At 40.9% G+C, this 288,358-nt stretch overlaps 5 protein-coding genes across 13 annotated transcripts in view; 2 read left to right on the top strand and 3 right to left on the bottom strand.

Annotated features, from left to right (window-relative positions):
• The first annotated feature begins 43,166 nt into the window (after window positions 1–43,166).
• GUCA2B (guanylate cyclase activator 2B) lies at window positions 43,167–46,516 on the top strand. The gene is made up of 3 exons (XM_033854229.2): window positions 43,167–43,259; window positions 44,401–44,587; window positions 46,288–46,516. The coding sequence occupies exons 1-3, from the start codon at window positions 43,167–43,169 to the stop codon at window positions 46,347–46,349; spliced, it is 342 nt and encodes a 113-aa protein (XP_033710120.1). The 3' UTR covers window positions 46,350–46,516.
• Window positions 46,517–48,784: 2,268 nt separating this feature from the next.
• On the bottom strand, window positions 48,785–54,637 carry GUCA2A (guanylate cyclase activator 2A). The gene is made up of 4 exons (XM_033837098.2): window positions 54,513–54,637; window positions 50,640–50,748; window positions 49,387–49,576; window positions 48,785–49,030 (listed from the first exon to the last, which is right to left on the bottom strand). Exons 1-4 carry the CDS (start codon window positions 54,635–54,637, stop codon window positions 48,966–48,968), a joined length of 489 nt encoding a protein of 162 aa, XP_033692989.1. The 3' UTR covers window positions 48,785–48,965.
• Window positions 54,638–61,155: 6,518 nt separating this feature from the next.
• FOXJ3 (forkhead box J3) lies at window positions 61,156–191,994 on the bottom strand. Of its 9 annotated transcripts, XM_073791251.1 has the most exons (14): window positions 191,855–191,967; window positions 185,851–185,934; window positions 169,622–169,682; window positions 152,419–152,743; window positions 142,923–142,997; window positions 117,052–117,135; window positions 96,408–96,509; window positions 88,141–88,269; window positions 85,732–85,906; window positions 82,099–82,515; window positions 80,749–80,850; window positions 80,170–80,361; window positions 64,442–64,549; window positions 61,156–64,138 (listed from the first exon to the last, which is right to left on the bottom strand). In XM_073791251.1, exons 3-14 carry the CDS (start codon window positions 169,663–169,665, stop codon window positions 64,023–64,025), a joined length of 1,869 nt encoding a protein of 622 aa, XP_073647352.1. In that variant the 5' UTR covers window positions 169,666–169,682; window positions 185,851–185,934; window positions 191,855–191,967; the 3' UTR covers window positions 61,156–64,022. The 9 variants fall into 9 exon arrangements, with proteins under 9 accessions (XP_073647352.1, XP_019793563.1, XP_019793565.1 ...); XM_019938004.3 differs by lacking the exon at window positions 185,851–185,934 and having other exon boundaries at window positions 191,855–191,994; XM_019938006.3 differs by lacking the exon at window positions 185,851–185,934 and having other exon boundaries at window positions 152,419–152,855; window positions 191,855–191,935.
• Window positions 191,995–239,718: 47,724 nt separating this feature from the next.
• On the top strand, window positions 239,719–268,231 carry RIMKLA (ribosomal modification protein rimK like family member A). The gene is made up of 5 exons (XM_019938003.3): window positions 239,719–240,009; window positions 255,478–255,708; window positions 259,076–259,162; window positions 264,487–264,690; window positions 267,659–268,231. Exons 1-5 carry the CDS (start codon window positions 239,847–239,849, stop codon window positions 268,147–268,149), a joined length of 1,176 nt encoding a protein of 391 aa, XP_019793562.1. The 5' UTR covers window positions 239,719–239,846; the 3' UTR covers window positions 268,150–268,231.
• Window positions 268,232–283,462: 15,231 nt separating this feature from the next.
• Window positions 283,463–288,358, bottom strand: part of ZMYND12 (zinc finger MYND-type containing 12) — a 34,343-nt gene continuing 29,447 nt past the window's right edge. The window contains exon 8 of the mRNA XM_019938001.3: window positions 283,463–283,816. Within this exon, the coding sequence (XP_019793560.1) occupies window positions 283,692–283,816 (125 nt within the window). The 3' untranslated portion in view covers window positions 283,463–283,691. The remainder of the gene's footprint in view (window positions 283,817–288,358) is intronic.

Raw genomic sequence — 288,358 nt, 5'->3', positions numbered from 1 at the left:
TGAAGAAATTGACAATACCAAGTGTTGGCAAAGACACGGAGCAAGTGGAACTCTCATACATGGCTGGTGGGACTGAAAAATGATACAACTGCTTTGGAAAACAGTCTGTTACTTTACTATAAAATTAGATAATATACTTACCTTACAAACCAGTTATTCTACTCATTGTTTACCCTAGATAAATGTAAATATATAACATATGTAACCAAATATTGTAGCAGCTTTATTCATAACAGCCGGAAACTAGAAACCCAACTCAAATGTCCATCATTTGGAGAATGTATAAACAGCTGAGGCATATCCATACAACATAACACTACCCAGGAATAAAAGGTAATGAGCTACTGATACAGGCAACAACATGAGTGAATCTCAAAATCATTGTACTGAGTAAAAGAATCCAAGCACAAGAGTATATGCTGCATTATTCCATTTCTAAGAAATTCCAAAAGGCAAAATTAACCTATAGGAATGAAAAGCAGGTTAGTTACTGCCTGAGGCCAGGTTTGACTGCAAAGGACATGAGGAATATTTGTGGATGGTGAAAATGTTCTTCATTCTAATTGTGGTGGTAGTCACACATTTTTTAAAACTCATCAAATGGTACAATTAAAATGGATGCATTTCACTCTATTTATATTTCACTAAAATAAAGTTCTTTGAAAAAGAAAAAAGATAACACAATAGCATCCAAAAAATCTGATTAATAGAAATAAATCCAACAAACAGATGCAAGACCTCTATACTGAAAACTATAAATGAGAAAACTTAAAGACTTAAATACAAGAATGAATTGGGATAGTAAATACTCCACAAATTCTTTACAGCTCTTTCCATTAAGAGGTAGACTCTATTTTTCCCACTCTTTGAATTTGAGTGGCCCTGTGACTTTCTTTGCCCCACAGAATGTAATGGAAATGATATTGTGAGAGTTTCAGAGTGTAGGCCTCTTGGAGCACCATCCTGAGGCTGCCATGTTAAAAAAAAAAAAAAAAAAAACTGCTGGCATACTAGAGGGTAAGAGGCCCGTGGGGGAGAACCAAGGCACCCCAACTGACGCCTGCACCAACTGTCAGATGCATGAGTGAGGCCGTCCTGGACCTCCCAGCCCAGCCAACCCACAGAATCAGGAACAATAATAAATTATTACTATTTTAAGCCACTAAGTTTTAGGGTGGTTTGTTATAGAGAAATAGATAATTAATGGAAGTGACATACTATGGGCATGGATTGAAGACTAGATACTTTAAAGACATCAATTATCACTACACTGATCTTTAGATTCAATACAATTCCAATAAAAATACCTGTGGGTTAGTTTTGTGGCAAGTTAATTCTAAAAATCATTTGGAAATGTCAGGAGCCAAAAGTATCTATGTCACTTGTAAAGAAGAACAAGGTGTGAAAATTTATTCCATGAGATTTCAGGGTTTATTATGACCCTCTAGTAACGAAGAGAGTGTGGTATTAGTACAGGATTAGATAAACCAATGGAAAAGATGAGAGAGCCCAGAAATACACACGCACACAAAAATGCACATACACACAAGTGACTGATGACAATTACAGAGAAAATGATACGGAAGAGAATTGGAGAAAGAATAAGTTTTTTAAAATAAATGGTACTCAGTTAACTGGATATTCATATAAAAAAAGGTCATACTTGATCCCTACCTCATATTGTATACACAGCATGAATTACAAGTGGATTATGGATCTAAATGCAAAAGACAACAGTAGCACTTTTAAAAGATAATACAGGAGGTCTTCACAATATCAGGGTGGAGAAAAGCTTAAGAAATAGGACATAAAAAGGACAAACTATAAAGAAAAGATTTATAATTTGACTACATTTATTTAAGAGCACCTCTTCCTTGTTGGAGAGGAAGAAATTTTCCTCTACCTTTCTAGGTTCTTCTGCTTGATCTAAGTAGTAAATTGACAAGAGACAGATCAACAGGAGAAAATCAAACAAAAGTTTAGTAACATGTATACATGGGAGAGAGCCAGAAAAGCTGAGTAACTTGCCAAAATGACCAAGGCCCTCACCTTAAATGCCATCTTCAGCTAAAGACAAAAGAGGATGTTGGAGGTAGTGGTTTAGGACGTCAAAAGGGAGGAAAGCAATTCACAGGAAGATGGAAAAGTAAATGTTTGATAAATAAATGTTTGCTGGGCCATGCAGAGACAATGGGACACAGAGTGGACTCTGATCTCTAAAAATTTCCCCCACCACCCCTAGCCCATATTCCTTGCAGATATCTCTGGGGATAACTCTATTCCAGGGACAGGCCCACTACCTAAATTCTTCTAGGCAGTTGGGGGAAGGTCCAAGTTTCTTCCCGAGTCTTTTGGGTCTTGATTGTTTTTAGCTCAAAATAATCTGCATGCCAAAGAGACATTTTGGGGTAGCAAGTTTTGCTCCCCTACATCCTTATAAGACACCGTTAAGAAAGTGAAAAATTCAAACCATAAGAAGGAAGAGATTATTTGCAACAATATAGGTGACAAAATGGCTTGCATCCAGAACATCTACAAATTAATAAGAAAAAACTAGAATTGAAAAATGGGCCCTGGGACTTCCCTGGTGGCGCAGTGGTTAAGAATCTGCCTGCCAAGGCAGGGGACATGTGTTCAAGCCCTGATCTGGGAAGATCTCACATGCTGCGAAGCAACTAAGCCCACGAGCCACAACTACTGAGCCCGTGCCCTCCAGAGCCCGCGTGCAACAACTGCTGAAGCCTGCGTGCCTAGAGTCCATGCTCTGCAACAAGAGAAGCCACCACAATGAGAAGCCCGCACACTGCAACGAAGAGTAGCCCCCGCTCGCCGCAACTAGAGAAAGCCTGCATGCAGCAATGAAGACCCCACGCAGCCAAAAATAAAATAAATAAATAAATTTATTAAAAAAAAGAAAGACGGGCCCCCCAAAATTGAACAGGTACATCACAAAAGGGGAAAAAATGAGCAATAACTGGTGAAACAGTGTTGAACATCATTGATAATTAGGAAAATGCAAATTAAAATTACAATGAGACTACATGCCCTATGACCCAATAATTTTACTCTGCCTAGATATACCCAACAGAAAAGATGTACGGGTGCACCAGTGTTTTTGGCTGCTTTACCTGTAATGACCCCAAACTGGAAACTACCTAAATGTCCACCAAAAATAGAATGGATAAATGCATTTGTTGTATATTCAAACAATGCAGTATTACACAGTATTGAAAAATGAAAAAATTACAGCTACATACACGATAATCACACGAACATAATGTCAAGTGAAAGAAACTATGGCTCAAAGAACACATTCTTTTCTTTCATACATTTAAGTTTTCAAATTAGGCAAAACTAAACTACAGGATTTAGGGATACGAGTTTAAGTGGTAAAGTTATAAAGAAAAACAAAGACATAGTTACCATAAAAGTCAGGATAATTGTTATCTTTGGGGGAAGGGAAGGAATAGTAACTGGCAAGGGGGTTGGCGGGGGTGGCCAGTGGCTGGGGATACTAGAGATGTTTTATTTTCTTGACAAAGCCAGTAGTTACACAAGTGTTTGATTTGTGATAAATCACTGAGTTCTGTATTTTTCTGTACTTTTTTTGCATGTGCATTATATTCTATAATAAAGAATGTTGAGTAAAATAAAAAGAGTAGCATTAAACTTTCTACCAGGGTAGAAGGGGTTTGTCACTACCGGAAAATCTGGATGGTAGAATATAACAGAGCAATGCCTTCAAAATTCTAAGAGATAATTATTTTCAATGTAGATTATTCATTATTATAATCAGACAAGTTATTTATCAAATATATGGGTATTATAAAAATATTTTCACACATATATGAATGAAAATAAATTTACCTTCTGCACCCGTTTCCAAGGAAGTTTCTTGAAGATATGCTTCGGCAAGATAGGAGTAAAACAAGAAGAAATATTTGTTTCTAGAAATAGCAATGTAACCCATGAATACAGTGAAGAGAAATTCCACAATAATATCAGAACAACCACTCTAGATTGGAGTAGGGGGACTGAGGTCCCAGAAGGGAATTCTCCTGGGAAACATTCTCCTCAGTAGTATGTCTGATAATTACTAATAGTTTCAAAAGATAAAATAACAGGGGAAAAAAGCAATTTTTAAAATTTAAATTCAAGTGAGAAAATTAAAATCATAATACATCACTTGGTTTTGCAGGGAATGAGGTCTTTGTCATAATAATATAAAGTCTTGATATGTAAAGAATTTGTTGATCTTTAGCTTCTAGAATCAACCTAGAGCTAAAGCGTGAATATTATAATTATAGAACTTACCATAAACATCAGTGATTTTGGCAATATAAACATGAAAGTATATAAATGACAGAACTTGGGGTACAGAATAAGGAAAGGAGGTGAAGAGAAGAGTACAGACACTGACAAAGAGGGGAATCAAAAGGTACTGCCTCTATTTGATAGAACAAGAAATAAAGACATGTACCTCCATGATCTAGTCCCTGTCTACTTCCTTAATCTAGTCTTACACCCTTTTGCATTGCCTCCTGATTTCCTTCATCACCTCAGGTGTCTTCACTGTCTCTGCTCAAGTGTGAGTCATGGACAACTGGCACTATGTCTTCCTCTTTGCTCACTTAACAATCTTCACCCTCCAGATCTCACTTCAAGCATCACTTTCTTAGGGAAGCCTTCCTATATTCTCCAGATTAGATCAGATTCTCCTATTAAATACTCATCTAGTTCACTGCACCTTCAAAAGATGCAAAAATGTTCAAAAGGAGGTGAAAAATAATGGCTCTGATCATAGTTATTCATATGTGTATCAGTCACCCTTGCCACAATAATGCTGCATAACAACCATCACTAAATGTAAGTGGTACACCACAATAAATGTTTTTTCTCTGGGGCAGTTCAACTAATGTGTGGTGGGACTCACTTATGTTGTCAGCTGCAGGTCAGGTAGGCAGGTTTGCTGATCTTGGCTGGACTCTCTCAAGTCTGGAGCCTTGGCTGGGACAGCCTTTCTCCAAAAGGATAGCCAAAATTATTCTTAGTGTCAGCATTCCAAGAGAATGAGCAGATAGGCACAGGGCCTCTGGAGATCTGGGCTCAGGACTGGCACACCATCACTTTTGTCTCAGTCTATTGGCTGAAGCAAATGCAAGGCTAACTAAGATTTGAGAAGTGAGAAATAGACTTCGTCAGTTGTTGGAATGGCTGCAAAGTCACATTACAAAGGGTTGGATACAGAGAAGTGTGGAAACTGAGCCCTGTTTTTTAATTTTTTTAGTTTTGATAAAATGCCCATAACATAAAAATTACCGTTTAACCATTTTTAAATATATAGTTCAGTGGTTTTAAATAGTCATATTATTGTGTAGCCACCACCAAAATCCATCCCCCATGGATCCTTTCATCTCATAAAACTAAAACTCAATGCCTATTAAACAATTGCTTCCCCTTCTCCCCTCCCCCCAGCCCCTGGCAATTACCATTATATGTTCTCTCTTTAAGATTTTGACTAAATATCTCATATAAGTGGAATCATACAGTGGTTTGTGTGTGTGTATGACTGGCTTGTTTTATTTAGCCTAATGTCCTCAAGATTCATCCATGTTGTGCCATATTGCAGAACTTCCTTCATTTTTAAGGCTGGAAAATATTCCTTTATATGTATATAGCATATTTTGCTTATCTATTCATCTGTCAGTGGACACTTGGGTAGCTATTGTGAATAATGCTGCTATGAACAAGAGTGTACAAATATCTCTTTGAGACCCTGCTTTCAGTTTTTTTGACCATACACCCAGAAGTGGAATTGCTGGGTCATGTGGTATTTCTACTGTGAATTTTTTTAGGAAGCTCCATACTGTTTTCCACAACAACTGTACCATTTCACATTTGGAACTGGGCTCATTTTTGCAATCAATCTACCACAGGGTGATTTATTTGATTAATGTCTGTCTCCCTCACGAAATTATAAAGGCAGGAATTATGTTTTGTTTGTTCACTATTTTATCCTCAATGCCAAGTACAAGTGCCTGACATGTTAATAGTTACTCAATAACTATGTTAAATCTGCGTCTGATAATTTTACTATCTGAGCTTCTGTGTTTTTATTTTCTGTTCTTTTTTTTTCTAATGAATGTCAGTCATATTATCAAGTTCACTCTGATGCCTGGTTTACTTTGATGTCTAATGTTGCATTAGAAAAATTGTTTATAGGCATAATGCAAGGTCTCAGATGGCAATAACTTCCACTAAGAAGATTTATGTTTGCTTTCACCAGGTGCAAGGGGAAAAGGATGAAGTGCACCAGGAATCCAGGACCATCTTAACCCAGTTGCAGGAACTGAGATTTTCAGGGCCTTGGAGATGGGCTGCTGAGCCTGGGCAAGAGCAGGTTTAGACATTCACAGAAAGATAGACAAAATGAAAAGGAAGAGAGCTATGTACCAGATGAAGGAAAAAGATAAAACCACAGAAAAACAACTAAATGAAGTGGAGATAGGAAAACTTGCAGAAAAAAAATTCAGAATAATGATAGTGAAGATGATCCAGGACCTTGGAAAAAGAATGGAAGCAAAGATTGAGAAGATGCAAGAAATGTTTAACAAAGACTAGAAGAATTAAAGAACAAACACCTAGAAGAATTAAAGAACAAACAAACAGAGATGAACAATACAATAAATGAAATGAAAAATACACTAGAAGGAATCAATAGCAGAATAACTGAGGCAGAAGAACGGATAAGTGACCTGGAAGACAGAATGGTGGAATTCACTGCCGCGGAACAGAATAAAGAAAAAAGAATGAAAAGATATGAAGACAGCCTAAGAGACCTCTGGGACAACACTAAACACACCAACAGTCATATTATAGGGGTCCCAGAAGGAGAAGAGAGAGAGAAAAGACCCAAGAAAATATTTGAAGAGATTATAGTCGAAAACTTCCCTAACATGGGAAAGGAAATAGCCACCCAACTCCTGGAAGCGCAGTGAGTCCCACACAGGATAAACCCAAGGAGAAACATGCTGAGACACATAGTAATCAAACTGAAAAAAATTAAAGGCAAAAAAAAATTATTTAAAGCAACAAGGAAAATATGACAAATAACATACAAGGGAACTCCCATAAAGTTAACAGCTGATTTCTCAGCAGAAACTCTACAAGTCAAAAGGGAGTGGCATGATATACTTAAAGTGATGAAAGGGAAGAACCTACAACCAAGATTACTCTACCCGGCAAGGATCTCATTCAGATTCGAGGGAAAAATCAAAAGCTTTACAGACAAGCAAAAGCTGAGAGAATTCAGCAGCACCAAACAAGCTCTACAACAAATGCTAAAGGAACTTCTCTAAGTGGGAAACACAAGAGAAGAAAAGGACCTACAAAAACAAACCCAAAACAATTAAGAAAATTGTAATAGGAACATACATATCAATAATTACCTTAAATGTGAATGGCTTAAATGCTCCAACCAAAAGACACAGGCTTGCTGAATAGATACAAGAATAAGACCCATATATATGCTGTCTACAAGAGACCCACTTCAGACCTAGGGACACGTACAGACTGAGAGTGAGGGGATGGAAAAAGATTTTCCATGCAAATGGAAATCAAAAGAAAGCTGGAGTAGCAATACTCATATCAGATAAAATAGACTTTAAAATAAAGAATGTTGCAAGAGACAAGGAAGGACACTACATAATGATCAAGGGATCAATCCAAGAAGAAGACATAACAATTGTAAACATTTATGCACCCAACATAGGAGCTCCTGCTAACAGCTATAAAAGAGGAAATTGACAGTAACACAATAATAGTGGGGAACTTTAACACCTCACTTACACCAATGGACAGGTCATCCAGACAGAAAATTATAAGGAAAAACAAGCTTTAAATGACACAATAGACCACATAGATTTAACTGATATTTATAGGACATTCCATCTGAAAACAGCAGATTACACTTTCTTCTCAAGTGCAAACGAACATTCTCTAGGATAGATCACCTCTTGGGTCACAAATCAAGGTGCAGTAAATTTAAGAAAATTGAAATCATATCAAGCATCTTTTCTGACCACAATGCTATGAGATTAGAAATCGATTACAGGGAAAAAAATGTAAAAAACACAAACACATGGAGGCTAAAAATACATTACTACATAACAAGAGGTCACTGAAGAAATCAAAGAGGAAATCAAAAAACACCTAGAGACAAATGGCAATGAAAGCATGGCAATCCAAAACCTATGGGATGCAGCAAAAGCAGTTCTAAGAGGGAAGTTTATAGCAATACAATCCTACCTCAAGAAACAAGAAAAATCTCAAATAAACAATCTAACCTTACACTTAAACCTAAAGGAACTAGACAAAGAAGAACAAAGAAAACCCAAAGTTAGTAGAAGGAAAGAAATCATAAATATCAGAGCAGAAATGAATGAAATAGAAACAAAGAAAACAAGAGCAAAGACCAATAAAACTAAAAGCTGGTTCTTTGAGAAGATAAACAAACTTAATAAACTTTTAGCCAGACTCATCAAGAAAAAGAGGGAGAGGACTCAAATCAATAAAATTAAAAATGAAAAAGGAGAAGTAACAACGGACACCGCAGAAACACAAAGCATACCAAGAGAATACTACAAGCAACTCTATGTCACTAAAATGGACAACCTGGAAGAAATGGACAACTTCTTAGAAAGGTACAACCTTCCAAGACTGAACCAGGAAGAAATAGAAAATATGAATAGACCAATCACAAGTGATGAAATTGAAACTGTGATTAAAAATCTTCTGACAAACAAAAGTCCAGGACCAGATGGCTTCACAGGTGAATTCTAACAAACATTTAAGAAGAGCTAACACCCATCCTTCTCAAACTCTTCCAAAAAACTGCAGAGGAAGGAACACCCCCAAACTCATTCTATGAGGCCACCATCACCCTGATACCAAAACCAGACAAAGATACTACAAAAAAAGAAAATTACAGACCAATATCACTGATGGATATAGATGCAAAAATCCTCAGCAAGATACTAGCAAACAGAATCCAACAACACATTAAAAGGATCATACACCATGATCAAGTGAGATTTATCCCAGTGATGCAAGGATTCTTCAATATACGCAAATCAATCAATGTGATACACCATATTAACCAATTGAAGAATAAAAACCATTTGATCATCTCATAGACACAGGAAAAGCTTTTGACAAAATTCAGCAGTCATTTATGATAAAAAAACTCTCTAGAAAGTGGGCATAGAAGGAACCTACCTCAACATAATAATGGCCATATACAACAAACCCACAGCTAACATCATTCTCAATGGTGAAAAACTGAAAGCATTTCCTCTAAGATCAGGAACAAGACAAGGATGTCCACTCTTGCCACTATTATTCAACACAGTTTTGGAAGTCCTAGCTATGGCAATCAGAGAAGAAAAAGAAATAAAAGGAATCCAAATTAGGAAAGAAGTAAAACTGTCACTGTTTGCAGATGACATGATACTACACGTAGATAATCCTAAAGATGCCACCAGAAAACTACTAGAGCTAATCAATGAATTTGGTAAAGTTGCAGGATACAAAATTAATGCATGGAAATCTCTTGCATTCCTATACACTAACAACAAAAGATCAGAAAGAGAAATTAAGGAAATAATTCCATTCACCATTGCAACAAAAAGAATAAAATACGTAGGAATAAACCTACCTAAGGAGGTTGAAGACCTGTACTCAGAAAACTATAAGACACTGATGAAAGAAATCAAAGATGACACAAAGAGATGGTGAGATACACCGTGTTCTCGGATGGAAGAAAAATATTGTGGAAATGACTATACTACCCAAAGCTATCTACAGATTCAGTGCAATTCCTATCAAATTACCAATGGCATTTTTTACAGAACTAGAACAAAAAGTCTTAAAATTTGTATGGAGACACAAAAGACCCCTAATAGCCAAAGCAATCTTGAGGGGGAAAAAAATATGGAGCTGTAGGAATCGGACTCTCTGACTTCAGACTATACTACAAAGCTACAGTAATCTAGACGATATTGTAACAGCACAATACCAGAAATACAGATCAATGGATCAGGATAGAAAGCCCAGAGATAAACCCACACACCTATGGTCAACTAACCTATGACAAAGGAGGCAAGGATATACACTGGAGAAAAGACAGTCTCTTCAATAAGTGGTGCTTGGAAAACTGGACAGCTACATGTAAAAGAATGAAATTAGAACACTCTCTAACACCATACACAAAAATAAACTCAAAATGGATTAAAGACCTAAATGTAAGACCGGACATTATAAAACTCTTAGAGGAAAACACAGGAAGAACACTCTTTGACATAAATCACAGCAAGATGTGTTTTGATCCACCTCCTAGAGAAATGGAAATAAAAATAAACAAGTGGGACCTAATGAAACTTCAAAGCTTTTGCACAGCAAAGGAAACCATAAACAAGATGAAAAGACAGCCCTCAGAATGGGAGAGAACATTTGCAAACGAATCAATGGACAAAGGATTGATCTCCAAAATATATAAACAGCTCATGCAGCTCAATATTAAAAAAACAAACAACCCAATCAAAAAATGGGCAGAAGACCTAAATAGACATCTCTCCAGAGAAGACATACAGATGGCCAAGAAGCACATGAAAAGCTGCTCAACATCACTAGTTATTAGAGAAATGCAAATCAAAACTACAGTGAGGTATCACTTCACACTGGTTAGAATGGGCATCATTAGAAAATCCACAAACAACAAATGCTGGAGAGGGGGTAGAGAAAAGAGAACCCTCTTGCACTGTTGGTGGGAATGTAAATTGATACAACCACTATGGAGAACAGTATGGAGGGTCCTTAAAAAACTAAAAATGGAATTATCATATGACCCAGCAAACCCCACTACTGGGCATATACCCAGGGAAAACCATAATTCAAAAAGACACATGTACCCCAATGTTCATTGCAGCACTATTTACAATAGCCAGGACATGGAAGTAACCTAAATGCCCATCGAGAGACGAATGGATAAAGAAGATGTGGTACGTATATACAATGGAATATTACTGAGCCATAAAAAGGAACGAAATTTGGTCATTTGTAGAGATGTGGATGGATCTAGAGACTGTCATACAGAGTGAAGTCAGAAAGAGAAAAACAAATATCGTATATTAACACATATATGTGGAACCTAGAAAACGGTACAGATGAACCAGTTTGCAAGGCAGAAATAGAGACACAGATGTAGAGACCAAACATATGGACACCACCGGGGGAAAGGCGGTGGGCGGGGTTGGTGGTGGGATGAATTTGGAGATTGGGATTGACATATATACACTGATACATACAAAATAGATAACTGATAATAACCTGCTGTACAAAAATAAATAAATTAATTAAAATTTTAAAAAAAGAGCTGGTTTAGCACTCAGATACCACAGACTAATTTTAATATGTCCAGCTTTTCTCTCTGTCTTTAGCAAGGGAATTGACCTTCTATTACCAAAGGGGGACACTCTCCCTCAATAAATATTTGTTCAATGAGACGCTGGATAAATTTTATGGTCTTCATTCTTGGCCTTTTTGCAATATTTAAATATTACGGGAGGAATGAAAACGCTGCAATTTTCAGAGGTGCTGCAGCTGTTTCTGCATTCTAGTGGTGGCAGCAAAATTCGTCTTTGGGAGAGACTGTTCTTTTGTTTGGGAAAATGCTTTAATGAGCCTCTTGAGGTTGCAAAGGTGAGGCCCAGAAATTAGCCTGGAAGGAGAGGTTAAGACACTGAAGAGATAACTGCACTGCCAGCAAACATAAAATATTCCTGGGGTGCAGAATTTACAATGAGGCAAACTAAATGTTTCCTTTCTTGGGTGGGAATAAACAGGAATCTGGGGCCCCAAAACTTGGAGGAGGAGGATTCTGGGTTTAGCAGACTCTGATAGGAAGAGCTTTAGACCCCCTATGCGAGGGCACGGCCAGTCCTGTGCTGTAATTCCTCTGTGCTACATTCACATCTCCGCTTCTTTGTTATTTCTGCAGCCTGGTGTCTGCGGCACTGAAGGGAACTGACTGGTCCACAACTGGAACAGACTGGGGTGTAGCAGCATCTCAATGGAGGAACATACCTCCATATTCCACAAACCCAGAGCAGCAATTCAGAGCTGGCAGTTGCAAATGGTGCCCAAGTTACGAGCCTCAGTCATTGACAACTCCTGTCACCACCACGCCCTATGCAATTGCTCTTCTAATCCTGTTCATTTTACTCCTTAAGTAGCTCTTAAATCTCACCCCTCCTTTCCAGCCCATGGCTCCTGCCCTTAAGGCCTTACCCATCTGACCTGGGCAATTGCAGTAGCCTTAAGCCAACCTCCAGGTCTTTCCGCCCTAGTTCATCATCACAGCTGCTAAGGTGATTTTTTCCAAAGTACAGGTCCGGTTGCAAACTCTCCTATGCAGAATCCTCTGGTAAGGTCTCAGCTCCGGCATTGGGCAGACAAAGCTCTCCACCATCCAGCCCCAACATATGTGCCAATCTCGTCTACATGGCTTCCCTCCACCTCTGTGTCATGTGCTCAGGCTACATGGTGACACAGTGTGGTGGCGAAGAGTACAAACTCACAGCCAGCCTGCCAGGGTTTGAATCCCAGCTCTGCCACTAACAAACACTGATCATGGCTAAGTGACCCAATCTCATCTGTACCTAAGATTGTTGTGGGGATTAAGTGAGCCAGTAAACCTAAAATCTAAGAACAGTCTGAGGATGTGGCTACATAAGTGTTTGCTAGTGTTATCATTGTTACTATTATCCCCAAACTCTCCTGCTCTATGCTGTCCCAGCTACCTGACCCCAATGTCCTTCCCATCTCATGTGTCTGACAAATTCCTATTTATTTTCAGGGCTTCTGTCACCTCCTCCATGAGGCTATTTCTAATCCTTCCTGCCCCTGGCATTCACTTCTCATTTGAGATCACAATTCTCTGTTCACGTGTCTGTCTTCCCATCAAGTTATGGGCTACAAGTGAATAGGCCCCTCCCCCATCTTATTGTCTCTATTTCCATAATGCCTGGCACATAGTAGATGTGCGATAAATATTTCTCAAGTTAATGTCCATCTCCCGTCCGAAACTAGGATGCTCAACATGGGACCATGTTTCAGTCATCTTTATATTCCTCAGTTCTTAACCCAGCACATTGGATTTTATCTTCCATAACTACCAACACTCTTCAGCCAACTCTGTGAGATCCCCAGATCTCCAGCCAGTCTCTGAATAATTCTGATCTTAAACACTGGTTCTTGCCTGGTGAATGCCAGAATAGGTCACCGTTTGACCTGTCATCCACTCTTGCTACGGGCCAACGCTATGCTCCTTTGCCAGTAGCTTGCAGCCATAGGCAGAGAATTCAGAGAGTGTTTCGAGGATTGACACAAGAAGAAAATGGACAGCTTTTGTTGTGACCCCAGTTCCCATAGAATGCCAATATACATATATTTATTCACATTGGGTCTGAGTTAGCAAGAGTCTAGAGAATTCAATAGGGGCATGGAAACAGAGCCAAATACTCACTGGCCACAGAACACTTCATTGCAAAGGAAAACATCCACTTAAGTAAAAGATAAAACGAAGCAGCATGCCAACTTTATGACCTTGAATATTTATTTCATTATACTCTGGAGTTAAAACACTGAGCTTAATCTCAAAAGGATGGTCAAGGATATCCATTTCCGACACATATTCTTGGTCTTATTGGAACAGAAGAAAGAGATAAGTTCAGCAGACACTGAAAATAATAATTGCTTTGTCCTGCCAAATGGCCTGACGGTAACGTAAATCACCCCCCATCAGTGAGTTTGTGGAATGCACACAAACCCACTCAGTCCTAAAAGATGGCTTATTGCTGGTGAGTAGAATCCATCTGTATTTTCTATCACATAAGATTCAGAGGACTGATTACCCTGGCTTTTTTTTCCCTTTTTCCAGTTTTTACTTTATTTTTTTTAATTGAGGTAACATTGGTTTATAACATTACATAAATTTCATGTGTACAACATTATATTTCTATTTCTATGTACCCCACAGTGTGCTCACCACCAAAAATTTAGTTTCCATCCATCACCATACAGTCAATCCCCTTTACCCATTTTACCGTCCCCCTGCCACTTCCCCCTCTGCTAACCACTACTCTGTTCTCTGTATTTACCTGAGTGGGGGTTTTTTGGGGTTTGTTCATTTATTTTGTTTGTTTTTTATATTCCACATATGAGTGAAATCATATAGTATTTGTCTGACTTATTTCACTTAGCATAATATCCTCAAGGTCCATCCATGTTGTCACAAATGACAAGATTTCACCTCTTTTATGGCTGAGTAGTATTCCATTGTATGTATATGCCACATCTTCTTTATTCATTCATTTCTTGATGGGCACTTAGGTTGCTTCCATATCTTGGCTGTTGTAAACAATGCCTCAGTGAACCTAGGGGTACGTGTATCTTTTCAAATCAGTGTTTTCATAGTCTGGATAAATTCCCAGAAGCAGAATAGCTGGATTGTATAGTAGCTCTATTCTTAATTTTTTAAGGAATTTCCATACTGCCCTCCACAGTGGCAGCACCAATTTACATTCCCACCAACAGTGCATGAGACTTCCCTTTTCTCCACATCCTCTCCAACACTTGTTATTTCTTGCCTTTTTATAATAGCCATTCTAACAGGCTTGAGGTGATCTCTCATTGTGATTTTGATTTACATTTCCCTAATAATTAGTGATGTTGAACATCTTTGCATGTACCTGTTGGCCATCTGTACGTCTTCTTTGGAAAAATGTTTATTCAGCTCCTCTGCCCAATTTTTAATCAGGTTGTTCTTTGTTGTTGTCATTGAGTTGTATGAGTTCTTTATATATTTTGGATATTAGCCTCTTATTGGATGTATCATTTACAAATACCTTCTCCAATTTAGTAAGTTGTCTTTTTGTCTTGTTGGTGGTTTCCTTTGCTGTGCAGAAGCTTTTTAGTTTGATATAGTCCCGTTTGTTTATTTTTACTTTTGTTTCCATTACCTGAGGAGTCATATCTAGAAAGATATTGCTGTGATTTATGTCAAAGAGTGTTCTTCCTGTGTTTTCCTCTAAGAGTTTTATAATGTCCGGTCTTACATTTAGGTCTTTAATCCATTTTGAGTTTATTTTTGTGTATGGTGTTAAGGAGTGTTCTAATTTCATTCTTTTACATGTAGCTGTCCAGTTTTCCAAGCACCACTTATTGAAGAGACTGTCTTTTCTCCAGTGTATATCCTTGCCTCCTTTGTCATAGGTTAGTTGACCATAGGTGTGTGGGTTTATCTCTGGGCTTTCTATCCTGATCCATTGATCTGTATTTCTGGTATTGTGCTGTTACAATATCGTCTAGATTACTGTAGCTTTGTAGTATAGTCTGAAGTCAGAGAGTCCGATTCCTACAGCTCCATATTTTTTTCCCCCTCAAGATTGCTTTGGCTATTAGGGGTCTTTTGTGTCTCCATACAAATTTTAAGACTTTTTGTTCTAGTTCTGTAAAAAATGCCATTGGTAATTTGATAGGAATTGCACTGAATCTGTAGATAGCTTTGGGTAGTATAGTCATTTCCACAATATTTTTCTTCCATCCGAGAACACGGTGTATCTCACCATCTCTTTGTGTCATCTTTGATTTCTTTCATCAGTGTCTTATAGTTTTCTGAGTACAGGTCTTCAACCTCCTTAGGTAGGTTTATTCCTACATATTTTATTCTTTTTGTTGCAATGGTGAATGGAATTATTTCCTTAATTTCTCTTTCTGATAGCTCACTGTTAGCCTATAGAAACATAACAGATTTTTATATGTTAATTTTGTACTTTGCAACTTTACTATTTCATTTATTATTTCTAATAGTTTTTTGGTGGAGTCTTTAGAGTTTTCTATATATAAAATCATGCCATCCACAAAGAGTGACCATTTTACTTCTTCCTTTCCAATCTGGATGCCTTTTATTTCTTTTTGTTGCCTAATGACTCTGGCCAGGACTACCCTGGCTTTTCTTAAAACCAATAGCTCAATATTTCAGATGTCTCTTACCTGAATAAAAACTGGATAACAGAGAACTCCAGTGTTTTAAAAAGTCATTTGTTGAAGAGAAATAAGCACTGAGAGAGGAGAACTGGCTGCTCACAGGAGCTTAGAGGACACAGTGGTTTAGAGTGGTCACTCCATTCCTCGGTCTTCTCCCCCTTTGAGGACACTCTTGCCTGAGCACCAGCTCCAAGGTGGACACTCAGTAAACCAAATCACAAGAACCCAGAATGTGGCCCAGAACACCAATCTATTTGTTTCCTGAGAGTTAGGGTGTGGGTTATAAATGGCACCTATTGTCGAAAAATATCTTGGGGTAAGTAATCAAAAAAGACTTGAAAGCAAGGCAGTCATTGGCCTGGCTTCCTAGAGGTTCTGGAATGCAGGCTTCATGGAAAGAAGGTGGCTCATGGAAAGGTGGTTCTGTCCAAACTGGGGAAATATTTAAGGATCACCGCACACCCTAGCAGCACATTTGCAGGAGCCTCAGGGTAAGTCCCTCCATATTTCTTTATCTATTAAGCATGGCCACCCCGTGATATCTGCACTCCCTTTGTCTTGGAATCTTCTCCACTGCACACATGAAAAATAAGGAACTCCAAGAAGGAAAATTGGGGAACAGGGTGGGAGGGGCACCTTTGTATTGTAAGCCTTTTTTTAATGACTTGAACTTTGTGCCATGTGAATATATAGCATATTCAAAGAGAAAAAATACGATTATAAAAAGAATACCCACACCCTTGGCCTTGGGATCATTTCTGGGAAAGGCACATGCCCCAAACTGAGCACTGTCCCAATGTTTCCTGGAGCCCAGGAGAGAGGCATGCCAACCCTCTCAGGATGGCCAGTCACAAGGGCCATCCCTGCAAGCATGTGCTGCTATGCAGAGTCCTGCCAGAGAAAGAAGCTGACGCTGGGGGTGTCTTCAAGACAACGCTGGAGCACCTCAGTCCATCCTCTCTTGCACTTTTCAGTACACGAACATTTTATGCTTTAAAAATAAATCAATAAAAAGAATGTGTCTGTCTTACAAAGTACTGAAGAACTCCTGAGCTGGTGTAGAGCACTGTCTGCCCAACCTTTTGGGGGGAATCAACATGAAGAAAATGCATGGCCGAGTGGTTAGGAGTTTGGGGGTCAGAGATAGCTATAACTGAATCTTGGCCCGATCGATTCCTAGATACAGGATTTGGGCAAATTACTGGACTTCCCAAAACCTCAGCTTTTAAAACTACAAGTTGGAGCTAATAGTGATCTATATCCACTGGAATGTAAGCCCTGTGAGGGCAGGGACCCATCTTTCTTGTTATTGCTGTATCTCAGGGCCTGGGCAATGCCTGGCACAAGGAGGTGCCCAGCACATAGTTTTGCAATGAACGAAGAATGACGAATACCTCCTAGGGTTGTTGTCAGGATTAAACAGGAAAAAGCATGTCAAGTGCTTAGCAAAGCATCTGGCCCTTGTTGAACACAAAGCAAATGTTGCCTTTTATTATTATTAATTTGGGAAGCAAATTGTCAAAACTATTTTCTTTTCCTTTTTTTCATTTTTTTACTTGTTATCAAAACCTAACATATATACATAAAAGCACAACAGTATTTGAATTATTTGGCCGCCTCCCCACCCCACTTCTCTTTGGCTAAAGACACTTCTGCCACATGATCCACCCTGCAACATACTGTTTCTGAACATCTGTGCAGTGGTTACACCTTAAACTAATTGGTTCAGTTAAACGGTGGCCAGCTGGTTTCACTTCTCCAGCCTAGAAACTGAAGTAGAAAAATCTTTGTTCCCTGCAGGTACCTGCAACAGCCTGTTGGAGCATCCAGGAATGGGTATATGCCAGTGTAGACACTTCAATGTCAAGAGCGCACCTTAGCTCTGAGGTCTTCTGTGGTTTCTGAGCGCTACATGCAGGTGCAGCCACGAAGTTAATGGTTTTCTCATCTCCTCTCTTAAATGGAGATCCTGCCTTTCTCAATGATGGTGCCAAAAGCAGCTAGACAGGAAAACACCAAGGAGACAGGGATAAGCTAGGGAGTGGTCTTTAGAGTTACTTGCTCATTCATTCATTCATTCATTGCTCACCACTTCACTCAGTGTTATCATTGAGTTACATGATGACGATAAAACCATCCATAGTTACGGTCCCTTCCTTGTAGAATTAATGGTCAGGTCAGCTAAGTAGATACTGGATGAATAATTACAGATATAATGAATGTTCTGAAAAGGGGAAGTCTGGAGTTCTTTGTAAGTATATAAAGCGGGGAGCTAACTTCATGCAATCGGGCAAGGCCTTCCTGAAATGTCATAGTTGTCCGAGCAGAGACTAGAGTTTGTGGGAGACCAGGTGAGGCACCTGGTCTCAGGCACCTTTCTAAGGGGTCCTTCAGCCACCTTGACTTGCTGTCACTGAACCACATTGGAGCCGCATCATGAAAATACAAGGCTTTTCTGGATGCCTTGGAGTTCCCCAAGCTCTGCCCTTGGGCAGTTGGAAGTTCTGACCTTAAAGGGAAGCCAGGACAGTCACATCTAAAGCCCATCCTGCCTTGCCTGCCTCAGCATGAGAGGGACGTGCCCTAGTCCTGTGTGGCCAACACTTCCCTCATGATAGACCCTTGTCCTTCCTACTTGGCGGTAAGTTTCCAGGCTTTGGATCTTGAGATGAAAAATTCAGCTTCAGAAGTTCCAAGAAAATGCCTCCTCTCTCCAAAGTCTGCCTTTCTAGACTAGGGTTGAGAAACTTTTTTCTATAAAGGACCAGATGGTAAATATTTCAGACTTCACAGGCCATATAGTTCTGATCACAACTACTCAGCTCTGCTGCTGTAGCGCCAATGCAGCCGTAGACAATTTGTACACAAACGAGCGTGGCTGTGCTCCAGTAAAGCTTCACCGAGACAGCCACCAGATTTGGTCCAAACGCCGTAGTCTGCTGACTCCTATCCTAGACTATTGTCTGTCTGTGGATTTAGAAAGTCTAGTTTGAAATTTACGGCTGGCGATGATTTCTTTGTTCTAGGTAGTATCCTCCCTCCTCTCTCCTGGGGCAATGAGCTTGGTCTCCTGGCCCAGCTTTAAGGACAGCAAGGGAGCAAAAAGTAAATGACTAAGAAGGGAAAATATGTCAAGAGGTTCTTCAAAGCATTTTCCTGCAACATATGAAGGCAAAAAAAAAAGTCTTTATAGCAAATAGAATGAAATCCTATCTGACTTTATTCATGTTATACAAGCTTGGACAGCTTGGAACTAATCTCCTCCCTTCTATTCTTGCCTCCTTTCAACCTATTCTCTACTGTCCTGCCAGAGTGTCTTTTAAAAACAAAAATCTGATCATGTCGCCCCCTTACTTCAAGCCCTACAATGGCTCCCCATTGCTCTTATGATAAAGGCTCTGCAGGACAACAGAGTTCCTACCCAGCAGCGGCCCACTTCTTCCTTGACACCAAGCCCAGTGTGCCTGGCCCCAGGGCGTGAATCATGGCTGGTCAAAACCGATCACGGCAACCCTACACCATGACTGGTCTGGGGGTGGACTCATGACACAGTTCTGGCCAACAAGACACAAGAAGATGTGTGCTGGGGACTCTGGGGAAAGTTCTTCTGTGATGAGAGAGCATGTAAAAGAAAACTATGTTTTCTTCTGCTCTCAGAACACTTCTGATACCAAATGTGTGGAATTTTCCACACCAAGCAATTCTCCAGTTCTCATTGGGCACTGACTGGGTGCCCTGCAACTGAACTTGACTCTGACCCTAAATGCCAGGGGTTAGTACAGACCCCAAGGTTAAGGGCTCAATCCCACAAGACAGCCCCCCACTTCTGACTCTGTTTCAAATTCCAGGTGGTCCCCTGTACTTCTGAACCACCAGCTATAAATGGGGAGTTCCCACCACCCCCTCCTTCAGGGTCAATAATTCGCTAGAACATCTCACAGAACTTAGAGAAACATTGACTTACGTTTACTGTTTATTATAAAGGATATTGCAGAGGATGTATTGTCCTATGGACGTCTTCATCTGAACAGCCAGATGAAGACGTCCATAGGACAATACATGGGGAAGGGAAGTAGAACTCCCATGACATCTCTGGGCACAGTACCATCCCAGCACCTCCATGTGTTCACCAACCCGGAAGCTCTCCAAACTCCATAGTTTAGGGATGTTTATGGGAGCTTCATCATGTAGGCATAATCAATGACTAGCTCAACCTCCAGTCCCCCACCCTCCTCAGAGGTTGGGAGGTGGGGCCGAAAGTCCCAAGTTTCTCATCATGGCTTGGTCTTTCTGGTGACTTCTGAAGCTATCTAGGGGCCCTCAGTCACAAGTCATCACCTTAGCCTTCAAAAAGACATTCATCACTCTGGAGATTCCAAGGGTCTTATGTCAAGAACCAGGGTCAAAGATCAAATATTAGAATAAAAGACGTTCCTAACCTCCCATCACTCAGGAAATTACCAGGGTGTTAAGGAGCTCTATACCAGGAACCAGAGACAAACACAAATATATCTCTTACTACACCACAGCAAGCAAGGAGAAGGTTTGTCCATAGCCCCTTCCTTTCTGCTTGGGAAACTGTCATATGGGGATGTGATGCCTGGAGCTGCAGGAACATACTAGATCATACCACTCCCAGGTTCTACCTTAGAGAGAATGAAGTCGATCCAGAATCCCGTGAGAGCCCTGAAGCATCAAGTGCCCGAGCTTTAACCCAGGGTGAGCTAAGTTTCTAAGAAAGCTGGACTAAATTCAGCTCTTGACTGTGTAGGGAACAGGAAGATGGATGGACGGGTCCCAGTCTCCCTGGTTGTGGCTGACAGGAGCCTCTCTTCCCTTCCTCAGTGTGCACATCAAGCACGCTCTCCTCCCAGGGGACAAACTCAATGGATAGCCACCAAAGCTGTCCACTGATGGCAGGTCAGGCCCATGGCCGAGCACTGTTAAGAAACTTCAGGTTGAATTAACTTGCAGAGCTGCAGAAGCACTTGGTTTTATTTACCCAGCTCAGTACCCAGATGGATTTTCAAGACTTTGAGCTCTTCTGTATACATGTCATGCCGCCAAAGTTGCTATAAACCCTTGGGCAATTTGCAACATACCCTAGACCAGTCTTGGCTCCCGGGGGTCACCCTCCGAGGAGGCGCTGCTGGGTTCTTGGAATGTGGTCAAAGACCTCAACAATCAAGGACTTTTCCAAATATGTGCATAAAGTTGTGAAAGCTGTACCTTCTCCCCGCCTTGGCCCAGCAGCTGGGGCTCTCCAACAGTCAGGAGCCAAGGGAAGCTCATTTTTCTTTTCCTTGCTGCTGGGATAGCACCTTTTTTTCAGACTGACTTTAAAAGGAAGCAACAGTGGGAGAAACTGTAAGGGATCCTGCTGTTGGAGAAAAGTTGAAATCACGGCCCTGAGTGGCGTTCCCTTCCTGTGTTCCTCGACTGCCTCTCAACTCCTTCCTTTGTGGTCTCTGGGCCTCCATGTGTCAGAAACCAGGAACGGAAGGCAAAAATTCTAACTGAGCTGGGATTTCCTCCTAGGAGAGGAAAAAGGCTCAAGGGAAAGAGAAACATAAAAATACAAGGCATATTTGTACATGCACCCAGAATGAGGAAAGCCAAGATTTCTAAGATGGAGTCTTCCCTGCTCAGGAAGTTAATATTGAAAAACACTGAGTGGTACTATATGTCCAGCCCTGTTCTACCACAGTCTTCACGTGATAACTTATTTAATCATCACAACAACCCTATAAAGTTAATGCTATTATTATCATCATCCCATGATAACTTATTTAATCATCACAACAACCCTATAAAGTAAATGCTATTATTATCATCAACCCATGTCCCGGATGTGGAAACTGAGGCCCTGAGAGTTTGAGTTCCTTGCCAACGTCTACTGAGTTAGTGAGTGACACAGCTCTGATCTGGACCCAGCAGTCCCATTCCAGAGCCCTCTGTGACTTCTTAGGGATGGAGATAAAACATCAAAGACAGAGTGAGCTCTTTAAAAAACAAATCAGATGGCATGACCCCACTGCTTAAAATCCCTTCCGTGGCTTCCCACTGCCTTTAGGATGGAGACCAGCTCCTCACCCAGCCCACAGAGCCCTGTGTGGTCCAGCCCTGCACTCCTCCATGCTGGCTGCTAGCTGTGTCTCGGGCACAGGGCTCACTCCCCCTACAGTGTCTTGGCACTAGCTGATTCCTCTGCATGGATTACTTTTCCTCCTCCCCTTCCCCCTCCTCCTCTTCCCGCAGATCTTCTCTCTATCATCACTGCCTTAGGGGAGCCCTCCCTGACCCCTGAGCATCCCCCAGTCCATGCCTTCACCTGCTACATCACTTCCCTCATGAGTGTACCCTCTCACCAACTGAGTGATTCTTTGATTAATGTTTGTCCCTTCTCTACACCAACACCATCTAATAGAAGTGGTGGAGGCACATGGGTCATTTCCGAGTTTCTCATAGCCACATTTTAAAAAGTAAAAAGGAACCAGTGAAATTAATTTTAATAATATATTTTATTTAGCCCGCTGCGCCCAAAATATTATCATTTGAATATGTAAGCAACATGAAAATTATTAGTGAGATATGTTACCTCATTTTTATCCTACTAAGTCTTCAAAATCCAGCCTGTATTTCACACGCACAGCACATCTCAATTCAGACTAGCCACGTTGCAAGTGTTCAGGCCACATGGGACTCGTGGCCCCTGCATTGGACAGTGCAAGTCTAGTCCAGTCTCCTCCCCTCCAGGAGGTCAAGTATGACCATTTCACAGGTAATACAACTGAGATCCAAAGTGGCTAGTCCCGTGGCTCTTGGCCAGAGGTGATTTCTCCCCCGGGGAACAGCTGGGGGCAGTTTTGACTGTCATGACTTTCCTGGGGTGGGAGGTTAGGGTGGAGGCCAAGGGTGCTGCCAAAGATCCTACAAGGCACAGGAAAGCCCTTCACAATAAAGAAGGTGTCAGTAGTGCCCAAGGCTAGGTGTGTGTTCTAGGACGTGTGCATGCGTTCACTGGTCGTCCCCTCTTTTCCCTCCCGCTTTCGGAACCTGTTCCTTCTGTTGTCTGCACTGGCAACTGTGCCTCTTTTTTTTTTTTTTTTTTGTGGTACGCGGGCCTCTTACTGTTGTGGCCTGTCCCGTTGTAGAGCACAGGCTCCGGACGTGCAGGCTCAGTGGCCATGGCTTACGGGTCCAGCCGCTCCGTGGCATGTGGGATCTTCCCGGACCGGGGCACGAACCCGTGTCCCCTGCATCGGCAGGCGGACTCTCAACAACTGCGCCACAAGGGAAGCCCAACCGTGCCTCTTTGAAACTCAGCCTCAACTCCTGCTGAGCCAGCCTTTATCCATCAGTCCAGCAGGTCCTTCCCAACAGACTGCCAAGCCAGTTGCCTTGGGTTTGTATCCTACACACACACACACACACACACACACACACACCCCAAGACTCTGGGGATGGGATCCAGGGGTGATTTCCATTGCAAACCATTTCTGAGCATCCTTTAAAATCTTCACTTGAGTTTGTGAAAGGAGGGCGAGAGCACCAGACCATGAACAGAAGCACTGTCTCTGACTTTCCTGGTCCGCCAGCCTCCTCAGGAGAGGAGCGGGGAATATGCATGAGACAACCCTACAGCCCCAGGGGAGCTTGAAAAGGATGAGCATGCAGCCTGGGGCAGAGAAAACACCCAGGGCCCTGCCCTCCTCCAACACTCCACTTCCCTGGCTTATCTCTGAGCCAGGAAGCTGATGCTGCCAACTGAGGGCATCGCAGAAGCACACTGATCCTTCAGCCCCCAGCCCCACCCCCATCGTTTTAGAAGGAAGTTTAAGGAACACAGCTCTGAGACTGGCTGACACCTGGGATCTGGGACTCTTTGCTGCAGTGCTTGAACCTGGACAAACGTCACCTTGAGCAACAAAATACAAAGAAACTACAAGGGACTAAAAATAACCATGTGCATTCACAGCTGGGGCAAATTATGGACAATAAGATACAAAAAGACCAAACCCAACGCCCACTTCAGAAGAGCCAGGAGCAAAACAGGGTGATGCGCATGCCCCCTGCACTCAGCACCACCAGGGGCTGGGCAAAACACCTAAGCCATCCCTCCAGCCCAGCCCCTGGGCCCGCCCCTACCCTCACCCCATCTAAAGAACCAGCTCAGGGGCTTCCCTGGTGGCGCGGTGGTTAAGAATCTGCCTGCCAATGCAGGGGACACGGGTTCGAGCCCTGGTCCGGGAAGATCCCACATGCCGCGGAGCAGCTAAGCCCATGCACCACAACTACTGAGCCTGCGCTCTAGAGCCTGCGAGCCACAACTACTGAGCCCACGTGCCACAACTACTGAAGCTCGCACACCTAGAGCCCGTGCTCCACAACAAGAGAAGCCACTGCAGTGAGAAGCCCATCCACTGCAACAAAGAGTAGTCCCACTCACCGCAACAAGAGGAAGTCTGCGTGCAGCAACGAAGACCCAACGCAGCCAGAAATTTAAAAAAAAAAAAAACAACAAAAAAACCAACCAGCTCGCCCTGCCTTGGGGAGCAAGCGAGGGCACGTGTTGTTTTCGCTCCCCCTGCTGCAGCAAGGGCTCTCAAAGCCTTGCATGAATTTCCTGTCTGGCCTCTTACTCATTTCTATTGATTAAGGAAGGCCAAGAACCCTGACTGGTAACGGCTCCACAGAACTCGCTTCCTAAAAGGGCCAAGATGACACATTTGGAAAGCAGAAAACTGGACTGAGCTGTGAAGGGATTTCCCCAAGCTCTCCCCGAGCACCCTCTGAGCAGTCACCCCACCCCGTGCCCTTTACGGGGCACACCTGCTTGCACAGGCTCTACCCAGGTCCTGCGAGAACAAAGGGAAAGTGCCCGGTACAGGGCCTGCCCTTTAATGGAGACTTAATTTTAAAAAATAATTTTCTAAAAGGCAGCAACCTAGAGGGAGCCTGAGTTGAATCGCTCAGGGCCTCCAATAACTCCCCAACCTCTCCCTCGTCACACCTGAATTTCACTTTCAACAGCTTTACTGAGGTATAATTGATATTAAAAAAAATAACCTGAAGATATCTAAAGCTTACAATTGGGTAAGTTTTGACAAAGGTATACACCTGTGAAACCACCACCAGACTCAAGATGGCAAATATGTCCATCTCTCCTAAAGTGTCCTCAGGCCCCTCTGGAATCCACCCCCCCACCCCCCCACCCCCTTCTCCCCTTACTCCCAGGCAACCACTCATCTCCTTGCCATCATTATGGACTCATTTGCATTTCCTAGAATTGTATATAAATGGGATCATAGAGGTCTACTTGTATCTTTACCGGGCTTTTTCACTCAGCCCATTTTGAGATTCATCCACGTTGAATAGCATTTGCTGAACAGTATTGCATTGTAGACATGTACCAAAGTCATTTATCCATCACTTGATGAGCTATTACAACTAAAGCTGCTGTGAGCATTTCAGGTACAAGTCTTCCCGTGGACTTGTCCTTCCAATTCTCTTGGATAAATACCTAGGAGTAGTTACCTAGCAATGGCTGGGATCATAAGGTAGGTGTGAATTTAACTTTTTGAGAAATTGCCAGACTGTTTTCCAAAGTGGTTGTATCATTTTACATTCCCACCAGCAGTATTTGAGAGTTCCACAACCTTGCCAACACTTAGTGTTGTCAATCTGAGTGAAGTCAGTCTTTTTAAATTTTAGCTATTCTAGGGGGTGTAAAGTAATAGCTTAATGCGGTTCTAATTTGCACTAAAGCCATGACAACAAATGTTAAACATTTTTTTTCATGTGCTTACTTTCCATTCATTTATCTTCTTTGTTGAAGTATCTGTTCATATCTTTTGCTCATTGTAAAAAATTGAGCTGTTTTCTTATTATGGCTTTTTCAGAATTGTTTATATAATCTGATTCAAATATTTTAACATATATAGGATTTACAAATATTTTCTCCCAGTCTGTTGCTTGTCTTTTCATTCTCTTAACAGAGTCTTTCGAAGGACAAGAGCTCTTAATTTTTAACTTAAAAAAAGACTCACGGGCTTCCCTGGTGACGCAGTGGTTGAGAGTCCGCCTGCCGATGCAGGGGACAAGGGTTCGTGCCCCGGTCCGGGAGGATCCCACATGCCGCGGAGCGACTGGGCCCGTGAGCCATGGCCGCTGAGCCTGCGCGTCCGGAGCCTGTGCTCCACAACGGGAGAGGCCACAGCAGCAGTGAGAGGCCCACGTACGGCAAAAAAAAAAAAAAAAAAACTCACTTTACTGTGAGGTGGTCTCACAGATGTCGGGGGTATCATTAAGACTGCTCTGCTAGATGTTAAGAATAGGTTTTCTCATCTCATACCAAACCACCCTCTTGTTGAGCAGCCTACAGCCATATGGAACCTCCCAAGAGATTTCCAGGACAGACCTCTCTGTGCCTCGGTTTCCTTCTCTGTGAAATGAAGATAATAATAATACCCACTTCATAAGGCTGACAGAGGAATTAAATTAGTTAACACACCTAAAACTCTTACCACTGTCTGGCATTTAGTATGTGCTACATAAATGTTATCTAGTATTATTACTTTGCACTAAGGATTTCCAAGCAGGCCGAATACACCACCTTGGGACAAAATACCTGGACAGTTCCGGTTGCTTTGGTAAACATTCATCTCTGTTCCAGTCTTGGGCTAAATGCATTACTCATTTACCCATCATAGCAAAGCAAAGAAGAAAGTACAATAGTCATCCCCATTTTACACACAAGGAAACTAAGACCAAGCCCGGTGTGGGAGTAGCTGAGCTAAAATTCAAGCTTAGGTCTGTTGGGCCCCAAACCCATGCTATTAACTGAAGGATTCCTTACCTATGAGTAGAGTGGGCCTAAAGTCACATGGGTTTTCTGCTGCTGGCCTTGCTGGCAGGACAGTGGACCAGCTCCAGGACCATTTCATGTTGGGGAGCCTGCCCTTACGGATGCCCCTTCTAGATGTGGCTCCTTTCTAGAGCAGAAACGGTACCACTTCAAGGGCCACTTGGATACAAGTCAGACACAGGCCCATAGGCTCAAGAATGGAAGGAACTCTTGGGGTCACCAGGTCAGCCTTTTGCTGACACAAACTCCCCACGAGCACCTTTGGCCCTGCTCAGATGAGAGGAAGCTCCCTGCCTCCCAGGAGGCCTTTCCCTTCTCCAGCTCCAACTGTTAGACACCCTTCCTGCTCCCCTGCATCCTCCTCACGCAGCAAAGACACTCACCCAATGTTTTTGAAATAATGGGCTGTCACGGAGTAGGATTTCTAGGGCAGCATTTGCCAAGCCTTTCAATACTACACCTGTGGTCCACAGGAGAGACCATGCCTGCCCCACACCATGCTCTGGAGTTGGATCCTAGCTGTACCAGTTCCTCCTGGGCCACCTTGGCACCTGACTTTATCTCCCAGAGCCTCAGTTTCTCCATCTCTAAAGTGGGGGTGCCTCCCTCACAGAGGTGTTGAGAGGATTAAAGGACTGACAACTGCCTGCACAAAGTAAGTAGCCAGTCGCTGCTGACAGATGATGTGATGGCAACGATTGCCAGAAAGGTCCCAACATCCAGCTTTGCTGCCAAGTCTTCTTCCAAATAACGGTGAAAGAGGAACTGGGACAATTTGGGGATGTATGTTTCAGTAACACAGTGCATGTTTTTTAACGTTTTTATTGGAGTATAATTGCTTTACAATGGTGTGTTAGTTTCTGCTTTATAACAAAGTGAATCAGTTATATATATATCCCCATATCTCTTCCCTCTTGCGTCTCCCTCCCTCTCACCCTCCCTATCCCACCCTTCTAGCTGGTCATAAAGCACAGAGCTGATCTCCCTGTGCTATGCGATTGCTTCCCACTAGCTATCTATTTTACATTTGGTAGTGTATATATGTCCATATATACACTACAACTCTTTCACTTTGTCCCAGCTTACCCTTCCCTCTCCCCATGTCCTCAAGTCCATCCTCTAGTAAGTCTCTGTCTTTACTCCCGTCTTGCCCCTAGGTTCTTCATGACCATTTTCTTTTAGATTCCATATATATGTGTTAGCATAAGGTATTTGTTTTTCTCTTTCTTACTTACTTCACTCTGTATGACAGACTCTACGTCCATCCACCTCACTACAAATAATCAATTTCATTTCTTTTTATGGCTGAGCAATATTCCATTGTATATATGTGCCACATCTTCTTTATCCATTCATCCGATGATGAACACTTAGGTTGCTTCCATGTCCTGACTATGGTAAATAGAGCTGCAATGAACATTGTGGTACATGACTCTTTTTGAATTATGGTTTTCTCAGGGTATATGCCCAGTAGTGGGATTGCTGGGTCGTATGGTGGTTCTATTTTTACTTTTTTAAGGAACCTCCATACTGTTCTCCATAGTGGCTGTATCGATTTACATTCCTACCAAGAGTGTATGAGAGTTCCCTTTTCTCCACACCCTCTCCAGCATTTACTGTTTGTAGATTTTTTGATGATGGCCATTCTGACCAGTGTGAGATGATATCGCATTGTAGTTTTGATTTTCATTTCTCTAATGATTAATGATGTTGAGCATTCTTTCATGTGTTTGTTGGCAGTCTGTATATCTTCTTTGGAGAAATGTCTATTTAGGTTTTCTGCCCATTTTTGGATTGGGTTGTTTGTTTTTTTGATATTGAGCTGCATGGGCTGCTTATAAATTTTGGAGATTAATCCTTTGCCAGTTGCTTCATTTGCAAATATTTTCTCCCATTCTGAGGCTTGTCTTTTCGTCCTGTTTATGGTTTCCTTTGCTGTACAAGAGCTTTTAAGTTATATTAGGTCCCACTTGTTTATTTTTGTTTTTATTTCCATCTCTCTAGGAGGTGGGTCAAAAAGGATCTCGCTGTGATTTATGTCATAGAGTTGTCTGCCTATGTTTTCCTCTAAGAGTTTGATAGTGTCTGGCCTTCCATTTAGGTCTTTAGTCCATTTTGAGGTTTTTGTGTGTATGGTGTTAGGGAGTGTTCTAATTTCATTCTTTTACATGTAGCTGTCCAGTTTTCCCAGCACCACTTATTGTAGAGGCTGTCTTTTCTCCATTGTATATTCTTGCCTCCTTTATCAAAGATAAGATGACCATATGTGTGTGGGTTTATCTCTGGGCTTTCTATCCTGTTCCATTGATCTATCTTTCTGTTTTTGTGCAAGTACCATACTGTCTTGATTACTGTAGCTTTATAGTATAGTCTGAAGTCAGGGAGCCTGATTCCTCCAGCTCTGTTTTTCTTTCTCAAGATTGCTTTGGCTATTCAGGGTCTTTTTTGTTTCCATACAAAGTGTGGAAGTTTTTTTCTAGTTCTGTGAAAAATGCCAATGGTAGTTTGATAAGGATTGCATTGAATCTGTAGATTGCTTTGGGTAGTAGAGTCATTTTCACAATGTTGGTTCTTCTAATCCAAGAATATGGTATATCTCTCCATCTATTTTTATCATCTTTAATTTCTTTCATCATTGTCTTATAATTTTCTGCATACAGGTCTTTTGTCTACTTAGGTAAGTTTATTCCTAGGTATTTTATTCTTTTTGTTGCAATAGTAAATGGGAGTGTTTTCTTAATGTCACTTTCAGATTTTTCATCATTAGTGTATAGGAATGCAAGAGATTTCTGTGCATGAATTTTGTATCCTGCTACTTTACCAAATTCATTGATTAGCTCTAGTAGTTTTCTGGTAGCATCTTTAGGATTCTCTATGTATAGTATGATGTCATCTGCAAACAGTGACAGCTTTACTTCTTCTTTTCTGATTTGGATTCCTTCTATTTCCTTTTCTTCTCTGATTGCTGTGGCTAAAACTTCCAAAACTATGCTGAATAATAGTGGTTAGAGTGGGCAACCTTGTCTTGTTCCTGATCTTAGTGGAAATGGTTTCAGCTTTTCACTATTGAGGATGATGTTGGCTGTGGGTTTGTCATATATGGCCTTTATTATGTTGAGGTAAGTTCCCTCTACGCCTACTTTCAACACAGTGAATTTTTAAATAAACAGGTCAAAACACGTATCGATGAACTCTGCCCCATCAAGTGTATCACCTCAGACTAGTCAATGATGCTTGAAAATTTTCAGCATCGCTGCCATTCCTGGGCCACTTCTTCAGGATCCCAGGAGTGGCAAGTCTTCAAGGGAAGCAAGGCAGGGACCAAGCTGGGGTGCCATTGGGGTACAAATAAGATGTAGTAAAACACCACGAGAATAGTCTTCCCTGATTGCTGATTTGAGCCATATGTGAACTAGGAGCCGACTTGACTTGAACAGCTATTTCTTTTTTTTTAATTTACTTTATTGAAGTCTAGTTGATTTATAGTGTTGTGTTAATTTCTGCTGTCAGCAAAGTCATTCAGTTATACATATATATATTCATTTTCAGATTCTTTTCCATTATGGTTTATCACAAGATATTGAATTAATTCCCTGTGCTATATAGTAGGACCTTGTTGAACAGGCATATCAGCTTATACGTTTTGATCTTTTTTCCCCAATACTATTTCTGAGGCTTTTTTTGATTCATTCATTCGAAAAGCGTTTATGGCCTTTCAGCCGGAACCACCATCTTCCAGTAATTTCACCAAAATGACTAACACAAAGAGAAAGAGGAGAAGCACCCACTGTATGCTCTCCCGGCCTCTTAGAAAACAGGAAGTTGTTCCTTTGGCCACCTACACGTGAACCTACAAGGAAGGCGATATCGACATCTAGGGACTAGCACTGTTCCAAAGGGAACAGCATGAATGTCACCACGGCAAAACTGAAGGAGTCTATGAAGTGGCCCTGTGTGCTGCTGGCATGATTGTAAACCAACAGGTGAAGGGCAAGATTCTTGCCAAGAGAAGGAGCATATGTGTTGAGTGTATTAAGTGCTCTAAGAGCTGGGATAGGAGGGAGCCAAGGAGAAAAGTGCCCAGATTCAAGGGAAGCACCGGCCCACTCCCCCCAGAGAGGCAGGCTTTGTGAGACCGATGGAGAGGAGCCTGAGATGCTGGGACCCATCCCCTATGAACTCATGACATGATGAGGTGAAAAAAGCAAAACAAAATAATCACAGTGAAGATGCTCTGTGTGGTATCATCATGATGGGTGGATGTCATTATACCTTTGTCCAGACCCACAAATACACAACACCAAGAGTGAACCCTAAGGTAAACAATAGACTTTGGGTGATCATAATGTGTCACTGTAGGTTCATTCTTGGTTTTAAAAAAAAAAAAGGTAACATTCTGGTGAGTGTTGTTGATGATGGGGGAGGCCATGCATGTGTGGGGCCAGGGGTGTATTGGAAATATCTGTGCCTTCCTCTTAATTTCATGGTCAACCTCCTCTAGAAAAATAATGAGGGAATTCCCTGGTGTTCCAGTGGTTAGGACTCTTCGCTTTCACTGCTGGAACCCCAGGTTCAATCCCTGGTCAGGGAACTAAGATTCCTCAAGCCTCTCGGCACGGCCTAAAAAAAAAGTGATAATAATAATGATAATAATAATGAAGGTATTTTTTTAAACCCTCTGGAATTTTTTTTCTTTAAAGGCACTTATTGAGCACATTATTTTTGCCAGCATAGATTTAAGCACTTGGGAGATACAAAAATGAGTAAAATATAGTCCCTGACCTTGAATAATTATAGCTTATGCTCTTATAACCTTGACCATATGTGAGGCTCTGTGAATATGCTTTACACATATGAATTCATTTATTCCTCAGAGCAACCTTATGAGATGGGTACTCTCATAAACCCCATTTTATAGATGAGGAAACCGAGGCAGGGAGACATTAAGAAACCTGTCAGAGAGATCACATTCGGTAAGGAGCAGAGCCAGAATTTGGGCCCAGGCAGACTAACTACAGAGCCCACCACCTCACTGGTTGGCCACTTAAGAGCCTGAGCTGGGAAGGAAGGTTAAGAGAAAAATGAACATACAACTAGACAGCACCTGTGAAGGAGAGGCAGTTCCCTCATATGTCCTCACAAGCTCAAAGGTGTTCTGTTGAAAAGCCTTGGTAACCCTAGTCCAGAAAATGTTACCTACACCAGCCCATTTATTCCAAAACTACTCATGGAGCCTGTACAGTGTGCCAGGTGTGTGCCCGATGGGAGGGACCCACCATGAGCACACCAGATGGGGTCCTGCCTCATGATGGAGAAGATGTACCTGGGCTGGGAGTCTCAAAGGCACCAAAGACGTGCACAGGGATTTGAGACCACCTTAACAGGGGAGTAACCTCCTCTGAGAATTAGAGTAAACTTGCTGGCTGGGGAGGGGAGTGGGGAAGTGGGGAATTTTAGCTGAGAGTTAGTTAGCTATGCTATGTGGCAAGGAGTGGGGTTCTAAGCAGAGGGAAATGCATAATATAAGGTCATGATATTGGAAGTTGCCTGGGGCCCTCAAGGACTTGAGGGAAATCCAGCACAACTGGTGTGCAGAAAGAGGAAAAGATATGCTGGATGGACCTGGAGAGATTTTTCCGGATCCTTCATCATGAAGTGATGGGCAAGCCATGCAAGTAGTGGGTTGTTTTAATTAGGGTAAGTTAAACTGCTATTAAAAATCAACTCCAAAACGTACAACCTTCCATCACAATAGAAGTTTCTCTCTTACTCACAGCAGAGTCCAAGAAATAGATGCATTCCTGGTTGGTAGACTGCTGTATCAGTTATCTAGTGTCCTGATGCTACGTAACAAACACCACAAAACTTCAGTGGCACACAGCAGTAAGTGCTTACCGCACAGGCATCTGGAAGCAGATGGGGCTTGACGAGATGGCACTGCTGATCTTGCTGGGCTCATTCACCAGCTCGTTCAACCAGCTCATGGGTTGCTGGTTGAAGGCTGGTCTAGGCTGGCCTTGGCTACACCGCTGGGGTGTCTTGGCTCACTCCATGTGTCTCTTCTCCAGCAGACCAGTCAGAAATGTTCATATGGAGATGGCAAAGGTGCAAACAAATAGACAGAAACATGCAGGATTTCTTAAGACTTGGGCTTGGAACTGGCACACCATCACTTCTACTCCATTTTATTGGCCAAAGCAATGGGAGATATATATATATATATATATATATATATATATATATATATATATATATATATATATATATATTCCATTGATTTAACCAACGTACTCCACCTTTACAGGAGGTACTCCAAGTTCACATGACAATAGCTACAGGGAAGGATGAACCATTAAATTCACTCTCTTTACATGGCCCCTATCCTGAACGTGTTGATTCAGGGACCCCGGCTCTTTCCTTCTTGTGACTCTGCCATCCTGTAGAACCTTGTCACCATCTGAAACCAATCAGTAAAAGGGGGAATCAGGATGGGGAAGGTGCGCTGCCTCTTAAGAGCCTTGAACTGTAAGTAGCCTTCATTGTTTCTTCTCACATTTCAGTGATGAAAGCCAGTTATGTGACCAAGCCTAGCTGCACATCGCTGGCCAGGTAGCTGCTTTCCATCCAGGACTGTGTAGTATGAGAGAGGAGAGGAAATTTTGATGGCCAGCCAGCCATCTCTGCCACAGGGAATGACTCACCACCGTGCTACCCTCAATTCCTAAAGGAAGCAAGAGGAGAGTAAACACCTCCTGCGTCATAGTGCTGCCCCAGGTCGAAGTGATGGCAAACCCTCTATTATAACCCAACTCACCCAGCCAGATGTTTCCAAGGGGCACCAGAGAACAGCATATGTACTTGGACATCAGCCGACAGGGTGGCAGCCGAGGTGCTAACCTTTGCAGGTCCCAAGGCAACAGATTAAGGAGTAGAGACCAGACACATTCCTTTGTCCCTGGGCTCCGTGACCCTCCTGAAGCCACACCCGGGCTTCCAGTGGAGCTTATGTGGGTGCGTCCCCCTCCTTCGATGCTGACCGCCCTCTCCCACAAAGAGGCTGCCACACAGGCCCTCGGGACACCCAGCCAACATCGAGCTCAACCGACTCAGCCAGGGGGGCAGGAGGACTCCCAGCACCCCCTGCCCGCTCCCTGTCGAGTGGTACCCCAGGGGCACGTGCCTCCAGAAAGCAGCGTGTTGGCTCGTCAAGCCTCCCTCCGGAAAGCCGAGACACGAAGCGAATGCCAATGATCCGCCACACCCGTGAGGAGGACACAATTAGAGCAAATTCTGCTTACGGTTCAGATTCAATATTTGGAAGGGATAATCCTGAAATAAGAGATTGCCTGATTTCTCTCCCCAGCCTGTGAATGGTTCATTAGCTCCTATTTGACATTTGATGGCGGAGTCTGATTGGCCTTATTGTGGGAGTTGGACTTTAAGAAGTCCCCAAGACAGAGCAATCAAGTTTCACAATGATCCCCAACTGCAGATTTCAAAGCATACATGGCAGCTGCGCCTTGGACATCAATCCCATGAATGCTGTGGGGAATTCGTATTTCATCCCCACTTAATGAAACTCAATCCTGCTTGGCAAAGCGGGGGTCCCTGACTCAGCAGTTAGGATTTCCTTAGCAGCTCAGCCCATGGGCTGCAAACAAAGAACCCCCAACTGGAGCATCGGTAAAGATGGTGTGTCCTGGGCTTGTGTGGGACCACCTGGGTGCTGGGATCTCTCAGGAATGTGAGATGGAGGCTGTGTCCTGGAGGGGATGCAGCCTAACTGTGGAGAGGGGTCCCTTGCGCCCAAACCAGAAACAATTAAGGTAGCAGGGGCTGGGTTCCATGGAGGGTGCATAAGGGCTGCGGAAGTTCCCAAGAAGAGGAAGGACTGTGGTCTGGGCTGACTTCCTGGAAGAAGCGGGCTGGGGCAGGACATGGGAGAGGGCTTCAGGAGCATCCCGGGCATGAGACGTAAGCAAACGGCTGTAAGGGCCCCCCGCTTCCGCCCCGGAGGCAGGTGGGGCCTCTTCGGGGTTCCTGGCACCTCCTGAGCTTCCCCACGCCCCGTGTCTGTCACACAGCATTGACCTCACCTGTCCTCGTGGACCATGAGCCCTTTGAGGGCAGGGACTGTCTTATCCGTTTCTGAGCCCTGGTGCCCAGCAAAGAACTGAAGTTCAGTAAACGTTGGCCGAATGAAGGACTGCAGCTAACCATCATGTATATGCATCTATAGCAGTATGTTGCTGTTGCTGTCACATTGCCAGTGTGGGGATACGTGAACCAACATCCAGGTCATTTCTTTGGCAAATTCCAGGACTCCCAGAACTTCTGAGAGGTTGCATTCACGGGGGATGTGAAGAGGACTCACCCTCTCCCTCAACTGTTGCCTTTAACTCCTAGGAGGGACAGAGGGTAGAGGGGACGAGGGGGCAGCTATTGAGGGTCTACAAAGTGCCCAGCACGGCGAGGGCTGCCTTATATCCACTTACGGCTCAGACAGGCCAGGTGTATGGTGCTATGACACCAGCTCGGGAGCTCTGCCACTTACAAGCTGTGTGTCCTCAGGAGAGTTAGAAAACCTCCCTTGCCCCGGTGTTCTCTGGAAAAGGAACGCTTTCTACCACCGAGGGGGATGTGAGGAAGCCATGTGCTTGCGCTTGTAAAGCCCTTAGATCAGGGCCGGCTCATCGTCAGTCCCCAGTGAACACTCGCTGGCATTGCTGTGCCCCCGTCACCCCATTTCCGCCACCACAGTGTGCTGTTTCCATGTCACCATCGAGAGAACTGACACAGTGAAGGGAATGATTTGCTCGAGAGCCCACAGCAGTGTGACCTCTGCTCTGCCTGACTCCAAAACCACAGCATCCGGGCGGCTGCTGGAGGGTGCTGGGGGAGTTGAAGAAGCGAGAACATCTGGATCCGGCTGCCCTGGGCTGGACGCCTTCCCGGGTCCTCCGTTAATCCCCCAACTTCCAGGCAGCTGCGCGAAGGCTGCTCCCCCAGGCCCGGCCTCCACCCTCCCAGTCCTGAGCCCCCGCGCCCAGGCCCAGTCCTGCTTCAGAGGGACCCCGGCGGCCACCTGGCCCCTGTCCACAGCCAGGAGACAGAGGCCTCCCTTCCAGCACCCGGCACACACTCGCACTCCCCCGCTTACACACTCATGCAGACATAAACACGCACATGCCACACGCACATGCCTACACACGCTTACACATAGCTATCCACACACCACCCACTCACACGTGCAGAGGCCCACACAGACGCAGACAGCCTACCCGTGTTCACATGCTCTCACACACGCATGCACATGTACACACACGCACTCACCTACCACACGTGCACACACACACTCACCTATAGACACAAAGTGCACACATATATACACGTACTCACAGCAGGCAGGCATGCACACACGTGCTCACACACCTTTGACCACAGGGGGAGGAAGGCAGAAACACATCAACAAAAACCAAGGTCAGAGGCACGCCATCTCCTCCCAAGAGAGCAGCGCAGCTCAGGCAACACCAGACCCTGGAGGCCCAAGTGTCCCACCCTCGCTGTGGTTCCCCGTTGCCCCGGGCTGCCCCTTAGCCGCTCCCAAGCCCCAGTTTCAGTGCCATGTCCCACCTGTGGCCTGCACTTTCTCCTCCCTCCCCTCGCCACTGCAGTCTTCTCGTTTACCTCAGCATTCACTATCTGGAGACCACAGGACTCAGACACCAGCCAGCAAGCTGGGGCTTTTCCCTAACGGCCTCATGCGCTTCCCCTTATGGAGACTGTCACACTCACATTGGCAGGACCCTCCACCCCTGGGAGGAGACGTGGGGACAGAGGCTTTCCACTGCCCCTCAAATCAGAGAGTATGTGCCTCCTCATCCATTAACTCTCAAGGGGTGGCTCAGAGAAGGATGCCTTACGGACAAGGGCAGCTCGGATCTCTCTGCATGCAGTGCTCCCTGCCTGACACCAGGGGGCAGCCCTGATCCACTTATTTGTGTTTAAACACTGTTCCCAAACCCCAGTCCATAAAGACAATGGCAGCTGGGGAGAACACAAACAAACCTGAAAGGGCTGTGTGTGTGTGTGTGTGTGTGTGCGTCAAGATCAGTACAATATGGGTAGACTGGGGAAATGAGTCAAAAGGGAAGTCATAGGTTGAATGAGATTCAGTGTAGTTACTTATATTGGGGTACAAATTTGGTTCTGAGTCTCCCATTGGCCATAGCAAAAATAGAGCCATTCACTAGGTCACCCACTTCTTCAGGAAATGGCCAAAATTTCATTAGGGAAGCTGCTGGAAAACCACTACGCTTTGGTTTATACAACTCCCCATACAGGGTCTTCTAGATCAACTCTGCTTAGGTGTTCAACCCAATACACCGATTTTTCTTTAAATTTGTCATCTCTCCATTTTACCCTTTAATTCAAAGTGAAAGTTAAGCTCTCTAGCTCTAGAGCCAGACCTCCATTCTCACTGTGTCTGTTCCTGTCCTCCTCTTCTCTCTCTTTTTTTTTTTTTTTTTTTGCGGTACGCGGGCCTCTCACTGTTGCGGCCTCTCCCGTTGCGGAGCACAGGCTTCGGACGCGCAGGCTCAGCGGCCATGGCTCACGGGCCCAGCCGCTCCGCTGCATGTGGGATCCTCCCGGACCAGGGCATGAACCCGCGTCCCCTGCATCAGCAGGCGGACTCTCAACCACTGTGCCACCAGGGAAGCCCTCCTCTTCTCTCTTGATCCCACTCCAATCAGGTTTACATCCACTATTTTCCTGAAATTGATCCTCTCAGGGTCACCAGCCCCTTCCACGTAGCTAAATCCAGGGGCAGTTTCTGTCTTCACTTTACCAGAGCTAACCCAGCGTTTGACCCCAGGGAGCATGCTGTTGTTCCTGAAACACTTTTTTCGTTTGGCTTTGAAGACACAACCCTCTTCTGGGGCCCCATCTCCTGCTCCTTCTCCATCGGCTTCGCTGGTTCCTCCTGCTCTCCTTTACCTCCAAATACTGCAGGGCCCTGTTACAGCTTGGCCCTGGGACTGGCCTCTTCTCCAACCAGTCACTCTCTCAATCCAGTTTCAAGACTCTAAGTATCAGATCCTCCTTGATGACCACACATGTATATCTGTGGCCCATACCATATCTCTACTCAGAGGTCAAGTAGGCATCTCAAACTCAACATGACCACACTGAACTCTCCAGACCCTCACCTAACTTGCTCATCCCTGCTTCCCATCTCAGTAAGTGGCAGCCCCATCTGACGTGGAACAACGTCGAGTTGTCCTTGACTCCTCCCCATTTACCCTCCACATCCAAGGGAACAGAGGATCCTGTGGGTTCTGACTTCAACGAATGTCTAGAACCCAACTTCTTCTCAACATCCCTATTCTGACACCCCCACCCACCCACCATTTCCAAACAACCAGCACTGCTCTGTGGGCAGTGGCTTTGTCTGTCTTGTTGGTTGCTGTATCCCTTGTGCCTAGAATGGTGCTTGGAACAAAATAGGCCATCAATAAATATGTGTGAATTAAATTATTATATACCCTAGAGTTTGCTATGCACATACGACACAAAAAGGATTTTGTTTCTTGATAAACAAGTGATTTCACAACTAGGAACACTAGTTCACAAATGTCTTCACATTTTTTGAACAGTCACCAGGTCCCTTACATATGGCAGGAAGATGCTAAACAAGATGAATAAGGCTCAGAGAAGTAGGACATTTTCCAAGACCAAACATCTAGTGGTTGGTGGAGTTAACATTTGACTCATATTCATTTATCGAACTCATCGGGTATTTATTAAGCACCAATCCTGTGCCACATGTTGTTTGGGAAGAACCAAATAGACCAATTCCTTGCATTCTAGTAGTGAGAGAAACGCAAGAAGTGAAATGTGTGTCTATGACAGGTGCTACAAGAAACCAGGTTAAGGGAACCAGGAGTGATGGGGAAGCTTTCTGAGGTAGGATGGTCGGGAAAGATCTCTTTGGGGAAGTGGCATTTGAGCAGAGACCTGGAAGAAGTGACGGGGTGAGTTACATAAGTGCGTGAGTAAAGAGCAGAATCCCGAGGTAAGCGACTTTTGGCAAGTTTGGGTGACAGCAAGGAAGTTGGTGTAGCTGGAACCCAGAGGGTGAAGGGCAGAATTTTTAGAGATGAGCTCAGAGATGTGGAGGGGAGCCAGAGGGACCTGGAAGGCCAGTGCAAGCCTTTGAATTTTACCCTGAGTAAAGCGGGAAGCTGTTAGTGGGTTTGAGCAGAGGAGAGACACAGTCTGACTTAAATTTTAACAGGCTCACTCTGGCTGCCTCCTGGAGGCCTGAAGACAGGCAAGAGTGGATACAGAGAGATCTGTCTGGAGACCTCTCTTGGCCAGGCTGTGGTGCTCAGTTGTTTGGTCAACCAGCAGTCTAGATGTTGTTGTGAAGATATTTTTTCCGATGTGATTAATGTTTACAATCAGTAGAGTTTAAGTGAATAATGTATGTGGGCTTCATTCAATCAGCTGAAGGCCTTAGAAAGACTGAGGTTTCCCGAAGAAGGAATTTTGCCTCAAGGTTGCAACATGGAAACCCTGCCTGAGTTTCCCACCTGCTGGCTTGTCCTGCAAAATTCAGACTCAAGACTGCATCTGAATTTCCAGCCTGCCAACCTGCCTTACAGATTTCAAACTTGCCAGCTCCAAAAATTGAATGAGCCAATCTTTTAAAATAAATCTAGACAACTTATCTACAAAACAGAAATAGAGTCACAGATGTAGAAAACAAACTTATGGTTAACCAGGAGTGTAAGGGGGCGGGAGGGATAAATTGAGAGATTGGAATTAACATATACACACTACTGTATATAAAATAGATAACTAATAAGGACCTACTGTATAGCACAGGGAACTCCTCTCAATACTCTGTGGTGACCTATACGGGAAAAGAATCTAAAAAAGAGTGGATATAGGTATATGTATAAGTGATTCACTTCGTTGTACAACTGAAACTAACACAGAATTGTAAATCAACTCTACTCCAATAAAAATTTTTTAAAGAATTAATTAATTAAATTTAATAAAATAATAAATCTAGATAGAAGATAGATAGACAGATAGAATACATATGAATATATAACAGGATTGGTTCTGTTTCTCTGGAGAATCCTGACTAATACCAGGCTGTTGCAAGAATCCACGACACCAGTGATGCATGGTGATAGCTTGGACCTTGGCAGTGGCAATGGAGATGATGAGACATAGTTGGAGTCTAGAAATATTTTGAAGGTAGAGCCAACTGGATTTGCTAATGAATGGAATTTGGCAATCAAAACAAAGGGAGGCATCAAGGATGACCCCCCAGATTTTTGGCCTGAGCAACTGAGTGAATGGTAGTACCCTCACCTGTTCTGCGAGATGCTGAGGAGGTAGATAAATGAGTCTGGAGCTGAGGGGAGAGATCAGGCTAGGGAGTGAACAGGGTACCGATGGCACTAAAGTCCTTGAGCCTGGATAAGATCTCCAAGGGGGTGACTATAGACAGAGGAAAGTGGTCCAAGGACTGAACTCTGGAGCCCCTGGGGCATTCTAAGCTCTAGAGGTCAAGAAGAGAAGAAAAAAACAACAAAGGAAACTGAGAAGATGGGCCAATGAAATTGGCAGAAAATCTGAAGAGCGTGTGTCCCAGAAGCCAAGTGGAGAAGGTGTTTTATTCCAAGAAAGATGGAGTGGTCAGGTGTGACAAATGCTGCTGGGAAATGGTCAGTTTGGGGGCAGGGAGGTACCGTGGCGGTGGGCACTGGGCAGCGAGTCCAGTGCGGAGAGAGGAGCGGCCCAAATACACACAGAGGCTAACTGCCACCCACTCTTCTCCGTGTTCAAGGTTTCCACACAGAGACCAGAGTCGAAGCTGGCATGACAGTCACTTCCCATGTCCCTCAAGAAGCCAGCACCCTGAGAAACGTCAACACACACTGTCTGAACGGGGGCAGTGGCGAGGGTTTGTGTCTGTGCCTCTGTGGCGTGATGGATGGTGGGTCATTGGTGAAGAGATTAGAAAAAGCAGCATTGAGATATGAATCTGAGTCAGATTAGGCAGACAGGGAAGTCACACCTTGTTCCCAGGAAAAGAGTGACACATGATGGGCCTTGGCTGGCAGAGCTGAAAGACAGAGAAGGGAAGACCATGGCTACCGGGGCCTCCAAACCTACGGGCTTGTTCCTTGCCTCTTGGTGTCTGGCCAGTGGGGCTGAGCTTGCTTGGTGGAGAGAGCAAGGACTGGGGATTCGAAGATCAGAAGTGTCCCAGCTGCAGGTTCAGAGATGGGGCCTGTCAGGGAGGGCTGCATGGGGAAGGAGAGGCAGGGAAACCACCACTCACGACGTGGCCCCCACAGACCAGGCACGTGCTGGGGAAAGGAAGCGTCACAGGCTCCTTTGGGACGGGACTGTCCAGTTCTTCCTCACAATAGCCACTGTGAGGTTGTCCATTATTTCCTCCACTTACTGATGAAGAAATGGAGGCTTGGAGAAGCCACGCAAGGTCACACAGGTGAGAAGTGCTGGAGTCTGGGTTTGAACCCAGATCTCTTACATCCAAGGCCTGTGTTCCTTCTACCATAAGCTGAGCAGAGGCAAGAATTCCAGAGAGAAAACCTGCTGCTCACACAGTGCCTGAACTTGTTGGGCCTGTAAAATGAAGATAATTATTACACTGTCCCATCAGATTGGATGAGATTAGGCCCATAGAACAGCATGGCACCTGTACATTAGAGAAAAGAGAGTTATTGCTACTGACAGTTATTTCAGTTTACAGATATGAAGTCATGGAAGAAAGTCTATTAAATTCTTCATACTCATAAGAGTAAAGGTCAAAGTCCGTATTCAAAGCAAGACAAAGGAAATACCAAAGTTCACTCAAGCTGTTTTCATTTCACCCCCAAGAAAAGAAAGAAGGAGGTGAGCATTTCAGGCAGGTGGAAAGCAGCAGCAGAATCACGAGATGGGATTAGGCTTGTGCAAGGAGGATCAGCCTTAGGGAATACAGTGACATCAGATTTTAGCCACAGGCTGGAGAGTGGTCCTGAAATAGACAGATGGGCTATCTGGGCTTCAATTCAATGTTACGCACGGGGCACCTACCGCACACCAGGCCTGGCAGAGCAGAGCCCTGGGACGGATGCTGTGGACAGCTGCCTTGGCTGGCAGTGGTGATGACGCCCTTGCAGACTTTGCCCACTTCTCCCTGACCCAGCCTTCAATCACGGAGGTCGTAGGTCATGCACTGCCCCGCATAGCAACTGTGAAATGAAGGGACCTGTGACAGCACGAGTTACCCCCAGATGAGAACGAGCTCAGGCGGGCCCAGCCCCATCAACTCTCACAGCGACCTCTTGTGGTGGATTCTATCATTATGCCCATTTGATGGAAGAGAAAACTAAGGCTCAGTCAGAGTCGATGTGACTTGCCAAGGTCACGCGGCTGCGGCAGGATCAGGATTCGAACCCAGGTCAATCTGTCTCCAAGGCAGGTGCTCTTTCCTCCATACTGGGGTAGGCTATTGGCTTCTGAAAGGCACCGACAGGTGAGATGGACAATACCTGGCCTGAGTGTACCCATCACCATGGGAAATGGCAGGCAGAGGCAGGTTGAGGGCCTGGGCAGGGACCGATCGGGATGGTCCTTAACTAGAACTGGGGAGAGGGGAGTGGGAGAGACATGGGTCTGAGGGCATGGAGAACTCTGAGGTCAGCCTTGTATCTGCCCACCTTGCCCTGGACCAACCTGTCTGTCTGCACCTTTTGACCTGAGAAAGAACCCTAGGCTGAGCTGGGTCAGATGCCTGAGGACCTGCCCTGCTATCGACTAGCTCTGTCACCTGGGACAAGACACTTTACCTCTGGAGCCTCACTTTCCCTTTCTGTGAAATGGCCTCCCTCTCACCCCACTCGCTCGCTGTCTTGTGCACAAGGCAGGCGCTTAACACTGCATCATGCTCGGGTGTGCTCTGGGCCTCCTTACCCCTATCATTCCCAACCCCTTTCCCGGGAATGGGCTCTGGGCTTGTCAGGATGCCAGCCAGCTGTTCAGCCCCACCCTGGCTGGCCAGTTAATGAGTGACCAGGGAGCTGGAACCCGGCCTATAAAGAGCTGTCAGCTGGGGAAGCAGGTGGGAGCCTGGTGGACGGTGGCGAGACACAGAGGGAACGAGATGGCTCACAGGGCACTGTCAGGGCTGCTGCTGTGTGGCGTTGCTGCGGTCTTCCTGGTACTGCTGCAGGGCGCACAGTCAGTCTACATCCAGGTTTGTCCTGAAGGTCCCCATGGTGAGAGGCTGGGATGGAGAGGGAATGCTGGGCAATTCACTGAGGAGAGCTGAGGACCCAGGGCTCAGCCCAACACCCAATCACAGCCCAGGGACACAGCTGGTTGGGGGGAGCAGCTGGGATGTCAATGGGGGCTATGATGGTGATGATAATAACAATAAATTATGGTCGTTCAGCATCGCTCTCCTCAAATGCCCCTCTCGGTCAGAGTTCAGATGTGGAACAAGACGTGATCCCTGCCCTTGAAGAGCCCAGAGGGGAAGGGAGACTTCTTTGATGCTCCCACAACTCTCTGTATTCACCCATGTATGGGGAGGAGGGCGGAGGGTCACCAGAAAAAGTTGCCCTGGCTGGTAACTCGAGCTGACATTGCAGCATGAGCAGGAGGTAGCCCGGCGCAGAGGTCACCGACAGCTCCAGACAGAGGGCACAGCATATGCAAAGGCCCAGAGAGAAGACAGCAGGGAATCTGGGTCTCCTTCCAGGGCAGCTGTGAGACTAGGAGTCTTCTGGAAACAGGGTCTGCCTGTGGGTGTGGCAGGTTGCCCGCTGGGCTCCTGGGTGGCACATTCCTGACTCTGGGCGGGGCCTCCTTGGGAAGGAATAAGGGAATCCTGGGGAAGCGGTGTCAGCTTCCCCCTGCAGCCTTGGCTTTGGAGCCCAGCTGGCTAGACTAGGCATTGCCATCATTTTACCATGTCAGTTCAAGGGCAATCAGGCAGTTATCGAGGGTGCCCTGGGTACCAGGCACCAGAGAGCAGTGGAGTTTGATTATCTCCATTTGTCAGATGAGGCTCAGAGTGGGGAAGAGATGGTCAGCCAGTCGGGAAGAGCTGGGATTTGAACCGAAGTCCCCTGGCCTTCAAAGCCCACGCCTTGAACCAACGTGCTCCACGGCCCTGCTCGACCTCATCTCCCAGTTAGCCTGTGACACAGGGGTGTGAAGTACCAGGCCCCACCTTCCACGCAGGCGGTCTTCCGAGTGTGACCTTGACGTTCCCACTCCGTGAGAACACGGAAGATCTGCGGGGCCCGGGAAACCCTGGTCTCCCGGCAGTGCCCCACCCCCTTCCTGCTCAGGTTTTGATACCCTCCCGTCTCCTCTCTCTCTTCCTCCAGTACCAAGGCTTCCAGGTCCAGCTGGAATCGGTGAAGAAGCTGAATGACCTGGAGGGGCAATGGGTGCCCAGCCCTGACCTGAAAACCCAGAGATCCCAGTCCTCCATGTGCCACTACCCGTCCCTGCCACTGGACCTCCAGCCCATCTGTGCCTCTGGGGAAGCAGACAGCATTTTCCAGGACTTGAGTGAGTCCCCCCACCCCTGGCAAGACTCCTGCCCCTCATTCTCTCTCCTCCCCACACCCTAGCTCCTCTACCTCGTGTGGTTTCTGTTAAACACCCAGTGGCTGAGAACAGGGAGATTCAAGAAACTCAAGCCCCTGGCCTCCCCGGTTGGGGCACTGAAATCAGGCATGCCAGGAACCCCTTCAGTCCCTGGCAGCCTGGACGGGGTGATCAGCCTACTTCCAAGACTACACAGATTGGGGGGAAAGGGACACAGGAAACGGACCCATAAAAACGATTGCAATGCAGTGGGATGATGGAGGAGGCACAGCGGGGACACGGGAGACAGATGGCTCACGTCCACAGTGGCATAAGTGTTACTGAGTCCAACTGCACGACAGGCCAATAAATCAGAGACGAGGTGTTGAGGCATGGAATACAACTTTATTTGGAAAGCCAGCAGACCGAGATGATGGCAGACTAAGGTCTCCAGAAAACCATCTTATCGGGGTTTGGATGCCAGTTTCTTTTATAGAACAGAGACGGGGAGGAGATGAGGAAATAAAGTAAAAAGGCCATAAGTTTTGCAAATGTCCCTTGGAATGGCCAGCCTCTGGGAGGGGATGTGTTAATTTCTTCTTTCTTGCAGCCATCCACAGGGTGGACAGGGTCAGGATGCTTCCCTGAACAATAGCACTTTGGTTTAACATTCAGGCAAAGGGGCAGGGTTCCCCAAGGCAGGCCATTATGTGTAGACAGTATCCTTTTAGTGAACAAAAGCAGCGGAAAGAAAAGGATAAAGTAAAAGAAACAACAGATCCAACATGTAGTCAGATTTGACTCTTCCCTGTTACATAACGGGATCTGAAATGTTTCCAAGACGGGGTGACATCTAAGCTGAAATGTGAGGGATGAAACAGCTGGCCAGGAGAACGCGGCAACTGGCTAGTATTTTTTCTTTTTTTCTTTTGATTTTATTGGAGTATCATTGATTTACAATATTGTGTTAGTTTCAGGTGTACAGCCAAGTGATTCAGTTATACATACACATCTATTCATTCTTTTTTAGATTCTTTTCTCATATAGGTTATCACAGAATATTGAGTAGAGCTCCCTGTGCTATACAGTAGGTCCTTGTTGGTTATCTATCTTATATATAGTAGTGTGTGTATGTTCATCCCAAGCTCCTGATTTATCCCCCCCCCCACTCTTCCCATTTGGTAACCACAAGTTTGTTTTCGACATCTGTTAAGTCTGTTTCTGTTTGTGAATAAGCTTATTTGTAACTTTTTAAATTAGATTCCACATGAGTGATAGCATAGGATATTTGTCTTTCTCTGACTTACTTCACTTAGTATGATAATCTCTAGTAGCTAGTATTTATTGAGCACCTACTAAGTGCCAGGCCCCGGGTCAATCTCTTTGCCTGCAAGCTCTCCTCACAACCCCTCTGTCAGGCTGACACAGTCGAGCAGGCAGGAAAACTCAGGCACAGAGTTTAAGTGACTTGCCCAGGCACTGCTAAGAGGACAGAACCTGGGACTTGAGCCCAAGCTGCTCACACTTCTAAACTTTCTTGCTCTTAATCTATGAGAAGGATGCCAGGCCCCTGCCTCCAACCCTCTCAGAAGCAGGCCTTCTCTGGCTGCCTGGTCAGTGGCTCCTTGGACCACAGATGTTTCAGGTTCAGGTTCAGCTGACCAGTTTTCTCCTCTGCCCAGGGACCATCGCTGCTGATGACTGCGAGCTGTGCGTGAATGTTGCCTGTACTGGCTGCAGCTAAGATGGCCTGGGTGCCCTGAGCCCACCCTGGACACCGTGCCCCACCCCCGCCCACTGCCTTCACAGCACCCACCCCCATCCAGGCTCTGGGGGTCCCCGCCACCACGGTCATCCCTGCCCCCCACCCCGCCCTGCAGGGCCCGAGCAGCTGGATCTGACACAAAGCAGTTGGACCCACGGTTGGAGGAGAGTGTGGCCCCTGAGGCAGCCCTGCTGCTGAATAAAGATTCCCCACCTACACGCAGAGTCAGGCGTCCATTTGTTCACCCCCAGGAGCCACAGGCAGAGCTGCCTGGGAAGCTGGGGGGGTTGGGCTCCTGTGTCAGGCGTTTTCATGGCTTCCTCGCCTGAGGAGTTGCTCTGTTTCATATCGAAGGAGTGAGGCTCTGGGTGGAAAGGAGTCGCCCATGATCAGCGGGCTGGGGAGCTACAGAGCACCCAGATCCATCTGACCTCCCAAGCTGAGCTCAAGTCCTGGCCCAGCTGCAGAGCCAGAGCTTCTGTGCTCCTGGTGGGGCTGGGGAAGGGACGGGGGGCTCCCTCCCGTAGGTGGGACTGCAGTGGAGGGGGTAGAGGGAGGAACCACGTGGTGCCCCTTCGGGGCTGATTCTGCCCCGGGCCTGCCTGAGTTCACCTTTACCCTCCTTCTGGGGCTCCCCGGGACTGCCTGGCCAGCTCCATATGGAAGGCCTTCCTTCCCTCGCTCCATCCTGGTGGCCCTAAGGAATATTAATAGTACCAGCATCTTCTGAGCATTTGCTATACCCGAGGTACTGTTTTAAACGCTTTGTAGGTATTAACTCACCGAGTCCTCACAACAGTTCAGTGAAGCAGGTAATATTCGCATTACCTTTACGAATGAGGAGACCCAGGTACAGAGAGAACTAATTAGTCCAGGGTCACAGGTTCAGCAAAGTGGCAAAGCAGGCTTCTTCCCAGGAAGTCTGGGCCAGAGTCTATACTTTGAACCATCATGTTACCGCCTCCCTGTGACTCCAGGCCCCAGCTGCAGCTAATGACACTCAAGGGAGGATGTCCTGCAGCCACTGCATTCCCCCAGGGGCCTTCAGTGCTCTACTAAAGGCCAAGAGACAAGACTGGGAATTCCTGGGAGAAGGGCTTTCCACAGGGTGGCTTCCTCCCCGGCCTCTGTCCCGGGCAGCCAGAGAGGAGAAAAGCCAGGTACAAAGGGGCCATGCCCTCTGAACTCAGCTCCCAGGGCCAAGCCCATGGTGGATTCCCCCAGACCAGCTGCTCCTCCTGTCTGCCCAGTTGTGCTCCATCGTCCTGTAACCTCCCAGCCTCCCAGGCCACACCCCTCGGAGCTCTGGCTCCTTCCGGTCCTCCCCCCACAGCAAGTCTGGCTAGGGGCCTTTGCAATGCCTCCTGCGTCTCTCTGGGCCCCTCCCATCCCTCTATCATCACTGCCTCCCTCCCTGTCCCATCCTCTCTCCCCCGCGAGGCCAGAGCTTCCTCCCTGCCCTACATCCTGCAGGCTCTCTATGCCCACCAAGCCAGAGGAACACTGCAGTGCTGCTCCAGCAGTGCCCCTTACCCTTCTGTGCCTCCCCAGTACCAACCCGCAAGTCTAAACTGAGCCCACTCACCATCTGGCCTCGTCTCCCACCTGCCTGGGAAGGAGGCAATAATGGGAACTGCCACTGAGGGAGCACCTGCTATGTGCCAGGCACAAGGCAGAGCCATCTAGACAGAAATAATAATAATAATAATAGCATCAGCACAGTGCTCGCTCACACTGGGCCCGGTGGAGCTCTAAGAGTTTTCCCTGTGTTACCTCATTTAATCTTCACTCACCCCTGTGAAGTAGGGGAGAGAACAGGCTAAGTAACCTGCCCAAAGTCACACAGCTGGTAACAAGCAGTGCCTGGACTGACACCCAGAGAGTTTGGCTCCAGAGTAGGAGCATTAAATAATTCTACCCCACCACCCATCTCATCAGGCACCCCTGCAACCTTGGGAGGAGGGATCTCCCAAGAGATCAGGGGTGAGCAGAGGTGAGGGGAGCAGAGGACATAGTGAGAACTATGGCTTGGGGTGTGGGCCCTGGGGGGAGGGCAGGAGGCATTGCTGAAGTGGTCAGGACGGGGCCAGATTCTGAGGCCCCCTGAACACTCTCCGGCCAGGGGCTGATCTCATAGCCCCTCAGTGCTTGTGTCGGTCATCCAAACCAGCACAGGAGCTCACATGTGGCTTACGGATCATGAAAGAAAAGCAGAAGTTCCACCTCCTCCATTGGTGGTCGTTGGATTCAAGTCTCCTCGGCGTCTGTGAGTGGGGGGCAGTACCGATACTGGCTTAGCAGGAAGAGCAGGGTTCTTGCACTTAGCACACTAAACCCTGAGCTGGCGAGGGCAGGGTAGGCATTCATAAAGTGGGATGAAAGAAGGAATGAAAGCAACACCAGGAGGACTCTGGAATCTGGTTTATTATCCGCCGGTGGGGGTGGATCTTGGAAAGTACCGGCAGCTCGGATGCGGGCAGGGGCTGGGCCTCCCCAGGCTGCCCTCTCGTCACTCCTCCATTCTGGGTAGGTGGAGCTGCGAGGAGGGGGAGCGGCCTGCGGGGGAGGGACAGAAGGTAGCGAGCACCCGCCGTCCTAGCATCCAGCACAGGCAGCGTAGGCACAGATCTCACACGTGCTCGGATCCTCGGCGATGGCCTCTGGACAGGAGAAACGGGGCCCCGTGAGAGCAGCTTCCTCTGCCCAAAGCTCCCGCCGTCCCTTGAGCCAGAGTTTGAACATCCGCTACCCAGGAGAAACCCAGGCCTGTCCTCTCTGACCAGCGGCACTTCCCACCCCAAACCAGGACACAAGTACGGCAAGCCGGCCAATCAGGGCGGAGAGCCTACCCAGAAAGGCGTTACAGCCGAGACCAGACAAACCAGGACACACAGCAGAGGGCTTAATCAGAGCAGAGCTCATCCTCGGAATCCCACCAATCAGAACACACCTCTCCTTCAAGTGCCACCAATCAGGGAATTCCTGGGCCCCGCCCTTCAGAGAGGGGGTTACTCACCGAGCCTCTCCAGGATCTCCTGGGCATTGGGCTCCTTGCAGAGAGGCTTGAGTTCTTCGGGAAACCTCAGGGAGCTACAGAGGATGGGAACGAGGGATCCACCAGTATTTCTAGACCTCCTAGGCTCCTGGAGCTGCTGGAGGTCCTTGAGCTTCTTCACTGACTCCAGAGAAAAGGAGAACTCTCCATCCTGAGAGAGACATGTCCAGGGTGTGAGGCCAGGCTACATACAGCCTGCTCCCTGGCCGCTTCCCCGAGGACCGCCCCCTCTCCAGCCCCGGTGCTCACACTCAAACAGTGTTTGCGGCACACGGGAGCCAGGTGCTCCACTGCGGGGCAATATAAGGTGGTCAGAGCTCAGAGCCAGACACTGGGCTTGAATCCTGGTTTTGCTCTGCGACCATGGACGGGTCATTACACTCTGGGATCCTAGGGTCTGCCTGTTATATGAGGAATGGAGAAGACAGATGCGAAGCGGCAGGGACACAATAGGTGCCTATTAGTGGGAGCCACTGTGCTGATTTGTAGGGAGAGGCACAGAGCTGGGACCAAGGCTCAGGCATCCTGAATCCACGTGGCTGTGTCCCAGTTGTCTTCACCCCTGCCTGAGAGCAGTGTGGGCTGATCCCCTGGCTCCCGGCTCCAGCCTGCTGCCTGGCTGATGTTTGAGAAGCAGTAAAAGGCCTCCCGGGGCCTGGCTGTGATAGAATGGGGCCCCCGATGAGTACCAGGCTGGCCTACGGCCGGCATCCACACCAATGGGCACACCCTTCCGTCAGGACCTCCAGGCTGTCCAGGTGATTCCTGAGACCCAGGCCAGGGCTGTGGCTGAGGAGGAAGGTCTGGAACTGAATCAAGCTCCTTCCCTTCCCAACCATGTGCCCACGCCCAGTTACAGAATCTCTCTGAGGCTCTATTTGACGCCTCTGAAAACTGAGACTAATACTCCCTCTTGCCACGGTGATCCTGGCGTCACGGTGACATACTGGAGGAACCTGGTCATGGCAGGCACTCTGTAAATTGGCTAATCACCTGCCTTTCCCAAACTGTTTCTCTTTTCTCTACCTGATGTTCTTTCTCCAAGTTTGAAGAGGAAGGCGTAAGAGGCAGGACTGAGAAGGGGGTCCCTGGGGAAGAGTCAAGCCTTAGACATACTCCCCACTCCGTCCCCAGAGGGGTGCTCTATCAGGGGACAGGCCCTGGGCCCTGGACATAGAGAGCCAGCTGGGCCACAGTAGGGACGGAGAATTTACCTTCACGGTGACTCCCCCTGCTTGGGCGGCCCAGGCCCCCAGGAGGCACAGTGCAGAGAGCAGGAAGGTGTTCGTGGCAGCAGCGCCCAAGAGAGAAGAGGGCTTGGTTCTGCATGCAAGGGGAGAACAGTGGGACTTTTAAAGAGAGCAGGGTTACTGAGTAACCCAGGAGTCTTTGCCAGTGTCTCATCTGCTTGCTTGTCAACTTAACCCTAATCAGATAAGGCCCAAGACAGCCCTGGCCGGTAAGAAATCAGTCGGGGGAGGCCGTCAGAGCCCCAGCCCCTTCCTGGACTCCCACTTTAACCCATGGCTGGGCTGGGTCCTGCATTCAGGACCAACCACTCACACTCACTGATGACTGTGGGCCACGCCATGCGCCAGGGTGGGGCTGCAGACCCAGCCCAGCCCTTAAAGAGGGAGGACCAGTGGCGATGCAGGGTGATTAGGGGAGTGGGTGGGCATGAGGAATGGAGGGGCCATTCGACCAGCCAAGGGGCGGGGCAGTTCAAGAAGCTTTCCCAAAGGAGGTTTAGAGAATGGGTGGAGATTTTCTTGGAGAAGGGGCTGAGGGTAGAAGGCCGTTTCTTGCAGAGGATACTACACGTGAGACAGCAGGGAGGTGAAATAGGCCTGGAATAATCGAGGAAATGTGAGTAATTCAGCCTGCGGGGGAGGAGGAGGTTGCCAGGGGGCTTCAAGTGTTAAGAAATGAGATTACCAAGGCAGGCGTTAGGTTTGGCCACTGTGACTTTGAGGAAGGACTCAGCTCTGCCATCCACAGGCCTGGTTCGAGTCCCATCTACTGCCCCATTCCTATGTGTGTGAATCTGGACAAATTGTTTCCCTCTCTGAACATCAGGACCCCTTGTATCCTCTCTGGGGACCAATATAATAATACGTACCTCGTGGGGTTATTTTGAGAATTAAATGAGGTTATAAAAATGCTTACCTCAATGCCTGGCATACAGAAAGCACTCAGTAAAAGATCCTTCAGTTATCATTACTTTGTTCAATAGCCACAACAGCTTCTGGTCCCCGTTGGCCCCTCTGGAGACCACCTGCCGATCTGAGCCACAGCCTGTTCTCATCTGGTGCTGGGCCTGCTGTCCTGCCTGTCCTGCAGCCTCAGATCATCCTTGGATGTGCTCTCCCCACTCCCTCCTGATTCCCTTGCCCCCTGCCCCTCTAACCATCCCCCCCACCCCCTGCCCACACCGTGTCCCTCCTCTTTTTGCTCTGCTTCCCCCAACTAACTCAGCCTAATCTCCCCCACCCTGGCCTTTCCTGCCAGGCTCAACTCTCCCAGCATCCCTGCCTTTGAATATGCTACTCCATCTGCCTGGAAGGTTTTTCCTTCCTTGTCACTAGGTGAACTCCTACTTAAACTTTAAGGCCCAGATCAAATAACCCCCACTGCATCCTCAGCTAAATAACCTCTCTTTGTTCTCACAGAACCAGATACATTCCCCTACTGGGGATCTTGTTGAGTTGGATTACTTGGGTGTGTGTCTCTGCCCCTCTAGACTCTGACCCTCATGAGGACTGTACCCCGGCATAGTGTGTGTTCATTGTATTCTTTTGTGAGCAGAGCCTCCAGGACACGGAGGAAGGGGAGTCCTGGGAGCTGCTTTGTTCTAATCTACAAACCAATCTGGCTGCAAGCCAGGATGGCTCCAAAGAAAGGAGTGGGGGTGGGAATCCCTGGGTGGGAAAAGTCAACACTGCAGGGGAAATTGGAGGGTACTTCAAAGGGGTTCAGCCCAAGGGAGGGGCAGGAAACACTTGGCCAACCTGCCCTCTCAGGCTAGTCCTCAGAACCAGACTAAGATTCCCTCCCTTTTCTAGTGTGTGTGTGTACACTGAGGAGTGTGTGTAAGTTGAAGTGTGTTAGTATATGCAAGGTGTGTGTGTGTGTACGCTGAAGTCTACATGTCCAGTCCAGCCACATGGTGGCCGCTGCTAGCTGAGAGCTGGGTGGGAATGAGCCCCAGCAGAGGGTTAGGGATGGGATAGGGTACCTTAGGGTTACGGATGGAGTTTGGGTTGAAGGTGAGGCTAGAGATACACATAAGGGTAGAATGTATTGTGATTGGGATGGTGGTGAGCACAGGTAGAGATCAGGAGTGCAGCTGAGGCTGGCGCTGGGGTTGGAATTGGGGTTGGGTGGACTTGAGCTGGGTTAGGGTGAAAGCTGGGTTAAGATCAGTCTTAGGTTACCAACTGGGACTGGAGTTACATTAGGGCAAGATGAAGTAGCAGATAGTGATAGGAGTTCAAGTTAGGACTCAGATTGGGGTTTGAGTCAGGGTCAGGATGGAGCTGAGCTTGGGTGTGGGGTGAGGGTCAGGGTTAGGTTTGGAATCAGGGGTGTAGCTAGGATTGGGTCGATGTGGGGATTGTAGCTGACATGGAGGTTGGTTTGGGGTTAGCTTAGGGTTCTGTGGTAGGGTTAAGGCGGGAGCTGAGTCTGCAGTTTAAGTTGGAGGTGTGGGTGGGGTTTATGACTGGGGCTGGGTCTGGGGTTAAGCGCGGGGCTCAGGCTGGACTGGGGTTTGGTTTAGCATGAAGGATGGGGTTCGGTGTGGCCGCTGTGGGCTGCAGGAGCCCTGTTTCTGGCTCCCTTTGGCTTTTCAGTCTTTCCCCTCCTAGGTTACAGTGGGATTGGGGGTAAAGGGAGGGGCCTCTGGTTCCTGAAGCCTCTTTCTCCCATAACCCCTTAGCCGGGGCTTACCTGCTGCAAGGCTGGGGTGGAGCGGGTGTGTGGGAGTGATGTAAGCTCCACACTGTGAGAAAGAGGAAACGGCTCACAGGCCTCAGCACTTCGGGCCCTGACCTACCCAACCCTACCTCTGACATCTCCCCTGGGAAATGTGAACTAACGCCCCTCCCACCCCTGCCAATTCCCTGGCCCAGCCTGGGCCTAGGTGTGAGTTCAGACCCCCTCCCTCCTCTCCTGCATCGAAGCTGCTGGATCTTGGGGTCCTCTTGGAAGCCTGGGGTTCTGGATCACCCCAGGCCCCCACCTGAGTCCTGTGGCCTCGGTTCCCCAGCACACCAACACCCCTCATCATTTCTTAAGGGGGGTGAGTGGGTCTGGGTTGTTTGGGCACCTCACATCCAAAGGCCACCCCTTCTGGCAAACTCTCACACCTCCATAGCCTCCCAGGCCATGCCACCTCTACCTGCCTCCCCACATGAAAACCCATCAATGGCTGCCCCAAACCTTCAGAAGGAAGCCCAGACTCCCTGGCCTGGCATTCAAGGCCCATCATGGTCAGGCCCCTGCTCACCCTTCACCCAGGATCCCGAAAGACTCCCTAGGAGTGGGCCAGGAAGAAGGGGCCCATACCTGGGGTGCTGTAGGTGAAAAAGCTCCAGCTTTGGAGCCAGGCAGCCCTGGGGTAGAGTCCTAGCTCCATCAGTGAACAGCTGTGTGCCCTTTCTGAACCTCAGTTTTTGCGTCAGAAAAATGGAGACAATAACAACTACACTGAATTTTGGGTTGCCGAGAAAACTGTCCTGACTTCCAGCCCCAGCAGGCCTGTGTTAAGACCATCCCCACCACCTCTGGGCTCCACCAGCCTCCTATACTCTCCCCTTATAAAACCTACCAAACTATCTGTCCTGCCCACTTTCCTACGAGCTTCTGAGAGCAGAGCCTGTGTCTTGCTCCATCGTGGCCCCAGTACCCATACAAGGCCTGGCACTTAGTGGGTAGCCCCGATCTCTCAGGAGACCAGGAAGGCCGTGGTATTAGTAATAATCATAACATTAAGAATAGCAGCGAATGTTGATCAAACACTCACTCTAGGCTACGTGCTTTACAGGTGTGAAAACCAGACCCAGCCCTGCAGCCCAGCCACCCCTCACCCACTGCTGGCAGCTGCGTGGGTTTCCCCTGCTGTTGGGCCGCCCTCTGGTCTCTGTGAGGATGCTGATGCCATTCCTTTTGGCCTAGAGATTGTTGAACTCTTGTGTTTGGGTGACCTCGTCATGGTTCCAGGGTGCCTGTTAAAGTTGGGTCCACTGAGGCCCAGCCCTCCCAGGCCTGGCTCTGCTTCCCTGCAGGCTGGAGGCCTCAGCTGACCCTAGGGAGAAAGGCCTGGAACAGAGCCCGGGTGGGAGTCTGAAGACTCCCATGCTGATCTGTGTGACCATGAAGAGGCTGTGGCCCACACTTTACAGCCTCCGCATCCTGCTTGCATACATGTCCTGGAGGTTCTTCTGAGAGCCCAGAACTGCATGAGGAAGGCATCACGATGTATGTGAACCTCCCAATAGCTTTGGGAATACATAAGAAATCACTATAGAACCCCATTTTATAGGTGGGCACACTGAAGCTCAGAGGCCCAGAGAGGGTAAGAAAGCATGACTTTCCTGAAGGTGCGGACAGAAGCTCCGGGAGCAGTTTCACTGGTGGCTCTCTGCACGAGGGCACCCAGCCAACAGCGAGGGAAGCACAGACACAGGTGTGTGGCTAGCTCAGCCTAGAGGAAGGCACAACTTTTCAGACTCATTGCCAGGTGGACTTGGCACCAGCTGCAGTCACAAAGCTGTAAATTCCAGAACAGAGGCCAGTTCTCACAAGTGCCAAAGAAAAGCTAAACTTCTATTCGGTTCATACCTCCTGTCCTGTCTTCCTAGCCCCAGACCCCCATCTTTGGGGAAGGAGAAGAAGAAAGGCCCAACCACTGAGTCAGACCCTGTTTTACAGGGCAGCGATACCCGTTGTACAGAGGAGGAAACCAGGCTCCTGGGAGAGTGCCCAGGGCCACAGAGAAAGTGGATGGCTGAGTGGGAATTTGAAGCCTGTTGGCCTGAGCCCAAGTCCAGGCAGGGGTGGCGGGCTCCCTCCCCTCCCCCAGGCGCTGGGGTGGGCAGGATCTTTCCCGTGATGCTCTGCGGGGGCAGCTGGGGAGTAGACAGAGGGTGTGTCTGGTTGTTTGCTCGGCAGTGTCATCTCACATCCCCATGGTCTGGCCGGGACAAGGCACTGGGGGAGCTCCATTCACCATCTGCTCCCCACACAGCAGGGCTTCCTTTTGCCACACCCTGGCCTGCTCTGGGCGTTGGCCATGGAAACAACCCATCACACCCGAAGGCTGTCAGGGAAGGAGGGAGACCCACCTGCAGCTCCTGCCATGTGCCTCAGAGCCCACAGGCTAGAGGGAGGATAGGACACGGGCACAAACTCCCTGGGGCTCCGCAGGGAGAAAAGGTCCCCCCGTGGCCGGGTCTGGGGATGCTTGCCAGACCAGGTGGCATTTGAACTGGGAGGATTTGATCAATGGGAGGATTTGGACCCACAGAGAAGGGGGCTATATGGCAAAGGCCTGGCAACAGGAAGCACACAGGGGAAGGGAGGGAGGATGGGCTGAAGCAGAGAGTGTCTCAAGAGGGGCTGTGGGTGGGCAGCCAGAGGAGGCTTTAAACACCAGGCTAAGGCATTTTGCCCTTCACCCGGTGACAGTGGGAAGCTAGGGGAAGACCATGAGAAGAGCTGTGATTTAGAAAGACCATCATGGCCCTTGGTGTTGGGAGCGGACTGTCTAGGTATGGCTGCTGCACTGGTCCAGGAGGGAAGGGGTGTGTTCCACCCCCAGCAGTACCCTGGGAGGGCCAGGGGTGATTGGAAGGATGGTGTGCTGGGGTATCCATGGGTCTTGGCGTGTGCAAGAGAAGCAAGGGAGGAGGGCAGACAGGGAAGGCAGATGGGTCCTTGGGACCAACAGCGTGCCAGGGCCCGTGCTGGCTGCTTCCATCTGACTTCTCATGGATGAGCCCATCAACACTTTAATCCCATTATACAGATGAGGAGGCTGAGGCTCAGAGAGAGCAACGTCTTGCCCAGATGGAACTTTAGGTTCTTTTGACTCCAGAGTTCGTGTTCTTTCCATTGCCTCATGTATTTTTCTGGGCTTTGACGCCTGCAGAAAACACGATCAGCCACAGGCCAGCAACTCACAATGGACCAGCTTCTGGTCTGGCCAGGAAGCTTTGCGGGGTGCAAGGAGGAGGGTAGGAGCTGCCTGGGGGCAGGAGCAGGTATAGATAGATCTGGGATCCAGTCCAAAGGGCCACAGTGGGGAGAAGCAGTGACAGCGGCCAGGCCAAGGATGTGATGAGAAAAGGGGAAGAATTCATCTGTATTGGATTTGCAGGGCCTAACCCTGAGTGTGCCTGGGAACCCGGCTCTATCCCAGGCAAATGTCTCTGGGGACGTGGGCTGCTGGGGAAGACTCGAGTGGCTAACAAGGTTAGGAAGGGAGGAGGAAGCCAGAACCTGCGTGGGGAGCCATCCCGCCCTCCCTGCCCTGGGCAGAATGCTTTGTCTCCTGTCTGCGGCTTACGATCACACACAGACACACTGAGGCACACAGACGCAATCATGCAGGCGACACAATCACATATCCAGGCACAGACACATGAGCACACCATCACAAGACACACAAGCACCAACATACAAGGTCTGGCTCACACACACGGAGGGCCTCGTGAGCACAATCGGAGTCACACAAGCACTCGCAGTTACCCTGACTTATAGGACCTACACCGCACCCCCCCACACCCAGTCAGAGTTCATGCACTCACACGTTCTCACATGGAACCAGAGGACCGTTCCCAGGAAGGCCTCTGCCTGTGGACGTCACTCAGGCATGGGAAGGGTGGGAAGTGCGCTCGGACGTCTTTATTGCCATTGTCTGGGACAGGAAGTTGCCTCTCTGACGTTCTGGGGGCTGCATCATGAGAGGGGTGGCCTTCACCCAGTGACATCAGCTCAGGCCCCATGCTAGGGTAGGGTGGGTTGGGATGGGTGTGGTGAATGGCCCTGAGGGAGATCAAGGGCAACTGGGGAGTGCTGTGGAAGAGGCCAAGGCCCTCAGTGGGAAGAGCAGACCGCAATAAGGCAGCTCTGGGTTCCCGTCCCCTTGCCAACCTCTCACTGATGGTGACCTGGGGCAAATGACTTCACCTCTCTGAGTGGCAATGTCCAGCAGTAAAAGGAGGATAATGACACCAACCTCCAAGGTAACTGGGAGTGCTAACTCAGATAATTGCTGTCAAGTACTGGGCACAGGGCCTGGCAAATAGTGGCAATAATCATCATGTTTGTGACGGCCCCGGGACTCGCTGTGTGAGCGTGTGTGGGCTCAGAGGCAGGGCTGGGAGGACAAGGGTAGATGCCCCGTGGCAAGGTGTGTGGCAGGCCCGGCCACTTGCCTAAACAAGACGTCAACTGGTCCCAGGAATGCAGAGCCTCAGGAAACTCAGATCTGGGGTTGATGGTGGGGTGACCTTCCCCACCCTAACCTCAGAGTAGGTGACAGTGGGCATCAGGAGGGCTGGGCCCAGGCAGCAGACTCAGAGGCCACTCTGCAGTGGGCCCCCCCCAGTATGTTTATCGCCGAGGACTAGAGGGCTCCTCGGCTCCCTCCAGCAAGCTCTGATGCGGGAGCAGAGTCTGAGGGCTGGCCACTGGGGTCCCTACCTGTCTGTAGGAGCTCCCAGCTCTGGGGGCTGCAGAGGAAGAGAACACAGCCCCTGTGGTAAAGGAAACCTTCCAAACAAGGAAAGGCACACAGCTGGCAGCCCTGCGCCCTCTGGCGGCCTCCGGTGCTCACTGCGGCCTCATGGCTTTGTTCTAAGGCTCCCCGTTCTTTGCCCTGTAAGGACTGACAGCACAGCGCACTGCAGTGTAGACACTGGGGCTGGATGTCCTGGGTTTGAAATCCTGGCTCTCCTGCTCCAGCTATTGTTACCTCTACCACTTACGAGCGGATGACCCTGGGCAGGTGACTTAATCTCTTTGTGGCTCAGATTTTTCCTTTGCAATAGGTTGATAACAATAGTATCCACCACACAGTTGTTTTGAAGGCGAAATCTGATAACCCACAAGTACTTAGAATAAGTAACGTGAAGTAACAAGGAATACATGGTGGCCGTCCTACTCTGGACTTCCAGGGTCAGCGTTGCTGAAGGCACAGCTTCAGGGCTGGGTCGAAGCAGCCTTGACCTGGGGTTAGACTCCGGCTCTGGTGCACTTACCAAATGTGTGCTTTGCACATGTTGACTAGTTGCTTATCATGTGAGGGAGACACACAGGGAGGTAAGTCCAAAATCCTCTGGAAAACCCTTTAGGAAGGCACCACACTGGGGAAAAACACACCATCTCAATAAGCCCAACATGGTCATTTTTCCTAATTCTTGGTTACAGTCTGTCTTTGAAGTAGCTGGCTTGCATCCAAGTGCAATGTTGTACAGAATGTGTATCTTTACCCACTGGAACGACACTCAGTGGTGAGACGCTCAGGCAGAGAGGCACCTGGAAGCAGACATCAGTTATGGTCTCAGGTTTGAATCTTCCAACTTGCACTCACTGAGGGGCACACGTTCATCACAGGTAGGTACTCTCACATTAAGATTTCCCTTCTTTCTCTTTTTGGCCAAGTGTGTCTAATTAAATTCCCATGCTTTGATTGAATGCATTCAGGATGCTGCTGCCTTGCGCCTTACCTCTCTAAAGCAGTTTGCTTTTCTGTAAGGCGGAGCAATAACTACAGTAACTATACTACAGCATCACCTTCTTGTGTAGATCAAGACAATGTGTGAGGAATTTTAAATTCCTGCCGGGAAGATGACTTTCTCCACTCCTCCCCTTCCCCCAAATTTCCCCTAACTAATGTATGACTTCGAGCAAGTCACTTTCCCCTCTGGGTCTCAATGTTCTCAACTGCAAAATGTGGGTGTTTTATAATATTAGATGATTTCAAAGGCCCCTCCCAGCTTGAAGCTTTCAAGATAGTTCTGTGATCCTAGGGCCTTTTGATGCGGTCAACCCTTCTATGAATGCTAACTGATGCTTACGTGGTTCTTCCAGGACTGCTCTGTCTGACTGGTAAGGGCACATCTATAAACAGCAGCCCTTAACACACTGCAACATGGTAAAGCCACAAGAATGAAACATGCATCTTTATGATCTTTTTCTCATTTGATCAGCACAAAGGTGCACTTTAGCTGTGCCTGAATCAGCACAAAGTGACCAGATCTAACCGTGCCCCCTACTACAGTCTTTCAGAGGCACTGATGGAAAAGCAGAGCTCCTCCAAGTCACACACACACACACACAGGATGGGTAGGCACTATCCCTGGGTGGAGCAAAAGGAAATGGGCTTTGGAGTCAGGCCCAGACTGAATGATCCCAGATCCTCCACTACCTATGAGAACTTAATTAAGGCAAGTTAATCTTTCTGAGCCTCAGTTTCCCATCGGTAAAATGGTTAAAAATAGGTTTTCCTGACAGTGTTGTATGGGTTAAGTTAGAAGTAGTGAGGGGTCCTGAGCAGGATTATGGGATTGGTGGGAATCTCTCCCCTTCCTGAGTGAGACAGACCGCAGCTTCAAGTCCACTTCCACCAGTGTCGTTGGTCTGCCCATTGGTAGCCTCTCTGAGCCTGTTTCCACAATCAGGTCGGGACACCAGCACTCATCCCAACTCCAGGGATTGCTGGTGCTTGGCTCTTAACTAGCAAACCGTCACTTCTTTGGCTTCAACCTCACCCTGCGCCCATGCTAATCTAGCTTCCATGCCTGGCTCAGAGCAGTGGTATAAATGGAAACACCTTCTCCCGTTGAGTCCTTTGAAAACTCAACTTAAAAAGCCCATGCCCACCCCAAGGCTTTCCTAAGCCAATGCCCTAGCCTCAGCATGACCTAACTGCTCACCAACAGAATCTTGCCTTGCCAGGGGGCATCTTCAGAGTAGCTTCCCTGGGCAAGTTCCCTGGGCTGGCATTTGCTCCCTGTCCTGGGTAAGTCTGTACCCCCTACAGCCAGGAACCGTGGCTTTTTCATCTCTAAATTTCTCATGGGAAGGGCTGACACAGTGTGGGCTCAGCAAATGTTAAGAAGCTCCACTTTCACCTTTTGGAAAGAGCACTCTGGGAAGGCAGTGCTGGGGGCAAGACTAGGGTCCAGGGTAGGGGTAGAGGGACCGGGGTGTTCCACTGGAAGTAACAGAGGATGGTGTAAAAAACATGACGTTGGAGTCAAATGCTCTGGATTCAAACCTTTGCTCTACCACTTACCAACAAAGGATGTGGGGAAGCCATTATACCTCTACTTGAGTTGTTCCCACATGTAAGCTGAGGATAACAATATCTACTTAGCACAGCATGTGGCACATACTGAGTACTTTTCATGTTCCAGATGCTGTTCTAAATGCCTTAATTAATTTAATCCCTCTACAACTCTAGGAGGTAGGTATTATTCTCATTTTATAGGCACTGTAAATGAGGAAAATGAAAGCTCAGACAAATGAAATAACTTCCTCAAGTTCACAGAGCAAGTGAGATGTTCAATAAACAGCAGCAATGACTGTTCTCAGGCAGCAGTACATGGGACACAACCTCTGAGACCCCAAGGAATGACTAACTCCAGGCTTTCTGCTTCTGGACTAGCTCCAATCTTGTTCCCTCAACTGCAGCAAATGACACAGACCAATTGGTGTTGTAAATAGAGTTAACATAATATATTTATTTTAAGTGCCATTCATGCATATCACTTCTGGCAGCAACAATCCTAATGACACTTGGGATATTTCTTTACAGCACTAAACAGTTACAAAGAATGGGTGCCGTTCATCATAGAGGCAAAATATGAAATCGTGCAATAGCAAAACTGTAGAAACATTAAAACACTGACTGTCCAACAGCAGTACAGAGAGCAGATTGTGTCTGCACAAAAAGCCAATGCATTTTCATCACATATATACAATATAGATATGTACACATCACCCTCTGAATGAACAATATCAAAATACTCTATTCCATTTGAAATAATCCCCAGATTGATTCCCTCCCACTTCAAAGGACATCTGAGAGACATGTATTTACAAGAACATACATGAATACATTTACATTTCAAACACTGCCACAAATGCCAGTCGGATTATTCTCCTGGACAGAGTACCCCCATTTGATTACATGCATTTAGGATTCGTTTCCCCAAAAGTCTTCAGTCAATTTAAGTCCAAGACAGAACTGCTCTGCATTTACAACTACCAACTGAGATGGCCACTAGAGGGATGCTCTGCACCTCACTAGGGAGCCTTGTCTGGCTGGAGCCCGTGAGAAAGCCTGTCCCGGGCTCCCTGGCCACATGAATCACTAGTGTGGGATGGGTCTGGATGGAGGCTCTGCCTCCAGGGCCATTCATGGTAAGTTTAAATTCTCACAAAAATATTGATCACTGCAAATCAGTAAATGATTACCAAATGGGAAATTAGCTTCACACAATTTGTAACATCTTCATCAGCGGTTTCTACTTGAATAACTCAGTATAAGCTACTGCATTCTAACACCCAAATTGTTTAAAGTGCACACTGCTACCCATACAATTTATAGTTTCAAAACAGCTATTTTGGTATCTAGAGAACTGTGACTTGAGCAGACTACTGAGAATCACCCCCTTTTTTCCAAGCTTTTACTCTGCAGGCTGCTATCTCATCTTGATTGGCTGCCTTTCCAGAATCCTCTGATTTTTACTGATCCAAGGGGCTGGAACTGAGTTTCCTTTTTCATGCCAAGCAGGATCCAAACAACAGGAATATAAAGCCCTTCCCTCCTCCCCAACCTCACCAGCCTTTACCATGGCTGGCTTCCCAGTGATTCATTCAAGGCAACACTCCACTAAAAAAAATACCCAAAGACGTTCGCAAACACTCTCACATACACACACAGAGAAACAAAGGTGTTTGTTTAGTTCAAGTAGAGATTACTCAACCACAGAATCAGTAAGGGTAATTAAAGTGACTTAATAAGCATGGCTGATAGAGACTAGAGATGCTAAAAGGCAACCAGTGAGCAGTTAGTACTCCTTGATTTGATGGAACATCGTTTCCCCATTAGAACTGAAAAATTCTGCTTTTTTTTTCTGGTCTAAAGAACCAATTCAAAATCTATTCATTAAAAAAAGAAATCTCATTTCTCTTAGTTTCATTACAAAACTAAGACAATCAATCCATGCAAAGTAACTGTGAAATAAAACAAAACAAAAAACAAACAACTAATAAAAACCCCTAAGAGGCAGGCTGCATTTCAAAGAAAGGAACCAAACGTCATGCATACACAGACACACAGGACAACAGAAACAGCAGGCCACTCGACAGTAACTGCACTGAAGACGGAGGCAAATAAAATCCATGTGTGGCTCTACCCTCCTTTCAGTGCTTCCTAAATGGAAAGAGAATGAGGGGGAAACTTGCTATACAAACACTGCCCTGCTGTCCCGTTGCCCAAATGAACTCTGATTCAAATTCCAGAAAATCCTACTTAGCAAATAAGTCTCAATTAGCAGGAATGCAAAGATAGAGAATATACTCACATGGCAGGAGTAATGATAAAGAGAATGACACAATCTCTCTCTGATTGTCTTGTCTGTAAACTCTTATCAAGAAAAATAATTCTGTGCTTTCAGACACTGCATTTCTCCTTAATGAACCCAAGAGGAGCTGAGCATTCACAGAAGATAGCAATAAATATTAAAATAACACTTTTGAATAATAAATACATAAGTGAATGTGGAGACATTGATTTGTTTCAAAAGCCAAGCAGTGCCCAGCTTCTAATCAAACACATTGAATACTGGCATACAATGCAGACTTAGAAAACCAGATGCTGACACGGTGCAACATGAACTCTAGAATCCCCCAGGCATCAAAAAAACATTGGTCAGTCCTTCATGCTGCTCAGGAACAACATGCCCCTTTGGACTGTTTGGAGAGTATCAAATTCTGGGTTCTCTGGCTTACTGAGTAGAACTCAATACTCACATTTCCGAAAAAGATTAAATAAGGGGAACTGGGCTTTGAAAAAATCTATTTCCTTTCAGTTGCCTACATCAGTTAAAAGCATCCTGCCGAAAATAGCCTAACAAGGAATAAAAACTCACAGTAACTTTTCTTTTCAAGACATAATAATCCAATTAGAAAAAATTGAAGCCTTTCAATAATTTTTGTACATGTATTTACATATATGCATCTATAAACTGCTTGCAGCAAAATAGGCTCTGTCTGAAAAATCAGTCTGGCACTTGTGGTCAACATCAAACTGACACAAATATGCAAAAGCCGTTCAAATCACACAACAATTAGGAGCTACATAGGGCAGCTGGCAGGGAGACAAACATGTAGTACTTGTCTGGGTCAGATAAAAGCAGTAAGTTATCCAGCTAAAATCTTTTTGATTGTCTTCAAAAAAAATTTCAATAACATTGGTAAAATGATTAGAAACTTTATTTTCTCAACTGGATTCTCTCAAACCTTTCCCTTCACTGCACAGAAAGGTAACGCTTGGGTCTGTCTGGTGCCTTAAGAAACAAGCTCTACACAATCGAATCCCAATCAAAGTCATCCTGGATGTCATCTGGAGGCAGAGAGCGCCGCATCTGGAAGGCTTGGGAAGGCATCATGTGCTGCTGGTTCATGGCTCCGTGATGGCCTGGAAGGAAGGAGGCAATGTCAGCAGTGACTTGGGAGAGGACAAAGGAAGAAAGAAACACACACCTATTGAACACTTCCTATGTGTGCCAGGAACTCAGCGCATATGCTCTCACTTACCCACCCAGAAGCCTCTACAAGGTGGCTCTTCTGATCCTCATCTTACAGGTATTCTGCACCCCACCCCTCTGAAACAGGGAGTTCACCCGCTCCTGAGGCAGCCTCCTTCCCTGTCGGGGCAGCTAAAGCCTTTTTCAATATTAAACTCCAAGTACCAACCCCAACACACCACACCCCAAATCACCTGCAATTGTTGTTCCTGGAGTGCTGAGTGCCTGCGGGATGTGAGGATAACCAGGGGGAGGCATCACTGAAGGAGCGAGATTTTGCCTGGAGTCTATGTACAAATTTCCTGATCAGATTGTGAAGAAGACAGAAGGAAAACATAGTACCGTTAAGTAAAGCAAATCAAACATAAAAATCTTAATAGAACTGTTACCTAAAACTAAATTAAGCTGGTAAAGTGAGGAAGGAAAGGGAAGGAAAGATCACTCCTTTTAGATGCTACAACTCTGCCAAAGGTGGTGCTGGATTTTCAAACATGGTGCCAGGCTGGGTGTGAGTACACTGGTACTAATTCTGGCACTGCCTCTAACTCTCTGGAAGCTCGTAGGTAAGTTATGTCTGTTGTTGTTACATACCTCATTATAGTTCAAAAGCATTTTCATATCCCATTACTTCATCTGAGTCTCCCCCTAGACCCACAGTGAAGGCAAGACAGGGATTACCCCCATTTTATGGATGAGGCAACAGAGGCTCAGAAGGCTGAGGAGATTTGCCCAAAGACACATCAGTTTGACAGGGCCTAGGGCTAGAATTCAGTTCTCCTAACTCATGGGCTCTTTCCAGTAATGGTTGTCTCTATTGCCCTGATTTTCGCATCCTTAAAGCAGACCTAAGTGTGCCCTAGCTGATTAACAAAGTGACTGGAGGCACAAAGTGACAGGAAAGATTTGCATAAAGTAAAAGAGCTATATCAAAGGTGATTAAAAACATATTATTTAGAAGATGTGTAGATGGGAAACACAGATCTCATTCAAATAGCATTTCAGAAGGTTCTTAAGTTAATATGCTTTCACTGACAGCAGCCATCAAGTATAATAGCTCCAGAATGTCAATTATATTGCATCCTAATGCAAAATAGAAAGGGAGGGGAGGAAACATCATGCAACCTCCCACAATAACTCCTGGGGAAGAACCACCGTAACACTGGTTTATATTATATGAAACATCCAGAATTCTGGAAAGGCTATTTCCCTAAGGTATTCTAGTGTTTCACACAAACTATACTTGCATTCCAGGAATGCTGTAATCAAACTAGAAAACAGCAATCATTTTCCCAGAGGAAACTAGAAAGGGAAGAAAAATCTCCGTTTTATATTCATGGTAGGGCACACTATATTTGGCTGCTCACAAGTTTCCACCTGCCACTGGAAAGTCAGACTGTCCAAGTGTGAGACAGCCTCAGAGATAATCTAATCCAGCCCTACTTCTGTTCATGTAGGTGAGGAAATGAGACGAGAGAAAATGAGAAAGAACCAGGAACAGAACCCAAGAGTTCTGACTTCCAGCCACTGCCTCCCAAGATAACATGTCTTTTTAGAGTAAAGTTTAAAGTCAGAACTGATCTCTCTGACCAATTTACCACACTGAAGATTTAGGAAGAAAAGAAGAGAAAAGTTATACTAATAAAAGTTATACTAAGTTACAGCTCTAGTATATTTGTGCAGGAGAAAAAATGTGATCGGCCTTCACGTTCGTGGCTGATGTACCTTTTAAAGGTTGCATCCGGCTAGAGGGGCTGCCCTCCTCTGAGTAATATGGTCATTCACTTACGAACAACATCCCAGCCTCCATCCTGCAAAATCTTAGCTCTCTTTCTACTTATCCTTAACAACTCAAGTCATAAGACAAAACCTAATTTTTATTGGAGATTAAATTAATCTGTTTTTATATATTTTTTTTTCATTTCTCTTTTTTTTGGCTTAGTAATTCTTACCTTAAAGGAGGAGACAGGTGAGAATTAGAGAATTATGGAAATAAACAAGATTAAGGGAATAAACAGACACCCACATTAAACAAATGGCCTTAACTTTTTGAAACTTGTCACATTCATAAGATTTTATTTTCATATAGAGATTCTCATTACTCCTCATTTTTTCCCCATGTTCTCATTACAGATTGAACAATGAGAGTCTACTTGGACTTTTTAAGCAAGAAATTAACTTATAATGCAGTTTCAAAGATGTCTGAGATCCTATAACATTTAGAATGTAGTTATGAGAATTTATAAATCTATACTGTGCTGTACACCTAAAACTAATATAATATTGCAAATCAACTATACTTCAATAAAAATCTAATCACACAACATATTTCTTGAAAGTAGACTGTTGTTGAATGACCATTCATTCATTCAAGAAGTATTTGTGCTAGGCACAGCTCTATGCACTAGAAATACATAAATAAAGAAACAAACTCCCTGTCTTTTTGGAGCTGGTTCTCAGGGGATTGGGAGGGGTGAAGACGGGAGGGAGGAAAATAAAGTAAATTATATAGTATGTTATACACGCTACAGAGAAAAATAAAGCAGGGAGAGGGGAAAAGGAGAGCTGAGTAGGTGCCATTTAAGTAGGATGGTCAGGGAAGGTATCACTGTAGTAGGTGCTTTTTTACGGAAAAACTTGAGTCATGTGTCTATCTGGGGAAGCTCACTCAAGATAGAGGAAAGAGCAAGTACAAAGGCCCTGAGGTAGGGGGAGGGGAGGGGAAGGGAAAAAGAGACAAGGTCAGAGAGTAATGGGGGACCAGACTCTGTAGGGCCATATAGGCCACAGTAAGGTCTTTGGTTTTTACTGAGAAAAACGGACACTAATAAAGGGTTTTGAGCAGAGAAATGATCAGACTTCTCTGTCATATAGAATCCCACTTATCCTGCAAAGTCCAGCTGAAATGTGTCATCTTGTATGAAGCTTTTCTTTCTCCCTAGGACAAGTAAGCCCCTTTCTCTTATTCCCATTGCCCTGTGGTAGAAATGTAGTCCTCATAATACTGTATTTGATAGACTTGTCTCACCTATCAGGCTGTGAGCTTCTTGAAATTAGGGATTATTCTAGAGTCACCTCATTATTCCTAGTCCCCACTATGTAGTCAGGCACAGGAAAGGTGTAAATAAATGTTTGCTGAATTAATGCACTTCTACTTGTATTTAATGACCTTTAAGCAGAGCATCAAATTAAGAACAGCACAACTAGAGGACTTAAACATTACTGGAGGATTTAAACATTTTGGGCAAGACAAATTGTAAATACAGGTAAAATGATTTAGGAAGAAGAGGGAATACACTGTGTACTACAACATCTTTTTCTCCTTCCCCCTTCCACACTAACACATTACAACACTAGTTTCTGGCATCTCTAAGGAGGCCAAAGAGGTATTTACCAAAAGGGGAGTCTTGAAGACAGACGGGACAGGGAAAGTTTGAAGGATATGGAAAGGCTGTATTCTGGGAGTCAAGACCTATATCTAAATGAACTTTGTAATTTCAGGCAAGTCACTTTCTCTCTTTGGATCAGTTTCCTTACCTGTTAAATAAAAGGATAACAGCTTTAACAGCTCTCTGAAGTCCCCTCTTACACTACATTTCTAAGAAAATGTGGTAAAGAATTATTGGGTGGTAGAGATAAGAGAAATGAGATATCTGAATAAATGTGAAACACAGGGATGCAAGAAGGAGAATAAAAGAATGACAGAAAGTGGCTAGGACTTAAAACAAATGGAAGCAGGCTGGCATGTAAAAAACCTGAACATGGGACTTCCCTGGTGGCGCAGTGATTAAGAATCTGCTTGCCAATGCAGGGGACATGGGTTCAAGCCCTGGTCTGGGAAGATCCCACATGCAGAGAAGTAACCAAGCCTGTGTGCCACAACTACTGAGCCTGCGCTCTACAGCCCGTGAGCCACAACTACTGAGCCCACGTGCCAAAACTACTGAAGCCCACGTGCCCAGAGCCTGTGCTCTGCAACAAGAGAAGCCACCGCAATGAGAAGCCCAAGCACTGCAACAAAGAGTAGCCCCCGCTCACTGCAACTAGAAAAAGCCAGTGTGCAGCAACAAAGATCCAATGCAGCCAAAAATTTTTTAAAAAATTTTAGTTAAAAACAAACAAACAAATAAAACCCCTGAATGTTTGTGAAAAGACATCAGCAGGCATGAGGTGATAGATACTTAACACCAGAGCTGATCACACAAAGTGTTGACAAAGGTCAACATGGCTTGGCAGGCCAGGGCTCGCTAAAGTTCTTTTGACTCAGAAGGGAAAGACTAAAGGGGAAGGAAATTGGGAGACAAATAAACACTGAGGGAAAACTACAGGTCTTCTGCATCTAATAGGCTATGAATGGAGTAGCACTGAGAATCAAGGAGGAGCTGGGGGGACCCTAGAGGGAAAGGAAGTGCTGGCAACAAAAGGGAAAGATGGCAGAAAAAATTAAGAGAATCATAAAAACCAGAACCAAATAATCAAGGTCAAGGATCAAGCAGAGATGACCACAGAGGTCTACTAACAAAGGGCTTTAGGGGAATAACCCAGGATCTCAGTCTAGAGAGAATCTAGAAGAGATGCCTGGCCACTCTGACAGAGGACAGCAGCAGATGGAAAGTGCTTTTTCCATGACCAAGAGTACCCAGTTCCAAAATCAAAAGGTACTTTTGGACCTTTCTTAGAGATTTAGGCCACAAACTTGAAGAAAGTCTTGTTTCATCCTACAGCTTTGAAATTGCAGAAAGGGGAGCTACTGGCAAGCATGTACAATGGCCTTCTGAAATGGCCTTAAGACTGACCCACATCTTCTACCTGTCTTTCCTAGAATTCCCTGATCTGAAGGCAACGATCTGAGCAACACAGGGGCTCACCCCCAAACACACATGCATACTGATGTACATATAAACTACTCAAATTCACTTAGTACTTTTAAGGTTGACTGAAATGGTTTAAGGTGATTTGGAAAAGAGAATGTGGCAGCACTTAGAAGGGACAATTTTTGTTGAACAGGGAAAGAAAGGAAGAGAGGAGAACGAAGAAACAATGGACAAAGTATGGTACACCTGGTCTAGGACTTCAAGCAAGCTAGAAAAGTAAGTGATGTATCCTGAAAGGGACAAGTTATAGGCTTAGAACCTATCAGAGGACCAAAGATAAGCTGTCCACATAGAAGAATAGATTAAAAAGATGGAATGGAAGAAGACAAATAAGTAAAAATACATGCCAACATCAACAGTCAAAAACAACCAAAAACAGTAACAAAATCCTGCAAACCCTTGGGAAGAGGAAGAATCTGATTTCCACAGGTATCACATTAATAGATTCAAGTGTATAGTTTTCAACAACAACAAAAAAAATCACAAGGCATAAAAATAAACAGGAAAGTATGACCCATTCAAAGCAAAAACAAATCCACAGAAACCGTCCTTGAAAAAAAATCCTAATGGCAGATCTACTATACAAAGATTTTAAAACAACTTTACAGATGTTCAAAGACTAAAGGAAGAGGTGGAGAAAATTAAGAAAGCAATGCATAAACACAATGAAATATCAACTAAGAGACAGAAAACATAAAAAGAAACCAAAAAGAAATTCTGGAACTGAAAAGTACAATAACTGAAATTAAAAATTCACCTAAGGGACTCAAAGAAGAGAAGGCAGAAGAAAGAATCAGCAAATGTGAAGATAGGATAGGACAATGGAAATTATCAAGGCTGATTAACAGAAAGAAAAAAGACTGAAGAAAAGCAAACAGAGCCAAAGGGACCTATGAGACACTATCAAGCAGACCAATTATGCATTGTGGGAGTCCTAGAAGAGAGAGAAGAGGGGCCCGAAAGAATATCTGAACAAATAAGAGCTGAAAACTTCCCAAATTTGATGAAACACAGGAATATAAACATCCAAGAAACTCAGCGAACTCCAGGTAAGATGAAGTCAAAGGGACCCACACCAAGACAGATTATCATCACATTTTCAAAAGCCAAAGATATAGAGAGAATCCTGAAAGCAGCAAGAGAGAAGTGACTTGTCACATATAAGGGATCCTCAATAAGACTATAAGCAGATTTCTCATCAGAAATTTTACAGGCCAGAGGTAGTGGGCCAATCTATCCAAAGTGCTAAAAGAAAAGTGTCAACAAAGAATCCTATACCTGGTAAAAGTGTCCTTTCAAGAGTGAGAGAGAAATTAAGACATTCCCAGATAAATAAAAGCTAATAGAGTTTGTTACTGTTAGACCTGCCCCGGAAGATAATGCTCAAGAGAGTCCTGCAGGAAGAAATGAAAGGACACTACACAGTAACACAAAGCCGTATGAAAAAAGTAAAGATCTCAATGAAGGTAAATACGTGGGCAATTATAGAGACAGCATTAGCATAACAATGATTTTTAACTCCACTTTTTGTTCTATACATGATTTAAGAGGCTAAAATGTTTTCTAAAAACTATTAGTATAAAAGCTCATATTATTGTAACTTTGGCTTGTAACTTCACATATTGTTGTCTACATGATTTAAGAGATTTAATGCATTTGAAATAATTATTAGTATATGTTTTGGGCCACACAATGTAGAAAAATGTAATTTTGAGACATCAACAACCAAAAGAGGTGGAGGTGGAGCCGAAAAGGAGCAGAGTTTTTGCATGTTATAGAAGTTACATTGGTATAAATTCAAATTAGAGTGTAGTAAGTTTAGGATGTTAAATGCAATCCCCAAGGTAACCACAAAGAGCTACAGAACATACACAAGAAGAAATGAGAAAGGAATTTCAACATTTCACTACAAAAAATCAACTAAACACAAACGAAGACAGTAATGCAGGAAATAAGGGACAAAAAAGCTACAAGCCACAGCAAAAAAATAGCAAAACACAGAATTCACTCCTTACCAGTAATTCTTTTAAATATAAATGGATTAAACCCTCCAATCAAAAGACAGAATTGGCAGAACTGGATAAGAACACATGATCCAACCATATGCTGACTATAGAAGACTCACTTTCTGATCCAAAGACACAAACAGATTGAAAGTGAAAGGATGAAAAAAGATACTCCATGCAAATAGTAACCAAAGGAGAACAGGGATTGTCGTACTAATATCAGACAAAATAGACTTTAAATCAAAAAATGTTACAAGAGATGTCTTGTGAAGTCCTACTTCTTGTAAAGAAGGACATTATATATCAACAAAAGGTGCAATACAGCAAGAAGACAGAACAATTACAAACATTTATGCACCTAATAACATACTGCAAAACATATGAAGCAAAAACTGACAGAACTGAAAGGAGAAATAAACAGCTCTACCATTACTGTTGCAGACTTAAATACCCACTATCTCAATAATGGATAGAGTAACCAGACAGAAGATAAGCAAATAGAGGATTTAACACAATAAATCAACCCGATCTAACAGGCATATATAGAACATTCTACCCAACAACAACAGCATACACATTCTTCTCAAGTGCACATGGGACATTTTCCAGAACAGACCATATGTTAGGCTACAAATCAAGTCTCAATAGATTTTAAGTGATAGGTACCATATAAAGTATCTTCTCTGACCACAGCAGGATGAAGTTAGAAATCAAAAACAGAAGTAAAAATGGAAAATTATCAGATTTGTGGAAATTAAACAACACACACTTAACCAATGGATTAAAGAAGAAATTACAAGGGGAATTAAAACATACTTAGAGATGAAGGAAAACAAAAATACAACATACCAAAGCTTACAGGAAACAGCAAAAGCAGTGTTAAGGGGGAAATTTATAGCTATAAAGACTTACATTAAAAAACAGACCTAAAAAAGAAGAAGAAACCAAACCCAAAGCTAACAGAAAGGAAGAAATAATAAAGATTAGAGCAGACATAAATGAAACAGAGAACATAAAAACATTAGAGAAAAATCTTTAACACCAAAAGTTGTTCTTTGAAAAAAAAACAACAAAGTTGACAAACCTTTAACTAAATGGACTAAGAAAAAAAGGACTCAAATTACTAAAATGAGAATTTAAAGTGGTGACATTACTATTGATTCTACAGAAATAAAAAGGATAAGAGAGTTCTTTGAACAACTGTATACCAACAAACTGGACAACTCAGATGAAACAGACAAATTCCTAGAAACACAAAATCAACACAGACTGAATCATGAAGAAAGACAAAAATCTGAATAGACCTATAACGAGTAAGAAGATTGAATACTTAATCAAAAGTTTCCTGTGCAAAGAAAATCCCTGGATCTGATGGCTTCATGGGTGAATTCTACCAAACATTTAAAGAAGAACTAAAACTACAGACCAATATCCCTTATGAACCTTGATGCAAAAATTCTCAAGACAATAGCAAAATGAATTCAATAACATGACAGAAGGATTATGCACACCATGCATGACCAAGTGAGATTTATTCCTGGAATACAAGAACAGTTCAACATATGAAAACTGACCAGTGCAATATACCACATTAACATAATGAAGGGGATAAAAACCCACATGATCATCTCAACCGACACAGAAAAAGTATTTGACAAAAGTCAACACATTTCATGATAAAAACACTCAACAAATTAGGAATAGAAGGAAACTACTTCAACATAACAAAAGCCATGTATGAAAATCCCATAGTGAACATCATATTCAGTGGTGAAAGACTGAAAGCTTTTCCTCTAAGATCAGGAACAAAGCAAAGATGTCCACTTTCACCACTTCTATTCAACACAGTACTGGAAGTCCTAGCCAGAGCAATCAGGCAAGAAAGAGAAACAAAAGGCATCCAAACTAAAAATGGAGAAGTAAATTTATCTCTGTTCACAGATATAATCTCATACATAAAAATCCCTAAAGATTACACACAGAAAAACTGTTAGAATAAATGAATTCAGCAAAGTAGTAGGATACAAAGTCAACATGCAAAATTCAGTCACATTTCTATATACAAACAATGAACAATCTGAAAAGGAAATTACAAAACCAATTCCATTTTTCACTGAGATCAAAAAGAATAAACTACTTAGGAATAAATTAATTACAGATGAAAAACTTGTACAATGAAAACTAAAAAACATTGCTGAAGAGATTAAAGAAGACATAAATAAATAGAAATGCATCTCATGTTCATGGACTGCAAGAAAATATTGTTAAGATGTCAAAGCAATCTACAGATTCAATGTAATCCATATAAAAAATCTCAATGACAGAGAAGGAAAAGACCTATAATAACGAACCCAAAACAATTTAGAAAATGGGAATAGGAACATACATATCGATAATTACCTTAAATGTAAATGGACTAAATGCTCCCACCAAAAGACACAGATTAGCTGAATGGATACAAAAACAAGACCCTTATATATGCTGTCTACAAGAGACCCACTTCAGACCTAGAGACACATACAGACTGAAAGTAAGGGGATGGAAAAAGATATTCCATGCAAATGGAAACCAAAAGAAAGCTGGAGTAGCAATTCTCATATCAGACAAAATAGACTTTAAAATAAGGACTATTAAAAGAGACAAAGAAGGACACTACATAATGATCAAGGGATCGATCCAAGAAGAAGATATAACAATTGTAAATATTTATGCACCCAACATAGGAGCACCTCAATACATAAGGCAAATACTAACAGCCATAAAAGGGGAAATCGACAGTAACACATTCATAGTAGGGGACTTAAACACCCCACTTTCACCCATGAACAGATCATCCAAAATAAAAATAAATAAGGAAACACAAGCTTTAAATGATACATTAAACAAGATGGACTTAATTGATATTTCTAGGACACTCCATCCAAAAACAACAGAATACACATTTTTCTCAAGTGCTCATGGAACATTCTCCAGGATAGATCATATCTTGGGTCACAAATCAAGCCTTGGTAAATTTAAGAAAATTGAAATTGTATCAAGTATCTTTTCTGACCACAATGCCATGAGACTAGATATCAATTACAGGAAAAGATCTGTAAAAAATACAAACACATGGAGGCTAAACAATACACTACTTAATAATGAAGTGATCACTGAAGAAATCAAAGAGGAAATCAAAAAATACCTAGAAACAAATGACAATGGAGACACAACGACCCAAAACCTATGGGATGCAGCAAAAGCAGTTCTAAGGGGGAAGTTTATAGCAATACAAGCCCACCTTAAGAAGCAGGAAACATCTCGAATAAACAACCTAACCTTGCACCTCAAGCAATTAGAGAAAGAAGAACAAAAAAACCCCAAAGCTAGCAGAAGGAAAGAAATCATAAAAATCAGATCAGAAATAAATGAAAAAGAAATGAAGGAAACAGTAGCAAAGGTCAATAAAACTAAAAGCTGGTTCTTTGAGAAGATAAACAAAATAGAAAAACCACTAGCCAGACTCATCAAGAATAAAAGGGAGAAGACTCAAATCAATAGAATTAGAAATGAAAAAGGAGAGGTAACAACTGACACTGCAGAAATAAGAAAGATCATGAGAGACTACTACAAGCAACTCTATGCCAATAAAATGGACAATCTGGAAGAAATGGACAAATTCTTAGAAATGCACAACCTGCCAAGACTGAATCAGGAAGAAATAGAAAATATGAACAGACCAATCACAAGCACTGAAATTGAACCTGTGATTAAAAATCTTCCAACAAACAAAAGCCCAGGACCAGATGGCTTCACAGGCGAATTCTATCAAACATTTAGAGAAGAGCTAACACGTATCCTTCTCAAACTCTTCCAAAATATAGCAGAGGGAGGAACACTCCCAAATCCCTTCTACAAGGCCACCATCACCTTGATACCAAAATCAGACAAGGATGTCACAAAGAAAGAAAACTACAGGCCAATATCACTGATGAACATAGATGCAAAAATCCTCAACAAAATACTAGCAAACAGAATCCAACAGCACATTAAAAGGATCATACACCATGACCAAGTGGGGTTTATTCCAGGAATGCAAGGATTCTTCAGTATACGCAAATCATCTCAATAGATGCAGAGAAAGCTTTTGACAAAATTCAACACCCATTTATGATAAAAACCCTGCAGAAAGTAGGCATAGAGGGAACTTTCCTCAACATAATAAAGGCCATATATGACAAGCCCACAGCAAACATCATCCTCAATGGTGAAAAACTGAAAGCATTTCCACTAAGATCAGGAACAAGACAAGGTTGCCCACTCTCACCACTCTTATTCAACATAGTTTTGGAAGTTTTAGCCACAGCAATCAGAGAAGAAAAGGAAATAAAAGGAATCCAAATCGGAAAAGAAGAAGTAAAGCTGTCACTGTTTGCAGATGACGTGATCCTATACATAGAGAATCCTAAAGATGCTACCAGAAAACTACTAGAGCTAATCAATGAATTTGGTAAAGTGGCAGGATACAAAATTAATGCACAGAAATCTCTGGCATCCCTATATACTAATGATGAAAAATCTGAAAGTGAAATCAAGAAAACACTCCCATTTACCACTGCAACAAAAAGAATAAAATATCTAGGAATAAACCTACCTAAGGAGACAAAAGACCTGTATGCAGAAAATTATAAGACACTCATGAAAGAAATTAAAGATGATACAAATAGATGGAGAGATATACCATGTTTTTGGATTGGAAGAATCAACATTGTGAAAATGACTCTACTACCCAAAGCAATCTACAGATTCAATGCAATCCCTATCAAACTACCACTGGCATTTTTCACAGAACTAGAACAAAAAATTTTGCAATTTGTATGGAAACACAAAAGACCCCGAATAGCCAAAGCAATCTTGAGAACGAAAAAAGGAACTGGAGGAATTAGGCTCCCTGACTTCAGACTATACTACAAAGCTACAGTTATCAAGACGGTATGGTACTGGCACAAAAACAGAAAGATAGATCAATGGAACAGGATAGAAAGCCCAGAGATAAACCCATGCACATATGGACACCTTATCTTTGATAAAGGTGGCAGGAATGTACAGTGGTGAAAGGACAGCCTCTTCAATAAGTGGTGCTGGGAAAACTGGACAGGTACATGTAAAAGTATGAGATTAGATCACTCCCTAACACCATACACAAAAATAAGCTCAAAATGGATTAAAGACCTAAATGTAAGGCCAGAGACTATCAAACTCTTAGAGGAAAACATAGGCAGACCACTCTATGACATAAGTCACAGCAAGATCCTTTCTGACCCACCTCCTAGAGTAATGGAAATAAAAACAAAAATAAACAACTGGGACCTAATGAAACTTCAACGCTTTTGCACAGCAAAGGAAACCATAAACAAGACCAAAAGACAACCCTCAGAATGGGAGGAAATATTTGCAAATGAAGCAACTGACAAAGGATCAATCTCCAAAATTTACAAGCAGCTCATGCAGCTTAATAACAAAAAAACAAACAACCCAATCCAAAAATGGGCAGAAGACCTAAACAGACATTTCTCCAAAGAAGATATACAGACTGCCAACAAACACATGAAAGAATGCTCAACATCATTAATCATTAGAGAAATGCAAATCCAAACTAGAATGAGATATCATCTCACACCAGTCAGAATGGCCATCATCAAAAAATCTACAAACAATAAATGCTGGAGAGGGTGTGGAGAAAAGGGAACACTCTTGCACTGCTGGTGGGAATGTGAATTGGTTCAGCCACTATGGAGAACAGTATGGAGGTTCCTTAAAAAACTACAAATAGAACTACCATATGACCCAGCAATCCCACTACTGGGTATATACCCTGAGAAAACCGAAATTCAAAAAGAGTCATGTACCAAAATGTTCATTGCAGATCTATTTACAATAGCCCAGAGATGGAAACAACCTAAGTGCCCATCATCGGATGAATGGATAAAGAAGATGTGGCACATATATACAATGGAATATTACTCAGCCATAAAAAGAAACGAAATTGAGCTATTTGTAATGAGGTGGATAGACCTAGAGTCTGTCATACAGAGTGAAGTAAGTCAGAAAGAAAAAGACAAATACCGTATGCTAACACATATATATGGAATTTAAGAAAAAAAAATGTCATGAAGAACCTAGGGGTAAGGCAGGAATAAAGACGCAGACCTCCTAGAGAACGGACTTGAGGTTATGGGGAGGGGGAAGGGTGAGCTGTGACAGGGCGAGAGAGAGTCGTGGACATATACACACTAACAAACGTAGTAAGGTAGATAGCTAGTGGGAAGCAGCCGCATGGCACAGGGATATTGGCTCGGTGCTTTGTGACAGCCTGGAGGGGTGAGATAGGGAGGGTGGGAGGGAGGGAGACGCAAGAGGGAAGACATATGGGAACATATGTTTATGTATGACTGATTCACTTTGTTGTAAAGCAGAAACTAACACACCATTGTAAAGCAATTATACCCCAATAAAGATGTTAAAAAAAAAAATCTCAATGACATTTTTTGCAAAAATAGAAAATCCCATCCTAAAATTCATATGGAAGCTCATGGGACTGTGAATAGCCAAAACTATCCTGAAAAAGAACAGCAAAGCTGGAAGACTCACACTTCCTGATTTCAAAACTTACTACAGAGCTAACTACAGTCAGACAGTGTACTGGCATAAAGACCAATGGAACAGAATAGAGAACCCAGCAATACATACATAGATAGTCAAAATGATTTTTAACAAGGTGTCAACACCATTCAATGGGGAAAAGACAGTCTTTCAAGAAATGGTAATAGGAAAATTGGATATCCACACACAAAAGAAACTGGACCCTTATATAACACCATATACAAAAATTCACTCAAAATGGGTCAGACTTACATGTAAGACCTAAAACTTTAAAACTCTTAGAAGAAAACAGAGGGCAAGAGCTTCATGACATTGAATTCCATAATGATTTCTTGGATACTATACCAAAGGCATACACAACAAAAGAAAAAAAAAAAAAAGACACTAACAACACAGTAAAAAAGAAAACAAAAGAATAGGAGAAAATATTTGCAAATCATATATCTGGTAAGGAGTTAATACCCAGAAATACAGAGAATTCCTAAAACTCAGCAGCAACAAAAACCCAATCAAGAAATGGGCAAAGCTATTAAAAAAAAAGAAAATAACAAATGTTGGTGAGGATAGAGAAAATGGAACCCTTATGACTGTTAGTGGAAATGTAAAATGGTACAGCTGCTGCGAAAAAGAGTATGATGGTTCCTCAAAAAATGAAACATAGAATTACCATAGGATCTAGCAATTCCACTTGAGTATATACCAAAATAATTGAAAGCAGGGTCTTGAAAATATCTGTACACTCATGCTCACAGCAACATTATTCACAATAGCTAAAACATGGCAGCAACCCAAGTGTTCATTAACAGATGAATGGATAAGCAAAATGTGGTATGTATTATATATACAATAGCCTTAAAAATAGCCTTATACATACATTCAGCCTTAAAAATGAAGAAAATTCTAACATATGCTACAATATGGATGAACCCTGAAGACATTATGCTAAGTGACAGCCACAAAAAGACAAACATTGTATGATTCCACTTATACGAGGTACTTAGAATAGTTAAAACTCAAGACACAAGAGGTAGAATGTTGGTTGCCACGGGCTGGTGAAGGGTTGAAATGGGTGGAGAGGTCTTGTTGAATAAGTATAGAGTATCTGCTTTACAAAAATGAAAAGAGTTACGGAGATGGATGGTGTTGATAATTGCACAACATTATGAATGTATTTAAATACCACTGAACTGCACACTTAAGGATGATTGGGACAGTGAATTTTATGTGTATTTTACCACAATAAAAATAAAGTTTTTGAAATTTATTTTAACAGGAACCAAAAAAGAAGTGACAAAAAGAGAGAGAGAGAGAGAGAGAGAGAGAGAGAGAGAGAGAGAGAGAGAACCTAAAGAGTTATTAAAAAAAAAAGTTTACTGGCTTAGTATCTGGCACATAGAGGGCATTCAATAAATTCAGTTAATACTAAGTACCTCCTATATATGCCAGGCATTGAATGAGGCTCTTCTATGAATATGATTTATGAAATGAATAAGTCACCAAAATCACACAACCACTGAGATTTTCAAGTTAGGTAAGCTATTCAAGTGGAAGAAGCAAAGATGGAAGGTTTCTTTTGTATCAAAAGACACAAATGAAGATTTCACAAAAAGGACTAGGGATCTTGAGAACTTAGAAAAACCAAGTATGTGAAATAATTTAGGATAATGACTGAAGGAAGCCACTCAGGATAGAAAAGAGAGCTTTTTAGCATCAACTCTAAAAACTAGACAATGTACAGAAAAGAAGTCAACTTGGAGATAAAGGCATCAAGAAATTAAAATGAAGAGAGAAAGAACTTGGATATTAAACACAGAATGTAAACTTGAGAAAACTGTAGGCTCTGCAATCAGAGTAAACGAGATGGCTACAAGGGTAAAAAGTAAAGGAAGAAAGTAAGATGAAAAAATACAAAGCACAAATTTTGAGTTCAGAGTAAAACATAAATGAGACTACCGTTACGTATACTCTTCATATACACTCTGAACTTTAATTTTTTTTAACATTCTTAGAAGATATATAAAGATATGTTGATTTTCATTGCAAGTCTATACAAATTTAAATTGGTAACACCTCATAACTATGTTCTTCTTAAAATTAAAATGTACATATCTTTAAGACATTTAATTCTTGTTTGGTAACTTGAAAGGTTAAAGTTCACAAAGGAAAGTCAATTATAAACAATAAAATAATCATGTAAATGAGAGAAAAACATACAGTCTCTTTTATCTCAATTTTTCTAAGATATATCTTAAATAAATTACTTGATTTCATTCATTTCTTAGAAATAAAAAGATATAAATGGATCACTACTATCATTAACAACGTATCAAGCAGCCCCAGACAGTTACTGAATTTCATATGAATGAGAAAAAGAGAAAATCAGGAAGATAATTAAATCCATACCTGTTCCAATGTGTTGGGAAGGTTTTGTTGGATGCATGGCACCATGACAGACATTCTGCTGAACATTACTCTGTGAGTGGATAAGGCCAGTTTGTGTAAAGAACTGATTAAGAGAAGAACAGAGATCAGCAAATTGAACCTGATCTAAAGACCAGTTCTTGAGATCTGCCTGTCTCATACTCTCCATCAAACCTATGAGGAAAGCATTAGAAATACAGTTAGCATGGTTCTGCAAACACTGCAAAGAAAACAGCACTTCTTTTTTCCAGCCCTCAAAATTTCCACCGGTAATCTTCTGCCCATGCAATGAAGAATGACATTTTAAAAATTATTCAAAATCTGATTCTTTTAAATGTGGCCAAATTTCCTTCAGAACTCTTGTCTGTGAACCTCCACTACATCACCTGGCTGAAAGGCTTCATTACGAATTTTGCAAAGTGTTGTTTTTAAGCATACTACCAACTGCAAAAGAAACACTATATAAGGAGATACTTATTTCCACTAAAAAGAGACTTAAAATCTATTCAAAAACACATGATATGTGTATTTGGTTATAAGTCAGAAGGAACCAATACTCACCTTGGAACTGTGAAAGGTCTACATCTGACCAATTAACACTGCTGGCGATTCGACAGCTTTCTTTTAGCATATCAAGTGTTGCATACCAATCATTTGAAACACCTATAAAAATAATATTGGCAATCTTATAAATCTTGGATAGCAAAAGTTTGAGCTGGCCTTACTCCTGATATTGGCCGATCCCAATTCAGTTTTACAAATGGATTCAAAGCCAATATATCATGCATTGGGGCAATCTGCTCTGTGAGACAGGCAGGAAAGGTATTATTTCCCTGCATTTTACAAACAAAAGAAATTGAACCTAGAGAGGAGGCATGACTTAGCAAGGCCACTATGATGAATCCAAGACTTGAAGCCAGCTGTACTCTGCACCATTCCAAGAGGCCCCATTCAACTTGTAGTCTATGTCTGTGGTACCCTCTGGAGTTCTGCAGTGCAGAGACTGCCTGGTCTGTGAGCAATGTCAGTTAAGCATCTCACCAGAAACCATCAAGACCTATCTTAAGAGAAACAGACATTTTTTTTTCTTTTAAAATCAGGGTATGAATCTATCATTCTAAACGAAATACTTGGCAGGAATATGCAAAGAAAGAAAAAGTGGGAACATTCACTGAATACGTAAATGCAAGGTACTAGACTGGGCATTTCATATTTTGTATCCTCAATATGATCCGCATAACAACACTGTATACCCGTGTTGTTCTACAGCTAACAAAATAATAAGACCAGAAGAGTTAATGCACCAAAGGTCATAAAAAGCCATAATGAGGATTCGAATACAGGTCTTTCAGACATAAATCTATACTCTTTCTTCTATATCACACTAAATCACAATAGATTGCAGACAGACTCTGCATTCCACTCTTCTTTCAAACGCTCACAAAAACATTTGTTTTCCAGAAGGACAAAAGAGTTAAAACCAAAACCTGCAGGGGTTGCTGAGTTTGCCTATGTTACCACATAAATTGTAATCAAGACAATATCCAGGGGCTTCCCTGGTGGCACAGTGGTTGAGAGTCCGCCTGCCGATGCAGGGGACGCGGGTTCATGCCCCAGTCCGGGAGGATCCCACATGCCGCGGAGTGGCTGGGCCTGTGAGCCATGGCCGCTGAGCCTGCGCGTCCGGAGCCTGTGCTCCGCAATGGGAGAGGCCACAACAGTGAGAGGCACGCGTACAGAAAAAAAAAAAGGTGAATCTATAGACTGAAGGACTTAACAACTCTAGGACTATGGCAAGGAAACACAAAAGAAGATGGATAAGAAAAGTACTGGTAGAAAATATATATAAGCCCCAGATAACAGATCCAAATTCACAGTTAGCCAAACACACGTCAGAAGACAAAAACTTACCAGAATTACAGGACACCTGTTGTGGGGGAGGGGGTGCCTGATGTGTTAACGTCTGGTGCTGATGGTTCGGATGGTGCTGTACGTGCTGGTGTGGAGAGGGATGCTGGGGGTGAGGGGACTGGAGCTGGCTGTGTTGCTGCGGGTGTGGTGCTGGGTGCTGGGGACGCTGTGGATGCTGTGGTAAACCATGCGGTCGATGGGACGGATGTGGAGACGGCTGTGTGTGCATCTGGGGGTGGGACAGTGAGACCTGTGCAACCGAATTACTGCCTGTGGTGTTGAGGCCACTGCCATGATTGTTGGTCAGGCTGCTTTGGTTGCTGTGTGGGTGAGAGCTCACTGTACTGCCGGGAGAGTGCTGATAGGAACAAGAAGTGTGGGACTGCTGGGAAGATTCAGAAGGGATGTTCATCAAACCTGAAAAGAGACAAAGCAAGATCACTGATGGTCAGATTTCAGTTATACCTTATGACAAACATTTGCAAAATTATTTACAGAGCAAAGGTATATGCTGTCAGGAAGCGATTTTGGTTCAGTTTAACAAGTACTGATAGAGTATCCATCATACCCTGGGGCTCTGGGGCTACCAAGAAAAAACATCATTCTCTGCCCTCAAGTAGCTCGTGGTCCAGTGGAAGAGACAGACACTTGAGGAGATTACGTCCAACACTGTAAATACTAAGGCAAAAGTATACAGAGGGTATACAGGAACTCTGCTTCTTCCCCGTTTTACCTAGGAAGGGGCTCTGAATACAGAGAAGCCTTCCTTGAAAAGGCAATATCTGGGTTGAGTCTTGAAAGATGAGTAAAATGTTAAGGGAGAAGTGGGAGAGGTGTTGGGTCACATTGAGGATGGTTCTCTATAGGTCTGAAGACCTTTGACAAAAGAGGAGGGTAGAAATAAAGCCCAGTTATTTCTGATCTCTTTCTCTGACTACTCCAAAAACTTTAAGTCCAAGATGGCTAGAATCCTTAAGAATAAGCAAAACAAAACAGCCATCTCCACTGCTCTTTTTCATTACTCTTATGGAACATTCTTGAGACAGACACAGTTTAGGGATTAAGATTACATATTTCTTAACACCAGAAAAGAGGAACTAAAATCTCTGCACTATAATTTACACATTTGGTAACTCTGGAGAATTATTAACCGCTCCAAGCCACAATTACCTCAATTATAAATGGGTATGATAATAGTACCTGCTTCGTAGAGTTGTTGTGAGGATTACATGCCATGGTACAAGCGCAGGCTGTAGCCTTAGCTCAGTAAATATTAGCCACTATGATGATAATGATGATTAGGCCAGAAGTGCTTAATGTTAAAAATAATGTATGTTTGGTTTACAGGTAGACACTCACTTTAACAAACCTTATTGCAACATGTGGTTCTATATAACTACACTATTTTCATATCCCATAAGATAACATATGTTTTGCTGAACCAAACACAAAAAAGTTTTACTTGAATGAAATGAAAATAAAGCCCCATACCATACTGTCAGTCAATAAAAGAATCAAAAATTTTAAACAAAAATAAAAGTATTCTCATACTTGTTATTAGGAGTAAAATCATATCAGAGTACATTATAAGATAATCTCAAAACATAATAAATTAAGGTTTTATAGGTAGAAGTGTTAATAAGAGTGCTTGCCTTAACCCTGGGAAAAATGTCATTTACAGGGAATCTATAGGGTTACTACAATAAGATGAAAGAAAGCAGTTATTTCATTATCTATTTCCAATAAAGTCCTAACATTTTAAGAGGGCACCCAGATATAATCTCTACCAACATTTTTTTTTTTTTTCGGTACGCGGGCCTCTCACTGTTGTGGCCTCTCCTGTTGCGGAGCACAGGCTCCGGACGCGCAGGCTCAGCGGCCATGGCTCACAGGCCCAGCCGCTCCGCAGCATGTGGGATCTTCCCGGACCAGGGCACGAACCCGCATCCCCTGCACCGGCAGGCGGACTCTCAACCACTGCGCCACCAGGGAAGCCCTCTACCAACATTTTTAATCCCAAATTGTTTTTAAAATAAAACAAAACATCTTTTAGAAGCCCAGTATGTAAAACTAATAAATGTAAAGTTGTTTTCTGGGAAGCCATGAAAAGGAACCTGTTAGGTCTCCCTCTTCATCTGCACCCTTCTCTCTGAAACCTCCAGAAAACCCAACAGCTCCAAAGAGAACAATTTGGAAAGCACTGATCTAGTCTAATCTTCTTCACTGTACAATGGGAATGCTTAGGTCTAAAGAGGTGAAGTTAACTCAGTTGACTTGATGGTAGAACCTGGACTAGAACCCAGAATTCCTATCAATATTCTTTTCTTTTTTTTATTAGTGTAATGAAATAGCATTATGGGTTTCAGAAATTGTCGCCATTGTTATTTCAAAGCCAGTATTTTTCTACTATGATCAGCAAAGCTGGATCTGCTTAGCAAAGTCTTAGTTGTTTTTTTTTTGTACTTTTATAGAAAATTTAATATAAAATTTGAGAAAATACACGACACTTTAACCAGAAAACCAACTTCCTAAACAAACTACTGATATTCATCAATATATATAACACTTACATATAACATTAACTTTCATAATATCTGACAATGATGTGTATTAAAATGTAAACTCGGGGCTTCCCTGGTAGCGCAGTGGTTGAGAGTCCGCCTGCCGATGCAGGGGACACGGGTTCGTGCCCCGGTCCGGGAAGATCCCACATGCTGCAGAGCAGCTGGGCCCATGAGCCATGGCCGCTGAGCCCGCACGTCCGGAGCCTGTGCTCCGCAACGGGAGAGGCCACAACAGTGAGAGGCCCGCATACCACAAAAAAAAAAAAAAGTAAACTCTTTAAAGGCAGGGATTTTTTGTCTATTTTGTCTACTGCCGTGAGGTAAACCCTCTGAGTTGGGGTGTAAGTAGTCAATCTGCCAAACAAAGCAATGCTTCATTGTTTGAGTTCCCAACAATTTCTGGCTAGTGTTCGTTCTATGGTGGAACAACGAGACACCTTGATCCCATTAAATGACTCTGATTAAAATTAAACCAGCAGCTAATAGGACAGTAATACATAATAGCAACAATCTAGCATTTGGTTGAGATAATAGTACATCTCAACCAGTGTCACTTTTAGTGTTAAATCTGACTTAAGTATGTTGTACAAAATAATGACCACTAACTAATGTGTTCACTTATAAGTGCCGTACATGAAACTGCAAATTTGGTGCTACCATATTCCAAAAGTTATCTCTTTGCTAACAGCAGTCAGAACAGAAAAGCAAGGCACATCTATTCTTGTGGTGCAACATTTACCACTCAAACACTTCACATGCTAGACATCACTAATTAATCATGGCAGTCTTTCCCACATGGCAATAAATGCAGTGTCAGAATCCTTTAACACAATGCTTCAGGACACCACTAGTAATCAAACGAAGTAGGCATGCATGAAGAGATAGATTTATCTGCCATTCTTGTGCTATGATAAAAATATATACAGACTATAGTAAAGGCACAAAGAACCTTCAGTCCTTATCATGATGGTAATGTTCTAAGATTAAGGAACTATAACAGCTGCGATGTGAAAATAATTCTTTAAAAATTTTCAATAAAAAATTACAAAAGAGGTATTAAAAAACTCACCTTGTTGACTAAGTGACTGCTCAAAAACTGACTTATAAAGGCTCCGAAATGAGGCACTGAGATCTTCAAAATTATATTCTGAGAAAAGTAGTTGTTTGTCTCGGTCTGAAAGGTTGTACTGTGGCTGCTGTTGAGGAGTTAATGACTGAGAGACTGGTTCTGGATGATTTGTCACCTAACATTGAAGAAAAAAACTACTAATTTAGTAGCTCTATATCAGAATTGGTTTATTACATATGATATAAAACTGAAAATATCAGAACAGTTATTAGAATTCAAAGGAATTAACTTCCCTGTCTTTGGCTTTCCTATCGTCTGTTAAGTTGGGTATACATAAAAGGACAGACCAAAAGTTGTTAACTTAGGTCTTGAAGAATCTCAGAAATCTAATCCAACCTCCACATTTCACAGTAGGGGGGAAAATTCAAAGTTAAAGGACCTTCCCAAGGTCATAATAAGTGATAAGCTAAGCCTGGAACCCTTCCAGTTTCTGTGGAGTCTTCATCTTGATTTCCACAGAAGCAATTTCATCTCAAACTCACTATACTCTGAAACTACTAACATTTCTCATTCATTTATTCAATTAATCTTTAAGTATTTAAACTCAAATACCGTGAGTCAGGTTGTATGGCACTGCCCAAAGCAGCAAGGAACTTCAACACACCTAACTCTTCACTGTAGGTAAATTTTTCTTTTTTAAATGAAACTTAAGGAAAGTAAGAAATGAAGGGTAAAAGACAAAGGAGATTCTGAGAAAAACAGAATAGATCAGGGCCTCGAGCTATGCAAGGAAAAAGAGCACCATGAACACCTAAAAAATAAGAATTATCTCTGAAGACAGCACAACTAGAAATAAAATAAAACATGATCAGCAATATATCTTAAAGATCATATCAAGCAGTAACAAACTACCATTGGTTTAGTGTTTTGAAAAAATTAAGATATGAACACTGGCTACAGATTTATGCAGCCTTTCAAAATGATGCTCACAAGGAGTCTACAATGACATGGAAAAATATGAGTTTTGTGTAGGGGAATGGCTCCACCACTGGCACATGACTTCATCATTACTGAGTACTTTAATTCACCACCTGATCAGCTAAATATGTAATTTTTTTCAGGAAGGGTGCATGAAAACAAGGGTAGGATGCTTTCTAAACTCTGTGTATCAAAGAATTAATGTCTTTTTCTTGACTTCACAACTGAATGAAAATTTGGTGGGCCTAATATTTATAATTCCAAATCTATTCCCTTGACACTCTGTATAAAGTGCTCCATCATTTTCTGGCATTTAGTATTATGGAAGAGAGGTATGATTTGTGTTTCTCTGAATGTACCTTATTTCTTCTGCTAGAGTATCTATGATTACTTCTGAAATTTAAAAATTTGTCATGATGTGTCTAGATATAGTTTTTTTCCCATTAACTTTTCTTAGAACTCAGTAATCCTTTTGTTCTCTATTTCTTCTGAAAACTGCTTCTGTACCAACTATTTGGGGACACCTATAATTCGCAATTCTCCATATCTATCGTATTCTTTTACATAATTGGTATTCCTTTATCTGTTTCTTCTGCATTCTCGAAAAATATTTAAAATTTTTTCCCCCAGAGCACTGTTAACAGTTTTGCGTTGTCTTCTTTCTCCTACATTCAAGGTGAGTTTTAAAACTGCTCTCTGAATTTCTGTTTTCCTCGTGTTATTTTCTTATTTCAGGTCCCCCATCCCCCTTATATCTTTTCTCTGTGTAAAGTTTTTACCTATTATTCATCTTGGAACAGGGAGAGATGTGATGAGATCAAATTTATACCATGAACAGTGTGGTGTATGGCTCTCTCGGGCTCTGTTCTGTCTACCCAGGAGGACAGGTGCAAGATGATTTGAAAAGAAGTATCAGATAAGGGAAGGGTCAGCACAGGAGCAAAAATACTCACACAGGTCCCTTTATAGCATAGCTTTGTTTTCCAGACCCAAACTGAAAATACAAGACTGGTTAACAACTGAGTACCAGGTCATCCTAAGCTTTGGGGTTTGTAGAATCCCCTTCTTAGATCTGCTTCTGGAAAACTAGGTGATATACATATCCTCTAAGCTCTTTTACCAAGGACTGTAAAATATCATTAAACACAGCTTTAGAAGACTAAAGTAAAAATTCTTTTCCTATTCCAATTGTGTTTCACTTGGACAGAGAACAGATGAAGTAGACCAAAATATATAACATAGTACAACAATATATTTGTATCTAACTTGCTAAAATATAATAGAAATCTGCTCTACTTATCTAAGCTAATGATCAATTTCATCAGTGAGAAATATACATCTTCACTTTTTATTTGTATTTCAATTACGTTTGGTTCCATTTTAAGCTCTAAATGAGTACTCAACAAAGGAGTTAACTTCACCAAGGCTTACCGGTGTGTAACTATGCACACTTCCAACACTGTTCAAATTAACAGATGCCAAACTCTGATCTGAGAGACTGTTGTTAAGGCTACTGCGTGGGCTATCACTACCATCCTGATCAGTGTTGTACAATGTTACCTACAAGGAAAAGAACAGCAATATTTGAATAAGTAGTTCCTACTCTAAAAAGTACTTTTTAAGCAACTCTAGAAGAATACAACTAACCTGGTAGATGGAAGGAAAACAAAATGTTATTGGTCTTTCCTTTGGTGTTTACCTACCCCAAATCCATGCTCTACATCGCTCACTCCATGTTCACCATGAAATATTGATAATTTACTTTCAAACTAAAGGATATATCCCATCCAGAGGTATATAAATTCAATTTTCTAAAAGGTATAATTAGTTCATCGACATTTAATAAGAGGGGATTATAACAGATTTTTACTGTTAAATATTTCTATAATGCATAAACTTATTTTTACTCAAGCTTTAAGCAAAATCAGTTTTCTTCTTTAAAAATCTTAGGCATCAAAAAAAAAGAACACAAAAAATAGAATTTAGGCATCATAGTGTTTATAATATTGAAAACTGTAAACTGTCCAACACAATTGCAGAATCATAAATATGTGATCTGATTTTTAAAATAATAATAATATGCTAACATATGCATTAGACATGAAAGAACTATGTATCAAACTGTTAACAATGGTTAACTGGCAGGGGGCTGGGTATTCCTGAAGACTTCTGTCACTGATAGTGTATATTTTTACAATGCTTGAGTATGTTTATAATGTGCATTATCATTTTTAATTAGAAACAACAAAAAAGATATTTTTAAAACAGAAAACTCGTCTAAATATCCTTTAAAGTTCCATTCAGATGCTACTACCAATTTTCCTTTCTATGCTCCTACTTTCATGGGAAAAATTAATACTTTTGATTTTATGGTGTAACTAATTTTTATCAAATTTTTATCCACTACTAGACTGTTAGCAACTTGAGTTCCCCAATAAATAATCATAAGCAGCATAATGTTTTCTACTCAGTATACACATAAAAAATACTTGCTGAATTTAATGACCAATTGAGCTATTACCACCCTTCTGTCTGTGCTGAAAATGGGGTCATGCTCAATGCTCATTTGCCAAAAGAGGCCAAAACCTGGAAAACTAGGCATATATGCCTCAATACTTAAGGCAAAACCAAACTGTCTCACATTCACATCAGCTAGGAACAATTATGTGTCTAGGAACTAATAAGGGAAAAGAGTATAAGGAAATTGAGAGAAAATAAAACTATGGCAAAGATTTTTCTGGTCAATTATTTCCAGTGTAAATTTCATTTTTTAAAAAACTCAACCTTATGGGCTCTTAAGCAATACAATATCAGGAAATTACAAGCATCCCATGGTCATTCTGTTGGCTGCTCATTCTCTCCTGTGCATGCTTAGTTACCTATCAGTCAAGTCAGAAATACTTCCCACCATCTTAGACAAATCCTCATAGCAAGGAGGATAAGATTTTTATTAAAATGTAACATATTATGGAGAGGAAAATACACGAGTTGTTATAGTTTATTAATTATAAAATGGGCATACTCATGGAATCATGTAATCAATAGCAACTCTCAAACTTTGATCTTAGAACCCTTTTACAGCCTTAAATATTAAGGAGTCAAGAAGCTTTTGTTTGATATATTTATCAATAACTGGCATATTAGAAATTTAAAAAATTTTAAATACTAACTTAAAAATAACTATTACAAACTCAACTATATGTTAACAAAAAAAAATTTTCTCTCAATAAGTAAACTTAGAAGGGTGCCACTGTTTTACATTTTCGTAAATTTCAAAGCCTGCCCTAACAGGAAACAGCTAGATTCTCATATCTGCTTCTGCATTCCATCTGTTGCAATATGTTGTTTAGGTGGAAGTATAGAAAGAAAACCCAGCATCATATATACATATATATGTGTGTGTGTGTTTGGAAAAGGGAAGCATATTTTAATAGACTTTTCAGATAATTGTGGATAGTCTTTTTTGATACTACACGAAAACATGACAAGTGACAATTTTTTAAAGATTAGTTGCAATGTAAAATCTGAAACCATATGAATAAAATTTTCACACTCTTTTACATTATAATCCACTTTCCACCTCGGACTCTGAATGGATCATTTACCCACGCATGATTTTATAACATTATGCATTGGTCATTTGGAAAATATCATTCACTAAGTTATGCACATCTTCCAAATACTGACATATTTCATTACACAACATCAAAACATCACACCTGTTAACATTACCAATAATCTCATTGGAAAAGTGTGTAAAGACTGTGAAGCTACCAGACTCACTGTGGTGGATGTAAGTTTTCCGAACCTGTATGTTTTGCTTAAAAGCTCAAATTTTACCATTGGCAAGAGATTCTGTCAATTGTTTTCCTTTAAGTGAGAGGCTTACTTTATTCATTTTCAAGAAAATATCTGCCAAATACCCAAATCTGAATAATAGTGTCAGTTGTTCTTTCAAGTAAAATCAATGCTCCATGAACAAAGTGGCTAGTTCAACACAAATGCTCTTCCTTGAAGCAACCACTGTACCTCGGTATACACAGTTTAAGCGTTTTATGTGTACTTCCCATTTCACCATACAGATTCTTAAAAACGTTTACTCAAAGGTCACAATTTAATAAAATTATTTTTCCTGCATCACCAAGGATATTCTTAACTAGTATTTGTTTTTTTTAATCTGAAGGGTGTGTGGTTGTGAAGAACACAATGACTACTAGTACAGTCAGGTGTCACTGCCTTGACTTGTGCTAATGTTTACATATTATTGCTTTTGCTGCATCTGTGAAAACACAAAAATAAAGGAAAAGGCAAATAGCATTTTAGTATTATCATGGAATCCCCAAAAGGGTATTGGTTACTCAAGTGTCCACAGATCACAGAACCACTGATACAGAACATACCTGCACACCAGAAGGCCCACTCATGAACTCTCCCAATCATCATTCACCAGCCAGTCATTATCCATCCGCATATCTCCTATTACAGGTAACCACCATACAGACTTCTACCATTAATGACTGGTTTCATACAACGTATATATATCCTTCTCTGTCCTTTTGCAGTAAATTTAGCTAAAGGATTATGTAAAGCTTTGTTGTGTGTTGCGTTAGCATCGGCTCTTAATCTTTTATTACTTCCTTCATTCCACTTTTTAAAACATATTTTATTCTTTTTCATCCATCTGAGAACTTTATCATTTATATTAAGGTCTCAAATCCATCTGAAATTGATTTTTTTTAACATCTTTACTGGGGTATGAAACTGATTTCTGTGCAAGAAAAAAATCTCACTTTTCTATTGATTCAGCACCATTTGTTGAAAGACATCACTGAACTCTGTTCCATAATTCTATGTGTCTATTCTTATGCCAATATTACACTTTCAATTATTGTAGGTTTACTCGATATTTGGAAGTATAAATCCTCTTTTATCTTTTTCTTCAACATTTTCTTCAACTACTGTTTACCATTTGGAGTCTCATTTATCTTTCAAAATCAGCTGGTCATTTCCTACTATCTTCTTTCCCCTAAAAAAAGCACTGTGGAATTTTGATTGGGATATTATATCTGTAGATAAACTCAGGAAAAACTGACTTCTTTACAATAATCTTCTCTATGAAAATTATATACCTAGTTATTTATACACCCTTTGTTCTCTCTCAGTAATTTTTTATAGTTTTCTGTGCAGAGTTCATCTTTCATTTAATCCTAGCTACCTCAGAGATATTGCGGGTTTGGTTCCAGACCACTGCAATAAAGCAAGTATTGAAATAAAGCAAGTCACATGAATTTTCTGGTTTCCCAGTGCATATAAAAGTTACGTTTACAATGTACTGTAGTCTATTAAGGTGCAATAGCATTATGTCTACAGAAACAATGTATATACCTTAATTTAAAAATACTTTATTGGTTAAGAATGCTAACCATCAGCTGACAACACAGGGTTGCCACAAACCTTCAATTTGTAAAAAGCCCAATATCTGGGGAGCACAATACAGCGAAGCACAATAAAATGAAGTGTCTCTGTGTTTGATGTTTTTGAATGCTAATGTAAGTATTACCTTTTAAATTGTATTTTCTAACTGTCCATGACTAATACACAGAAAAATAACTGACTTCTAAAATCCAACACTGATCTAATATTGACACCTTGGTAAATTCACTTATTAATTCCAAGAGTTTGTCTGTAGATTCTTTTGAATTTTCCATATGAATAATGATGTCTTCTGTGAACGATGGCTTCACTTTTGCCTTCCCAAATTTTAAACATTTTCTCTTTTCATAACTTTCATTTCTCCTCTCCTTGCCCCAACACTACTGTCATATATTTTACTTCTATGTGTTATAAACCCACAATGCATTTTTGTAATTTTTGCTTTACAGTTATCTTTTAAAGAGATTTAAATTTTTAAAAAAAAAGTTTTATATTTACCCACATAGTTACCATTTCTGGTGTACTTAATTGCTCTGTATAGATCCTGATTTACATCAGGAACTTCAATTACACATATTACAGGTTGCCTGAAGCTGTCCCCACAGCTCACTAATTTACTTTCTTCTTTTTTTTTTTTTCGGTACGCGGGCCTCTCACTGCTGTGGCCTCTCCCATTGCGGAGCACAGGCTCCGGACGCGCAGGCTCAGCAGCCATGGCTCATGAGCCCAGGCGCTCCGCTGCATGTGGGATCTTCCCAGACCGGGGCACAAACCCGTGTCCCCTGCATCGGCAGGCAGACCCTCAACCATTGTGCCACCAGGGAAGCCCTTTCTTGCCTACTTTTGGATTAACCAAGGATTTATTATTTTTCCTTACTTGGTAATATTCTTTTTATTCTTGTAGTAACCTAGAGCAGTGGTTCATAAGGTAAGGAACTTGGACCAGTACGTGACCAGTATCTGAGAACGTGTCAGAAACGCAATTTTTCAGACCCCAACTTAGACCTAGAGAATCAGAAACTCTCAGGGTAGGGCCCAGTAATCTGGGTTTTAACAAGCCCTCCTAGTTATTCTGATATATGCTGAAGTGTTAAGAATCACTGCCCTAGATTTTACCACATGCCCTTGACTTAGTACTTTTACCACTTCCCATACAATGCAAAGACATTAACTGCAATATATTTGCTAATGCTTTACTCTAGTATTGTCACGTACTTTAACCTCTACAAGTATTTTAGACTCCAAAGCATTGTGTTCTATAACAGCACTGCTATTGTTTTAATCACTCGATACATATTTTTATTTACTGACATGCATACTCTTTTGGTGTTCTTCATTCTTTTCTGCACAGGATAATTTTCCTTCTATCTGAAAAATTAACCTCCTTTAATTTTTTAATACTGTTATTCTCTCACATTTTGTTTCTGTAAAAGCCTATTTACTTAACCTTCATTTTTCATAGAAATTCTAATTTTAGAATTCTGGATTGGCAGTTATTTCCTTTCAGCACTACAAAAATTTCATTCTGGTGGTATCTGACTTTTATCATTTCTATTCAGAATTCAGTGTGTTCCTTTGAAGTTGCCTATTATTTTCCTCTGATTTTAAGATAAAAAAAAAATCCTTGTTTTTTAGCAGTTTGACTTTTATTTGCCTGATAAGGTTTTCTTTTAATTAGTCCTTCTTGGGGTTCTCAGAACTTCTTGAATCTGTATTGTGTTATCTTTCATCAGTCTTAGAAAATTCAAATATTGCTTCTTCTCTATTCCCTTTTGCTTCTCTTCTGGAACACTAATGACAAGTTTGTTAGATCTTTTCCCTGTATCCCATTTACCTCTTAAGCTTCTCTGAATTTTCCATTCTTTTGTTTTTCAACCTGCATATTTTCTATTGACCTATCTTCCAGTTCACTGATTCTCTCCTCTGCTGTGTCTAATCTGCTGTTAAATCCATCTATTTAATTCTTAATTTCAGTTATTATATTTTTCAGTTCTCTTGATTCTTCCATACAGATTCCAATTCTGATAAATTTTCTATAATTCATCTATTTTCTTCAACATATTAGTCATAGTTATTTAAAAATCAATATCTAGATCACTTGTGGATATGTTTATACTATCTTTCAATCTTGGCATTTAATTATTTGGTCTTGTTTCTTGGAATGTCTGAAAATTCTGACTGAAAGTGAGACCTTACTTATGAAAACTTGCAAAAGCTCGGGATATGTTATCTTCCAGAAAGGATTTAGTTTTCTTTTGGCAAGTGGAATATTAGCATACCACCCTAATAACAGTTTGCGACTGGTGTTATTTTGATTTGCTCTTACGTATAGAACATAATCTTTCTTAAGTATCCATTTGTAAAACTGGGGTGTTTACCATGGCTCCCTCTTTAAAGAACTACAACTTTTGTCCCCCCCCACCTCTGTGAGACTGCTGAATTCTGGCTAGTGAAAAATCCACATGATTTGCCTGTGTCTGAGTTGAAGCACACACAGGTTAGGGATTAGCAAATGCCTTAACTGGATATCGCTTGCAAAAAGTTGAGGTAACTTCTGAGATTCCTCAGGATCTTGGTCCTTAAGCCCTGGCTCTTTGGTAGCCTCATACTCTCATTTTTACATCCCTAGCTCAGTGACTGCTCTAGGTTGTAGCTTTCTGTGCAGCCTCTATGCCATGCACTGAGAAGTGGGAAATGTCCCCAGGGAAAACATGTAGGGCTTATCTCAATGTGCTTCCCTTTTTTCTGAGATCTTTGCTTCTTAAGTCCTGCTTGTCTTTTTCTCCAATGCCTTTCTTTTTTATTGGTGGGCAGGGTGGTAATTTTATATAGATAGGGAGAAGGGTTAATCCGATACTAGCTATTCTATCATATCTGAAAGCAGAAGTCCCAAAACTCCAGTTTCTTTATTTAGTCACAAAGTCCCAGCATTACTACTTTCTAATTGTTTCCTAATAGCCACAACTGTCTATGTTTAGGCCTCAGTATCTCCTGCTTGGACTATCGCAAAGAGCAGTACTGGATACCTCTGATTCCAACCCATCTATTTCACTGGAAATTCTCAAGTCTAGCTGGGTATCATTAGGGATGATTTTTAAAAGTACAGATTCCTGGGCCCTACCCACAAGGATAAAGTAACTGATTTGGTAGGACTGCAATGGAATCTGGGAATTACTACCACCACCAAACACACGTACACACTAACAACCCCACCCCTCCCTCAAGTGATTCTGATGGAATCAGTCCATGTATTGCTATTTGGGAAAAATTATCACTTTACACCTCAGTTGCCAGTTTCCTATCTAAATTGGAATTCTGATTAGTAACTCTGATTATAATCTGTCTTCTATCTGCTTATTCAATACCTTTTATCAATACAAAGATACTACGTATATTAGTGCAACTGAGTATGTATACATGTTTGTGTTTTATGTGTGTGCACAAGAAAGTAGAAGAGTGAGATTTAAAACAAAAAAAAAGAGCAACTGAAAGCAAGGGAGATGGGGAGAGGGTAAAAGCAAGACTGACAGACCGTATGAGTACAAGAGTGAGAAATATTACGGCTTCAAGGTGCTCTTGATGGTCTAGTAAGGGAGGAAATAGATGCACAGAACTGAGATATTTTATGAACCTCCCAGAGCCGTTTTAGGGTTTTGAGATATGAGATTAAGAAATTACCTTGTAAAGAAGAGATATTTGTACCCTACTAGGTATCTAATGAGTTAGCACAAAGTTCTGACCCTTGCTTCAATAACAAAAACAAAACAAATACTGCAGCAGACTACCACATACTACACTTCTAGGTATGTACCTAGACTTGAATATCATGAAAGAGGGTGACCACCGTTCTAATGGACTCTGAGTTTGTCTGAATTATTTACTTTACTGGATTCTGTTGACGCCCTGGTTATTTGTCAATCTCTTTTTAAATCACATATTTAGAGGGGTAATCAATGATTTTGAAACAAATTGATTCAGTAAAATGCTGGACTCAAAAATTCAATGGGATTGGTAGTGTCAAGAATTTAGATTTAATACAGAGCTTCCCAATAAGCATCTTCCAATTTTTCTAGAGAATTATTTATTTATCTCTAACTTGTGTAAAGCTAAAAGCATTGTGGATTCAGCTTTCAAACTGCCATGTATGGTTTGGTCAAATTTATATCATCTTTAAATTCAACCATACAGAAATCTACTGTTACTATAAAAGCAAATTAAATGTATTACTCAATGACATTTCAAAAGTGTTCAAAAAATAGAATTACTTTGTTAGTCACAGTGTTGATTGCCAGAGTTGGAGAGGCACTTCCCGAAATAATACACTCCATTCCCAAAGAATCTGAATCTATGCTATATGGAGTTGAGGCCTAAAATACAAGAACAAAATAAATAATTATTAGCTCATAAAACCACCAACTTTAACACAATTTTAAGTTATTTCATCAAATTCTCCAACATCCAGTTTTGTGCTTTGTTTCTGAAAATAAACTTAAAATCATTACTGAATTCTCTTCTACTATATTTTATTATGCTACTAACCTGATAATCACCAAGTCCATTGGTATGGCTACCCCTTACCAACTCTTTTAACTGGCTGTGGGATAGGTTTGCAAAAATTAGAGATAAACTTCTGTGGTGGAGACGACTAATAATCGGGTAACACTCATTCTCCCCTCTTCTCCCTTTTAGCAATAGATCCCTGTAGTTATCAATGCATCTCTAGCCAGCTAAAGACCACCTTTTCCAGACTCATTTGCAGCTAGCTGTAGCCATGTGATTAAGGTGCAACAAATGGGATGTGAGGAAGAGTGATGTGTGCAACTTCTGGGTCATGTCTTTGAAAGGAACTTGCTTGCCCTCCATCCTCTTTCCCTCTTATTGCAGGCCTGTGACACAGATGTGCTGGTGGTGATCCTGCATAACCAGAAAGCTGAGGGTAATACCCTGGGGAACACCATAAAGATAAGATTAGAAGGAAACATCTGAATGACCTTGTGGAACAGAGCTGGTTATCCATCTGATTCACCTCTCAGCTTGGACTTTTACCTAAGAGAGAAATAAATCTCTCTGGTTTAAGCCTTTCAGATGTAGTTTTCTCTTCCTTTGTCTGTTAATGCAACTGAACAATATCCTAAATAACACAATTTCATATACATTGTTTACAAAGCTAACATGGGTGTCAAAAATCAATATAGGTTTTCTACATTTAGAATTCTGGATATAGATTGTGACAACTCCTTTCTCTCTCTCAAAAGAAACAGTAATTTCACTGAAAAACATTTCTAAGGTTGATTTATTTATCACTTAATCCCTTGGCATGAATTTCTTTCATCAGATAATCCAAGAGGGTAGGGAACAGACATCTTGAAAAAAGGAAAAGACAAGGGTCACCCCAAGAAGGTAGAATCTAGTACTTACGTGCTGGGTACACACTGAGAGTTAGGTGAACATGGAAAAGCACTTCAGAAATACAAATGGAAGAACTACAAAGACAGCTCTGTCTATGCCCCAACTTTGGTGTCTGCCAATTTAGCTACAATTTATGCCCCAACTTTGGTGCCAGCTAATTTAGCTAAATTAACACAGAAGATTACTTTAGAAAGCTGCAAATCTCATGTTCCTCTAACTCAACTCAGTCATCTCGCTCCAGACTACTGGTTCACTATCTAATTCTCACTCCTCCCCACTGGTAACAAGAAGCAAGCCTGTGTTGTGTGATTTCATGCAAATTACTCAACCTTTATACTCTTTTCCTCATGTATAAGAGGATTATGCCACTTCCTTTAGAGGTCTGTAAAGAGCATTAATGAAATAATTCATGTAAAGCACTTAGCATAGTACCTGAAATGCACAGCAAGTGCTGGCTTCTATGATGACTACTAACATGTATATACTACTGATGCTGAGAACCTACTGATAGAGAGGAATATTCAATGGTGATTAATGAAAAAGGAGACAGCTTTGGTATGCGGCACTGCATTCCCACAAGACCAGATTCACAGCTTTAGCTAGAAAATCTTTTAATTAGATATTCTTCATGGACACTAAAAATCTGGTACAATCAAGAGAATAAAAGACATTCACAGAAAGACAGACAAGATGAAAAGGCAGAGAGTTATGTACCAGACGAAGAAACAAGATAAAACCACAGAAAAAAAACTAAATGAAGTGGAGATAGGCAACCTTCCAGAAAAAGAATTCAGAATAATGATAGTGAAGCTGATCCAGGACCTCGGAAAAAGAATGGAGGCAAAGATCGAGAAGAAGCAAGACATGTTTAACAAAAACCTAGAAGAATTAACGAACAAAAAAACAGAGATGAACAATACAATAAATGAAATGATAACTACACTAGAAGGAATCAATAGCAGAATAACTGAGGCAGAAGAACGGATAAGTGACCTGGAAGACAGAATGGTGGAATTCACTGCTGCGGAACAGAGTAAAGAAAAAAGAATGAAAAGAAATGAAGAAAGCCTAAGAGAGCTCTAGGACAACATTAAACTCAACAACATTCGTATTATAGGGGTCCCAGAAGGAGAAGAGAGAGAAAGGACCCGAGAAAATATTTGAAGAGATTATAGTCGAAAACTTCCCTAACATGGGAAAGCAAACAGCCACCCAACTCCTGGAAGTGCAGTGAGTCCCACACAGGGTAAACTCAAGGAGAAAAATGCCGAGACACACAGTAATCAAATTGGCAAAAATTAAAGACAAAGAAAAATTATTGAAAGCAGCAACGGAAAAACGACAAATAACATACAAGGGAACTCCCATAATGTTAAGAGCTGATTTCTCAGCAGAAACTCTACCAAGCCAGAAGGGAGTGGCATGATACACTTAAAGTGATGAAAGGGAAGAACCTACAACCAAGATTACTCTACCAGGCAAGGATCTCATTCAGATTCGATGGAGAAATCAAAAGCTTTACAGACAAGCAAAAGCTAAGAGAATTCAGCACCACCAAACCAGCTTTACAACAAACACTAAAGGAACTTCTCTAAGTGGGAAACACAAGAGAAGAAAAGGACCTACAAAAACAAACCCAAAACAATTAAGAAAATGGTCATAGGAACATACATATAAATAATTACCTTAAATGTGAATGGATTAAAGGCTCCAACCAAAAGACACAGGCTTGCTGAATGGACACAAAAACAAGACCCATCTATATGCTGTCTACAAGAAGCCCAGTTCAGACCTAGGGACACATACAGACTGAAAGTGAGGGGATGGAAAAAGACATTCCATACAAATGCAAATCAAAAGAAAGTTGGAGTAGCTATATTCGTATCAGATAAAACAGACTTTAAAATAAAGACTGTGGGCTTCCCTGGTGGCGCAGTGGTTGAGAGTCCACCTGCTGATGCAGGGGACACGGGTTCGTGCCCTGGTCCGGGAAGATCCCACATGCCACAGAGCGGCTGGGCCTGTGAGCCATGGCTGCTGAGCCTGCGCGTCCGGAGCCTGTGCTCCGCAATGGGAGAGGCCACAACAGTGAGAGGCCCGTGTACCGGAAAAAAATAATAATAAAAAATAAAGACTGTTACAAAAGACAAGGAAGGACACTACATAATGATCAAGGGATCAATCCAAGAAGAAGATATAACAATTATAAATATATATGCACCCAACATAGGAGCACCTCAATACATAAGGCAACTGCTAACAGCTCTAAAAGAGGGAATTGACAGTAAAACAATAATGGTGGGGGACTTTAACACCTCACTTACATCAACGGACAGATCATCCAAAATGAAAATAAATAAGGAAACAGAAGCTTTAAATGACACAATAGACCAGATAGATTTAATTGATATTTATAGGACATTCCATCCCAAAACAGCAAATTACACTTTCTTCTCAAGTGCACACAGAACATTCTCCAGGACAGATCACATCTTGGGTCACAAATCAAGCCTCAGTAAATTTAAGAAAATTGAAATCATGTCAAGCATCTTTTCTGACCACAACACTATGAGATTAGAAATGAATTACAAGGAAAAAACACAAACACATGGAGGGTAAACAATATGCTACTAAATAACCAAGAGAAGACTGAAGAAATCGAAGAGAAAATCAAAGATTACCTAGAGACAAATGACAATGAAAACACAATGATCCAAAACCTATGGGATGCAGCAAAAGCAGTTCTAAGAGGGAAGTTTATAGCTATACAAGCCTACCTCAAGAAACAAGAAAAATCTCAAGTAAACAATCTAACGTTACACCTAAAGGAACAAGAGAAAGAAGAACAAACAAAACCCAAAGTTAGCAGAAGGAAAGAAATCATAAAGATCAGAGCAGAAATAAATGAAATAGAAACACAGAAAACAATAGCAAAGATCAATAAAACTAAAAGCTGGTTCTTTGAGAAGATAAACAAAATTAATAAACCATTAGCCAGACTCATCAAGAAAAAGAGGAAGAGGACTCAAATCAATAAAATTAGAAATGAAAAAGGAGAAGTTACAACAGACACTGCAGAAATACAAAGCATCCTAAGAGACTACCACAAGCACCTCTATGCCAATAAAATGCACAACCTGAAAGACATGGACAAATTCTTAGAAAGGTATAATCTTGCAAGACTGAACCAGGAAGAAATAGAAAATATGAACAGACCAATCACAAGTAATGAAATTGAAACTGTGATTAAAAATCTTCCAACAAACAAAAGTCCAGGACCAGATGGCTTCACAGGTGAATTCTACCAAACACTTAGAGATGATCTAACACCCATCCTTCTCAAACTCTTCCAAAAAACTGCAGAGGAAGGAACACTCCCAAACTCATTCTATGAGGCCACCATCACCCTGGTACCAAAACCAGACAAAGATACTACAAAAAAAGGAAATTACAGACCAATATCACTGATGAATACAGATGCAAAAATCCTCAACAAAATACTAGCAAACAGAATCCAATGACACATTAAAAGGATCATACATCACGATCAAGTGGGATTTATCCCAGGGATGCAAGGATTCTTCAATATATGCAAATCAATCAATGTGATACACCATATTAACAAACTGCAGAATAAAAACCATATGATCATCTCAATAGATGTGGAAAAAGCTTTTGACAAAATTCAACACCCATTTGTGATAAAAACTCTCCAGAAAGCGGGCAGAGAGGGAACCTACCTCAACATAATAAAGGCCATATACGACAAACCCACAGCAAACATCATTCTCAATGGTGAAAAACTGAAAGTATTTCCTCTAAGATCAGGAACGAGACAAGGATGTCCACTCTCACCACTATTATTCAACATAGTTTTGGAAGTCCTAGTCATGGCAATCAGAGAAGAGAAGGAAATAAAAGGAATACAAATTGGAAAAGAAGAAGTAAAACTGTCACTTTTGCAGATGACATGATACTATACATAGAGAATCCTAAAAATCCCACCAGAAAACTACTAGAGCTAATCAATGAATTTGGTAAAGCTGCAGGATACAAAATTAATGCACAGATATCTCTTGCATTCCTATACACTAATGATGAAAAATCTGAAACAGAAATTATGGAAACATTCCCATTTACCATTGAAACAAAAAGAATAAAATACCTCGGAATAAACCTACCTAGGGAGACAGAAGACCTGTATGCAGAAAACTTTAGACATTGATGAAAGAAATTAAATTGGTACCAACAGATGGAGAGACATACCATGTTATTGGATTGGAAGAATCAATACTGTGAAAATGACTATACTACCCAAAGCAATCTACAGATTCAATGCAATCCCTATCAAATTACCAATGGCATTTTTTACGGAACTAGAACAAATCATCTTAAAATTTGTATCAAGACACAAAAAACCCTGAGTAGCCAAAGCAGTCTTGAGAGAAAAAAATGAAGCTGGAGGAATCAGACTCCCTGACTTCAGACTATACTACAAAGCTACAGTAATCAAGACAATATGATACTGGCACAAAAACAGAAACATAGATCAATGGAACAAGATAGAAAGCCCAGAGATAAACCCATGCACCTATGGTCAACTAACCTATGACAAAGGAGGCAAAGATATACAATGGAGAAAAGACAGTGTCTTCAGTAAGTGGTGCTGGGAAAACTGGACAGCTACATGTAAAAGAATGAAATTAGAACACTCCCTAACACCATATACAAAAATAAACTCAAAATGGATTCGAGACCTAAATGTAAGAGCGGACACTATAAAACTCTTAGAGGAAAACATAGGAAGAACACTCTTTGACATAAATCACAGCAAGACCTTTTTTGATCCACCTCCTAGAGTAATGGAAATAAAAACAAAAATAAACAAATGGGACCTAATGAAACTTCAAAGCTTTTGCACAGCAAAGGAAACCATAAACAAGACGAAAAGACAACCTACAGAATGGGAGAAAATATTTGCAAACGAATCAACGGACAAAGGATTAATTTCCAAAATATATAAACAGCTCATGCAGCTCAATATTAAAGAAACAAACAACCCAATCCAAAAATGGGCAGAAGACCTAAACAGACATTTCGCTAAAGAAGACATACAGATGGCCAAGAAGCACATGAAAAGCTGCTCAACATCACTAACTATTAGAGAAATGCAAATCAAAACTACAATGAGGTAGCACCTCACACCAGTTAGAATGGGCATCATCAGAAAATCTACGAACAACAAATGCTGGCGAGGCTGTGGTGGAGAAAAGGGAACCCTCTTGCACTGTTGGTGGGAATGTAAATTGATACAGCCATTATGGAGAACAGTATGGAGGTTCCTTAAAAAACTAAAAATAGAATTACCATATGATCCAGCAATCCCACTACTGGGCATATACCCAGAGAAAACCATAATTCAAAAAGACACATGCACCGCAATGTTCACTGCAGCACTATTTACAATAGCTAGGTCATGGAAGCAACCTAAATGCCCATCGACAGACTAACGGATAAAGAAGTTGTGGTACATATATATAATGGAATATTACTCAGCCATAAAAAGGAACGAAATTGAGTCATTTGTTGAGATGTGGATGGATCTACAGACTGTCATACAGAGTGAAGTAAGTCAGAAAGAGAAAAACAAATATCGTATATTAACGCATGTATGTGGAACCTAGAAAAATGGTATAGATGAACCGGTTTGCAGGGCAGAAGTTGAGACACTGATATAGAGAACAAACGTATCGACACCAAGGGGGGAAAACCACGGTGGGGTGGGGACGGTGGTGTGCTGAATTGGGTGATTGGGATTGACATGTATACACTGATGTGTATAAAACTGATGACTAATAAGAACCTGCAATATAGAAATACAAACAAAAAAAACAACTAATACTAAACTTTCTTTGGGTTATTTGTATGGAAATATGTTAATATAAATGTTTCAGACATTACATGAAATTTCTAAAAATTTTATATGTTCTGGTATAATGTTATAAGTCATAATTCTAGTTATTACTTTAAGATGTATATCTCAGAAATAACTAAATTTCCTTGTCAATTGCATTATTATGAACTTTCATCAAATCTTTAACCGTGGTCATTTTTAAGTCTTGTCATTTACAGACAGTTCTGGGTGTATGCTGATGCTTTTGCAAAAATGTTCCTATAAAAGGGTTTCATCTTCAAGGAATTCATGGAAAAAACTCTGACAAGTACAGGTTTCTGGTAACTGACTATACTGCTGAACTGAATGAATAAGCATTTTCAGAACTCTAATAGAAAACTGATGAACTCATAAAAGTGCTAACAAAAGATCAAGATAAAAAAAATTAATTACATGGGACTGAGTGAACTGATGAGGATGATTATAATTTTTGTGACTTTGTTTGAAAAAAAAAATCCCACAAGGACTCAGAGGCAAAAAAATATACAAATCAATTTTCACTGCAAAGTAAAGGAGCTGTTACAGTGGAGGATTACTGGACTGAATGTCAATATTATGACATAGTATGAGTGTGTTTCGTGTTTGGTAATTGCAATCATTGTTGCTTTTGTTGTGGTCATCCATTTACAATGCTTGGTGTCAGTTTATTTATCTCTTGTAAAAATAAAATACAGTGTAAGAGAAAAACCAAAAAAACAAGAGAATAAAGGACATTCTCTTTACATGCACTGATATGCTCAATAGTATGGTATATATTTTTATTTGTAGATACACTGATTTGATGTTATTAATAGACAAGTAGCCTGATTAGGAAAGTTAATTTAACTTGCAATCTACAGATCCCAAAATGTATTTGAATAACTGTTATTACTGCAGCCAAAACCCAAATTCCGGACAAAGAAAAGTATCAATGAATCTAATCTAGGTGGCATCACTCAGCTTATGAAAGATCATTTCTGGAGTTTCCTCATACCTCATGTCAAAATCCTACTCATTCAGTTTCTACTTCCAAAACGGTAGTGTGACACCTACCTTCTGCTGATAACTACCAATTTGGGGTGGGGGAAGCGGTAAGGGACGTGGGATGACAACTAGCTGAGGAGTCTGATGGATAAATAAAACAGGCAGATTGTGGAGAGAAGGCAAAATTTGGGAGAGACCTGCTTGAATTTCCTGTTTTGCTGTAGCTTTTTCCCAAGGTCAGGCAGTAGATGCAGAGTATGAGCAGCTAAAATTGTCTTTCTGTCAGTAGGAACTAGGGAAAAGAGCCCAGGTAAACACAACCAGCTACTAAAGAGAGAAAGGAATCTCACAGGGGATAAAGTCAAAAGAGATCCCCTAAAACTGTATACAAAACACTGCAAAAGTCTCAGGCTGACCCCTGAACCATGCATATGCAGATTAGAATAAGGCAGAAGCTTAAAGAATCAAATTGAAATTGGAACCACTGCCCACAGACGGTGAGAGAGAACTTACAGTTTGAGTCTAACATGGTTAACTGCCAGCTAAAATAAAAATACCAATATTTTACTGAAGATTATAACAGAACCCAGAGTCTCTATAACATTCATAATGTCCAGGATACAATCCAAAATTACCTGCTATATAAGTAATAGAAAAATGAAACCCATTCTCAAGAGAAAAGATAATCTACAGAAGCCCACCACAAGAAGACTAAGATGTTGGAATTACGAGAAAAGGATTTTAAAGTAGCTATTATAATTATGCTCAGTGATAAAAAGGAGAAAAAATCTGAATGAAAATAACATAATAATAGAAATATCAGTGGAGAAATACAAAAAAATATAAAAAGAACAAAATTTACCAATGAAAAATATAATATCTGAATTTTAAAAGTCAATGGATAGACTTAATATCAGAATGGAGATTAAAGAGGAAAGAATCAGTGAACTCAAAGGCAGATCAACAGAAATAATCCAATCTAAAAAGCAAAAGACTGATTCTTTTTAAAAAAGAGAGAAAAAAAGAAAAAGCCTCAGAAAGCTATGGGATAATCTCAAAAGGCCTAGCATGTATATATGAGTTCCAGAAGGACAGAAAAGAGAGAAAACAGCAGGAAAAAACATGGAAGAAATGATGACTGAACACTTCAGAAATTTACTGAAAGACAAATTTACAGATCCAAGAAGCTCAGTAAACCTCCATCAGGATAAATTAAAAGAAAAATCACACTTGGATATATCATAACTGAACTGTTGAAAAATAAAGGTAGAAAGCAGGCAGAGAATAATGGCATATCACATAAAGAAAAAACATTGATTGGAAAATGTCTGAATTTCTCATAAAAATAATGGAGGTCATTAGACAGTGAATATCGTTGAAATACTGAAAGGAAAAAAAATACCTAGGCTGTATATCTAACAAAAATATTATTTAGGAAGGCACATTTTCAGAAAAGGAAAACTAAGAGAATTTGTTGCCAGGAGATCTACAACATAAGAAAGTTCATTAGGCTAAAGGGAAATTATAGCAGAGGGAAACTTGGACCTTGAGGAATGAAAGCACCAGAAATGGTAAATATCTATGTAAATTTAAAACACCACTGTTTTCTCTTAGGTTTTAAAAATCACGTTATCTTTATTTAAGGCAAAACTTATAACACTGTCTTCTAAGATTATCAGTATACACAGATGTAATATTATGGGGAATGGTGAGGAAAGGGACAAAGGAGACATATATGATTGGAAGATCTCTACATTTTATATGTACAATATTAACTCTGAATAGACTGCAGAAGGTTAGGAATATATACTGAAATCCCAATATATAAATATAAAAAGAGGTATACCTAAAAAGCCAGTAGATAAGAATACAAAAATATATCCAAACAATCTAAAAGGCAAGAAAAGTGGAAAAAAGGAACTAAAAATACAGAGTGTTACCAGAAAAACTGGGTTCGCCTCTTGGTGGGTGTAGAGCTAAAAGACACAACCAAGGCAAAGAGTGGGAGAAGGAACGATTTATTACTTGCAGCAAGTAAGGGGATCTTTCCCAAAGCAGTGTCTCTGCCAACAGCAAAAGTGAAGCAAGTTTTAAGCTAAGGGTACATGCATATTCATGAAGGGGATGGGGGTGGGGCCAGAGAGTCCAACCTTTACTTGACTGAAGTCACTTGACTGAAGGGTCAGAAAAGGTCAACATCATCCTCCCTTAGGTTCCAGTTGATCTGGTACTTGAGCGCCTGCCAGAGGGGTTTAAATTCTGCAAAAACAGCCCAAGAAAGCACTCGGGCTAGCCTTTGAAACAGAACTGGGAATGTTACAACTGATTTATTATCTTTGCTATTGTCACTTCTCATGACTGGTAACAGTTTGTTCTTTTGTTCTCTTAAAGATAATTATTACTGAGACCTGTTCAAGAGCAAGCATTATGGCCAGGCTTAGATCACAAAATGGCTTAGGCCAAAAATGCTTTTTCTTATGTCAAGAAAGCCATGTCTGGTTCTCTTTCTCTGGGAACCCCCTACCTGCTTATGAGATATCAAACAGAAAACAGTATCATTAATTACATTAATAACAATATCGATAATTATGTTAGGTAGCTAGTCAGACAGGAGGGGGTCCCGCCCCACCCTGGATGGTTCATCTTTCCCTGCCCCACCTGGACACTGGTGATTGGAGCACACCCAGAGTCCTCCCTCTGTGGTCAAGGACCACCACTAGGTTTCCAGCCATATCAGGACCAAGCAAGATGAAACCACCAGCACAGGTTGGCGCAGGCACACCAAGACCTAAAAGGTGACTCAAGGTAACATAGGGTTCATTATGCTTTATAGGTAATAAATTAGCATTACAGTTTTTGCATCCCCGCCCCCCTACCGTGGGTTTCACTTGGGTGCTTATGAGTAAGCACCTGCGCACTAAGAGAAAAGTGATATAACCTAAAGCTGTCAGTCAAATGATGCAAGACACGGAGGAAACACCACTCTAAAAAACCCAACCCTACCCCATCATGAGGCTGCTTCTCATTTCCAGACAGCCCGCTTTCATCCTTTCTCAGGAGTGTACTTTCGCTCTACTTAACAACACTCTTGCTACTTAAAACTGTTCTATGCCTTCTCGACTAAATTCTTTCCCTCAAGAAGGGCAAGAACTGAGGAAATCACCCATTTTGCCATTGACAACTGCATTAATGTTGATGGTCTAAACACTCCAATAAAAAGGCAGAGATTGTCAAAAAGATGTTAAAAAAGCAAGACTAAGCTAAATGCAGCCTACGAGAGTCACAACTTCAAATGAGACTAATAACAGAGCTTCAAGATATATGAAGCAAAAACTAACAATTAAAAATCAGTAAAGAAAAAGAACACGAATAAATTAGTAAATGCCTTGATCTAATTGATATTAGAGAACACTATATTGAACAACTGTAGAACACATACTCTTTTCAAGTGCACACATTCACCAAGATACAGCACATGCTGAGTCCCAGCACAAGTCCCAATAAATATGTACAGACTGAAATGAAAAAAAAATTATATTATAAAACAGTAAGATACCTAGGAAAACCCAATATTTGGAATATTTGGAAAAAGTAATTCATGGGTCAGAGAAGACTCAAAAGAGAATTTTTTTAATATTTTGAATTAAATGATAATGAAAATGCAACATACCAAAATTTGTGAGATGCAGTTAAAGCAGTGCTTAGAGGTAAACCTACAGCTTTGAATTCTTATATTACAAAGGGGAAAGGTCTCAAATCAATTATTTAAGCTGGAAACTGAAGAAGCTAGAAATATTAATAAGAAAAACTGGTAACTAGAAAGAAGTAAATGATAAAGATAAAAGTAGAAATAAAACAGAAAACCAACAACAGAAAAAAATTTTTAAAGACAAAACCTAGTTCTTTGAAAAGACAAACAAAATCAACAAACCTTTAGCTATACCAAATGAAGAAAAAAAGAGAAAACAAATCATCAATATCAAAAAATGAAAGAGGATTTATTACTACAGATTCTATAAATATTAGAAGAGAATATTATGATCCACTTTACACCAATAAATTCAACAACTTAGATGAAAGGGACAAATTTCTTAAGCATACAATTTACCAAAACTGGAATAAAAAGAGAAAATTTGAACAGTCCCATAACAAATAAATATCAAAAACCTTCCCACATAAAAACAACTTCAGGTCCAGATGGTTTCACTGATGAATTTTCTCAAACATTCAAGGACGATATACCAAACTACAGAAACTTTTTCAGAAAAGAGAAGGAAAATGGCCCAACCAGTATTATGAGGCCAGTACAACCCTAACATCAAAACCTGACAGATACTACTGCAGATGAAAAATATCACCAGCCATATCAGTAAACAAAGGATGTTGAGGCCATCAAGCCATCAGCCACCCTCAAATGTGCACCTTGAGGTGAATCTGGAGAAAAACAGGACACTAGCCCGAGATAGTTAAGGTGCACAACAAAGGAATGATTTCAATGAGCCCAGACTCAAAGGAATGATTTCAATGAGCCCAGACTCTTGCATCTTCCCATATACAGAAAAGCACTAAATTCATTAACTTGAGATGTCAAGTTTTCTTTAATTAACAGTAATCTTTTGATGTCCCAACTACCTGGTTTTTGTTGCAAAAACTATATATCCTGGCTCCTCCCTTACCTCCTCAGAGCAGTCCCTCTAAGCTATCTGAGAAGCTGCCTCCAGGGCTTAAGCCCTTATCAAGTCCACCAAATAAAATATAATTCTCAACTTTAACGTTGTGCATTTTTTTTCAGCTGACATTACAAAGAAAGAAAATTATAAATCCATGTCCTTCATGAACACAGATGCAAAAACACTTAAGATATTAAGAAAATGAATCCAGCAATACATTAAAGGGATAATATAGCATGACTCAGTAAGGGTTTATCCAAGGAATACAAGGTTTAACATTCCAAATGCAATCAATGTTATTCAACATGCAAACAGAATAAAGAAAAGCCATATAACCACTTCGATGTTACAGAAACAGCAGTTAACGAATTCTACACCCATTCATGATAAAAACTCTCACCAAACTGGGCTTACTAGAGAACTTCCTCAACGTGATAAATGGCATCTACAAAAGCCCTACAGCTTATGTCACACTTAGTGGTGAAAGACTGAACAGTTTCTTCCTAAGAATGGAAATAAGGCTGGAGGCCCACTTTCACCACTTCTAGTCAACACTGTACTAGATTTTGGTCACTGCAATAAGGTTCTAGGAAGGGACAGGGGAGGAGAAAGGAAAGGCACAGGAAAAGTGTCTATTTGCAGATGACATAATTGTTTATACAGAAAATCCCAAGGCAACTTTAAAAAATACTAGAACTAACAAGATTGTAGTATACAAGGTTAATATACAAAAATTAAATACATTTTTATTACTAGTAGCAAGCAACTGGATTTTAAAATATATAGCATCCAAATCCAAAATATTCAGGATTAAATCTAACTGGAAACATCCAAGTCCTCTACACTGAAAACTAAAAAACATTCCTGAGAGAAATTAAAGACATAATTAATAGAAAGATACAACACTTCCATGGCTTGAAATAATATTGTTAAGATGTCAATTCTCCCCAGATCAGGTTGCCTGGGGATAAGAATGGAGGGAGGCACATGTTACAAAGGGGCATGAGGAAACTTTTGGGTATGACAGAAATGTTCAGTGTCAACTACTAATAACTTCACATGTCAAAAATCCTCAAACTGTAAACTTTAAACATTCAATTAATTGTACATAAACTATCTCTCAATGGTACTGTAAAAACCAGAGAACTAAATCTCTGATCAAAATAACCCCTTATGAAACACTTTCTGGTCTACAACTCTAACTGTGTAGCATTTCTCCTGCTTTAAAAAGAAATTCTATTTCTACATATCTCCTGGAGGCAACATGTAGTGCCTCCCACCTAATGTACACTCAGTATGCTTGCCCAATTGAAATAAATGTTTTTTTTCATCCTAAGAATAAGTATGTAGACTGCATTCCTTCCTCTGCTCACTTATACCTTTAACTGAACCCTCCCTCATTCAGACTCAGCCTCAGAGAAGGAAGGCACACAGTGGGGGATCACTTAAACAACAAAACCATTCTATGTAACAGTGTGGGATCTTAGTTCCCTGACCAGCAATGAACTGTGCCCCGCTGCAGTGGAAGCGCTGAGTCTTAACCACTGGACCCAGGGAAGTCCCCCATCATTTGCTATTTCCCATGCCAAAAACTTACACTTCTGTATCAAATTCTAAGTCTCACTCCTCTTCCTATAGGCCTTTCCAGGGCAGCATTATCTATTGATATTTTGAGTCACTTTAGTTACCACTGTTTGATCTAACATGTTGATTAATTACTTAGTAATGTGCTCTGTCATTTTTATGACACTTAATTATATATATATGAAGATTAAATGTGGGGGAGTCTCTTAAAATCAAGGACCATTAACCAAAACCAGACAAAGACACTACAAAAAGAGAAAATTACAGGCCAATATCTCTGATGAATATAGATGCAAAAATACTCAACAAAATATTAGCAAACCGAATTCAACAACATATAAAAACACACACATAAAAGCATTTGACAAAATTCAAATCCACTCATGATAAAATCTCTCTTCAAAGATGGTATAGAGGGAAAATATCTCAGCATAAAAAGGTCATGCATGACAAACTCAAAGCCAACGTCGTACTCAATAGTGAAAAGCTGAAAGCCTTTCCTCTAAAATCAGGAACAAGAAAAGAATGCCTACTCTTGCCACTTCTATTACACACAGTACTGAAGTCCTAGCCACAGCAAGCAGACAAGAAAAAGCAAACAAAAAAACCAAGGCACCCAAACTGGAAGGGAATAAGTAGAACTGTCACTACTTGCAGATAACATCATACGATACATAGAAAATCCTAAAGTCTCCAGCAAAAAAACTATTAGAATAAATGAATTCAGTTGTAAGATACAAGATTAATATACAGAAATCTATTGCTCTTCTATATACTAACAATGAACTCTCAGAAAGAGAATGCAAGAAAACAACCCCATTTAAAATTGCATCAAAAAGAATAAAACACCTAGGAATACACTTAACCAAGGAAGTGAAATACCTATACTCTGAAAACTGTAAAACATTGATGAAGGTTTGAAGATGATACAAAGAAATGGAAAGATATGCTGTGTTCCTGGATTGGAAGAACTAATATTGGTAAAATGGTCACACTACAAAGCAACCTACAGACTTAATGCAATTCTTATCAAATACCCATGACATTTTTCTTAGAAGTAGAACAACTAATCCTAAAATTTATATGGAACCACAAAAGATCTTGAATTGCCAAAGCAATCTTGAGAAAAAAGAACAAAGCTCAAGAATTACACTCTCTGGCTTCAAACTATACTACAAAGCTAGAGTAATCAGAACAGCATGGTACTGAGACAAAAACAGACACATAGATCAATGGAGCAGAACAGAGAGCCCAGAAATAAATCCATACACTTATGGTCAATTAATCTATAACAAAGGAGACAAGAATATACAATAAAGAAAAGAGTCTCTTCAATAAATGATGCTGGGAAAATGGACAGCTACATGTAAAAAGTATGAAATTAGAACATTTCCTCACATCATATGCAAAAATAAACTCAAAATGGATTAAAGACCTAAATATAAAATCAAAAACCATAAAACTCCTAGAAAAGACCACAGGCAAAACATTCTTTGAGATAAATCATAGCAATATTATTTTGGATCTGTCTCCTAAGGCCAAAAATTAAAAAAATAAACAGGATCCATCAACAAAACGAAAAGACCACCTACTATATGGGAGAAAAAAGTTGTAAATGATATGACCAATAAGGGGTTAATACCCAAAATATATAAACAAGCTCATACAACTCAACATCAAAAAAACAAACAACCCAATTAAAAAATGGGCAGAAGACCTGAATAGACACTTTTCCAAAGATGTACAGATGGCCAACAAGCACATGAAAAAATGCTCAACATCACTAATCAGAGAAATACAAATCAAAACCACAATGAGATATCACTGCACACCTGTCAAAATAACTATCATCAGAAAGTCTACAAATAAATGTTGGCAAGGATGTGGGAAAAAAAGGAACCCTAGAATGCTGCTGGTGAGATTGTAAATTGGTGCAGTCACTACAGAAAACAGTACGGAGCTCCTCAGAAAACTAAAACAGAGAACTACCATATGATCCAGCGATTCCACTCCTGGGTATATATCTGAAGAAAACAAAAACACTAATTTGAAAAGATATACACACCCCAATGTTCATAGCAGCATTATTTACAATAGTCAAGATATGGAAGCAAACTAATTGTCCCTCAATAGATGAATGGATAAAGAAGTGGGAGATATATATATAAAATACTCCATTTTACATATATACATATATATATGCATACAGGTATTATGTATAATGGAATATTACTCAGCCATAAAAAAGAATGAGGGGGCTTCCCTGGTGGCGCAGTGGTTGAGAGTCCGCCTGCCGATGCAAGGGACACGGGTTTGTGCCCCAGTCAGGGAAGATCCCACATGCCACAGAGTGGCTGGGCCCGTGAACCATGGCCGCTGAGCCTGCGCGTCCGGAGCCTGTGCTCCGCAACGGGAGAGGCCACAACAGTGAGAGGCCTGCGTACCGCAAAAAAAAAAAAAAAAAAAAAAAAAAAAAGAATGAGGGACTTCTGTGGTGGTGCAGCGGTTAAGAATCCGCCTGCCGGTGAAGGGGACACGGGTTCGAGCCCTGGTCCGGGAAGATCGCACATGCTGTGGAGCAACTAAGCCCATGCGCCACAACTACTGAGCCTGTGCTCTAGAGCCCGCAAGCCACAACTACTGAGCCCGCATGCCAAACTACTGAAGCCCGTGTGCCTAGAGCCAGTGCTCCACAACAAAGAGAAGCCACTGCAATGAGAAGCCTGCGCACTGCAACTAAGAGTAGCCCCCGCTCGCTGCAACTAGACAAAGCCCGCGCACAGCAACGAAGACACAACGCAGCCAAAATAAATAAATTTTAAAAATAAATAAATTTATAAAAAATAATAATAATGATGAAATTCTGCCATTTGCAACAATGTGAATGAACCCATAGGGTATTATGCTTAGTGAAAAAGGTCAAATATTCTATGTCATCACTTACATGTTGAATCTAAAGAATAAAATGAATGTATACAACAAAACAGAAATAGACTCACAGATACAGAGAAAAAGCTAGTGGTTACCAGTGAGGGGAGGGAAGTGGGGAGGGGCAAGATAGGGGTATGGGATTAAGAGATAGAAACTACTATGTATAAAGTAAATAAGCAACGAGGATATATTGTACAGCACAGGGGAATATAGCCATTACTTTGTAATAACTTTAAATGGAGTATAATCTATGAAAATACTAAATCATTATGTCATACACCTGAAACTAATATAATAGTGCATATCAAGAAACTAATATAATAGTACATATCAACTATACTTCAATTTTAAAAAAATTTAAATAACATTGAAGAAAAAAATTAGTATTCAAATCCAAAAATAAATAAAGGCCCATTATCTCACAATAAGATATGCATATATAAAAAGAAATCTAATTCAGTCTTGTGATCTTCAGCATAGCAAATACTAGTGGCAGTATAACGCAGTTGTAAACAGCATAGACTCTGAAGGCAGACTACCTGAGTTCATAATCCTGGCCTTGGTACTTACTGTCCTTTGTACCCTTGGATAACAACATCCGTGCCTATCGGTTTCATCATTTGAAGTTACTATAAAAATTACATGAGTTAATATACATAAAATTCTTTAAGAAAAAATCTAGCACATAAACTCAATTATCATTATTATTATTATGCTGTTATCTTAGTTCAGGTTGCTGTAACAGAATACCATAAACTGGGTGGCTTATTAACAACAGAAATTTGTTTTTCACAGTTCTGGAGGCTGGAAGTCCAAGATCATGGTGCCAGCACGGTCAGGTTCTGGTAAGAGCCTTCTTGCAGGTATCTTCATTGCTATTCTCACATGCTAGAAAACAGCTAGCCAGCTCTCTGGCTATTCTTATAAGGGCACTGATCCCATTTATGAGAGCTTCATATTCCTGATCCAATTACCTACCAAAGGCCTCACCTCCAAATACCATCACACTGGGATGAGGGTTTCAACATAAGAATTTGGGGGAAACACAAACATTCAGTCCACAGCAGCTCTTAAGATTTTTATCTTTTCCTTTAAAATAGCTGAGAATACTGAAGCTCAAAAAATCTAACAACGTGCCAGAAGTCACAGAAGAAGTAAATTGTAAAGCCAGAAGAAAAACACAGGACTCCTAGTCAAGGAGCCCACTCATCTTCACCATGCTAAACTTTATCAATAATTCTTTTTAGGTCTTCAGGTCTACTTTATGATAAATAAAGAAAACATGGTAACAGGATGAAAGAAATTAGAAAAAGGAAAATGAAAGGCACTTACATTATTCAAGGATTAAGAAAAAGAAAGGATTACCACAAGGCCAAGAGAGAACAAGGGTTTGTGTTCATGTAAATGGAGGGAACAGGAAGGCAGTCCAGACAACTGCATTAAGAATACTAGACTGGAGATAACAATCAGGCTTTAATTTTCATTTAAGACATAAAGATACTGTTACTTGCATTTTTAAAAATTGCTTCTCTTTACATGAAAAGCTCTTCTCTCTTCAAAAATGTGTGAAATACTTTGATGTTTCACATATAACTCTGATATTTACACATGGACAAAGAAGTAACATTTCAAAAATTTAATAAGGAAATTTTAGGGACGTCAACATATTTACCATCTGCATTTTAAAATCCTTTGAAGTTTCAAGTTACGGGTCATGTTTCGTTTTTGACAAAACTTTAAATGTTTAAAAATCGTACTCACTATTTGACCATCTTAGGCATTTCCTTAGATAACCCAATGGTTACTTAAATACAAACTCTGTCCTAATAAAAATACTACCCCCCCCAAAGCCTCTAAAAAAAATAGACATATCAGTTTATCAGGACACAAAATTATGTTTTTTAAGAAGAGTATCTTTCAGAGTGTTTGTTAAACAATATCTGTCTCCCTGTTTAGACATACTCTGATTACAGCTGTTCTCTTTCTATAGGTTTCTCTCCTACAGTAGCAACCAACACATAGCTCAGGCCAAAATAAATATCAATATACTAACTGAAAGGCTCTGGTACTGGATATATTATGGAACTACACTACAAAGGCAAATTGTTGAAGATTTTACATGCTTTAAACTTAAAAGATAAAAAGATAAACAGCAGGAAATAAATACAGAAAATATATGTCCAAAATGTACATTCAAGAACATACATAAAACATAATTCTGTAATCAGAATTCTATATTTCTATATAGACTTCCATTATAAAACTGACAATATGGTCTTCAGGAAAAAAAGGGGGCTCTCAGAAATAAAGAAGTATTGCTCTAAGAACTATGAAACAAAGCAACAGAAAAAAAGTCAGGCTTAATATCCAAAAGGAATGCCCAGTTGTCAACCCAAATAAGAATTCAATTTTCCAAAAATAATTCAAGTTCTAGGAACTTCAGAAGAAGAGAGCAAATGGTAGAGAAGACCACAATTCCTCAGCCCTTCAACATATACATCCTTGCTAATGCTCTGAGTTAAACAATGTGGATTCTCCTCTTCCTTTTAAAATCTGGCAATAGATGCTAAACATTTTATACTCCACTTTCTCACACAATTAAAGTCCATGTGCTCAATATGTTTTAAAAAGCAAAAGATGGAAGGCAATAAGTGAGATTCATTCCCTCTCAAATTTTTACATACGTATCTCAGCCTTAAAACTCTATTACCAGAAGACTATGCCACCAATACTAAACTTTATCTTTTTAAATTTTGGTTTGTATAAAACCAAAAAGTGTTCTGACCTAAGAGTTCACTTCTAATTCTGCAGAGCTTAGTAACTGGAGTACTGAATTCCCTCTGCTGGCACCATAAATCTGCCTGACTAAATCCCGTTGCTGCTATACCTCATGGCTCACCCAATCCCAACTTAAACTCAGCTTGAGGTCCTTAGAGACTCTGTGTACAAAATAATTATTACATGGTTGGAAGCAGGAAAAAACATTTTGAGGATAATCAGGAAAATTCAATATAATCAGAACGATTATCTTCAGTGAAAGGGAACGGTTTTGTTATATAAAACCAGTCCTCAGTGGTGTAGACAGAGAGTAAAGAGTACCAATTAAAACTCAAGAGACCTGGATTCTCCCTCAGTTAAACAACAGCTGTGCCCTAATTACAAAACAAACAAACAAACAAAACCCCTTTTACTTAATTCCTAAACTGCCCACCTCACTCAAGAGTTGTTGAGATCAAATAATAAGTCTGAAAGTGCTTTGAAAAAATAGAAAATGCTATCCAAATAAAATATTACCTTCATTACAGTTATACTTACTGTATTACTGGAAATGAACTTTTAAGATCTATATTTCTGACATAATAACCCCATCAAACTAAATATGTGATAAAGAGCTTTTACCCGTTCTACAGATCGTGCTCTCTTCTTTGGCCGAGTAGGCAGCGCATCTTCCTTCGGATTGGTGTCTATTGCCCAATAGGACCCCTAAAGGTAAAGAAATAAATTATATTAACAGTATTTTACAGGAACTCTGTAACATTAAAATGGACTTTCACAATCCTCTGCTTCAAAAGCAAACATTCTGCAGTTACAACAATGGAAAAGTAGCATGAGAAGAAATACTAGTTTTGAATGGAGAAAAGTAAAGTTTATACAAGAAAAAAAGTCCATTTATAACTATGTTATTAAAGAGAGGAAAAAATCACAATCTGAAGAAGCCAAGTCCAAGAAATCTGCCACAGCCAAATTAAAAACGGAAATGATCAACCGAACACATTTAAAACATATATATATTAATTCTTAATTGAACATATAAGATAATTACAACAGCATATGACATTCAAGTCTAACAGAATTTTGTATTATATGTAGTTTCTGCACCCTGGGACCTCACAAAACTAAACAGGTAAGTGAAACAATTTATAAAAACAACTTTCTTGACCACGTTTTAAAACAATAAGTGCAATGGTCTGCACATAAATCTTTTATTGCTTATTCTATCACAGTTAATTTTAACTATCTTCTCTTACGTTTTGATACAAATTCTCAGACCACTCTTTCAAAAATACATACTGAGGACCTACTGTGTTCCAGGCACTCAGAAATTGTGACTCCCTTGAAAAATAACTTGAAAAGCATAGATCATACAGTTTGCACATATACAAATGAGACCAAAGCTCAGAAAAATAAAAGTGGTCTGTTCAACCAAGGATTTGAGAGTCAGGACCAGAATCATGTTCTTTGCCTCTATCATTTCATTAATCTTCCTAAGCTGCTTTTTCAGGCAATATTTGACAACAAGGGGAAATACAGCTTTCATCTATCAATTTTCACACTTTGTGCCCAACATGAATTATCTCCTTATATCTCCTTAAATATATCATGTTCTTTCATGCATCTGTGCCTGTCCTACATACTTATCTCCTTGCCTATAATATCCATCTTACCACTGACAAACTCATATTCTACCTCCAAAACTTAGCTCAGATGTTATCTAAAGGAATCCTTCTCTGATCCTCCTACAATACTCAAGAATTCATCTCTCTCTCCCTCTGCAAGATCTCTATACCATTTATACATTTAGATGATTGTCTGCACTTAACATTACAATTTTATTTACAGGTCTGTATCCCTTCTAGGCTACAAGTTCCTTAAGTGTAGAAACTCATTCCTATATCCACAGTGCACGACAGAATCAAACACAGAGCAAGTACTCAATAAACATGTGTTAAAATGGCGGGGGTGGGGTGGGCGTGGGGGAAGATGTTGAACAAATTGTGCCAAAAATGTCAGAGTACAGGGTATAATGCCAGGCCTCCCCAGGTCCTAATCTAGGCAGTATATGAACTCAGCACTCACTTCACACACAGCCATACTGGGGCATTCTTCCATGTTATCTTTTCTGCATTTCAGCTAATGAGCCTACCGGACCTGATGTAAACTTGCCAAGAACCACGTAAAATGTTAAGCACTAATTATGAGTATGAGTATGGTTATGAGTATGGTTCAGGCTAGCAAGTTGCAAAATAAACAAAGCAGGAAAATGTGCTACACTCAGTTGTTGCTGAAGTTGAAACTGAAGCAGGAAGAAAAATACCCAAACTCACTGGACAACAGTTTAAAAACCACTGTTTATGGAAATGATAAATTTCAGTGTTTAGTTTGCTTTGCATGGTTGTGTATATTTGTATTAATCTGGGAAACCACTCACTGTCCAAACATTTCACTGATTTATTAAACATTTTAATAAAACTACAAAAACAAATATGTATCTGTCCTTCCACACAAAATATAATTGGCTGTAGCTTATCACAAATCAACAAAAGAGAAAAAAATCGTTCATAAGCCTAACCCATCCATTATGTACTTACAAAACCCTGAATGCCCATATATCTGAACAAAACTGTATTTCGAAAAGATACATGCACCCCTATGTTAATAGCAGCACTATTCACAATAGCCAAGACAGAGAAACAACCTAAATGTCCACTGACAGATGAATGGATAAAGAAGATGTGTTATATATATACAATGGAATATTACTCAGCCATAAAAAAGAATGAAATAATGCCATTTGCAGCTACATGGATAGACCTAGAGATTATCAGACTAAGTTAAGTCAGAAAGACAAATACCATATGATATCACTGTTACGTGGAATCTAAAATGTGACACAAATGAACTTAACTACAAAACAGAAACAGACTCATATAGAGAACAGATTTGTGGTTGCCAAGGGGGAAGTAGGGCAGGGGAGGATTGGACTAGGAGTCTGGGACTAGCAGATGCAAACTATTATATATAAAATAGATAAACAACAAGGTCCTATCATATAACACTAGGGAACTATATTCAATATCCTGTAATAAACCATAATGGAAAAGAACACATATGTATAACTGAATCACTCTGTTGTACACCAGAAACTAACATAACACTGTAAATCAACTATACTTAAAAAAAAAACAAAAAAAACCCTGAAAGCTCAAATGCAAAAGCAATTGAAATGATTCACAAAAGAAATTGTAAAATCTTCCACCTAGTGGCTCTTGCTAAACTATTATCTGAGTTTCACCTGTGAACTCACCCGTTTGGATTAAATGACTTAAAACTTCCCTTCACAAATCAAAACTGCAAGGTAACATTTGATACCCATTAGGATATCTATCATCAATAAAACAGAAAATAACAAGTGCTGGCAGGGATGTGGAGAAACTGGAACCTTTGTGCATAGCTAGTGGGAATATAAAGTGGTACAGCTACTGTGGAAAATGGTATGGCAGTTGCTCAAAAACTTAAACATAAAATTACCGTATGATCTATCAATTTCACTTTAAGGTATATACCCAAGAATCAAAAGCAGGGACTTGAATAGATATTTGTACTCTCATGTTCATAGCAAGTTATTCACAATAGCTGAAACGTGAAAGCAACCCAAGTGTCAATCGATGGATGAACATATAAATAAAATATGGTACACACATACAATGGAATATTATTCACTCTATAAAAGGAAGGAAATTCTGACACATGTATGCTATAACATGAGTAAACCCTGAAGACATGCTGAGTTAAACAAGTCAGTCACAAAAAGGAAAATACTTTGTAATTCTACTTACATGAGGTACCTTAGACAGTCAAAATTATAAAGACAGAAAGTAGAATGGTGGTTGCCAGGAGCTGGGGGGAGGGAGGATGGGGAACTATTGTTTAATGGGTACAGAGTTTCAGTTTGGGAAGATGAACAACTTCTGGAGATGGATGGTGGTGATGGTTGCACAACAGTATTAATGGACTTAATGCCACTGAACTATACACTTAACAACAATGACTACAACAGGGAGATGAACTCAATGCTTTGTGATGACCTAGAGGATGGGATAGGGAGGGTGGGAGGGAGGCTCAAGAGGGAGGGGATATGGGGATATATGTATACATACAGCTGATTCACTTTGTTGTACAGCAGAAACTGACACAACATTATAAATAAAGCAATTATACTCCAATAAAGATGTGGGAAAAAAAAGTTAATCAGAAAAAAAAATGATTACAATGGTTAATTTTATGTTATATATATTTTACCACACACAAAAAAAATCCCTTTCAGCTACCTTTAAAAAGCAGCTACCTTTTCTCTTCCATATTAAACAATATTTCTCGCAGAAACTGAACTGCTTAAATACAGCCAATCAACAAACACACATTCCTTCCCAGAGTAGGGCCTACTCCTCTAGGCTTATGTGGAGCAAGTAAGAAACAAGAGTTTTCTGTTTTCTGGTTTTATTTTTTCAAGTCAACTTTACTTAAGTATATTTTTTAAAAAAATAAAGTGCACCCATTTTAAGCATACAGTTAAAGGCGTTTTGACAAATGTATACATGCACGCAACTAACACCAAAATCAAGATAAAGAACATTTCCATCACCCTAAAAAGCTCCTTTGTGTGACTCAACAAGCAACCCCTCTTCCTTTGCCCCCACATGTCCATCCCATACAACTACTCATCTGCTTCCTATTATTATAGTTTTGCATTTTATAAAATTTCATATAAATAAACTCAAACCGTCACACTATTTTCTACTACTATTAGCAATGTAAGAATCGAGTTGCTCCATGTCTTTGCCAATACTTGGTATTTTAAGCCTTTTCAATTACAGCCATCCTAGTGGATGTATAGTTGTACCTCAGTGATTTTTGTGTGCATTTCCATAATAATGTTGATACGCATCTTTGCAAGTGCTTACTGGCATCCATGTATTATCCTTTGTGAAGCAGTTATTCATAAATTTTGCTGCATGTTTTATTTGGTTTATAAGATTTTTTGTTTTTTGTGTTACAAGGATTTTTTTTATACTTTTTAAATAGCAAGTCCTTTGTCAGAGATAGATACATAGTTAAGTTTCTGTGTAAGTGTGAGGTAAGGATCAATACAAATTTTTCTTTCACCAAGGTATACACTATTTCTTGAAAAGACTATGTCCTTTCCCCATTGAATTCACTGGCATCTCTATCAAAAATCAGATGAATATATATGTGAGTCTACTTCTGAACTCTAGTCTGTTCCATTGATCTACATGTCTACCCTTGTGCTAATACCATTTTGTCTTGATTATTGTAGCTATATAGAAAGTCTTGAAATCAAGCACTGTAAGTCCTACAACCTTGGTTTTTTTCAAAATTGTTTTGCCTGGTCTAGGTCCTTCGCATTTCCACATGACTATGAGAAACAGCTTGTCAATTTCTAAAAAAAAAAAAAAAAGAAAGAAAAAGAAAGAAAGAAAAAGAAGTCTGCTAGGACTTTTAAACTCTATAAATCAATTTGAGGAAGACTGACATCTAACAATATGTCCTCTTTTCCACATGCTATATCTCTCCATTTACTTAGGTCTTGTTTTATTTCTCTCGGTAATGTTTTACAGTTTTCAGTAAACATGTCTGCATATATTTTGTTAAAACATATCACTAAAGTATTTCATTATTTTGGATGCTATTGTAAATGAAATTGCTTTATTTTCCAACCATTAGTTGGTAGCATAAAAAAATTATACTGACCTTGTATCTTGCGACTTTGCTAAACTCATTTATTACTTCTAGTGGCTATTCCATAGACTCCTTAGGATTTTCGACATATGCAATAAAGTTGTTTGCAAACAAAGAAAATTTTACTTATTCTTTTTCAAACTGGATGTCTTCTATTTTTTTCTTGCCTTATTCCATTGGCTTGGACCTCTAACAGAAGGTTGAATAACAGTGAATGCAAGCATTCTTGTTTGTTCTCAACCTCAGAGGAAAAGCTTTCAGTGTCTCACCATTAAATATGATATAAACTTGGTTTTTTATAGATGCCTTTAATCAAATAAAGGAAATTCCTTTTTATTCCTAGTGTGCTGAATGAGTGTCAAATTTTGTCAAACTTTTCTACACTTGAGATAACATGATTTTTCAGTTTTCTTCTACTCACATGGTGAGTTAAATCAATAGGTTTTTAAATTTTAACCTGCACTGCACTGCTGGGACAAATCCCTCCTGGTCATGATGTATTCTCCTTTTCATATATCAATAAATTTAATTTGCTAATATTGTGTTAAAGATTACTGGGTCTATGTTCAAAGATTATTGGGTCTATGTTCACAAAGATATTGTTCTGTACTTTTCTTATTATTTCTTTGCCATCATAGTGATGGTGACCTCATGAAATAAACTGAAAACTGTTCCTTCATCCACTTTTTTGTGGGGGACGGGGGGTGGTGGTAAGAGTTTCTGTAAGACTGGCATTGCTTTTTCCTTAAATATTTTAGCTTCTTGTTTCATTGCTTTTTTGTTCATTTTCTGTTTTATTGATTTCCCTTTATTATTTCCTTTTTTCTACTTACTTTGGACTCACCTGGCTCTTATTTTTCTAACTTCTTAAGATACATGCTTAAGTAATTGATTTTGGACCCTTCTTATTTTTCAACTAAAAGCATTTAAATTTTGATATTTTCTGCTCTCATCACTCAGCTCAAAATATTTTCTAATAACCCTTATGATTTCTTCTTTGACCCAGAGGTACTTTAAAACTATATAAATTTCTACTTTTGAGATTTTCTAAGCATCTTTTTGTTTTTTATTCCTAATTTAATTCTGCTAGTCAGAAAACATGCGTCTGTAAAATTTCATCATTTAGAAGGGATTAATATCAACTTAACAGCTCATACAACTCAACATCAAAAAAAAAAAAACCCTGATAAAAAAATGGGCAGAAGACCTGAATATTTTTCCAAAGACATACAGATGTCCAATAGGCACATGAAAAGATGCTCAACTTCACTAATCATCAGGGAAATGCAAATCAAAACCACAAGATATCACTTCACACCTGTCAGAATGGCTATCATCAGAAAGACCACAAATAACAAATGCTGGAGAGAATGTGGAAAAAAGGAAACTCCTGTACACTGTTGGTGGGATTGTAAATTGGTGCAGCCACTGTGGAAAACAGTATGGAGGTTCCCCAAAAAAGCTAAAAGTAGAACTACCATGTGATCCAGCAATTCCACTCCTGGGTATATATGTATTAAAAAAAATGAAAACATAGGGCTTCCCTGGTGGCACAGTGGTTGAGGGTCCGCCTGCCGATACAGGGGACACGGGTTCGTGCCCTGGTCCAGGAAGATCCAACATGCCGCGGAGCGGCTGGGCCCGTGAGCCATGGCCACTAAGCCTGTGCATCCGGAGCCTGTGCTCCGCAACAGGAGAGGCCACAGCAGTGAGAGGCCTGCGTACCACCAAAAAAAAAAAAAAAAAAAAAAGGAAACATTAATTCAAAAGATACATGCACCCCAATGATCATAGCAGCATTATTTACAATGGTCAAGATATGGAAGTAACCTAAGTGCCCATCAACATAGAAATGGATAAAGAAGAGGTGGCATACATACACAATGGAATACTACTCTGCCATAAAAAAGAATGAAAGTTTGCCATTTGCAACAACATGGATAGACTTGGAGGGTTATTATGCTTAGTGAAATAAAACAGAGAAAGACATATACTGTATTTTATCACTTATATGTGGAATCTAAAAAAATAAAACAAACTAGTAGATATTAAAAAAAGAAATAAACTCACAGATATAGAAAACAAACTAATGGTTACCAGTGGGGAGAGGGAAGTGGGGACGAGCAAGACAGGGGTAGGGGTTTAAGAGGTTGGAACTACTATGTATAAAATAAATAAGCTACAAGGATATATTATACAGCACAGGGAACATAGCCAATATTTTATAACAACTATAAATGGAGTACCTGAAACTTATATAATATACCACATCAACTACACAATTAAAAGTCTGTGGATTTGTTGATTTCTCTTTTTAGTTCTGTAGTTTTTGTCTGGTGTTTTTGAAGCTCTACTTTTGGGCACATACATTTATAATTCTTAGATGTTCCTGATCAATTGATCTTTTCTTCTGCTGTATGCAATATTCTGTTAAGGCCATTCAGTGAACTATTCATTTAGTTATTGCATTTTTCAGCTCTACAATTCATTCATTCATTACGAGAATATGTTTTATTTTAATTCTTTCAACATATTTATAATGGCTGTTTTGAAATTTGTGTCTGCTAAATCCACTATCTGGGCCACCTGTTCCACCTGATTCAGGAGCTAACTCCAACTCTTATCTAAGCCATACTGATATCAATCTCTTTCACTTCCTTCACTTCAAGGCAAGCTCCCCATAAAGGTTTCTTTAAGTAATATACAATGCTGAATTCCAACAAAAGTACTACAGGCATACCTCAGAGATACCACAGGTTCGGCTGCAGACCACTGCAATAAAATGAATATCACAATAAAGCAAGTCATGAATTTTTTAGTTTCCCAGTTCATATAAAAGTTATGTTTACACTATAGTCTATTAAGTGTGCAATATCATTATGTCTAAAAAAAACAATGTATGTACCTTAATTTAAAAATACTTCATTGCTAAAAAATACTAACCATCATCTGAGCCATCAACTAGTCATAATCTTTTTGCTGGTGGAGGGTCCTGCCCCAATGTTGATGGCTGCTGACTAATCAGGGTAGTAGTTGCTGGTAGCTGTGGCAATTTAATAAAATAAGACAATAATGAAGTTTGCCCCATCAATTGATTCTTCCTTTCATGAACAATTTCTCTGTAGCATGCAATGCTGTTTGATAGGATTTTACCCACAGAATTTCTTTCAATAGTGGAATCAATCCTCTCAAACCCTGCTGCTGTTTTCTCAACTAAGTTTATGTAATATTCTAAATCCTTTGCTGTTGTTTCAACAATCTTCACCTTCACCAGGAGTAGATTCCATCTCAAGAAACCATTTTCTTTGCTCATCCCTAAGAAGCTACTCCTCAACCATTAAAGTTTTGTCAAGAGTTTGCAGCAGTTCAGTCCCATCTTCAGGCTCCACTTTTAATTCTAGTTCTCTTGATGTTCCCACTCCACATCTGCAGTTACCTCCTCCACTGAAGTCTAGAACCCCTCAAAGCCATCCATGAGGGTTGGAATCAACTTCTTCCAAACTCCTGTTAATGTTGATGTTTGACCTCTTCCAGTGAATTCGTGAGTGTTCCTAAAAGCATATGGAATGCTGAATCCTTTCCAGAACACTTTTAATTTCCTTTGCCCAGATCCATCAGAGGAATCACTATGGCAGCTATAGCTTTATGAAATATATTTCTTAAATAGTAAGGTTTAAAAGTCAAAATTGTTTGTTGATCCATGGGCTGCACAATGATGTTGTGTTATCAGCAGGCATGAAAACAACATTAATCTCATTGTACATCTCCACCAGAGCTCTTGGGTGACCAGGTACAATTTCAATGAGCAGTAATAGTTTGAAAGGAATCTTTTTTTCTGAGCAGTAAGTCTCAACAGTAGGCTTAACATATTCAGTAAACCATGTTGTTAGCAGATGTACCTTGGTGGTCAGAATGGTAAATGAGCACTGCCTTCAACTTAAATCCACCAGTTACATTAGCTCCTAACAAGAGAGTCAGCCTGTCCTTTGAAGCTTTGCAGCCAGGCAGTACTTCTCTTTAGCTATGGCAGTCCTAGACGGCACCTTCTTCCAATAGAAGGCTGTTTTGTCTACACTGAAAATCTATTGTTTACTGTCACCATCATAATGAATTATCTTAGCCAGAACTTCTACATAACTTGCTGCAGCTTCTGCATCAGCACTTGCTGCTTCACCTTGCACTTTGATGTTATAGAGACAGCTTTGTTCCTTAAACCTCACGAACCAATCTCTGCTAGCTTCAAACTTTTCTTCTGCAGCTTCCTCACCACATTCAGCCTTCATATAACTGTAGAGAGTTAGGGCCTTGCTCTGGATTATGCTTTGGCTTAGGGGAATGTTGTAGCTGGTTTGATCTTCTATCCATACCACTACAACTTTCTCCATATCAGTAATTTCACTTTCTTATCATTTGTATGTTCAGTGGAGTAGGACTTTTAACTTCCTTCAAGAACTTTTCCTTTGCATTCACAACTTGGCTAAATGTTCAGCACAAGAGGCCTAGCTTTTGGTCTATCTCAGCTTTCGACATGCCTTCTTCACTAAGCTTAATCATTTTCAGCTTCTGATGTAAAGTGAGAGATGTGCAACTCTTCCTTTCACTTGAATACTTGGGGGACACTGTAGGGTTATCAGCTGGCCTAACTTCAATATTGGTGTGTCTCAGGGAATAGGGAGGCCCAAGGAGAGGGAGAGAGAAATGCAGGAAAGTCCAGTAAGTGTAACAGTCAGGATACAAACAACATTTATCAATTAAATTTGCAGTCTTATGTGGGCATGGTTCATGGTACCCCAAACAAGAGTAACATCAAAGACCGCTGATCACAAATCACCATCACAATTATAACAATAATGAAAAAGCTTAAAATATTGCAAGAATTATCGAAATGTGACACAGAGACGTGAAGTGAGCAAATGCTGTTGGAAAAATGGTGCCCAACAGACTTGCTTAACACAGGGTTGCCACAAACCTTCAATTTATTAAAAATGCAGTATCTGCAAAGCACAATAAAATGATGTATGCCTATACAATACTTAAAAGGTCATGTGATATCCTGAAGAGATCATCTATTAACCACAGACCTGGATTCAAATCCCAGATCTGGTTCGATAACCTCGGACAAGTTACAAAACCTTTGATCCACTTTCCTCATATCTCTTTCATAGAGTAATCATGACAATCAGCCCTAAGTGTACATCAGGAAAACTAGTCATCAGCATTTATTTACCACCTGTGTCCAATAGACACTTCTTGTTTATAGTTAAGTCACTTTGCAAATAATTTACAGAATAAATAACAAAAGGATTGTGGAAAAAAACCTTGTATGAGATATTTTAGTAGGAATTTAAACATATCAAACCCCCCCAAAAAAATAAACATAGCAAACCCAAACTTTCTATATTTTATATATATAATACATATTTAAAACAGTCAATTTTTCTGGTTTTGAAGGTATGTATATCAAATGGTCAGTATCTTTTGAATGTAAGTGCTTAAACTGTCGTGTATGAAACTAAAACATCTATCTTGTAAATACTGATTCCAGATTTCCAATCTCTAAAATGTTCTACTTTATTACTTGTGGGGTTTTTTTCCTTATATTTTGCTATCAAAAGGCAATGCTGATTCCAGATTAGAAATATATATTTAATAGATTCTAGCATATTATTACTTCTTGTTCTTCTTCTACTTTTCAAAATGCAATACATTTGTAATTTTTGATGGCTCAGAATTTTGTTGAAGGATGGCCATCTCTGCTCCATAACTGCAAAAAACATTTTCATATTTGGTTTATAAATCCCAAATAGAATGATGAATCCAATTAATGTTTTCATTTCTATATCAGTTATTTCCTTGTAAGCACTTCTGTTTACACATCAGACTTCAGGACCTGTCCACTTATGAACCATATCAAGTGAATTTTGGTGCACAAACATCATAAAAGGTGAAAAATACTGTAACATGACTTCCTAGGGAAAAATGGGATGATTCAGATTCTAGTCACAAAGTACTGCATGATGAACACCTTCTTGTTGAATGACTAAATGGATGAGAATAGCAGGTATCTTTTTGTTCTTAGAAATATATCACTAACCCAGTATTTCTTGGGTTTGGGAAAACTAATCTATAATATCATCCACTCAATTTCACCATCATAATTAGAGTGTTGCTCTCTGTATTTATCTTCTGATTCTACTGATAACAGTAAACAATTTTCCTCTGTCAATTTTCATCTCTTTGCCATTTTGAGCAGGAAAAAAATACCTAAACTCTCAACTATGTTCAATGAAAACTAAAGGGGAAAAAAACAAAAAAAGACTAGACTTAAATGGCATCTACAGACTTTTATTACACCTTCTTGAAGGATGCTATACTTTGGGCAACACAATAAGAAAACTGAAGGATAATAGTGATAATTTCGTTACTTCATTGTCCTTCTAGGTCATTCAATCATTCTGCTATATTCTTGTTATTTTAGTGGTTGGGCATGATGGAGAAAAACTGATGGGTAATGATGAAATAATTCTTAAGATGATGATAAATTTTCTAATTGTGCTTTGGAAGACTTCTTATAAAGAATAAAAGTCATAAAGTAAAAATCTTAACAAATTAGAACCACTCAAAATACATACTCAAAAACGAAATTGGGTCCAACAGACCCTGATGATATACTATGGGTTAAATAAAATATATATGAAATATTCCCTCCTCCATTATTTGATCACATATTATTTTGTATTAATCTTCTAGTATTCTTTCTCATCTCCTACAATTTCTATCAAAGAGCACACTAACATGCACATAAAAAGATGATCATCATCATCTGCCATCAGGGCAATGCAAATCAAGCCCATTATACAATGAGATACCACTTCACATCCTAGGATGGCTATAATAGAAAAGGCACACAATAAAAGGTGTTGGCAAGGATATGAAAAACTGGAAGCCTCGTAATTGTTAGAGTAAACTGGTGCAGCCTCTTTAGAAAACAGTCGAGGCAGTACAAAAGATTAAACATATGACCCAACAATTCCACTCCTAGAGAAATGAAAACATGTCCAAGAGAAATGAAAACATTACGGCCCTACAAAACCTTATACACAAATAATCATAGCATTTTTCATAACAGCCCAAAGTGAAAACCACCCAAATGTCCATCAACTGATGAACAGATAAACAACTGTGATATACCCATACAATGAAATATCATTCAGTCATAAAAAAGGAATAAAATGCCGCTATATGCTACAACATAGATGACCCTGAAAGCCTTACATTAAATGAAAGAAGCCAGACACAGTAGGTCACATATTGTATGATTCCATTTATATAAAATGTCCAAAATAAGCAAATCTATAGAGATGGAAAGTAAATTACTGGTTGCCAGAAGTTTGGAGGATGAGGGAGGGTACCTGGTAATGAGAAGTGGGTTTCTTTTTGGACTGATAAAATGAAAATGTCGGACTTCCCTGGTGGTGCAGTGGTTAAGAATCTGCCTGCCAATGCAGGGGACACGGGTTCGAGCCCTGGTCTGGGAAGATCCCACATGCCGCAGAGCAACTAAGTCCATGCACCACAACTATTGAGCATTCACTCTAGAGCCCACGAGCCACAACTACTGAGCCCACGCGTCACAACTACTGAAGCCCGCGCGCTCTAAGGGCCCACATGCCGCAACTACTGAGCCCGCGTGCCACAACTTCTGAGTCCGTGTGCTGCAACTACTGAAGCCCGCACACCTAGAGCCCGTGCTCCACAGCAAGAGAAGCCACTGCAATGAGAAGCCTGCACGACACAACGAAGAGCAGCCCCCCTCACCTCAACTAGGGAAAGCCCGTGCGCAGCAACGAAGACCCAACGCAGCCAATAAAGAAATTAACTAATTAATTAAAAATGAAATGTCCTGGAATTAGATAGTGGTGGTTGCACAACTTTGCAAATATACTGAAAACCACTGAATCACACACTTTTAAAGGGTAAATTTTAAGGTATGTGAATTATATCTCAATAAAAAATATTTTTTAATTAAGAAAAAAACTGGAATCAAGGAGCTCTAATCTAATATAGTGGTATGCCCAACAGAGTCAAAAGTCACTTGTCACAAAGCAAAGTAGGTGGTAATGTCCATAAAGAATTCAAGTTTCTTGATTTCAAGCTGTTTCCTGGCTTTCCTTTGGACCACATTAGTCTTGATAAAAGTTCTAAATAGTCATTAATGTCAGAGTAAGTCAAGCAGTTCACCCACCCAAAGAATAGGAACTCCAAAGTCTCTCAAATTCAAAGTATATGTGAGTTAATATTAAGAAGTGAAATAAATTATCTTGACCCCTGGCTTGCTGATCAAAAGAAAAGGTCTGAGTGAAAAGAAGCAAAGTGACAATTTCTAGAACATCTAAAGACCAGCCTTTAATTTAAAACAGCAAGAGAATTAATATACAATTAGAAAAGTTTCCTTAAGAAGAACAGAACAGCTACTTCTTAGTTAATTAGGAAAAGACATGTTTATTCTTGTGATAAACATGTATTAAACATCTGCTATGTATCAAATATTATGCTAGGTGCTACGGGCCTATGAAAATGAAAAAGACCCAATCCTTGTCAACGAAAAACTCACAACTGGGTGGAATAGATCAAAATACAGATAGCTACACCATTTAGGAGCTGTAACAGTGGTATATTCAAAGAACTATGGTAATAAAAGGAAGAAAGAGGTGAAAATAGGGAAGGAGGGAGGAAGGAAAGCAGGAATGGAGGAAGGGAAGGAGGAAGGAAAAAGATGAAACAAAGAGAAAAAGGAAGGTTACCTCCTTTCAGAGTAATGCTGACACTTGAGCTGGGCATTAAACAATGAGTAAAATAGAAAGGAAGACTACCTAGATACAATGAAGAGTATGGGCAACAACATGAAGATATTTAACTGCATCATAAATCCAAAAACAATGGTGCAGTATAGCATCAATATAAAGTTCAGGGAGATGAAGCTGAGGGCTAGGGTTGAAAATGTGGCATTAGAGGTAGGTCTGTGTGTTTATTAGTGTACCACAGCTTAAGGCAGCAATGTTATAGATGGAGCAAAGGTAACAGAGATTAGAGGAAGGAGACAATTGGAGGTGACACAATAATCCATGCTATTTATCATTAAAATAATTGTTTTTTTAAATCTCATTTCTTCTAATTACTTTGTTTTCATATAAAAACCCAGAATCTCAAAACATCAGGGATGATGTAAGGAATCAGATGAAAGAATGGATTAGGTTCTAAACCCTATATAGATCAGGACACTACTACATACCTTCTTCTTATAAAAAGCCACAGTGAAGCAGAAGCTCCTAGGCATGTCTCATGTCCACAAACTGGCTGGAGACAACACAGAAGCCCTAATGTTCCAGCATCAAAGCAAATGGTTAAACTCATTTCACCAATTTTCTCTTAACATACACAAAAAAGGATCAAATGGAAATTCTAGAAACAAAAAGTCCAATAATTCACCAGATGTGACAGAACAGAGTCAGAGAGCCAGAGATCTTGAAGCTAGATCAGTGAAAAGTACCCAATATAAGAAACAAAAAGGAAAAGAACAAAGGAAAATTAGTAAAGCCAGAATGACCTATGAAACAATGTCAAATAGTCTATCATATTTTAATTGGACACTAAAAGCAAAGGAGAGAAAATGGGGCCATATTTTTTTTAAAAGAAATAATGACCAAAAATATCTCAAATTTGGATGAAAACCCCTTCTTATTGATCCTAGGTTAGCAAATTCCAAGCAGAATAAAGAAAACCACACTGAGGCACATCACAGACTGCTTAAATCTAAAGATAAAGAAAAAAATCTTGAACGCTATCAGAGGAGGTAGGACTGGGGAAGGGCATATTACATACAAGAAAATAAAAGTATATTATAAATGACAGCTGACTTTTCTCCAGAAATAATGGAGACCAAGGATGATGGAACATCTTCAAAGGTCTGAAAGATGGGGAAAACCCAAAAAACTCAATATTCCACACCCCCAAAAAATATGAGGATGAAATAAAGACCTTTGCAAGTAAACAAAAGCCTACAAAATGTGTTGCCTACAGTCCTGCACTACAAGAAATGCCAAAGGATGTTGTTAGGCTAAAGGGGAAAGATATCAGATTGAAATTTGGATTTATAGAAAAGAACATCAGAAAAGATAAAAAATTAGGAAAATATTTTAGTCAAAATAACTTCCTTAAAACACAACTAACCTTTTAAGGCAAATAAAACAAATCCTAAGGTAGGATTTATGATGCAAGGAGAAGTACAAGATATGACAACAGCACAAAGAAAAGGATGGGTAGATAAATGGAATTATACTGTTGTAGGGTTATTACGCTTGTGAAACGGATGGGAAGAGGCAAGTAGTAAGTGGTATGAAGTGTGAGGTGTAAAGTGAAAAGTGGTATAATATTACATCAAAATAGACTCTGATAAGTTAATAATACATACTGTTAAGCTCTAGAATGACTACTGAAAAATAAAGAAAAGGAGCATATAGCTAATAAGTCATTAGAGAAAATAAAACAGAATACTATATTTGATTAACCACAAAGGTTGCAAAAATGAAGCAACACAGAAACAAAAGGAAAAAAAAGAACAACCAAACCAATAATCATATTAAATACAGACTAAGCACTCCAATTAGAAGGCAGACTGTTACCCTGAATTTAAGAAGGAAGAGTCAATGGCTACATGCTGTTTATAAGACACACACTTTAAATACAAAGACATTTATAGATTAAAAGCAAAATACTAGAGGGGCTTCCCTGGTGGCGCAGTGGTTGAGAGTCTGCCTGCCGATGCAGGAGACACGGGTTCGTGCCCCAGTCCGGGAGGATCCCACATGCCGCGGAGCCGCTGAGCCTGCGCGTCCGGAGCCTGTGCCCCGCAATGGGAGAGGCCACAACAGTGAGAGGCCCACGTACCGCAAAAAAAAAAAAAAAAAAAAAAAAAAAAAGCCAAATACTAGAAAAAAATATACCATGAAGTTGCACAAGAAAGCTTTAGTAGCTATATTAATATCAGACAAATAAAGTTTTAAGACAAAGAGTATTTGAAGAAATTAAGAAAAACATTTCATAAAGGTAAAAGAACAATTCAACAGGAAGATTAAACACTCCATACATAAATATTAATTTGAAATGGATCACAGACCTAAATGTAAAAACTGAAACTATAAAACCTACAGAAGAAAACAGAGGAGAAAATATTTATGACCTTGGTTGATTTCCTGGACAAGACACACAAGTCGTTAATCATTAAATGAAAAATTAATAAATTAGACTTCATCAAATCTAAAACTTCTCTTTTTAAGACATTATTATGAAAACAAAAAGGCAAATCACATTTTGAAAAAATGTTTACACAATATAAATCCAAGAAAAGACATATCTAAAATATACATAAAACTCTTACAACTCAGTAATAATGACAACCAAATTTTAAAAGAAAAAAATTGCAAAAGACTTTAAAAGAACTTTAAGAAGTGAAGATATACAAATGACAGCTAAGCACATAAAAAAGATGCTCAAAATCAATGGTCATCAGGAAAGTTCAAAATAAAACCATTATGAGACACTACATCACATCCTCTAAAATGACTAAAATTAAAAAGATAGAGGGAACTCTACTCAGTACTCTGTAATAACCTATATGGGAAAAGAATCTTTAAAAAAGTGGATATATGTATATGTATAACTGATTCACTTTGCTGTACAGCAGAAACTAACACAACATTGGAAATCAACTATACTCCAATAAAAAGTAATTTAAAAAAAGATAGGTGATATCAACTGTCAGTCAGGATATGGAGCAACTGGAACTCACATGTCTTGCTACTGGGAATGTAAAATACACAACCACTTTGGAGAAAGATTTAGCAGTTTCTTATCAAGTTAATGTTCCATCTACCCTTTAACATAACAATCCTTCCATTATTCAAGAGAAACAAAAGCATATGTCCATAGAAAACTTGTATAAGAATTTCTTAGTAGCTTGTTCATAATAGCCCTAAACTGAAAACAACCCAAATGTCCACCAACAGATAAATGGACAAAAAATTGTGGTATAGTCATACAATGGAATACTACTTAGCAATAATAAGAAACAACTGACATATGCAATAGCATCACAGACATTATGCTGAATGAAAGAAGATAGACACAGAGTATATACCAAATGATTCCATTTATGTGACGTTCCATTATATGAGATTTACGTGAACTAATCTGTTATGGAAAAATCTACTATGGACTTAAAGATCACTATCTAAAACTGAGGCCTGAATACAACTTTGTTTTAAAGATTGAGATAATGCATGTAAAATAGCCCCCTTGGGCTTCCCTGGTGGCGCAGTGGTTGAGAGTCCGCCTGCCGATGCAGGGGACACGGGTTCGTGCCCCGGTCTGGGAAGATCCCACATGCCGCGGAGCAGCTGGGCCTGTGAGCCATGGCCACTGAGCCTGTGCGTCCGGAGCCTGTGCTCCGCAACGCGAGAGGCCACAACAGTGAGAGGCCCGTGTACGGCAAAAAAAAAAAAAAAAAAAAAAATAGCCCCTTAGTCTGTAAAGCTATATACAAATGTAGGCATTATTATTAACTTACATCAACAATTCTGGTACAGCAAGTTAACGTCCTCCTGGAGAAGAAGGCAATGTCTTAGTCTGTAAAATCCCAAAGAAAGATCACAAACTAGAATTGTCCAGCTCTGAACACATCTTCCAAAACCGAATCACCTGCCAACTTCAAGATGTATCAAAGATGAACAATGGACTTAAATGCCTTTATTTTCATCATTACAAAATATCACTTCAAATAAAGTACAATTATTCCAATAATTTCTGACTGAAATTTTATGTCAGTACAAAGCCCCCTGCTCTACTACACACTGATATGACCTTTCTTTAACAGCTCTTAGATTAGAAACAGCCTAATAAAAATGCCATTACCTGATTAAATATAAATAAACCCAAGAAGTTAATATTAATTTCATATTCCTGGGGAAAGCAGTCCCTGTCATAAATAGCTAGCCATTCCAAATGGCTAAATCTGTGAATTTTATGTTTTAACTAACTATATTATCATGTATATATGCTCATTGGTAAAGTGAATCATCACAGACTATTCTCTGCTCTCAGTGCACACCGTATCAAGAGCCTCAGACATAGTACTGGATCCCTTTTGCCCCTGACTTCTTTGGCTTCAGACCATGTGTCTCAATGTTTTTTCTCTCCCAGTTTAGATACGGCAATCCAATTTTATAGGTTTTTTTTTTTTTTTTTTACCCTCCATCATCTTAGGGTGCTGCTCCTGGGTAGCTGCCCACAACTCCAAGGTACAGCATTTGCATGCACCAAATAGACAGAGTGAACATCCTTCCCGGTTTTAGTTTTGGTTTATACCTATTGCCTATACATAATTGAGAAAAATGTCTTTTTATTCTCAGAAGTTTCTAGTTTGGGCAACAGGTTAATAATCACTCTACTCAGACCACAAAAATAGGCTACCAACAGTCAATACACAGTAGGCACTCAAAGGCAGGTAGCTTGGGTGGCTAACTGGCTGAATGAATGTATGGACAAAAACTATTCCAGGGCTTCCCTGGTGGTGCAGTGGTTGAGAGTCCGCCTGCTGATGCAGGGGACACGGGTTCGTGCCCCGGTCTGGGAAGATCCCACGTGCCGCGGAGCGGCTGGGCCCGTGAGCCATGGCCGCTGAGCCTGCGCGTCCGGAGCCTGTGCTCTGCAACGGGAGAGGCCACAACAGTGAGAGGCCCGCGTAATGCAAAAAAAAATAAAAAATAAATAAATAAATAAATAAAAACTATTCCAATGCCAGCTCAGGTCTCTGGAACATTCTTGTTGAACAAATACAGTCTTTTATTACTTTTACATTGATTATCAAATTAATCTAAGTGTTGCCCAGAAAAGATTATTAAGGAACTCACTCTTAATCAATGGATTAAAAATACTATGTAAGAGTGAAGTAAGTCAGAAAGAGAAAAACAAATACCGTATGTTAACACATATATATGGAATCTAAAAAAAAAAAAAAAAGGTTCTGAAGAACCTAGGGGCAGGACAGGAATAAAGACTCAGACGTAGAGAATGGACTTGAGGACATGGGGAGGGCGAAGGGTAAGCTGAGATGAAGTGAGAGAGTGGTATGGACATATATACACTACCAAATGTAAAATAGCTAGCTAGTGCGAAGTAGCCACATAGCACAGGGAGATCAGCTCGGTGCTTTGTGACCACCTAGAGGGGTGGGATAGGGAGGGTGGGAGGGAGACGCAAGAGGGAGGGGATATGGGGATATATGTATACATATAGCTGATTCACTCTGTTATACAGCAGAAACTAACACAACACTGTAAAGCAATTATACTCCAATAAAGATGTTAAAAAAATTAATAATATGTAATTAGTATACTGATTGTAGTATAGTAAATGGTTTCTCTAAATGTTAAGGATACTTAAAAACAGTATATTCTATTAAGCAATTAATAGTTGGCCACATTTTGTTTTTAAATCATCAGTGCCTTAACCTAATCTTTTTAGAAATTATTTAAGTTGAAGATAAATAAGGTTTTACTACATCACAACTGATTTCCAAGAGACAGACAGCTCACCTATATTTACTATATAACTCATATAATATTTACTATAACTCACACATGATAGATAGTATGACTTGTATGTTACTAGTTTAGGTTAATTCAACACTGTCTTGTATCTCAGTATTTATCAAATTAACTACTGAATCTAAGCCTAAAAGAAAAAAACTTGATGCTCAAATGAACTTATGACTGGCAACAACCCACATGCTCTTCAAATAGTGACTAAACTGGTAAATCCATAAGATGAACTATATGAAATAAAACGGAACTGCTGATACTAACAGCACAGATGGATCTTAAACGCATTATGCTAAGCGAAAGAAGTCAGACTCAAAAGGCCACCTACTGTATGAGACCCACTTATACGAATTTCTGGAAAAGGCAAAATTATAAGAACAAAAAATAGATCAGTGGTTGCCAGGACTTGGAGTGGGAGCAGGGGGGCACTGACTACCAAGGGGCAATACTGTTCTGTATCTTGACCATGGTGATGCTCACACTGTATGCACTGGTCAAACTACTAGAATTACACGCCAAAGAGTAAATTTTACCATGTATAATTTTTAAAAAAATTAATCTGAGGGCAAAAAAATTATTTTTTAAAAAGCAGTTTAGATCTGGAAAAGAAAAAAGGCCAACAGCAACAAACTGTTATTTCCCACCCTTAAGAACAGAGACTACTGCATGTGCAAGTAAAAGGCAGCTCTAACTAAACTGCTTTGACTAACAGTGTATTGTCAGGGTCTGTGCCAGCACTACTTTCTGTTTCTGCAGTGTTGTCTCTCTGAATCAGACCCTCATCTCTTATCTAACCCAATTTTTCAAATCCTCTCTGAATGCCTCTCTCAATGCTTAGTCTGGGTTTTCTAACCCTGGTTTGTCTAACTGACCGCCTTACATTCATAATCCACTTCTGCCTTAACATGCACTCTTGGCATCAACCCATTTCTTCACTCTTGACCTCATGTTAGTACTTACATTAATTCCCTTAATTCCTGATTCCATCTCAACTTTGTTCTGATGGGTTGCTCTTGATCATGTCCTCTTCTCAGCCTTCAAAAGGGAGTTCTTACCTATCATGAGTTAAAACTACGAAGGGTAATAATTTCTGCTCTCCTTGAAGTGCTTTAGAAGTGGCAAACTCTAAAGCCTCCCTTGGGAACCCTATGAGTGTTTTTTCACTCCAATAATATGATGTACTTATTTCTGTCCAACAGAACTCTTGCCTATCTTTAAGTTCTACTTCCTGCTTGGTTTTATTCAAAGACACAGATAAGACATCAACTTCTTCCTTACAAAAATCATACATCTACTTTAAGACTATTATTAAACTTAATACTATCTTCCTTCTTCAAGGTACGTACCTATGATTCCTGCAACACTGTTTATCACTTAATGCTATATCTTATGTTCTCTCAAACCTCTCCAGTCTTTCTACAACCCTTTACAAATGAAATGACCAAAACAGGATACTAACAAATAACAGACAATTGACAAATAAATACAACACAATACTAACATGGCCAAAAAAGAATACCCTTTGAACAAAAGCAATCAGTCAACTATGTTATGGTCTCTTACATTATGACAGAGGGCAGGAGTAGAAAATAATCACAATCTCAGAACTTCCAAAAGTTAATTCTCTAGCAGTGAGCTGCTGTCTCCTCACAAACCAGGAGACCCCCAATCTCCACAGCCATTGAGCACTTACAACCTCCCCACCCCAGGGAAGAAAAAGCATCCAAAAAAAACCTCTTCTTCCTATGAATTCACTGTAGTTATCTCTCCCAGGCCAGGCAGGGGGCCTTCAGGGGGTCTTAAACTTCTTAGCTATCATCTCATTTCTCTTAGAGCCCAATTGCTGCTATTTAATTATGCAATTGTTAAAACTACTTCTTATCATCTTTTATTTCCTTTAAAGTCAAAGTATCATTTTCCTGAGCCAGAGAAGAGGGAACAAGGTTGAGAAAAGATTAAGCTGGAAAGCAAAAAAGAGAACTCTAGTTTTTTAGAAAACTGAATTTAGCTGATAGGATTTGTCTTTCCATAATGTGAGCAAAATACTTACCTTGAAGATAATTAAGAGGCATTTGTGAATTCCAGAATAAGAAGGCTTTTACCAAAAAAATTAGATCAAAAAACCAGACAAAAATACAAAAAACAAAGCTAATGATAAGAGGAGAGATAAGAGACAGAATTAAAAAACAAAAAAACAAAACAAACAAACAAAAAAACAGACTGCAGGATACAGAAACAGGGCTATAATCAAGGGAAAAGAAAACAGAAATCTATCCCCAAAAAAGCAGCAGAGCTATGGATGCAAAATGTAATTTCATTTTGGGTTTCTTTTTAAAGAAAGCAATAATGTAGCTGTTTGTATTTAGTTTCAGGGAACTGAGAAAAATGGATTTCAGACCATCAATGTACATGGGAGAGTATCAAATATTAAGGGCTTTTATGACAAAAGCTTCTAGAAAATAAAGGATTGAGTCAGGAATAAATAATCATATAAAAGCACCTGTAATTAAACAATACTTTTCAAGTTGAAGTTGGCTTCTACACTTCTCCTGGTAACACACTGAACAGAGTTATACCATAAAAGTATAGGGAAGAAGAAGCTGTATGAGCTACTTCTAACTCTACCTCTTGGACCCATCTGGATCATGGCAGCAGGTAGCAAAATCCTAAGGGGTTAAAGTACACCCATCACCCAAGACCAAAAACTACTCCCACCCCACCTTGGCTCAATGGTTTTCTCCCACTGTGGTGAGGGTGGTTTTGGAAAAGCTCCTCAAATGCCAGGAAACACTGTAATACAAAAAGAAAAAACAATTCATAAGTACCAAAACTTAACTAACATTTTGGCTTCCCTTTCAAGGAAAACTGGTATAGTGGAAAAAACACCAGTCTAGGAACCAAGAAACCAAGTGTATTCTGCTTGTTGGGCACTCATTCTAAGATGTTTGTGGTACTCCAGGGGATTTGGTGGGGAGGGCACCACTCACTCACTCACTGCTAAGGGTTACTAAACTAGTAGAATATATGCCAGAAGCTCCTGATGGCCATCTCTGTCACGAATTGGGCTGAAAATGAAGCCATCAGAGAAGCTAGCAGGACTAAGGGATGTAAAGAGACATCTCCGGTGATACAACTGAAGAATCCTCTCCAGTTCCAGCCCTTCCTGCAGATATTTTCTCCCTTAAGTTAGTCTGTAATAGGTTTCTGTGACTTGCAAGTAAGTCTGGCCAATACACTTGGGTTCTAATTCCACACTGAACTTGGGCAAGTCATTCCTCATTTACTGGCCTTACTTAGTTCCTCGTCTATAAAATGGGCCAGATCTGAGGTTTTCAAAACTTTTTTTAAGCAATAGAACTTTTTTAAACAAAAATCTTATTTTGATATCAAAAACTAAAATGATTTTATTCATATAAATGTATTTTATAAGATCAGATTTACAACATTTACTTCTGACCAAAATTAATAAGAACAATGGGTATTTAAATCTCACCTTGAGACTGAAAATAAAGATGACTGTTAGTAGAAATGTATTATCAAATGTATGATATTTATCACATCAGTGATAAATGTATGATACTTATCATATCAAATGTATATTTACTATAATCACCAAAGTCAATGAGAACAATGATGTGTTTTGATAAAAGTGAAACTTTAAAATTAAAGACTAATGGTAAAAGTTGAAAGCTTTTATTAACCTCCCAGGATTCAATTTATTTCTGTACTGTTTTGGTTGCATAGGAGTAAGACAACCCTGATTCAAAATGAATAGTTGCAAAGAATAACATGGTATTACTTATTCACCTGCCTTACCCCATGATATTATTTAATTAAAGGTAGAAAAAGCTTTTAAGTTCTGCACAAAAAAAAAAACCTAACAGCACAAGATTTTTAAAATAGATATCCAATTGGTTAAAATTTAGTACATAATATAGTTCAGCATTCATGGGTGTTGTTTTTTTCTTTTTTAATGATTTTAACCTCATTTAAAAATCAAATCTGAATCAAATGTTTACAGATTCCAATTAGTATCTTCACAGAACTCTAATAAAACAGCTAATCTCTAAACTCGTTTAAGAAGATTTTTAGTCAGATTCACATACACTCACTACCCATCAGAAATTGTAATGAAGCAAATATAAAAAGTTATAATTCCTCTTTTTTTATAATAAGCCTGCTTTAAAGGAAAGAAAAATTTCACCAATTCCTATTCACAATCTTAGAGAGTTATGAATACAGACAAATAATAAACTGGGTCAAATAAGACTATTACAATAATCTATTCAATCTTATTGAGAACCAACTTGATGGGGCAGATCATAGAAGGTGCTATAAAACATTCATCATGTAAGAGTGCCTGCTTTACAATTGAGATGAATAACTCTCCATGCCCAACCTCAAGAAGTTAACAGTCTAGCAGAGGATACAATACAGCTGACCTCGAACAACACAGGTTTGAACTGCACGGGTCCACTCATACATGGATTTTTTTCAACATTAAATACTACAATTGCAGTTGGTTGCATCTGGAGATGTAGAACTGTGGATTCGCAGAAACCGTTTATACCAAGGGCTGACTATAAATTATACTTGGGATTTTCGACTGTGCAGAGGGTCAGTGCCTTTAACCCACACATTGTTCAAGGGTGAACTTTACGTTCATTCACTCATTCAACAAGAGTGTCTCCTCAGTGCCACCAGCCACTGTGCAAGAAACAGGGGCTAAAAAGTGAACAATACACATACTGTCCCTACCCTCTTAAGTTCAGACTTTAACCTAAAGGCAATAGATAACCAATGAAGATTTTAAACAAAGAGACCATATGATTAGGTTAACCTTTCTGAAAGATGGCTGGCTACTATAAACTGGAGATACTAAGCCCCAGGATAGAGAAACCAGTTAGGAACTACTACGATGCTGACAAAGTAACGGGAACTCAAAAGATGGAACAACAAACTCAGCTGAAGTATGTGAAAACAAAAAAACTTCAGAGGGTAATGTTGCAGCTCAATCTTAAAAAACAAGGAGTATGCAGACAAGTAGAGGGAGTTTGTGCAATAAGAGAAAACCATAGGAAAGGCATGTCTGGGAAACCTCAAGTATCGATAGTTCCTCACAGTGAGTCTTGAATGAGGTAAAATCATTGCTAGAAAGGCAGATTAAGGAAAAGATAGTAAAGGATATTTTATAACAAAGAAACATCTCCAGGACACTGGGGAGTGCTTTTAAGCAGGGTGATAACATGACCAGGCTTACATTTTAGAAAAATTCTTCCAGGGACAGTAGCCTGAAGAAGATGACAAGAAGTCTAACCATCCAAAAAAGAATGCGTGCTTGACAACAGATAATCTATCTCAAAGTCTTAATCTAACTAACAATTTATCATGACAACCAAATATGGTCCAAGCAAGTACTCTGAGCTTTAGAAACCAAGCAACTAGTACCAAGTTCAGGCCACATGTATTTGACATGGCTTTGAAACCCAAAAAAAGGGACATTTCTGCAGATAAAATACTAAAAATGTAACAATGGCAAAAGATAAATGGAATGAAGAGGAAAAAACAGCAACTAAGAAAACAAGGATATAACAGAGAAAATTTTACTTCAGGGTAAGAGTTACTTCCACTTGTCAATTACATACAGATTCTCTTCTTCTATGTAATAATAAATTGTGGTTTCAACAAGCAATTCAAAAGCCAAATTTAATTTAATGCATAACACTTAAGAAAATAACCAAACAAAAACTAGATTAGAAACAGCAAACTATAACAGAGGGCCAGCTCTATACTAGCTAGCTAGCTTCTCACTGCTTAAAAAGAAATCTCTCCCTGCCTGGCTGGTCCTTGAAGCATATCAACTAAAAAGGTAAGGTAAGGTGAGGTGGAATAGGGCAGGGTGGGTAAAGGAGGACTTGCTCTTTCACAAAGGTTCCTTATCAATGAACTAGACGAGTTCCTAAATGCTTTCATTCCAATTCTCTTTCTTTATATAACAAATATAACTCAGATTCAAACATGCCAACAGATACAACGAAGAATCCAATTATTTTATCTTAAGAAAATGAATCCTACCTTTCCGGGGTCATCCTTGGATCGAGGCACTTTAAGGAAACACTTGTTCAGCGACAGATTATGTCGTATGGAATTCTGAAATTTAAAAAGAAAGAAAAGCCATAAGGTCATTGGAATCCAAAAACCAAAACCCCCTTTAGAAACAATCAGAAACCTAAATATCTCTATGCACTGGAATACAATTACAAATGGAATAAGTTTTTTAAATGAGCTTCAAATTTAAACCTTTCTGATTTTCAAATTATGAATGCTACAAAGGGGAGTAGTTATTGGAAAAGACAGTTTCTAGTGCATTTTGCAAAACTCCAAATAATGGACTATATGTCCCATTTTAAATGTTTAGTAAGACCTTTCAATGATGCAGGAAGATGTCTGTGATTAACGTTAAATACCAAATATAAAATTGTATGCATATTATGATTTTAATTGTGATATATATATTTATTAGCTAATTTATTTATTCTTGGAAACAAGCCATAATGCAAAATGCTAAGAGTTATTCTACATGGAATTATAAGTGATGATTATTTTCCTCCATTCACTTTTCTGCAATGTTCAAATGATTTACAAGGCACATGTGTTACCACTTTTTAATGAGTTTAAAAAGTTATAAACAAAAAAATGTCACTGCTCCATTACAAGAGTACATAAAAACCAATTAGGTTCTCACTACAATATTTAAGAAAGAAAACCACATGGGAAGACACTGACTAGAGAAGCCAGCAAGAACATGTAGGTTCCTCAATGTAGCAAGAAGAATAAACAACTTGGATGGAAGGAAAACGCACTTAGAGACCTGGAGAATCTGTGAAACAGGAAATCTTTCATGAATAAACAGGACTATGCCACAACTTTTACAGAAAATACCCAAAGGCCATTTCTTCTTAATTAAATGCTCTAAAATCCATTTCATAATTTTGTTTGTTCCAAAATGGCCAGGTATCTGGTGGAGGGGCTCCAATTGCATTTAGCCACTACTTAGAATTGGATGTTGGGCAGAGGGTTATTTTTTGGCATAATGTCATTTTATTTTTAATATAAAATTCGGAACTCTAACAATGCCTACATTAAAACTTGCCTCTCATGAGGCAATATTGGGATTAAAGAAGTTTTTAAAAGATGACCAGAGAATGTAAATTCAAGCCTATCTTATTACCAAACATCAATTAAAACTTATGAATGGGAGTTCCACCTCTACCTGGAATGTAAACAGCTACAAAGACTGATGATCCCTCCCAAACAATGAGAAACCAATGGGTAAGCCAAAAAAAAAGTCTATTTTTAAGCCACATCAGAGAGCTGAGGTTGCAAAGCAGCCCAACAAATAAAATTCCTAAGAGGGATAAGCCCATTCAAGGAGAAAGGGGACAAACTGTCTCACTTTTCGGCAGAATATGGGAGAAAGAGATGGCCACAATCCAAGCACCCAAGAAATTAGCTAAAATTTGAAAGGCCAAGCATGGTATCAGTTTAAAGTAACAAGGATCCCAGACACAAGGGAAATTTCCACTCACTCTCAAGCTCAGAAGAAGCTCTTGGACCTTCACCGTATGCTCACAAGAAAGATTGGGGGCAGGAAAGGAAAACAGAGAAAGTCTCCTTTGTGGCATAAGCAGGAAGGAGGTAACTGATGGCCACGAGGGGGAAAAAAGCCACACCACCTTCTACAGATCTTACAAAGCAAAAAACTTAAGTTTGAGGTAGGGGTAACAAAACTTCCCACCCACAGGGCTCTGGCAAAGATTACTTCTGAGGAAAGAATGGAAACAAAGCCCTTCTGCCTCTAGGGAGGGATAGGAAACACCTTCCCAGGATACAGGCAAAGACCTGCTGATGGAGGAAGCAAAATCCTTTTACCGACGAGACAAGTGTCAGAAACTACCCAGGGGCCAGTATCCTACACCAATACACCATGCTGAGGTGGAGGGTGACTGTAGCTGGGAAAGGGACAGGAAACTCCCACGCAAAGGTAACTGGATAAGCAAGGATAACTAACCTGGCTGAGGGGAAAAAAACCACTGAAAAAGCCCCACCCCCAAGTCCAACGGCCTGAATAAGACTAAGGCTGGATCAAGACACCCCACCCCCCACCAAAAAAAAAAAAACACCAGCCCCTACCACAAGCCCAGCAGTGAATAACAAGTAGTGACAACCTTCAGAGAGGAGGGGCAGGAGCATGGACAGAGACCCCTATCTGTAGCAAGGTGGGCAGAGACAACTAAACCTAAAGAGAAAACAGGAAAACTGAGAAAACCCTACAGCACCCAAGCCTCCCACTCCAAGCACAAGGTAACAGGAGTCTACTGCAGGAGGAATGTAAAGTGGTATACTAAAGGCAAAGGTACCAACAACAAAACCCAAATCCAGCTCAACTACTGATGAGTGTAATTCGACTCCCCACACAAATGGCCTGTGAAAAAAGATGCTTGTCCATTTACAGGTACAAATAGCATTTACTTCTATCTCTACCATTCTTCTACACATGTAGCTGGAACTCAATCAAAAACTGCAAGACACATGGAAAAGCAAGAAAAAAGAAAAAAGCCCATTGTCAAGAGATACAGTAATCAACAAAACCCAACTGAGAGATGACACTATCAGACAAGAACTTTTAAAAAGCTATGACTAATATGTTCAGGCACCAAGTAGAAAAAAGTGCACAACTTGCATAAAGAGATGGGGAATTTCAACAGAGATGTGTAAGCTATAAGAAAGAGTCAAATGTCAATGATAGAAATAAAAAACATGATAAAAGATAAAGGATTCCCTAGATGGTTCATCAGTAGACTGGACCCAATTAGGGAAAGGCTCAGGTTATCTTGAGGCTAGATCAATAGAAATTATCCAAAATAACACACATGCACGTAGGCATGCACATATACACAGATACAAAAAAAAAAAAGATCATCCAAGAACTGTGGAACAATACATGTAATTAGAGTCCCAGAAGGAGAAATGGAAAAGAATAGGGTAGAAGAAAAATTTGAAGATGTAACAGACAAGAATCATCCAAAAGTAATGCAGGACGTCAAATCACAGATGCAAGAATTTCAGAGAACACCAAGCAGAAGGAATTAAAAATCCACACAACTATATTCATTATAGTCCAAAAGCTGAAAATCAAAATGAAGAGAATATCTTGAAGGGCAGCAAGAGAAAAAACGAAAGATTATGTACAGAGAAATAAAGATTAGAATTACAGTGATGTCTCAAAAACCATGCAAGTTAGAAGACAACAAAGTGACATCTTTAAAACACTAAGAGAAAAAAAAAGTCAATTCTATATGCAGTAAAAATATCTCTCAAAAATGAAGGCAAAGTAAAGACTTCTAGACAAACAAAAGCTGAAAGAAGTCATTTCTTGTACCGCCAGTTGGCTGGCAATATTGGAAGGAAGTTCTTCAGGCAGAAGTATGATACCAAATGGAAACCTGGATCTACAAAAAGAAATAAAGAGTTCCAGAAACTGTGAAAATGAAAGCAAATTTTAAAAATCACTTTTTCTTATCTGTAATGCCTTTAAAAGATAACTGTCTAAAGCAAATATAACAATTATTTATGAGATTTATAACATGTAAAAGTAAAATGTACAATAACAATAACACAAAGGTTGGCTCAGGGGAATTAGAAGTACAGCTGACCCATGAACAACACGGGTTTGAATTATATGGGTCCACTTATATGCGGACTTTTCCAATAAATACATACTACAGTACTATACAATCCAAGGTTGGCTGAATCCACAGATGAGGAACCATGGATATGGGGGGCCAATTGTAAAGTTATACATTCGACTGTGCAGGGGTTAGTGCCCCCTTAGTCCTCGGGTTGTTCAAGGGTCAACTGTATAAGGTTTATAAAGTTCTTACACTATACATAAAATGGTATAATGAAGGTAGGGTGGGATAAGTTAAAGAGGTGGGTGGTAAACCCTAGAGTAATCACATCTTAAAACAAAATTTAGGAAGAGGTATAACTAATAAAATAATAGTGAAGATAAAATGAAATCATAAACAATACTCCAAATCCAAAAGAAGACAAGGAAAAGAAGGAACTAATCAGAAAAACTACCCATCTAAAAAGTTCAAGATGGGAAAAAACCAAAATCAAGATGGTCAGAAGAAGAAATCAAAATGGTCATGTTTTCTAAATGGCTTCACAGTGGAAGAACACATCTCTACTTAGATCTTCCTCCTCTACAAAAAGCTTAAAAGCTGGAAATCTTCAAGACTCTGACACTGTCCTTTTTTCACTTCTACATTTGCTGCCTAGGCAATCTCATCTACAGCCATGGCTTCAATAACCATCTGTGACCTTTCTCCTGAGTTAACACATATTTTCAACAATCTACTAGACATCTCCAGAAACACCTCCAACTCAACATGTTTAAAACTAAACTCAATCTTTATTCTCAGTGTGGTCTTCTGCCAGTTTTCCCTTCTCTATTTAAAGACAGTTATTCATATAACTGTTCCAATCAGAAACCTGTAAGACCTCCTTAACTCCTCCCTCCTTCTCACCATCTAAAACAAATCTGTCACCAAATCTTGTAGGTCTACCTTCAATCTACCTACTTTATCCATCTCTTCTGTTACTACCTCAGTCCAGGACACCAGTCTCACCAAAACTAGTACAACAGCTTCCTAACTGGTGTCCACCCTCTACCTTCCTCTCTTTACCCTTCCTCCACCATTCTCTACCCAACAGGCAGTTACCTCTTCACAAGGCAAATCTGACATTACTGTTTCAATTAAAACCTTTCAGTAACTTCTCATTGCACTTAGGATAAAACCTAAAATCCTTAAAGCCTCCACAAGACTCTTCATAATCTCACCCTATCCTGCTGTCATACTCTCTATACTAACCCCTTCCAATGGTCTCTCTCACCTCTAGGCTTTCTATTTATTGCTCCCCCTGCAAAAGTTACTGCTGCCAGCCTTCCTCCATCCCTTTCACCCAACTGAGTCTACTTAACTTTCAATTCATTCTTGGTTTAAACATTAGTTCTTTAAGGAAGTCCTTTCTGACTTTCATAAATTATTAGCTTAGGCCAAGTGTGGATTTCTCACCACACAGTTATTTGTTTAATGGTCTTCCTCCTCCATACTGTATTCTATATCAAAATATAAGTAGGCTCCATAAGGGTAGGGATCTTGTCTACCAACTCAGAACCTAGAATATAATGCTTTTCATATGGGAATCACAAATCTGTTGGAAAAAATGCCAAAAGCATATTTAGAAAATAAAAACACCTGGAGAGATATGAGAGCCAACACATGTATTTACAACACACAATGAAGAAAAGAGATGACTTCAGACCTCACAACTTGGGGAGACACTACCTCTAACAACCCTAAGAAAAGAAGTTGGGAGAGCAGAGGTAGAGATAACTAGGATGGCAGAGAGTAAGCTGGAGGAAAATGGCCCGGGTTAAATAACTGATAATGGTATATTGCTTGGCCTTGAAAACCAGTTTCAAAAGTAGTTTCTCAAAAGTACAGTCTACTTACACCAGAATCACTTGAGATGAATTTTAATGCAGATTCCTAGGTTCTAAGATGACTAATTCAAAATCTCTGGAGTTGTGACCCAGGAATCTGAATTTAAAAGCACTCTCACTGATTTTTATTTTCACTTGAGTTTAAACTGGCATCTCTCATTCAAATCAACCACCACATTCCCACCTTTACTTCTCTTCTCCCACTGTGAGAGCCCTGACTCCCCAAAACACTAATATACGTACTCATTTGTTCTATCCTACCATGCACATAAGATTGTTTCAGAATTGCTCCCAACTCCCAACTTCTTTTCTTGTGGTCACACAAGGTACAGACTGCCTCTAGCAAATTACCACTACCAAAGACAAATCTACTAAATGAAGTCCATGATTCTTTTGTAATTCTTTTCAACCTTGGTATGCTCTTTTCAAAACTTCTTGAATTTTTCTGTGCGATTATGTTATACATTTGATATAAGGCTTATTTATTTCTACTTATATTCAGTTTTAAGGTTTTCTTTTTTCATCCTTTTTGATTCCCTTATATTTTTTTGGATGTGTAAAACACTTAGATGTTTCAAAACTCAAAACTATATAAAAAGGTACACTCACAATCTTATTCCCTTCCTTATCTCTTCTACCTCAGTTCCGTCCATCCCTATAGGTAACTATGTTTACTATATTTCTAGTTTATTATTCCTAACTTTCTTTTTACAACAATAAGCAAACACATAATATATTCTTATTTCTCTTTTTTCTTCACATAGAAAAGTAGAATACACCCCCAAATGCCCATACCACACTCTTTTATATTTTTCTTTTTATTACTCTAAATTCCAATAACTTAATAGGTTAATTTTCTTTAGTAAGGTGAACAGCATAAAAAAAATTCCTTTTCCTCTAGTTCAGATTACAAAATCATTCAATTATGGAAATTCAAAGAGTTTTTATAACTCTTATGGACTATACAAAGAATTGTTTTTAATATGTAATCTCCCTTCAATGCCCTGGCACAAAATGAAAGGGAGTTCATCTAAATATTAAAATTCTATTTGAATCCTTTTAAGCGACCACGACAACATTTTCTCCTCTGGGTGACTTTAGTTGGCTCTACATTTCTGGAAAGGTGGTTGACAACTGCTTTAGGATCTTTCTTCCATCCTCTCTTCAAACAACACAAGCTAATTTCACAAGTTCTATATGACCTTCCATTTTCACCTAACCCATCCCTTCCATACCTGAAGGAGAAACAGTAAGCAGCAAGTTGTACAAGTAATGCTAAACAAATCTTAGGACAGTGAATGGGAACTAAAACATGAAAACAGAGATAGGACCTGAGCAAAGGAGAAGATAAACCACTTTCCATTTGTCTCCATGTGAGATGTTCAAAATATTTCTATGTTTACAAAAATAAAATTTAAAGTAATCATGGCAAGTTCTAGGCTCCTGAAATTGGGTGGAAGAAACTTTTTTAAAAGAATAATTATGAAACCGCAATCCCCAGGAATATTCAAGGTCTGCCTAAAGCAACAGACTGGACCAGATAATCTCCCTGGCGTATCTTTTAGTTCTAAAAAGCAACATTATCCTTCTCAACCTATTCCCATTTTTCGCTTTCCATCCTTCCTTCTTCACTACATCCAAACCATGTATCTTCCAGATGAAACTGTATCACTACTTCTAAACCAGTTTCAGACCGTAACTTGGGGTGGCCAGCAGCAAGAAATCCAGCAGACTGAATCTGGCACTCTCAAGGTGGACTTAGATGAAACAAGATCCCTGAACAAAGATCTGTAAGTTCTATAATAGAGTTATTAATAAAACATATGGAAACACAAAAGATTAATTCTACAGGGAAAAGAGAGATTACATATGAGCTTAAAGAACAAACAGAATAATGCCAACTGGACAAAGGGCAAGAGAAAGTCCAAGGACAAGTAAGAGAAAAACAAAAGCAAGAAAAATCAAAATATTTATTTCTAGGACAACTAATAGGCTGGAATATGTAGAAGAAACAGTACATGAGAGGGAACTAGCAAAAATTAAAGCTAGGAAAGAAAGCTGGGACCAGGATTCTGGCCTTCATTCAAGCTGCATTTACTGAGGCTTACTAAATGGAAGTACTGTGCTAGTGCATGGAATAGAGGAAAAGATACAAAAAAAATCCCTTCCCATAAGGTACTTGATTATCTGGCATGATATACAGCACACATCACGGGTGCAGAGTAATTCAGTAAATGCCTTTAATAAGTATATCCAAACAAAAAAGACAAAGGTGTTGAGACATGAAAGCTTAAGAGAAACAAGTAGAACTACCAGCTGATGGCAGACCTAAAGCCCCGTAAGTCCCCTTCTTCCACATGCACACACACAAATACACACACCCCACACTGCACACAACTGGATAACTCCTACATAAGAATATGAATGTAAAATGTGCAGATACAAAAGAAAACTGAATTATTTGTCATATAACATAGATTAGGTAGGTAACTAATCTGAAGGTTCCTCAAAAAGCTTCGATGAGGAGCTAAGCCTTCTTTAAGAAGTAGCTGATTCTAGAGCTGAGGCAGGAAAGGTACGAGATGAGCCTGGAACATCTTGTGGTGCCAGAAAGTTAAGAAGTGGTAAATAAACAAAAGAACTCTACCGTATCAAAGGGCACAGGAGCCAACCTGTAAGAGCTCCCAATGCAAAAGCAGCAAAAATCTGAGCAACAAATAACGACAGCACAAAAAATAAAATAAATATCCATGAGTGCATACTATTACAAATATACGATTGAATAAATAAATAAAAGGGGAGGAAGGGACAAGGCTTCCATATTAATTGGGAAGGATCCCAATTAATATAGAAGGAATAAAGGAAAAAAGAAAACCACCACTAGAAAACAATAAAAACTGCTGTAATGATCTACCAATGAACACTAAAATTAATGAACAAAAATTTAAGAAAAACAGGGTACTGCATGCTGTCAAAGTATCTCCTCCAAAACATTTCATAATTTACAAAGTGATAAATAGTAATTTTATAGTGGAGAAACCTCGCAGACACCACCTTAACCAAAGAACCATGGTGAACATTACCAGTAGTAAGACATACTGACATCAAGTTCCCCCTGATATAACTGATAGACAGAGAAGGGCACATCACCTCTGCATTATTCTTCCCCAAAATGCATTACCTCAATCTAACTGAGAAAATATCAGACATATCCAAACTGAGGAACATTCTACAAAATACCTGACAAGTACTCTTCGAAAGTGTCAAGGTCATAAAAGACAAGAAAAGATTGAGGGACTGTTACAGATTGGAGAAGACTAAGGAGACATAACAAATGACAGTTAAATGTAATGTGGGATCCTAGATTAGATCCTGAATTGAATCCTGGAACATAAAAAAAACATTAGTGGGAAAAACTGGTGAAATCTGAACGAAGTCTGTAATTTACTTAGTAGCTAACAGTACTGCTTAGTCAAAAGTATTAATTTCTTAGTTTTGATAATGGTACTATGGTTATATAAGGTGTTAAAAAAGAGGAATTGGTTGAAGGATATATGGGAACCCTTTGTACTACTTACAAAACTCTGCTATAAATCTAGAATTCTTTCAAAATAGAGTTTTTTTTAAAAAATCTTTGATGATAAAAACAGTACTAGTTGCAATACTATGCTATTTTTTTTTTAAACCTCAGACACACTATCAACTTAACTGAACTGTGGGTATTGTTTTCTAGTGAATGCTACATTATCTCTGCTCCAATACCTTATGCTATGTCAGTCCTCTAATATAAGAAAGCTCTAACAAATTAATATTCTACCCAAAATAAAGTTATTCATCTAATTTAAAACATTTAATTTCCTTTTTTAACCCTAAAAATGACTAGTAATCAGAATTTCATCTTTAATTATATAAGCCTCCACAAAGCTTTATCTTCAATAAAAGCCAGTATTGTTATTGTTTACAGCATAAAAATAAAAATTTAAATAAAATCCTTACCTTCCATCCACTGCCAGCCTCTCTATAATATGGGAAGTTATCACAAATCCACTGATAAATCTCACTTAGAGTCATTTTCTTTTTGGGTGAGCTATTAATTGCAAATGTAATGAGGCTGGCATAACTGTATGGAGGCTTCCCATCTTTGTGCTGTTGGACTTCTTCCTGGTCCAGGGTTGTATTTGGGTCAAGAAGTGTATTCTTCTTGGAAATTCCTGTTCCATGTGCATTTTGTGTAGCATCAGATTTTTGGATGGCTGCTCTCATGGTGAGCTGTGGTAACCAGTCCATAGATGTTAGGCTGCTCTCCAGTTCAGATGTCATCCTGAAGGTAAATAGACTCCTTAGTCAATATCAAGGAAAGAACCCCCGCTTCTCAAAATATCCAATATTCACAAATCTAGGAGTTCCAAAGTGAGGGAAAGCCTGAGTTAAATCTGGAGGAAAAAGATTGAGTATATTAATGACCAAACCAAATATTTAAGGGATCAACATTTCCAATCTTTTTTCTTAATTTCTTCCTCTCCAAACACAACAAATTTGGTTTTAAACTGTTTAAGAGATAGAACAATACATACACACAAAGTGATTCTGAGGCCAGTTTTCTTAAAAAGACTATCTGTCACTTTAAACAGGGAGACAGGATCATAGTATGAATAAATCTGTCTGCAGTCCAGCTCTTTACTCACCAACACTGCAGGCCCTTTTAAAACTTAAGATTGTATATCTGGCATTTCTTTTACACAAATTTTAGGGAAATCATACAAAAGAATACCAAAATTAAAGTGTAGGCAAGAGGTCAGAGAAGTAACTGAGGAATTTACATGGAGGAAAGAAGGTAAAGTTGAGCAGGTGGGAGATAGGAAGAGTAAAGCAGGGTAGACAAGAATAGCAAGGAGACAAGCTAGCTGGGGGAGTTGACTGAAAAAAGAAATGCAAACTCAAGGACACTGATGAACTAGAGAAAAGGAGAACAGGCAGTGCCAGGAAGTTTAAAAAAAAAAAAAAGTCAAAGAACAAGCTTAAGAAAACTAAAGATCTGGGAGTGTAGGATATGACATAAAATCACATAAATGGACAGCAAGAAAAGAAACATTAAAAACTCAACGACAGGCTTACAAAAACATCCAGTGATCTGGATTCTGTAATCTATTTCTCTCCAAGGCTGAAAAATTCAAACCATTATCACCCAAAGAAAGAAAAAAGAAAAAACAACATCTGCCAGGTTAACACATATTCTGGAGAAAGAAGGAAGTCGCTCTAAGAATGGAAGATAAAAATATAGAAACAAAGATTGACACCTCACACTGGAATGGCAAACTTTCAACAAAAGGTACAAACTTTCCTATCCTGGGATCAAAGAAGCAGGAAAAGTGAGCCTGACAACAAAGCAGAGAGGAATGAAAGGCTTCTAAGTGATATAAAAATAAAGGGAAAAAGAAAACAAAATAAGAAACTTAAAGTATCTCAGTAAAAAGAAAAAAATTGTGGCTAAGAATCCCATATATACCCTTCATTCCAAATGGCTGCAGGCAAAAAGCAACCTGGAGTATGTGCTTAGGATCTGAACTTCTGGGAGGCAATGTAGATTAATAAAAAACACAGGCTCTGGAGTCAGGCAGATCAGAATTCAAGTACTTATGCTACCAGTTACTATCTGTGAGACTATGAAAGTGTTACTATCTCTAAACCCCATCTCATCTGTAAAATGAAACAATAATAGTACCTACGGTTGAAATATTACTTTGAGAAATAAATGGGATAACTTATGCATAGAAGAAACATTCAATAAGTATTAGTTAATAATATTACTCTAGGAGTATCTTGGGAGGGTACTAATGAACCATAAAGTAAATAAGATTAAGCAATAGCAATTATAAATCAAGAGCTAGCCACGAGGATTCTATCTGCATTGCCAGTAGAATATTAACTACTGGCAATGCAGATAGAATATTTTCCAATATTTTGATTAACAGTTTTACATTTTTCATTTTCCCTCCCCATCTCTAATGTATGCATTCCTCTGAAACCTGAACTTTAAATTCCTCTATACAGCACCTTGCTCTACAATCTCAGCCAGAAATGCTTGTTCCCATCATGAAATAAGTGATAGAAACTTGTGGAATAAGAAGCTAAGATAATTTAGAGATCACAGAATGTCAAAGAGTGGGCAAAGTATCCTAGAGATTAGAGAACAAAGCCTCCAATCTAAAGATGAAAAACTAAGGTCTACTGAAGTTAAAGACTTGTCCAAATTCACACAAATAGTTAACAGCGGAACTAAAACCAGAGCTCAGATCTCCTGATGCCCAATCCAGCAGTTTTTCTACCATACCTTACCTGTAAAATTAAAATAATAGTACCTACCTCTCACTGATATAAAGTACTCAGAACAGCCACTGGCAAATAGTAAAGAGTCAATAAATGTTAGCTACTGGTAGTGGTGATAACAGTAGTTGCTGCTATTATTATTCACATTTTATTCTACGAACATTGGCTATTATTATACCATGCTATCATCCTATTTGCCTCAATTAAGTCTCCACTGAGTAGCTTTATTTTGTTCAAATTCCCAAAGCAGCCAGTCACATACATTTTCAAAGATAATGTAAAAGTACATTCCAAATTGGAATATAACTGATACAGCAGATGCTCCCTGTTGAGAACCATCTTTAACTTCTGTTTCCTTCCCCCAGTGCCACTAACTGAGACTTTAGGAGAGTCTCAGTAATATAACATGAACACATACTAAGTAGGTACTTAATACTGTTATAAAAATAAACAAGAATTTATAATTACACACGTGTACAAGGCTATCCTAGAGTAAAATCTTATACACACAGCAAGTATGATAAAAATTTCTGTCCTCTAGAAACCTGTACTCCAATTAGGAAGGTCAAACACAAGAAAGAGCTGGAAAAGAGCTCTGGGTGCTGCAATGGCTCAGAAAAAGGTGGAGGACAACATGGGCTGCAGCCTTAAGAGGTAGAGAAGGAAGAACTTCAGCTAAGACTTAAAGAAAGTTAAGATCTAAATAGGCTGGAAAGAATTTGGTGCCTAGCCATCAAAGGCATCATGAGTAAGAATTATTCATTGAAGTAGAGTATAAAAATCTTTCTCAAATTTAAAATCTGAAAAAGCGGGGCTGCTGTTTTCTTTGCAATTTGTTATATTTTACATATTCTTGGTAGTGAGGTAAAAAGTGCCTCTATTGTTGCTGCTTAGGCTGGTTATTGCAGTGGTTCTCCACTAAGAACACAAAAAGTGACCATTAGATTTGACCAGATCTTCAAGTAACTTTAGAAAGAAACCTCTTAGTGGAATGGTGATGACAGAAGTCCACTTGTATAAGAGAACAGATGGTGGCAGATTTAAAAACAGCATGGGAGGCTCTGAGGAATCTGGTTATGGAAATCTGGTTAAGAAATGTCAGGCCCTCATTACCTCACCTCATTCCAAAAGCTTCCTAGCTGGCCTCCTAGGCTCTGATTTCTCACCACTCCTCCCTGCTAATCACCTCCAGAGTACATGTATATACTCCAAGAGAAATGCCAGCAATGTTTTCATGTCACTGTGCCCAAAAACTTTAAATGGTTCCCCTTCTCATATTATACTAAATCTGAATGCCTCATTTTCAACTACTTTAGCTTCATTAACCTTTTATTAATCCTTCTCTATTAATTCCTAGAGCAATTATAACCTCAGTTTGGCTTTACCATGCTGTTTCACATGTATAACTGGAACATAAGCTTTCTACCCTCACTCCCTTTTCCCCCACCTCCCCATTGAGGATAGTGACCGTACACTAGTACTTCAGATGCTACCCAACACCATGCCAGGTACACATTATCTGAAAAATAACACAGTATTTGGATAAGGAATGAGTCTTCCTTTCTGGAATGCCTTTTCCTTCCCACTCTGTCTAGCTGCCTTCTATTTTTTCATCAAGACTCAAACCAAACACCTCCCCCTCCAGAAAGCCTGATCAATCCACTCTTCCCATCCTCCATCTCCTAAATTGAACTAGATCCTACCCCCATTGACTATAAATACTTCTATCACAGAACTTACACAGAATTAAATTACCTTTATCTACCTCTCTCCCATGAGGCCATGAGCTCCTTAGAAGAAGGAACTTTCTTATTCTTTTCTGTTCCCACAATGCCTAGGAGCACAGTAGGTAAAGGGTCAATAAATGGTGGTTAAATGATTGAAACAGTGACTACCCAATGAAGGTGTGGGTGTGCTGCTCCCCAAGCAAACAAGACCAAACCCATTTAAAAGCTAAAAGGAAGAGGTGAAAGAGGACTCAATAGTATGAGGTAAGGATAACCACAGGATAGAAGTCCTTTATGAACTGGAAAAAAGCATGACTCAGCACAGACTGACAAGTTAGTACTACACAGGAACAGAGAGTTCTACTGAAAAAGTAGAGAAAAATGGGAAGATGGAAGCCAAAGATAAGAAGATAATGTTACTTGTGGGATAAACCAAGGCATGAAAAAATTATGTCTGAAGTTCTTAAATCTATGATGGTATCTATTGCTTAAAAGAATAAGGAATTTTTTCTGCATACAATGAAAAGGTAAAGAGCATCCAGATATAACAACTCCACACTAATTTATGACATAAGAGGAGGGAGGGGGTTCTGACCTCACTTAATGAAATTCTGCCACTGATACAATCCCAAATATGCATTTTAGCTACTTTAGCACATTGCCTGGCTTCCCTCTGTAACTTCCCTAACAACTGAGGAGTAGCCAAGGCTTACACAGAAAATTTGCAACAGGATAAAAAGGTAGGAAATGGGTAGAGATATTGTTGGCTTTCCTAAATGGAGGTAAGACGAAGACATCAAGGAAAATAAAGTAAGAATAATGAAGGTAATGATGATGTGACCTAGATATTCCTGAATCCTCTCCCTCCCTTCCTAGCACTTGGCATTTTGTCTTAACACTTGGCATGTGAAAAACTGAGCAACTGAGAACGCAAAAGAAATCCTTGTAATTACCACAGCAGTAATTCTGATCACACACATCTCAGGGGGTCAAAAAATACATATATTTAAACATAATATTCATATATAAAAAACATAATTCCTGTTACTGCATCTCGGCAGCCAGAAGCAAGGTCTATGGCAGAGACCACTAACTGCCACTTCATACCTGTTCTGGCCTTCTTCCTTAGGAATACAACCCCAATTTTATTCTGGATGGTATTATGCCTTTTGCCCTTCCTGCTCTCTGGAATGTGGATACAATAGCTATTGCTCCAACAGTCATCTTGGACCATAAGGTGACCTTTGAGAATGAAAGCCATACACTGAGGACATGGGAGCAGAGAGAAAGGATCTGGGTCCCTGATTTTTTTGGTGAAGCAATTGTGAAGTTGCCACCCCAGCCCTGAACTGCCTACCTTCCAGACTTTTTATGTGTTTAACCACTATAAAAAGATCTCTACCAGCAGGTGAATGCAATTCCTAACAAACATGGAATGTGGGACATGGAAGTGAGGTGATACAAGTAACAGGACCTAAAATAAGACACTCTCTTAGAGGAATTGATGAGGTAAACATTAAGAACTCTAATACTGCAGGATGGAAAGCTTGTTACACTTATTCAAGAGTGACAAAGGATTTGGTCAAATTGTCACCTACTGTAACTGGAAAACAAACCATATGCCAACTGAGGCTATAGAGCAAGGAGAGAAATACTATAGGAAAAATTGAGAATATTGGCATGTGTTGGCTCCTTCTAGCCGCTTAAAACAAAGTCCTAAAAGGCAAATAAACTTCAATTAAGTTGCAAGCAGAGAAAATGCAGGTTTGCTAAGGGAGGTACTCCCTGCCTATGGCCTGCAATTCAAGCTAAAATTCCTGTAATTTAAAGCCCTACATGGTTGAAAAAAAACCACCAAGTGCTTCTGAAGTAGCAAACTTAAGTAACTGAGTGATAGCTGCAAAACTACAGCCTTGGCAGTAGAGAAGACTGGTGCCTTGCCACACAAAAGCAATGTTGTGAGGGTGTTGACATTCCACCCAAGACTATCACTTCAAATGGCCCCACCCAGAGCCATCATTCCCTTAGGAGCTAAAAGAGATGAATGAACTTGGATGGGGGAAAATATATTCTTTATTTCCACTAACTTGTAACTGAAACTTAGCATTTCCTTTAATTACAAAAGTAGACAACAAATCACAGCAGCATTAACAGTACCTGTGACTTTGCCATCAATAAAAATCACAAATATATTCATATGTGACAAATGCTGCAGAATCTCAACTTTTTAAACTCATCGACTACTTCAGATTTATGACAGTGTATAGATTTGCCACTAGATTTTTTATTTAATGTGTTAATTCAAAGGCATATATATTACTATGTTTTAAAGTTAATATTTTGCTAACCATATTTCAATATAATTAATTAGTTTCTTCTGTAATCCTAAGTATTTTATTTTATGAATTTTGAGACCTTATTCTGAGAAGGGTCCACAAGTTTCACCAGACTTTGAAGGGGTTCCATGGCACCAAAAGGTTAGAAATCCCTGAGGTAAGTAGAGCACAAAGGGCAGAGTTTTCATATTAAAAAATTCTGCCTAGGCATGTCCTCTGGCTCAAAGCAGCAAAAAGTCTAGAAACTAAGCTTTTTAAGATAACTGTAAAGCGGCAGAGGGGTGTCTAGACTGCAAAAGTCTCTTAAGTTTCCAAATAATACCCAAGCTAATCAACAAGAAGTGAGCTATAAAGCCTATGCATTTCCCAGATAGGGCATCTTCACCAATACCCACCACAGATGTGGCCATGGAGGATACTGGACAAGGTGAGAACTTTCAGAGGGCACAGGGGACAATGGACAGCCCAGCAAAGAGCAGAATCAAGGAACTTATTATACTTTCATGGAGTCTCTGCCACTGCTACCCAGGAGGATTTTATAATCGATATGGCCTAGTGACTATTTTGTGTTTCTCATTATCCTGTTTTCTGAATAAAAGATTTTATTGCTATTATCCTATTCCTTCACCACTATAAACCAAAAAGCCACTCTGGGATCTAATGAAAGTGAATGCACCCAGAGAGCTTAGAATTTCGGCTGGATATAATAACTGGATGAAACTCTGGGTTGTTTCCCTTGGGAAAAGGGCAAGTAAGTTCTATTTATAGGAAGAACAGTACATGTGGATATTCAGGTACCCAAGGCTGATTGTGGCAGAAACCTAACAAGAAAGAAAATAAACTACTACAGATTGACCTTACATTTTGGAAGCATGTGATATAAAAAAACAATTTTTTTAATTTATAAATGAAGCAATAATTTAAGCTATTTCCAAGCAAAAGTAGCCGCTGTTATTTTTCAAAATTAGTTATCATACACCGGCAAAGCCAAAGTTTCTACTCTTAGTTCAATTTCAGGAAAATAACACAGTCAATGTCCTACATTAGAAAAGATATGGTGATTAAGAACACAGGCTCTGGAGCAAGACTGCCTGGATTGGAATCTAAGCTCTTCCACTTTTAGCTATGTGACCTTAAACAAGTAAATTAGCCTCTCTATACCTCAGTTTCCTCATGTGTAAGGTGAGGATTAAAAGCAGTACCCACCCCAAAGGATTGTTGTGAGGATTAAATGAGTTATATATACAAAGCACTAAGAAGAGTTTCTAACACACAGTAAATAAGCATTCAATAAATGTTAGCTATTATTCCTATCAAATTCTTACTCTTCAGAATTTTCTAAATTTTAAATGACTGTCACTCTTACTCAGTGGTTTTAGACTTACATGCCCTAAATCACACAATAATCATTTATCAACCTCAATGGAAATGAGCCCCTCATTCAATTATTTACTCTAAAGAAAAGATCCAGAAAAGACTGTGCTTTTAAATTTTGTTTGTAGATTGCATATGAAAATTGAACATACACTTTTCCCACAGAAATAAGATTCTATGATAATGATTCCTGAAGCAGCCCACAAAATCCTACCTATTCTATAAAGGAGTTCTATAAATCAAATTTCTAAGAGTATAAAAGCCCCAGTTGGATATTCTGCAGCAGAGAGACAGAAGTGTAACAAGGAAAATAAATAAGTTTTTCCATTTTCCTGGTGTAGGACCAGCTTGTTCCTAATAAAATTTCAATACACATAGCTTATATCTGGCATACTTCTAAGTACCTTCTTCTATACCTTGGCTCTCCCATCTCACACTGCCATAAGCCTCCAAGATTGGCCCCTAAAGTTGGTATTATAAACTCCAAAATTAATTACTTGCTCTTCTCCTCCAGGAAAAACTCTAACCTTTTCAAAGCAGTTGATCTCTGCTCTATTTAGGAAGAAAGTGGACAGCATCAAACTAATCACCCCTAAGGTATGAATAACTGAGCCTTTAAATTTCCTATGAGCAATGATCTTTTTAAAGGACAAGCCCAAAAAATCCTCATTGGTTTGAAGTGAAAATATAGGAAGAAGAATCATAATTTAGGATAGAGAATCCAATACACAAATAGAAGTTCACATTTCAAAACTCTTGACTTTCACAACTTTTGTTTCACCCCTAAGATTCCAAAAATATTCACACACAGCTTATGCAAAAACTTGAGGGATTTAGTGAGACAACTGTCATTTGTAAACAGAACTGTGGTTTCAGAGCTATTTATCATAAAATCAGAGATGAAAAAGAACCTCACTATGTCATTTTTAAAAGCCCTGCTATTACCTATTTTGGAAACCAACAATATTCTTTAACTCCAAGGGAAGAAAAGTTCACCAAATGTATACAGTAATTCATTTTGTTTAAAATAATAATAAATTTTAACAGACTAATCTATGTATCTCCCTTGCTACAGAGAAGAAAATTTCTTTAAATTCTATCCTGGAAAGTGAGAACTGGTCAGAGTTCTCTTCACAACGATGCTTCACATATTTTACAATATTAACACCATTTAGGTTCCTTCTCAAAAGTTTGAAGTCCAGAACTCCAACAGGATCTGATTTAAGAACCATAATATAGTTACTGCTCTTCTCTAGATTCTCTCCAAATTACTCTATTACTCAAATATATAATCTTAGAGTCATAAAACTGTATTCTAAATTCATACAAGCCATACTCATAGTTAGAACTCCGTTCAGGCTAAAACTTAGGGATCATATGGTCAAAAGACATCTTTATGCCATAAATGTAATTCTTATCTTAAAAATATTTTACTCTACAATTTAAGGAGGAAAAATAAATATTTTTGGACATTAACCACTGAACTACATTCCGTCATCAAGTAAGTACCGTATTTTGCATTTAATCTCACTCTATCTATTGGAATCTCTATGTCTCTTGAGTAGCTGGAAAGCTAATAAGAGTCCCTTTGATACAAGAACACTCAAAGCCATCTTTGCAGATATTATTTAAAAACCCAGACAGAATCTGCTATTAATACTTCTTATACTTAGTTTTTAAAAATATGTGTAGAGTCCATGAGCCACAACTACTGAAGTCCGCGTGCCTAGAGCCCGTGCTCCGCAACAAGAGAAGCCACCGCAATGAGAAGCCCTTGCACCACAACGAAGGGCAGCCCCCACTCGCCGCAACTAGAGAAAGCCTGTGCGCGGCAACAAAAACCCAATGCAGCCAAAAATAAAACAAATTAAAAAAAAAAAAGAAAAAGCCTCAAATTTTGATAAATACTGACAGCCAAGAGGCAGAATTTAGTGCATGGGCACTGGAGCAAGACCTCTGTATGAATCCCAGCTCCGTCCCTTATTCATTGCATGTCCTTGAGTTGCTGAACTTTTTTACCTCTGTTTCCTCATTTGTGAAATGAAAATAATCATAACACCAACCTCATAGGGTTGTTAGGGGAAATTTAATTAATATACCATAAAATGCTTAAATAATGCCTGGTCTAATATATTAGTAAGAACACCATAAAGCTAGTTATCCAAGTCAATATTTAGTCCCATAAGTAACTTTTATAATATGTCCTTAAGTCAGTGACTAGTCACTGGTACTCTTCAATACCTTATGCTCAGAAATGGAAGCCCAATAAGTCAGCTTAAAGATTAAATTACATTTAGGATGCTCTAGACCAGCACTGTCCAACAAAACTTTTCTACAACAATGGAAATGTTTGTGTGTTATCCAATATGACAGTCAGTAGCCATGTGTAGCTAACCAAGCACTTAAAATGTGGCTAGTGTGACTGAGGAACTGATTTTTTTTAGATTTAAACAGCCACATGAGGCTAGCGGCTACCATATGAGACAGTAAGCCTTAGAAGATAAGACAAAAAGTTCAAAATACATTTTAGAAAAAGTCTCTGTAATGGTCAAAATTAAGACGGTTTCTCATTACTCTTCATTTAATTGGAACATGTCAGAATTAAACATGCAAATTAATAGATTTTATCAATTATAAAAAAAGTTTGATAAATATAACAATGATGAACTACGGCATGATAATGAAAGTTATTTCTGCCACTGTGTGGGACTGACTTAAAAGCATATAACTATATTAATTATAAATATGATAAAAATCTAGTATTAAATGTCAGCAACATCCTTAGCCTGAGGTCAGTTGCAAACCTGAATGCTACTGGTAGATACTCTAGAATCTAAGAATTTAGATTATCATACTAGAGATTATCAAAATAAATGAATTAAGCCAGACAGAAAGGCAAATATCATTTGATATCACTTATATGTAGAATCTAAAAAAATCACACAAAACGTATTTAACAAAACAGAAACAGACTCACAGACATAGAAAACAAACTTATGGTTACCTGAGGGGGGAAGGGGAGGGATAAATTAGGAACCTGGGATTAACAGATACACACTACCATATGTAAAACATAAACAACAAGGTCCTACTGTATAGCACAGGGAACTATATTCAATATCTTGTAATAACCTATAATGGAAAAAAATCTGAAAAATATACATATATATGTGTATGTATAACTGAATCACTTTGCTGTACACCAGAAACTAACAACACTGTAAATCAACAATACTTCAATAAAAAAAAAATTTGTTTTAATTTTTAAAAATAAGAATTTAGGGTAAAGGGGAAATAGAAAGAAGGGGAAAAAGAAATCGTCTTCTACCCCATGTTCTTGAGCTGAGAGCAAAGAATACAAACATGTCCTTTTTTCTTTTTCTTTTTTAAGTCTTTTTCATTGAATTTGTTACAATACTGTTTCTCTTTTTTATGTTTTGCATTTTTTGGCCCCGAGGCAAGTGGGGTCTTAGCTCCCCAACCAGGGATGAACCCGAACCCCCTGCACTGGAAGGCGAAGTCTTAACCACTGGACTGCCAGGGGAGTCCCCAAATATGTCCTCTTTTATTCTAAAAACAATTATCCCTTTTGCTTTCTACTATAGGAAAATGCAAATATGCCAGATGCTTTATGTAATCAATATATAGTTTATCCCATGAATCCTAACAGGCCAAGGAGGTAAACATTAACATCCCTATTACAGCAAAACCAGGAAAAGTGAAGTAACTTACCCATGATCATATGAATAATACGCGGCAGAGGTCTGAACCTGCATCTACCCAATTCTAAGACTAAATACCAGAGCTGCCTTAACAATAACAAGTCTGCTACTAGAAACAAGACAGCAAGACGCCTTAAAATAAATCTACCCTCCTCTGGTCATTCTAAATAGCAGGTTATCAATATCAAATGGAGGGAAATGAGAAAACAGATGGACAGGAAATTCACTTGGGACACAACACACAATCTTCTCTGGTGCTAAAAATCCCTATGTGTTCCCCAACATATCCTAAACAAACAGACTGGATCAATAATAAAAGGCATCTTTAAGGGAGAAGCGTAACAAAAAGGAAAAGATGAGTGTGAACAAGAAAGAAAGAAAAAGATAACAAAAGGAAGAGATCTCAGGTAGAAGATCAGAAACTACTTAAAGTACTACTGATAACTCAGCATCCTAGGCTGAATACACATGTGAACCATAAAATCAATCCTCATAAATGTTAGGCAATTCAGAAATGCAGAAAGGGCCCCATTTAACAAGTCCAAAGAAATATCAAATTTTATTTTGCTTTAATCAAACCAAATTATAACAGTCTAATGCCATAATATGTGAAAGAAATATGTTATATACATATATGTGTTTACCTGTCTACATAAAGCAAATGTTCAAGGAAAGCTTTTGCTTTTTTGGTAAGCTTTTGCTATTACTGAGTCTATACCTGGAAATAAAATGCAGGTAACCTCAGGATTCAAATCCATCTTATATAAACTCAGTAACCGGATTCTGCTAAATTTTTAAGATTCTATTGTCTGACAGAAACTGTATCCATCATTATCTGAACTCTCACTCTTGCCTTCCAAAACTCAGGAATTAAATAGATGTAGATGACCCAGTATTCACTAACCAGACTTACTATCCAAACTCAGGATACGAATGCAGTAGATTCGGATTGCAAGGAATACTTGCAAATCTTATATAAATTTTTAATATAATTTCACGTGATTTACAAAATTAGCATTTTTAGCAACATGCAAGTATCCTACTAAAATCACATAAACACTGGCTGCAAAACAGATCTGAGAAAACTTTTTTTTAAATACTTTTATTTATTTGGCTGCGCTGGGTCTTAGTTGCAGCACGTGGGATCTTTGTTGTGGCATGCATGTGGGATCTAGTTCCCTGACCAGGGATTGAACCTAGGCCCCCTGCATTGGGAGCGCAGAGTCTTAACCACTGGACCACCAGGGAAGTCCCAAGAAAACACTTTTTAATACCATATTTCTTAGTAATTTGCTGAAACAAGTTATTAAGTTATTGCTCCTCAATTCCAAACCCGCATCCCTTCTTCCCAATCTGCCTTAATGACACTGGAACTGGGACTCTGCAAACCACATTTCTACTTTGCCAGCTGACTTCCTATAAGGCTCTGCCAAGAGGAAGCACTAAAGATGGACTGCAAGCCTGGAGAAGAAAAAAGATACTTGGGCCTTCCTGTCTATTCTTTGGACTTCATAAGAGCATTACCCCAGCAAAGGTTTCTTCACCCCTGCAGAAGGTCCCCCTCACAGTAGTAAGTGAATAAAGTTTGCAGTTTTTCTAACACTTATGGAACTAGCTTAATCATACCCCACTCAAAGACCCCAGCACCAGCCAGCACCCTTCCCCAGAGTTCTGAGTTTCAAATCTATGGGATTTCTATTCTGAGCTCGACACAAGCACTAGCATGTAGTACCTTCTCCTCGGAGATCTGAATTTTGTTTCCACAGGACCCTTCCTCTAAGTCTCTAGGTTTTCCCTTTGGTCCCCAAGCACTTAGGGCTCACAGCTGCTTCTAGAAGTGCCTATCTCCATGATAACTTCAAGTTTTATTTTTATCCTTTCTGTTACCTAGTTAACAACTTTAAATCTAGTTAATGATTCTATTAAAGTCTCTGTTCAAATAACTGGTGTGGTTTCTGCCTCCTGATAGAACCCCGACTGATAAAAGAAAACAGTCTCATTATACTGTAATAGTATATGATGTTATCATAATAACGTTTGTTAAAATGCAATTCTACCCATACTAGCAATTAAAGAAGAACAAAATGATAATTAAGAGCAATTTGATTAAAATTAAGAGTATACTTAGCTATCACTACAAAATCTTTTGCAACCATTCTTTTAAAGAAAATTTGGGGGGGGGTGCCTTTTTCTAACACACATAGCATCTACTGGAATAAAATTACATAAGACAACATTAACAAGGGCTATCTCTGTCTTCCCAAATTTTCTACAATAATTGGGTTAACATAACTTTTTTTTTTTTTTTTTTTGAGGTATGCGGGCCTCTCACTGTTGTGGCCTCTCCCGTTGCGGAGCACAGGCTTCAGACGCGCAGGCTCAGCGGCCATGGCTCACGGGCCTAGCTGCTCCGCGGCATGTGGGATCTTCCCCGACCAGGGCACGAACCCATGTCCCCTGCATCGGCAGGCGGACTCTCAACCACTGCGCCACCAGGGAAGCCCTAAGATTACTTTTTAATCATAAAAATACAGTAAGTAAATTTTTAAAAATAATTTTAAAATGTTCAGATTAAACAAGGATCCAATATCATCTATAGAAAACAATATTTAACTTGTTTACCCTAAATATTTAAAGGGCAGAGGAAGAGATTTAATTCATTTACTAAGTACCCTCTCCTACCCAACAAATTTTTAAAATGTCACATACTTTCATTCCACCCCCCATCTTCACTTCACATAAGTCATCTACTCCACTCCCACCTATGTTTACAACCCCCCACCTGCCTACCCATTTTCTCATTCCTAGACACACGGTCCAGTTCTTCTCCACCAACTCAAATGCTTTCCTGTCTTGAGGCTAGCCACTTTCTAGATATATAGGTAGTATATGCAGGCATACACAAGATATAAAGGTAGTATATACAAAGAGAGTTATGGCAAACAAGCAATGTTTGTCAGCGGATTTGAGATTTCCTGGGGTTCCCTGGTGGCGCAGTGGTTAAGAAACCGCCTGCCAATGCATGAGACACGGGTTTGAGCCCTCGTCCGGGAAGATCCCACGTGCCACGGAGCAACTAAGCCTGTGTGCCACAACTACTGAGCCTGTGTTCTACAGCCTGTGAGCCACAACTACTGAGCCCACGTGCCACAACTACTGAAGCCCACGCGCCTAGAGCTCATACTCTGCAACGAGAAGCCACCGCACCGAGAAGCCCGCACACCACAAAAAAGAGCAGGCTCCGCTCGCAGCAACCAGAGAAAGCCCGCATGCAGCAACGAAGATCCAATGCAGCCAAAAATGAATGAATTAATTTTAAAAATTTTTTTAAAAAAGACTTCCTGCTCTACTTCTATTTGGATAGTATAGTTGGGAGGTCGTTTCTGGCTTGAGGAAGACTCTATGGGAAAGTAGACTAAAATTTATTGTGGTTTTAAGTAATCCAGTTTCTCTTCCCTTTACCAAAAAATAGTTATTCTTTTCCTTTCCTTATATCAAACCAAAGCTAGCTTTCAGTTAGAAAAATCAATGACAAACAATGGTCTTCTACCCATACATCTGAGAATGCGAATTCTCTGCTTCACAGAAGGACCATATAGAATATTACAAAAAATGAAAGATTAGGATATAAGGATACTAAATATCTCAACTCAAATGCCAGAGAGTTTCTCAGTTTATTAACTAAATGCTAAACTTATAGGTATATCCACAAAAATTTGATTCTAGGATATTATACACTAGAACTATAACAGTGAGCAGGTTATAAAATAATTCATGGCATCTCTTTCATCATCTCTTCCAATTATATAATTCTATCAAGCAAAAAAGGTTAGGCATATATCATTCCTAACCCAATGTCATATACAATCTTCACCTAAACATAACTATTCAAATTAAGGGATTTAAAATCCCAGTAAATGACTTTAATATATGACTGTTTTGGCATAACCCACAAATAAAATATCTTTAAGGGACTCTATGATCAGTGGAAGATCAAAGTCTGCAAAAATATCTTGATATGGTCATATCTAAAGTTTTAAATATTCAATAAAAGGGTAAAATGATTCCTCCAACCACATTAAACAAAAGGACTCAAGTGAAATTAGTTCTACAGCAGCTTTGGGGATTAAAGTCTTTTTTTTTTTTTTAAGTTCTTTTCAAAACTATACAGGTGTCCCTTGTTGGGAGGTGGGGGTGGGGGCACATGGACTCCAACAAGACAGAAAAGTAATCACTCTACCTACTTCCATTATAAGCTGGAAGATGCATTCTCAGGGAAAGAAATGCCATAAGGATGTGGAGTAAAGCTCTCCTACTGAAGGAAAGGAGAGCCAGCCTTAGTCTCATAAAAATTCAAGTATATAAAAACTAAAAAGGCAACTTTATTTTTCTTTGGTGGCATTCTGAACCACCAGAATTTCTTTCATGCCTAAGGACTCCTTGACTTCACATTCATGGCTCTAATAATTTTGTATCCCTCCTCTCTCTCTTTCCTGCCCTCCAAAGCTGGTCAATTCCACCTCTCTTCATCACTTACTCTGTTCCAGCCACAATGACCTCCGTCATTGCTCCTCCAACCTAACGAGGCAAGTCTCCTGCCCCAGCAGCTCCTGAATCCCCTCTGCCCAGAACGCTTATCTTCTACCTACCCAGATATGGTTCATTCCATCACTCTTTCAGGTCTTCATTCAAATGTCGCCTGTTCAGTAAAGCTTTCCCTGGCTACCCTATCTAAAATAACCCTATCTATATTTCCTGTTCCCATTCTCTATTTTATTCTTCATCTTAGCTCTCAACACTGTCACTATCTAACATATACTTCTTACTTTTTTATTAATTACCCCGTCACCAAAATGTAAGCCCAATAATTACAGGATTTTTATCTGTTATGTTCACAACTGTAGTCCCAGCATTTAGAATAGCTCCTGACAACATATTAGGTGCTCAATATGCTGAACAAATAAATGATACAGCTAGCTACAACACCACATGTAACTGGTAGGTGCTGCCATCAACAATTCATATTCTAGTCTGAAAGATCCCAATTAACAGATTAGATTTAGGTTATTTTTTCAAACTGTGTGCTGGGAACTAGAGTAATCCCTCAGGGGCAACCGTGGGGGTAGAAAATGGAAGCCCAAGCAAGCAGAAAAGCCCGGCATTCATCTGCTTTATTCACAGGTTTTCACTTAAGATTTAATTTATAGAAAGGATTTAGCAACTTGGAAAAAATCTAAAACCACTGGGTTGAATACAACTTAGTTCCTATTTTTTTACATTTTACTTATTTATTGTAAATGAGGATAATCTAGGTATCACATTTATATCATCCTTTAAAGAGATTTAAATTACCATCTAGTCTTATTTAATAATCTGCTACAAAGGCAATAAAAATTTACTATGTATTTTCTAATTAAACTAAGTAGAAACAAGATTAGTGTTTTTTTAAAAACGGAATAACAAAGAAGAGTAAAATTGTTATTTCATGTACAAGAACATATGTAAATTCACTAAGTGGAGATTAAGATCCAAATCCCACTACCACAAATATCTCTGTAAGCAAAAATATGTCCCAATCTCACAAAATAGCACTATTTACCAAAACAGACTACAATATTTTATTCTGAACCTTACAGTAAAACTGATTCTAATATGACTTGACCAGCATAACTTTTAAAATGTTACATGTTCTAATAAAAAGAAGAGCACTAACCTTAATGAAGTTACAGATGGACAAGCCTGTCCATACAAACCCATCTGGCCACAAAGAGAATCTGAAAAGTAAAGGAGAGTTAGTTATCAGATGCTCCAAAATAAATTAAACTATAAATCACACTACCATTCTAAAACAGAAATAGAACGCTAAAAGATTCACCATTATTTGAACACATACCCACAAAATTTAAAAATGCTGTTAAGCAATAAGACATTACGCTGAGGAAGACTGACAATACGAGGAAGCACAAGAAAAATAGGCACACTATAACTGTAACATCCAAAAAAGCTAAAAACTCATAAAATTTAACAAACTGTTATTACGCTTAGTTACAGATAGAGAGTGTCCCAACTGTTTAGTAGAATCCCAAGGATTCCAGAGAGGTGCCTAAAGGCTACCAAAGAGCTGAGCATGCAGGTTCCCATCCCCACATAATTGTCTCCCATCCCATCTACCCTTCAATCAAAGCAGTGCTATCTTTGTTGGTTTTGCATAATGGACTTCACTAAAACTTCATTTGAAGAACAGTTCCACTGCTTAAAAAAAAAAAAAAACGTTAAGAATAGCATTGAACAGAAGGAGCTTTGTTCAAATTCTAGCTGTGACACTAAGAGACCTTGAAGAATTTATATAACCTCAGTGAACCTCCATTTCTTCATCTGTAACTTGGGGATAATACCACCTGTAACTTTATTTATTCATCAGGGATAAACTGCAGGTTTGTTATTAGAATTAAACAAATCACTAAACAAATGTGAAACTGTCTATTAGCACTACTACCTGGCACAAGGATGATCCACAAGTGTCTACAGGTAACATGAATGAGAGAAGCTGGAATGGGTATAAATATGCATACACAGCACAAATGGAGATTGTGTGCCTGCAACTAAAGAAAACAGGTTCACTCTGAAAAGATCAGCTGCTATTCCCAGTTCTAGCCAATTGTTGCTAAGCAGGATTGAAAGCCCAGTACTGTTAAGAACTTCTAATTTTTCAAGAGAAGCAAGATACCCAAAATTTTATCTGAAATCTCCTGATTTTTATTTTCTAAATACTATGTGGGCCAAACAAACCACTGGATGTTGTCCCAAGTTTATAACTTTTAACTTAGTGGCTGACTGAATTCCCTGCATCTTACTGTCCCGTGCATGCACTGAAGAGAGATGGACACTTTACTTCTGCTAGAACAACAGAATAGATAGCTTGATCAACATGCCCACTGGAAATAACAAACGCTGGATAAATTTTTTTAATCTTTACATATTAATCAATAACCTGAAAGAAAATAAAGTATGATCAAGGCTAAAAACTAAGTGAAAGAGGGAAACTAGAGATGTATGCAGAGTACTGAAACCAGCTTTCATTCACCTTCAGGGCATTTTGCCAAACCCTATGAATTTCAGCTTGCAATTCCAAGGCCTATTAGGGCTCAAGGTACAAGAGGCAAAGTCCAGGTGTTACCCAAGAGAACTGCAAGGGAAACTTAACCTTGGCACTGAGTGCTGGTGAGGGATTGGGGGGCTATGAGAGCAGTTCAACAGTATCTCCTCAGACACTCACAACCAGAAGCTGACCCTCACCTAGATTATGGTTTAAAAAGCTTCATACTTAGAATTTTGTTTAGGGTAGTCCTAGAATGGTAATGTCTCCCACCCAAACTTGACAGAAGGAAATGAAAATCCTCTCTGGGGAATCTGCCTTTGATCTAGGCCTGGGAGAATTCTCAAGGATAAGGTCCCAAAATAAATAAATTCACAATCAAAAATCACAAAACCAGAAGGAAACAAGCCACTCAAGAGTAAGATACAGCTGAAACATCAGCTGGCAGACTCAAAACCTCAAAGACCTCAGATACGGGAATTACTAGTCACTTTTCTCTACTGTTTTTTACTTTATGGGTGACTTACCTACTCTTGTATTTCAAACGCCTATAATGCAGATGAATCTCAAATCTACATCTCTATCAGGGATCAAACTCCTGATCTCCGAACATAAATATCTAACATTCCCTCCCGAAATCCCAAATTTACTATGTCTAAAACTGAATTATCTTTTTTTAATGTATTTCCTATCTTGATAAAATGGCACAGTCCTTTATCTAAGAATGGCTTTCTTTTCCTTTGTTAGAGCAGGAAACTTCTTTTCAATTCTTGATTTCTATGAGGAATGACTTCTCTAAACATCCCTGGGCTCCCAGCCCACTCCTCACCAAGTGCGTAGAGCTAACTCCAGGACTCTACATCCAGTATTCTACAAGGTAGTTACCTGGGTATGACTGCTCTGTTGACTCTAACAACCTAGACATCAGGTAAGCTGTCCAAATTGGGTGGGCAGGGACAAGAGAATGTGGAGAGTCAGCCAGCCCATTTGTCTCTTAAACCTAAATCACATTCTACAACATTCTACAATATCAGCTTTATCAAAAACAAAGGTAAATTCTTACAAAAGATATCACAGGACCCAGCAATTCTACTCTTAGGGGTACGTGTGTGTGTGTATTTTTATGTATAAAAAATTTAAATATATGTATATATACATATATATATATATATACACACATATATATATAAAAATCCTCTTGGGAATACATATATATGCACATATATGTATCCCCAAGAGAACGTAAAACATATGTTCACACAAAAACTTGCATACAGCTTCCTTTTCCAGTAAGCAGCCTGAGGTGACCTCTAAAAATGGTTCGCTATTCACTTGACCCAGAAAACCCCACAAAATCATGCAAGTCAGGAGGTTCAAATCTTCGTGTTCACTTTAAGAACACTCATGAAACTGCCCAGGCCATTAAGGGTATGCATATCCGAAAATCCACCAAGTATCTGAAAGATGTCACTTTAAAGAAGCAATGTGTGGCATTCCATCATTACAATGGTGGAGTTGGTAGGTGTGCCCAGGCCAAACAGTGGGGCTGGACGCAGGGTTGATGGCCCAGAAAGAGTGCTGAATTTTTACTGCACATACTCAGAAATGCTGAACGTAAGGGCTTAGATGTAGATTCTCTAGTCACTGAGCACATCCAGGTGAACAAAGTTCCCAAGATGCAGCACAGAACTTAGAGAGCTCATGGTTGGATCAACCCATACATGAGCTCTCCCTGCCACACTGAGACGGTCCTTACTGAATAAGAACAGACTGTCCCTAAACCAGAAGAGGAGGTTGCCCCAAAGAAAAAGATATCCCAGAAGAAACTGAAGAAACAAAAACTTATGGCCCGGGAATAAATGCCACAAAAAATAAATGCAAATAAAAATAAATTTAAAAAAAGAAAAACACAAGCAAAAAACGTGCATACAAATGTTCATAGCAGCATTATTTATAAAGCTAAAAGTGGATATAAACCAAATGTCCATCAACTGATAAACAGATAAACAAAATATGACATATCTGTACAATATCCATATAATATACAGTGGAATATTATTCAGCCATAAAAAAGGAATGCCGTACTGTTACATGCCACAATATGAATGAACTTTGAGAGCCTTATGCTTAGTGAAAGAAGTCAGACACAAAAGACCACATATTGTATGACTCCATTTATACAAAATATTCAGAATGGGGCAAATCCTAGAGATGGAAGGTAGATAGTAGTTGCCAGGAGATAGGGGGATGGGAGGAGGAATGGGGGTAGGGAATGACTGCTAACAGGTTTCTTTTGGGATTGATGAAAATGTTCTGGAATTAGATAGTGTTGATAGTTGCACGACCTTGTGAATAAAAACCTTTTGTATACAACCACCAAATTTTACACTTTAAAATGGTGAAGTTTTACTACCAACTCCAGCTCCTAAATGTCTTTCTAATCTACTGTGGCCTCAATGCCTTAGTTTCAGTTTTCTCCACTTTTAATTTAGATTACTGCGCCTAAATGGTGTCTTGAACACCAGTCTGGTTAACTGGAAGAACAAATGTACCAATCATCTTCTCCCTACCCAGGCAGATGCCCAGCAACATGGAACTCTCACAAAAGAAGGCTATGATTCACAGTGAAATCAGGAAAATCTCAGTGTCCTCCAAATCACAAACTCACATTTCTGAAGCCAACTATGTTGAACAATTATATTAATTTGTTCAATTACATCCAAAATTCATACAGTTTAAGTTGGTGCCAACAGCACCTAGTAGCATTTTCTGCAAATCCTTTGAAAATCAACATACAAGAAACTTTGCATAGCATGACACCACCAGAGGACAGGGAGTAAAAACCAGTCATTCACTGATGGGTATGCTACAAGAAAAACTACTGCAGTATATCCCATCACCAACAGAAAGAATATGGAATTCCTTTTAATATAAGCAGTCTTCATGTGTACATTAAAATGAGTTACAAACTATTCACATTTAGGAAGCAGATGTTTAACTAACAGGTATATAACAATACATTATCTGGGAGGAGGAGGTGAAATGGGACTAAGAATTTTGAAAAAGCTCCCAAGTAATTCTTATGAGCCCTTCTCTCCTCTCTCCCACCACACAGATATGCTTTATAGTTTACAAAGAACTTGCAACATTCATGACCTTGCATCAAGAACCCAACTGAGAATCTCAATTGTGACCTTGGGAATACTGTTAAAAGGAAAAATTCATGCCTCAGTTACTGTGATAGTAGCTTGAATGAAAGCAACACCATATCAGATAAAAGTAGGAATTAGGGCTTCCCTGGTGGCCCAGTGGTTGAGAGTCCACCTGCCGATACAGGGGACGCGGGTTCGTGCCCCGGTCCGGGAAGATCCCACATGCAGCGGAGCGGCTGGGCCCGTGAGCCATGGCCGCTGAGCCTGAGTGTCCGGAGCCTGTGCTCCGCAACGGGAGAGGCCACAACAGTGAGAGGCCCGCGTACCGCAAAAAAAAAAGAAAAAGAAAAAGTAAGAATTAAAACTTTGTTGAAAATGAATACTATAAGCACTAGAGGTCAAGAGATTATTCCTTCTTTTTCTAACTTCGGAATTTAGCTCTTTCAAAAGACCTGAAAGTAAAAAATTCACTAGCACCCATGAAGGAACAACCCCTCTGAATCAGGTTCCTTGACTGAACACTGTGAATTGTTATACCATTAGTCACAGGTAATCATTAAAGCAGTCATGGAAATAACCCGTGTCTTAATCAGCCTAAACAGGAAAAATCTGTCAGAGGAAGGCATAAAGGGAAAAGAATCCTGCTGAGTGAGTAGCAATCAAGCTGTCCACTGCAGCTTCACTAGTTAAACCTGAAGGCAGTGATGCAGCTATAGCTAGAAAGTGAGAACTCAAGAGTCACATGCTCTCAGAAAGCAAAAAATCATGTGAGAATGATCAATTCACCATGGTAATGTTAGAGGGAGAAGAGAGGCCAAAACTTAAATTTGGAGAACTCTAACAGATTTAGAGAAGACGAACCAGTTCAATAAAAAAAAAAACTTGAGAAAACTGTACTGGAGGTTGCAGCAAGTGATTTAATGGATAGAAAGGCAATAGTGCTACACACAGATTAAGATGGGCATAAACTGAAAAGACAATACTGGCTTTTAATAGAAGATCATTATTACTATAGAGGGTGGATCTTGTGGACTAGTGAAAGCAAAAATTAGACTGCAAGGGTGTTAAGAATAAGGAGAGAGAGTGAAGTAAAAGTTTAGCCACAAACTACATACAATGAAAATAAACAGAAAACGCAAAAAAGGTCAAACAGAGCAGAGAGGAACAGATTAAGAAATCAGGAAAGGTGAAGAATATGTTAGAAAGCTCATCACAGTATATCCCCATTATCCTGTTTTATTCTTCATAGCTCGTCATCATCTGATATGATTTGATATGACTTTTGTTTCACTATCTGTTTCTCTCCCACTAGAATGCAGATAAAAGTTTCTGTTTCATTCTCTGTTATATCCCCAAATCCTGGTATACAGTCTGCAGCCATATTTGTTCAATGAATGGATAAACCAGGTTCCTCAAGAGTTGGAAAAAGAGAATAAACGTAAAATAAGAACAACTAAAATCTAACTGAAAACTCACCAGATTTTTTTTAATGTAGTCTTTGTATCCATTACTTCTCTCTGCCTCCAAGCAAGTAATTTCAGACAAATTCACAGTTAGAAAAGCAAGTTAGGTATCCAGAATATATAAAGGACCCTTACAACTCAATAATAAAAAGACAACCCAACTTATAAATGGGCAAAGATTTGGAGATACAGCACAGAGGAAGAGCATTTGACTGCAAAAAAAAAAAAAAAAAAAAAAAGGGGGGCAGAGATTTGAATACACATTTCTACAAAGAAGATATTAAAATGTCCAATAAGATATGAAAAGATGTTCAACATCATTAGTTATTAGGGAAATGCAAATCGAAATAACGAGATACCACTTCACACCAGCTAGGATGGCTATAATCAAAACAACAGATAATAACAAAGGTTGCAAAGATGTGAAGAAACTGAAGCCCTCATACATTGATAGTGAAAAACGTAAAACAGTGCAGCCACTTTGGAAAACAGCTTGGCAGTTTGTCAAAAAGTTAAACATAGAGTAATCATATGACACAGCCATTCCACTCCCAGGGAATATACCCAAGAAACGAAAACATACCTCCACAGAAAAATCTGTACACGAACGTTCACAGCAGCAAAAAATCATAATAGCAATAGTGGAAACAATCCAAATGCCCAGTAACTTGACGAATGGATAAATAAGATGTTATAACCATACAGCAGAATATTATTTGGCAATAAAAAGGAATGGTACGTGCTACAACATATATGACCCTTGAAAACATGCTAAGTGAAAGAAGTCAGTAACAAAACTACACATTACACGATTCCATTTATATCAAATGTCCAAAACAAATTTATATTAATAGTTAGATTATGGATTAGTAGTTAGATTAGTAGTTTCATAGGGCTGGGGAGGCAGGTAAAGTGGATTGACTGCTAATGAGTGTGGGGTTTCTTTTAGAGGGAGAGGAAAACATTCTATAATTAGACTGCAGCAATGATTACACAACCCTATGAATATGTTAAAAAAAAAAACATTGGGGCTTCCCTGCTGGCACAGTGGTTAAGAATCCGCCTGCCAATGCAGGGGACATGGGTTCGAGCCCTGGTCCAGGAAGATTCCACATGCTGCAGAGCAGCTGGGCCCGTGCACCACAACTACTGAGCCTGTGCTCTAGAGCCCGTGCTCTGCAACCAGAGAAGCCACCACAATGAGAAGCCTGTGCACCGCAACGAAGAATAGCCCCCACGCTCAGCAACAAAGACCCAACGCAGCCAAAACTAAATAAAATAAATTTATAAAAAAACAAAACCATTGAATTTTACACCTTAAACAGGTGAATTATATGGTATGTGAATTTTATCTCAATAAAGCTGGGGGGGTTCCTTTGGTTTTTTTAAAAGAGCAAGTTTAAGAACCATCACACACAAAATGTTCTCTTGTTCTGTAAGCTGCTGCTTCACTAGTGCCATATGAGTGCCCCCCGCACCCCACAAATGGAAAAGGGGAGAGTAAAAGTAATGACTTCACCAGAAAGCAACTCTACTATAGCAATTATTTTGAAATCTATAACCCCTTGAACCATTAGTGGTTCAAGAAAGTTTGTTTTCTGGTGGGCTCCACCATTTCCAAACCATACTGTTTATTAATTAAACATGTTTAATGAAGATACACTTATGTATACACCTCTATATACCCTGAAAAAATTCTATAGGAAACCACTCTAACACTATATATCAACTACTTAGGTTATAACCCTCTCTTCCTAAAAACAACACTAGGGCCAGGTGTTGTTATTCTCTTATAACAGAAGATGAAAAAAAGCATGCCAACCAACAATCAGCTTCAGCTTTATAAGACTGTTCCTGTAGGAGTAGGAAGTGTAAGGCTGAACTGTCTCTTTACCCTCCATAGTTTAGGATTGCTGTCAATAAAACAGGTGGTAAATGTGAGTGAGGGGAGCTTCTTGGCCAAACATCACAGAGCTGTAACTTCTTCCAAACCCCAAACCTAACTTCCTGAAATTTATGTAAGCAGATCACAGGCCACCCTCTTCAAACCAAATCATAACTCAAGCAAATAACACAGGATTCTATTTCTGGGTCTGTCATTAACTCACTGGATAGTCCTGAAACTTCAGTCTCTCTACTATGCTCAATAACTTAACCACAATTTCCAGTCTCAAAATCAAATCATGTGGTCTAATAAAGAACATTTCCCCAACTTGTAGGTGTACTTTTATGGAAAATCTAACAAAGGTGTATGAAGTTAAATCACATTATATGTTTAAATCATCTTTAATGAATATACATGAAGTATGAAAAATTCAAAAGACTGTTTACTCCAAAAATGTTGAACTCTTCCATTTTAAAGTTTTAAAGGTATTCACTAAACAGAGAAAGAATAAGTTTCCAGAGGGCTGAAGGGTTCTGAGGCTTTAAATTTAATCTCAGTTATATTTAGAAAACCAAGATGCCACCTCTCTGGATCCCATATCTTTATCTTGGGCATTTGATGCATGTGCTTTGCCTGGTATAATTCAAAGCAAGAGATCCTACCATATCTCTGAAATGTAAATTGAACATATCAGGGATTTCCCTGGTAGTGCAGTGGTTAAGAATCCACCTGCCAATGCAGGCAACATGGGTTCAATCCCTGGTCCGGGAAGATCCCACATGCCGCGGAGCAACTAAGCCCATGCACCACAATTAATGAGTCTGCGCTCTAGAGCCCGTGAGCCACAACTACTGAAGGCTGTGCGCCTAGAGCCGTGATCCGCAACAAAAGAAGCCACCAAGAGGAGAAGCCTGCGCACCACAATGAAGAGTAGCCCCCGCTCACCGCAGCTAGAGAAAGCCCGCACACAGCAAAGCATAACCAACGCAGCCAAAAATAAATTAATTTAAAAAATAATAAAATAAATTGAACATGTCAGAACAACATATTGGTTGTCAGAGGAATGAGATGCTATACACCTAAAAAGATGGGCAGCTATAGTCTCCACTCCTAGAGCTGTTTAACAAAATTAAAATTACTTGCCTGGTCCTCAAAGCAAGTCTACAAACCATGGCCAACTTTATAAGAATCATTTCTATCCAATTCCTGGAAATCCTAATTCAACAGTCTAGAGCAAAACCTAGGAAATCTATTCATTACAAGTATCAGGTGATTCTGATACACAGCTTAATTCAGGAACTATTGGTTTAGGAGAAGGATAGCAGAAAGGTTTCATATCATTTGCCAATTATACTCGATAGGTAGTAGCTGCCTGAAGTGCTACACTGCGAAGGTCATGTCTAAAAACAAGAAATTAGTAGTTTGCCATGGACATGGTGATGGGGAAGTGGCAACATCCAAACCATGTATCTGCCATTATGTGATTCAGACCACTGAATGGGCTTTTTTCTATTTTTAAGGAGGCTTTTGGGGTAAAAGAAGAGACCCAGAACTGGATTATTTACTTTTATTTTATTTTATTTATTTTTAATTTTTGGCTGCGTTGGGCCTTCGTTGCTACATGTGGGCTTTCTCTGGTTGCGGCGAGCAGGGGCTACTCTTCTTTGTGGTGCACAGGCTTCTTATTGCGGTGGCTTCTACTGTTGTGGAGCATAGGCTCTAGGCACACGGGCTTCAGTAGTTGTGGCTTGCGGGCTTCAGTAGTTGTGGCTCGCGGGCTCTAGAGCGCAGGCTCAATAGTTGTGGCGCACGGGCTTAGTTGCTCCACGGCATGTGGGATCTTCCCGGACCAGGACTCGAACCCGTGTCCCCTGCGTTGGCAGGCAGATTCTTAACCACTGCGTCACCAGGGAAGCCCCTGGATTATTTACTTCTAACTGGCAGAAGCTCTGTCTCTGGAAAGGTAGTAGGCAGGAAGAACAGCCCTACTGGCATATGTGCCAGGACTCTCCAAAAGTTAATTATTAAGCTTTCCAATATTATACAGAAAAAGAAGACAAGATTTTTGCTCTCAAAATATCTATAATCTTGTTTGAGAAATGAAAATTCTACATGACAATATAAATTTGGTCCAAAAAAGGATATTTGTGTCTTGAGAAGTTCCACGTTCCACTAAAGGTGGGAATTAGTGGAGCATTGAGTGCCAGGCCCAAAACAGTATAGTTTGGATTGATTCAAAAGGCAATCAACTGTGGGTTCCTGATCAGGACATGCCTGAAGTAATGTACTAAGAAGATACCACTAGCAGCATTTTCCAGGAAAATATATGGGAGGATATATAATCAAGGCATGACCCATCCGAAGGCAAATAATCTCTTTCGTATTGTTTCTGTATGTACCTGTCTCTGCCACTGGATTGCAGGCCTCCTAGTAGGCCAGGCACATGTCAAATTAACCTTTCTACCTCCCATAATGCCTAGGACATGTTTTGTACATAACAGTCCAAAATGTTTGCTGAATTCCTGTAAATGAAGGAAAACTCTTAGGGCTATTTCAAAAGAAACAGTAACAGAACTTGGTATAGAGACAGGAAAGGTCAAAGAAGTGGACACAATGAAATTATGCCAAAAAGTAAGGGGGGAACTGTGTTAGGCTAAAAGAGACAACAAACGTAACAACTAGATGTAATGCGTAGACCTTGTCTGAATCCTGATTCAATTAAAAACCGACTGTAAAAAGACACAAATAGTCAAGGACACATTTATTATGAACTGGATATTGTGATAACACTAGTAGGAAATATTGTTAATTTCGTTAGCTACAATAATGGCATATGGTTATGTAAGAAATGTCTATACTTTTTATAGATGCATACTGATGTTTGTAGGGGTGAAAAGACAATGCCTATGATTTTCTTTAAAACACTTAAGCAAAAGATAGTTGAGGCATATACAGCAAACAGCTTAATAATTATTAAATCTGTAATGGGTATAGAGGGATTCATTATATTTTATCTAGTTTTGAGTATACTCAGCAGTGATGGACTTTTATGTTACTCCAGCATTGTACAACTAATTCTTTTTCTTTTCTTTCTCAGATTTCAGGAAACTTAAGAATCACTAGTACTTCTGAGAAAACAACCTAGACTCAATCAGAAAAAAAAATGGGCATTCATGTGTTAGCTCTACTAATAGGAAATCAGAGAATCTACTCAAAGAACTTCTTGTAAATTAATATGAGAACTGAATATGAGCCAAGACAGTGACTCAGCTGCTAAAACGAAAACACAGTCTTAGGGTTCATTAGAAGAACAGTATCCAGATCAACGAGGGTAGCAGTCCCATTCACTCTTCACTGGTTAGCTCACAACTGGAGTATTGTGTTCTGTTTGAGTACCACGTTTTAAGAACACTTATGAGCTAGAATGCTTGCAGGGAGGGAAATCAGCCTAGTGAAGAGTTTAGAAGCCAAATGTCAAGTATAGAATGAAGAAAATGGGTGTGTTTAGCGTGAAGAAAACACTTTCCAGCATTCCCTGTCTCCTCTACCGTAGAGACTCAGTGTAATATTTTCCAGAGCTGTTAACAGGCATTCCATAATCAAGTAAGTTTGAGTCAAGTATTTTTTTTCTCTCTAAGGGACTTATCAAAGTGTTCAATATCCTAAAGCGCTTTATCACTCTTCAAGAAGTTGTTCAGTATTTCCCAAATGTAACCATTCATTCATTCAACAAATATTTACTGAGCACCTATTATTTACGAACACTCCTCCAGGCGCTGAGAATAAACAATGAACATTTTCAATATCCTTGAGGATAGTTTGTCAAACAGCCAGGCTGGGCCTCTTGCTACTCCTCTAACTTGCATTGTTCTTCCTCATCTCTAGGTTTTTGATTATGCAGTCAGCCTAGTCGACCCCATCACTAATCTTAATTCAAACATTATTGTTTCCAAGAAGTTTCCTGATCATCATAAGCAAAACCACTCTTTTCAACAAACCCATGACTTTCTCTGTATCAGTTCTCTGAGAAGAGACTATGCCTCTTAATTACCTTTGGATCTCTCACAATGCCCCGGACCATGTTTTGCATATGTAGGTGCTGACAAAATATTTGCTGAATGAACAATCGCATTCATGTATTTAGAGTTATCTTGTCAAAGAAGGCAAACTAGGTGTCTAATGTTCTGCAGAGAAGGACTAGGAAAAAGAGATGAAGTTACAAGCAAATTTTGCCCCAATTAGAGCTAACAACAAACAGGCTACCTTACGGCTATCGGTGACTACAGGTGTTCTAAGAGTAGGCGAATGACTCTTTCTCAAGTGTTTTAGTGGGATATCTCGCTGGCCTGAATAAAAGATTAACTCTTAAGATGTTAGGAACTACTATATATCTATATATTACATATATAGACATACATACATATATATATTAGACAAAAGGTAACTTTTGATACAATGTATCGATGTTAATATTCTTAAAGTTAAGCTCAAATATGAAATATCCTTCCATTTACTAGTACAGTTGATCCTGGAACAACATGGGGGTTTACCCGAGTATAACTTACAGTTGCCCCTCCATATCTGCAGTTCCTCCGCATCGGCAGATTCAAACCATGGACCGTGTAGTACTGTCATAGTCACAATAGAAAAGTATCCTCCTACAAGTGGTCCTGTGCAGTTCAAACCCTTGTTGTTCAAGGATCAACAGTAGAGAGAATAAAAGACAACAAAAGACACTGTCTCCATCCTAGAAGAATCAACACAGGTTTCTTAATTATGCTCCCAAAGCAAATCGGATATAAATATAAACGCCTGGGTCATCTACCTCAGTAAACAACGCTCCTTAGATAAGGCAATTCTCTAGATCAAGGATTTTCAATACTTTGGAGTCAGAAAAATAATTATGAAACCATCAGCTCCTCTTAAAGCCATCTAACCACACCACCAAAAGCATTAAATTCTTCAAACAAGCTGGTCATGCTGCTTTTTAGTTAAAAACTAGAAAAACAGAAAAAATGGGTCTCTCCATATGCCTAGGATCTCTCTTCTGATGTCTCTCCCAAACCAAAAGCTGTAGTCCTTGATGGCAGGGACCCTATCAGCTACTTGTGTCCCCAGCATTTAGTACAGTTCCCAGGACATAACACATGGTGAATAAATGAGCAAATGAATGAGAGAAACTGAGTCCAATGTCCCCAGATGAAAACAAGTACCTTAAAGAATCAATGACAATTTGGTTTTTCTTATTAGAAGTCTGCCAAGGAAATTAAAGCAGATGAGTAGGTTCTTAAATCCAGTTTTCACTATAAGTCAGAGTGCTACTTTTAGGTCATTTATTGATAAGTAATTACTATATGTAAACCTAAGTTCCTGGTTGCTTCTGGGGGACTAAAATTAATTTATTGACCACCAGAGCTAAATGACCAATTTCTACAAAGAAAAACCCAAAACACTTAATACACCCACAACCTGACCTATAAGATTATAATCAAATAATTTATCAAACTGATTTATTAACATAACTGCCTAAAAAGCAAAATACTTTGATAGCACCAGTGTTTAAACTACTCTTCAAAAGTGCTACGATTCACATTTTTCCAAATTCTCATTTGAACCATAAAAATCATACATGTTTATTTTTTAAAGACTAGAAAACAGAAGACTATAAAAATGATATATGCTCACTGTAGAGAACTTATAGAAAATATAAACAGGTTCAAAGGTGAAAATAAAGACTACCCAACGTGATGCTTTCTTTCCCAGTCTTTTTTTCTGTGTAGTTATAAGTTCTTTATATACTGTCACTCTTCCTGCCCATCGGCAAAAAACAATATGTTCGCACTATGGCAGTAACCCAAGCACCCTCAATCTCTAAATGTTCCAGATACAATTCCTCATTCTCTATATTTTTATAGATGTATACTTTCATAATAATAAGACCAAATCTGCTATTTAGTAATCCTTAAAAGTTTCCCTTCTGATTCCATCTCCTCACTTCCAGAATTCACAAAGAATGCAAGTTCAAGTAAAAATACATCCAATTACTGGAAATGGACCCAAATTTAACAAAGGAAGAAGCTGCTCTCAACAGTTGTATGTACCCTAGTCTGACATTATCACAAGACAATGCTCCAAGGAGCCCAGGTCCTTTGGGGTTCTTAAACTTTAATTTCTACCTCAGAAATCCAAGCGTGTGCTGCATAAAAACCTTGTCAGCTGGGCTTCCATGGGGGCGCAGTGGTTAAGAATCCGCCTGCCAATGCAGGAGACATGGGTTTGAGCCCTGGTCCGGGAAGATCCCACATGCCACAGAGCAACTAAGCCTGTGCGCCACAACTATGGAGCCTGCGCTCTAAAGCCCATGAGCCACAACTACTGAGCCCACGTGCCACAACTACTGAAGCCCGCGTACCTAGAGCCTGTGCTCTACAACAAGAGAAGCCACCAGTGAGAAGCCCGCACACCACAAGGAAGAGCAGCCCCCGCTCACCACAACTAGAGAAAGCCCACGTGCAGCAATCAATCAATGAATAAATAAGAACGCAATGTAAGTTTAAAAAAAAAAACCTTGTCAGCTTTCTACTAAAAAGTACAAGACTAGAGACAGAATGCAGGATCTAGGCTCCTGTCTCTGCTCTATTAAATAACTAAGTGACACTAAGTCAATCTTAGCTTGTATCTCATTTTCTCCATTTATCAACAGGAATACGAATATTATTGCCTTACCTATATCACAGGACTGTTTTTCTAATAGATCAGAGAAAAAGCTTTTCATAAAGTATTATTCAAATTAAGGTGGAAATCTTTCCAACGCACACACGCCCTATAACAGACATAAAACATGACTTCCCTGATACACAAAGACGCCATTTCTGATGGTGATTACTATCTACATATACACGTGAGACAATACCATCAACAGGTCCTTACACAGGGTAGACAAGTAAAGCATGTCACAGATTCACAGACCCAACCACACTAGCAAAAACTGATGCCATATATGGTTTATCTCCTGCCATGACAGTCTGCTCCATCTTCATTCAGAAGAGTCAACCTGCTCCTGACTGCAGCATATTTGACTGTTGTGTCTGTAATTAATTTCCCAAAGTTCTACAGACAAGCCACAGAAACTTTTTAGTTCTTTTTAATAATTTAATAAGCACCCATATACACACCAGCCAAAGTCTAGGATATTAATAACTTCTTTCTACCATACTGCACCCCTCCCAATCCCATCTCTCTGTAAACAAACAGAATTTGAAATTGTTATTAATGAGTTCTAGCAGTCTTCCTCCCTTCATCCATGCTCTCATAAATCTATGTTTCACAGTAAGGCCAGGTCTCAGCCGTAGAAAAAGCCAGTTCCAACTTCTGAAATGTTTAATAAGGTGACACTGGCACCACACTTTACCAATCAATCAGAAGATCAGTCTTATATCCTTGACACCACTATACCACTGGGCAGGACTCCATCTAGGTAGAATTCATTTACACGTTTTAGCTTTGTACTCCAGGTAAAAACTTTAGCTAAAACTAAGTTACTAGATAAAGTCTCCTTCACACACAGGGTCATCCTAGGATAATCAGTCAAGTCTTCAATGGAATCCATGACATATATATTATTTGAAAATAATGAAAAAATAGCCAATGCTACAGTTTAAATGTTTGTGTCCCTCCAAAATTTGTATGTTGAAATCCTAACCCCCAAAGATGACGATATTAGGACATGGGGTCTTTGGGAGGTAGTTAGATCATGAGGGCAGAGCCTTCATGAATAGGACTAGCCTCTTATAAAAGATCCAGGAGGGATCCCTTGCCCCTTCCACTATGTGAGGACACAGCAAGAAAGTGCCAATTATGACCCAAGAAGGGGACCCTCACCAGAAGGTGACCATGCTGGCACTTGATCTTAAGACTTTCCAGCCTCCAAAACGATGAGCAATAAATTTCTGTTGTTTATAAGTTACCCAATCTGTGGCATTTTGTTACAGCAGCCCAAACAAAGACAGTCAACATGCCAGGTTTCTAGACTCTCTCTAAACACTTCCACCCAAGGACTTTGCCCATCTCCAAATTGTTAGCATTCAACTCAGAAGAGTTTTCTAGGACTATGTTCTAACAAGTTTCTCTTATTGCATCCCACAACAGACCTGTTGATGGGAAATAAGTCAGACAGAGCAGTGTTAATGTAGGTCTGATTATACCAAAATGAAATCACTTTAGATTTACAGTAAAATTCTTAGAGCAACCAAAGTAGTTTAGTAATTACTAGAAACTAAACTTAATGGTGCCAAAGAGTTCTTATTGAAAATGGTCCTCATTAGCTTATATCATATTCATACTTACCCAGTATTTTCTGTTGTTACAGCATTAAAGTTTGACACCATATATGAGTCTCATTTGCTCTCCATTTGTTGTTTTGTCTCAATTCTACAGAAAAGTAATAACCACTTTGAAAGACATTGCATTCTCAGGTTATCAGCTGATATACCAAGTAAAATAGCAGCCAAGGTACGTAACTACAAAAGATTACTTAAAATAAGTAGAATGCCATTGTTATAAATATAAATACATCGGGTTCCATATAACAAAGCTATTTCCATGTCCCAGCAGATGGCTCACAGTAATAATGCTCAGTGGATCTGGTTATAACAAATTCTATTAAATCCAAAATCCTGTATAGCAGATGCCTTTTCCAATTTCAGTATAAGTCAATCTCTTTAACCAAAACACTGTGCTTTGGTTCTTGTTATTTGTGCACTAAAATCCAGTTCTGCCAAATAAGATGGTCAAATTTTTTGACCGTTGTTATAAAATGCCTCTGTGGTGTTTTCTGAGTTTTGGGGTGGAGGAGGTAAAGAGTACCTCCATCTAGGACTGAAAGGCTAACTGTTCAAAATGGAAAACAAAGATTCACAGTTAAAGGGAGGCTCAGGAGAGGTTAAAGTAAGCTTCAGCTGTCCTAAGCCAAGGTTTCTGAATAGCGACAATGTGGAAAGCTAATGACTAACAAAGCTGACAGTGAAGAGCACTGAAAATAATGCAGTTTCTGAGTTGAGAGGCTATTAGCAGGGATAAACAGAAAAAAAATGTACCTGGATGCCTACACAACACGTATCTCTGTACACTGAAGTGTTAGATTGATATTTAAAAGAAATGTGGATGCAATGTCAACTTAATTTTGCTGTTTGTTTCCCCAACTACATTCAAAATCCAATCTTCATATTCTGGTCATATCCTTACTTGAAATAATACCCTCTATTAATTCATAACACAGTTAACAGTACAGTGATTAAGAGTCACTAAGTTCTGAAAATAGACTGCAGGGGTTCAAATCCTGGTTCTTTCCATCCCTAGCTACATACCCTTAGGCAAGTTACTTAACCTCTCTATGCCTGTATCCTCATCTATAAATTTTTGATAACAAAAAAACCTACCTTTTAGAGTTGTTGTGAGGATTATATGAATAATAAATGAAAAACAGTTAGAACACTTTCGAGCCCATCCTAAGGCCTCAGAAAATGTTAGCTATTATTATTACCACTACCACTATCACCATCATCACATTAATCCCCAGTAAAGTTCTGAAAGAAAGGCAGAAATATGAAATGACTTATCTAAATCACAAACAAGTGACAGAACGAAGTAAGAAAAAAATCTCGTTTTATGTCCTGAAGATCAAACATTACAAGTTACTGATTCCCTAAGCAAGGGGATTTTCCAACTCTCTAATTCTCCAGGAATTCACAAGAGGCTCCTTTAAGTTAGAATAGCAGCATAGAGAAGTGGAAAGAGCAATGCGCATGCACTAAGATGATCTAATTGCTCCAACACTGACTTAACTGGGCAATCTTGGGCAAGTCACCTAATCTAAACTTCAAAATTACTCATCTTAAAAAACGCTTTGCCTACATCACAGGGTTGTTGCATGATAAAATAGATAACACATGAGAAAACATATGTAAACCATAAACACACCATATGAATGTTCAAAAGCCATGTCATACTCATCTTTATATCCCCAGTGCCTAGCAGAATGCATAGTAGAGGTTATAATCTAAAAGACAAGCCATGAGAGGGATGGAGTTGGCAGGGTGAAGATTAAAATGAAGATAGGGAGGATTTTTAAAAGAGTAAGAAACCCCGATGTCCATCAACTGATAAGTAGATACTTAAGGTAGTAGAGCCATACAATGGAATATTCAACAATAAAAAGGAATGACATACTGATACATACTACAAAAATGGATAACCCTTGAAACACTATGCTAAGTGAAAAAAGCCAGACACAAAAGACCACATGTTGTATGATTCCATTTATACAAAATGTTCAGAATAGGCAAATCTACAGAGATGGTAAGTACATTAGTGGTTGCCTAGGACTGGGGAATGAGGGGGAAATGGAGAGTGACTGTTAATGGTTACAGACTTTCTCTTTTGGGATGATGATTGTGGTGATGGCTGCACAATTTGGTGAATATACTAAAAATCACTGAACTGTATGTACACTTTAAATGGGTGAATTGTATAGTATGTGAATTATCTCAGTAAAACTGTTTAAAAAAGAATAAAAAGTGTGAGAGAAAGTATTAAATCACTGGCTTTAGAACACGTTTCTTTTTTTTTTTTAAGAAAAAAGTGAGTTTTCTGATATTTGAGTAGCTTGGACATGTGGACAAGAATGGGACTGGAGGAAGCAATAGGAGAAAATACTAAGAATTACCACACCAGACCACAAAATCTCTACAAAGCCTTCTGCGGAAAGCAAATCTGGCATCTCTTCTTATCCTTCCTTTCAAAATTCTAAGGTTATAAATCACCTCCTGGTTCAATAGTCTTTTCATCATGATGATTGTTTCTGAACTTTGAGACTACATCTGATACTGTCTACCACACTATCCTTCCTATCCTTGGCTTCTGTGGCACTGATGTACTTCCTGGTTCTTCTCAGAATGCTTTACCTATTAGCCTATAATGTCACCCACAGTTCCAAACCTCAAAGTTCTCTCGCCATCATGCTACTAACCTCCCAACACTCATCTACTCACATATTTTTTTTTACTACCAAATACAGTCCTGGTAAGTGCACAATCTACATTGCATCTCTGTTCATCTTATAGTGATATACTACAGGATTCCTCTATTCAAATCTTATCTTCACTAAGGTTGGGAAGCAGTGGTATGACTCAACCAAAATAATTCCTATATATTTTTTCTTTTGAATAGATCTGTTTTTCTAATTGTTGTGCTTAGATTAATATTAAACTAGCCTGCATTTCCAGAGCAAAACCAGCAAGGAGAAAAGGCTATCGGGAGTTGCAGAAGACTAGCCTTTTATTGAAAACTTGATTGAATACAATCGAAGTGCTGACCATAACCCACCTTAGCTCATTTATCTTCACAGTGACGCTTTCCTAATTTCCTCATCATTATCAGCCATTCTCCCAGGATTCTAGGCTTTAATCTTTTAATGTTTAATTTGCTCTCTTCCCTTGGCACACATTCAATCATCACTAAGTTCAAATTAATTTTTACTCAAACATACATCCTCTTATATATTCTATACACCCTTTCATAGGACAATATAAAGATTAAATGCATAGGCTCAAAGGCAAGACTGCCTGGGTTCAAATCCTGGCTCTGCTGCTTACTCTCTATAGGATTTAGGGCAAGTTACTTAACCTTTCTGTAACTCGGTTTCTTCATAGGAATAATAAGACCTTATTATGAAGATTTTATGAGTTAAATACATGTGAATACCTTAGAACATTGTGCCTGGCATACAGTACTCAATAAATGCTAGCTATTATTTTATTCCAAACATCACCATTTTATCTCAGACTCTCATCATCTTGTTCCTAAAATTCTCCAAGAGCCTTCTAGTCAGTCTTCCTACTCCAGGACATTCAACTAATTATGAAAACCTTCCTCAGGAACAATATGCATCATCTTACTCTCAATCTTTAGAACCCACTGTGGTACCCCATCAAATTAAACCCTATATCCTTAATAAGGTCCTCCACCAATACACACTCACCAAGCCTAAACTCATTTATTCTTATTCACCAATACAGATTCCCTATGCCAGTCAAACTGCTCAATATCTTTTGTACATTGCCACGTCTATGTCTTTGCAAATACCCCTTAACTAAATACATCTCTTGCCCTTTGAAAATTCCAAATTTTCCAAATCTCACTTATACCTTTGACTTTGGCTGCACTGTTATCCCAACCAGGAGCTTGATGTTGCTTGGAATTATGAATGATGCATGTTACATGTTGTTTCCCCAACAGAAGTGTGAAGAGACCACATATTTTATTCCTTGTGTCTCTTCATACAGACCACTTCACACGTAGCACTGTATTTTGCAGAAGTACACAAATGCTGACTTAACTAAATAACTATGCCTCAGAATGTATCAGAACTGCATTCTCTATTTTCCACTGCCCCACCCATACTTACCATGGTGAGGGCGGACAGAATCTGTATTTAAATATTTTTATTTTACATACCTAGAAAGAGAATATACTAACAATTGTACCAGATAAAAGAAAAAACAAACATACACTTAAAGAGAATGCACATGTGAAAAACCAAGAAAAAGTGAGAACTGGCCATTTTGGAATCTAAAAAGTGACTTCAAAATATGAGGATTTTTCATTTCACCAAACTAATGAATCAAAAAGAGCCAAAATAAACATGTCCTGACCCCATCCAAAAAAAAAACCTAATAAAAGCATGAGGAAGACCCCAGCACCTTCAGCAGCACAAAACCAAGAAAATGATTCACCTTAACTCCAAGAACACAAAAAGAAAACAGGTATCTAAAAAATTCAATCAAATCTCTAGATACTACCCAAAGAGAAAAACAGAGAGGAGTTATTGCTTTTCTATAAATATCTGCTAAAGTCTAGGAGGAATACAAGGCTTCTCTCACTGCTGCCGTGTCCTGCTCCCAGTTAAGGGAGCAATCTGTGGTCACAAAAGAGCAAAACACAGGAAGATGGAAACCTTAACCTGGAAGAGACATTAAGGAAAGAAACTACTCAAAACACGTTTCAAAACAGTTTCAAAAACCAGAGAGTGCAATGATACTCAACAGAAAGAGAGGAAAAGTGAAATAAAAGAGCTCCCACGAAATGAGTGACTCAGTGAAACTACCTAGTGCTGCCTTGCAAATAAAGAGCTATGCACGTAACACATCCATGACATGCACGCCTGCTTCACTGGCAAACAAAACAGAAGGAAAAAATAAAGTAAATGTTAGGAAAAGACAAGGAAGATGCCCACCAATCTCTAACTCCCTGGCCAGCCCAACTCAGCTCATTCAGGAATCCAACTAGGAACAACTGAGACGTGGATTGCACAACACAGAAAAGAAAACGCTTCGCCAATCATACACAGAAAAAGTAAAATGGAGAAGTGAAAACTATGCACCTCAATGCATCAGCAGCTAAAGCATATTATTCTCTCTTTAGGATTAAATGGTAAAGAAAAGAACAAGAGCTAAAGGAAGAGGAGGAAGATGTCAATGAAACCAAGTCCCCTACTGGTCTCAATTTCAGAGACTACAAGTCTTGCTTCTTCCAGCTGACCAACAGTACGCCTCGGCAAAGCAAAATGACCCTAACACATTCCACGCCACCCGGAGGAAATCAGAGTAAAAACCACCCCGCTTTAACCTCCCTCCTCACTAGCTGCAAAAATGGAGGGGGGGGGGGAACACCCTACCACGTGGGCAGGATGCAACACACACAGGACAGCAACACGTCCGCATGGAACGGCTGCCTCTGCCCAATGCCGGTAAAGGACACGGCGACAGGATGGGTGGGAACGCAGGCCCCCGCACGGGCCTCCTCACCCCGAAGGGCACCCCCGATGCGCGAGATACTGGCCGCCTCGCCGGCCGAAAAGCACCCCGGAGCTTGAAAGGAAGAAGCTGCATCGTGCCGGGAAAGGGGGCTAGTCCAGGCCAGAGGCAGGTCACGGAAGGAAGACGGCCACTGTCCTCGGACTCTACGCCCCCGGGAACTCAGTCTGGCTCCCCCGGGCCCCGCCTGGGGGAGGGGCGGGAGGTGCGGAGCCGCCGCTTCCCCGCTGAGGAGCAGCAGCAGCTGAGAAGCGCCGCGGGGGAGGGAGCGACACAGCCCTCGCCGCCCGCCAGGCCTCAGCTTGGGCCCGGGCCCCCTGCCCCGCCCCGCCCGCCGCCGGCCCCGCGACGCGACCGCGGCTGTGAGGAGGGAGACGGCGTCTCGAGGAGGGCAGCCCCTACCTCCGTCCCGGGAGATGCCCCGGCCCCGCCTCCTCGCCCGCCGTCCCGGCCCGACCACCCCGGCAGCGGGCGCTCACCTCAGGCTGCGCAGGCCGGTACGGCCCGGCCGAGCCCCCGGCCGCTGTGTGCGTCTCCGCCCCCCCGGGAAACGTCCCAACGGTGCCTGGTGCGAGCGGCCGAGGCCCGGAGCAGCGCCGAGAGCGGCGGCGGCAGCGGGAGCAGCCAACATCCGGGGCCGCGCACCCGGAACTACTTCCCAACCCGCTCCCCCTCCCGCCCCCGCCGCCGCCGCCGCTGCCGCCGCCCCCGCCCCCGCCTCCTGCGACGTCGCTGCGCCACCGGCACGGCGTCAGCGGCGTCACGACTCCTCCGCGGTCACAGTCGTGGCAACGCGCTTGTGATCCTTCCGCTGGAACAAGTAGTGCCCTGGGACTCCCGGGGCCTTGGTTCTATGCTGCGGGTATCAGCCAGCCGCCGGCACCTCCGAGCGACTTGGGGCGGGGATGATGGCTTGGACCAGGTCTCTGCTCCTCAGAGTGGCGGCCGGGGAGGGAGGGCGGCGGGGGCGGCTCTTTAGTTGAGGACAGCAGGGACCTCTGCCTGGGATCCTGCCCAGGGATTCCAGAGTCCCGTCCTCCGGGGGAATGGCGCCTTGTGACCTCTCCGCTAACCTCCTCCACCTCACCTTAGCGATAGGCACCTTAGCCTCTCCGGAAGACTGGGCACCACGGATTCTACGACCCCCACAAAGGCACCTTGGGCCTTCAGGACACTTCTTCCAGAACGTCACAAGTCCCGGGTTCTAGACCCATCTCTTCCGAGGCCTCTCCCGTACCTAGCCTTGGTTTCCTACTCCTTAAAACAAAGGATTTGTAACTGAAAGACCTTCTGATTCTAAAGCTGCTGCCAAGGTTATGGTCCTTGCTGTCAACAGGTGGAGCGCTTAGAAGGGTAGTTGGGCGACTTGTGAACTTTGGAATTTAATTCTAGTCCGTCTTCACTGATTCTTTCTCTAAAGTATCAGCACTGCAAAGCTTCCCTGTAATTTCACATTTAATTACATTCAGACTTATTACTTGCTGTTGCTTCTTCGCGTTAGTCACATATAGCACCAAGCATGCTTTTGAACTCATAATAGGTACTCAATATTTGGAAACTCAGATAATTTGTTAGATGAATACTAGGTTGATTGGACGAGATGAAAAGGAGAGGCCTGAGTGAATTGACCTTGGGAACCTCTTTTGATGTAGTCTCATATAGATAGATGAAGACCTCTGGTAAAGAGCTGAGTACCCAATGGCTTCAGCAAACATTGAACACCTGCCATTTACCAAGCATTTCTAGGCACTGAGGATTCAAAGTACTCCTATATTCCTTTTCTACATAAGACTCCAGCAAGATTCTGAATATTAAAAGATTCATTCACTCATTCATCCAACAAATATTTGCTGATCGCTACTAAGGTTGTCAGACACTATTTTAGTGTTTGGGTTGGATCAGTGAATAGAAGAGTGGGGCAGGGTGGAAATACCCTTCCCTCTTAGAGCTATCATCTGAGTATGGAGAGAAAGATGATAAACGTAACAAGAAAAGAATTTGGTGTGATAGAAGGTGTTCAGTGCGGGGAAAAAAAATAGACCAGGGTAAGAGGTATGAGGAAAACTGGAGGTAGGGGGGTGGGATTTTTTTTTTAACATCAACCATTGCTTCATCAATAATGTGTTCATTTACTTCAACTGAACCATGTGTTAGGTGCTGGGGTTTCAGTGGAGAATAAGCCAACCTTCTGCAGCTAGTAGAGACCACATGCCAGGTGCTTTCACTTGACCTCTCATTCAGTGCTTTCACCAGGTCCCTAAGGTAGGACTCCTGTGTTCATTTTTACAGCTGATGAAATTGAAGCTGAGAGGGCTAAAAACTTGAGCCGGGACTCAAACCTAATGTCTTCTGAGTCCAACTCCCTTTCCAGCTTCTCCTCAGCTGAGAACACATATTTTTCTGTTTCAGTACACCTCACCTCTTTCGTCAAGTAAACTCATGCATTTATATAGGTGAATGGCCTTAGATCTGCACTGGAGCAAAAGGAAGGAAGAAAGGAAAATATTTAGAGGAAAAGAGGGGGCAGTTATCCAAAAAAATCTAGACTCAGAGCAAAGTAATAGGGTTGGCAAAGAAGACTTAGTGGAAGAGAAATGAAGGTAGATTCATAACAGCTATTCCAATTCCAGTTTTACAGAATGGGATTTTAAATAGAGCCATCAGGCAGAGCCCAATTCATAAGGTGACTTTAATGAGCAACTTGAAAGAGGTGAGGGAGTGAGCCATGCGTTGTATGGGAAAGAGTGTCCCAGGCAGAAGGAACAGCTAGTGGAAAGGCCCTGAAGTGAAAGTATTCCTGGAAGTGTTAAAAATAGTGGAGGCCAGGACAACTGGTGCCGGGTAAGCAAATGAGAGAGGAATAGGAGATAAGGTCAGAGAGTGGGGTCTTGTAGGCCATTGTAAGGATCTTGGCTAAAGAGGAACCACCACAGGGCTTCAAACAGAGGAGTGATATGATCCGATTCGTGCTTTCAAAAGATCACCCTGGCTGTGTGCTAAGAGTAGATGGTGTATGGACATTGGTGGAAGCCAGAGGCTCCATTAGTTAGGTGCAGGATGATGGCTTGGACCAGGCTGGTAGCAGTCAGTAGGATAAATGAGATACAGTCTCTATACTTTAAGAACTCACAGTCTAGCGGGAAGCAAATGGATAATTACAGTACACTGTGATAAGGGAGATAGAAGTGGCCACCCTTGCCAGCTTGCCTGACAGAAGGATAGAATTTCCCTTTTCTACCGAGTTGCCAAGGGAATTGGAAGTTCCTGGTTCTTTGTTGGGCCACTGGGTGGATCCTTTATAACACAGGTAACACTTGTCTTCTTCTCAGCCCTTTAGGTCTGAAAGCCCACTATCATCTGAGTGGTGCTATAAGCAGAAGGGTACTGAAGGACAGTCTGGGTCATGCATTTAAGGAGATGGGCAAAACTGAGACTATACCTATTTGCCAGAAGAAGAAACTGAGGCCAACAGTCACCAGGTTTTAACCTGAGACTGGGAATCGAGGTTATCAAAGTCCCAAACCAGGAATCTCTCTGAGCCACTTGAGTGGAGTTAGCCGATGATGGAATAAGAGAGTAGAAAGACGTTTCTGGATAGCTGCCAGGGGCTTGGGATCAGCAGTCTTTGAGAATGAAAGAATCACAAGCCCCAGAATGTCAAAGGCTGAGGAGTACCCCGCCTCCCACCGCCCCTAAAAAAGTTGTAAGGGCCATAGAAGCAAGGGGGATTCTGGAACAGCGGGGGCGGGGTTGGGGATGGGCAGGAAAAGCTTAAAGCTCAGATTGAGAAGACAGACTTGGGTTCAATCTCACGTTTTACATCTTACTTCCTGTGTGCCTACGTCAAGTTATTTAGTTTCTCTTAGTCTCCATTTCCTGGCCTATTAAATAGGAACTATAATCATAGCTATGTAGCAAAAGAGATCAGGCACAGGCTGCCGTAAAATAAAGGCCGCCAAAGACAATCATCATTATGGACAAGGTCGAGCGTCAGCACAGAAGAGTAGTTCATAGTCTCTGGAGATGAGAGTGGTCTGGGAGGGAGAGTGTGGAGCAGGTGAGCCTGCAAAAGAGACAATGGTATCCAACTCAGGGGACAGATCCTTAAGAGAAATAGATTGCTCAAAGCAATGAGATAGAAGTTTTATTGTTTTGTGTTGTTTGCAATCTTTTCCCAGCCTCGCCTGTATTATAAATTCCCTAAAAGAAACACAGTCCCAAACTGGACTGCGATAGCCCTACAAAACCTTGATTCGGCATTGGCTGTGCATCAGCAGTGGGGTGTTCAACACTTCACATGACCCACAGCCGCCTTTAGACAAATGAGGATTCACCCGACCCTTTCTCCCTCTTTATTTATGGTAAGAGGAAAGCAGAAAATGAGAAATGAATTTAAAATGAGCCAAGACCTGCAAAGGGGAGAGAGAAAAACATGAGACAGCCCTTCCTATCATTCCCAGCCCTGAAGGAGCCTTCCAGGTTCCCTGGGTATCTTTATATAATACTTGATATTTCATGTATTAGATTTTCTAAAAATACAGAGGCCACTGGGAAGCTCTCAGCACCACTAACTGCTATTTAATGATAACACTTGGGTGTTAGGAGTTGGTCACTCTGCATAGTTAAAAAGCATTCAAGAATCATTTATCAAACAACGACTCTATACCAGGTGTTGGGCTAAACACTAGGGAATCAAAAGGGGATAAATAAATTTCCCACCTTCAATGGGCTCCTAGCCTTCTGGAAAAACAGACATGTCAAAAGTTAATGCCTGTGTAATTTGTAGAGATTTGTACTTGTGCCATGGGAACAAAAAAAAAAGCAAGGCTTAACTCTGTCAGATTGGATGGGGATGGGGACACCAAAGAAAGCTTCACTCTTAAAGGTAAAGTTAAGGCTAAGTCTGACTAAATAAGTAGGAGTTTGCCATAGAGACAGAAGCAGGCCTGGGAGTAAAGAAAGAAAATTTGGGGTACAGGAGGAAAGCCTGTGCAAAGAGGTTGGGTGGGTATGAGAAAAGTAGAGGCCACAGAAATTACAGTCTTATAAGTGGTCATTAAACACTAGTGGCTGATGAAAAGAACTAACTGATGAATCTAGACTATATCTCTCTACGTAAACCATCCATAAATTGAGTTCCTGCCCTCTAGGAGCTTGGTGTTAACCTCAGATTTTATCAGTAAGGCAAAATGTGATCCTTCCCAAACACTCTACTGCTTAATCATTCTCACAAGAAAGGGGTAACTTAGACTATTTCTCCCCAATAGAAGGCAGAAGCCTAAATTTTTTTCGTAGCTCTGGCAATGAATTTGCACTAGTGCACTCATACCACCTACCTCCCCAACACCCCCTCCCATCCATCTTCCTTGTAACTACCTGGCTCAAACCTTGGCTTACCTCCACTCTCAGAATCAACCGAGCTAATTAAAAGCATAATGAAAGACACAACAGCATGGAGGCAGCTGAACAAACATGAACAAATGCATAGATTAAATAAAGTCCTTACATTACGTACAAGCAATGGTGAAGATGAAACTTGGGTGGTGCTGGGAAGAGTGAGTCAGAAGATGTTCAAGTACAGTGGAGCAGAGGAGATCTCCTCTCTTCCTGTGAGTAAGCAGCATCTTTTGGAATCATAGAATGAAAGGAAACTGGTGAGTAGGAAAGAGCAGCCAAGATTTGCAACCTGAAGGATCCTGAAACTCGGGGTACAAACATGGTATTTAAGAAGCAATTATTTGATTTCAAGTTGTGAACTTATTGACCTACTCTGTGCCTAATGGGCTGAATAAGAATGATCAAGAAACCCCAATGCTGGGTGGAGAGTGGTGGGGAGTGGGTAATATTTATTGAGCGTTTCTTGTGTGATTAGGAACATGATAGACCCTTGGCAAATGTTTTCACTTACTCATTAGAGCAAAACTACGAGGTGGTTGTCCCCATTTTAAAGAAGACGAAATACAGAAGCTCAGTAGCTTGAGAGTGGTAGAGTGAGAATTTACCCAAGAAAGTTTACCCAAGAAAGGGTAAAGTGACCATATTATTGTTCCTAAACATTTCCTATGTCTCCGGGGGAAGGGAGGGGGTGAGTCGATTTTACTTCCCCAAGTCCCTCGACAGCAGGCTTGGTTATGTGATTTGCATTAGTCAGTGAAATGGGAGTGGCTGGATGAGCCACCTCCAGGTGGAAGCTTTGAGTCAAGCTGCAAGGTTTGAGTCAGAGTGCTTCACTATGATTTCCTTTCCTGCTGCCCTGATGACCAGCAACATTCAGGATAGAGACTGATCCATCTGCCTCTGTCCCAGAACAAAGACCATGTGCAGCAAAGCTGACCTGGGAAGGACACACAGCATAAGTGAGAAAAACAACTTTTGGGGCTTCCCTGGTGGTGCAGTGGTTAAGAATCCACCTGCCAATGCAGGGGACATGGGTTCGAGCCTTGGTCCGGGAAGATCCCACATGCCTCAGAGCAACTAAGCCCGTGCGCCACAACTACTGAGGCTGTGCGCCACAACTACTGAAGCCCGCACGTCTAGAGCCCATGCTCCGCAGCAAGAGAAGCTACCACAATGAGAAGCCTGCACACTACAACAAAGAGTAGCACCCACTCGCCACAACTAGAGAAAGCCCACGTGTAGCAACAAAGACCCAACAATAACAACTTTTGCTGATTGGGCCATTGAAAATTGGGAGTTGCTCTCATAGTGTAACAGCACCTATACTGACTAATGCAGACCCTTACTGATTTTTTTTTTCTTTTGCTTATGCAAATTTCTGGTGTCATCCCCAGGTGAAAGAGGTTGCTTGGGAATTATGAGAAAATATAGGAAATGGGATGGTTGGTGTAATGTAGTGAAAGGCTTTAAAATACAGGATTTGAAATTCAATCCTGGTCTGTGGGCTCAGACAAGCCTTTATAAGATAGATTCCATGGACCAAATCATGTCCCAGAGGAAGTTACAAAGAAGGTTAAAATACAGTCCCTGTTCTTCAGGCAAGGCCCATCTCATTCATTTTTAAACCTAGAACCCTACTGGGTACCTGGCACCCACTAGGTACTCAATAAAATTTTTTTAAACTAATGCTAAGGAATGATCTGGAACCATAACTCAGGTCTCCTAACTTCCCAAAAAGGCTCTTCCAGTGTTATGGTATATTGCCCACTTCGGTTAAGGGATCTCAGAGGGAGGGGAAGGCTGTGGTAATATTGTTAGCCAATTTTTATATAATACTTTACAAGTTATATGCACCTCATTTATATGAAATGCCACATAATTGAAAAATAGCTGGAACATCAGGATCTGCAGGGCTGGAACAGAGTAGGCAGTCAGTAAAGGCACACAAATCTCCCTGAGGATATTACAAAGAGTAGAAAACCTTGAAGGAGAGCCCAGGGGACTTGGCAAGGAGAACACTAGCTTGAAGTGCACTGTGGATCAAGTTTTTTAATGTGCCAGATTAAGAGAATATGGAGGTGAAGGTTAAACTCAGGCAAACAAAGGAGCAGGGCCCCAAGGCACCTCCAAACAGTACAGGGCAGTAACTGGAAAACTTTCCATGAAATATCCTTGAAGCAAGCATTGAAATAAGTTCTGCATTGAAGGAGAAAAACCATATGATCATCTCAATAGATGCAGAAAAAGCTTTCGACAAAATTCAACACCCATTTATGATAAAAACCCTGCAGAAAGTAGGCATAGAGGGAACTTACCTCAACATAATAAAAGCCATATATGACAAACCCACAGCCAACATCGTCCTCAATGGTGAACAACTGAAACCATTTCCACTAAGATCAGGAACAAGACAAGGTTGCCCATTCTCACTACTATTATTCAACATAGTTTTGAAAGTTTTAGCTGCAGCAATCAGAGAAGAAAAAGAAATAAAAGGAATCCAAATCGTAAAAGAAGAAGTAAAACCATTACTGTTTGCAGATGACATAATACTATACATAGAGAATCCTAAAGATGCTACCAGGAAACTACTAGAGCTAATCAATGAATTTGGTAAAGTAGCAGGATACAAAATTAGTGCACAGAAATCTCTTGAATTCCTATACACTAATGATGAAAAATCTGAGAGAGAAATTAAGTAAACACTCCCATTTACCACTGCAGCAAAAACAGTAAAATACCTAGGAATAAACCTACCTAAGGAGACAAAAGACCTGTATGCAGAAAACTATAAGACACTGATGAAAGAAATTAAAGATGATACAAGCAGATGGAGAGACATACCATGTTCTTGGATTAGAAGAATCAACATTGTGAAAATGACTATACCATCCAAAGCAATCTACAAATTCAATGCAATCCCTATCAAACTACCACTGGCATTTTTCAAAGAACTAGAACAAAAATTCCACAATTTGTATGGAAACACAAAAGACCCCGAATAGCCAAAGCAATCTTGAGAAAGAAAAACGGAGCTGGAGGAATCAGGCTCCCTGATTTCAGACTATACTACAAAGCTACAGTAATCAAGACAGTATGCTACTATCAATGGAACAGGATAAAAAGCCCAGAGATAAACGCATGCACATATGGTCACCTTATTTTTGATAAAGTAGGAAAGAATATACAGTGGAGAAAAGACAGCCTCTTCAATAAGTGGTGCTGGGAAAACTGGACAGCTACGTGTAAAAGAATGAAATTAGAACACTCCCTAACACCATACACAAAAATAAACACAGAATGAATCAAAGACCTAAATGTAACACCAGACAATATAAAACTCTTAGAGGAAAACATAGGCAGAGCACTCCATGACATAAATTACAGCAAGGTCCCTTTTGACCCACCACCTAGATAGATGGAAATAAAAACAAAAATAAACAAATGGGACCTAATGAAACTTAAAAGCTTTTGTACAGCAAAGGAAACTATAAACAAGATGAAAAGACAACCCTCAGAATGGGAGAAAATATTTGCAAATGAAGCAACTGACAAAGGATTAATCTCCAAAATTTACAAGCAGCTCATGCAGCTCAATATCAAAAAAGCAAACAAACCAATCCAAAAATGGGCAGAAGACCTAAATAGACATTTCTCCAAAGAAGAGATACAGATTGCCAACAAACACATGAAAGAATGCTCAACATCACTAATCATTAGAGAAACGCAAATCAAAACTACAATGAGGTATCACTTCACACCAGTCAGGATGGCCATCAACAAAAAATCTACAAACAATAAATGCTGGAGAGGGTGTGGAGAAAAGGGAACCCTCTTGAACGGTTGGTGGGAATGTAAATTGATACAGCCATTATGGAGAACAGTATGGAGGTTCCTCAAAAAACTAAAAATAGAACTAACATACGACCCAGCAACCCCACTACCGGGCATATACCCTGAGAAAACCATAATTCAAAAAGAGTCATGTACCGAAATGTTCATTGCAGTTCTATTTACAATAGCCAGGACATGGAAGTAACCTAAGTGTCCATCAACAGATGAATGGATAAAGAAGATGTGGCACATATATAAAATGGAATATTACTCAGCCATATAAAGAAATGAAATTGAGTTATTTGTAGTGAGGTGGATGGACCTAGAATCTGTCATACAGAGTGAAGTAAGTCAGAAAGAGAAAAATAAATACCATATGCTAACATATATATATGGAATCTAAAAAAAAAAAAGGTCATGAAGAACATAGGGGCATGATGGGAATAAAGATGCAGACCTACTAGAGAATGGACTTCAGGATACGGGTAGGGGGAAGGGTAAGCTGGGACGAAGTGAGAGAGTGGCATGGACTTATATATACTACCAAATGTAAAATAGATAGCTAGTGGGAAGCAGCACATACACAGGGAGATCAGCTCAGTGCTTTGTGACCACCTAGAGGGGTGGATAGGGAGGGTGGGAGAGAGACGCAAGAGGGAGGAGATATGGGGATATATGTATATGTATAGCTGATTCACTTTGTTATAAAGCAGAAACTAACACACCACTGTAAAACAATTATACTCCAATAAAGATGTTTTTAAAAAAAAGAAGAAAGAAAAAAGTCCTGCAAATGAATTAGGACTGCCCAAATTTGTAAATCAATGTTTCAAAACCAGGAAGAGATTCACCTGTTACTACCACTCACTCTAACAGTTAAGATACTGCAAATATGACATGCATCTAATTCCAAAGTATAACAACGCTAGGCATAATTAGTATATTCAAAGGGCTAACACAAAGCACAGAAATGAAGAGTGATCCAGTGAACCCATTAGGGTTAACCTTGATACGTTAACCAAACTGAATAAGATGTGCAAAACAATTATTTTTTTTTTCACCAGGAGATTACATTGGGGTTTCTTTTGGTGTAAAGTAACAGAAATCCTTGCAATTAAAATATTTAAGATGAACTGACATGTCTGAGATTTGCTTTGAAATACTCCAGAAAAAAAGAATGTGTGGGAGATCTATGAAACAAGACAGGCAAAATGTTGATGTCTATAGAAGTTCAGAGGTGGGAACAATGGCTTCCATCAAGAACAGGAAGTAATATTTTACTTTACTAAATCTCCACAATGATCCTAAAAGTTAGAGATTGTTGTCCCCATTTTATAGGCAAGAAAACTGAGGTCACGTTGCTAGCAAATAGCAACGTAAAGACTTGAGCGTCAATCCTATGGCTTCCAAATCCTTCCTTTTGCTAATATCCCATACTGATTGTCCAAGTGTATTTTCTCAGATTCTGATATTTTAATGGAAAAGGAGAAGAGTTTTTTTCTATATAATGGAAACATTTATAATTCCTGTATCTTCTACTGCTCCTTATAGGTTCTCATCTCCACTTTTGAGCAACTAGCTTGAATACTTCTTGACTCAGGAAGTTGTTTTAATTTCATTTAATCGAAATTCATGCTCTACCTGTGTCTTCCCCCACCATTCAGTGTAGTAAAAGGAATGTGGAATGTTTCTTTTTGTAATGATTCTCAAGGCAAGAGGTGACAAAAGGCCTGCATGCACACGTATGCACACACAAACACAAAATTTATGTTCAAGTACCTAAGTACAGTTTTTCCTTTTTAACCATTTAGCAGTTAATTTATGGCCTACATGCCCACTCCCCGCATCTGTCTCTTTTACTGCCACTTTGAGTAGAGCCAAGCATCGTTCTTCTAGTGGGGTTTCTTGCTCCTTGTTACCTTGAAATATGTCATCCTTGTGCCGGATTAAATTGCATCTGGATCTGATCTGTTTCTAAAATGAAATTTGCTAGAAATGCTGATCAGATGACTTTCCATTCATTCAGTCACCATGTATTAAATGCTAACTCTAGGCTGGGTACTGTGCTCAGGGCTTGGAGTACAAAGATAAAAGCAGTAGCTAGGGGGCAGCCCAGCATAACAGTGATTGAGTTTGTGCTAGTGATAAGTGAATAATAGTGATAAGTGAGTAAGTATGGGCTCCCTTGCTTGGCATTAAATCCCACTCGCTAGCTCAATGACTTTAGCTGGGCAAAATTGGTTAATTTCTCTGAGACTCAGTTTCCTCATATGTAAATGCAGATAATGGTATCAACTGCAAATGCACATGTAGAGTCCTTAACACCGTACCTAGCACGTAATAAATGTTATAAATGTGAGCTCTTCCTATTCCCCTGTATGGTTCATAGAGAAAGAAGAGGGGAGGAAGGAATTGGATCTGACTGGGGATGGATGTTTTAAGGAAGAGTTCGCAGACACAGAAATATTTGACCTCGGCCTTGAAGGATGAGTTCAAGTTAGTTGCGGTAAAGAGGGTGATTCCAAACATAAAGGCCTGGCCCCACTGCTCAAGGAGGGACATATTGGAAGAGCCCTTCCATCTTCTGAGCTCCCAAGGGGTTGGGGGTCTGGCTCAGATGAGATCTGTTTGGCAACTGTATAACTGTTCAACTCCTTCCTCTGCCCACTCCTCTTTACTTCACTCCTCGACTAGGACTGATCACAAAAGCATACCTCTCTACCCTCCCCCTAAAAAACATCTTGTCCACACATTCCCTCTCAGGGAATGTTTTTCTAGGAATATAACTTACAACATCGTTAGTGATACTGATTGTAATTTGAAATAAAAAAATATCATTGATGTGTCCAATGTAGAAACCGCACTTTGGAGGACTAGCTAGGGGAAATATACTTTAATTTATTCATTAAACCATCACAATACATTTGTCCACCACTGTACCAAAGAATAGTCTGTATTTCCTTACATCTGAGCATCTTTACTGTGCATACAATCTTGGATGAATGCACTTAATGTTTTAAATATAATTCCTTAATCTTTTCCAAACTTCTTTATTTTCTATGAAAAACTTCAAGCAGATGTGCAAATAAACAAATAGCACAATGAACCCTCATAGCCATCATTCAGCTTCAACAATTATCAAGTTGTAGCCAATCTTGTTTCATCTAGATTCCCACCCTCACACTCACATTGTCCCATCTCTGTTATTTTGAAGCAAATTCCAGATACCATACTTCATCAATACACACATATTTAAAAACTGTTCTCTCCAAAAGATAAGAACTCTTATTTTACTAAGACATACCATTTTCTTATCTAAAAATGAATGAGAATTTCTAAAGTCCCTGGTATCAAGATGTATCTTTGACCTATCCTGTCAGTGTTCAAATTTCCAATCACCTTATGAATTTTTAAAATATTTGTTTGTTTGACTCAAGGTTCAAATAATGCATGGAAATTAATGATATGTCCCTTACATCTCTTTGTTTTTTTGGGTTTTTGTTTGTTTGTTTTGTCTCTTAAAGGGGTGTATATTTCATGTATTTCCTTAGACTTCCACATGGAATTCCAAACCTGCATATCATTCAGCAACTTCTGTTGACCACAGTGCATTTTATTATGCCATAACAAAACGCTTAAATCTTTTTTAATTTATAAGTTCCCTCTCTGCTCTTTTTTTCTTGCAAAGTGTTTGTTGAAGAAACTACACTGTTTTTCCTATAGTATTTCTCACAATATGGATCTTGCTGATTGCTTCCCCGTGGTGGTTTTTAACATGTGCTCTGCCCTCTGTGTTTCCTGTAAATCAGTAATTGGATCTAGAGGCTGAATTAGATTCATGTGTGATTTTTTGTTCTGTTTTGGACACAACTAGTTCATTGGCAGTATGTTCTTCCCTCAGGAGGCACAAAATACCTAGTTATCTCTTCTCTCGTTTTTCCTTATTAAATACTTTAAATTTTTTTCTCCCAAGATGTTACAATCAGCATAACTTTGATTGATAGTTAAGACTGCAGCTGACATATAGTTGGGCCACCATAGGACAACTGAACTTTAAGGACCCTGAAGATTAAATCTAGTCCTACTGTTATCCTATCATCTGTCATCATTATCTTATTACTTATCAAGCATTACCAACATGGGCTGGGCACCATATTATAATAATTGGGACCATTTACTGAGTCCCCACTGTAGGCCAGCTACTTTATGTAGGTTATCTGTAATCGTCACAACAATCTCACAGTGCAAGTTTTTTTATCCTTGTTTTATAGAAGAAAATGAAATCTCAAGAAGATAAAATGACTTTCCTAAGGCCACACAATTGGCAAACGGCAGAAGCAGGGGTGGTAAGTAAACACACATATGTCTGGCTCCCAAAGGTCTGTCTTTTTCCACTAACCCCCGGTCTTTTAAAAATACAACTGAATTATATGATCCCTGCCTTCAACAGGATTATATCTGTGTAGGAGAAAGAGTTAAATTAATAAACAATTAAAGGGATTTCCTTGGCGGTCCAGTGGTAAGACTTCGCCTTCCAGTGCAGGGAGTGCGTGTTCGATCCCTTGTCAGGGAGCTAAGATCCCACATGCCTCGCAGCTAAAAAACCAAACCGTAAAAACAGAGGCAATATTGTAACAAATTCAATAACGACTTTAAAAATGGTCCACATCAAAAAAATCTTAAAAAAAATAAATTAAAAAAAAACAATTAAAGACTATCAGATAAGGAAACACTATATGGAACATGAACAATGAAAATGTGTGCATTTTGCAAGCAATGATTTCTATAAATGAACAGGAAGAAGGAGGGAGGACATCGATGTTCATTGAAGTTCCTGGGGGAGGTTTCATCAAATGATGCAGAAATTATTGCAAATATAAAAGCTTTAACAATGAGCAAAGGGTCCTTTGCACAAGCATCCTCTCCCTTGGGATCCATGTCACACTGACACAAAGATTTTGTCACCATGGCAACTGGTCATTGAGCCAATGAAATAATCAGTTGTTATGGCAACACGATCTCCATCTTACTCCCACCAGGCACCTGTTCCAAATCATCACATCCTCCAACAACCTCATACCACTTTAGTTCTCCTTTCTTCTTCCCCCTAGTCACCCTATTATCCCTAGCCACCTGTATCTGAGCCCCTAAATTTATGGCTAGATGTATATATGAGACTATTAAAGGCAGAGCAAAGGAAAATGTAGTGTAAAGCTTCACTACAGACAGGGGGAATACCTCTAAAATATAAGAGTTGAATGAGCCAGAGCATTGAAGAAAGAAATCACATGATGCTTTTCCCCCACTACATTTTCCTAAGTGAAATTCCTTTGGATTTTGAAACATTGCACTACCTTTGTCTACTCCTTCACTGGCTCATTTTCCTCCTCCTGTCTTCTAAATGCAGAAGTCTCTCAAGGCTCCATTCTTTGCGCACTTTCTCTAAACTGCACTGTCCGATATAGTAGCCACTAGCCACATGATGGTTAGAGCCCTTGAAATTAATTATAGATGTGCTGCACTGAGATATGCTGTGAGTGTAAAATGTACAACAGATTTTAAAGACTTTATACCAAGAAAAAGAATGTAAAATGTCTCATTAATAATTTCTATAGTGATTGCATGTTGAAATGATAATTTGGATATGTGAGTACAATGAAATATATTATTAAAATTTAATTTCGTCTGGTTTTTTAATATGTTTTTAATGTGGTTACTGAAAATTTTAAATTGCAAATCTGGCTCACGTTCACGGCTTGTGTTATATTTCTATTGGACAGCACTTCTGTAAACTTTCTCCTTAAATCCATCTCACCCATTCTCTAGGTGTCAAGCATCTCCTCAATGAAATTATTCTAGAATCCCAAATCCCAACTTCTTTTCTGAGATCCAAACCCACATTTCCAATGACCTTCTGGCACTTTCACAGATAACCACCAGCTCCTCAGCTCAGCACCAGCAAAGCCAGAAACTTGCCCTCAAAACCTGTTCTTTCTCCTGATCATCTTTATTAACTTTTTTTTATTACTTTCTTACTGCTGCCTTAACAAATTACCGCAAGCTTGGTGGCTTAAAACAAAGCAAATGTGTTATCTTATAGTTCTGCAGGTCAGAAGTCTGAAATGGGTAGCACTGGGCTAAAATCAATGTGTCTCAGGGCTGCATTCCTCTGGAGGCTCTAGGAGAGAATCCATTTCCTTTCCTTTTCCAGTTTCTAGAAGCTGACGGTATTCTTTGTATCATGACCCCCTTCCCTCTTCAAAGCCAGCAATGACTGGTGAAGTCTTCCTCATGCTGCATCACTCTGGCACTGCTCTCCTGCTTCCTCTTTCACTTTAAAGAACACTTTTTTTTTTTTTTTTTTGCGGTACGCGGGCCTCTCCCGTTGCGGAGCACAGGCTCCGGACGCGCAGGCTCAGCGGCCACCGCTCACGGGCCCAGCCGCTCCGCGGCATGTGGGATCTTCCCGGACCGGGGCACCCCTGCATCGGCAGGCGGACTCTCAACCACTGCGCCACCAGGGAAGCCCTAAAGAACCCTTTTGATTACACTGGGCTCATCAGGATAATCCAGGCTAATCTCCCAATCTTACGGTCAGTTGATTAGCAATTTTTTTTTCATCTTCAGTCTTAATTCTCCCTTGCCATGTAAAACAACACAGTCACAGTTTCCAGGGACTAGGGAGTGGACATCTCATCTGAAAACGCCAGGCAGAGAGGGAGAATCTGTGTGTAAGGTCAATAAGAAAAGAAATGGTCATGAGGGGAGATCAGAGGATAGTTCTGCTTTCAAGGCAATTGCTAACAGATAGGGAGCAGTTAAAGTGGCCGATTGGTGTAGATATCAATGGTCCAACTCCTCTCAGTTCATAGCAGAATCTATCTCCTCTTTTTTTTTTTTCTATCTCCTCTTAAACTTGTTTCCTGATCACTCTTTTCCCCCAGTTACACCTTCCCTCCATGATAGCTTTTGTACCTCCTTAGACATCCGTCTTACTCTTTCTATCTCATTGTGACGTATGTAAGCACTCAGTCTTAACCTCTCTACAAGATTGCAAAATATTTTGTGAACAGGAACTATCTGCTTCACCTTTGTGTTTAACCATGATGCCTAACATGGTACTTAATGCATAGTAATTTCTCAAGAACTATTTCTTGAACGTGGTTGGATGGAGACAACTCATGTTGACTTACAGAACATGTTCTTTGTCACCCTGGCCACTGATTTCCTTAAACAGTGAACACTTTGTTAATTGACTTCCACTTAACTGATATTCTCCATTCTCCGTTCTGTCTTAAAAGAACCATCAGTGTAATCCTGGTGGGTAATGGGCTGCTGTGCACTTGAGTTTTATACTTATCCAGGGTCAATTGTATTTTATTTCATAACCTACTGAGGCCAGGTGCACTTGATATTGTAATTATATAATTTAAATTAAAATTATGTCAAGCAATGTAATATGAATGTCAAAAGAATGAGGATTGTTTCTACAAAGAATAAGTTGATTATCCGGGAAATACAAGGAAATGCAGCATCCTAAAATCTACTGACCATTTAAACAGATTAAAGGAGAAAAATTGACCATTCCAATGAATGTCAAAAAGACATCAACAAAATTTAACACTCATTCATGATTTTTACAAATCCTTACAACTGGGATTAGAAGGCCACTGTCCTTATTTATAGATAAATATGATTGATTACATACAAAATCCTAAAATAATCCACAGAATAGAATCTATTAAAACTAATAAGGGGGGCTTTCCTGGTGGCGTAGTGGTTGAGAATCTGCCTGCCAATGCAGGGGACACAGATTCGAGCCCTGGTCTGGGAAGATCCCACATGCCGTGGAGCAACTAAGCCCACATGCCACAACTACTGAGCCTGCACTCTAGAGCCCATAGCCACAACTACTGAGCCCACGTGTCACAACTACTGAAGCCTATGCACCTAGAGCCTGTGCTCCACAACAAGAGAAGCCACCACAATGAGAAGCCCGCGCACTGCAAGGAAGAGTAGCCCCCACTCGCCACAACTAGAGAAAGCCCGCGCGCAGCAATGAAGACCCAAAACAGCCAAAAATTAATTAATTAATTTTAAAAGATAAAAAGAAAAACACACACACACACACGCAGACCTGAATAAAAGGAGAGATCTATCAGGTTCATGAACTGGAAGAGTCAATACCATAAAGTTGTAAATTCTTCCCAAGTTAGTTTATAAATTCAATATAATTCTAAATAAAATCCAAATATGACTATTTGTGGAACTAAACAGACTGATCTTAAAATTCATATAGAAGAGGAAAAGGACAAGACAATTTTGAAGATACAGAACAAAATAGAAAGACTGTCCCACCAGATATCCACTTAGTTTAAAGATGCAGGGTTTGAGATGGCCTGATATTGGTGTAGGGACAGACAAATTGGTGAATGGAACAGAAAAGAGACCCCAGAAAGAGGTTCATGAATATGTGCAGATTTGATATATTCCAAGGTGGCATTACAAATGAACTATTCAATAAGTGAGAACATTTATTGGTAAGGATCCAAATAATGCACCTGGACTCACCTCTCCATTGGGAGCCCCAGTCGCTACTGACGTTTCTTCATCTCCTAACACCTCTAGTTGTCTCAGTCTTACCACAGAGCAAGAGTTCAACTTTGGTGTGGCCTCCATTGCTCCCAACACAGCAGAAGACACAATGGCTCTGATGTTCAGGTCCCACCCTACCAGACTCATGGAGGATATGGCTTTTCCATCACTATCAGGCTCAAATAAAGCAACAGGCACCATCTAACAGCCCTGGAGACGGGCTTCCCCCCTGGGTTGGTGTAACAACACAGAAGTGACTTAACTTCCAATGGAATAAACTTCAACCGAGAACAGGGAGGAGAAAAGAGAAGGCAGAAGATAAATTGTTCAACCTTCCTCTTCTCTCTGATGGACTGTTCTGAGGTGTGGTGCTTCCATAGAACCTGCTGGGAAGATGTCCTGGGTGACCAAGGCTGGATTTCCTTGGGAAGCTGTGGCCAGCTTGGTAACATATCAACTTGTATTTGCTTTCTTTTCTCTCACACCTCACTTCCCTTTTCCCTAATTATTGCTGCTCGGGCATTGCCCCTCTTAGTACCTTAGCATGTAGGTGGCACCTCAGGCTCTGTTTTTCAGAGAACCTGGGGTAAGACGACTGTATATACAGGAAAAAAAAAAGGAAAAAAACTAAGTTAGGTTCCTATCCCCAAAACATACCCAAAACCATATCTATGTGAAACAAAGACATAGATGTGAAAAATAAAGGTTCAAAACATTTTGAAGAGAACATAAGGAGAAACTTTCTCTCAGAATAAGCAAGTATTTCCTAAAACCCAAAAGTATAAACCATGACAGAAAAGACTGATAAATGTGATTAATTCTATTTTAAAAACATTTATTCAACAAAATAAGACATGAACAAAGATAAATTACAAGCTGCAATCTGAGAAAGATATTTGCAATTTAACTGACAAAGATGGATATCTAGAGTTTAACAAAATTTCTGCAAATCAAGAATAACAGATAAACAATAGAGAAATGGGCAAAGGACAGAAGCAAGCAATTTCTAGAAGAGGACATCTGGATGGCCAATGAACATATGAAAAGATAATGAACCTCATTATAGATAAGGCAAATCAAAATAAAACCACTTGAGATACCATTTCACACCCACCTAACTGGGAAAAAAATTTTAAAGACTGATAACATGAGTGTTGAATATAGAGCAATGAACTCACTCACTGCTAGTGAGAGCATAAATTGTTACAACCATATTAGAAAATAATTTGACGATATACTTGTGAAGATGTGCATGCCCTTTGTCCCCCAAATTCCATTTCTTGTTATATTTGCTAGGCTAGAGAAACTCTCACATATATATACAAGGAGATATATGAAGGAATGATCACTGCAGTATTGTTTGTAATGGGAAAAGAATGGAAATAACCCAATTATTCAACCAGAGAGAAAATAAAATAAATAAGTTTTGGAATATTTGCAAAATAGAATACAATGCAGCAGTTCAAATGAGTAAACTAGAGCTACATTTATCAACAAGGATAAATCTCAAACACATAATGAGAGAAAAATACAGTATGATACAGCTTATACATAGATTCAAAACATGTAAAACAAAGCCATATATATATATTTATTGGTACACATATTACTAAGTATAAAAATGCATAGGGGAAAGCTAAACACTGAATTCAGGATAGTTGTTACGGATGGGGAGAGTGGAATAGAAATGAAATCGGTGTGGAGTGTGCAGGAGGTTTCAACTCTCTGTAATATTGATTCCTTTTTGAAAAATCTGAAGCAAGTATGGTAGCATTCATACAGCTGAGTGTGGGAACAGGTGTCCTTTCTATTTTTCTCCTTCTATGTTTACAACATTTCATTAAATTGTTTTTAAACTTAGTGGAATGCTTTGAAAAGACAATAAAGACTGAGTTACTGAAAAACAAAAAATAAAAACAAAAGCTATCATTGAAATAAGTGTGGGCAAAACAACTGTAAAAATTTGGGTAAATAATTCTAAGTAAAGTCCTGCACACAGATTTCTTTCCCAGGTGTGTTTAAGCTCTTGCTTCACTTTAAAGAAACCCAAACTGGAAATCATAAAAATGCATGCTGTGAGTATGGTATGTTCAAGAAAGATAATGCAGAGCTCCAATCCATGGACTCATTCTCAACCTTGTTTTACATTAAAACATTGGTGAATGAATATATATAAATATGCTCAAAGTTAAAATAAAATATTTAAAGTAAATATAGATGACATTTTGTGGTTTCTGAGTTTAACTGAATTATTCCATTGACAGTCCTGATCCTGTTGGATAAGAAGGCTTCTACTGCAGTCATTCCAGATCTATTAACACATAGTAAAAGCTTCCGTGCTCTGCATCAAACTAGATGCTGGTGGTCCCCTGAACCAAAGAGGTGGGGGGTGCAAACATCTTGGGCAGAGGATTAAATGGGAACAAATTGAGCAAAACATGGGCAGGAAACAGCATGGATTTCTCCTACTAGAAGGTGTAGGAGGAGGGGAGAGAGAAGGTTGGGAAGATAATTTATGGTAAGACTTAAGAAAGAGGTACTTGAATTTTGTCTTAATCTCAATTTTAACATACTGTAGTTTCCAAATTGAAAGCATTTTATTCATTGTTGTGTCAGAAAGTTGTCGTGTCAGACAGTAGTCATCTCCAGTTTTCAAAGCACTCTGAATAGGCTTATGCTGATGTCTTTTCTAAGACTAACAAATTAAGTGCAATAAGTTATCTCTTTAACCTTCTATGATAATTGGTAAGTTGTCATTTCTTTTTAAATAAATTTTTATTGACTCAAAAAGTTCATGCACCTTAAAAAAATAAAGACATTACATATTAGGCCATGATTCCCTTTGACCACCACCCCAATCCCAGTCCTCCCTTCCCACATATAATCAAATTTAAGACTGATAACTCTTGGAGCTAGAGTATCCAAGCTTGAGTCTGGATTCTGCAACTTACTCATGACTTTGGACAAGTTATTTAATCTCTCTTCATCTTAAACAGTTGTTCTAAGGATAGAATGAGTTAAATCTCACAAACGGCTTAGAGCAATTTCTTTTAATATTATAGAAAGCACTCAATATCATGTTAATGGCCATCATTCACTATTAGTTCAATAGTATCTCAGACTTTCTCTTATGTTTAAATGACATACCTGCAGATAACATTGTTTTATGTGTTTGTTTTTACAACATGGTATCATATCAAACATATTATTCTGCAGATTTGCTTTGTCACCCAATAATAAATCCTGGAGGTCATTCTCTATATATAGAAATGAACCTTTTCTTTTAAATTTTACATAGTCAGTCCACTTCTGAATAGACCTTAGACCTTTAGATTGTTCCCAGTTTGTCCTGCGATGACAATACTACAATGAACACCTTTGTACAAGTGTCTTGTGCACATGGGTAAGTTCGTTACTCCAGTAGATGCCTAGAGGGGGAATTCCTAAATCATAGTATACACACATTTTTTGTTTGTTTGTTTGTTTGTTTGTTTGCTGTGGGTTTGTCATATATGACCTTTATTATGTTGAGGTAGGTTCCCTCTGTGCCCACTCTCTGGAGAGTTTTTATCATAAATGGGGGTTGAATTTTGTCAAAAGCTTTTTCTGCATCTATTGAGATGATCATATGGTTTTTATCCTTCAATGTGTTAATATGGTGTATCACATTGATTGATTTGCATATATTGAAGAATCCTTGCATCCCTGGGATAAATCCCACTCTATCATGGTGTATGATCCTTTTAATGTGTTGTTGGATTCTGTTTGCTGGTATTTTGTTGAGGATTTTTGCATCTATATTCATCTGTGATATTGGTCTATAATTTTCTTTTTTTGTAGTATCTTTGTCTGGTTTTGGTATCAGGGTGATGGTGGCCTCATAGAATGAGTTTGGGAGTGTTCCTTCCTCTGCAATTCTTTGGAAGAGTTTGAGAAGGATGGGTGTTAGATCATCTCTAAATGTTTGGTAGAATTCACCTGTGAAGCCATCTGGTCCAGGACTTTTGTTTGTTGGAAGATTTTTAATCACAGTTTCAATTTCATTACTTGTGATTGGTCTGTTCATATTTTCTGTTTCTTCCTGGTTCAGTCCTGGAAGGTTATACCTTTCTAAGAATTTGTCCATTTCTTCCAGGTTGTCCATTTTATTGGCATAGAGTTGCTTGTAGTAGTCTCTTAGGATGCTTTGTATTTCTGCAGTGTCTGTTGTAACTTCTCCTTTTTCATTTCTAATTTTATTGATTTGAGTCCTCTTCCTCTTTTTCTTGATGAGTCTGGAGAATGTTTTATCAATTTTGTTTATCTCCTCAACGAACCAGCTTTTAGTTTTATTGATCTTTGCTATTGTTTCCTTTGTTTCTATTTCATTTATTTCTCCTATGATCTTTATGATTTCTTTCCTTCTGCTAACTTTGGGATTTGTTTGCTCTTCTTTCTCTAGTTCCTTTAGGTGTAAGGTTAGATTGTTTATTTGAGATTTTTCTTGTTTCTTGAGGTAGGTTGTATTGCTATAAACTTCCCTCTTAGAACTGCTTTTGCTCCATCTCATAGGTTTTGGATTGCTGTGTTTTCGTCATCATTTGTCTCTAAGTATTTTTTTATTTCCTCTTTGATTTCTTCAGTGATTTCTTGGTTATTTAGTAACATACTGTTTAGCCTCCATGTGTTTGTGTTTTTTATGTTTTTTTCCCTGTAATTGATTTCTAATCTCATAGCGTTGTGGTCACAAAAGATGCTTGATATGATTTCAATTTTCTTAAATTTACTGAGGCTTGATTTGTGACCCAAGATGTGATGTATCCTGGAGAATGTTCCGTGCACACTTGAGAAGAAAGTGTAATCTGCTGTTTTTGGATGGAATGTCCTATAAATATCAATTAAATCTATCTGGTCTGTTGTGTCATTTAAAGCTTGTGTTTCCTTATTAATTTTCTGTTTGGATGATCTGTCCATTGGTTTAAATGAGGTGTTAAAGTCCCCCACTATTATTCTGTTGCTGTCAATTTCCTCTTTTAGAGCTGTTAGCAGTTGTCTTATGTATTGAGGTGTTCTTATGTTGGGTACATATATAATTGTTTTATCTTCTTGGATTGATCCCTTGATCATTATCTAGTGTCCTCCCTTTTCTCTTGTAACATTCTTTATTTTAAAGTCTATTTTATCTGATATGAGTATTGCTACTCAAGCTTTCTTTTGATTTCCATTTGCATGGAATATCTTTTTCCATCCCCTCACTTTCAGTCTGTATGTGTCCCTAGGTCTGAAGTGGGTTTCTCGTAAACAGCATATAGATGGGTCTTGTTTTTGTATCCATTCAGCGAGCCTGTGTCTTTTGGTTGGAGCATTTAATCCATTCACGTTTAAGGTAATTATCAATATGTATGCTCCTAGTACCATTTTCTTAATTGTTTTGCATTTGTCTTTGTAGGTCCTTTTCTTCTCCTGTGTTTCCCACTTAGAGAAATTCCTTTAGCATTTGTTGTAGAGCTGGTTTGGTGGTGCTGAATTAACTTAGTTTTTGCTTGTCTGTAAAGCTTTTGATTTCTCCCTAGAATCTGAATGAGATCCTTGCTGGGTTGAGTAATCTTGGTTGTAGGTTCTTCCCTTTCATCACTTTAAATATATCATGCCACTCCCTTCTGGCTTGTAGAGTTTCTGCCGATAAATCAGCTGTTAACCTTATGGGAGTTCCCTTGTATGTTATTTGTCATTTTTCCCTTGTTGCTTTCAATAATTTTTCTTTGTCTTTAATTTTTGTCAATTTGATTACTATGTTTCTCGGCATGTTTCTCCTTGGGTTTATCCTGCCTGGGACTCTCTGTGCTTCCTGGACTTGGGTGGCTATTTCCTTTCCCATGTTAGGGAAGTTTTTGACTATAATCTCTTCAAATATTTTCTCGGGTCCTTTTTTCTCTCTCTCTCTTCTCCTTCTGGGACCCCTACAATGCAAATGTTGTTGCATTTAAAGTTGTCCCAACCATTGTAAAGCAATTATACTCCAATAAAGATGTAAAAAATAAAAAATAAAAAAAAATAAAGTTGTCCCATATGTCTCTTAGGCTGTCTTTATTTCTTTTCACTCTTTTTTCTTTATTCTGTTCCATGGCAGTGAGTTCCACCATTCTGTCTTCCAGGTCACTTATCCATTCTTCTGCCTCAGTTATTCTGCTATTGATTCCTTCTAGTGTATTTTTCATTTCATTTATTGTATTGTTCATCTCTGTTTTGTTTGTTCTTTAATTCTTCTAGGTGTTTGTTCTTAAATTCTTCTAGGTCTTTGTTAAACATTTCTTGCATCTTCTCGATCTTTGCCTCCATTCTTTTTCCGAGGTCCTGTATCATCTTCACTATCATTATTCTGAATTCTTTTTCTGGAAGGTTGCCTATCTCTACTTCACTTAGTTGTTTTTCTGGGGTTTTATCTTGTTTCTTCATCTGGTACGTAGCCCTCTGGCTTTTCATCTTGTCTATCTCTCTGTGAATGTGGTTTTTGTTCCACAGGCTGCAGGATTGTAGTTCTTCTTGCTTCTGCTGTCTGCCCTCTGGTGGATGAGCCTATCTAAGAGGCTTGTCTACACACATTTTAAATTTCAGTCTATGCTGCCAATTTGCCCTCCAAAGAGGCTATACCAATTTATATTCCTACAGCAGTCTCTGAAAATTACCCATTTCACCTTCGTGAAAGTTTTTCATATCCTTTTTAACACAATATTAACAAACTTTTAAATTCCTTAAAAATCTGATGGGTGAAAAAAAAATTTTTTTTGGCCTTATGGCTTATGGGATTTTAGTTCTCTGACCAAGAATCGAACCCAGGCCCTCAGCAGTGAGAGTGCAGAGTCCTAACCACTGGACTGCCAGGGAATTACCAAAATTTTTTATTTTAAATTTTCCTGATTCCTAGGAGAGTTGGTCAAATGTATATTTTAATATGTATATCAGCCACTTGTGTTTTCCCATTTGTAAATTGTCTGTTGGTATCCTATGTTCTTTTCCTTTTTAAATTAATTATAGCAGTTTTTTATACATTTTGAGTCTTAATTCTCTGATACTTATACTATAAATATTTTCTCTCAGTCTGTTACCTGCCTTAAGCTTTAGATACCATAAACGTATTTATTGTTTTACAGAAGTCTTTATGACTGATATAGTCAAATGTATAACTTTTCTTTTAAATCTTTTTTCTATTTGAATCTTCTTCCACAAGATTTTCCTTACTCCAAAGGCCATAAACATTTTTTCTACAGTTTTCTCCTAATAAATTCATAGCATTTTTTAAAAACATATGTAAAAAAAATTTTTTTTAACTTATTTTTTGACTGCACCATGCAGCATGTGGGATCTTAGTTCCCCGACTAGGGATCAAACCTGCACCCCTGCATTAGAAGCGCAGAGTCCTAACCACTGGACCAACAGGGAAGTCCCTCATAGCATTTTTTATATTTAGGTTTTTAATTTATCAGGAAGGTATATTTTTAGTGATATTGGTAAGAATCCACCTTGACTCTTTTCCTCAGTAGGACTTCCAACACCATTTTTTGGGTATCAGCTTTATTGAGAGATAATTCACATCTTTATTGAGAGATCATTCACATTCAAAATGTACAATTCAGTGTTTTCTAGTATATTCACAGAGTAGCACAATCATCACTACAATAAATTTTGGAATATTTTTATCATCCCAAAAAGAAACCTCGTACCCTTTTTACCCCAACTCTTCCTGCTGCCCTAGACAACCATTAATCTACTTTCTGTCTCTACAGATTTGCCTGTTCTGGACATTTCATATAAATGGGATCACATATCATGTGGTTCTTTCTGACTGGCTCCTTTCACTTAGCATGATGTTTCAATGATCATCCATGTTGTAGCATGTATCTCACTCCTTTTCATTATCAAATAATATGCCACTGTATGGCTATACAACATTTTATTTATCCATGCATCAGTTGATGGACATTTGGGTTATTTCTATTTTTTAGCTATTATGAATGGCGCTATGATGAACATTATGGCTCCAAACAATCACTGATCTGGTTCCTGTCACTGTAGGTTAGTATTCCCTTTTCTAGAATTTCATATAAATGAAATCATATAGTATGTACTCTTTTGTGTCTGGCTTTTTCCATTGAGCATATTGTTTTTATGATTCACCCATGTTATTGTACATATCTGTAGTTCACACGTTTTTATGGCTGAATAGTATTCCATTGTGTAGAAACATCCCCAAATCTTTTAATTTTCATGAAATCTAATTTACCAATTTTTTAAAATTTTATGCTTTTTGGATCTTATTTACAATGTGCCTTTAAAATTTATTCATTGGGACACTTTCCCTTCCACTCCAGATGAATCTTGGGCATTCACATGGTGCTTAGATAATAAAGGGTCCCATGGTCATGACAGTCTCTGTTCAGGCATTAGAATGCCCAATTATATAATAATCAAAATGACAAACTTTATTTAAAGTGAAAACTCCTCTCCTCCCCTAACTTGGACCTTCTTCATGAATACTTACAGCAGGAACGGAGGGTGGTAGGGCCATAGTTATATTCTCATTTTCTACCTTGGGTATCTATCTCCTTCTGTCCCAGCTGGCTCTCTCACATTTGGGAGAGAAACACTCTTGTTAAATAGTCTCATGTTCTCTGGGATTGGGAAATATTAAAAGCTGACTCTTCCTCACTTGAGGTATGTTTGTGGGTTCTGCAGAGGCTCCCAGTAGGAACATTCTGTTGTTCTTGCCACTATGCAGGTGACACCATTTCCCTTCCATTGGCCTCTCCCATCTCAGCTTTGGTTTTTGGTGGTCCATGCTACACTGGGTCATTCTGTTGGAGTCCCATGGCTCTTCCAGGCAGTTCTCTTGGGCAGGAGTTGAAAGGATTTAAGCCAGCTCTCCCTCCAAAGAAACCTTTCACCCTGACTTACTCTTGGAGTACAGGCCACTTGATTCATTTCCCCTTTACCCTTGTGACAGGATCAGCTAGCCAGCCCATCTCTGCCTTTCACATGTTCCAGGCATGAGTCAGACACTTGTCTACTACCTGGAGGAGTTATATATCAAGGTATCCAGAGTGTCCCATTGAAATGGCTCCCTCTTAACTTGAGGAGAAGGGGAATGCATCCCCTACCCCTGCTCACTGAGAGAGAGGAGGAGAGACACTCACAGCCTAGCTCTTTCCAGAAAAGTCCTATTTACAAAGTCCTGCACCAACAACTTTTACACCCTGAGGGTAAGGGAGTTGAGAATTGTGAAACTAGGTTTTGACTCTCTACTCTGAAATTCTTACAAAATGGTCTACTGACAACATTGTTATCTAATATCTACTGCCTTGGTGTTTCTGGCTGAAACTTCCAATTTAAAGTCTTTTTACACTTGCATTTGTTGGCTAAACTCTACTTGGATGTGATGTATTATTCTTTTACTATCTTAATGGATTAAATTTGCCAATGTTTTATTTAAGATTATGGAATCCATGTTCATAAATGAAATTGACCTATAATTGTGCTTTTTTTTGTACTGACCTGTGTCATCTAGCAGGATAGAAATTTGCATACCATGACTCAGAGGTACAAAAGAAAGAATATAACATTCATTGTTTTTCACAATTAATTCTTAGACTCAAGCCTCTACTCCTGCTAGTAGCAGAGAAAACATTGTGTTTAAGTCTTTATGAGTTTAAATTAAATTTTGTCAATTCAGAATTTACATTTCCTGCTGGCTGTTTTTCTCCCTCAGTAAGAGTGGGGGAGGAAACCCACACTGTCCCGTGGCCTTCCCTGCTCCCACTTCTGAAGCCCACCAAGGGAAGGCTGGTTCCACCTTATCTTTTGGAGTATCATTCTGATGTCTACTATTGATTCATCCTCTCTGCATTCTGAACTTCCCTCATGTCAACTTCAGGCAGGGAAATCATTCAAATTATTAAGAAGGGAAAATGCTTTAAGTGATGTTTCTAAACATTTTAACTAGCTCACTTACATTTAAATCCAAGACGTTTATTGTTCTTATGCTTTTGTTGCTAAATCAAGATCCAATCACATATAATGGTCCTCCATTACACTGGCACTATTTCCTACAAGTGCTTTAATCAGCTCCTCAGAATCCTCTTGTGAAACTTATGCTAATAACTATTCCATATAATAGCTATGGCCCAGGTGCCTTACTTATATTTCTTTCCTTGCAATAACCCAGTGGAGTATATAATTCCATTGCCATTTTACAGAAGAATAAATCGAGGCCCAGAAAGTTAGCTGTATTCGTTAGGATACAGGTTAAGTTGCTCTAACAAAGAGATACCAAAATATAGTGACTTGAACAAGGTGGAGGTTTATTTCTCTCTCATAAAACACAACAGTTAGACAAAAAGTCCAGGATGGCGGGTGGCTTTGCCTCACACAGTTATCCAGGGACCCAGTAGTTTCTTGCTACCTCACCATCATCAAGGGCGTTATCCTCATCTGGATCGTAAAAGCTGGCTCACCACTACCCAGACATGTCCCAGCCTGTGGGAAGGAGGAAGAGAGAGGATGAAGGACAGCCAGTTCCTTTTTCCAGGAAACTGCACAAGGACACTTCAGCTCACATCCCGTTGTCCGGAAAGATCACAGTCACGTGGCCACAACTAACTGCAAGAGAGACTGGAAAATGTAGCCTCTACTTAGTAGGTACTAGCCAAGGTAAAACTAGTGGTGGATAGGTATGGTGGTGATTCTGTTACTAAAAGAAGAAGGAAATCATGGGCGTTGGGGATTGTTTAGGCATCTCTGCCACAGAATCCAATGTGATTCTCTCCTTCCAAAATTGGAGCAGTGTGCCCCGATGAAAACACTACATTTCCCATATTGCCCTTACAGAGAGGAGCAGCCAGATAGACAGAAGCAGAAGTCACTGGGTGGGGCTTCCTGGAAAGTTCTGGTTGCTCTTCAGCCTTCCTGCTGCTTGGAAAGCAGATGAGGTGGCTAGAGCAACAAAAGCCATATCAGATCATGAGTGACCTAGAATATGGAAGCTGTGTGCTAAAGATCGTGGGGCATGCAGAAAGGAAGAACCTAGAAACTTAATGACCAAGGAGCCACCACAAGTCCTGAACTGCTTAATTCTGCACTTCTTTATTTTGAGGAAGAAGTAAGACTCTTTCATATTTAAATTGCTTTAATTAGAATCTTCTGCAAATAACCAAATGTAATTCCTAACTAACTCTAATGATTCAGTGAAGCAATATATTTGAAGTCATGCAGCCAGTAAGATGTTCATACTCAGACTTACCTAGCTCCAAAGTCCATATTCTTGCCTCTCCAGGATTATATTAGTCTTTCACAAGACAGAAATGGTTTCCTTTTAAAATGACTCTCCAATACAATGAAGAAAGTGTAGTTGGCTCCACCATATTTAGAAAGATATTTATCCTTTACATGTGGGGTTCTTTACATGAGAAAGCCTTTTGGCTAGCAAAGTATTCCTTTGCATGCAACATGAAATTACAGAAAAGCACCATAAGCTATCAGACTAGACAGGATTTGTTATTTCTTTTCCTTTTTTTTTTTTTTTTTGGCCGCACACACAGCTTGCCGGTTCTCAGTTCTGCTACCAGGGATTGAACCCAGGCCACGGCCGTGAAAGTGCCGACTCCTAATCACTAGACCACCAGCGAACTCCTGACTTGTTATTTCTTATCTGTTAACTTTCTTGTTAATATTAATTGGCTTCTTGTTCATTTCTTTTGTTGTCAGCTAGCATGTGTTGACAGACTAGCAGTATGAGGTTATCAGCGTTAAGGAAAATTAATGGGGAACATTTTTGAAATGTATAACATTCTATTCATCACTATAACTTTTTTCTCCATTGGGGAAAAAATTCACAAGTATTTAAATTTAAGTCTAATATATTGGGTCTGTCTTATGGGACACATAATTGGAGATTCCCTGATCTATGTGATTGACTGATGGATGGGGCTTATACTTCCAGTATGGAAAAGATGTAGAAGATAAGAAATAGGCATTGAGAGCCATCATGGCCCTATGAGCCTGGATAAAGGCTTTAGCCTTTCTTGTTTAGAGATCATTTGGTTAGAGTAGGAAATCAACCACATGAACTATTTAACCTGAATTTTCTAAATGGCTACTGGGCAAAATATCACTAGAATTAGTGAGGAAAATTGTGCTACTTTTCTGGGCAAAATACCAAAAAGTGGCATAAGTTGTTTAGGGAGGTTTATCAAATAATATTGTTATTATTAGCTCTTTTGGGGAAAAGCAGAAATGATTGTCTGAGGCTGAAAATGTTTAGATTTAGAATGTCCTGTGTGGCATAAAGGAAATAGGTAAAACTGATTTATCAGCAAATGTCACGTTTTGGTTTTAGGATTTTGTGGTAGATAGAACAATGACCCTCCAAAGATGTTCATGTTCTAATCCCCAGAACTTGTGACTATGTCACCTTACATGACAAAAGGGACTTTGCAGATATGATTAAATTAAAGGTTTTAAAATAGGGAGATTATTCTAGATAATCTGGGTGGGCCCAATGTAATAACAAGGGTCCTTAAAAGATGGAAGAGGAAGGCTGAAGAGAGAGAAAGAGAGGATTGACTATGAAAGCAGAGGTTAGTGTGATACCATAGCTGGAAGGCGGCCATGAGCTAAGGAATGCAGAGAGCCATAAGAAGTTGAAAAAGGCAAGGAACCGATTCTCCCCTAGAACCTTCAGAAGGAACGCAGCCCTGCCAACACTTGATTTTAGCCCCAGAAGACCCATTTCAGACTTCTGCGCTCCAGAAGTATAAGATAATAAATGTGTGTTGTTTTAAGCCACTAAGTTTATGGTAATTTGTTATAGCAGCAATAAGAAATAGCATATGTTACAGCAACAATAGGAAACAAATATAGACTTCAAACTTTTGCGGGGGTAAGCAAGGTAAAATAGCTGAATCAGTAAGAAATGGGAACCCACCCATTCTGCTCCCAATCTCCCTCACCACGTTTTAATGAGTTTGTTGTAGATGTAAATATTTAAATCAAGAATGAACTCTGCCTCTTTGGAAAAATGGCTTATTCTAGGATTGGGATGGGAAATATACAACATGCACCTGAAGTATCTTGTAGTGCTAAAAAAAAACAAAACAAACAAAACAAAACAGATAAACACAATAAGACGAAGATGGGGGTATGTCAAAGGGACGATGGGAACCAACTGAAAGAGCTCCTAATGGCCAAAGTTGGAACAATTCAAACAGTAAAATAATCAAATCAGTATTGGGTTGTAATCCAACATACAAAACAAATATCCGTAAGAATCCAGTTTGAGTTTCTCCTGAATTCTAAGCATGTGGCCAGATGAAAATCTACATGTAAGAAGTCAGTGGGTGATATAAATAAGTGACTGAATAAATAAGTAAATGGGGAAGACGAGACATACCTCCTGTGCAAAAAAGTTCCAAATAATTTATGTAGATGTTCTGCCCTCTAGGAGGTGGAGCATAACTCCCCATCCCTTACATGCGAGCTGCACATAGTAACTTCCTTCCAAACAGAGAAGTATGGAAAGGGGGAAAAAAAGAGTAATTTTATGGTGGAAAAACCTGACCAACACTACCTCAGCCCGGTGATCAAGGTCAGCATCAGTAGTAATAAGTTAGGTTGATGGTATGTACTCTTGATTTGATGTGATGAAAAATGGTACCTTGCTTCTCTGGTCTTCCTCCCAAAAGGCCATAACCCCTGTCTAATCATGAGAAAAACATCAGACAAATCCAGTTGAGAGACATCCTACAAAATACTTGACCAATTTTCCTCAAAACTGTCAAGGTCACCAAAAACAAGGTAAGTTCTGAGAAAGTGGCACAGCCAAGAAGAGCCTAAGGAAATATAACAAGTAAATGTAATGTCGTATCCTGGATGGAATACTGGAACAGAAAAAGGGCATTTGGTAAAAACTAAACAATCATCACCTCATACCTGTTAGACTGGCCATCATCAAAAAGACAAGAGATACCAAATGCTGGCATAGATGTGGAGAAAAAAGAACCTTTGTACACTCTTGGTGGGAACGTAAATTGGTGCAGACACTTTGGTAAAGCGTACGGAGATTCCTCAAAAAGTTAAAAATAGAGCTAGTGTATGATCCAGCAATTCTACTTCTGGGAATACATCCAAAGGAAACGAAAACACTAGCTCAGAAAGATATCTGCACCCAATGTTCACTGCAGCATTATTTACAATAGCCAAGACACTAAAACAACCCAAGTGTCCATCAATGGCTGAATGGATAAAGAAGCTGTGGTATATATAATATACACAATGGAACACTATTAAGACATTAAAAAAACAAGGAAATCCTACTGTTTGTGACAACATGGGTGGACCTTGAAGGCATTATGCTCAGTGAAATAAAGCAGACAAAGAAAGACCAAAACTGTATGATCTCATCTATATGTAGAATCTAAAAAAACAAAACACCAAATTCACCTAAAAAGAAAACAGATTTGTGATTACCAGGGCAGGGGGTGGAGGGAGGGAGAACTGGAGGAAAGTGGTCAAAAAGTACAAACTTCAGCTTATAAGATAAATAAGTGCTAGGGATGTAATGTACAACATGATGACTGTAGCTAACACTGTTGTATGATCTATAGGTAAGTTGTTAAGAGAGTAGATCCTAAGACTTCTCATCACAAGGAGAACTCTTTTTCTTTTTACTGTACCTATATGAGATGATGGATGTTAACTAAACTGATATGGTAATCATTTCATAATACATGTAAATTAAACCATCATGCTGTACACCTTAAACCTAATACAGTATGCACGTCAATTATTTCTCAATAAAACTAGAAGGAAAAAAGCAAAACAAATCTGAATAACATATAGACTTTAGTTAACAATAATGTATCAATATTGTTTCATTAACTATAACAAGTGTACCACACTAATGTAAAATGTTACTAATAGGAGAAACTGAGTTTGGGATTTATGGGAATTCTCTTTACTACCATGGCAAAATCTAAATTTTTCTGTAAATCGAATACTGTTAAAAATATATATATAAACCTTATTTTAAAAAAAGAAAAAAAAGTGAATCCTGGTTTCTGAGGTAGTACCCTTAAGGAGAATGGGCCAAAGATAAGCAAGGTTTTGATTTTGTGTCAGTTGGCATGTGAATACCATACTCTGGGATGGTCCCACTCTATTCTTTGGTTTTCCCTAAAATAAAACCCTCCAGGATCTCTGGACAAGAATTCAGAAGCTGCCAAGTAATTATTCAGTAATTGTTACCATCCCCATACCCTGTGCCAGCCACGGTTATCCCAAAGGAGGAACGGACCCTGGGATGCAGTGTCGGAAGAAAGCAGGACGGGCAGACTATTTCCTTCTTTGTTTACTGAACCCCTAATGAACAGTCTTCTGCCTAGTATTATGAGCACTTAATTTGTTTTGTCCTAAGGGGTGGGTTAGAAAGGGAGGAAACGTGTCGTTTCACTGCTGAAACTTTAGGTCTCCCTATGAGCCTGGGAAAAGGTCTTGGGCTTTGTTAATGGGGAAGGGAGGCTGGGTGGAGCGATGCTTCCTCTCAATTTCAAATCCCTTCCATTTGGCAGGAGCAGCGTTATTAGCATAATACTGGGGAAGACAGTAATTTATCTCACTGGTAAGTTTGGAAAGACAAACTAGGCATGCACAGCAGAACACCTTCTTATCTCCTTCCTTTGGGGAGCAGGTCTGGCTACAGATAGCAGGCTCTCTGCTCTGCTTCTCCTTCATGTTGTGTGTTTCATAAATGTCCTTCCCTTATGGAGGAGTCCTACAGAAATTCAGTGACTTCTCTGACCAGGTGGTAAGTCTGTCTGACCCTGAGGTTCAGCATTAAGAAGACAGCTTGACTCTCACATCTAAGTCACATTCTCCAATACATTGAAAATAAACATTAATTTGTCCTCCATCTGCCAGCTCTTGTCTTGCTTATTAGGTGGTTCAGAACTTGTATGGAAAAGAGAAGTGTTACCAATCACCCCCAGAAGGACTAAGTTTTGGGGTAGTACTCCCCAGGGAAGCCATGGCCATGGTATACTGAAAGCAAGTGATTGCAGTAGGATGCCTTGACTCAGGACTCTTGTACTGGGACATAAGACTTGGTACGTAGACTGTGACTGTCTTTTGGAAATGGTGGTATTCAGAAAGACTTTCTAAGCCTCTCATTTGTCTTGTCTGCAGTCTCTGGGTATGTGACGTGTATTGCCCACACCTAGACTAAGCCATAGCTCCTGTGAGCTAGGGCCCTTTCTCCTATTCTCAGAGACAACCACAAGGGCACACAGAATCTAAGCTGTGACATCAACGAAGTACACATTGTATCTTGTGAATATGAACAAGACTGTAGATGAAGCAAGGTCAGGGGGTCCCGCTAACCTTTGGGCCACAGTTTGATACAACCAGAATGGCCACAACATAGTTCTTTATGCTAGCATTACCACTTATCTGTTATTTGTACACAGCCTCTATAGGTACCACAAAGAACTTTACTGGGTGAGTAGGTCTTTTTGGAGATACTTCCCTTGAGATGTGATATCAGACCAAAAAGTGTATATACATAGCAAGTCATGGGAAACATTTAGTTGTATCTCAAGTCTCATACCTAGACTGAAAGGAACATTTAGTGAGCCCATGACTAAATTATTTCGCAGTACTATCTGTCATGCCCCTGTGCCCAGCCATCACACAACTTCCTGGAAAACAAGTGTGGACTTTGTAGCTACACCTCTGGTCTTCACCATCGTGGGTTTGTTTCCTCTTGGTAGTTGGCTCAGTTCAGCTAATTTGCGCTTGATCCAGGTGTTTGTCTATGAGTTTCTTGAACACCTTGTGCCACTTCCAATGAGACTATGGAATTAGCATTTTAGAGCTGGCCTTAGAAGTTAGTTAATTTAAATAATAGGTTATCTAATTTTAAACCCTTCACTTTACACTTAAGGCTAGTGGGTTTAAGTGACTTTCCTAATGTCATACTGCTGGCTAGTTAGCAGTGCTAGGCAGGACAAGAATTTGGGTCCCCTAGTTCAGTGTTTTTTTTCCTACTACCTTTGCTGCCTCCTCTATATTCAACCTGAACTCTGCTGTGTACAGTACATTCACTTCCACTGAACGTGACTAACTTATATGATGCTGTCAAATAACAACCGTTCCTAGGAACCTGTAGCTGGCTTCATGATTAAAACAAATAAAATCGGAAGGCTTCAGCAAGACGTGACAAAATAAATACCAAACACTGATAGTATGATGTCAGCTTTCCAGGCAAGAAGGGACACTATTAATTTTTCCAAGTAATGGGTGTGAGTCATCTAACTTTTGCTTTTTACCAAGAATTTAGCTCAGCAGGTACAGGAATGACTCTCAGTTGGCAGATCAGTTTGAAAGCCAATTATCCAAAGTTGTTTCATTTCCATTGCTGAAATTATCTTTTCTTTTATTTCCTTTAATCTGATCAGTCAGAGCTAAGCTCCCATAGTTAGGGGCATCTACTTCACTGTTCTCGCTATCTCTACATTAGGTCCTTCTAATCCTCTTTGCTGTAGTCAGGAACTCCTCAGGACACATCCCTTCCACACCTCCCTCTTACCCTGTCCTATCCTCGGCTAGAACCCCATCTAGTTTTATTGGTGATAACACAAAAGGAACACAAAAGAATGTCTCTGGGTGGCAGATTAGGAAGCACCCCTACTCCGTCAGTTTCATGCCCTTCTGCAGAAAAATAGAGTCATAGGGGAGCAGTATGAGAGACACAGATTGAGAAATGTGCACATGTGTTTGACCACCTTTGATTTCACTAAGTCACTGGTCCAAAGGACGTACCATGTGGCACCGGTAGCCACATTCTCTTCTATTGCTATTGAAGGTAGTGCCTACTGGGATGTAACTGGGATTTGGATATTGCTGGAGTATAGTGAGATAACATCTCTTCCAGTTTTCTACTGCACTCTCTGTTTTGCCTGTTGAGAAGACTTCTAGGGAAAGAACTCAAACCGTATCCATGATTCATGTATAGGTACATCTGAAGAGATGGGGAAAACAGGCAGGGGGAGAGTTGACAGGGGCAAATTGTAGGCAGGACTCCAGATTCCTAGGAGATCATTCATCATGAAATGGTGTGGTGTGACCAGCCACAAGCAGCATCAGGGCTGGAGGACTGGTCAGCATGGAAGTTGTAGAACCAACATGGTGGCTATTACCCAAACCTGTCCAGACCCAGCTACTGCCCATTGGTGTCTTGCATAAGTTCTGGGGAGGAGGGAGAGGGGCAGGTTTAGGCTGCAGGTAACACTAAAAGACCTGCCTGTGAGAGCTATCACAATCTGTGTGATTAAATGTGAACCTGGGTTACTTGGGCGTGGTAATGGTTGGTATCTCTGTGAGACGATTCTCATAGTTTTTCTTTGTTTTTATTTTCTATCTTGATGAATAATTTGCCAATTTCATAAGACAGAGAACCCAACAGGCTTTCCATTTACATAGCTGATTTCTGCATGCTTTTGATAATGCTGTCACATTTGTGATAGTCTTTCATTATTTTTTGCTCCAGCATATTGGGAGGGCATGTGAGGATGTTATAGTTAGATGGTGGGGTAGGGAGCCTGTGATCCTTGCTGTTCTCCCAGCCTTATGTTTATGGTAGTGGCATCCCTCTGATACAATAGCAAACAGAAGAGAAGGAGCTGTTCCTTTCCTTTTCAAAGGAAACAGCAAGATCTTCACTACTGCTAGCCCTTAGGGAGCCTTCATCTGAATTAGAAAAAGTCATCTGGGGGGAGTCACAGCTCCTGGGAGCATGGATTGGTACCCCTGTACTAGTAGAAAAGTGCTTCTTCTTCTTGGAGTACATGTGGGAGGGTGTATAACTTGAGCTTAGTGAACTGCATTTCATGCTAGATTTTAGTCCCCATGTGTGCCCTTGTGCACCAAACAACCCTCACAACTGTGAATGATTGCACAACCGTATGTACTGGTCCCTGTCAGAACATCTGAGAGGCTCATGGGCACATCTCCAAATAGAGCACTGAGAGGAGAGAGGTCCAGGAAAAAAACGCAGCACAAGCATTGGCCTGAGCAGCAGAGCGGCCAACAGTGGTCCAGCTAAGTGGTATCAGTGTTAAGTGACGGTCCAAGGGAATCATGGAGCAGGAATCCACACAGAAGGCAAGTACTGGTCAGTGTGGAGCAGTAAGAGTAGAAGCAAGCAAAAGTATGAAATAAAGCCTGGGCTGTTTGGTGGGGACACCTAAGATATTTACTGGGGACTCTCAGGCCTTAGACGGGAGAGCGTGGTGGGTACGTCTTGTTTTGTCTGCCCAAACCCACACAAACTGTGTGAGCCTGGTGAGGCTGCTAATCACACCATCTTGCTTCACAGCCATAGGGCCCAGCCAACCAAGGTACCACACAGCCTTGGCCAGAATGACTGGTCCAGGGGTAGGCCGATCAAAATTCTTCTGGGGATTCTTTTTGTTTAGAGGTAGAAAAAAATGCACCTGGTCTTCCAAATAAAGCACATTGAGAATGTGAAGGGGTCTAACTTCCCTGCCAGGTTGAAGAAGGTACCTCTTGTGGAAGAGAATGGGATCAACACACAGAAATAAGAAGAGTGAGAGCGAGAATGAGAGCGAGAGAGAGACAGAGAGAGAGAGAGACAGAGAGAGAGAGAGAGACAGAGAGAGAGAGAGAGAGAGGGAATGGAGGGGAAAGGGGTTGAAAGAGTGAGAAAGACCAGTTTGGAAAATGTATATTAGTCCCTAGATCTAGTTGTGACTGAAGTCCATTCCTACACTTCCAAGGACTGAAAGCCAGTACATTCCCTTTTTGCTTATACTAGTTTAAACTGTATTTCTGACATTTGTAAATGAATGACTTCTAACTAATACAGGCAGGGAAACTTGGAAGGGCTCTGAGCACTTGAGCTATGCAGCTATCTCTAACTCTTAAGTGACCTTTTGAAGCTGGGAACTTAGCTTCAATTCATTACAAATTGCCAATACATCTTCCTCTCATCAAGAACACTAGGGGGGGTGTGGCCAAGATGGCAGAGTAGGAAGACCCTGAGCTCACCTCCTCCCATGAGCACACCAAAATTACAACAATGTACAGAGCAACTATCAATGAGAATGACCTGAAGACTAGCAGAAAAGGTTTTCCACAACTAAAGCTATAAAGAAGGAACCACAATGAGACAGGTAGGAGGGATGGAGGTACAGTATAGTCAAGACTCAGGTAGGTGAACCACAAATGGGAGGATAATCACAACTGTGGAGATTCTCCCCAAGGAGCAAGGGATCCAAGCCCCACATCAGGCTCTCCAGCCCTGGGGTCCTGCACTGGGATGATGACCTCCCCAGAATGTCTGGCTTTAAAGGGGGCTTGCATATGGGAGACCCAGAGGGCTGTGGGAAACAAAGACTCCACTCTTAAAGGGCTCCCACAAAATCTCACGCTCCAAGATCCAGTATAGAGCCTGCATCTTGAAAGGAGCCTGGGTCAGACCAAATTGCTGATCCTGGAGAGCCTCCAGGAGAATCAGGAAGCAATTGTGACTCCCCCTGGGGACAGAGGTGTTGGTGGAAGTCATTTTGGGGAGCTCACTCTACCGTGAAGACACTGGTGCTGGAAAGTGCCATTTTGGAGCCTTCCCCCTCCCTTATTAGCACTCAGGGCTCATCTGCCTACCAGCCAGTTGGCACCAGTCCTGGGACCCTGTGAGCTGCACAGCCAGCTGCCCCAGGACCCAGCCCTGCCTCCCAGTGGGCTGGCAGCCTCTGCATGAGGCAGGACCTGGCAACCAGCCAGGCCAATATGCCCAATATGGTATTTACCAATATGCCCACAGTAGTTGACCCTTTTACAATAGAAGGGCCTATGCAGCCCACATAGAGGGCACCCCTAGAGCATATAGCTCTGGTCACCAGAGGGGCAGTGCCACTGGACTCTAAAGGATGTCACCTACAAAGAGTCACTTCTTCAAGATTGGGAAACAAAACCGACCTACCTGATACATAGAAATAAAAACAGAATTAGACAAAATGAGATGATAGAAGAATATGTTCCAAATGAAGGAATAAAATAAAACCCCAGAAGAAGAACTAAGTGAAGTGGATGAAGATAAGCAATCTACCCAATAAAGAGTTCAAGGTGATGACCATAAAGATGCTCAATAAACTCGGGAGAAGAATGGATGAACACAGTGAAAAGGCTAGAGTTATAAAATACAAAAAAGAACCACAGACAAAGAACACATAACTAAAATAAAAAATACACTAGAAGGAAACAATAGTAGATTAGATAATACAGAGGACTGGATCAAGAGTAAGAAGAAGACAGAGTAATGGAAATCACCCAAGCTGAACAGAAAACAGAAAAAAGAATTTAAAAAATGAGGATAGTTTAAGTGACCTCTGAGAAGACATCAAGTATGTTAACATTCTCATTATAGGGATACCAGAAGGAGAAAAGAAAGAGAAAGGGGTAGAGAACTTATTTGAAAAGATAATAGCTGAAAACTTCCCTAACCTGAGAAAGGAAACAGATATCCAGGTCCAGAATCAAAGAGTCCCAAGTAAGAAGAATCCAAAGAGATCCACACCAAGACACATTGTAATTAACATGGCAAAAGGTAAAGAGAGAATGTTAAAAGCAGAAAGGGAAAGGCAACTAGTTACATATAAGGGAACTACCATAAGACTACAAGCTGACTTTTCAGCAGAAACTTTGTAGGCAAGAAGGGAGTGGCACAATGTATTCAAAGTGATGACATGGAAAAACTGACAACCAGGAATACTCTACCTGGCAAGGCTATCATTCAGATTTGAAGATGAGATAAAGAGTTTTACAGACAAGCAAAAGTTAAAAGAGTTCAGCACCACTAAACTGGTTTTACAAGAAATGTTAAAGGGATTTCTCTAAGTGGAAATGAAAAGGCCAAAAGTAGAAATATGAAAATTTAGAAAGGAAAAATCTCATTGGTAAAGGCAAATATACAGTAAAGGTAGTAGATCAACCAATTATAGAGCTAGTCAGAAGGTTAAAACAAAAGTAGTAAAATCATCTATATCCACAATAAGTAGTTCAGGGATACACAAACAAAAATATGTAAAATATGAAGTCAAAAACATTAAATGTGGGGCAAGGGGTAAAAATGCAGGGTTGTTAGAATGCATTCAAACTTGAGAGATTATCAACTTAATACAATCACATATATATGGGATGTTATATATAAACCTCATGGTAACCACAGATCAAAAATCTATGATAGGGCTTCCCTGGTGGCGCAGGGGTTGAGAGTCTGCCTGCCGATGCAGGGGACACAGGTTCGCGCCCTGGTCCGGGATGATCCCACATGCCGTGGAGCTGCTAGGCCCGTGAGCCATGGCCGCTGAGCCTGCGCATCCAGAGCCTGCGCTCCACAATGGGAGAGGCCACAACAGTGAGAGGCCCGCGTACCACAAAAAAAAAAAAAAATCTATGATAGATACACACAAAAAAAGGAGAAAGGAACCCAAACATAACAATAGAGATTACAGTCATCAAATCACAAGGGAAGAGAGCAAAACAAGAAGAAAGGAACAAAAAAGAACTACAAAAACAAACAGTTAACAAAATGGCAAGAAGTGCATACCCATCAATAATTACTTTACACGTAAATGGACTAAATGCTCCAATCAAAAGACATAGCATGGCTGAATGGATTAAAACAAACAAACAAACAAAAACAAAACAAGACCCATGTATATGCTGCCTACAAGAGACTCACTTCAGGTCTAAAGACACACAAAGACTGAAAGTGAGAGGATGGAAAATGTATTCCATGAAAATGGAAACAAAAAGAAATCTGGGGTGGCAATACTGATATCAGACAAAATAGACTTTAAAACAAAGACTGTCACAAAAGACAAAGAAGGACATTACATAATGGTAAAGGGATCAATCCAACAAAAAGATATAACAATTGTAAATATGCACTCAACATAGGAGCACCTAGATACACACAGCAGATATTAACAAACATAAAGAAAAAAATGGACAGTAACATAATAATAGTAGCGGACTTTTAACACCCACTTACATCAATGGCCAGAAAAATCAATAAGGAAACATTGACCTTAAATGACATATTAGAACAGATAGACTTAATAGATATCTGCAGAACTTTCCATCCAAAAGCAATAGACTACACATTCTTTTCAAGTGCATATGGAACTTTCTCCAGGACAGACATAAGCTGCCTCACTGAACAATGACTAAAGTTATACCCAAAAAAGAGAGAGATTAATTCCCAAGACTGGTCAATCCTTTTGTGAAATAAAGAATATGTGCCAAATGAGAATCCCTCTCAATATACTGGTTTTGCATACTCAAATATTCCTATTTTAAAGGCACATATATTTTAAGATACATATGTTTTAAGATATATATATATATATCTTCATCTAAAGAAAGCCTATACGAATTGCATTTTGTGTCAGTGATATGCCACAAATCTGAGAATCCGTTCCCATCTTGGACCAGTTAGCTTCAAACACAAGGTATCAACAATACTTATTAATCCTAACATGGGCAAATTCATTCATAGGTCAGGCATGATAAAGCCTTAGCAGGATGAACCAGTGATAAGGGGGAAATAGCCAGAGCCCAGTAGGAGCAGAACTGGGGGAAACTGACCTAGCCAGGGCTGTGTCATGCCCTGGCTCTGGGTTAGCAGTCAGCCCCTAGGAAGTAACAAAACAGGTCTTAGGCCCCCCAGAGGCAGGAATTCACAAAACGTAGCAAGAGGATCAGTATCCTAGATCAGCAGGTGTTTCAGGCTAGTGCTTCCATCCAAATGGAAAGAATGCCCACGTATACAGTCTGGCCATTACAGGTGAAAGCCACAACTCAGTGGGCATGCAGGGGGTCAGGCGATAGTGCAAGTTATTTTCCCCACTGGTGGGCAAAAGGAATTTAGCACAGTTAGGTACTAAGGATTCAAATAAGTCTGCGACAGAGCACATTTGCTCTCAAGTTGCTTACAATCTAGATGGAGACGTAGCCATAAAGAGATGATTTCGAGCTTGTGCTGATAGTGGGGGAATTTGACAAGTGCCAAAGGAGAGGAATGCATAGTACGCTATGAGAACACAAAGAAGGTTCACTTATGCCAAACTAAGGTTTAGAAGACTTCTTGGAGAAGATGCTGCTTGAGCTGGTTGTAGCAGGCAAAGAAAGGCGAGCAAGATTTACCATGAACAGTCACGGAGGTGAGACACACAAAACTGTATCCAGGGCAGTTCAAGGAATTCTATACTATTAGAGTGGAAAGCCGAAGGTCCATAGGGTCACTTATGCCATGCTAAGAAGTTTATCTCACACAGGGATAAGGAGCTATGGTGGAAACCACTCATCATCCCCACCTCCAGTTCCTCTTCCTTTTAGTAATAGAACCCCTTCTTCCCTCCACTGAGTTTTAGGTGGGCACATATCTGTCCAATTAAAGAATACATTCTCCAGCCTCCCTTGCAGTAGATGTGACCATGTGACCAAGTTCTTGGGATGTAATGAAAGTTAGGAGTATAATGTTCATGTTACATCATTAAAAGGAAGCTACTTGTCTCCACTTTTTCTTTCTCCTTCCAGAGGTCTGGAACACAGATGTGGTTGATAAAGCCAGCCTCGAACATGCCAACAATGACCACATTGCTGGAGCAGGCAACACACTAAGATGGAAGGAACCTGGGTCCCAGGTTGAACAAGGGGAAGAAGCTACCTTTTCATGCCGGACACCCACCTTACTGGACTATTAAGTGAGAGAGAAATAAATTCCTTGTAGAGTCTCTTTGTTATAGCAGCATAGCCTGTATCGTAACATGAGAGGAAAGGAAAGATAGTGCTGAGGCTTCTAATATAATTCTTGATTTGTCAGAAATGGCTAAGGAACTAGGAAAGACTGAGACAACGAACATCTATCTTTAATGATTATAGCTGAGTGAGGCTAAGGCTGGCAGAGAGCAAGATAAGCAATTACGCAGCCTTGTCTCAAGAGAGATAGGGCAAGCCCCTTGAAAACTAGAAACTTCTACCTGGTTCTGAGAGCCTAGCTCATTCAGAGCCAGACAGCAGCTAGCAACCACCTGAATGTCTTCCTTGCACTCTGCCCTGCAAAGCTGTATCTACTGTCATCTTCAAAAGCTGACTCCAACAAGCTTCCAATGAAGACTTCATTGACTAACCCCATTTAGTCATTTTGTGTTAATTGTATCTGCAACAGGGAAAAATTATTTATAATCCCCCTCTATTTCCTGAAGAAGATGGATCTGTTAATTGAAAGGCTTGTTTTGCTAAACAGTAATTCATCAGGGGTGCAAGTTTGGAAGTAGAGCTGGGGTAAAATGCATTCCTCCCAATAACGAAAGGTTGAGGAATCTGCATAGGACTCTGGGAAGGGAAGTTAAGAGCAACAAGACTGGAGGCTGGGGAGTGGAGTGGAAAAAGAGCCGTACTGGCAGAAGCAGAGAGTACTCTGAAAAAAGAGGTGTGTTGGGATTCCCTGGTGGCGCAGTGGTTGAGAGTCCGCCTGCCGATGCAGGGGTGCCCCGGTCCGGGAAGATCCCACATGCCGCGGAGCGGCTGGGCCCGTGAGCCATGGCCGCTGAGCCTGCGCGTCCGGAGCCTGTGCTCCGCAACGGGAGAGGCCACAACAGTGAGAGGCCCGCGTACCGCTATAAGAAAAAAAAAAAAAGAGATGTGTTGTAGGGTATTTTCAAGTGAATTACTGCAGTGTACAAGATGTACATCGTGTCTCCCCTTCAGTAAATTCTGCCTTGTTCCTTAAGACCCTGGTGTGAGAGGGAATAAGGGGTGGGAGCTTGAATAAGAGGATGAGGGAAAAGCAGACATCTGGATTACTAGACCAAGGAAAGTGAGAGAGTCAGTGCCAGTAATGCAAAATTCTAGAATTTGAGACCGCTTCCTTTAGTCATTAATTCTATAATTTTGAAATTATGTATATTGGATTTTCATAATCTGAGAGTTACCATTCACCCAATAATTACTGAGAGCCCATGACTAGAATAAAATTAATTATATTTCATAATTATAATTAAATACATATTAATTATAATTAATGTAAGCTAGCAGTTATTAACTGCTTATGAGGATTCAGAAACGGAGAGCTTTCCTCTAGGTGAGGGTAAGGTAAATTTTAGGAAAGATAACGTGGAAGAATTGTATCTCAGCTGGGTCTTGAAGAGTGGATAGGCATTGATCACGCAAAGGCTTTCGGAGGGACACAATAGCATGAACAATCTGACCAAAGCCACACAATTTTTTTCAATAACTATTTATCAATATGCAGTGTGCCGGGCACCGTGCTAGGTCCCAGGGATATGAAGATGAATTTGGCCTTGTAGACTTCTGTTAATATAGCCCACCATTTTTCTATTCATTGTGTTATTGGTTTGCCACAACTGTCAGGTCTTTCTTGGCTACATTCCTGCATGGCCAGTTTTTCTCTCTTTAACCTACGCATGTGTGACGCTTCTTTTGCTCCTTCGATGAACCACTTTCCATTTATCCTAGTGCACTTTAACCTGTTATTGATGACCATTTTTCTAATTTATTGAGGTCAATTGAATTTTGATCTTCTAACTTGACATATCAATCTGCTTGCGGTCACGTGTAATATTTACAAAGACTTTCACTTTCTTTCCACTGTCCAGACCCACATGTCAGCACCCTTTTGTGCCAATATATAGAAGGTTGGAAGTAAGATAAGAAATAGGGCCCCAGAATCCCAGGTTACAAAAACCTAGTATATCTGTAACTGACCACAGTTTTCTCAACTGAAATTGCAGTGATGTCTTTTACACGACAGTCCTAACTTTATCAACAGATACTTGAGTACCTACCATAGGTGGAAACAGTGATGCACGATGCATTGGCCCTTGTTCTTGAGAGGCTTACAGTCTAGATGAGGAGGCAAATAGACAAGGCATGTTCGTTTGTTTGGCAGAAGACTTTTCTACCCCTCTTCCTAATGGATTAAGAGAGAACAAAATTGAGAATGTGAGAACATAGGAAGGAATTCCCTTTTCCTCTGCCCTGGCCTCTGACTGGCTACCTTCAGAAGGAAGAAGTTTTCAATCTGATTGGTCAGAGCCCAGGACACTAACGAGTTCACATCTTACTGGTGGTTGGGTCACTTTGTGTTGAAAGGGCACATGGTCAGGAGCCCTTGCTCCAGGTAGGACCAGCCCAGTTTCCATTTGACTCTCACTTGGTTGAGTAAAGCTGGTCTGCTCACAGATCTGATCATCTTCTCCCCTCTTTCCACAGGCATGCCTATGCATGACAGTCCCAAAATCTAGAGGGTGGAGGCGAAGCAGGGAATTACGAAGCTTCACTTCAGCCTTACACATAAGCTGTATGATTCAGTCTTTTGGCACAGTTCTGTTCTAGAGGTTACTGGGTGCTAGCTCAGTTATGAATAAAATGATCCTTTGGTTTCTATTCCAATTTCTTTCTTTTATATAGTTCCCCTGGGAACCCTAAAGGGAGTAGAGACGACTAGCAGAGTAGGATTTGGCTATTTCTCATCCTTGAGTGTGGCAGACTATATTGTTGGTTATAGTTTTTCACAAATTTTTGTTGCCCTTGCCAGGAAAGAATAAGACTTTGCTACCCTACTAATGTCAGACTTGGCCAGGTGAACTTGTTCTGACCGAGCAAATGTAAGCTCTAGCATGTAAAAGTTCCAGGCAGCAGCATTAAGAACCAGCGTGTGAGTCACCGTGATCATTTTCCCCCTTCCACGAGACCAACATTATTCCAGAAAAAGGTTACACTATCAGCCTGGGTCCTGGCATGAAGACAACCTCAAATATGCCAAACTGATCTGTTATGGGCATGTACAGTATTTCAAGAAATAAAACTTTGTTGTTGTAAGCCACTTTGGAATCACTTGTTACCACAGCCTAACCTGGCTTATCCTGATACATTTACCTTATTGCCCTCTGTATCAAACACCATTGTTTGTCCTCCCAACATTTATTCTCCCTTTATTCCTAAGAGAACCCCAATTTTGCCCAGGTGTTCACTTAACTCTACATGTGCTTGGTGGGATTCCAATTCCCAGCCACAGTGGGTAAACCATGATTACATTAAGCCACTCATGATGGCTTCTTACTCTCTGCTGGTGACTGGTTTAGATGTGGGAGAGTGTGAGAAGCCTGCCTGCGGTCTTCTGAGACAGGTTTTCCTTGCTAATAAAGAGAGACACAGGGAAAGAAACAGTTTCTCTACTTCCATTGGACATTGTATGTATGCACGTGTCAGCTGAAATTATGGCAGCCATTTTGTAACTATGAGGGGCCTAAGGTAGTCAGAGTGAAAAGATGGAAAGAATTTGGGTCCCTGATAAATTTACTGAGCTGTTAAATGAATAAACCTTAGAACTGACCTACCTGGATTTCTTGTTACATGAGATAATACATTTTCCTTATTGTTTAAGACAGCTGAATCTGGAATGAAGGGGAAAAGAATGAGTTTAGCTCTAGGGACATTGAGGTGATGGCAGGACAGCATGTTTCTATATTGTTGAAGCTCAGGAGGCATCAGGGTTAAAATTGACTTTGGGGACTTCCCTGGCAGTCCAGTGGTAAGACTCTGCGCTTCCACTGCAGGGGGCGTGGGTTCGATCCCTGGTCAGGGGACCGAATGTGGGAGTCATCTATGCAGAAATATTATATAAGGTAATACATCTTAGAAAATAACCCAAATCTGGGGCAGTTACCTCTGTGCTTGATAATTTTGATAATAGAACAAAACATACCAACATAAGTTTAGCTATGTCCTAACTGGACACTGTCCCAGGTTCTCACTTATCACCCATCCTAGAAAAGGGAGATCACAGCGGTGTTAGCAACCTTCTAGAGAGGCTGAGCAAAGACAGTGAAGAAGTGATCACAACATCTGGATCCCCAGATCCTGCTCTCCTCAAGCTTGGGTTTTGGGAATCTTGGCATCCATCTGCATATGAATTAAACATTCTCAACTTATGAAGATGACTATGAAAATGGATTGTAAGCAACTTCTAAATTTAGTGACTCTTATATACAAATTATCGTTCCAGACAGCTATGGTTCTGATCATCTTATAGACATCCTATGTATTGTGATCCTGCAGAAGCAAATAGAAAGCATCAGGGTGTACAAAATATATACCATAGGACATGAAGGAAATGATCAAGGTACAAGATAGAGCCTCTAGTGCCCAAGTTGGTCTGTGGTTAGAAGATAGTTTTGAACGTTACTAAGTCATAGGGCACTAGGTTACTGTTACTTTAAGAAAATACATTCATGGGGGGGCGGGTATTTTGCAACACAAAAAGATTTACTTAACATTGCTGGAAAAATAATTAATGTTTGAAATTCCATTTAGACAGAATTTTTCCAATGGCACATCAAGTGGGTCAATGCACACACCTGCAAAATATATATAGTGAAGCCTATACCTTACCTGAGATATCTTACCCCTTTTCTAAATTATTGTTTGGCCTGCTTTGAAATTCCTCTTGCCCCCCTAAGCCAAAAAAAAAAAAAAAAAGACAAATATTTTAATGAGCCAGAAGAGCAAATGCAATCTCCAAAGATGGCTAACTTCAGTCTTTCAGTTATTTAGAGAGGAAAGTCTGGATTCAAACATAGTTGTTTGCTGGCAGAATTTGCGATTGGCTAGGACCAAGGACAGTGTTTAAAGATGACTCAGTTGTACGGGCTGGGGGGATGGGAGAAGACCAGCTGGTGGTCCTTCTAACTAAAAGGAGTCCATTTTCTTCACATTGAGGTTGTGCAGGCCCAGGACCGCTGAATCCTGGGAGGGGGTATCCAGTGAAAGAAAACCTGAGACCCTGAGAAACGCACCTTCAAATTATCTGAACCCTCAATCCCCACCCCAGCTCCAGGCCAGGATTTGGGCAGAGCATTCCAAGGCCAGGGTCCACCTGGAGGCCTAGCTGTGTGACCTTCGCCAGGCGCCGGAGTCTCCTTTGGGACGTCCCCGAGGCCCTGCCCCAGACTCTGTAGGGGGACGCCAATGCTCCCAGCCCCCGGGTGCTCGGGACGGCCTTTGGGAAGCATCCCGCTGCCCGCTGCGGACCACTATTCCATCAGCCCGGACACCCTCTCGGCTTCACTGGGTCGCCGCCCTAGCCCCTCCCGCTCCGGCCGCCCCACCCCGGCCGGCAGCGCCACGCCCGCCGGGGTCCAGCGCGGGACAGGGATGCCCTCCCTCAGCCTCCCCGCCGCACTCCTCGCTCGGGGCTTCCCGGGGCCGCTAATCCCACCCGGGTCTCTTCTCCCGGCCGCAGCAAGCTTGGGCCCCGCCGCGGCCGCCTCTGCAGCTGGCCCCGCGGCCGGCCCGCGCCCGCCGCCGCGCGCTGATTGGCTGGCTGGGATCGGCGGCGGCGCTGAGTGGCCGGGCAGATTCGCTGGGTCAGGGCTGCAGAGGCTCCTGGCGCACCGGCGGGAGCGGAGCCGCGGCGCGCGCTCGCCCGGGACGCCGGCCGCCCGCCAGCCAGAGCGAGCGGCCCGGGTCGCCGAGGGGGCCCGCGCCCCGCCGGGCGCCGCCGCCCTGGCCGCCATGTGCTCCCAGCTCTGGTTCCTGACGGACCGGCGCATCCGCGAGGACTACCCTCAGGTGCAGATCTTGCGCGCCCTGAGGCAGCGCTGCTCCGAGCAGGACGTGCGCTTCCGGGCGGTGCTCATGGACCAGATCGCCGTCACCATCGTCGGCGGCAACCTCGGTGAGCTAGGCGGGCCCGGGAGGGCAGGGAGGCGCTCCGGGATCTCCGAGGGCCAGAGGGTGGGCGCGCGCACCGGGCCCCCCCAGGCCAAATCTCCTTCCGGGCCTCCAAACCTGCCGCTCTCCCCTGAGAGACCTCTTTGGGTTAGAGAAAGCCCCTAACCTTGAGAGCTTCTTTGACCACTAGCATCTGCCCTGAGGCCAAGATTTGAGAACAGGATTTAATTCACTTAGGAGACTTAGTTTGGAAGGAACTCAAATTCACCTGAAGCCTCCTGGAGGTCCGAAGAAAATCAAGCTAACCCCAAATTAGCCAATTGTGCTCTCACTGATAACGCTGTCAGTTTAGATTTATAGAAGCCCGCACTAAATTTACAAAATTGCCATTAGGATGAATGTTTTTAAAAGTTTTCCAAGAGTGTCTAAGCATCATTAATGCGCTACATAGAATATTATTCCCAAGCTAGGAACCTGCAGATGGGGAGAAATCTGAGAAAGATTGGAGTCACCTCTTGAGGGTAAGGTGGGAGAGAAGACCTTTGATGGGTTTTCTTTAAACTCATCCTCCTCCCTGAAGGTACTGAATTCCGATTCCAGAAAAGCCAAGATTTCAGGTACAGACCATTCTGGCCTCACCGATTTCTCCACTGCTGTGTCCAAGAGATTTTTTTGGGTAAGACATGGTTATCATCTGTGACCATGACCTCAAGAGGTTACATATGTTTTTAGATATTCTTAATTATCCCAACACAGACAGTCTCTGACTTAGGAATCCTGGCTTAGGAACCTCCCCCTGGCCTGCAGTTTTGAGTCTCTCCAGCCTCCAGTCGGGAGGTATCCAGTCACTTCAGGGGGTCCAGGACTCAAGGGGCTTTGGGCCCAGTGAGAGTGCTTCTTGGAATACCATTCATATTATTTCAATCATGCCTGGTTAAATTAACTCACAATTTGTTACTTTTCTTTGGCAGGGGAAAGGGGTTCCAAATTCTGAACAGGCTGAATCACTCAAAATGAGATTTTGAATATGACCTGTTTCTAAGTAGAACATATCTGTCCCGGATGTTTCATCTATAAATTTATCTAAACCCTTCATAAGTAATATCAGATTGTATAGTCTGTTGGAGAAATATACTACAGACATCAGGTATCATACATTTAGTCTAAAACAATGGCTGTCAGCCATAAAGGGCACCATCTCTCTAGTCTTGATTTGCTAAAACTCTCAGTTAGTTAATATAGAACTAATTCTTGGGCAGAGAATCAGTAGAATTGGATTCTTATTACAACTTTGCTGCTAATGAGTATCTTGGCTTTGCCTTGGCCAAGTCACTTTATGTCTTTGAATCTCAGGTTTCTCATTTATAAAACTAAGGGTTAGGGTTCCTCCAGCTCTAAAATTCTGCATCAGTACCATACTTAAATGGAATAATCTGTTATATTTTACTGATCTAAATCTAGTATACACATCTTTCCACACCAAGAGTTTGCTCTTTATTTGTTTTACAGCCTATAAATATGCCTTTATTGAGTTACAGGCATATCATTCCACATCATGTTCCTTTTTGTAGACCCATCATGCATTCTGTGAAGGAGAAGAGGAATGCTGTTTGTTTTGTATCTAAAACCCCATGTTAAAGAATCAGTCATAGGAAAAGAAAAAATTAAATTCTAATGCTGCAGGAAACATTTCACCCCTTTCGTTTAGTGTCTTAAAATTGTTCTGGAATTCATGTGTGAATGTATCCCAGTCTATTCAGAAACAAGGAGTTACTTCTTTTTAAACTACATAGTTATTTACCTAGTCGATGGAGAAACTGAAGACAGGGATTTTTGGAAGCAGTTTTCATTTTTTTGCTAATTCAGAGATTGCCCCACACAAATCACAACACATAAAACAAACCTATTAGATCACTGTTTCTGCTGTCCAAAGCAGTCAAAAGATTTATTTGGTGCATGACGGGATTAATTAAACACAAGGAAGTGAATTCCATGAGAAGACTGAGCTCGTTTGCTTTGTTCAGGGCTGTAACAGTGTCTAAATAGTGCCTCACACCTTAATAGGCACTGAAGAAATATTTTTGAATGAATAAAGATATGCAGTCTACTTCCCAGTTTCTTCTAGAGTCAACTGTAGAAAACTGTTGGTAATTTGCTGAGCCAAAGTATTCCTCCGAAATAAACTCTAGAACTTACTAGCTTCGAAATAGAGAAAGAGTTACAATGATATCGATGCTATTTCCCATTTGAGAATTATTGTGAGAGCTGGGAAGGAGTTTGGGATCACCCATTCTGACCTCTTCATTTTACAAATGAAAAACCTGGTGCTCAAAAAAACGAAGTGACTTGCTCAGTGCCATCCAGCTAGTTGGCAGCAAACTGAAGTTTAAAAACCTGGTCTCCTAATTCCCAGCCAGTGATAATGGAATAAGTATGCCTTAGGACATCAGATGTGGAACTGAACTGAATTATATTAAATTGAGGCTAGACAGTGACGTTGCAAAGTAATGTGATAGTTTAGGAAGTTAAGGTACCACCTTTACTCAGGCTCCTTTCTGTTCTTTCTTGAGATTCGTGTGGGAGTAGATGAAGGGGTCAGTTTGGGACAGGTATGGGCGGTGACTCTACCAGTTTCTTAAATTCATTGCCAGTCTTCCCTCCATGGAGGCTAGTGGGAACTCAAATACAGAGATGAGAATTTCAGGTTATATCTGAAATAGATTCAGACAAGAGGTTAAAAGTTGGGGATTTAAAGATTGCAGTTATTTTAAACTAGATAATACAAGTAAGCTGAAGAAGCTGTGCAAATGTAAGGTTTTATGGTTATTCTTTTTAACCCAGTGGTCTGCCCTACCCAGCATAGATTTGGGTGGGGGAGACTACTGGGAAGAGTGAATGACCTTCAGATGACTGAAGCAATCCTGCAGAAAACACTTTCCCTTCACCTTCCTGCTGGATGTAGCATTATGAGAATCCTATCCATTGCCATTTCCTTCTTAGAAACCACAAGTTCTTCATTCATTCAACACATATTTGTTAATTTTTCTCAATCCTGAGAATAAGGTGGTGATGAACGCGGCACCAAAATGCACATAGTAATATTCAAAGCAAAATTCGTGGAGTGTTTATCATGAGCCAGGCGTAGGTCTAGGTTCTTTTTACACATTAATCTGATAAAGGTCAGTCAGGGTGTCTGGGCACATAGTGCTGGCTGGCAGTTGGGACCAACACTCAGTAATTCTGGGCTCAGCACTTTCTGTTTCCTCTCTTCCACTCCACCCTATGCTTCAGCCTATACTGACCTCTCTGCCCCTTGCACTGAAATTGCCTCTGCCTGAGATGCCTGTCTGGTCCAGCTCCCTCCCCCATGGGGAACTTTTATTCACCCTGCATATCCAGCTCAAGTCACTCTTCTCTATACAGTCTGTCTTGACTCCTTACCCAGCCCCCAGGAATCTCTCTCTGCTATCTGCTGCCGAACAACATTGTGCAGACCTTCAAAGGTAGCATTCATCATGTTTTACTGTAATTTATCTATTTACAAAGTTTATCTTGGGCTTCCCTGGTGGCGCAGTGGTTGAGAGTCCGCCTGCCGATGCAGGGGACACGGGTTCGTGCCCCGGTCCAGGAAGATCCTACGTGCTGCGGAGCGCCTGGGCCCGTGAGCCATGGCCGCTGAGCCTGTGCATCCGGAGCCTGTGCTCCGCAACGGGAGCGGCCACAACAGTGAGAGGCCCATGTACCACAAAAAAAAAAAAAAAAAAAAAGTTTATCTTCTCTCACCCCCTAAATGACTGGGTATTCCTCAAATATATGCTCTGGAACAGGTACATAGTAGGCCTTCTGTTGATGTTTGTTGGATGACTGAGTGAAGTGCCTTAAAGGCTAATTCAGGTATGTGAGATGTACTGTAATTAGCTGCTGTGTCTGGGAGATCATGATTGGACGCATAACTGTTTTTGTGACGAGCACATTTACTTATTGGAGGGCAGAGTCACTGGTGCAAATCAAGTTTTTTGACCACCCAAAGGTCTTTACAATTAGCTGTCTCAAGAAAAAAGTATAGTCCCAAACTCAGGGACAGATACCAAGACAGAAGAAATGAACCTGCTCTGGAAATGAGGATGTGTTACAGTTCGGCTTCTAGGAGCAGGGTGATTCAGCATTCTTCCCTTACTTTCAGAGCTAAAACCTTGGTGGCCATATGGCAGTTTCTAGGTCAGGTTCTTTACGTTAAGGTGTTCTGGACTACTTTCACTTTGTTCTTTGTAGTGACCAGGTGAGTAATATTTTAAAAGTTTGGGTAGGGGGAAATCCTAAGTAAACTTGAATGAGGCAATGGTCTTATCGCAGCCTTCCAAAAGACAACAGGGGCCTCACAGAGAAAGGATGGACTCCCATTACTGTGCAAGAAGACACTAGCAGAAAAGGGTACCATGCTCACCTTTGTGCACAAAGGTTGATCTTTAACCTCAGTCCCTGCTAAAGGCCTGTGCCTGACACCCTGTAATCCAAAGAAACCACCATCCAGCACTAGTGGAAAGGTCAGTAGGTGGAAGCACCAACCATGTAATGTTTCCAAACATGTGAGTGCTGAATGGATACGCTTTACCCTATGGGTCCACATTTATAACTGTGGGCTGACCTCAAGGGCTGAGGATGGGTTGAAGTGTTGATGTTTCTAACAGCTGTTTTTAGGGACAGCTCATGAACTGTGTTGGAAAACGTTCTAGAACCAATAGATTGGGATCCTTAGTGGATCTCAAAGCCCTGCTTTATAGGTTTCTGAACCACCTGTTGTTGCTACCATACACCTCCACCAAATTTGTTAGGCTTGCCTGGTGGAAGGGACACAGCCATCATCAGAGAGGTCCACGTCATCTCCATCCGTCCATACCTCCTTGTCATCCCCCTTATTAGCAGAGAGTCCATGGACATCCAGGTACATCACTGCTAGCCTCACATCACTCCACCCACTCCTCCAGTAGGTAGGTGGGTCACCTTACCCACTTCCTGGAGAGACTTCACCTTATTAGGGCTTTATATTATTTAATACAAAACTTCACCTTATTAGGGCTTTATATTATTTTAATACAAAACTCCAACAAGATCTGAAATTCTCAATCTAGTTCTACTTGTTCCTTCACTATTAAAAAGTAATTCAAGGGGCTTCCCTGGTGGCGCAGTTATCGAGAATCTTCCTGCCAATGCAGGGGACACGGGTTCGAGCCCTGGTCTGGGAAGATCCCACATGCCGCAGAGCAACGAGGCCCGTGCGCCACAACTACTGAGCCTGCGCGTCTGGAGCTTGGGCTCCGCAACAAGAGCGGCCGAGATAGTGAGAGGCCCTGCGCACCGCGATGAAGAGTGGCCCCCGCTTGCCGCAACTAGAGAAAGCCCTCGCACAGAAACAAAGACCCAACACAGCCAAAAATAAATAAATAAATATTTTTTTAAAAAAAAGTAATTCAAGACTCCTGCTATGAGGAAGTGATACATTTAAGTTACTTTGCATTGCGGAATGAACGGGAATAATGGTTCTTCATTCCTGTAACTCTGTTATTAATACTTAAATATCTTTTATGTGTCAGTTAATCTTCACAACAATCCTATTCATTCCTTTACTTCATTCCACAAATATCAATTGGGTGCCCACTCTGTGCCAGGCCAGGCACTGTGCTAGGTGCTGGAGATATAACAGAGAGTAAGAACAGACACAGTCTCCCTCATTATAATGATTTCATTCATTCATTTGCTCAACAATATCTGTTGACTGCCTACTACGTGAGGGGTGTTGATCTAGGCACCAGAACAAAACAGGCAGAAATCCCTGCCTCTGAAGGAGATTACCTTCTAGATGGGGAGATAGAATACAAACAGGTTAAAACACAGTAGTATTTGGTGAAAAGAGCTAAGGAGGAAAAAAGTAAGGAAGGGAAAAGGAGGAAAAAGTAGCACATTTCTGGGGGCAGAAAAAGGGATTGTAATTTTAGGTGGGGTGGCTGGAGTGGTCCTCACCCAGAACATGATGTTTAAGTAAGACCTGAAGGAGATGAGGATGCAAGCTGTTTGGATATCTGGGAGTAGAGTGGTTCAGGCAAGAGGGAACAACAAGGAAACCAGTGTGGCCAAAGCAGAGAGTTAATGAGCATTAGGAGAGGTGGTCAGAGAGGTGGGGTGGGGGGAGCCAATGTATAGGGCCTTGTGGGTCATGGGGGGAGCCAATGTATAGGGCCTTGTGGGTCATGGAAGGACATTGTATTTTACTCTGGAATGAGCTGGGAATCTACTGAAGAGTTTTGAACAGAGGGGTGACATGACCTGCCCTATGTTCACAGGGTCACACTGGCCACAGTGTTGAGAATAGACTGATGACAGCAAGGGCAGAAGCAGAGAGATGGCTTAGGAGTTTCTTGCTGCAGTTCAGGTAACAGATGATGGATGATGGTTGTTGGACTAGAATGATTTCAGGGGAGGAGGTGAAAAGTGACTGGATTTTTGGATATATTTTGAAGACAGAGTTGTCAGAATGTGCCTACTGGATCAGACATTGGATGTGTAGACATTGGACTGATCAAGGAGGACTCCAAAGTTTGTCCTGAGCAGCTGCAAGAATAAAGTTTGCCATTTACTCATATGGAAAGTGTGTGAGAGGAGTAGGTTTGGTCAGGTGATGAGGATCAGGTCTCAGTCTAAGGTACCCATTAAACATCCAAATGGAAATGGCAAGTAGGCAGTTGATCATATCCACTTGGGATTCAGGGGAAAGCCCTGGCCTGAAGCTATCAAAAGTAGGAGCATCTCCATACACGTATCGTGGGAGTGACTGTCGACAGAAAAGAGGTCCAAGGACTGAGCTCTGGGGCACTCCACTGTTTAGTGGTTGGGAAGAGGGGGAGGAACCAGCAAAGAATTCTAAGTAAAAGAAATAAACCCTGGAGAGTGTGGCGTCCTGGAAGCCGAGTGGAGAATGTGTTTAAAGAAGGAAGACATGATGAGACTGTTTCAGCTATTGCTGGTAAATCAAGTTAAGATGAGGACTGAGAACTGAACATTGGATGTAGAATGTGGACTTAGCATTAGTGACTCTGATAAGAGCAGTTTCAATGAAGTAATGGAAAACAGGGAATATACACACTGCCTTAAGAGTTTTGTTATAAAGAGAAAGTGAAAAATGGGTTGATAACTTGCTACGGACTGAATTGTATTCTCCCAAAATTCATACGTTGAAGCCCTAACCCCCAATGTGATGGTATTTGGAGGTGGGGCCTTTGGAAGGTCATTAGGTTTAGATGAGGTCATGAGGTGGTACCCTCATGAATGGTATTAGTGCCTTTATAAGAAGAGATGAGAGAACTTGACACCTCTCTCTCCCTCTCTCCCTCTCTCCCTCTCTCCCTCTCTCCCTCTCTCCCTCTCTCCCTCTCTCCCTCTCTCCCTCTCTCCCTCTCTCCCTCTCTCCCTCTCTCCCTCTCTCCCTCTCCCTCTCCCTCTCCCTCCCTCCCTCCCTCTCCTTGCCATGTGAGGATATAGCAAGAAGGCTGCTGTCTGCAAGCCAGGAACAGAACCCAATAATGCTGGCACCCCGATATCAGACTTCTAGTCCCCATAACTGTGAGAAATAAATGTCCGTTGTTTAAGCCACCAAACCTATAGTATTTTGTAATAGCAGCCTGAGCTAAGATATTGCTCAAAGATGGATTTGAGAGGATTTTCTTAAAGAAGGGAGAAATAACAGAATATTGCATGCTGGTGTGAATGATCCAATAGAGAGAGAAATTGGTGATGTAGGAGAGAGAGGTGACTTGCTGGAGCAGTGCCTTACGTGACTGAGAGGGATTGGGATCTAGTGCCTATTTCGAGGAGTTGACCTAAGCCAGGAACAAGGACACTTCAGCCATTATAATAGAGAAGGTCACCTATTGGCACAGGTGCAGGTGGGTAGATGTGATAGTGGGAAGTTATAGAGAAGTTCTTTTCTGATTGCTTCAGTTTTTCTCCCTGAAATAGGAAGAGTGAGAATGAGGAGGAGGGAGGAAGAAGTGAAGATCTGAAGCAAGAAAAGAAAGTGTGCAATAGATGTCCGGTGTTGAGGGAGAGTGAATGGACTAGGGAAACAGTGCTTAGCAGGCAGCAACAAGGATGCCCTTGAGATCAGTCAGCAGGTTTGTGTATTTTTTCTTCAGACATGCTCCATTGCACAGGAGGGCACATGAGGTAGGCAGAGTTGGATCAGTCCCACTGGGGTTGTGGTTTAGCCAAGCAAGAAATGGGTGCAAGGATTTGTGGATATATGTTGTGGTGCTTGACTATGGAAATGAAATAGGGTATGAAGGGGGCGAGGGACAGTGAAAAGATGGGGGAGCCATGCATGGTAGTTCCAGGTGGTGTCAAAGTGTGGCTGGAGTTGGGGTACTATAGAGTGAGCTGGAAAGATAGGAGACGGTGTTTGGAGATGGGAGTTATGATCACTGCATAAAGTCTAGAATGTAACTGGTACTGGTGGCTGGGGTGGGATGGTGGACAAGATCCTTGGAGGAAAGGAGGTCAAGAAACAGAGAGGCCTGGGAATTGGAAGAATTCTTCATGGGGATATTGAAATCACCAATATCTGTGACAGCACAGGAGAGTCAGTGAGTCTGGAGCTAGAGCTTCAAGGACAGGGAAGTGACTGGGGTCTTTAGATGACCTGCACAAGTGGGGAGATGTGTGGTGTTGTCAGATGAGAGGCAAGTTGGGTGTTTTAGGAGGAGAGAAGGATGCTGGTCAAGCTGCGATGAGAGTAGGAAGGAGCACGTCTCTCCTACCTCTAGGCCCAGTAACCCCAGGTGAGAGGGAGAGGAAACCCGCCACAGCTTGGGAGGGCTGGTGGGGAAGCAGAGTCAGGGTTCAGTTAGACTCAGAAAAAGAAGGGGAAGGGAACAGTTGCTGAAAAGTTCAAGGACAGGAGATTTGCTGTCCATTGAGTCCCATTGATTGAGTCCCCGAGGGCACCGGGGAGATGGGCAGGAGTGGAAGGTGGGAGTAGAAAAGGCAGTGTCAGGGACTTCCCTGGTGGTCCAGTAGTTAAGAATCTGCCTTCCAATGCAGGGGACATAGGTTCAATCCTTGGTCAGGGAACTAAGATCCCACATGCCTTGGGGCAACTGAGCCCGTGCACTGCAATGAAGTGAAGATCCAGAGCAGCCAAATGTTAAAAAAAAAAAAAAAAAAAGAAAGAAAGAAAGAAAAGACAATGTCAGAGCCAGGTGGGGTTCAGAGTCCAGGGAAGTGACACGGCCTTGGAGACTGGAATCCTGAGAGCCTGAGAGGAAAAGAGAAAAGGGCCTGATGAGATTTGTCTTCGTGGCTGCGAGGAAGCATTGTGTTGGTGAGGTGTGGGAGAGAGGAAGGTTTTCAAGTTCTTCCATTTTACAGAAGAGGAAACTGAGACCCAGGGACATTTTCTGTGTCTTGCCAAGCTGTTAAATGACGGCGCAGAACTAAATCAAGTCTCTGACTTGGAGACCAGGACTTTATCTACTTTGCCATAATTGCCTTTCATCTCATGTGTCCTCAACTTCTTGAAAGGCCTTTGCAAATACGTTTGCCCTGAGCTGTCGCAGAACTCAGTGCTTATGTGTTGCCATGCCTTTACCATCGACTTGTTTCTGAAGGGTAGACATTATGCATTTATTAGTTTTACACATTTCTTCTGTGCCCAGAAGCTCTACGAGTCCACATCTCCTTTCTGAAACTTTCCTTGATTCTCAGAAATAATCACCTAACTGTTCCCTCCTCCTTCGCTGTCACTGTACCCTGATATATATGCCTGCTAGAGCAGTTCTCACGTTGCATTAGAACCTCCCCACCCCCTGCCCAAACCAGACTGATAACTCTTCTTAATACCCAGGTGCTTAAGAAGAGCATAGAGCATCAGTGACATTAGTTACAGTTGTCTGTTTTCTTTCTTCTTAAATTCCAGGGATATTGTTTGTTACACTCACACCTCAACCCCTATGCCCAGCCTTTTAGACGGTGCCTGTCAGAGGCCCTCCCATGTCCCTTTTGCTCTTACCATTTGATGGCATTGTGTCCGTCCTCCCCTCTTGCCCTACACTGCCGCCGCCACCGGTCTAACCATCAGCACCTGAATCTCTGCCTGAGGGCTTTCTCTGGTCACAGAAGCTCACTTTGCCCACACATGCATGGCAAGCCGGAAGGACCAGGGAATTAATACCACACCCCTCGATCAGCTCTCAACCAAAGACAGGGTTGGTATATAAATATTATAAATTGCTAGCTTCCTCGCCCCTTGGGTGGGGTAACCAAGGAGTGTGCACTAAACCGTTTCTTATTGTCGCCCAGCAAGATTAAGCCCTGGGTGCCAAGGTGATCACTCACTTCATAACACACCTTTTATTTGCAGCATTGCCTTCTCTACTTCCCCCTCCAGTGTTTCCTGAAATTGCCACCGTGATAATAGACCTCTTGCACTTCAGTCCTTATCTCCAGCAGTCCTTCTGGGGAAACCCAAACTAACACTGGGCTTGGCCCAAAGTAGGTGCTCAATAAATCTTCACTGAATGAATGCATGAAACAATAAATATGTGTTGAGTGACTGAATGAATTAAAATTATGTTGATATATTTCTCTGTAAGGAGATGATAAGCTCCTGGTATGCAGAGATCACCTGGCTCATCTTTGTATTCCTGCTTCAGAGTATGTCTGATTCATCTCAACAGTTCAGTGAAGGTTGAATTGAATTAAATGACCTCAAATTAGCAGTTGGTGGAAAGAGAAGGTAGCCACATCATGACTGTGGGTCTTAATGAGGTAGAGGTGAGATGTCTCTGGGCATCGTAACAAAGACCTTTAAAAGGGAAAGAGGAGTGGCATAGCATCTACTCGGTAAGAATAAAAGTAACTTCCTTATGAGAAAATGCTGTGGGGTAGGGTAGAAAGAGACCAGAGAAGAACTGGAGAGTGACTGAGCTGAGCCAGATCATGTTTGGGATGACACCTCTCCCTCCTAACACAACACAGTCATGTGCAGCACTTAATGGATTATTATCCGCTTATGTTATTTGTAGTGTTGATTCATTTTTAACAACTCTCAGAGCTTCGCTACCAGCCATGGTTACATGATCCTGCCCAAATGTAATGGTCCTAAAAGCTGCTGTAAGTGAGGTCCTTGCTTGCTCTCCTGCTACAGTGTCCTGCTGTTTTCTTATTTCTGCCACTTGCTTTGTACATGAAGGGGTTTTGTGGTTTTTTTTTCCTAGCGTACAAGAAGCCAGTTTAGTTTTGAAGCTTGCTTTTTAGTTGTGAAGCCAGGGATGCATATGTGTGTACATGAACGAGTGTTGTGTGCCCACTGGTCTGGACCCACTGTGCATCAGTTCTGTGTAAATGCAAAGACTTTGACAGTCAGATCTAGTGCAGGGATGCATATACAAGATGTCTTCTTTTTTTAATTGAAGCGTAGTTGATTTACAATGTCGTGCTAATTTCTGCTGTATGGCAAAGTGACTCAGTTATACATATATATACATTCTTTTTTTATATTCTTTTCCATTATGGTTTATCCCAGGATACTGAATACAGTTCCCTGTGCTATATAGCAGGACCTTGTTGTTTATTTACTCTAAATGTAATAGTTTGCATCTGCTAACCCCAAACTCCCAGTCCATCCCTCTCCCTCCCTCCCTCCCCCTTGGCAACCACAAGTCTGTTCTCTATGTTGTTTTGTTTTATTTTTAACAAGATGCCTTTAATTTAAATGCAATAATACATATGAATGTTCTTGGCAAAGTTCCTCAGACACAGTAGATGATCAGTAAAAATGTTAGGCAAATGCAGATCTGGATGACTGCACCTTTTATTTTCCATGCTTCTTCCCTGTATTGGTATGAATGATTGAGAATGGGTTTTAATTCTTAGAGCTCTACTTTCCAGTAATGACTTGTTTCTTTCTAAAGCTATTTCTCTGTATTATTAACACATTTCTTTGCTGTTGTACATATAAATGCAAAAGTCTAGTTTTGTAGAATTAATTTAATCCAATATATAGGTTAGAAAAAAAACAGCCTCAGTTCTTTGGAAAAGTTACTCATTTTTCCATCTTGTTTTTAATACATTAAAATATTTCCAAATATAAATAATAGAGTCAAAAACATAATTACCCATAAAAGTATATTATTCTTTTTAGAAGTAATATGGAGAAAATATTGTGGTTTCAAAAAGTTGATTTAGACTAGGTTGGCTATTGGTCATTATACTAACTAGTTTGGGGACTGATCTTTTTCACGATCTTATTGACCTGTTGGGGGACATAGTGATCATTTTAGTTTTAAAAAAAAAGTGGTTTGAGGCTAAATAGTAAATCTCAATCCCAGTCTAGCAATCTGGGAGATCCCCAAATATCCCAGAAGTAACTCAGCTCCTTTCCCCCCACCTTGCTTCCCAGGTCAAGGTGATGCCTGAGGGCACTAGGGCACTCAATCACGTGAAATCCCTTGTTATTGAGGGCACGAGGCCCTCATTGTTCAGGGCTTTCCTTCCGTTGCTGGCAGCCAAGCAGAGCCCTGCCCTCCTTGGGGTCCTGCATCAGCACTTCATTCCCTTGGTTTAAGGCCCATAGATTGCAGTGGGAACATTAAGGATCCCAGGAAAGGTGACACATTAAGCTCCATCCTTTCCCAAGAGGAGATATCAATGGGGAGAGGGAGAGAGATCACTAAGTGGTTAAAGGCTTCAGAATTCACTGACAGGTTTGCCAAGTGCCAGCCTTATACCCAAACTGTGCTTGGCCGTGGCTCTGTGGAATTGCTCTTCCTGCTAAAGGATGCCACGGTGAGCAGCAGACTCTTGTCTCCTCCTTCTAGAAATGGTGGTTTAGACAACGTGCAAACAGCAAAGAAAATGGGCATGAACATGGGACAAGTGATGTTGCCCCTTAGCAAGGATGCTGGAGCTGGGTCAATGGGCAGAGAAGTAACTGGTTGTGCATATGTTTTCCCTAAACACGTCACGTCCCTCTCTGCACAGAGCCGGACGGCCAGCACAGCCAGAGACCAGACCTGTCTAACTGCTTGGGAGAGCCTTTTCAGCTCCACGTTAACCCATTCCATTCTTCATTTATTAAAGGCTTCAGTTGGAATGAGCCAGGCCCAAAGATTTACCTTTGGAGAAGAGAGATGAAATCCTGGTAAGACTTCCTAGGTGTACGTGAATCTGCTTATCGAGGCTGAGCTGTCTCTCTCCACTTGTGGTTGGTATTTCCAGAAATGACTGAATTCTTTTCTTCCCATTTAGAAGTTTTACCGTTTGTCTGTGGTCTCATGTTGAGATTGAAAACCCAGACGTTTCTGCTGCTTCTCATCTCTCTAGGCCACTTTTCTGTTGCAAAGCCATTTTTTGTCATCAGGTGGTACAAATCTCCATACAGTGTCCTACCTTGCTCTGCAGAGTGTCTGTGCGATAATAACGCCAGTGCCTTGCATATCTGTAGCGTTTTGTGGTTCTCAAAGCATTTTTGCATATATTATCTCATTATGTAATGTTGTTCTGGGCTGTTGCTTTTCCCCTCAGTGTTCTGTATTTTACTTGCCATTTTCACCAACTTGAATACTTTTCTTTCTTCTCCTACCAGTTTTGAGGATATTATTCAGGGTTTACTCTTTTCCCCCTTTCATATTATTTTCCCCAGGGGCGCTAAGTGGCAAAGGAAAACGCATGTATAAATGATACTGTTTTCTGATGGCAAAGTAAAGATAACCTGAATGCTCTTTACAAATCACCCCTGAGAATTATATTCCATTTCCTTGGGTTCACACTATCAGCAGAAGTACTAAAAACAATTTAACTTAATGATTGTGCTTACTCTCTTTTTTTTAAATTGGTGAAACCTCTAGAATGAGAGGAAACTGTGCAAGTTAGATCCATGTAGTAGTTTTGTGGTTTTGGTTTTTCTGTTTGCTGGCTTTTGTTTTGTTTTGCTTAGAGTTTTTATATTGATATTATTCATCCCACAATAGAGGAATAGTAACTTCCTTAGTACCTTTTGTTTTCTTGGAGTTATATGGTTGTACACTTTTATCACTTATGAAAGCGAAGGTGCTTTAGGTTAAAGCCTAAAAGACGGTTCTCAAACTGTGTTTAAAATGTTTTCTGTAGAGCACTTTAGAGACTCCTTTAAGGTTCACTAAGGCAGACCAAGTAGTTCCCTGAACTCACTTCTCATTGCCCTATCCAGTCTATTTCCTGTCTCCATCATTCCATCCCCAGATGCTGGGTGCACCGGAGATGCCTACGTAACTACTTAGAGTAATGCAAACCATAAGATATCAGGGTTGAAAGAGATCAGGCAGGTTGCTGTGAACTTATTAACTTTTGCATTCCTTCTGTGCCATCCTCGGATGACTCATGAGCCTCACTCAGCCCATTCCATCCTAAGGCAGAGGAAAAGTATCCCTTTTGTTGAGCCCAAATCTATCTCCATGTAGCTTCTGTATAATTAAACAAACACTGAGTGCCTATCATGCAGCAGATACTGTTCTAGGCGCTGGGGATACAGAAGTGAACAGTCAGACAAAATAATGCTCTTTTGGATAGCTCCTCAGCTGTACCTCCTGAGGTCATAGAAGACAAGCCAAATAATTCTTCTGCATGGAGCCGCACAGATAATTGAGACTGCACTCCTGTTCCTCTGAGTCTTCACTACAAGCTAATACTACCAGTTCATCCAGTATCATACAGGTTTAAGTCCTTTGGCTATATAGACCAATTGTTCTGTGATGCATTCTAGTTTTTCTTAATATTGAATTGATTTTTAGTATATTGATTTTTTTAAAGTTTTTTGGTATCAAGGTAATACACAGTTGGAGATATTTTGGAAAATACTGATAAGTATAAATAGAAACTCATCTATAGTCCCATTACCCACTGTTAAAATGTTGGTATATTTCCTTCTAGCGTTTTCTAACTTGTACTGATAATTTTGTATCCTGGTTTTTTTTACCTAACATTGACACTTTTACATTCATTATATTCGTAATATTCCAGATGACTTTTAAAGATGAAGTCATAAGAGTGGTAAAGATACCATAAGTGACCTACTGCATTCCTTGTCATTAAGTCTCCAGCCTCCTAAGCCACTACATTTTGAGTAACACTAGTCCTACATGGAAGGAGGGTGCTGGACTGCATTATCTCCTATGGATTCTTCTAACTTGGATTATTCTTGATATGCTGCTCTTCCCCCCCCCCCGCCCCACCCTGTTCATTCTTTTGTGTTTCCTCAATGTCGTGCTCTGCCCATTTGTTTGGAGTATAGGGTAGACGGTAGCTTCTCATTACAACAGGATATCCAAGTGCCGTTTTCAAGGCTATCTTCCTGCTAGGTTCAGTCTTGAGGAGTCTGTTGGAACCAGTGCTTCTGGTGGGACTAGATGATGGCCAGCCCAGAGCTCATTTCTTCCTTTGATTGCAGGCCTGCAGCTGAACCAGAAGGCGCTCACCACTTTCCCAGACGTGGTGCTCGTCCGGGTGCCCACACCCTCAGTGCAGTCGGACAGTGACATCACCGTCCTGCGACACCTGGAGAAGTTGGGCTGCCGCTTAGTCAACCGCCCACAGAGCATTCTAAACTGCATCAACAAATTCTGGACATTCCAGGAGCTGGCTGGACATGGGGTCCCCATGCCGGACACCTTCTCCTATGGTGAGTGTCCTTAAAATAGGATTGAGACTTGTCTTTCCAAATAGCCTACATCCCTATGTTCTCTCTCCCCAGAAGGCCTCTGGCATCTCTTGTTGGTTTTCAAGGCGAATCTGTTCATCTTAGATGATTCAACACCTTGAGTCTTTATCATAGTCATTCCCTCTGTCTGAAATGTCTTTGCTTCTTTCTCTCTGGAATTCATTCATTAAATATGTAGCTGGTACACACTGTGTGCCAACTACCACAATAGGCTCTAGGCTCTAGCAACAAGTAAGAGAGTCCTACCCTCAGGGCATTCCCAGTTCATCAGAGGCAGTTTCAGTGCAGTGCCAGGATAAGAGTTAGCACAAGGTGGTATGGGAATACACAGGAGAGCTCCTAATTTCGTTTAGTAGGTGATGAGGAAAGAAGGCTTCCCAAAAGAGAGAACATCTAAACTAGCTGAAGTTATCCAGCTAAAGCAAGGGGGACAGGGGAGCAGTCTAAGAAGAAAGCAGAATATAGAAAGACCTAGAGACAAGAGAGAACATGACCGATTGGTGGTATTTTGAGTAGTTTGTGGAACGTCAAGGAGATAGGGTTGAGATATAAGGCTAGAAAGATAAGAAGTCACCATATACAGTACATGAAAGAGATCAGGGGTAATCCTGAGACTAACAGGAAGTTATTGGAGGGCTTTAAGCAAGGAAATGGCCTGATCGGAGTTCAGAATGTCACTTTGGCTACACTGTGGAGAAGGAATTGGACCAGGGGCAAAGTAGAGACAGGATATGTACTGGTAGGCTTTATAAACAATGCAAATGAGCAATGATAGTCTAAACTAAGGTGGCCATAGTAAGAATGAAGATAAGTGAACAGATTCAGGACTTAGGAAGGAGACAGAAATATTAGGACATGATGATTGAGTGGCTATGCGGAGCATGGAGAGGAATCAAGAGTGACTCTGGTTTCTGGTTTGGGCAACCAGATGTGAAAGCGAACACTCACTGAGACTAGAACCATGGGAGAGGAGAAACAGATTGGTGGGTAGGGCAAGGCATTGTCGGAAGAGGTTATTATAGTTTGGGACACATTCTGTTTGAGGTGTCTGTAGTATGTAAAAGTAAAACTATTCAGTAGGCAGCAGGTAAATGGATCTGGAGCTCCTGAGAGAGGTGTAGACTAAGGAAGTGGATTTGGAAACTTCCATTATGTTAAGTGAAGTCGCAAGACTGGATGAGATTACTCAGGGAGAAGATGCAGAATGAAGAGAGGCCTGAGCTGTACACCTAAAATGGTTCAAATGGTAACTTTTACGTTATGTCTATTTTACCACAATAAAATAACAACATTTAATAAAAGAGGGTTCGAGAGGGAATCCTTTAGGGAATAGGAAAAGGAAGAAGGACCTATGCAAGAGGCCAAGTAAGAGCACCTGGAGAGGTGAGAACAGAAAGAAGAGAGATGACAGAAGCCAATGGAAAGAACATCCCAAGAAGGATGGTGTAATTAAAAGGGGTGTTTAATTCTGAGAGGATGCGTAACATACTCATGGAGATGTGTGTTGGATTTAGCAACAGGGAATTCAATGAATACAGCTTCAGTTCAACCATAGGGAGAAAAGCCAACTTGTCAAGGATGAGGAAGTGAATGGGAAGTGAGGAAACTGAAACCCTTTGAGTAGCTTGATTGTAAGGATACAAGGTTGTAGTTAAGAGATGATGCAGGGTGAAGGAATGGGTTTTATTTGTTTAAGATGGGAGATTACTGAGCATGTTTAAAATGCTGCTGGAATTCTGAACTGAGAGGTTGAAGATACAGCAGAGAGGGGACACTTAATGGTGCAAGATCCCTGAGGAGGTGAGAGGGAAAGGGGTCCGAGGCACAGGTGCGGGGATGGCCTCAGATAAGCAGGACCCCTCTTGCACTGTATTATAAGGGAAGGACAAAAGGATGGCTAGAAAGGAGTTATATTTATCAGTGGGTGTCAGGAAGCTGGGAGTTCTCTTCTTATAAAATGTCCTCATTGTAAAGATGCCCCTGATTATCTACACAGCCTTTTCATGCTGCTTTATTTTTTTTTTAATCATTAGCACTTTTGGGACAGGTCTTATTAGTATCCCAGAGTATTTTGCTTTGCAAAAAATTGATGAACTGGGCTTCCCTGGTGACGCAGTGGTTGAGAGTCCGCCTGCCGTTGCAGGGGATGCAGGTTCGTGCCCAGGTCCGGGAAGATCCCACATGCTGCGGAGTGGCTGGGCCCGTGAGCCATGGCCACTGAGCCTGTGCGTCTGGAGCCTGTGCTCCGCAATGGGAGAGGCCGCAGCAGTGAGAGGCCCGCATACTGCAAAAAAAAAAAAAAAAAAAAAATTGATGAACTACAGTATCACCTGTGGTAGGTAGAATAATGGTCCCCCAAAGATTAATATTCATATTTTTTAAATGAAGGCTTAAAGGAGTGTAGTGGAGCCAATTCGGGCTTTCAAATCATGCCTTACCTTTGGGTGAGAAATATCCCAGGCTTGGTTTCTTTGGGTATTGGTTTTCTACTGCAGTACAACAATCTACTGAAAACTTAGCAGCTTAAACAACACCCATTTATCATCTCACAGTTTCTGGAGGTCTGAAGTCCAGCCACAGCATAGCTGGACTCTTTGCTTAGGTCTCGCCAGGGCAGCTGGGCTGGGACCACATCTGAGGTCTGGGGTCTTCCAGGCTTACTGTTGGCATTCAGTTCCTTGTAGTTGTAGGACTAAGGTTCCCACTTACTTGCTGGCTGTCAACTGAGGGCCATTCTCAGCTCTTAGAGGCTGCCTGTTGGTCCTGTCACATGGACTTCTCTCCAACATGGCAGTTTGCTCCCTCAAGGCCAGCAGGAGAGTTTCTCTGATGCTTCACCTTCTTTTACAGGGCTCTCCTGATTAGGTCAGGTCCACCAAGAATCATCTCCCTTTTGATTAACTCAAAGTCAACTGATTATTAGCCTAATTGCAGGAATGCTATCCCAGCATAGTCACTTGTCCCCCCTACACTCAGGAGAGGGGGTTATACAGAGCACGTACACCAGCGGGTAGGAATCTTGGGGGCCTTCTTAGAATTCTGCCTACCACAGCCAAGGTAAGGGAAGAATCCCTGCCCTGCCTGCGGGGTTGTCATGACGACTGCGTGAACCAGAGCGCGTGAAGCCGCTGCCAGGTGGCCGCGCGTGGTAATGCTGCTTTCCTGATCTCTCTGTTCCCACCTTTTGTGTGGCACTTGCACAGTGCATGTCTGTCCGATGGAATGGGTTCACATTGCCTTAAGCAGAGGGATGTGAGGGCTCCAAAGAATTCCCCCAGAGCCCTGGACCATCAGCCTCACCTTCACTGACTTTTGCTTTTCTTGACAGGTGGGCATGAAGACTTTTCAAAAATGATTGATGAAGCCGAGCCGCTGGGCTACCCAGTCGTGGTGAAGAGCACGCGCGGACACCGGGGTCAGTGCCCCTCTTCCCGGACTTCTGTTTGGGCCTCCTCTCTGCTCGGAGGAGACGGAGCTCCCCCTTGCGGAGCTTGTGGTGTAGTCCCTACTTCTGTCCTCTCCTCGCTGTCCGCACTGTCCTTGCTTTGTTCAGACCCTTCCCAGCCCTTCCCTGGACTCTGGCAGCAGACTCCTGACTTGATTCTGACTGCTTTCCCTAACTTCACTGCCAGGGCATCCTGTATTCGTTGGGGGGAGCAATTTCTCTGAAACAAAGATCTCTTCTTGTCACTCCTTTGCTGAAAAACCCTCCCAAGAACTGGTGTTGCCTATTACATACTGTTTATATTCCTCACCGTGGCACTGAAGGCCCTGGACTAACAGCATCCATCTTCCTTTGCAACTTTCTCTAGCCACGTGAACCCTCTGTAATCCATTCCAGACTAGACCATGTATTCTGCTGTTTTTAAACCTCTGCTCTCTTCCCTTTGCTGGGAACGCCATCTTCCTCTGCCCTCTAGTGAACTTCTGCTCGGGCTTTAAGGCCAGCTCCACGTCATTTCTTCTCTGTCCACATCCCTGGTCTCCTTCCCTCTCTTCCAGACAAAATTAATTGCCCTTCCCTTTGTGTTTCCGAAGCACTTCATCCATGCCGCTAGCATAGTACTACGGCTTATGACAGTTATAGATTTATGTGCCTTTTCCCCTTTTTGACTGTGAGCTGCTCAGGGGGTGGGAACCAGGTCCTGCCCATCTCTGTCTCCAAGACCTACTACAGTGCTCAAGACATAGTAGTTGAAGAGGACGTATGCAGCAGAAAGCCATCCCCCTCCCTTGTGGTATGAGAGCGAGTACCTCCTGATGATACCCAGATGGCATCCTTAACTGCTCAGGGCATCTGGAATGAGAGGAGGTACCCTAATGGACATGGAATGAGCAGTTCCCATGAACTTGACACACTCACTGCTCTCATCTCCATTGTGTAGAGAGTAGAGAAGTAGCACTTCAGGGCGATGGCTGGTGAATGCCTGTCTGAGCCAAACGGAGGGAGGGGCCCACTCTGCCCTGAGTCAGGGAAGGCTTCGGTGGAAGAAAAGGAGACTTAAGTTGGAATGTGGAGTTTGAACCGGATGAGCAACATACAGAAACAGGTGTGGGCAAAGCAACCTGGGAAAGGAAAGGGGTCCTGCTAAGAAGTGAGAGAAATGAGTTTGGGTGGCGAGATGGGGCTGAGTATGATTCACATGTACTACAGTGCAAAAATGCAATGTCTCAACTGGTTTTTTATTGTGGTAAAATATACATAAAATAAAACTCAGCTAATCTTTATTGAGTGCCCACAAAGTGCCAAGGAGATACAGAAAGGAACAGAACAAAAATTCCTGCCCTCCAGGAGCTCACATTGTAGAAGGGAAAGACAGACACTAAACAAATTAAATAGAAGATATAGTATTTTTAGATATTTTTAAAATTGAGATATAATTCACAAAACAAAAATGTACCATTTTAAATTATATAATTCAGAGGATTTTAGTATCTTCACTCTTCTGTACAACCATTACACTATCTCATTCCATAACATTTCCATCACCCCAAAAAGAAACCCTGTACTTGTTAAAGGTCAGTCCCAATGGCCCCTCCCCTAGTCCCTGGCAACCACTAATCTGTTTTCTGTTTCTATGGCTTTGCCTCTTTTGGACATTTCATATCAATGGAACCATACAATATGTGGCCTTTTGTGTGGGTTTCTCTGACTTAGCATAATGTTTGCAAGGATCATCATGTTGCAGCATGGATCCGTTTTTTATCCCTTTTTATGACTCAGTAATGTTCTATTGTATGGATATGCCACATTTTGTTTATCTGTTCATCTGGTGGTGGACATTTGGGTTGCTTTACTTTGTGGCTATTATAAATAATGCTGCTATGAACATTCATGTACAAGTTTTTGTGTGAATATATGTTTTCTTTTCTCTTGGGTATACACCTAAGAGTAGAATTGCAGGGTCGTATGGTAACTCTGTATTTAACTTTAGGGGAGCTGCCAAACTGTTTTCCACAGCAGTTATGCCATTTTACATTCCCACCAGCAATGTATGAAGTTCCAATTTCTTCACATACTAAACAAAACTTTTATATTGGGTATATTAATTTGCCTCGACAAATTATGCAAATGGTCACCATACCTCCACCATAAAAACAAGCCACAAGCCACAATGCGTGTTTTCCAAGCATTAGTAATGTGTGGGCCCACTTTATATATTTATTTTTAAAGTCTTTTTTAAACTTGAAGTATAATTGACATGCAAACATTATATTAGCTTCAGGTATACAACATAGTGATTCGATATTTGTCTATATTGCAAAATGATCACAATAGGTCTAGTTAACATCTGTCACCATACATAGTTACATAATTTTTTTCTCTTATTATGAAGACTTTTAAGATTTACTTTCTTAGCAACTTTTAAATGTGTAATTTGTTTTTATTATAGCCATCCTACTGGGTGTAATGTGGTATATTATTATGGTTTTGATCTGTAGTTCCGTAATGACTAACATTGAACATCTTTTCATATTATTGGCCATTTGTATATCTTCTTTGAAGGAATGACTATTCAAATCCTTTGCCCATTTTCCAGTTGGCTTATTGGTCTTTTATTGACTTTTTTACAGCTCTTTATATATTGTGGCTACTACTGTCTTATCAGATACATAATTTGAGCATGATGTTTTCCCACTCTGTAGGTCGTGTTTTCACTTTTTTGATAGTATTCTTTGATACACAAAAGTTTTAATGAAGTTCAATTTATCTATTTTTTCCTTTGGTTACTTGTATTTTTGATGTCATTTTGTGCTTGCCTAATCCAAGGTCACACAGATTTACACCTATCTCTCCCCCTAAGAGTTTTACAGTTTTAGCCGTTACATTTGGGTCTTTGAGCCATTTTAAATTAATTTTTATATATGGTGTGATGAAGGTCCAACTTCATCCTTTTGCCTGTGGATATCCAGTTTTCCCAGTATTATTTGTTGAAGAGACTGTTAGTTCCCCACTGAATGCTCTTGGAATTCTTGCCAAAAATCAAAAATTGACCATCTGTACGAGAGTTTATTCTGGGCTCTCAATTGTATTCCATATCCTTATGCCAGGCCACACTATCTTGTTACTGTAACTTGGTAGAAAGTTTTGAAATTGGGAAATACAAGTCCTCCAACTTTGTCCTTCTTTCTCAAGATTGCATTGGCTATTTGGGGTCCCTTGCATTTACATATGAATTTTAGGATCATCATATCGATTTCTGCAAAACAGGAAGTTGGAATTTTGGTGGAGATTGCCCTGAGTTTGTAGATCAATTTGAGGAGTATTGCCATCTTAACAATATTAATCTTCCAATTTCTGAACATGGAATGTCTTTGCATTTATTTCAATCTTTAAGTTCTTTCAAATATTTTGTAGTTTTCAGTGTATAAGTCTTGAGCTTCTTTGGTTAAATGTATTCCTAAGTTTTTTTATTCCTTTTGATACTATCGTAAATGGAATTGTGATCTTAATTTTATTTTCAGATTGGTCGTTGCTAGTGTAGCACACACATCTTAGGGAAAATGGATAGGGAGTAAACAAAGTCACAGCAGTTGTTAGGCTCTAGTATATGGAAATAAATCTAAAGAAGGCAGTGGACTCATGCAGGCTATGCCTTTGAGAAAGTTACTAATCCTGTGGACCTTTATTTTCCTCTTCTGTAAAACAAAAATAACTATCCTTGTCCTAATGGCTTCATAGAGCTAGTATGAAGTGTAAGAGAAATAATTTTTTTAAAAAATAAAGTGTTTGGGGCTTCCCTGGTGGCGCAGTGGTTGAGAGTCCGCCTGCCGATGCAGGGGACACGGGTTCGTGCCCCGGTCCGGGAAGATCCCACATGCCGCAGCGCAGCTGGGCCCGTGAGCCATGGCCGCTGAGCCTGCGCGTCCGGAGCCTGTGCCCTGCAGCGGGAGAGGCCACAGCAGTGAGAGGCCCGCGTACCGAAAAAATAAAAAAATAAAAAAATAAATAAATAAAGTGTTTGGCACACAGTAGATTATTAACTAATCTTAGTGCCCTTCCCCCTGCCCAGTTTTTTTCCTCCTTGCTTTCAAACTGTAGCTCCTTTATTAACTGCAGACTAAGCCCCATATTAGAACCTCTGTGCCAGGAAGCAAGGAACAAAGTCCATATTTTTAGCCCCCATCTCTGCTGAAAATCCTACCTATGTCCAGAGAATCCCCAGTGCCTATCATTGAATCCCAGCCATCTGCTGCCAGATGCCAGATCTCCTGGTGCCAGATGTCCAATGATTGAGACATGTTTTGGAGGTTACTTTTTGGTCTTATATGCCACTAGGGGCTGATACCCATCCCTCTTTTTATTAAGACTTCAGAAATGTCCCACTCTTTTTAAGGTGGTGACACATATCTTAGGAAAACCGTCTCTTTTTTCCATGTTTGCGAACAAGAAGGATCAGGGTGTGGTATGCTTATGTCAGGTTTACAGAGCAAACCTGTCAGGGCCCCCTGCTCATACCTGTTAGCTAATATGCAAATGGAAAAGCAGATGCCAAATAACTGCAAAAGCATAAGTGATTCAAGCAGAAAATATAGAATTTGGAGTCAGGAAGGAATGCTTTTCCCAGAGATCAATAGAAGTATGGATCATTCCTTTCAGAATTAAACGGGTACAGCCAAATAATAAGTTTCTTATGTTTAAAAGGAGGAAGCACGTCTGGCAGTGGCTCCCTCTTTGAACCCCCATAGTATCTTGCACAGACCTCTCCTGATGCTATATCAGCCTGTGTCATTATCTTTTGTGGGTCTCTCTCCATCTTGACTGGGAATTCCTCTAAAGTATGTTCAGTTAGTTATGTTCTGTAAGCATTGATTGACACTTGCTTTGTGCATCGAGCCTAGTGTGAGGTGTGAGGACTTAGAAAAAAAAGTGAGTGAGACATGGACTCTACCAAATCAGCATCCTGGGGTGATAGGCAGTGCTGACTGTTTCTGGAACCGAATTGACTAGATCCCTAGGAAGTTATTTTGGCCTCTTCTGGGCGTTTCTGGAATACATTTCGATTTCATTTTGAAAAAAGAGTTGTGAAAGGAGAAGGACCTGAGTAAAACCCAGAAAAAAATGAGGTTCGACGGCCATTTGATAAGACGCAAGAGTCGACTCAGAGAAATTGAAGGGGCCACAGTGAGGCGAGTTGGGAAAGAACGGATGACTCTGGATCCGGAGGTGGGATAGCAAGGACTGTGCTCAGAGGCTTCTCTAACTACTTCTCTTGCTCTTTGTCTTTCTTCTTAAAGGAAAAGCTGTTTTTCTCGCAAGAGATAAACACCACCTCTCAGACATCTGCCATGTGATCCGCCACGATGTGCCCTACCTGTTCCAGAAGTACGTGAAGGAGTCCCACGGAAAGGATATCCGGGTGGTGGTAGTAGGTGGCCAGGTGATAGGCTCTATGCTTCGCTGCTCCACAGACGGACGGATGCAGAGCAACTGCTCTCTCGGTGAGGCACGAAAGCTCAGTCGGACTGTTGGTCAGGGGAGGCCACCAGGGTTTTTCATTAGGATGTTTGCACCCAGCCAGTGAATGTGTCTCGATCCCTCCTACCTGGTCAGACCGTCTGCAAGGCGCCAGGATCACAGAGAGGAATTAGAAACAAGCCCTTTCCCTTAGCAGCAAGCAGTCCAGGAGGGTGGCAGGTGGGTGTAAGTGCCATGACGGAGGTCAGGCCAGGGAGGTCAGGACACTGAGATTTGAACCCTGTCCTGTAGGTGTTAGGACTTGGCAGTCAGCTTTAAACAAGGGAGTGACATGAGGATTGGTGTTTGAGAAAAACTGACATCTGGGAAGAGGTTGGATTGAAGGCATGAGAGGGAGGCAGGGAGTTGAGTTTGGAAGCTGTGGCAATAGCTCAGGCAAGAAGCAAGGAGAGTCTCAACTAAGGCAATGGGGAACTCCCTGGCAATCCAGTGGTTAAGACTCCACGCTTTCACTGCTGAGGGGGCTCGGGTTCGATTCCTGGTCCAGGAACTCCAGCAAGCCATGTGGTACAGCCAAAAATAATAATTAAAAAAAAAAAAGAAACTGAAAAATAAGGCTATGGCTGGAGACATAGCATATTCTGCTTTTCCGTTGTAATTGAAGATTGTGTTTCTTTTTTCTTTTGAAAATTGTGTTTTTCTTATATGTTTGACGTTATTAGAAAGCTGCAGTTTATGTCTGGGTCAAATGCATAACCTCATCCCATTAACCTATTGATAAAGCTTGTTTTCAGTTTTGGTGCATGGAGATGGTCCCGGGGGAATGGGAATGTTCATCTTCATCACAGAAATCTATTGTCAGCCTCACGAGTGGAATTTGTATGTTGGTAATGTGAAAGAGTACCCAGTCGTTATTTCCTAGATCGCCAGATGAGTATACCAAGTCTGGTGACTAATGAAGAGGCTGAAACACCAATCTGGTCCTTCTTCCTGAGTGTGATTGAGCAGCCTCCCCAAGTGGACTCCAGGGTAGAGGCTGACAGTGTAGTAATTAATGAGAGTCCTTGCCCTTGGGCAGCTTATGGGCCAGTAAAGGAGAAGACGCATAAACAGATCATCATAAGGTACTGTGACTAAAGCGCTGTGATAGAAGCAAATGCTAGGCGCAGGTTGACACAGTGCTAAGTACCTAATATATTATCTCATTTAATTTTCATGACAATCCCATGTCTTACCACAGTATCGAACCTTATGTATTATCAGTTTGTCTTTTTCAGTCAGCTCACAAAATCCATTCTTTGGGGACTTCCCTGGTGGTCCAGTGGTTAGGACTCTGCAATTCCACTGCTGGGGCCCTAGGTTCGATCCCTGGTCAGGGAACTAAGATCCCACAAGCCATACGGCCAAAAGAAAAAACAAACAAAAAAATCCATTCTTTAACTAGAAAGTACACTGTTTTGTAATTTATCCATATTCCTGTTTTTGATGAGCTGTTTTAAAGCTGTTCAGTAGCCTTTTCCTCCCTCCACCACAGTAGAGGGTGGAAGGGGCAGAGTTAAGGTAAAGCCATTGGTTCCTGAGAATACAAGTGTTAAGTCTTTGCAAAGAGACTGAAGGAAGACAATTAAATCTGAGGTCTTAGCTTTTTAACAAGTAAGGGCAATCAGACTCTCTCTGACCTCGGTATGAGATTTTTGTCTCACAGGCCTCTCTCTTCTTAGAAAATAATAATTTTGTTTCTTCTAATTTCTAAAAGGAATTCATTCTCAATGTAGAAAATACAGCAAAGTCAAATGGAAAACGATATTTGTCATTAATCCCGCCATCTAGAGACAACCAATGTTAACATTTTGGTGTCGTTTCTGATGATGTTTTTTTGCATAATTATGGTCATACTGTACAGCCTTCAATCCTTTTGAGTATTTTCCCATGTGATCACGAACTCTATCATTTTTAGTAATGATTGTAAACTATGCTAATTAGCTACTGTGAGCTACTGTGAGCTAATTAGATTATAATTTTTCATTTACTCATCAACAAATATCGAGTGCCTACTATGTACCAGTATTTTGACTTTCCAGTATTTTAAGTGACTGCCATCAGCATCTTTGTGCATAAGCTTTTTTTCCCAATATGTAAGATTATTTCCTTCATGGTGGGATGACTGGGTCAGAGGATATAAACATTTTTTAAACTCTAGGAAAGAAACAATCATTACTTTCTCAAAGGGTGTCCTGATTTCCATCCGGACCTTTTGTTGGTAATAAAAATGCCCATCTTGCTGCCCTCCCCCGACATCCCTCACCTCTTCCTTGAAGGGTCATTTGACTCATTTGTCCAGTCGGTGCCTGGTGTTGTTGCCAAAATTCGGCCTCCGTACACTGGGGCCAGATTAAATCTCAGAGACAGAGTTTTGGTGAAGTATCATGGAAAGGAATAGTTTTGTTGCTTTGCCAGGCAAAGGGGGCCACAGTGGGCTAATGCCCACAGGACTGTGTGTCCTGCCCTGGAGGGGGTAGTGAGGAGTCTTATAGTGTTCAGGGAGCAGGGCGTGATCAGCTCGTGGACATTCTTCTGATTGGCTGGTGGTGAGGTAATGGGCTCTCAGCATCATCAACCTTCTGGTTCCAACCGGTCTGGGGTCTCCGTGCTTGTGGGCAGCATACATTTAACTTCTTCCACCTGCTGGGGGTTTCAGTATCTGCAAAACAGCTCACAGGATGTGGCTCAGAATATTAACTGCAGTCCTTGAGGAAGAGCTAAAGGTCCTTGACTTTGTTTAATGGCTAAAGTATTATTATCTTACCTTGCTTGACTGTTTTCCTTTCTTTCCGCATTTTCTCACTTCTCTGATTAAATTTATTCTTTGACTAAAGTTTTTCTACGACAAAGGGCAGGCAGAGGATATGGGTAGGGGTCTCTTCTAGGAAGGCCTTATACGGTCCTGCTCGGTTACAGTGTCACCATTACATCACTGCACTTTCCCCACAGGTGGCGTGGGCGTCATGTGCCCACTGACAGAACAAGGCAAGCAGCTGGCTATCCAGGTGTCCAACATCCTGGGCATGGACTTCTGTGGCATCGACCTCCTCATCATGGACGATGGGTCCTTTATGGTGTGCGAAGCAAACGCCAACGTGGGTTTCCTAGCCTTCGACCAGGCCTGCAACTTAGATGTGGGCGGGATCATTGCAGACTACACCATGTCCTTGCTGCCCAACAGGCAGACCGGGAAGATGGCTGTCCTCCCAGGACTGTCTAGTCCCAGGGAGAAGAAAGAGCCAGACAGCTGTGCTTCAGCTCAGGGAGTCACAGAGAGCGTCTACGCCATCAACAGCGGGTCTACCTCTAGCGAGAGCGAGCCTGAACTGGGAGAGATCCGGGGGTCCTCAGCAAGCACAGCGGGGGGCCCGGCCCCCATGCTGCCCGACCCTGGCTACAACATTAACGCCAGGATTGCTTCAGAATTAAAACTTCAGTGAGTTCCTGCTTTTTGGCAGCATTGAAACCAAATCCTACTGCTTCCCTAGTAGTTTTGAGCGAATAAAATCTGGACTAGTGTGATTTCATTTGCACAGAAACTAGAAATCCCATCTGGGCACTCAGCATTCTTTCTAACGATGATTGAAGCAAATGGCCTAGCTTTGTGGTTTTTATAAACACTAATATAAAACCCTCGCCGAGAACAACATCCCGACTGATGGATTTGAGACCGATGTCTGCTGCAAGCAATTGGATGTTACGGCTGACTCTGTGCTGTGCTTCTGGCTTTTAGCAGTGGAGCCCATTAACTCAACGGCTCCTGGAAATACTGTACAAAAGAGCAACCACCGGACAGAGGCACGTGCAGAAGAGGTGGAACGTGACTGCAGTTGTGTGCTCTTCATTAAGTGTGTGTGTGTGTGTGTGTGTGTGTGAGAGAGAGAGAGAGAGAGAGAGAGAGAGAGAGATGCTCGGAGTATACACAGTCCCAGTGCTATTAGAGAATCAATCTCTGCTCCCCATCAATCACCATCTTGACCATATTTCTCTGACACTCAGGATATGGTGTTTTAAAGGGAGCTTCCTCCTTAGCATCTTCAATGCAGCACTCTGTAGAAAGTGAAATTGAGCGTCCTTTGACTTCACTCATTGGCAAACATCCTGCTCTGTAACTGGGGCTTTCTACAGATTGCTTTGCCACTCCAAATATATAGATCCTGCTTCAACTAGCGCCAGCCCCAGCAGCCTCTTGCACCTTTGCTGCCTTTGGCCTCAGCTGGAAATGCACTTCAATGACCTAGTGGCCACACACTTTCTTCCTTAAGCATGCACTAGAACACCATGGACTTCTTTTCAATTGACTATTCACTTGACATTAGAAGCGAGTGGGTTTTTAATCCTAGAAAGCTACTGGAAGATAATCATTTCCCCCTCTCTTCTACTGAAACTTTACGTAATTAGCTATAGGAGATTTTCTTGTATGAGTCGGTGTTGTGAGCCTGTTGGGTAGCTAGAGCCATTGGAAACACTCCAATCCCCTTGACATACTAGTCTTACCCAGGTTCCAGAGACCTGTCCTTACCCACTTTTCCACACTGGGGAGACTCAGGTATCAGGAATAACTCATTGCACATTTGGTGGGGGGGATGGGGGGTGGGGGGAGTGGATAATGTAGACATGACACCAAGTGCTTTTCATTTTAACTCTTCCAGCAGTAGATGATGACACTGCCCTTGGGAGAAGTCACGGACATGGAGTGTTTCATTTCTGCTTCTGTGAAGTATGACAAAAATGAGCAAGGCTACCTTTTTAACCAAATACACTAGAACATATGCACTCAAGAGTCAACATGGGGCTTCCCTGGTGGCGCGGTGGTTGAGAGTCCGCCTGCCGATGCGGGGGACACGGGTTCGTGCCCCGGTCTGGGAAGATCCCACATGCCACGGAGCGGCTGGGCCCGTGAGCCATGGCCGCTGAGCCTGCGTGTCCGGAGCCTGTGCTCCGCAACGGAAGAGGCTACAGCGGTGAGAGGCCCGCGTACCGCAAAAAAAAAAAAAAAAAAAAAAAAGAGTCACCATGATTGTACTTATTTCCCTGGGAGACCTTACTCTTGAGCTGTGATGTTGCATGTACCAAGAGCACTAAACTTCCTCTTTGGAGTTACCTTTGAAGCCATGCAAGAAAAGAGGCCTCATAACCTTATAGTCAGACCTCGTTTTTTTACACCACCCTTCCCCAGAGTTCATCCCGAGCTCCATCACCCATTTTATTGATCAGACTTATCTTCTAATGCTCCTTGGCTGTTAAAAAATATCATTCCTCAAAAGAATAAATCTACCCTTAAAAGACAAAGACTTATCAATGTTAAGGATGCTTACAAGTGGACAGTTTCCAAGGAAGGGTCTAGAAATGTTATGCGTAAGGTCAGCTTCCCTGGACTAAAATACATCTTCCCAACGTGACCAGTTTGAAGGCAACACCACCCATTTGGGTGTACGAATTCCTGTACTTATTCTGCTGTAAATGTAAAATGTGTATAAAGTCAAACTATTACATTTTTTCCACAACACATTTAAATAGAAATTGGCTTTGAAAATACTGCGGCTAAAATCAGATCTCACCAAGTAACTGAAACTGAAAAATGCTTGGCACCATGCAATGGAGATGTTGCACTACACAGTAGTAGTTTAAATACAGTCAACGTAGGGTGCATGCCACTGAACTGTAGTTCCAGTCATGTGTCTGTACAGTTGAAAAACGATAATCCTTCACCTTTATATAGGTTAAGACACGTACCTTATCTTTACCACTCAGGGTGGGTTTAGAAGGATGGTCCTAGGTCTGTTCTCATTGGATTTCGCCAGATGCTTTCTACGTAAACCTCTGAACCAAGTGATGACTTTCTGGAAGCTGCATTCACTCCTTCCCACAGTTTAGTGTAAGCCCAGTCTCTCCACTTTACCTAAATAGATGCTAGTGTGCCCCATCCTGAGCACAGCAGCTAGAGGGTGCTTCCAGACTTGTCAAAGGGGGCCCGTTTTCCAGCCGCCAGTGACATCTGTCGTCATTGGCATCATTGCTTGGAACCCTGTCTAGAGAGCTGGGGCACAGCTGGATCATAGCCTCCCTCCAGGATTTCCCATACTGGCTGTGGGCCCTGGGAGCCTCAGCCAGGTGGCTGGGCCACACTCGTCACAGCTGCCCACAGGGCCTGCTGGAAGGAACATGGGGCACAGAGCCAGATGCCGGTTCTGGTTCTCCCCTAAAATAGCTGATTAACCTTATACAATCAAGTTGACTCTGTGCCTCGATTTTTCCATTCTCCTGCTCGGGGAGATGCCTATTCTATTTAGCTCTTGGGGCGGGTGTTTTGAGGTTGGAGTTAATTAATGAAACTGTACATTGCGTGGAAGGTGGTAGAAGGACGCCTCCCACATCTGGTTTTTAGCAGTTTCCTATCACCCCTCCTCTGGGGGAGTTAAAGAGGCCAGAAATTCTTGGCATTAGCACACTAAACAGTGGTAGAGGGCCTGAAAAAGGATGCAGCTTCTCAGAGGGTTATGACCTGAAAGACGTAAGGCTCTTAGTGTATTCAGCCTTCTGGATGGATCGTATCTAACCTGAAACTCTTGACTCTCGTGTATCAGCTGACAGTCTTCCTCATGTAACATAAATTGCAGTGTCTGTATACAGTCTTCCCATTGTCTGGTAGTAGCATCTTGAAACTGGTCAGAACTTGAATGCCAACAGCTCCGTCACTCAGAATATATATAACTTTGCACTTGGGAAAAATGTCTTCATGCTGTTTGTCTGATTGCTGAGGGGTATGGGGTTCCCCCGGAAGGTGGATTTGGGGCTTTAGGTCTCGAGGATCTGATCAACAATATACGTGGATCTTAAGCCATTAGTGTCACAATTGCAGACTCAATTCTCCCAGCTCAGAGGGGATTCCATGAATGTTGGGGATGGACGAGGAGGAAGGAGAGGAGAGGAAGGTCTGGGGTAGTTTTGTGACATTTCAGTGGAAGAAATAAGTTGGGATCATCTGGAATTCTAGTGGGAAGGAGGAAGAAATGGCTCTTCCGTGGGTGGTTTGAATGAAAGAATTGTGAATATGTATTGCTTATAGAGATAGGGGTCTTTAAAACTATTCTGTATAGAGAAAATGAGTTGCATGGGTTCTCATCCACCTCAGCGGAAGTAAGAGAGACATACCTCATCCCCCTTTTTTAAAATAATTAATTAATTTTTTTTTTTTTTTAAACCTCAAAGACAATTTATTTATTTTTGGCTGTGTTGGGTCTTCGTTTCTGTGCGAGGGCTTTCTCTAGTTGTGGCAAGCGGGGGCCACTCTTCATCGCAGTGTGCGGGCCTCTCACGATCGCGGCCTCTCTTGTTGCGGAGCACAGGCTTCAGATGCGCAGGCTCAGCAGTTGTGGCTCACGGGCCTAGTTGCTCCGCGGCATGTGGGATCTTCCCAGACCAGGGCTCGAACCCGTGTCCCCTGCATTAGCAGGCAGATTCTCAACCACTGTGCCACCAGGGAAGCCCCCCCGCTTTTTTCATCTTTTTTCATGAAGTTTTTTTTTTTTAATTGGAGTATAGTTGCTTTACACTGCTATGTCAGTTTCTGATGTACAGCAAAGTGAATCAGCCGTATGTATACATGTATCCCCTCTTTTTTGGATTTCCTTCCCATTTAGGTCACCACAGAGCACTGAGTAAAGTTCCCGGTGCTATGCAATAGGTTCTCATTAGTTATCTGTTTTATACATAGTAGTGTGTATATGTCGATCCCAATCTCCCAATCTCCCAATTCATCTCACCCTCCCCTTCCCACTTTGTTCTCTACCTCTGTGTCTCTATTTCTGCTTTGCAAATAAGATTATCTGTACCATTTTTCTAGATTCCGCATATATGCGTTCATATATTTGTTTTTCTCTTTCTGACTTACTTCCCTCTGTATGACAGTCTCTAGGTCCATCCATGTCTTTGCAAATGATGCAATTTCATTTCTTTTTATGGCTGAGTAATATTCCATTGTATATATGTACCACATCTTTATCCATTCCTCTGTTGATGGACATTTAGGTTGCTTCTATGTCCTAGCTATTGTAAATAGTGCTGCAGTGAACAATGGGGTGCATGTGTCTTTTTGAATTATGGTTTTCTCAGGATATATGCCCAATAGTGGGATTGCTGGGTCGTATAGTAGTTCTATTTTTAGTTTTTTAAGGAACCTCCATACTGTTCTCCATAGTGGCTGTATCAACTTACATTCCCACCAACAGTGTAAGAGGGTTCCCTTTTCTCTGCACCCTCTCCAGCATTTGTTGTTGTACATTTTTTGATGATGGCCATTCTGACCAGTGTGAGGTGATACCTCATTGTAGTTTTCATTTGCATTTCTCTAATAATTAGTGATGTTGAGCATCTTTTCATGTGTTTGTTGGCCATCTGTATGACAAACTATACAAACAGCTCATGCAGCTCAATATCAGAAAAACAAACAACCCAATCAAAAAATGGGCAGAAGACCTAAACAGACATTTCTCCAAAGAAGACATACCTCATCACTTCTTTGAGTCCTGATGAAGGCTGATCTTGAGAACCAGCTCTGAATGTAAATTAGAGGAAGGTTGAAGCAGCTAGCTGGGGGGGAGGCGGGGGTGGTTCCACGATCACTCAAGTAACAGCTGACCCTCCCGGAAGTTAATGACCAGAATACCATGTGCAGGCGGTCACAGAGCCATGTCGGAGGGTGAGACCAAAGTCGGTGAAACAGCCTAATAATTTCCTGTGCACCTGGAGGTGAGGCTTCTATCTGCTGTCAGTCTATGCTGATTTTTTGGGAAGAGCCCTGACAGCAGCCTTCTTGTCCCTGTCCCTGGAGTTAGCGTTCCTAGATCTGCCGCTGTAGCCTAATAGAAAACCTGCTGCTGTTTATGACTGCTTCTGAGACTCCTCAGATCAGATCGTAGCTTAAACTGTTGTCACCTGGAAGGCCACCATCTCAGGCGTATGTTGTCTTAATCCTTTCTTAAAACCGTATTATGCTTCCATTCCAAATCTGTGGTTAGACTGCAGCCTTCCCTTCTAAAACTCACACAGCTGAGTATGAAAACCTCGTCCCTTCTAGCCTTTCCATTTCCTTCTCCAGGCGCGTTTCCCCTGCTGACCAGTGGCACTGCTCTGGGCCCCATGCTGGCAACGCAACACTGTTGGGTAGTCTTGCTCTGGCATTGCATATTCACTAGGGCTCTGAGGCAACCCTAAGAAGGTCACCCGTCAAGCCAGATTTGAGGGCACAGGAATAACAGCACTTTGGAATCAGTTCAGGCCCTGTTTTATAGATGGGACTCTGAATCCCAGAGGCCAAGGTCACTTAGCTAGTCAGCAGCAAGGTTGGGACCCAGGCAGTCTGGTTCACAACCGGTGTGGCGTACTGCCAGAGGCGGCTCTGTTCTTCCATGGCGTCCAGCACTGCTGCCATCCTGGACCCACCCTGTGCCCATCCCCCTTCTGCTGAGCCTCTGCTCTGGATCAAGATGGTGCCTGCTGTGAAGGATTCAGCTCTTGGATGGCTTCTAGGTAAGAGCCCCAAAGGCGTAGATAAGATTTTCTGGTGTGTGCTGGCTCATGGCCTGTGCCTCCTGTAGACCAGCCAAGACCGCATAGCCTCACATTACACCATCAGTGATGGGATGTGAGAGAAGGCCCCTGCCAAGCTGACTGAAGGCTTCCTTGGCCCCAGTTTGGTTCATGTTCCCTCACTGCAGAATGTCTTGGATTTGCGGAGGCCTTCGTGGGCCTCCATGGAGGCCAAGGGCTTGAAGGTCCCAAGTGTCTCCCATCAGGCACACCTGAGGGGGAATCCTGATTGATACACATGTTAGCTACAATCAGCCACAAAGTCAAAGGCTCCCTCCCTCTCGCAGTTCCACAGTGCATCCCCCTTGCAGCCGGCCACTAGGGGCACTCTTCCCTGTTGTAGCCCATGGGTCAGCTGAGGACCCCCTGCCCCTTGAGATCCAGAGAAGTCTGATAACTGGGCCTTTGGATCTCTGTGATTTCTAAGGGGCTTATATCTCGGCAGTCACTGCTGACTCCAGACTTCTGCTACCTCATTTTAAGCAACAATCATGTCTCATCCCTTCACCGCATCAGCTGAGACAGGCTCGGTTCCTGTCCCCACTTCCACACACACCAAAATTCAAATGAGTCAGTGTGGGAGCGTGTGCCTGTGTGTGTTCCAGTGATGTGGGAGGAAACGGGAGACGTGGCAGCAACGCAGACGTGGCAGCGATGCAGGCATTGCAGCAATGCAGACGTGGTACCCCCATTCATAAAATGTTCTTCTGTACTCTACAGAGGAATCCACTCACCTTCCATTCCATGTGGTACCTGACTCCCTTCTCAGGACAAACTAAATCCACATATGTTCTCATGGACAGCAGCATAGCCATTCCTTTTCCTAATATGATTCCTGCCAACACCTCTACCTTCAAGATTTCACCTTCTATCACGGATGGCTTATTAAAGGCATTTTCCTAAGCAAAGACCACTCCCTCCCCAAGAAGCACTCAAGTGCCATCCCTTAGGGTGATATATTTTTCATTCCCGCTACCCTAGCCGGGCATGGCAACCACCATCATCACCACTAGCTGTTGGGGTCATCATGCTTTACGGAAGGCAACACGGATTGATGTAAATGGTGCTAGTTTGGGTTAGCCCCGGTTCAAATCCTGACTTGATAACTTATGGCTTATGTGACCTCAGGAAAGTCACTTAATCTTGCTTAACCTTTGCATCATCACCTATAAATGTGATAAATAAACACAATCTTGAATGTGAAGCTCTTAACCACAAGTCTGGCTTTCAGCAGGTTCCTTTCCTCTTGCTTTCTCCACTGTCAGCAATCCCCAACAGCTCCCGCCAGTGATCATGGCTCAGTGCCAAGGGGTAAAAGCTGGCAGACAGCAGCTTTACAGCTGGAAAAAGAGATGCGGGGGAGGGAGGGGATAGGACTGGTGGCTGCTTAAGCATGCTGCGGTTTAGGCTTAAGGACTGAAAGGTCCCATCCATCCCTGAGATTCTGTGATGCTCTAGTGTAAGATATAGGGGGTGTATCTGGCTTAGAAAAGTCCTGGAGGAAAGGCTGCCTCAGACACCTGGGAGGCTGGAGAGTGGAGGAGCAGCGTGACCTTGTATGATTTAGCACCTGGTTTCTCTGGCTCTTCCTGTATGAGGTTTGCTGGCTTTGCATCAAATGGAAGGAGGAGGTGCCAGGGATTTGAATTAAATCTGTCAAACGGAGGGTGAGGGGAGTGCAGAAGGCTGGGGGGTGGGGGCGCGGAGCTGGGCAGGGAACTCTGATAGCCCAACAGCACCATCTGGACTTGGCAGGGATGACAGCCCTGAGAGCAGATGGAACTAGCCAATAAAACAGCTGAAATTCTGCTGTCCTGGGCCTGTCCCGAGTCGGACCCCCAGAATCTTCTATTTAGAAGGAACACTGCTCTACTATAAGTGGAGAGCTGGGGTTCTTAGTCTAGAACTAATAAAGGTCTTCGTGAAGGCAAGACCAGGCAGGTGGCTGGTTTGTTTAGTCCCACCTGGAGGTCCCCAGAGTACCAGTGTTGTGGTGGAGCCGGCTTGGACCAGCCCACGAGAGCGGATTGTTACAGTTTCAGGAATGTTGTGGGCTGGTTCTTAGATGCAGCCACAATTAAAAATTAAATTATAGGGCTTCCCTGGTAGCGCAGTGGTTGAGAGTCCGCCTGCCGATACAGGGGACACGGGTTCGTGTCCCGGTCCGGGAAGATCCCACATGCCGCGGAGCGGCTGGGCCCGTGAGCCATGGCCGCTGAGTCTGCGCGTCTGGAGCCTGTGCTCCGCAACGGGAGAGGCCACAATAGTGAGAGCCCCGCGTACCGCAAAAAAATAAAAAATAAATAAATTAATTAATTAAATTATATAAACCTAAAATTAAAGTATATTAAAAATATAGGTAATAAATATTCAAAACTTATCACTTCCTAATTACTTTTATTACCTTTTACTATTGTCTGTGCTCCTGAGGTTATTGACATCTGTTGTATTTGTACAGTGGAAATGCCATATAATTGTGTGCAACTGAGCATCTGTTCCCAACTGCATTGTTCAGTGACATCACATTGGTAGTTTGAAGTCAGCCATGGAGGGAATATTTACCCCACAGAGATGGGCAAACACTATATACCAAGTATCTCCCCTGGAGAGCTACCTGTTAAACATTTACCAGCACACCAGTGCCACTGGGTAACCAAGAAAGAAACTGATACACCAATGCATTAAAACATCTCAATTCCAGGGAGGTAGCATGTGTGATGGATTTCTCAGAAGCCAGTGTCCTATTATAATGTGCAGAACTGCCTTGAAGAAAAACGCTTGAAAACACTGCTTCTCTGCCTGTTCTGTCTTCCTCTGTTTTCACACAAGAGAAGTCTTTTTGGTTTGCTCCTAAACTTAGTGATCTTTGAGGCTGTGTCTCACCTGTGGGCTGTACTTCAGCTAAGTTCCCCCCAGGAAAGTGAATTGTAGTTTTTCCTGCCTAATTGGCGAACTGAAAATGTGCTGTGAAGAATATATCTTAACTAGGCACCCAAAGAGCTCATTTCCAAGTGGTTTGAACAGCAATAAGAATGTTAACTTCTCCCACAGAGAAGAAATCATTTCTAAATGATTGTTTTGCTGGTTTTGCTTTTTATTAAAATTATTACCATGGAACAGAATGCTTTGTTTGCCTTTGTCCCCCAAACTCTGTCCCTTTTGGTGGTTCTTTTTCAGTAAGTATCACGCTGAATCTACATTTTATTATTTTCATATCATAAAATGAGGAAAAGACTTCATAGAAACTTCATCCTATTCACTGGCACACCAGCTGCATTCTGAAAAACCATAATTTTCCTTTCAAATGCAGAGTGCTGTCTGAATTGTAATATTGCCAACTCTCAACTGTCAAGATGATGGAGGAAAATACTAATGCAGATGGTATGAGCTTGTCGTGGGCCTGCTCAACATGCTCTCCCGGACTGACTTTACAATGAAGATTCAAATAGCAAGTGAGAGCTTGCTGCGTGTAAGAATGGCTGTGTGGTGCAGGAAGGATCCCAGGGGACTGGAAAGATTTGGGTCCGCACCGGAAGAGCCATTCGACTTTGTCTGCATGACGTTTCAAAAGGCTTCCTGGGAGAAGCAGTGCTAAGGCCTTTAGGAACTAACTCCGATCAGCACCAGGCCTGAGACCCTTGAACAAAGGCTGTTCCTCAACTTGTGAGGGTCAGGGAGCCCACCCTGAGGTCAGAGAGTCACAGGGATAACTCTGCTTTGTTGCAACCAGGGATGCTACTCTGTTGTACCGCTCATACTGTCCTTCAACCCAAACACTGGGGGGTGTGACCTGTATTTGTTTTTTATTCTATTGATCTATGAAATTCTGCAAACTACACAAAAGTCGAGAGGATGGTTTAGTAAAGTCCTCAAATTTTAAATTATCAAAATTTTCTATTTTTACTGCATCTACCTACTTCTTCTTCTTAAGCATTTAAAAACAATTTCCGCACACCATATCTTTTCTCCCCTGCATACTTCAGCAGGCGTCTTATTTTAAAAAGAGATTTCCTTATGCCTTACCACATATAACAAAATTAACAGTAATTCCTTGACAGCATCTAATTCCCAGTTCATATACACTTCCCCCAGTTGTCCCAAAAGAACTGCATTTACTGCATCGTAGACCAGTGTGTTTGGTGGGGCCCGAGGTCCTTTGAGAAGGGTGGTGACTGCTTCCCCACCATCCTGACTGTCAGCAACCATGCTGACAGGGCACCAGTAGAAAGGTCTTTAGGCTGGATACAGACACCATCCCCAGTTGCTAGATCTTGGGATTTCCTCTCCCCAAGGAATAAGCCTATGAGACTTCCTCTTCTGTTTTCCAGGGTTCCACGGTCATCCCCCGAAACGATCCCAGCTTCATGATGCTGACACCCACCTGGCTGTCATGCTGGTTCCCATTTCACTGCTTTTCCTGCAGCTGCGTTTTTCACTGCAGGAATTCCCTCAATCAGGGAAGAGCCTTCCCCCAAGGATTATGGCTCTTCCAACGGCCTCGGATCTACTGTACCTCAGTGAGTCACAGCTCTTCAGAGCTCCCAAAGGCCTTGGCTTCTTCATTTGTTGGAAAAGTTTGGCTGAATTTCTCATAAGTCAGAGAAGATTTGAGTAGCAGGACACTGTGTCACGTTTAAGGCCTAAAGAGACAGCAACTGAATGCACTGCTTGCTCAGGGATGTTCTTTTGCTCTAAAGAACATCATTATGACAATTGGTGATATCTGAACTAAAGTCTGTATTTCATTGTTTGATCGCATCCTATCAATGATTAATTTCCTTTTTTTAAAAAAAATATTTATTTATTTATTTATTTTTGGCTGTGTTGGGTCTTTGTTGCTGCACGCGGGCTTCCTCTAGTTGCGGTGAGCAGGGGCTACTCTTTGTCGCAGTGCGGGGGCTTCTCATTGCGGTGGCTTCTCTTGTTGCGGAGCACGGGCTCTAGACACGGCGGCTTCAGTAGTTGTGGCTCGCGGGCTCAGTAGCTGTGGCTCGCGGACTCCAGAGCGCAGGCTCAGTACTTGTGGTGCATGGGCTTAGTTGTTCCGCGGCATGTGGGATCTTCCCAGACCATGGCTCGAACCCGTGTCCCTGAATTGGCAGGAGGATTCTTAACCACTGCTCCACCAGGGAAGTCCCTAGTTTTCTGATTTCGATGATTGTACTGATGAGAATATGTAAGAATTTCCTTGTTTTTAGAAGAACCACATTAAATATTGAGGGATAAAGGGGCATAGTGTTTGCAACTTTCTTTCAAATGGTTCAGAAAATAATGGGTATCTATATAGAGAAAATGATGAGGCAAATATGGTAAAATGTTAACATCTGGGGAATCTGGTTGAAAGATATATGGGAATCCTTTGTATGAATACTCTGAATAAATCTGAAATTATGTCACCCTCGTCTGCTGGGTTCCCCTCTTCTCTATTAAACGTTCTGTTTCAGGGCATTTCCTGGGGCTCTCTTCCCTTCCTTATCTCTCTTCTATTCCCTAGATGATCTCCTTTGTTTCCACAGTATTAATTACAACCTACACGATGCTCTCAAATTTATCTCTCGAACTCAGGGTTCTTTTCTTAATGTCAGATTGCCTGTGCAGTTGCCTGCCTTTTCATCTCCCCTCAAATGTCTCATAAGTATCTTAAACTCACCACGCCCCAATCTGAATTCACATTCCTCTCTCTCCCGCAGACTCCCTCCTCTTCCAGGACCTCCTCACCTGAGGGCACAACGTCAACCACTTGCTCAAACCAGAAGGAAAGAAAACACACTTCAGGAGTCATTCTTTGGCTGCTATCTTCCTTATCCCTCACATCCAGTATTGTTTCTTGTGGTGAAACATGACTTTCAAACTCTGAATGGTCTTTTTTCATTGAAAGCTTTTCTCCCTTGATCACTAGGATTGTTTCTGCACTCCTTAGAAAGGTTCGCAAGCAAGGGACAACATTTATAATATATCATCTTGGTTTTATATCCTGATCTCAATAGTAACCTTGCTTATATGCCTTTCAAACCTGCTGCTGTTTATTTAAGTATTTATTAACTATTGAAACTGTGTCTGTGTGAGCATATAGGTTAAATAAAATATTTATCTCCAACTCATCACCATCAATCTTGATGAATATCAGGAAAAACATACTTCTTCTAGCAAACAAAATGATGACATGGTTTGTCATTCAAGTAATGCTTCATCATCTTTTCTGAAGCATCTACTTTGCCAGATGTGTGTTTTGTTTGACCTCTTGTTCTTGAGAGATATTATGCTTCATAGAGCCATCGTGAATACAGAAACCTCACTTTCATGATATATATCTATAGTAGGACCTAGCGGTGGTAGAGCACCTTGGTTCTAATCTTGGTCATCTGAGGACCTATGGCACAGCACAGGTCCAAAGTTGTGCAATGATAAAACATTGGAGAGTTGGTACTCAGAGCAAGTACTCAATGTGAACTTTTGTTAAATAAATGTTCATAGACAACATGATATAATTTGTAACACTGCTATGTGCTTGCTAGTAGAAAAAATTTAGCCAGGACTTTCAGAGATGATCCCTCAGCTCCACACCTGCAAATTCTGCTGAAGATGCTTAGGAAAGGTTACCTGGTAGAATGATACGAGATGTTCTTATCTCCCAACAATTCCTGGTTTTCTTGAACCTGCATATACCTTTTTAGGTCGAGTAAATCACATTTCACAGAGATCTTCAGAACTGAGATTATGTCCTGCATCACTGTATCATGTATGAAAGTGAGATACATTTTCATTGATGAGTCAAAAAAAGAGGGCAAAATAAAACATTATCAAATTAGTGAAAGAAAGAAAATCTGAGTATTTGCCATCAGCAAACCCTCACCATAGGAAATACTAAAGGATTTATCGGTAATGTGAACCCAGATAGAGGGTGTGAAAAGCAAGAAGGAATATGATGACTTTATAAAATAATAATGACTTTATAAAATAATAATAATTGTGATTTGTGGGTTTAAGATATACTTGAAATAAATAACAGTAACAATATATAAGTTAGGGGGAAGCAAATGGAATTTAAAAATTTTAAAGCCCTTGTACAGTCCAGGATGAGGGTAAACATCCTGAATAACTTTAGACATTGATGTTAGGAATGAATATTTGAATTTCCGGAGTAATCACTTAAAGAATAGAAACACAGTGTGTAACCTACAAACTAGCAGACAGGGGGTAGAAAATGGAATGAGAAAAAATACATAATCAATCTAGAAGAAAGAAGAGGGAAAAAAGAAAGTGCAGTACAAATAGAAGGCACAAAATTATAGATTTAAGGGCTTCCCTGGTGGCGCAGTGGTTGAGAGTCCGCCTGCCGATGCAGGGGACACGGGTTCATGCCCCGGTCCGGGAAGATCCCACATGCCGCGGAGCGGCTGGGCCCGTGAGCCATGGCCGCTGAGCCTGAGCATCCGGAGCCTGTGCTCCGCAACAGGAGAGGCCGCAGCAGTGAGAGACCCGCGTACCACAAAAAAAAAAAAAAAAGAAAGAAATTAAGAATCATACTTCTAAATGACTCATGAGTCATAAAAAATTAAGAAATATTTAGAGCAAAAGATAATAAAAATGCATTTCGTAGTATGTGGTATCAATGAAAGCAGCATTTAGAGGAAAATTTATAGCCTTAATGCAAGTGTTAGAAAAGCAGAAAGACTGAAAATTAAATTTCTAGACATGATGTGAAAAAGCAGAAAATTATGAGCCATAACCAAGAGGAAAATCAGTCAATAGGAACAATAAAGTGAAACAGTAATTTTATAAATATACTCAATGGGGAAGGAGTCATGAGCAAGAATTCAGGGGTGGAGAGAACAGAAAACAGATAAGGGAGGGGGGAAAAAGAGAAAGGGGCCAATGACTGTGGTAGAGAAGAGAACTAGAGTTTAATGAAATGGACTTTGAAGGACTTTTTGAATAAGGAAGTTCTAATATTTTCTTTTAAATTATCTGCCATTGATCCTTCTCCTCACTCCTCCAATCTTCATTCAACATCTATTTGAAAGAGCTGGCTCATATCTGGGGTTAGCAGGTGAGAATCAAGAAGGGATGTGTCCCTAAAGAGACCAAAAAACAGCTACAAGACAAGATGTGGAGAGTGACAGAGTATTGACAATTGAAGCTAAAAACTGAAGTGAGAGACAGAAAAGTAAGGCCCTGGGACTTCATAGCCATCTTGCAGAAGCATAAGAGTGCCCCAAGCGGATTTTACCTAGACCTGAAGGTGCAGGGTGGCCATCTGACATATTTTTATTATATGGGCCTGAGGGAAATAATACGTCAGGAACATAAAACTCTCCGACAGGTCCTTGATTTGCATAACCTCTCCCTGGTACAAATCTACCCAGGAAGCAAAGTGGTCATGGGCAGGCTGCTTAGCGAGTCTGGAGAAAAAAAGGAGGCACTAAATGACCAGAGTCCTCGATGGTACTAGCTGACACAGCCATGGCCACACCTGAGCCATTTTAGAACATAATGAGGAGGTTGGGTGTGTGTGGAGGGGTGGGAGGCGGTGAATCAAGGTCACAGAGCTGTTACGTGAGAAAGCTGGAATTTGAACCCAGGCATGTCTGCTCCAATGCCTACACTGTCCCCTACATCACAGGGGACCTTCCAGAGTACTTCCCCCCTAGACAGCATAGATGGCTCACATCCCCTTCAAATAACTGTCTGAGAAAAGAGACACCGATGTGGAATGGTAACTCGGCCAATCCATACTGGAGCTCCTTGAAAGGCCCAGGGGCCTTTTCTGGCAAAGACCTACAATTTATGTCTGCATTTTGCTATTTGTTTTCTGTACGTCTCACATCTTTTTGTTCCTCCATTCCTCCTTTACTGCCTTCTTTTGCATTAAGTGGATCTTTTCTAGTGTACCATTTTAATTTCCTTGTTGATTTTAACTGTTTTTTCGATTACTTTTCTTAGTGATTGCTCTAGGAATTATAATGGGCATTTTAATCACAATCTACCTCAGATTAATGCTAACTTAATCACAGTAGAATAGAGAAACTTTACTCCAGTATAGCTCTATTCCCTACCCCTTTCTTTGGCAAAGATCTATGAAGAATGCATCACCGGGAGACCTCTGAGAAATAGGATAAACTATTTGCAGTTTAATTATAAATACCTTGTTAGTGAACTGATAACACGTTATTCAAAGTCGTGCAAAGTCATGATAAACAAGAGTTTTACTGATTTCTGTGCCAAAAGCTCTATATTCCCCAACATATGCTGTGAAACGATAAAAACACAGCTATGAGCGCAATCCCAGGGGAAGAGGGTGGGCACTTCAGCAATTCATAGCACCTCAAAGCAGCTGTGCAATGCTGGAATACATTAGATGCTCAATAGTCCATGATGCAGAGCTCTTGGGTCACCAAGTAATGGAATGAGCTTCCTCAGCTGAGATGAGATTTAGTAAGTCTTGAATGGTGTTTTGTTCATGGACACTGAGCTGCTGTTCTTTGGCTAGATCCAGGGCTCTCATGGCGTATTCCTCTGCCTGAAATAGAATTGCAGTGACAAAAGGAAGTTGTCACAGAAAAGCATTATATTGGAAAGCCCATCTCTGCTCGACCACAAAAACATGGGAAAGGACCCTTCAGATTCTCACACCAGCCACTGAGTTCTTTGTGGAAACTTGTGAACATATACTGGGTCTTCACAGCTAACCACATATGTGGGATGAGGGTGAGAGGGGTTAAGGAACAGGAAAACATGGTCGCTGAGCTTACAGTGGACAAAGCCTCTTTTCTACATTTCAGGGCCCTTTGAACCAACATTGGGAGGCATAGAAAAGGAAGGTGCCACAAGTAAGTTGCCATCTGGGGGGCCAAGCAGCCCAGAGTTTTGACAGATGCTTCACAGGACAACTTGGGACAGGCTCTAGCTGGCCCTTCCCCCCTCCATCTCTTCCTCTTCTTCTTTTTTTTTTTTTTTAACATCTTTATTGGAGTATAATTGCTTTACAATGCTGTGTTAGTTTCTGCTGTATAACAAAGTGAATCAGCTATACATATACATATATCCCCATATCTCCTCCCTCTTGCGTCTCCCTCCCACCCTCCCTATCCCACCCCTCTAGGTGGACAAAAAGCAACGAGCTGATCTCCCTGTGCTCTGTGGCTGCTTCCCACCAGCTATTTTACATTTGGTAGTGTATATATGTCCATGCCACTGTCTCACTTCATCCCTGTTTACCCTTCCCACTCTCCATGTCCTCAAGTCCATTCTCTATGTCTGCATCTTTATTCCTGTCCTGCCCCTAGGTTCTTCAGAACCATTTTTTTCTTTAGATTTCATATATATGTGTTTGCATATGGTATTTGTTTTTCTCTTTCTGACTTACTTCCCTCTGTATGACAGTCTCTAAGTCCATCCATGTCTTTGCAAATGATGCAATTTCGTTCCTTTTTATGGCTGAGTAATATTCCATTTTATATATGTACCACATCTTTACCCATTCATCTGTCGATGAAAACAGGTTGCTTCCATGTCCTGGCCATTGTAAATAGAGCTGCAATGAATTTTGTGGTACATGACTCCTTTTGAATTACGGTTTTCTCAGGGTATATGCCCAGTAGTGGGATTGCTGGGTCATATGGTAGTTCTATGTTTAGATTTTTAAGGAACCTGCATACTGTTCTCCATAGTGGCTGTATCAATTTACATTCCTACCAACAGTGCAAGAGGGTTCCTTTTCTCCACACTCTCTCCAGCATTTATTGTTTGTAGATTTTTTGATGATGGCCATTCTGACTGGTGTGAGGTGATACCTCATTGTAGTTTTGATTTGCATTTCTCTAATGATTAGTGATGTTAAGCATCCTTTCATGTGTTTGTTGGCAATCTGTATACCTTCTTTGGAGAAATGTTTATTTAGGTCTTCTGCCCATTTTTGCATTGGGTTGTTTGTTTTTTAGTTGTTGAGCTGCTTGTATGTTTTGGAGATTAATCCTTTGCCAGTTGCTTTGTTTGCAAATATTTTCTCCCATTGTGAGAGTTGTCTTTTCGTCTTGTTTATGGTTTCCTTTGCTGTGCAAAAGCTTTTAAGTTTCATTAGGTCCCATTTCTTTACTTTTGTTTTTATTTCCATTTCTCTAGGAGGTGGGTCAAAAAGGATCTTGCTGTGATTTATGTCAGAGAGTGTTCTGTCTATGTTTTCCTCTAAGAGTTTTATAGTGTCTGGCCTTATATTTAGGTCTTTAATCCACTTTGAGTTTATTTTTGTGTATGGTGTTAGGGAGTGTTCTAATTTCATTCTTTTACACTTAGCTGTCCAGTTTTCCCAGCACCACTTATTGAAGAGGCTGTCTTTTCTCCATTGTATATTCTTGCCTCCTTTATCAAAGATAAGGTGACCATATGTGCGTGGGTTTATCTCTGGGCTTTCTATCCTGTTCCACTGATCTATATTTCTGTTTTTGTGCCAGTACCATACTGTCTTGATTACTGTATCTTTGTAGTACAGTCTGAAATCAAGGAGCCTGATTCCTCCAGCTCCGTTTCTCTTTCTCAAGATTGCTTTGGCTATTTGGGATCTTTTGTGTTTCCATACAAATTGTGAAATTTTTTGTTCTAGTTCTGTGAAAATTGCCATTGCTAGTTTGATAGGGATTGCACTGAATCTGTAGATTGCTTTGGGTAATAGAGTCATTTTCAAAATGTTGATTCTTCCAATCCAAGAACATGATATATCTCTCCATCTATTTGTATCATCTTTAATTTCTTTCATCAGTGTCTTATAGTTTTCTGCATACAGGTCTTTTGTCTCCTTAGGTAGATTTATTCTTAGGTATTTTATTCTTTTTGTTGCAATGGTAAATGGGAGTGTTTCCTTAATTTCTCTTTTAGATATTTCATCATTATCATAAAGGAATGCAAGAGACTTCTGTGCATTAATTTTGTATCCTGCTACTTTACCAAATTCATTGATTAGCTCTAGTAGTTTTCTGGTAGCATCCTTAGGATTCTCTATGTATAGTATCATGTCATCTGCAAACAGTAACGGTTTTATTTCTTCTTTTCCGATGTGGATTCTTTTTATTTCTTTTTCCTCTCTGATTGCTGTGGCTAAAACTTCCAAAACTATGTTGAATAATAGTGGTGAGAGTGGGCAACCTTGTCTTGTTCCTGATCTTAGTGGAAATGGTTTCAGTTTTTCACCATTGAGAATGATCTTGGCTCTGGGTTTGTCATATATGGCCTTTATTATGCTGAGGTAATTTCCCTCTATGCCTACTTTCTGGAGGGTTTTTATCATAAATGGGTGTTGAATTTTGTTGAAAGCTTTTTCTGCATCTATTGAGATGATCATACGGTTTTTCTCCTTCAGTTTGTTAATATGGTTTTTCACATTGATTGATCTGCATATATTGAAGAATCCTTGCATTCCTGGGATAATCCCCACTTGATCATGGTGTATGATACTTTTAATGCATTGTTGGATTCTGCTTGCTAGTTTTTTTTTTGTTTGTTTTTTTTTTTTTGCAGTACGTGGGCATCTCACTCTTGTGGCCTCTCCTGTTGCGGAGCACAGGCTCCGGATGCGCAGGCTCAGCGGCCATGGCTCATGGGCCCAGCCGCTCTGCAGCACGTGGGATCCTCCCGGACCGGGGCACGAACCCGTGTCCCCTGCATCCGCAGGCAGACTCTCAACCACTGCACCACCAGGGAATCCCTGTTTGCTAGTATTTTGTTGAGGATTTTTGCATCTAGGTTCATTACTGATATTGGCCTGTAGTTTTCTTTCTTCGTGGCATCTTTGTCTGGTTTTGGTATCAGGGTGACGGTGGCCTCGTAGAATGAGTTTGGGAGTGTTCCTCCCTCTGCTATATTTTGGAAGAGTTTGAGAAGGATAGGTGTTAGCTCCTTTCTAAATGTTTGATAGGATTTGCCTGTGAAGCCATCTGGTCCTGGGCTTTTGTTTTGTGGAAGACTTTTAATTACAGTCTGAATTTCAGTGCTTGTGATTGGTCTGTTTTCTATTTCTTCCTGGTTCAGTCTCGGAAGGTTGTGCTTTTGTAAGAATTTGTCCATTTCTTCCAGGTTGTCCATTTTATTAGCATATAGTTGCTTGTAGTAATCTCTCATGATCCTTTGTATTTCTGCAGTGTCAGTTGTTACTTCTCCTTTTTCATTTCTAATTGTATTGATTTGAGTCTTTTCCCTTTTTATCTTGATGGGTCTGGCTAATGGTTTATCAATTTTGTTTATCTTCTCAAAGAACCGGCTTTTAGTTTTATTGATCTTTGCTATTGTTTCCTTCATTTCTTTTTCATTTATTTCTGACCTGATCCTTATGATTTCTTTCCTTCTGCTAACTTTGGGGGTTTTTTATTCTTCTTTCTCTAATTGCTTATGGTGTAAGGTTAGGTTGCTTGAGATTTTTCTTGTTTCTTGAGGTAGGATTGTATTGCTATAAACTTCCCTCTTAGAACTGCTTTTCCTGCATCCCATAGGTTTTGGGTTGTCGTGTTTTCATTGTCATTTGTTTCTAGGTTTTGGGGTTTTTTTTTGCGGTACGCAGGCCTCTCACTGCCGTGCCCTCTCCGTTGTGGAGCACTGGCTCCGGACGCGCAGGCTCAGTGGCCATGGCTCACGGGCCCAGCCACTCTGCAGCATGTGTGATCCTCCCGGACCAGGGCACGAACCCGTGTCCCCTGCATCAGCAGACAGACTCTCAACCACTGCACCACCAGGGAAGCCCTCTAGGTATTTTTTAATTTCCTCTTTGATTTCTTCAGTGATCTCTTGGTTATTTAGTAATGTACTGTTTAGCCTCCATGTATTTGTATTTTTTACAGTTTTTTTCCTGTATTGATGTCTAGTCTTACAGCATTGTGGTCAGAAAAGGTACTTGATACAATTTCAATTTTCTTAAATTTATCAAGGCTTGATTTGTGACCCACGATATGATCCATCCTGGAGAATGTTCCATGAGCACTTGAGAAGAAGATGTATTCTGTTGTTTTTGGATGGAATGTCCTATAAATATCAATTAAGTCCATCTTGTTTAATGTATCATTTAAAGCTTGGGTT

This window comes from Tursiops truncatus, chromosome 1, assembly GCF_011762595.2.
Source record: "Tursiops truncatus isolate mTurTru1 chromosome 1, mTurTru1.mat.Y, whole genome shotgun sequence".
Lineage (NCBI taxonomy): Eukaryota > Metazoa > Chordata > Mammalia > Artiodactyla > Delphinidae > Tursiops > Tursiops truncatus.
The sequence above is the reverse complement of the archived record's forward strand: the minus strand, read 5'-3'. Positions and strand labels throughout refer to the sequence as shown.

Coding starts and splice junctions, on each gene's coding strand:
- GUCA2B (XM_033854229.2), top strand. CDS start 43,167: ATGGCTCACAGGGCACTGTCAGGGCTGCTGCTGTGTGGCGTTGCTGCG. Junction 43,260..44,400: donor CACAGTCAGTCTACATCCAG/GTTTGTCCTGAA, acceptor CTCTTCCTCCAG/TACCAAGGCTTCCAGGTCCA. Junction 44,588..46,287: donor CAGCATTTTCCAGGACTTGA/GTGAGTCCCCCC, acceptor TCCTCTGCCCAG/GGACCATCGCTGCTGATGAC.
- RIMKLA (XM_019938003.3), top strand. CDS start 239,847: ATGTGCTCCCAGCTCTGGTTCCTGACGGACCGGCGCATCCGCGAGGAC. Junction 240,010..255,477: donor CATCGTCGGCGGCAACCTCG/GTGAGCTAGGCG, acceptor CTTTGATTGCAG/GCCTGCAGCTGAACCAGAAG. Junction 255,709..259,075: donor GCCGGACACCTTCTCCTATG/GTGAGTGTCCTT, acceptor TTTTCTTGACAG/GTGGGCATGAAGACTTTTCA.
- GUCA2A (XM_033837098.2), bottom strand. CDS start 54,637: ATGACGAGGTCACCCAAACACAAGAGTTCAACAATCTCTAGGCCAAAA. Junction 49,577..50,639: donor CAGGGGGAGTCACCGTGAAG/GTAAATTCTCCG, acceptor TGTCTCTCTCAG/GATGGAGAGTTCTCCTTTTC. Junction 49,031..49,386: donor GGAGATCCTGGAGAGGCTCG/GTGAGTAACCCC, acceptor TCTCCTGTCCAG/AGGCCATCGCCGAGGATCCG.
- FOXJ3 (XM_019938004.3), bottom strand. CDS start 169,665: ATGGGTTTGTATGGACAGGCTTGTCCATCTGTAACTTCATTAAG. Junction 88,270..96,407: donor TCAACACTGTGACTAACAAA/GTAATTCTATTT, acceptor TTTTCCTTGTAG/GTAACATTGTACAACACTGA. Junction 64,550..80,169: donor TTCCCAACACATTGGAACAG/GTATGGATTTAA, acceptor CAATCTGATCAG/GAAATTTGTACATAGACTCC.